The 255392-nt window shown below is 41.9% G+C and overlaps 19 protein-coding genes and 1 long non-coding RNA gene across 45 annotated transcripts in view; 6 read left to right on the top strand and 14 right to left on the bottom strand.

Moving 5' to 3' along the window:
* Nucleotides 1-8463, top strand: part of pik3r1 (phosphoinositide-3-kinase, regulatory subunit 1 (alpha)) — a 24128-nt gene extending 15665 nt beyond the window's left edge. For both annotated transcript variants that reach the window (XM_086096312.1, XM_086096313.1), the window contains exons 8-14: nucleotides 3384-3588; nucleotides 3693-3999; nucleotides 4086-4228; nucleotides 4396-4572; nucleotides 4818-4892; nucleotides 4975-5145; nucleotides 5972-8463. In XM_086096312.1, the coding sequence (XP_085952438.1) occupies nucleotides 3384-3588; nucleotides 3693-3999; nucleotides 4086-4228; nucleotides 4396-4572; nucleotides 4818-4892; nucleotides 4975-5145; nucleotides 5972-6161 (1268 nt within the window). In that variant the 3' untranslated portion in view covers nucleotides 6162-8463. The remainder of the gene's footprint in view (nucleotides 1-3383; nucleotides 3589-3692; nucleotides 4000-4085; nucleotides 4229-4395; nucleotides 4573-4817; nucleotides 4893-4974; nucleotides 5146-5971) is intronic.
* Nucleotides 8464-12049: 3586 nt separating this feature from the next.
* Nucleotides 12050-48515, bottom strand: LOC147161561 (tenascin-like). Of its 9 annotated transcripts, XM_086096302.1 has the most exons (31): nucleotides 48262-48515; nucleotides 47864-48003; nucleotides 47676-47742; nucleotides 47208-47382; nucleotides 44491-44692; nucleotides 36408-36549; nucleotides 30981-32646; nucleotides 30041-30304; nucleotides 29560-29675; nucleotides 28728-28881; nucleotides 27092-27361; nucleotides 26328-26513; nucleotides 26081-26170; nucleotides 25747-26010; nucleotides 24047-24325; nucleotides 22598-22870; nucleotides 21359-21631; nucleotides 20997-21269; nucleotides 19557-19865; nucleotides 17992-18264; nucleotides 16600-16722; nucleotides 15995-16138; nucleotides 15794-15913; nucleotides 15577-15714; nucleotides 15376-15506; nucleotides 15151-15283; nucleotides 14854-15005; nucleotides 14540-14636; nucleotides 14299-14460; nucleotides 12910-13073; nucleotides 12050-12191 (listed from the first exon to the last, which is right to left on the bottom strand). In XM_086096302.1, exons 7-31 carry the CDS (start codon nucleotides 32608-32610, stop codon nucleotides 12081-12083), a joined length of 6129 nt encoding a protein of 2042 aa, XP_085952428.1. In that variant the 5' UTR covers nucleotides 32611-32646; nucleotides 36408-36549; nucleotides 44491-44692; nucleotides 47208-47382; nucleotides 47676-47742; nucleotides 47864-48003; nucleotides 48262-48515; the 3' UTR covers nucleotides 12050-12080. The 9 variants fall into 9 exon arrangements, with proteins under 9 accessions (XP_085952428.1, XP_085952432.1, XP_085952431.1 ...); XM_086096306.1 differs by lacking the exon at nucleotides 19557-19865; XM_086096305.1 differs by lacking the exon at nucleotides 44491-44692.
* A 155-nt stretch (nucleotides 48516-48670) lies between these two features.
* LOC147161560 (TNF receptor-associated factor 2-like) lies at nucleotides 48671-57998 on the bottom strand. Its single transcript, XM_086096314.1, has 11 exons — nucleotides 57794-57998; nucleotides 56416-56628; nucleotides 56126-56204; nucleotides 55625-55723; nucleotides 55340-55501; nucleotides 55192-55266; nucleotides 55047-55121; nucleotides 54115-54693; nucleotides 52855-53032; nucleotides 52307-52455; nucleotides 48671-51759 (listed from the first exon to the last, which is right to left on the bottom strand). The coding sequence occupies exons 2-11, from the start codon at nucleotides 56601-56603 to the stop codon at nucleotides 51541-51543; spliced, it is 1803 nt and encodes a 600-aa protein (XP_085952440.1). The 5' UTR covers nucleotides 56604-56628; nucleotides 57794-57998; the 3' UTR covers nucleotides 48671-51540.
* Nucleotides 57999-58453: 455 nt separating this feature from the next.
* Nucleotides 58454-63850, bottom strand: LOC147161559 (GRAM domain-containing protein 2B-like). Of its 5 annotated transcripts, none has more exons than XM_086096316.1 (13): nucleotides 63423-63850; nucleotides 63177-63270; nucleotides 62830-62917; nucleotides 62633-62736; nucleotides 62477-62572; nucleotides 62298-62369; nucleotides 61794-61871; nucleotides 61565-61682; nucleotides 61194-61280; nucleotides 60080-60170; nucleotides 59900-60004; nucleotides 58985-59054; nucleotides 58454-58911 (listed from the first exon to the last, which is right to left on the bottom strand). In XM_086096316.1, the coding sequence occupies exons 1-13, from the start codon at nucleotides 63488-63490 to the stop codon at nucleotides 58873-58875; spliced, it is 1110 nt and encodes a 369-aa protein (XP_085952442.1). In that variant the 5' UTR covers nucleotides 63491-63850; the 3' UTR covers nucleotides 58454-58872. The 5 variants fall into 5 exon arrangements, 4 of the variants coding, with proteins under 4 accessions (XP_085952442.1, XP_085952441.1, XP_085952444.1 ...); XM_086096315.1 differs by having other exon boundaries at nucleotides 61194-61292; nucleotides 63423-63847; XM_086096318.1 differs by having other exon boundaries at nucleotides 61194-61292; nucleotides 62830-62899; nucleotides 63423-63826.
* A 2706-nt stretch (nucleotides 63851-66556) lies between these two features.
* LOC147161558 (zinc finger protein 703-A-like) lies at nucleotides 66557-74571 on the bottom strand. 2 transcript variants are annotated; one of them, XM_086097722.1, is made up of 3 exons: nucleotides 71407-74571; nucleotides 68845-69280; nucleotides 66557-67965 (listed from the first exon to the last, which is right to left on the bottom strand). In XM_086097722.1, the coding sequence occupies exons 2-3, from the start codon at nucleotides 68908-68910 to the stop codon at nucleotides 66763-66765; spliced, it is 1269 nt and encodes a 422-aa protein (XP_085953848.1). In that variant the 5' UTR covers nucleotides 68911-69280; nucleotides 71407-74571; the 3' UTR covers nucleotides 66557-66762. The 2 variants fall into 2 exon arrangements, with proteins under 2 accessions (XP_085953848.1, XP_085953847.1); XM_086097721.1 differs by lacking the exon at nucleotides 71407-74571 and having other exon boundaries at nucleotides 68845-71057.
* A 5284-nt stretch (nucleotides 74572-79855) lies between these two features.
* c15h2orf42 (chromosome 15 C2orf42 homolog) lies at nucleotides 79856-89194 on the bottom strand. Of its 3 annotated transcripts, none has more exons than XM_086097620.1 (9): nucleotides 88640-89194; nucleotides 85887-86258; nucleotides 85093-85759; nucleotides 84238-84360; nucleotides 84055-84159; nucleotides 83255-83359; nucleotides 83065-83165; nucleotides 82834-82987; nucleotides 79856-82406 (listed from the first exon to the last, which is right to left on the bottom strand). In XM_086097620.1, the coding sequence occupies exons 1-9, from the start codon at nucleotides 88721-88723 to the stop codon at nucleotides 82204-82206; spliced, it is 1914 nt and encodes a 637-aa protein (XP_085953746.1). In that variant the 5' UTR covers nucleotides 88724-89194; the 3' UTR covers nucleotides 79856-82203. The 3 variants fall into 3 exon arrangements, with proteins under 3 accessions (XP_085953746.1, XP_085953744.1, XP_085953743.1); XM_086097618.1 differs by lacking the exon at nucleotides 88640-89194 and adding an exon at nucleotides 87676-88610 and having other exon boundaries at nucleotides 82834-83010; XM_086097617.1 differs by lacking the exon at nucleotides 88640-89194 and adding an exon at nucleotides 87676-88610.
* Nucleotides 89195-89423: 229 nt separating this feature from the next.
* On the bottom strand, nucleotides 89424-98287 carry LOC147161556 (cytotoxic granule associated RNA binding protein TIA1-like). Its single transcript, XM_086097340.1, has 11 exons — nucleotides 98053-98287; nucleotides 96988-97084; nucleotides 96420-96518; nucleotides 95693-95747; nucleotides 95182-95269; nucleotides 94901-94976; nucleotides 94721-94826; nucleotides 94483-94581; nucleotides 93835-93919; nucleotides 93272-93556; nucleotides 89424-90458 (listed from the first exon to the last, which is right to left on the bottom strand). Exons 1-11 carry the CDS (start codon nucleotides 98076-98078, stop codon nucleotides 90326-90328), a joined length of 1149 nt encoding a protein of 382 aa, XP_085953466.1. The 5' UTR covers nucleotides 98079-98287; the 3' UTR covers nucleotides 89424-90325.
* A 739-nt stretch (nucleotides 98288-99026) lies between these two features.
* Nucleotides 99027-103877, bottom strand: dtwd2 (DTW motif tRNA-uridine aminocarboxypropyltransferase 2). Its single transcript, XM_086095810.1, has 6 exons — nucleotides 103643-103877; nucleotides 103320-103410; nucleotides 102252-102346; nucleotides 101735-101933; nucleotides 100895-101023; nucleotides 99027-100440 (listed from the first exon to the last, which is right to left on the bottom strand). The coding sequence occupies exons 1-6, from the start codon at nucleotides 103798-103800 to the stop codon at nucleotides 100261-100263; spliced, it is 852 nt and encodes a 283-aa protein (XP_085951936.1). The 5' UTR covers nucleotides 103801-103877; the 3' UTR covers nucleotides 99027-100260.
* A 1431-nt stretch (nucleotides 103878-105308) lies between these two features.
* LOC147161554 (uncharacterized) lies at nucleotides 105309-108147 on the bottom strand. Its single transcript, XM_086096623.1, has 2 exons — nucleotides 108023-108147; nucleotides 105309-107799 (listed from the first exon to the last, which is right to left on the bottom strand). The coding sequence occupies exons 1-2, from the start codon at nucleotides 108136-108138 to the stop codon at nucleotides 105750-105752; spliced, it is 2166 nt and encodes a 721-aa protein (XP_085952749.1). The 5' UTR covers nucleotides 108139-108147; the 3' UTR covers nucleotides 105309-105749.
* Nucleotides 108148-109445: 1298 nt separating this feature from the next.
* Nucleotides 109446-122059, top strand: homer1 (homer scaffold protein 1). Of its 5 annotated transcripts, XR_015097245.1 has the most exons (12): nucleotides 109446-109883; nucleotides 111974-112130; nucleotides 112386-112517; nucleotides 112616-112708; nucleotides 114091-114144; nucleotides 114409-114551; nucleotides 114970-115129; nucleotides 115399-115509; nucleotides 115590-115670; nucleotides 116817-117721; nucleotides 120105-120459; nucleotides 121897-122059. XR_015097245.1 is itself a non-coding variant. In XM_086096628.1 (11 exons), exons 1-10 carry the CDS (start codon nucleotides 109879-109881, stop codon nucleotides 117003-117005), a joined length of 1125 nt encoding a protein of 374 aa, XP_085952754.1. In that variant the 5' UTR covers nucleotides 109446-109878; the 3' UTR covers nucleotides 117006-117032; nucleotides 117634-118015. The 5 variants fall into 5 exon arrangements, 3 of the variants coding, with proteins under 3 accessions (XP_085952754.1, XP_085952753.1, XP_085952755.1); XR_015097246.1 differs by lacking the exon at nucleotides 120105-120459 and having other exon boundaries at nucleotides 121897-122054; XM_086096628.1 differs by lacking the exons at nucleotides 120105-120459; nucleotides 121897-122059 and having other exon boundaries at nucleotides 116817-117032; nucleotides 117634-118015.
* jmy (junction mediating and regulatory protein, p53 cofactor) lies at nucleotides 118726-133449 on the bottom strand. 2 transcript variants are annotated; one of them, XM_086096621.1, is made up of 10 exons: nucleotides 132286-133449; nucleotides 127314-127487; nucleotides 124767-124917; nucleotides 124523-124692; nucleotides 123716-123881; nucleotides 123353-123552; nucleotides 123154-123228; nucleotides 122983-123075; nucleotides 121870-122332; nucleotides 118726-120411 (listed from the first exon to the last, which is right to left on the bottom strand). In XM_086096621.1, the coding sequence occupies exons 1-10, from the start codon at nucleotides 133030-133032 to the stop codon at nucleotides 120101-120103; spliced, it is 2550 nt and encodes an 849-aa protein (XP_085952747.1). In that variant the 5' UTR covers nucleotides 133033-133449; the 3' UTR covers nucleotides 118726-120100. The 2 variants fall into 2 exon arrangements, with proteins under 2 accessions (XP_085952747.1, XP_085952748.1); XM_086096622.1 differs by having other exon boundaries at nucleotides 122983-123107; nucleotides 123183-123228.
* Nucleotides 128992-139975, top strand: LOC147161550 (uncharacterized). Its single transcript, XR_015097247.1, has 4 exons — nucleotides 128992-134177; nucleotides 134838-135007; nucleotides 138321-138499; nucleotides 139568-139975. It is a non-coding gene; the product is annotated as an uncharacterized LOC147161550 (long non-coding RNA).
* bhmt (betaine-homocysteine methyltransferase) lies at nucleotides 134744-139974 on the bottom strand. The gene is made up of 8 exons (XM_086096626.1): nucleotides 139895-139974; nucleotides 138332-138464; nucleotides 138043-138155; nucleotides 137621-137812; nucleotides 137359-137506; nucleotides 137106-137288; nucleotides 135154-135382; nucleotides 134744-134988 (listed from the first exon to the last, which is right to left on the bottom strand). The coding sequence occupies exons 1-8, from the start codon at nucleotides 139916-139918 to the stop codon at nucleotides 134808-134810; spliced, it is 1203 nt and encodes a 400-aa protein (XP_085952752.1). The 5' UTR covers nucleotides 139919-139974; the 3' UTR covers nucleotides 134744-134807.
* Nucleotides 139976-142831: 2856 nt separating the features above from the next.
* On the top strand, nucleotides 142832-154164 carry dmgdh (dimethylglycine dehydrogenase). Its single transcript, XM_086096620.1, has 16 exons — nucleotides 142832-143069; nucleotides 143831-143999; nucleotides 144161-144259; nucleotides 144391-144555; nucleotides 144791-144995; nucleotides 146912-147160; nucleotides 147392-147590; nucleotides 147661-147830; nucleotides 149190-149343; nucleotides 149412-149577; nucleotides 149665-149795; nucleotides 151279-151496; nucleotides 152487-152644; nucleotides 153251-153310; nucleotides 153429-153563; nucleotides 153645-154164. The coding sequence occupies exons 1-16, from the start codon at nucleotides 142945-142947 to the stop codon at nucleotides 153855-153857; spliced, it is 2616 nt and encodes an 871-aa protein (XP_085952746.1). The 5' UTR covers nucleotides 142832-142944; the 3' UTR covers nucleotides 153858-154164.
* A 620-nt stretch (nucleotides 154165-154784) lies between these two features.
* arsb (arylsulfatase B) lies at nucleotides 154785-164847 on the top strand. 2 transcript variants are annotated; one of them, XM_086096625.1, is made up of 8 exons: nucleotides 154785-155247; nucleotides 156018-156204; nucleotides 156286-156476; nucleotides 157147-157327; nucleotides 160520-160763; nucleotides 161396-161466; nucleotides 162714-162836; nucleotides 163900-164847. In XM_086096625.1, exons 1-8 carry the CDS (start codon nucleotides 154996-154998, stop codon nucleotides 164157-164159), a joined length of 1509 nt encoding a protein of 502 aa, XP_085952751.1. In that variant the 5' UTR covers nucleotides 154785-154995; the 3' UTR covers nucleotides 164160-164847. The 2 variants fall into 2 exon arrangements, with proteins under 2 accessions (XP_085952751.1, XP_085952750.1); XM_086096624.1 differs by having other exon boundaries at nucleotides 157120-157327.
* A 736-nt stretch (nucleotides 164848-165583) lies between these two features.
* lhfpl2a (LHFPL tetraspan subfamily member 2a) lies at nucleotides 165584-189059 on the top strand. Of its 2 annotated transcripts, XM_086096822.1 has the most exons (4): nucleotides 181989-182101; nucleotides 182285-182427; nucleotides 185859-187525; nucleotides 188673-189059. In XM_086096822.1, the coding sequence occupies exons 3-4, from the start codon at nucleotides 187075-187077 to the stop codon at nucleotides 188927-188929; spliced, it is 708 nt and encodes a 235-aa protein (XP_085952948.1). In that variant the 5' UTR covers nucleotides 181989-182101; nucleotides 182285-182427; nucleotides 185859-187074; the 3' UTR covers nucleotides 188930-189059. The 2 variants fall into 2 exon arrangements, with proteins under 2 accessions (XP_085952947.1, XP_085952948.1); XM_086096821.1 differs by lacking the exons at nucleotides 181989-182101; nucleotides 182285-182427 and adding an exon at nucleotides 165584-165814.
* Nucleotides 189060-190097: 1038 nt separating this feature from the next.
* Nucleotides 190098-199557, bottom strand: LOC147161546 (secretory carrier-associated membrane protein 1-like). Of its 2 annotated transcripts, XM_086096820.1 has the most exons (11): nucleotides 199365-199548; nucleotides 197766-197845; nucleotides 197500-197684; nucleotides 195973-196059; nucleotides 195640-195741; nucleotides 195458-195569; nucleotides 194230-194358; nucleotides 192992-193151; nucleotides 192815-192916; nucleotides 191942-192059; nucleotides 190098-191878 (listed from the first exon to the last, which is right to left on the bottom strand). In XM_086096820.1, exons 3-11 carry the CDS (start codon nucleotides 197509-197511, stop codon nucleotides 191729-191731), a joined length of 972 nt encoding a protein of 323 aa, XP_085952946.1. In that variant the 5' UTR covers nucleotides 197512-197684; nucleotides 197766-197845; nucleotides 199365-199548; the 3' UTR covers nucleotides 190098-191728. The 2 variants fall into 2 exon arrangements, with proteins under 2 accessions (XP_085952946.1, XP_085952945.1); XM_086096819.1 differs by lacking the exons at nucleotides 197500-197684; nucleotides 197766-197845 and having other exon boundaries at nucleotides 199365-199557.
* A 638-nt stretch (nucleotides 199558-200195) lies between these two features.
* Nucleotides 200196-211227, bottom strand: prkaa1 (protein kinase, AMP-activated, alpha 1 catalytic subunit). Its single transcript, XM_086096933.1, has 9 exons — nucleotides 211003-211227; nucleotides 209612-209753; nucleotides 208758-208851; nucleotides 207124-207268; nucleotides 206055-206142; nucleotides 205748-205972; nucleotides 204446-204974; nucleotides 203469-203595; nucleotides 200196-203327 (listed from the first exon to the last, which is right to left on the bottom strand). Exons 1-9 carry the CDS (start codon nucleotides 211097-211099, stop codon nucleotides 203041-203043), a joined length of 1734 nt encoding a protein of 577 aa, XP_085953059.1. The 5' UTR covers nucleotides 211100-211227; the 3' UTR covers nucleotides 200196-203040.
* Nucleotides 211228-212440: 1213 nt separating this feature from the next.
* aif1l (allograft inflammatory factor 1-like) lies at nucleotides 212441-223140 on the bottom strand. Its single transcript, XM_086097249.1, has 6 exons — nucleotides 222963-223140; nucleotides 222765-222826; nucleotides 220307-220373; nucleotides 217081-217122; nucleotides 216804-216969; nucleotides 212441-213648 (listed from the first exon to the last, which is right to left on the bottom strand). The coding sequence occupies exons 1-6, from the start codon at nucleotides 222985-222987 to the stop codon at nucleotides 213558-213560; spliced, it is 453 nt and encodes a 150-aa protein (XP_085953375.1). The 5' UTR covers nucleotides 222988-223140; the 3' UTR covers nucleotides 212441-213557.
* Nucleotides 223141-229630: 6490 nt separating this feature from the next.
* Nucleotides 229631-255392, bottom strand: part of lamc3 (laminin, gamma 3) — an 86616-nt gene continuing 60854 nt past the window's right edge. For both annotated transcript variants that reach the window (XM_086096258.1, XM_086096257.1), the window contains exons 13-28: nucleotides 244226-244414; nucleotides 243912-244157; nucleotides 243664-243817; nucleotides 243451-243593; nucleotides 242335-242513; nucleotides 240565-240742; nucleotides 238817-239055; nucleotides 235927-236003; nucleotides 235627-235761; nucleotides 234041-234203; nucleotides 233765-233911; nucleotides 233595-233697; nucleotides 231858-232060; nucleotides 231475-231615; nucleotides 231293-231392; nucleotides 229631-230454 (exon numbers count right to left, since the gene is read on the bottom strand). In XM_086096258.1, the coding sequence (XP_085952384.1) occupies nucleotides 230192-230454; nucleotides 231293-231392; nucleotides 231475-231615; nucleotides 231858-232060; nucleotides 233595-233697; nucleotides 233765-233911; nucleotides 234041-234203; nucleotides 235627-235761; nucleotides 235927-236003; nucleotides 238817-239055; nucleotides 240565-240742; nucleotides 242335-242513; nucleotides 243451-243593; nucleotides 243664-243817; nucleotides 243912-244157; nucleotides 244226-244414 (2660 nt within the window). In that variant the 3' untranslated portion in view covers nucleotides 229631-230191. The remainder of the gene's footprint in view (nucleotides 230455-231292; nucleotides 231393-231474; nucleotides 231616-231857; nucleotides 232061-233594; nucleotides 233698-233764; nucleotides 233912-234040; nucleotides 234204-235626; nucleotides 235762-235926; nucleotides 236004-238816; nucleotides 239056-240564; nucleotides 240743-242334; nucleotides 242514-243450; nucleotides 243594-243663; nucleotides 243818-243911; nucleotides 244158-244225; nucleotides 244415-255392) is intronic.

Here is a 255392-nt window from a genome sequence, read left to right as displayed (position 1 = left end):
CCATCTCGGTGAATCGTCATCTGCATGTTTTAAGTGTCCCAAAGACGTATTGAATTTTTTTTTGTTTGTGTTTTTAATGCTAGAGCACACAGAAGGCTTTGATACAGCCTCGGAACGGCAGAGAATGGGTAAATAAATGGTAGTAATTACAAAAACGGCCAGCAGGTGGCAGCAGAGTAAAATAGATCAACCAGGGCCATGTTGAAAAAAATAAGCTATTTTCCCCACAGTTCTAAACTGATTTGTGAATAATGATGAAACTTAGCTATTCTAATGCTAATTGCTGCAAAACAGATACAAATATACTTTTTTTCTGATGAGAGAAGCAACTCTAATCTTTCTTTTGGTAGGTTTCATGTTTTTATAACAATAGAACACAATATTCTGTGGGCCTTGCAAAATCAGTCCAAATCTAGTTCAGTCGGGAGTGAAGGGGGCTGCTTCAGTGAAAATGGCTGGGTGTGAATGGGTTAAATAAAATTTTATAAATCAAAATGACTTGAGGTATCGAACATCCCTACTTTTTAGGGGCCGAAGTAGCCGTAGATCTTCCAAAAAGTCTTTGTCTTTACGATTGACCAAATCGCCATTTTGTCAAAAAAGGCATCAAGTCGGAATGGAATTTCTAATTACAAACGTTTAGCGTTTGAACATCACTTAAGTTTGCTCATGTTGGTCTCACACGGGGCACATTTTCAGACGCTTATTCCAGCGCGCCGCGCTCCCCTTTCACGACCCGGCTGCATTCCGCTTGAGCCTTTCCACCTTTCCAAGAAGCGGCGTCTATTTTAGCAGCGCTCAGGAAATGGAGGCGGTTATCCGTGTCACGCCGCGGGATTAACAGCGTATTTTTGAGTCCTGCGCGGGGGGAGTATTGAGAGGGGGGGGGGGGGGGGGTTGGATTTGAGCTCGCCGGGTGGACATGCGTCGGCTTTGTGTCGAAGGCGGGGAGGGGAGGGGCCGAGTGAGAGAGGATGACGAAGGGAGCAAGAGCGGCAGGAAGCCAGAGAGGACGAGGATGTCGGACGCACGCGAGCTCCCGTCACCGCACGACGCCCGGAACATTTTAGCAGTCGTTTAATGATCCTCTTCAGTGCTTTTTTGGTGGGGAATCAAAGCGAGGGGGGAAGACGGGGAGCGGCTTTTGGGATGACTTCATGCCGCCGGGAAATGAAAGATGCCGGAGCGCCCGGTGACACAGCTCCCGCCTGATTGGCTGCGGTGAGTGATGCAATGCGTTACCGAGCAGGATCCCTTTAATGGATTCCGTCTTTCTCCCGCTGTGATGATTTTACATGCTAGCGCGTGCGGCTAACCTCACAGTGGGAAAGGTTCGGCGTTGGAAACTGCATTTGATGACTAAATGTGAACGCTTGCGCGTAATCTCCCCCCAGGAGAGGTGATTATTATTATTTTTTTAAATTGTAAGGACTGTATTTTAATGGCGTATAAACATAAAAGTGGCGTGCAGGCGGTGGCTCTGTGCAGCAGCAGGAAGCCGCCCCGCCCCCTCCCGCCGCAAAGGCTGGCTAAAAATAGCGCGGCACCTTTAGCAGCACCCGTGAAACTGTCAACGCGCGGGGGGCACCGGCGCAGATTTAAGATTATTTCCGCCGTTCGCAATGTTCCGACAGCTCGCACGCCATCTCTGCCGCGCGCTCGCCAGCTGTTGCCCGAAAGCCGCACGCACGCATGCACGCACGCACGGCTCCAAAAATGAGACTCGGCTCAGGAATGTTCCGCCAATGAAAAAGCGCGAGCGGCTTTGTGGCTTCATTGGCGGCTTTTCTCAATGGATTTCATTCTCATGAATCGCCTTGTCAATAATGGGGGGGGGGGGGGGGGGGGGGCGAGGTCTTCGGATCAATGGAAGTTGTCCCGCCGCAGATAAACGACTCGTTTGCATGCATGAGAAGCCTCCGAAAGTACACGGCGTCCCGGTAACGAAAAAAGGGGCAGGTTTCCCGTACCCGAACCGTAAACACATAAGCTCACTTTCCAGTTGGCTTCATTTGGATTTCGGATTGAAATGAAACACGGTCGGGCTGGCGTACGTGTGACAAAAGTCTTTATTGACATGTTCGGTCGGGTTCCAGGTTGCCAACAGTAACGCGATGATCTCGTTTGCTCGGCGGTGTAAGATGACACGCGCCGTACATCATGCTTTTCCTTTGATTGCTTATATTTACGACCTCGGCGAGCTTTTCTTAGAAATATTTCCTGGATGAGCGACGACGGCATCCCGCGTCACACGGATGCACGGCAGGTTGCTTCGTCATATTGGAAAACAACATCATCATCATATTGTGTTTTTGTACATAATAACAAAGAAATAGTTTTTGTCATGTCATGTCACATGACCTGCTCCTATTGGCTCAGGAGCGTAAATAACTGGTCAAACATCAAAGCGTATGTCGTGGGTGCGAAAAAATGTTGGTTTGTTGTGATTGTATTGTTTTGTGTTGTGTTGCTGTTCAGCGCTTTATGACAGCTAAGGCAGTTTGAAAGCGCAATATACATAAAGTTGATTTGACTTGACTCTGCTGCGTTCGGTTGAAGCGAGCGGAAAGTCAAGTTTTATTAAATATTTGCTGGCAAGGCTGATTTGTGGGGCGCGATAACCGCCGCAGTGGCCAAACCATTCCTAATTAAAATTAAACTGCACTAATACACTAACCACCAGAGGGTGCTAGAACTGCACAAAATGGAATACAACCTCTACTTTTGGACAGATGTGCTGCTTTTAACTCATTTGCTCCCAAAAACGTATAAATATGTTCTATTTTAAATGTATGTGTCCCAAAGACATATTTATACAAGTTTTTTTTTATGCTAGAGCATACAGAAGGATTTGATGCAGCCTCTCAACTGTTGAGGAAATGGTTATTACCTAAACGGCCAGCAGGTGGCAGCAGAGGAAAAGAGATCAACCAGGGCCAGGTTGAAGAAAATCTCTTTTACTCAAATTTCTAAATAGATTTGTGAACAACGATGAAACTTCACTATCTTCTAATGTGAATTGCTGCAAAACGGAAATAGATACAAATACACTTTTTTTTCCCGATGAAAGAGGAGACTCTAATTTTTCTTTTGGTAGGTTCCATGCTTTTATAGCAATAGAACACAATATTCTGTGAGCCTTGCAAAATTAGTCATAATCCAGTAAAGCAGCCGGGAGTGAAGGGGGTTGCTTCAGTGAAAATGGCTGCGAGTGAATACGCTAATATCGTGACATGCCGACGACGAAATCAAGGCAGTTTTAATATCACAATTTTGCCGTTATGGTTAAATCCCTTCATAAAGGGGAGGACTCGCTCAACCTGTCCGTACGCTCGGGAAACCGTCTTGACGCTGACCGCCTGCGCCGTCCCCCCCTTTTTCAGCTCTACCTCCGAAGCCGCCCAAGCCCGCCCCCGTCACTAACAACGTTCACAACAACAGCAGCATGGCGCTGCAGGACGCCGAATGGTACTGGGGGGACATCTCCCGCGAGGAGGTCAACGAGAAGCTGCGGGACACGGCGGACGGTACGTTTCTGGTGCGCGACGCCTCCACCAAGATGCACGGCGACTACACGCTGACGCTCAGGTAAGCGCCTGCTCCGTTATCGGACGTTTCCACCCACCGTTTTGGCGGCTTGTCTTGATGCTCCGTTTTTTTTATTTTTTATTTTTTTTTTTTGCGCTTTACAGGAAAGGCGGCAACAACAAGCTCATCAAGATATTCCACCGCGACGGCAAGTACGGCTTCTCGGACCCGCTCACCTTCAGCTCGGTGGTGGAGCTCATCAACCACTACCGCAACGAGTCGCTGGCGCAGTACAACCCCAAACTGGACGTCAAGCTGCTCTACCCGGTCTCCAAACACCAGCAGGACCAGGTGGTGAAAGAGGACAACATCGACGCGGTGGGCAGGAAGCTGTGCGAGTACCACCAGCAGTACCAGGAGAAGAACAAAGAGTACGACCGCCTGTACGAGGAATACACCAGAACCTCGCAGGTAAGCGGGCGGGCGCGGCCGGCCGGCGGCCGTTTGTAGGAACGCGCCGGCGTTCCCGTCTAAACGCTCCCCGGTTGTCGGTTCAGGAAATCCAAATGAAGAGGACCGCCATTGAGGCGTTCAACGAGACCATCAAGATCTTCGAGGAGCAGTGCCAAACGCAGGAGCGCTACAGCAAAGAGTACATCGAGAAGTTTCGGAGGGAGGGCAACGACAAGGAGATCCAGAGGTAACTCGTTAGCATTAGCATTAGCATCCACTGCTTTGCGCCGACACGGACCGGAGGGAGTCGGATTCCGCCCGTCGGAAGTCGCTGGCTCTCGCATTCCTAGTCGGAGGCTAAATACCGGGTCGGGCCCTGCGCAACTAAACGGGGGGGGCGCCCTGTCGTTACAGGATCATGGGCAACTACGAGAAGCTCAAGTCCAGGATTAGCGAGATCGTGGACAGCAAGAGCCGCCTGGAGGAGGACCTGAAGAAGCAGGCGGCCGACTACCGGGAGATCGACAAGCGGATGAACAGCATCAAGCCCGACCTCATCCAGCTGCGCAAGACCCGAGACCAGTACCTCATGTGAGTGGAGCGGCCTCAACGGGGAAAGATTCGGAAGTGAGCGCTATCAGATATCAGACGGTTTATTATAGTGCAGATTATTTTATCGCTTTTGTTTGTCAACAAATTTGCACAGGAAGAAAATCTTGAAAAAATAGTCCGTTATTAAATCGCAATCACAATATCGAGGGGAGAAAAAAAAAATCCAATTGGTTCCGCCCAACTTTGTCGCATTCGCTGTGTGTGACGTGGCCAACATCTTGCAGGTGGTTGACCCAAAAGGGCGTCCGGCAGAAGAAGCTCAACGAGTGGCTGGGAATCAAGAACGACAACACCGAAGAGTAAGCGTCAACATTTCGCGGCGAAATTTGCCGCCCACAACAAGCGCCCTAACCCGGTTTTTTTTTTTTTTGGTTCCGGCAGTCAATACTCGATGGTGGACGACGACGAAGACCTGCCACATCACGACGAGCGCTCGTGGAAGTTGGGCAACATCAACCGGCTGCAGGCCGAGGCGCTCCTCCAGGGCAAGCGAGACGGAACATTCCTGGTGCGCGAGAGCAGCAAGGCGGGATGCTACGCCTGCAGCGTCGTGTACGTACTCTGCACACGTAAAGGGGACGTCGACGCCCCCAAAACATCTCGGCAATATGTTCGATGCAGCCCCACTCGTTTAAATCGCGGTATTCTGGTTAAAATTGCGTTCGTGTTAGCAAAATTCCGCCATTTTTGTTCATATCACTAGGCGGCCATTTTGCCACTTGCACAGTTGCGCAGGTCTCAAGTGACAACCGATCACAGCTCGGCTTCAGAAAACGAGTGAGCTGTGATTGGTCGTTTCCTGAGCCCCGAGCAACTGTGATGTCATCTTCAGTCGACCGCAAATGGCAAAATGGCCGCCCCCTGAGCAAGGTAATTTTAGTTAACGAAAACTAACCAAAAAAAAGAAAAATTAAAAAAAAAAAAATTGTTGGCAAAATAAAAAACGAAAATGCATTTTAACTAACTAAAGCTACTTTGTTTTAGTCTTTGGTAATTAATTTAATGCATGAGCCTTTGGGGATGATTTTAAATATATTTATTTAACCGGAATAAGGACGTTGGAAAGTGTGTCGCACAGAAGTGACGTCATCGAGCAGCAGCCAATAGAAAAGCACCTTCAGATGACGTCGCTCCTTAAAACTAACCACATTTTAAAAAACTAAACTCAAATGAAAAATTCCAAAACTATAATAACCCTATTAATAATAATAATAATAATAATAAAACAGCTAGATTTTGCTGTAATAATAATCAGAATGTCATGTTTAGACTCGTGAGGTCACATATAACATATTGTCAAGAAATGTTTAACATTAACCCCCTCCCCATCGCGCTAGCATGAAATTAATCTGAAAATACTCTCTCTTTCCCCGCGCAGCGTGGACGGCGAGGTGAAGCACTGCGTCATCAACAAGACGCCGTCGGGCTTCGGTTTCGCCGAGCCGTACAACCTGTACGGCTCGCTGAAGGAACTGGTGCTCCACTACCAGCACACGTCTCTGGTGCAGCACAACGACTCGCTGAATGTGACGCTCGCCTACCCCGTCTACACGCAGCAGAGGCGGTGAGAGGGGGGGCGGGGGCTGCGGTGAGACGAGGTGCTAAAAGGAGGCCTCGCCGGCGAAAGGGGGCGGCGACAAACCACAAAAAGGACACCTGAAGCATTTTCAGTGACTTCCTGACGAGTCTGAATGTACATTTGATCTACTTTTAAGCGTTCGCGCGCGGGACGGAGAGGCCCCGCCCCTCCCGGACCCAAACCCTGCCCCCGGGACACTTTGAGGCCTTTTCCTAAACGGTGCTTGCGGACTCTATAACGCTTTACCGGCCACGATGGAACTCGACTACCCCCCTTTTTCGTGTGAGTGAGGCAGAGTGTCTGTGTGTGTGTGAGAGGAAATGTGTGAGTTTTTTGTGTTGTTTGTTGACTGTGAAAGAGTTTGTGGCAGAGAGAATGCGAGAGAGCCCGTCCGTGTGTGGCAGCATGTGAGAATATTTGAGTGCGAGTGAGTGTGTGAGAGTTAAGTGATATGAGAGGGAGTTTTTCCCCTGAGAGTTTGTGAAAGCTGGTGCATGTGAGACTGCGTATGTGTGAGAGCAATTGTCTACGTGACCAAAACTGATGAAACGATGATGAAAGAAGCGTGTTGTGTGTGTGTTGAGGTACTCGCTGGTACTCGCTGGTACTCGCTGGTACTCGCTGGTACTCGCTGGTACTCGCTGGTACTCGCTGGTACTGGCTGTGGACGAGCAGACGTGGATCCGCTGATCAATGTAGCATAATGGCACTTTTTCAACAGGTTGTTTTGTTTTGTTCTTTTTGGACGAGTCCTATGGACTTTTTGCAGGAGGAGGAGGAGGCGGTCAAACTATGAACCAAGCGCACCAAAGCAAAAAGAAAAAAAAAACAAATGGGGGGGGGGAAAGAAGAAAAGAAAAAAAGAGTTCTCGTTGAGTTGATTTTGTTGTTGTTTCCGATCTGCTCTATGCAATTGTTTGTCCACACTCTGTTGCAAACCGCGATATAAGCTTGTGTAAATATCCACAAACGGTATTTTTAATGTACAAATGCCAACCTACCGTCAACGTATGATTTTGTTTGTTTTTAGAAATGGTGATGATGATGATGATGATGATGATAATAATAATAATAAGTCCGACTTGATTAGAAATGACTTTAACGACGGGGGGTGAGACAGAAGATATTTTATTAATCCTGCGTTGCTTCAAAACTGCTCCCGTTCTCGGGCAGAACTTGCGACTGCTTTGCTCAGAAATGCAGTTGACACGGAACACCACAGTATAGATTTATTTTCATAGAACAAATATATATGGATAAAAATATATTCTCCCCCCCCCCCCCACGCGAGAGGAAAGTGGCAAATCAAGATTTAACATCCATGATTCACTTTAGTATTTTTCTGTATCAGAAAATGAAATGCGTACACCGGCCGGATGAGCTCGTTTCACCTTCCGTTTCCATGCTAACGTTATTAGCATTTAGCTTTTGGAACGACTTCGCTTCTGCCAGCACGTCCGCCATCGACATTCGGTTCCCAACCAAGACATTGCCGCTACACACAAAGATTCAGGGATATACAGCATATTTTTCCCCAAAAGTAAAAAAAAAAACCTTCCTTGGAAATCAATTTTAATGTTCAGCTCCTTGATGTAGAGAATTTTATACCAGCAGTCCGAACTGTTTGGGGAAAAACGATCCCGTGTCGCCACAACAACAAAAAGTCAGATACACTGAAATAATGATTTACAAATCAGTGTGAAATTCTGTTGTATGACTTGCAACAGCGTGATCGTACCTTCTGCCATCTAGTGGAAGAACATGGAATTGTTCTTCGGATCGCTGTAGGTCGCTGGCATAGATGGATGAACAAAAATCAACATCAATTGTAGGAAATAAATAATTTTCGGACCGATTAAGTAAAATTGGATCATTTTCCACAACATGCTGCGTTAGCTAACAAAAACTGTGCAAGCTGCGCGGATGGCAATTATGTCATCGCTAACTGTAGCGGGTCGACATTTGTTTTGTTTAAAAATGTTTTTCATCGAGAGAAAAAAAAAACCTCAAGGCTACTAAATGTGTCACGTGACCTTTTTGTTTCACATTTTAAAACAAGCTGCCGATGTCGATTCATGTTATGACGTATGATGATTTTTTTTTTTTTATAGTTTCCTCAGCATCATGCACCGTTCATTTTGTTGTTTCTCTGGCTTTGTACGACTTATTGGAAATTCTTTGGCAGGAAGTCCCGAACATGTTTGGTTGATTGATTTGACAGTTTACCAGTGTTGCTTCAAACCTGTATTGGGTTCCGTTAAAAAATAAAAAATGTTTCTTTTTAAAGAAAACCTTGACAATTGTGTTTTTTTTTCTTCAATGGAAAGAATTTAACAGTTTCTGCATGGTGATAATTCAATGGACATTGTGCTCGCCACCAGAGGGCAGTATGATACAGATGTACATAATACACAAAGAAGAATTTCACAACTAAGTGGCAGTTTTCACAAAGGATCAAGAATATGTCGTGTTCAAATATATGTTCTAAGGTTTATACAACTTTGATGCTAGTCTCGTTAGCACATCTATGAGGCTTCGCATTGTGTGTTAGCATTAAGCTAGTGAATTTTCAGTCGGATTTTGGTGCTATGGGAACTTAATAAAGAAAAAAGAAAAAAAAAGATAAGGGAGAGAGTTCAGACGGCTTATCAGCGAGAGGCCAGATAGCAGGAGAGAGCAGCCGGTTCAGGTCTTGCTTAATCATTCACAGAAATGGCTCGCAGGAAAAACCCACCAAACCGCGGCCACAATTAGCCGGAAAAGTTCACTTCGCTTCTCACCCAGTGATCAGCGCACATTTCCAGGGATGGATGGATTTTTTTCTTCATTTTTTTCCAGAAGAAAATAATTCAAAAAAAATTCTCCGTTTACAATTAAGATTGAAATTAAAATAATAATTGACTAGCCATCTTAAAAAAAAAAAAAAAAAAAAAAATATGTTGCAGGTGACGGGAATAACTGACCAAGTGTGTCTAAATTTAGCCGTCGCGATGCAGCATGTGAAAGCACCTCTGGCTTCCAACGGCCCCGAGGATTCATTGTCACCATAATCCCGTTTGATCCCGTCAAACCCAAAATAAACCCAACGCTCCTGAGAATGAGGCCCTAATCCGCCATCAGCGCACCAACCGAGTCGGGGTCATGTCGGGTCGAACTGCTCATGATGTCCACGCAGGATTCTTGTTCATGTTCGACGTTGTAGCGTACGGTATGGGTTCAAAAGTGTCTTTTTCATCTATAGGTGCCCTACAATCGACCAGTCCTGGGTGTCACTTGGGTTTCTGCCAAAACTCCTGCTCGGTGCTGCTGTTTTGGTTAGCGAGTGGAGCTCATTTTTTGGTGAATGTGATTGGACGAGTGTAACGTTTGCGGCCATAAGAAGCTTTGCGCACAGATGGCGGCGCGATGATGAAAGAAATTGGGCTCGTCATCTCGTGACCCGGCTCATGCGTGTGCTCATACGTGCGCTAAAAAAACACACGCAATCCTCTTAGTCGGAAGTCCACATACAAGCTGCTGAAATGTACGCTCGTCCAAATGTTCTCCGCGAAAGAAAGAAAAAACTTCAAATAAAATCTTGATGAATCCATCTTTCCTTCTTTGCTGATTAGAATATGCAAATGACATATATTCACACAGGTTAGGGTTTCAAAGTAGGGTTTTAACCTGGAGTTAGGGTTTCAACGTAAGGTCGCAATTTATGACTGTCAGAATGTGTAACCTCAGGTTTTAAAGTTATACTCGGGTTAGGGTTTCAAATTTGGGTTTTGAATCGGATTAGGGTTTCACATTAGTTTGAAGCTAAGGGTATGATTTTAACTCATTCACTGCCATTGACGGCTATAGACGTCAAGAATTCATTTGAACTATTTCTATTAGTTTAAAAATGTTCCCACTTTTGTTAACAAGAATATGAAAACGTATAATTTTTTTATTGTATTAGAACATTTGTGAAAAATTTGAATCGCCTGGCGCCCCTAATTTTTAATAATCTTTTCTTAAAAAAAAAAAACATTAATACATTTTTTGTCTATTTTTTTTTTTTATAAAAAAAAAAATTCAAAAAAAACCCCATTATTAATAATTAAACAAAACATTTTTGTTTGTTTAAAAAAATATATATATTTTTTTAATTTGGTTAATCAGTTAGTTAAATTTTTTAATCATAATTAATCGCATGACTTCACTAGTTAACTCACGATTAATCACAAATTTTATATCTGTTCTAAATGTACAAAAAAAATTCTAGGTTTTCATACTCTTAACAAAAATGGGGGAACATTTTTTTAACTAATAGAAATTGTTAAAATGATTTTTTTTTTCAAGTCTATAGCTGTCAATGGCAGTGAATGAGTTAAATTAGGGTTTTAAGATAACGTCAGGCTTTTTAGACCAAGGTTGGGTTTCGGGTCGCAAAATAGGCCTTAGAGTTTCAGAGTAGGGTTTCAAACCAGGGGTGTGCAAGAGGGTGCACCATCCAGCCAACGGATATAAAAAGATGGTCCGCTACATGTTGTAATCGTGTACGATATGCAGCGAAGGAATGTGTGAGGACTTGTGCTGATTTATGTGCGTGAGATCGAGTGGCTGTCAATTCCCATCTTGCACTCGAGCTCTCGGCACAACGATTCCTAGAAAGACAAGAACACAAAAAAAAACATGTTGAATGCTGCTCGGCGTGTTTGAGCGAGGCAAGCAGCTTTTGCAAGCAGCTTTTCCTCAGGCGAGCTTCTACGTTGCAAACTACATGTACTTCATGTACTTCTCAATAACGTGCGTGTGTACCAACCGAGGGTCCTCTAAAGTGTACACAAAGAATCCATAAAGTGTCCTCCTCGTATTCATAAACTGTCCACAAAGTTTACGTAAATGTTGAACCGAATTGTAACAGAAGGTGCACACAAATGGTGAAAAAAGGCTTCGCAAAGGTTCCGTCAAAAGTGTTGACAAAATGTAGCCAACACAAGGTTCACAAATTTACACAAATGGTCCAAAAATGGTCAATAAAGTGTCGACCTTAGTGACAACAAAAGTAAACAAAGTGTCAACAATGTGTAAAAGGGTCCAAAAAAGCGCACACAAATGAGCAAAAGGTCACAAAGGTGTCAACAAAGTGGTCCAAAGGGTCTGCAAGGTTTCCACTAAATTCTCAAAAATAAAGTTGAGCACACACTCACACGCACATACAAAAGAAAAAAAGAATTTAAAAAAAGAAAAAGAAAAAAAGAGACACATGTCGAATCGGTAAAATTACCGAATGAACAATACTGAGCTCTCTCATAAAAAATAAATAAAAAATACATAAAATAAAGTTGAGCACACACTCACACGCACATACAAAAGAAAAAAAGAATTAAAAAAAAAGAAAAAAAGAGAGACATGTCGAATCGGTAAAATTACCGAATGAACAATACTGAGCTCTCTCAGGAAAAAATAAATAAATTAATTAATAAAATAAAGTTGAGCAAAGCATCAGTCATTTATTTCCTACTTTGTGTGTGTTATGGGGTAAACTAACCTGTACACGTTGTTGACAATGTTTTTTTTTAATAATCTTAATAACATTTCAAATCTGTAGGAAAAAAAATGCTGAAGGTAAACCCTATTAGGAACTGGTGAACACTGCCACCTGCTGGCGGTAAATGGAAATGAAGTTCATATTATGTACTTATTTTTTGAAACCAACACTTTATTTTGCCCTGAAACGTTACAGTTCCTACTACATAGAAAGAAAGCTTAATTTAACGATGACTCAATTGAATGACTTCATATTCATAATTGAACATATGATGATGATGATGTGCCAAATGGATGATGTACTAGCTGTACTAAAACATTTGTCAGATGTCTCGTGTTATTTATTTTTCTTTTTCTGGAGAGGATCTGGTGGAGCTGAGGTTCTCTCTCTCTACGATCTTTTCCTCCTGCTCTCGGGAATCCCGAAGTCGGTTGGTCGGAGTTTCATCTCGGCGAACTCGATGGAGGTCTCGTGTCCCTTCCAGTGGAACCAGTTGACGCCCTGTGGACGGCAGCAGTTTTGAGAAGTAACTTTAAGTAAGTACAAATATTTGGATACTGTAAGTGTGTCCCCCCCCCCCCCCCCCCCACGTTGTGACCGTAACGTCGAAGCTAACTTCATGTTAGCATTAAGCTAGAAGCCTTTCTTTGACTTGAATCAGAACCTCCGCTTTTACCAAAGTCTTTTTTTTTTAACACAAGTATTTGTAAAGTAATCCCCCACAAATAGTGACCAATGTGGCCTGCCGAAAATGGCAAAAAAGAAAAGAAAAGAAGAAGCAAAAAAAAAAAATACTGTAAAATTTTATGAATGAACGCCGGTTGCCACAAGATGGCGGCACTACTTTCTATAAAACACGGCTAAGGCCTGTCTATAAAAGTAGAAATATTTAAGTACTGATTCAACGTCTTTACTCCTTTACTTAAGCAAAGGTTAAAAAGAAAAAGTAAAAAGGGTTTGTAATGTACTGGATGCAGACTGAGCCCTGCCATAAAAATGTCCAACTTGACGACCCCCATAAAAGGTTTGCCTATCGATACCAAAGCACTACTTTTGCCTACATGAAACTCCTTCTTCCTGTGCAAGCAAAATGCAAGATGACTCTAAAGCACTACTTATATAGTAGACAGGCGGCCTTTTTTGGCATCATTGCTATAAAAATAAAAAAAATAAAAATGAAGACTATTCTTGGCGTCTCCGCGAGTCGACATTCGCGTACCTTACTGTGACTCTTGTCTCCGTATTTTCCCATCAGGTTGACGCGATGGCAGTTTTTGTACCAGAAGGCTCCCTTGTAGGACAAAGCGCAGTTGGTGACGGCGATGTCATTGTCGTTGTCGTAAGTGGAGAAGGGACGCCCCTGGTGGTATGTCATGGAGTCGCCTGGTACGCGGGGAGGAAAAGATATTCAAATACATTTCTAAACTCCTTCAACCAATACCATATTTTTACAGTGCATTTGCAAACTAGTCACAGCATATATTAAAAAAAATGTTCCACAAGTTACAATCTTATTACAAGATTGATTAAATAAAAATTTCCCTTTAAAAGTGTAAACATAGTTAAGTGTCAAGAAAGGTATCACCAACATGACAACAAAGGGTACGCTTTAGATCGATATATGTGGTACACAAAAAGTGTCCGGCAAATGGCAACTGTCAAAAACAAGGAAAAAAACAACTTGCAATCAGCCGCTCTTAATCTGTTGGTTTCATTTGGTAGCTCTCGTTTGGTTTGGTAAATTTGTTTTGCTGGATTTCTTTAGCTTTAGTTCATTAGTTTTGGTTTGATAGCTTCCGCTCCTTTTCCTTCACTCACTAACTTTCTTTTGGTTATTTTTCCATTCAGTCGCTTTTGGTAACCAACGACACCATTCGCTAGTTGTTTTTTGAGTGTGCTCACTTTAGCCTGTTAGCTTCCGTTCAGTAGCTTTTGCTAGGTCTTTGTCACTAGGTTTCATTCGGTAGCTTTTGCTAGCTAGCTTTGGTTCGCTCAATTTGGTCCAGGTTGTTTCAAGACGAAGATAAGGAAGATGGCGAACCATCTTTCTTTAGTTTGTTTTCATCCAGTAGCTTTCATTTGGTAGCTTTGTCTCACTTTTCTTCACCATTTTCATTTGTTCTGCTTTCTTTAGCTGTCTTTCCTCCAGTAGATTCCATGTGGTAGATTCTTCTTGCTTACGTTTAGTGTGTTTTGGTCCTGACTTTTGCTAGCTGTCAATAGTTTGCTTCCATTAGCTAGCTTCCACTCTGTAGCTCCAGTAGCTTCCGTTCAAAAAGCCTCTACTCGCTTTTATTCACTTGATCATGTTCATTTGATTAGCTTCCGTTGAGTAGCTTCATTAACCCACTTTTGTCCAGAATTTTCTGCTAACTTTTGTTTGCTAGCTTTTCTTAGCTTGCTTGCATCTGATTGCTTGTGTTGGTTCGCTTCCATTCGGTAGCTTCTCTTCGGTTATTTCTGCTCGTTAACATTCACTAGCGTTCATTCGCTTAACCTTCGTTTACTAGCTTCACCAACTTTTGTTGTTTGCTATGTCGTAGCTTCTGTTCTGTATAGCTTGTTTACAGTAGTTCCTTTAATAATAATAAAAAAAAAAGAAGCCTACCTGCTGTTCCACTGTAGGCGCCAATGTAAAGCTTATAGCGCGTTCGGGGCTCTGCAATGGAGAACTTGTCATATTGGGCGTAGGCCGACTCGCCGGCATCCCTCAGGTCCACACGCAGCACGTACTGGCCAGCAGTCGTGATCTTGTGAAGATTGCTGAGACCTGCAACAGTCAATCTGGTCGCGCGTCAGTGCGGGAAGGTGCAAAAATACTCAGTAAGTCAAAGGTAGAAGAAACGTACCCAGCCAGAACTCATCGTTCATGTTACCAAAACCAGCAGTGTAGTTCTTCCAGTTCCTGAAGAACTCTAGCTTTCCGTTTTGACGTCTCAAGAAGACCTGCAGAGGACATCGCACCTGAAATCTCACTTCAAAGCCAAATATCCCCAACTTTTTGGGAGTAATTCATCTCTTTTCAAATGTAGGGAGTAAAGGTAAAAGTCTTCAGAAAAAGTAAAAACAGATAACTGAAATCTCCGTAAGCACAGTAATCTAATGAATGATTTGTACTTAGTTACTTTCCACAACTTTTGATCAAATTCGAGTACAAGCTCACCATCCATCCTCCGCCATCCGTCTCCATGTCGCAGTAGACCTGGATGACCTGGCTTTCAATGCCGGCCACGTAGACGGTGTACACGCCAGACGTGTTCTCCCCATTCAGGAAGATCTGAGCGCAGTCTTTGGGGTACTTGTGCAATTGGCCCACTTAAAAGAAGCAACAAAAAAAAAACGGATTTAATGAGGTCCAAGAAGGAGAACAATTTGGGAGTGGTTTGAAACCGTTTTCCAACAGAATGCAAGTCTGACAGGACTTAAGGACCATGACGGCGAAGACCTGACTGGTCCTTGCCTGTGCTGAAGACTGTGTTTATGTGGTGACTCTTTTCAGCTTCGGCGATTGCTTGCAGTTGGACTGTGTACTCTGTGGACCTGGCCAGCTGGGCCATGTTGTACGAGGAGGCAGTCGGACTCAGCATGACCTCCTTCGAAATTTGCAACAAATGATTAAAACGCACCATTTTATCATTGGATCCCTCTGGATGGAAAACGCTGGAGAACCCCGGGTGTATCATACCCGAGATGAGCCATCTGCCGTGGAGAAGGTCAGGGAGTAACCGCTAATGGCGGCTTGCGGAGGTCTCCAAGTCAGAGTGGCGCTATCCGTTTGGATGTTGACAGCCATCAGGTCTCGAGGGGGGTCAACCTCTGGGAATACGGTTTCAATTGTAACAATATTCAAACATTAATCTGAGTTATACTCGGGAGTCGGGCCTACTTGTGGTAAATTCTGTGAGGACAGAGGCACTCATCTGCGCCTCCCTGGTGGCGAAGAGTTCCACGGAGTAGTGAGTTCCAGGAAGCAACAAGGCTATCTCCACTTCGGTTCCGGTAACACGCTCCACGATCGGGGACACTGTGAGACACATCAGGCGGTCCCATCATAGAAAATCAACATGGAGACAATTTCAAGTCAAGTAACAGAACAGACCAACCTGACTCAGAACTGTACGTTATTACGTATCCGTCCACCGGGGCTACAGACGGTTCCCACTGCAAGCGAGCGGAGCTGTCTGTGATGTTAACCGCGATCAGACCCTGAGGTTGATCCAAAGCTGTGGACATGAACGGTCTCATTAAAAAGTCATCGGAGTTGGCTGAGGAAAGAGACGGTTCTTTGGGTGTTGTAGACTCACCAGTGGTTACAACGTCGCCACTTGGGTCACTCTCCTCCAGACCCTTCACCGAACTGACCATCACCTGGTACATTTTGCCCGGACTCATGTTAGGCAGCAAAGCCTGTAGCACGTCGCCATCCACAGTTACGCTCATCTGGCTTCCTGTGGACATGAAAACACTTCCTTAAGGCAAAGATCAGATTGCAAGTTTCAATTTTTAGGTCTCAAGCAAGTCCCAAGTCCTTTTGTCATGTTTGAAGTCAAATCAAGTCACATGTTATCTCAAGTAAATCCCCGTCTTAAGTCAAGTCCCAAGTCAATTTGCATTATCAATACAGTCTCGTGAAATGAGGCTAAATTCAAAACTTTCTAGCAGTCTTAAAACAGTTAACTGCCCCAAAGTGTTATATAAATAAAGATGACGTGACTTGACTTGAGCGTTAACACCCAGGCGTTAACGCTCAAGTCCAAGCCAAGTCTCAAGCCTTTCGGTTTTTGTCAGGTCAAATCATAAATCATCAAATCAATTCTCAAGCCTTAGTCACAATGACACGAGTCCTCATGTCTGCCCTGGGGACTCAGGACAAATTTTCGGATCACCAAGATTGCTATATAAGCCTTACCTCCCTCAAATGGCATGTAGGTGATGTGATAGTTGTCTACGGCAGACTGAGGTGTGGACCAGTGGACCACGGCTGATGAGTCGGTCACATCAGAGAAACGAAGGCCCTTTGGAGTTGTCAGGCCTGGTGGAGGGAAAAGGGATTCGAAGGTAAGAGGTGGCTCAAAAAATATCCAAGGACTGAGATGGTCTGGTATTGGCGGGCTTCCACCAGATAAAAAAGATGACTAATTGGCGACTTGATCCAGAGGTTAGTATAAAACAGTGGATTAAATTCTGAAAAGTTTAGTACAGAAGCAGTGGATCCAGTTCTGAGAGATTACAGAAATAACATAAGGCCACTGGACTGAGTCCTGAGAAGTTAGTATAGAACCAAAGGAACCCGTTCTGAGGAGTTCCAGATGTCGGTGCCAAACCAGTGGATCCAGTCGTCCTGTGTTTTTTATTTTTTAAGACAAAAAAAAGGTTGTGCTTTACCTTGACTAGTTTCGATTTCCATGATGTGGTCATCATGGACTGGGACAAAGCAAGCATCATTGGAACAGAAGAACAAAAATACAAGATGGATAAAAAAAAGCAATAGAGATCAGGAAACGGAGACCGGACACACTAAACAGGGACGAAGGAACTTTTCAACTTTCCCACACATAGGATCCACTTCTCTGGAGGTCATCGAGCGACAAAGGGCGTAGTCGGCGTGGAGCGTCACATGACAGCTCCGCCAGGCCGGCTACGCCCAGGAACATCAGGTGATATGACACGTCACAACTGTCAGTTTGGCAGCTTCTGAGGAAGGCGGCAGTCGTCGCAGAAACTAGTCAAGGTAAAGCACAACCTTTTTTTGTCTTAAAAAAGACAAAACACAGGACAATAAAGATTTGTAGACAAGATGATTTTTTTTTAGCCAGTGGATCCAGTTCTGAGACATTAGTATAGACCCAGGTGTTCCAGTTTTCAGGGTTCTCAAAGGTTAGTATACAAGCAATGGATCCTTTTCTGAAGGGTTCTAGAGTACAACCAGTGTATTCCGTTCTGAGAGCTCCCAGAAGTTAGTACAAGGCCACTAGAACGAGTTCTGAGAAGTTAGTATAAGAATGAGGGGCTTTAGTTCTGAAAGGTTCCAGAGGTTGATGTACAGCTATTGGATTGAGTTGTAGTGGTTCCCAGAGGTTAGTAGAGAACAACCAGATCCACTTGTGAGGAGTTCAAGGGGTTAGTTTGGAAAAACTGGCTCCAATTCTGAGAGGTTCCAGAAATAACTGATCCAGTTCAGAGGGGCTTCAGAGGTTAGTGTAGAACCAGTGGATTCAGTTCCAAAAGGTTCAAGGGGTTAGTGTGGATCCAGTTTTGAGAGGTTCAAGAGTTTAATATGGAACTAGTGTAGTTCGAGTACCTGTCTGAGCAACCCCAATTATTGGTTGGGAGCGGTGGTCCAAAGAAAGGCCATAAAGTTCAATTTCGTACTCCGTGCCCGCCATGAGTCCAGTGATAAGCCTGGTTCGCTCCTCGCCATGGACAATGTGCTCCTGAGGACGGTATAATCTCTTGCTGTCCCGTAGTTTGATCACAAATCTGTCAAAGAGGTCTTCGTCCGCCGCCCACGACACACGGAAACTGTCGGCTGTGATGTCGGAGACAAAGAGGTGCTCCACCTCGGGTTCTGCCTCTGGGCCAGAAAGCAAAGTTTGTTGGTCCATTCATCCACTTGCCATCAAGATTTCAGACAGAGAGAGAGAGAGAGAGAGAGAGAGATTAGAAGGCTCCTTCCTTTTTAGGATGGAGGCCTCCGATCAGGATGCAAGTGCAAGTCAGTCTGAGCAAAATGTAAAGAATGAAAGAGACATCAAGGCCATTTCAGAGTCTTTCAATCAAGTCAGTTTCAGACAGGAGCCGATCTGCTGGGAGGAACCGAGTTCATTGCCATGCGTCCTCCCGCCAGCCACGCTACCAGTGCATTCAAAGATAACGAAAAAAGATTAGAGGTTAGATCGACGGACACGTCATGCTCAGTGTTTTCCTTCCTCTGATAGTTTCGCTCCTCTTGATCTTCTGTGCTTTTTGTGTCCACCTCACACCACTAATTTCCCCACTATTTTATCTTTGTTAATACAATTGTAATGAAACTTTCAGAGGTTGCAGATGTTTGTCTTATTTTGCCATTTCATACTACAGCTCTTTGTATATATCGATTGTCGACATCAAAGTGTAACTTTAGGCTCTATTGTGGCCACTTAATCACAAATGAAACAAAAAGCTATTTAAATTCTTTGTTAGGAACGGGATTACATCATATAAGTATGGTCAAATATATTTAATTCCAGACTTAACACTTAAGATTTTCAGCTTCTGGACAAGGCAGCAATTTCATCTAATAATCTTCCAAGGCATTTAATGGCTTACATTGGAGCAAATGAATGACGCAATTTTGATTTAAAAAAAAATCAACAAGTAGAAAGGGTTAGTAGAATCGAACAGGGCCCTGAGGGCTCGTAACTGTGTGCGTACCCATCTACCATCAGACGTAGATGTTTAGAATCCAAGCACAATTGTCCCTTTCAAACCATCGGAAGGAAAACACGCTGACAAATATGAACGCAAACCAACGAGCCGGCTCACATTTTATTTGGGGAGGTAGGAAAAAAAGGGACGGGAGCGCCACAATGCCTGCTCCCGCAGCTGCACGCCAAGACCACATCAAAGACGCTTGAAAGGAAGTATTAAGAGGGAGAGGATTCTGGAAACCATTCATTGTCGTAAATCAGGTCAGGCGGCAATACTATGCTGAAGCCTCAGAAGCAAAACATGGCAGAGCTGAGTTGCCTAGCAAGGATTCGTAACTGAAAAAAAAAATAAAAATCATAGTCTGGGCATTCGTAAGTCAAGGTACCACTGTGGTTGCATTAGTTGCAGTACGAAGTGGGACCCCTTCCCAGGGTGCAGGGTCCCTGGGGTTAGTACCTGTGACGGCCACTGCGGTGAGGGGCCGAGAGAGGAGCCCCGCCTTTGACAAGCCCGTCAGCCTGACCTCATAGCCTATACCGGTGATGAGACCCCAGACATCCAGGTGACTCTGGTTTCCTGGAACCGTGAACTCCTGGGGCTCCAGAAGCCATCCCGAGTCGGTCACCACTACGTTAAAGTGGCTGAAAGCCCCACCGGAGGGTGCCGATTCTTCCCGCGGCTGCCGCTGCTTCACTCCCCACGACACACGGAAGCCGAAGGGGGTGACGTTGGAAATGGTCAGGTTTTCCACTTTGGGCAAAGGTGCTGGAGGAAGTGGGGGGGGGGGGGGGGGGGGTTCGGGGGAGTTTGTGATGTTTTTTCAGTTAGGATGCATGCAAGGGTTGCAAAAGCAAATCAGCAAAGTGTCTCCTAGCTTTTTTCTCTCGAGGGAATATATCCTCCGAGTGATGTACACAGTAATCCTCCGCCGTCAACAGTAAACTGCAAATATGCGGGGGATTACTGTACATACTAAAAGTGACGTATATATCAGCTTTGTATCGAAGGCTTTGTTCACACTGCCACACAAAGAGGTTTTTAGATGAATATTCAGTCTGGATGTTTAGATTTCAATGGTACGGAAAAAAACAAACCACCAGAAGCAGTTCTACTTGTAGTCGTAACTTTGTGGGTGCTACCAATTCACTCACTGCACGGTAGACCCAATTGCATAGAACTTGACAAAAAAACTGGATTTTTGTCCGACTGCTCATACTTCTGTGTTTTTATTTCTGTCTCAAGCGTAGCCTACCCATTAAAACCTATGTCATTAACACAACAATCCATGCTAATACCTGGTGTGTGGACTTGACAAACCCTACCTGATCTTTTACAAATGACATTCTGAACAGTCCAAGATCCGATATGCAAACCAAATCCGATTTGGAGGCAGTGTGAACAAGGCCAACGTATTACTTGGCTATGATATCTACCCACAAAAAGCAAAATGTTAAGAGCTATTAGGCTTTGGGGTGAAATTTCAAGGATGAACCTAAAAGGCACGATTACCATTACTGGTGATGTAACTTTTCCAGCCTCTCTGGTCGAGGGCAACCTGATGACAACACTCTGTAACAATCTGAATTTAGTGGGCAAAGGCATTGCGCCACAATCTTTCTCTCCCTGGGCTAAAGGGGTGCTTGACCTGACCTATACATAAGGGGGCTGTTGTGAATTCTACCGTTGAAACAATGAAACTTGCAAAGGTTCAAGTACATTTTAGGTTCATGCTGAAATCTCACAAGAAAAACCCAATGCCGCCAACTTTTTGCTTTCTGGGAAAGCTTGTTCTGGATCACTTAATCTGGTCTAATTCAGGAAAGGTCTGCCTAATTTCAGATTTTGGCTTCATGCAGTGAACAAGGTCTTGAGTACATGAGTGAAGCTGGTGGGTACCTGTGACGGCATGGACTAGCGTGGAGGAAGTGCGGCGGCCGTGAGATAAGCCGTAAATTTCCACATTATAGTTCGTGGCATCCATCAGGTTGGAGATGGTAATGTTTGTGGCGTGGTCGGGCAGACTGAACTCCTGCGGCTCAGACAGTTGCTCGGTGTCACCGACTCGGACAACAAAGCCATCAAAGTGGCCGGACGCGGCACTCCATCTTACGCTGAGATTATGCGGACCGGTCGACTGAGCGGTCACGGGCCCCAACACGGGGTTGTCCTCTGAACACAAAGAAGAACATGCCCGTTGACTGGCATCCTGTCTCGAGTCGCCTGGGGGGGGGGGGGGGGGGCGACTCAGAGGGGCCTACCTGTTGTCGCGGCAGCGAAAAGCGGCGGCGTGTTGTGGCCGCCGGCGTTGGCGTACAGCTTTATGTCGTAGCGTGTACGGGCTTTAAGGCCAGCCATGACCGCGGAGCGTGCGTGGCCTGGCAAGGCCTGACCCATCGCCTGCGAGGGCAAAGCAGACTCTCTGACTTCTACTACAAAGTTATCAAACGCCTTGGCGCCCGCCCGCCACGTCAGAGACACTCTGTCTGAGGTAACGTTAGCAACAACTAGCCGGGACAAATCTGGCTCTTCAGCTACAAGGGGGGGGGGGGGGGAGAAAGAGATACAGCATATGTTTGTGAAACTAAAAACAACGTCCAAATCACTTTGGAGGCACAAACTAGATCACTGTGGTGTCGTCCCTGCAAAGCCGTCAAAAACTGCAGCGATACAAATACTTTCTCACTGTGCTTAGTTAATTCTCTAGTGGGCCTGCCCAAAAATTAAACGTCCATCCATTTTCTGTACTGGTTTTCCTCACGAGGATCGCCTGTCACCTCGATGGGAAACGGGGGACACCTTCCAGTGGTTGCAAGCTAATTGCAGGATACACATAGACAACCAACCACTCACATACACAACTCGGGACAATTTAGAGTCTTGGAATGTGGGAGGAAGCCATTAGAGAGTACCAGGACAACACTCCCGCACACACAGGGAGAACATGCAAACTATGACAATGGAACTCTAAACCAAAGAACTGCGAGGCAGACCTGCTAAACACTCACCCAAACATGCTGCCTGAAATCAAACAACCTAGTAAATATTTGTTGACTATTACACCATATCCATGATTGAGCGGCTATGCTGGATACAAATCAGATTTTGTGACGCAACCTGGACTACTTTAAAGCACGATTATGTGGAAGTCAAACGGTAAGAAGAACGGTTAGCATTTTGATGACTGGCACACACTCAACTGTTGGGGCTGGAGGCCATTTGTTCGTAGTGCTGCACACGCCACATTCATTGATCTGTACGCTAAGTGACAAATGTAATTTGGTGGTTTGGTGATGAAGTGCTGCCTTCATGAGTAAAATACAAAAGTCAGCAATACGAGCAGGCAAAAAGGAAGTTGCCTAAGATCGGCCTTGGACTATAAATAGAAGTCAGGAAGACAATTGACTTGATGCGTATGAAATCCTTCGCAGGGACGACAGCAGCAATTAAAAAAAAAATTCACTTGACGATTATTTATTTTTAAAGTACGCTTGCAATACCTGTGGTCGCAACAGCACTGACAGGGCTTGTTCGGACTCCCTTGTACGTCCCGTAGAGGTAGGCTACATAGTCTGAGCCGGGCCGCAGCCCCGACACCTGCTGTGCCGTCACGAAGCGGGACAGGTTATACTCCCTTAGCTCCATTAGCCAATCGGAATCAATAATCTCCAGGACAAAACCGTCCAAGTGGCCCTCGGTGTGGTTCCAGACCACCGAGAAGCTCTCGGACGTCACGTTGGACACGAAAAGTTGGCCTAGCGATGGCTGATGCGCTGAAGGGAAAAACCATTGTTAGACATTTAGGGCTTGATTTAGTAAGATCCCAAATAGCGAGTGCTAAATTGCCTGATTGTGTGGCAACATGACTAAAATACTTATTTAGAAGAGGATTTGACGATTTAGGTCGCTTGGATGGTTTTCACCAAAGAAAATTTGGGAGAGCACCGTAATCGCAAAATGAAGTTTGAAGTGATGGTATTGGAAGTGTTAGTGGAAGAGCCAAACATTATATTGAGTTACACAAAGTAAATCTGTCGCTGTAAATATTTTGGGGAAGGCAGCAACACAAGCAAGTCACAATTGTTTGATTTCTGCCCATCCTGTGTAACACTGTTTAAAATTTGGGACTCTTAGGTTAGTTTTGGGTCTATTCTTTGCCGCGTTGCGATTGGCCCGTCTGCATTTCGCATTGTGTGGCTTCACAAAAGTAGGAACGAATCAATCATGCTCTTGATTTGTTGAAATGGTCATGAAAAAATTCTTGAAGGAAACGTGACCAATTTTGCTTTTGCAGTCATCGCAGCCTCTCAATGCAGGGGCGGGGCCGAGATTCATGCACTTTGATGGAAGGATGTGTTGTGTTCTAGGTTTCAGCGAGTGTCGGGGTTATCTCTGTGGTGGTGGTTACGGAAAAGTTATTGCGAAGGATGTGCAGGCATGCGGCAAGGCGAGCGGCTCGACGGACGAAAGAAGGGGAAATACGAAAGAACAGTGCGAGTGAACTAACATCAGTCAACACTGTTGAAACAGCTCAGTGATCATTTATACGTCACAAAAAGTTAGGGATCTTCAGCTTTGGGGTGAAATTTCTGAAAGGCTGATATCTCTTATAGATCTTACTTTTTGTGAGACATGCACAGTGTGTAGAAGTTCACCCCTGTTCAAATGTTCTATGTGGGCACGTTGAAGCAATAACACAAGAAGCAAAGGAGAAAAAAAAAAATCTAAATTCAGCATATCCACATAAAAAAATGGTCAAAAATCAAACTCAACATCTTCCATGTCAATAAGGGAGCATGCTCGGTATCATAGCCATGCGCTGATGTTCATTGGAAGCGTCATGAATGCTTATGACATCATTGACCAACGTTCATTCACGCTGTTTGCTGCAAAGCGGTTACGGGAACAAAAGGTCGCGAAGGCGAGGGAACCAGGTCCGACGCCGGTACCTGTGGTGGCTTCGGCGTACACGGGCTCCAGGAAGGTGCCCCGGTAGAGGGGGTACAGGCCCACCATGTAGCTGGTGTTGGCATTCAGGCCCCAGAGGCCCAGGCTGAGCGCGCCGCCCGACACGCTCAAGTTCTGGCTCTGCGCCATATTGTCCAAGTTTGTTACTTCCACTACAAAGCCGTCAAAGTCGCCGCCCAAGGGGCCCCAGGAGGCCGTGAAGCCGTCCCACGTTACGTCAGAGAAGGTGAGGTTGGCCACGGAGGACCTCGCTGCCTCTGCTGGGGTCAGACACAACCGGTGCTACTAAAGGTGGCTCAGAGCAGCAGCTAACAAAACCACAAAAACAAGTTCCTGGAATACATTAAACAAATGGGGAAAATCTAGAAGCTTTCACAGTGTGCTTGATGCTTGGTTTTGGAGCAAGTGAAAAGTCTAGAACTACAGGAGGATGTGTGGCCAAAGGTCAATTGAAGAAGAGTGGAAAAACATTTGGACGTCTTTCGTTCCTCAAACTCTTAAGCAGCAAAAAAAAGCACTGTAAGAAGAAAATGTTAGAGTTCTCGAGTAGCTCTTCTGTCTGAAACCGGTAACTGTGGTAGCAGGTACCCTGTAGTAGCAAAACCAAAGCAGTGGTGGTCCCTGCATTTGGTACCTGGGCCTTCAGTGGGGACTTAAGTTAACTGACTTGTTCCACCTCTAATATCATGTTGGAATTACAGAAACCGTTGCCACCAGAGACCCGTTGGCCCACCACTGGTGTTTTAAAAGATGTTTCCCTCAAGAGTTGACGGTGGTACTGAGCTCACACAACCTCTCGCAGATGGTACATTTTGACACGGAGACATCCCATCTTCCTGGATGGAGGGGATGTGGTGTTTAAACCTGCTGTATGGATTGTCTTTGTTGGGGTTAGCACATCTGGAGAACATTTTAAAACAACATCGAGAAAATCCGCAACAGTCGAATGCAGGCTACTGGACTCGGAAAAAGGGGGACTTAGTGCAGCTGGTGGCACTCCTGGAACCAATTACCAATCAGGCCACTCTCCCCTGCACCGAGTGGTTGGTTGAGTTGGGGACGAGGGCCACCAATCAGGGAGGACCAACACAAAAAAATACAATTAATGGCCTCGAAATATTTCAATTTTAGTTCAAAAGGCTTCTTTAGTTCTAAATTTCACATGCGGAGTCTCCCTATTTATGGCTCTGGTGAATGCGTCCCTCTAGTGATCACATGAGGGTTGTTGTCGGAAATGGAATGAGACAATACTTGGGAGGGATATCAGGACATTGTCGTAAGTGATGGAAGATGGTTTCTTTTACACCTCTTTCAACCCAGACATTTCTGTCCTCCAAGGAAATGTCTCTTCTTTTTGAGAAGCAGAAGAACTGCTGACTCTGGAACCAAAGAGGTTGCCCTTCTATGCTGTGCCATGTGTTTGTTTAGGGGGTTCTTGGTCTCTGCCATGTAAAGGTCAATGCACTCTTCACGGAACTACACTACATAAACACTGTCGAGTTTACTTTTAGTGATGAACCAAGAAGAACCCAGTGACCTTAATTCAACTTTTGCGAATTATCATGCCAGACAAGGATAGAAATGCTTTTATCGTCAATTAAACGACTCCCAAGAGTACCTGTGAGGAAGTCAGTGGGTTAAGGTGCTGAGCCCCCCCCCCCCCCCCGATAGCTCCACCCACCTGTGGATGCAGCCAGAGTGACCGGCGAACTCATCCTGTGGCCTCGTTCCGCTGTCAAGGTGACGGTGTAACTTGTCGCCGGAGTCAGGTCCGGCAAGACGAACGTCGTCTCGGAGGCTGGGATCTCCGCCTCCTCGACTTGTCCATCTCTGGAGACGTACACCAGCCGGTATCGTGACACCTTACCGTGTGGCTTCTCCCATCGGATGTTAATGGATGTCTCTGTGGACTCTGTTTGCTCCAGACCTCGGGGAGGATCCAGGTCTGACAGGAAACCACCAGTCATGAATCTGATTTTGAATTTTTCTTCAGGATTATGAGGCGTCTCACTCACCCGTTGCTGCATTTATGGTAGCTGGGAGGCTTTCCCGCTCGTTCTTCACACTGGTCACCCCGATCCCATACTCGGTCCCTGGCTTCAGCCCTGCACAACCACCACATTTGACTAGTCCAGAGGTGTCAAACTTCAGGACCACAGGCCAGATCGGGCCTTGCATAACGCAATCCCGCCAAGAGCAGCCATAACTACGATGTGGCCCAAATTGTTTTCATCCAAGACCAAGACTGCAACGACCACTTACCCGTGATTGTGGCCGTGGTGCTTTGCCCTGATCCTCGCGGGAACACTTCCTCGCCGTGGGCCGCACCAGATAACGGGCTGTATTTCACACGATAACTGTCCACGTCGGCCAGACTGTTGCGCCACATCAGGGTGATGCTCTCTTCAGTCTGCAGCACAGCCAGGAGCTCCCTGGGCGCGTCCAGTGCTTCACACAATATGAACACATTCACGTTTATTACTTTGAGTTGGGAGTAAGTCACGTGTGTGCGGTCATACTCAAGTCTAAACTTTCAAGTTTAAAGCAAGTCCCAAGTTCCTGTGGCGTCCAGTCCCAACTACATTGCAACCAAGTCTCGTCAAACTTGGGTTAAGCAAGTGATAAGTCAAGTCATTCAACATGGCTTTTTTCACAACATATTTGCTTATTTTTTATTTTTTATTATTATTTTTTTTTATTTTTTTATTTTTTTAAGAGCTCAGTATTGTTCATTCGGAAATGTCATCATCATTGCTCTTTTTTTTATTATATATATATATATATATATATATATATATATATATATATATATATATATTTTTTTTTTTTATAAGTCACTTTGCATTCAGTATTTGTCAAAAGTGTAAGTCACGTGTGTTCAAGTCACGAATACCAAGTCAAAGTCAAGTCTTTCAAGTTTTAAGAGAACCAATCCCGTCGAAAAGTCTGACTTGCGTCAAGTCACATGACTTGAGTCCCCCACCTCCGTGACACAGAACCTTCCTTTCATTCTGTATTATGCCCACCTGTGGTAAAGGTGGCGGCGGCCGGCTCGCTGCTGGAGTCCTGGCTGCGAGCCACGAGTGACACCGTGTACTCCGTGTCGGGCTTCAGGCCCTCCAGGCTATGCTGCCGGTCCGGCGGGAAGATCTCCGCTTTGGCGCCCTCGGAGGAGGCTTGGCTGGGCTTGTAAAACAGGGTCACCCGGTCTGTCTCTGCCACCGGCTCGGACCAGCTGATCAGTGCCGAGGAATCGCTCACGTCCAACACTTGGAGCTGCTGGGGGGCGTCGATATCTGCGGAGGGGGGGATCACGCCATCAGTGACCGTTTGTTCACTTCGCAAACACTGCTCTAATCGATGCTGTTTCGTTAGTTTGCTGAAACTTGTGTGATTTTGTGGAGTATCAAAATAACAAGAAGGGTTGAAAGACCAAGGTCAAGACTTTTATGGGTTGAAACCAAGTCAAGACCAAGATTTTGAAGGCAAGAGACAGAGTCAAGATCAAGACTTTAAGAAATCAAGACAAAGACTCTGACGGGCTGAGACCAAGTCAAGAGCAAGACTTTAAGGAGCCAAGACCAACACTTGGTTGAAAGTTTACAAAAAAACTCAACTCAACTGAACTTTATTTATAGAGCACTTTAAAAACAAATGGAATCCGTGATTGAAATGACCCCGTTAAGGGTCCCAGCCGTAAAACAAAAGTCTGATGACAGACTTCAGCTCAAGCATTTCAGAACACTCCAGGGAGCACTCGGGGGAGCTCAAATTGCAGCGAACCTAAACGCTAATTCCAAGATCCATGTCTCCATGTTGTGCGCAGATGACATCAACAAAAGACCTCAGCAACGAAACGGTCCGTCACGCAGGGTGACATTTGCATCGTTTTCAAAAAAGAAACGGCGAAGCATGCCAAGTCAACAAAATGTCATATACGTATAGCGGAACCGGGCAGCCGGCAGACCAGAGGGTCGTCACAGCCCACTTCCATTTTGCTTTGGTCACGATCAATGGTGGGAAGTACAGCACCACTAGTGGGGAAGACTTTTTCAGGTGCTTGAGTATTTATTTTTCTGACACAACAGATTCAGAAAAGCAAGATATAATACATAAAAATGGTTCATAGCAAATGCATTGTGTCTTGTGCCAGCCGAAAAACCACCAGCTTCTGGCATTAAAAAAAAAAAAAAAATCGGTCTAATCTGAAAAAACACATACAATGATGTTGCGTTTTTGTTTTTGTTTTGCATTTATCATTAGCTAATTTAGTATTTTTTTGTTCAATAGCAACATTGGAAAAGCTATGGAAACACAATGTTTTATAGCAGAAATCCAGCCAACACTGGCGAGCTCATAGTTTAAAAAAACAAACAAAAAAACAAGCCTTTCTTCATCTCAGTAGGAGCACGATGCAAGTTAATAAGAGAGAGGGAAACAATTTTGCAGTTATCAAAACTGGGACTGTTAAATTGACAGTAAAAATAAATAATAATAATTTTTAAATGTAAGAATTTGTACTTTTTAAATTTAAATACAGGAGTTGAATTACTACTTCTATTTTTCAAGTCCTTTTTCAAAAACAAAAATACATGGTATGTACTTTTAACTGAAGCTTTTTGTATTTATTTTTAATAACAGCTCAATTTAGTCCAAACTCACTGGTTGTGACTCGTAGGATCGCTGGCGGTCCCCTGGTGTTGTTCTTTATAACACTGATAGACACCTCATACTCCTGACCCGGCCCCAGGCCTGACTGGAGGAAGCGGTTTTGCGACGAGGGAACTGTGCTCAGCACCTTTCCGTTTTCTTCTTTCTTTAAAATAAAAAAAGGACACAAAAATAAGTACATGTCAGATGCGAGAATGGAGAATTAGAGGGGGGGGGGGGGGGGGTAAAGTCTAATGTAACAAATAACTAGGTCAGGTGTGAGTCTTGGTCTTGAGCCCTCTAAGTAAGTTTAGGTTGTGACTTTGCTTCAACCCTTTAAATTGTTGGTCTGCTTTCAACATTTCGGTATTGTCTTGGTCTCAAACCCTCAAGGTCTTGATCTTGACTTGGTTTCAAGTCCTCATAATAATAATGGTCTTGCTTCCATCTCAACCCTTCAAAGTCTCGGTCTTGACTTGATATTGGTTCCTGAATGCTTTGGTTTTGATTTGGTCTTAACCCCCTCAAAATCTTTGTCTTCACTCCATGTCAAACCCTTCGTCATAGTCTTAAAAGTCTACGTCTCGACATTGTCTCGAACCTTCAAAGTCCTGGTCTTGATTTAATCTCGGCTCTTTAAAGTCTTGGTCCTGGCTCAGATTAAACACAGCATTTTTTTTTTTACAACATTCAAACTTTCTTCCATCATTTTCCATCCGTCAAAATAAAAACGCTGGGGAATAAATTAAATCCGCGTTGTGCTGAGCAAGGATTTCCAGGAAAATGGCCCGGCTTGACACCTCACGCTCATAAAATCCCGGGAAGACTTTCAAACGGGACCCACCATGTTACGGAAGTAGATCTCCCAGCCATCGAATGGAATGTTCAGCTGCTCCCACACAACCTCAACGGAGGTTTCCTTTACAGACTTGAATCTCAAACCTTCTGGCTGCGGAAGATCTGCGGGGGATTCAAACCAAAACCATCAAAAAAAAATAGAAAATGCAATTTCTGTTTTAAAAAAAAATGCTTGTGAATGCTGAAGAGCTGAAGTTGAAAAGAAATGCTGTGGAATTAATTGAATTGTTAAAATGTAGAGGTAAATGTATAAATGTAAAATATCTCTTTATTTGTGAACTTTATCGTGACAATGTGGGGAATTTGAGAATGTTATACATAGTTTCACTTATAGTATTTCATGAATGAGCAGAACATTTTAAAGTTGATTTAGAACAGAAGGTTTGAATCAATGGGAAAATGTGGAAACATAATAAAAATATGACAACACTTTATTCCATTAGCTTGAAGTGGGCGCCTTTTGGTACCTGTGGCCACCCTGGCGCTAACTGGCACGCTCCTCTTGTTGCTCAGAACGGCATATACATTGATGTGGTACTCTAAACCCGGCTCCAGTTCTTTGACCGTGGCGCTGGTTTGGTCTCCGGGCACGGTGAAGTCCAACAGCAGTGCGCCGGGCTGGGTGGGCGCATACGTGACGAGGTATTCGGTCACCAGCATGTCGTTGATCCAGGATAAGTCCACCGTCTCCGTGGTGATCTCGCCCACAGTGAGATCCTTTGGAGGAGACACTGGAAAAAAAAAAGAAGAAAAAAAAGTTGGACGTTTCTCATGGTCCAGTGCACACAAGCTAATGCGAGCTCCAGAGAAACATCTGGAAGTAGTGAAATAGACGCCAAAGATAGAAAAAAAAGTGCACACATGAATATATTTTTGGGGGGATCAGTGGGGAGTGACTTTAAAAAGGCTTCCGACCGTATATTAGGTAAAACCATTTGGAGCAGTGGTTCTGAAACTGGGCTCCAGGAGCCGTAAGTTGGGGGTCAGCAAAATAATTTGCAATAAATCATGCGGTGTCATTTAAAAACGTGCCGATCAACACGTGGGAACTGACGTGCCAATAAAAGTAACATACTTAACACATTATTCCTCCCTAACATAGCTTTGGGTCAATTAAAGCTATGGTTGTGGTGTGCGGCTTTTTCAAAAAAAACAACAACTTTATTCTATTAATCCAAAACATCTTTTGGCATCTATAGACAATCCTTAAAGTACTCATGGAATTTCACTACACATGGTGTTTAACTCATTCAGTGCCATCGACGGTTATAGACGTCAAAAATCCATGTTAACTGGTTTTAGGATTACAACGAGGTCTTTGGAAAAATGTATGTGACGAAAGAGATCTTTGAACCCTGAGAAACCTCGGTTCAGGGTATTCAATGGTGGCAAACATCTCAAGGTTACCTTCAGAGCAGTCATCTTTGATGTACCCCTCGTCGCAGACACACTGACCCTCGACACAGAGTCCTCGGTTGTGGCACCCATTGAGGCAGCTTCGCTCCTTGCAGCTCTCCCCCTCGTACCCGTTCTCACACTCGCACCTTCCCTTGACGCAGCGCCCCCTGCTGTTGCACTTATCGGGACAGGTGAGCCGAGAGCAGTCGTGGCCCGAGTATCCCTCTTGACAGACGCACGCGCCGTCATCACAGTGGCCCCGAGCCAGGCAGTCGTTGGGGCACGCCTTCCGACCGCAGTCTTCCCCGGCGAAGCCTTCGTCGCACACGCACTGTCCATCGAGGCAGCGGCCGCGATTTTGGCAGTTGTTGGCGCAGCTAAGCAGGGCGCAGTCGTCCCCGGCGAAGCCGGCGTGGCACTTGCAGCGGCCTTCGATGCAGCCCCCGCGACCGTAGCAGTTCGATGGGCAGGTCCTGATGCTGCAATCTTCGCCGGCAAAGCCTTCCTGGCAAACGCATTGCCCGTTGACGCAGCGCCCCCTCTGGAGGCAATCGTTTGGACAGGAAATCTCGCCGCAGTCGCTTCCCTGGAAGCCGACGTCGCACGCGCACCGCCCGTTGACGCACTGGCCTCGGCCGTTGCAGTTGTTCGGACACGCCAGCCGGCTGCAGTCGTCGCCTTGGTAGCCGTCGTCGCAGATGCACATCCCGTTGAAGCAGGCGCCTCTGCCGTTGCAGTCGTTAACGCAGGTGAGGCGGGAGCAGTCGCCGCCGCCGTAACCCGCCGCGCACGCACAGCGGCCGTCGACGCACATGCCGTTGCCGTGGCAGTCGGCGGGACAGGTGAGCTGCTCGCAGTCCTCCCCGGAAAATCCCGGCTCGCAGTGGCACGTTCCGTTCACGCACAGCCCACGGCCGAAGCAGTCTTTAAGGCAGACCAGTTCGGAGCAGTCTGAACCGGTCCAGGGCTCCTTGCAGATACAATTGCCGTCCTGACAATGCCCGCGATCTTTGCAGTTTTCGGGGCAGATTTTGTGAGAACAGTCGACCCCGAAGAAACCCTCAGGACACACGAGCTCAGTGCAGTTGCTTCCCTTCCAGCCGGGATCGCACGTGCACGCGCACGTCTCCGCGCTGTAGTTCCCGCGCCCGCCGCACAGCGGCCTGATCCTCACGTTCCTTGCCGCCTGCGCAGCGCAACAGACGCCCTCGCCGCCCCCGCAACGGCTCCTCAATGCCGACACTTCGCCCTCCAGCATCTCGATGCGGCTCATCAGGTCCCTGACGCGCGGCAGGTCTGCGGCGCAGCCGCACGCCCCGCGGGGGACGTTGATGCGGTGGGTGAAGATGATCTGGCTCACCCCGTCCGCAGAAAGCTGCCGGCCGGGGGTGACGGCCGTTCCCGCGGACGCCGTGCTCTCTGTGGCGTCCAGGTCGACGGAGCACAGGTGGCCGGCGGGGACGTTGATGTTGTAGACGTGGTTGAAGACCACCGGCTGGTGGTCTGCTCCGGGCGAGGTGACGTTGTGCCCCTGAGGCACCTGGCGACGATGGCGCAGCACTTTTTTCACAAGGCCCGCGGCCGAGAAACTGAGCAAGGCGCTCACGAGGAGGCAGATCACAAGAACCTTTGTGGCCATGACGCTTCACCTTGAAACTGGGTCACGGAGATCGATCTACAATGGCGGGGAAAAAAATGAATTCGAAGAAAGAAAAATGCTCTCACTGGATGGCAGAAAGAACTATTAACCATCTGTTGGCATTTTATATTCCATATCTCAACAAAAATTGCTCAAATTTGTCGCCTTGCCCCGAGCCGCCTCATTATACATGACTAATATCCTAGAAAGTCTGCGCTGAGGTGCAGGTATGCAGCCGGCGCCTCTCATCGGGCCTCTCTGGATTTTATCGTCTTGGCCTTTAACCCTTTCCCCGGCGAGACTTCTCTCTGACTGTAGCATCTGTGACTTTGAATGTGAGCGGCTTCAATAGGCTGGGCCTGGTCTGGTGAGTGACGTGTGTGTCAGTAAATAACAGCGTAGTTGTTTGTTAAAATTTAAAGAAGATGCATGTGGAAAGTGGTTATGGGGGGGGGGGGGGTCATTGGGGGTCAAAGTGCAGTCAGGTGGTGCTGGCTCGTGCTAAAAATTTCGACTGGAGTTTGGTGTAAGCTAAAATGACAAGTCGACAAGGCTAACAATGCATGGAAAGCAGACATGGGGACTGTTCAACTTCAGTAAGCTAGAATCCAGAGATTGCTGTCGCTTTCCCACACTCTGGCAGACGGACGAGAACTTTCCAGCCTGGAAACGAGAAGCCGGGAATGTTGGAGCCGAGCTGCGCGACTTGCCCGAGTCCGGTTGCGTCTCCCGCTTTTTAGAAAGTGACAAAAGTGCGACTGAACTTATGATTTCCAATCCACCAAATTGCATCTGAAAGTCATCTGGATGTCATTTTGGGAGGCAAAGAAACACCTCATTAACATATTTCTCCGTTTCCTGCTAAATGTTGTCAAACTAATAAATTGTGCACATACGCAGGTTCTGGACTATAACAATGCTGTTTAATTGGCTAAAAAGCATTCGGCGGAACATCGTATTCCAAAACATGACGCACGTATGAGAACGTGCCTTTGCGATTGGTTTGCCTTGGCAGAGGTCTGTTTTGCCCTCGACATGGTTGCATAGTTCGGAAAAATATGCCTCGTGCGTACCTTGTCGGAGCATCAAAGGATCAACATTTCAATTATTTGTCCTTGGACATAAAGTTTGGTGTTTGCCAATCAAATAATAACTTTTGACAAAATATGAAAGCCGGTGGCCACTGTGGTGTTTCGTATTGTTAGCATTGAGCTAAAGAGATTTTACGAAGGCAAAGCTATCCTGTGTGGTTAAAAATATACGCAACATGTAAATCTTGGTTTTTGTTTAGTTTGACAGTAAACTTCAATCGGAAGTGCCAATAAACAGCTTTAAGCCTCTTTTTTTTGCGTCATTGTTTAGAGCCCGATATGAGCTCTTTAGAAATCGTTTCTGATTTATTTATTTATTTTTACATATCAAAACATTCCAATATAAAACAACAATAATGGCATTCAACCCCCCTTAAACAAATGACCAAAAAATATATATATATATATACCGCGGATTTTTCTCTCTATTGTAAACGAAGTTGTGAGAGCTTGACTGTGATTGGTTACAGCAGTAAAGTAGCGTCCGCATTATGTGTGATGACGACCCCCCCCCCCCCGCGGCTCTTTGCATGGAGGTTGTGTGTGGAGAGGGAATCCATAAGAGGGCCAGCCTTGGGGGAGTTCACCAAAAGCAGCTTTCTCATGACGGACACTGACACAGAAACCAAGAAGAAACGAACACGAGGAGTCATTACGCTCTTTCTATGAACATTTCACCTTTTGTCCACGCCTCGAGCGTTATTGTCGGACAACAGCCAGTAAATGCCAGAAATTCAGAATCGCTCTTTTGGCAGACTCCCATGTTTTTTTGTTTTCACTCAATTTAGGATGCTTGACTTGATAACAAAAGGCTTCTTCTACCTGTTTTGAACAATACAGGAGATTGTTGTCACATGTAGGAACCAGCCACTTAAATTGCCAGAAAGTTAGAAAACACACTTAACAAAGCAATTTCTTACATGTTTTTGGCATCATTCATGTTTTGTTTTTGCATTTTTGCTAAACGCGAAAATGCAAAAGCTGCGAGGAGAAGATCAGCGTCAACTTAAAAAACACACTAAGCCAGATTGAGGTTCCATTTAAGCAGCGCTAATGGACTCAAAGGCTCATTAATTCTTCCCTGTATCATCCGCTTTTTTTGTTGTTGCCGCAGTCAACCTTCACCAGGGAAGAAAAAAAAAAAAGAATTCAAACGGTTGAAAATTTTAATTGTGTCTCCCGATCGCATTTTTTCAAAGTGGTTCCCTCTCACACGTTACACTGACAGAAAACGTTGCAATCTTACGAGAATAAAATCAGTTCAAGTAAACACAAGGCGATAGTTGAGAATTGAAAAAAAAAAAAAAGTCTTACATTTCCGAGGATACATGAATCTTACAAAATAAAATCGTATATTGTCACAAAAGTCCTTTTATTTATTATTATTATTTTTTTAAGAGTCAACAAAAGGTGATTAATACCACAAGTGGAAGTTAAAATAACCTTACCTTAATAAAGTCACATATTTTTCAGAATTGTTGCAAGAAAAATGTCACACATTAACCTTCCGAGAATAAATTTGTCATTTTATGTGAATAAAGTTGCATATTTTCATGGGGAAAAAAATCTTCATGATCAATAATAAAAAAAAAAATTTTTTTGTCGAGATTGTAAAAAAAACATTCAATATGAGAATAAAGTTGAAAATGTAAATAAATACATTAAAGTAGTATTTTTTTGGAGAAAAATGTCATATAAAAATCTTATTAGAATAAAGAAGTATGTTTTCAAAATTCTGATTTCCTACACAAAAGGCGTAATATTACCTATTATTGTATTTTTTCCATATTTTTGAGAATTGTTGCCTTTCTTTGAAAAACACATTATACCTTAATCTTAAGGAAAATAATGTTATGTGAATAAAGCCATAGTTTTAATGAAAATTAAATTTCATGAAAAAATAATTTCATGAAATTGATTTTCACTCAAATAAATTTTAATTTAAATGTTTAGTTTAGTTTTTTTATTCTTTCATTCATCTCATTAAAAAGTAGCTAAATAATTTATTCTAAATACTAGTTAAAATGATTATAAATGTATACATGTTTAAACACACATTTAAGGATTAAATGCAATTGTGCTGTCCTAACTCAACTTAAAAGTTAAATATAAATAACAAACTGTACTTTAAAAATGATACTTGAAAAGTTTTTCAAAATAACAAACATAACACTTTTGATGGTATTGCATGATTTAATTTAATGTATTCAGCAATTCTGCCGCATATCTCACGTTGAGAAACACTGGCTTAATTTATATTAACCTAAAATACCCGAAATAAACAAATGATCTAAAAAAAACAATAACATTTTGGTTAAATACAAAAAAAATGGAGATGTCTACTTTTACATTCGAACAATTGATTTCGTTGAGTTCAAAACAATATAGTTGAGAATGTATTTATTTTTTTCCTCAACATCATGCATTCGTGTTAACGGGAATAAAGTTGTAACGTCATGTGGCACGGATGCCGGTGCCCCTTGTAGACCGAGCCCCCTACTTTGAGAACCATTGCAATACGAGCGAGTGCTGCAGAGCATGTCAAACCTCCACATTCATTGTGTTGCTGCAAAAAAAATAAAAATAAAGATAATTAAAAAAAATAATAATAATAAATAAAAAACTGAACATAACGCAGGGAACATTCCACTCATCATAAATGATGTTTTTTTTTTTTTTTTTTGCATGAAGCGGTTGTCGTCTTACCATACAGCCTTCGTTGTCGCTCGCGGTTAAAGCGTCGCTCACACGTGCGCGCGAGGCGACGACGCCAGCATGATGCTCGGCAGCCTTTCCCGGCAAGGTGTTCGTCGGCTCCCTCGGTGCTGCCGCTTCGGCTGCTTTGCCGCTGAGAGCGTGATGCAGAAATAGAGAGAGAGAGAGAGAGAGAGAGAGAGAGAGAGAGAGTGGGAGTGAATGTCTTTCTAAAGTGAGGTCAAAGTGCCGCTGCCTCCACACGCCAAGCGTTTCCCCCTCCCCAACTACCACTCAGGGATTTGAGGCTGGGATGTGTTCAGAAGGCTTCACTCATTCTCTACTCCCTAATAATTACTCTTGGGATTTCCTATGCAGTCATTCAGATTTGTTTTAACTACCAAACGGTCATCTTCAGTATGTGACGTGGGTTGATGATCGCGTACATGCTTAGATGCACTGTTTTGATGCTTTTTGCCGACGATTCTTCGTCTCGTTTGCCGACCACGGCACATAAATCATCACTGCCTCCGCACTCCAACCTTTAATAGCGTCACTCCCTCGACTTCACCGCAGCGTTCCTGGGAATCATGAGCGAGCGAGCAGTGCTTGCGGTCGAGAGGGGGGGAAGCGCAAGAAACGGGAGGAAAGTGATGTCAGATTTCGCTTGTTTCCTTTCCCACGTGAACTCCGCTGCCTTTGTTTTTGTTAGCAACGTGTCCGATGCGAACGGTGACACCCGCAAGGTGCGCTTGGTTCGTTAATCCGGTTTACAGAGCATTTGTGCATTGGCAGGAGTTCTGTAATGTTCATTTTTAAATGTGTTAGGTGTTTTCGTATATGGCAAAGACAATTTTGTGTCTTCAATGAGCATACGTGGCGTTTTGTTAAACCTCAAAGACAATAGGACACCCTCAATAAAACGATAGTGATTTTGTAAACAAACAGATCAAAGACAATGTCAATGAACTTAACATGGTGCGTTTTTGTAAATGTCGAACACAATAGTTTGTAGTGTTTTCATAGATACCAAAAATACAATTTAGCATATTCAATTAACCTAACATTGTGTTTTCGTAAACATCAAAGAGACAATTTAGCGTCTTCAAGGAACCTTACCTTGTAATTTCCAAAACGTCAAAGAATGTTTTGTATCTTTGATAAACCTGGAGTTGTGTTTTCGTAAACATCAAAGACAATTTATCATCTTCAAAGAACTTATGTTGTAGTTTCCAAAATATCAAAGAACATTTAGCGTCTTTGATCAACCTGAAGTTGCGTTTTCGTAAACATCAAAGACAATTTATCATCTTCAAAGAACTCAATGTTGTAGTTTTCGAAACATCAAAGAACGTTTAGCGTCTCTGATGGACCTGAAGTTGTTTTTCGTAAACATCAAAGACAATTTAGAGTCTTCAAGGAACCTTTTCGTTGTAGTTTCCAAAACATCAAAGAACATTTAGCATCTTTGATGAACCTGGAGTTGTGTTTTCGTAAACATCAAAGACAATTTATCATCTTCAAAGAACTTATGTTGTAGTTTCCAAAATATCATAGAACATTTAGCGTCTTTGATCAACCTGAAGTTGTGTTTTTGTAAACATCAAAGACAATTTATCATCTTCAAAGAACTCAATGTTGTAGTTTTCGAAACATCAAAGAACGTTTAGCGTCTCTGATGAACCTGAAGTTGTTTTTCGTAAACATCAAAGACAATTTAGCGTCTTCAAGGAACCTTACGTTGTAGTTTCGAAAACATCAAAGACAATTTATCATCTTCAAAGAATTTAATGTTGTAGTTTCCAAAACATCAAAGAACGTTTCCTGCCTTGAACCTGAAGTTTTTAGAACGGCGACAAGGCCAAAAGAATCAATGACAGAGGTTAAAAAAGTGACGATGCCATTTCGTCGGGTCTGTCGCGACTCCAGACCACCAGCTGTCACGTTGTTCTTCATCTTAATGCGATTAGCGGCAACAATTAGCTTCAATGTTTCTAATGAGTCTGTTTTGCAGTCACATAGAAGACAACCCACTTAGTAAATCCTCATTTGATCATCAGACGTTTAAATCGGCCGGGAAAAAAAAGCAGATTACGTGGATTTGTCACTTTTCATTGCAGAAAGGCCAGCCGACGCAAAGCAAATAAGCAAGTCTGGATTTTATTAGCTTTCGCAGTAAAAAGCGTTTGAAAAGCGAGTTGCTGTCACCGTGTCACTGTTCATCAAGTCAAACGCTCTCCGCGGGCTCGGGTGACGCCAGTCGAACCAGGCAAACGGGTCACGCGCTTTAAAAGCAGCACATAGCCAGAAGCCAGGAACGAGGCCGGGCGACGTTAGCGACTCGTTAGAAGCTAAATGCTAACATGATAACAATAGAATAAGCAGAATAATTACAATTGAAATATTGAACACCAAATGCCCCAAAACTACTAAAAATAATTAAAATACTTAAAATAAAAATAATAAACACCAGAATAAATCCTACAAAATGAAAATAAATAAATGAAAGAATGGAGCTAAAATTATACAAATAATTAAAATTTAAATATAGACCACTAAACAACAAAATAATCAAATAAAAATGTAATCAATTAAAAACACCAAACAGAAAAATAGACGCATATAGCAAAATAATACAAATTCAAATAACTAAAATTCATAAAGTAATGAAAACAAAATAAAAACGCATCCAAACGCTTAAGTAATAAAAACAATAAACACCAAACAAGTCATTTGAAGTCGCAGCAAATGCACCAGCACAACTAAGAACGAGTAACAGCAATGGCGGGGGGGATTCTTCAATTGATCTCAGCCCTCTTTAGGCCATAAAACACTGGCGATGAACCCTGAGCCCCCCACCCGCACCCCGCCCCCCTGCGGTTCAAACGCCACAGGATTCCCTGACAGGTCGTAGGTCACCGCTGCAGAGCCATTAAAAGCGCCGAGGAACACACGAGGCGTTGACAAAAGATGAGGTCATGCCTTGGCAGGGCGCTGCCCCTCAGCAGAACAAGCTGCGCTCTTGAAACCACTGGACCGCTTCTATAAACAGTGGTGGGCAGTAACAGATACTTTTTTTCAGGTATCTGTACTTTACTCGAGTATATATTTTTTTCCTGATCACTTTTTGTCATTCTTTAGTGCCCATTCACATTGTGCTCTTTCTGGCGTGCGTGCCTTGCCCACCAGGGGGCACTGTAGTGCAAACGTTTTTGCAGATGATAAAGAATATATGCCTGTGAGTATCGTTATATTTTTGTATACATTTGTGTTCAAATAGAAATTTCGTAATTATATCCACGGCAAGTACATCTCAGAATCTGCCGCTTCTCACTTTTACCGAAGTCAAAACCGTTCGCACGAGTACTTTTACCAGCGCGGCGGAAAAAGATTTCCGCCCATGGACCAATCATTTAGTCATTCGCTTTTCCATCTGGACTTTGTTGAAATATTTACTCACACTCTCTTTAATTATGCAGCTGCTACAAAACGGGCCAGATTCTTGGAGAGGAGCCGCTACGCACACACTATGATCTCTTTTTTAATTCCAAGGCCACAAATCAATCGTTTACAATGCGACGGATTAAAATGACTTTTTCATCTTCTTGGATGGCTAAAATGTTCGAACTGGGAATTAGAGAGAAATATCTTATCTTATCATTTTTGATATTTTGCCATTGATTCTTATAGCATCATACTACAGCCAGTATGGGATAGTTAATACATGGGAAGAAAACCCATCTATGATACAAATAGTATCACGATACCAACAGTATCACAATGCACGCTAATCATTGCATTGTTAGAAAAAACATATTCACCAAAAATAGTATGGCAATATCAATGGTATCACGATAGCCATAACACGATACAACGGTAAAAATGTCACCGATGCCAATGATGTCACAATACAGAGACAGCACCGTAATCAACATGTTGGAGGAAAACCATCTACGATAGGTCGCTTGATACAGCAGAAGTAAATCAGCAGTATCATGATACCAAGAGTATGATACAGACATCACATGATAATGGATAGATTGGAACATTGGTATTGTGATACAAATAATATTGAATACGGAGATTGCACTATAATATACATTGGAACAAAGTCACGACACCAATATCATCATGAAATAGAGATTGCATCATAATTGATAAATTGGGAGAAAACCTTCTAGGATACAAATGGTATGACAATAAATGATACACTGGAAGAAAATCAAATATGATACCGTTGGTATCATAATACCAGTGGTATCATGATACAGAGATTGCTTGGTAATCAGTCAACTGGAAGAAAACCAATACCAACAATCTCATGGGGGGAGCATTTTTAATATCAGAATTATCACCATACCTATAGTATCATAATACTGAGAATGCTTGGGAGAAATTCCCTCGATGATACCGATAGTATCACAATGGAATAACCAATTAATTGAAAGAAAAGCAGCGGTATCGTGATACCAGTGATATAACGACACAGGAATTGCGCTGAATTTCCAAGAGACCCCTCTAGCAAAACGATACCGTGATGGGATGTGGCATACCCGAACAGAAAAAGAGACTGAAATTGTTCACATTTTTTCCCGGCATGCTTGTCACAACATGGCTGCCAGCGATGCGCAAACACTGAGCAGAAGCCAAGCCGCAAACATGAACTAATATGGATCGACTTTGGACCGACTTTGAACGATGGCTCCAGAATGTTCAGTGTTTGTTTAAGAGCTTGGCAAAAGCCACCGTTCCTCAACGAGATTGATCGTCGACTTCTGTTGCCGGTAACTCCGAAGGGGAAACGTCAAGTTGACAAGAGTGACGAGGATTTTTCCAACGGCAAATCAGGGAACGCGTCGGTGAGTTTTGAACGGGCCCTCGAAAACGCTCGTTGAACATAACGTACGTTTGGTATGTATTTTTGCTCATTGTGGGATAAAGTAACAGTTGTTTGAAGGTTTACAATTACCGCAACACCCTTGCTAACTCCTGTTAGCCAAACGATGGCGTTTGGCATTAAAAAGTTAGCATTAAGCTAGCAGAGGCTTGCTAGATTCATTTATATGGTTTGGTGGAGCAGTTAGCTCGTTGTTGAAATAATACCTTGTTGAATTCTCTTTTGTATCTGTTGTTGCTCCGTCGATGCTAAAGTACTTTGGCCGTAATGAAATTATGTTATTTGCTGGAACATTTTGGTGTTTAAATGTACAACGTTTGATTCTCGTTTGTTTTAATGGCCGTTTGTATGTGTTGCTGCTCAATGTGTGAAAAAGCAGCAGTTGTTTGTTGACGTATAACGTCTACGCTATTTGCTAATGTCTGTTAGCCCATTCACGTTATGCGTTAGCATTAAGCTAGTGTAGTTTCGGTTGAACATTTTGGTGTTTAAATGTACAAAAAGTTTGATTCTCGTTTGTTGTGTGTCAGTTTGTACGTCACCATTCCCTTTCAAAGTAATAAGATCCATCTGACAAGTGTCACCGATAAATTATAACATCGCCATGGGAGCCGTCCGTCCGTCCGGCCGGCTGGCCAGCATGGAGGCTACTGCGGCTGGCCGGGGTTAGCGGCGACTCAGCACTTTTCAGCCACACAGCTGCAAAAGCCTGCGGTCCGACTTGGACGCGGACGTGGAAAAAGCGAGCGGGAGCGTCAAGTGATTGTCGTGTGAGGTCCGCAGTTTGTCAAATAAAAATATTTGTGGGGGGGAAAGTATCCCAAGGATGAGTGAGGACAAACGCTAATGCTAACAGGGTGCGGGGGAAGAATTACGGAAGGCATGTTTTTCGCAGTCAAACACGATCCGCTGGAGTTGCAGCGCAAATGTAAGCCAATGAAATGGATTTTCTAGTTTTCAGCATTTTTTTTAAGGGACACAAGGGAAAGTACGGTGGGTGGCCCAATATTCCCAATGTGATGAGGAATCCTGTTACGCCGCACAAAATGATCAAATTTCACTTACTTGGTTCCAATAATTATTTATTCACCAACAATTGTCTTTTTGCTATCTATGCCATCTATCTTTGCCAGCCATACAATTGAACACATTATTGCTTACATACATACAGTGGTACCTTGAGATATGAGTTGAATTTGTTTCATGACCTCACTTGTATCACAAATCATCTTTAGCTATTCAGATAATTAAATAGAATGTAATAACCATTTTTAAATGAAAATATGTCAAAGTAAACATTTTAATTGTGTCTTGATGAGAAGTTTCATCGCCCCAAAAAAACCCACAACTAATATTTGTATTTTTTTTACAGACAAAAAAATGTATTATTAACTTGAAAAAAACGTAAGTTTTTCACTCAGAAAATATTAGTAACTTTTACAAAGAAAGTAAAAAAAAAAAATTCTCATAAGAATCGGGATTCTCATTTAGTACGATTCAGAATCGATTTTAAATGTCCCAAAATCAATTTTATTAAAAACATTCTTATAGCTCATTATTGTTGACTGTTTTCATTGCTAATATGTTGAAATGAACCATTTCATAGCAAAAAGATCATAATTGTTACTAAGTGGGTCATTTTGACCCATACCATATAAGGAGGGTTTAAAAAATTAATTGTTTCGTCAAACTGCTGCTTATTGTCAAGTTTGCCAGTTAACACATTATGTTTTCATTTTGGACTGTCATGGAGTCAAATTAAGCTTCTAAGGGCAAAACTGCAGCTCAATTGTGCGTGTGTGCGTGTGTGTTTCTTAACAATGCCACTATAAATTAATTTGAACATAACACATTAACACAAATGTTTACCGCATGAGGTCATGGAACTTTGGAGAGCGGCGCAGAAGGCAAAGAAAAACAAATCCGAGAAAAAGACAAATGGGATTCAGCTTAATAGCCGTCAAATGGATTTAGCCGACGACATACAGGAAGAACTGAAATGATGGTTTTCAATAAAGGGTGGGGGTGTTCCCCCCCGCCCCCCCCCCCAAAAAAAACTTTATTGGGGAGTTTAAAGTTAGCAGCTGCACGGACCGGACGCTTCTGCCAAGCAGCTGGAGGGATTTCGGGTGATGTCACGCGAGTGGAGCTACTGGAGGGCTCGCCGCGTAAACACGTCCGTGTTAGCTTAAACAACGCCTCGCCATTAGCAAGAATTATTGGCGGGAGGCGCGCAGTATGTAATCAAATCTTCGGCTAAAACAATAAATAAATCTGCTGCTGCGCGCCTCCGCTGAAGCATCCACTTTGTATTTGTTGCTCGGCTCGCCAACAATAGCAAGACACTTCAAGGAAGGTCATGTGACGTGAAACGGGGCCGTTGGTCGTATTCTTTTAGTAAGACCTGCTAACGTTGAAGCGTAGCATATAAGTGCAGTCACCATCGAATATTTGTCGAATCGATTGACTCGTTCACTGCCATTGACGGCAATAGACGTCAAAAATGCATTTGAACTATTTCTATTAGTTAAAAAAAAAAAAATCACTTTTGTCATCAAGAGCATGAAAACCTAACAATTTTTTAATTGTACATTTAGAACAGATATAAAATTTGTGATTAATCGTGAGTTAGCTAGTGAAGTCATGCGATGAATTACGATTAAAAATTGTCATCGCCTGGCGCCCCTAATTATTAATAATCTTTTTTTTTAATCTTTTCTTTTATTTAAAAAAAAAACTAGTGAAGTCATGCGATGAATTACGATTAAAAATTGTAATCGCCTGGCGCCCCTAATTATTAATAATCTTTTCTTTTATAAAAAAAAATAACTAGTGAAGTCATGCGATTAATTTTGATTTTAAAAAATTAATCGCATGACACCCCTAATTTTTAAAAATCTTTTCTTCTAAAAAAAAAAAAGATTTAAAAATAATTGTAATCGTAATTAATCGCATGACTTTAGCAGTTAACTTCACGATTAATCAAAAATGTTATATCTGTTCTAAATGTACACAAAAAAAATCTAGGTTTTCATACTCTTGTTAACAAAAGTGGAAAAAATGAATTTTTGCCGTCAATAGCCGTCAATGGCAGTGAATGAGTTAATAGACTCATTGGATTCATTTGAATTTTGTATCCGAGTGAATTACAAAAGCCTTTTTTTCCCCGGATTATTAATTAATCAAATTCATACTTACAGCGAGTGAAATCCTGTTTAGAAAGTCAATTTTAATCCCTGGAGATTAGAAGCAACCCGGCAAAAGGTCCAGAATGAGAAAGTAGAAGCGCTAATCTGCCCGTGGAGGATTTGCTGACGTTAGTCGGCGTTTCCACAAAGCTGATATGCGAACATCCACCGCCTCCAGCAGGAAGTTGAATTAAACTGGGGTGCGAGGGGGACTGTAAAAAAAAAAAGAAAAAGAAAAAAAAATCAATCGTGCTAATAAAGCAACAAACGAGGTCAGGACTTCCAGACAGATTAACTTTTATTAGCCCATGGATTATTGTTACGAGCTACATGTTTATAAAGCGTGTTTATACGAGCTATACTGCCGGACGGCTTTATTGGGACCCGTTTAATTACAATTTCATCCCGTGCCACAACCCTCATTTAGGTTCGTGTTTCTGGTTTGCATCGCATTTAACGAAACGTCCTCAATCAGTTTTGCTTTTCTTAACGGGGCTTTTGCAGGCACGTCTGAGGTCCGGGGACGACAAATGACATGCCCGCATCATATGTCATGTTTTAAAAAAAAAAAAAAGTGGGGGGGGGGGGGGCTGGTGGGCGGGGGCAAGGAAAGCCTGAATATCATTAAAAGGAAAAAAGGAACCCCGACTGTCATGACAAGTTTGCGCTATATTATTTATTTGGTTGTTACTAACATAACTATGAGATTCATTTTTCAAAAATAATTTCCAGTTTAATTAATTTTGTAGAAACTTGATTTGGACGCACGCCGCCATTGTTATTTACGTCACAACGCATTCAGCGCGTAGTGACGTAGCAAGGTAAGCCTCCGTCGCGTTCCTAAAGGGACGATCAAAAACTCTTGAATGCGTCCGGTGAATGACTCTCCCGATCGCATGCTGTTTCTTTAGGAACGCTACGAGGCTTAACTTGCTTTTTCTTGATCGACGTTTCACATTGCTCGGCCGCCATTCTACGTCACTACGCACTGAACACGTTGCGTCCGTAAATAACAATGGCGGCGTACGTCCAGATAAAATTTATACAAAATGTAGTGAAGTGGAAATTATTTTTGAAAACGGAATCTCATACTTATGTTCGTAACAATCAAATAAACAATATAGAGCAAACTCGTCATGACAGTCGGGGTTCCTTTTAACATTGTGAGAAAATGTGCTTCGAAAGAGTCTATTTGAGATGTTACACCGTTCCCAAAACTCCCACTGCAGTATTCCCAGATTATTAACGTCTGTCGTAATATGCAGTAAGAGTCATTATTGCTTTAAAACAAAAAAAACCCGGTTTCCAGTCATTAACTGTCTTTCTCACTTCTAAAAGCCACGCTGTTGCTTTAAATATTTTGTTACCAAGGAAACATCCTCTGGGCTCGACTTTCTGCGAAACAATAACAGTAATACAACAGATCGCAAAACATGCCAGTCGACGCGGGAACGGTAGCGGAGTTTATCCCCGCTGCTCGTTTTGGCTCTTGACCGCGAGTGTTGTAAATTCAGATGTTTTCTTTCCAGCGTCATGTGATCAGTGTCGTGTATTTGAGCAGTGGTTCCGAAGCACCGTCTGTGCCAACTAGACTTCATGTGGAGTGCCACGGGAAATATACATACTGCAAAAGTGTCTTTCTTCATCTATCTATACTGGCGACGTATAGTGACAGACGCTGCAGTTAAATACGACTTACTTGGGTGGCCCGCCCAAGTATTAACATGTTGTGGGGAACACTGCACTGTAGATGTCGAGCCATGTTTTTTAATAGACCGGACGCTCCCATTATATAAACGAGGGAACGAATAAGAACGTTTCAAGTCAATCGCGAAGGCGGATCCAAGGACAAAACCACAACCGATCCGGTTCCGAATCGTGATCTTGAGGTACGATAAGTGAGTTAGCTTCTAGAATTAGCATTGGTGCGGCAAATTTTTTTGGGGGGAGGGGTCATTTAAAATGTGAAACCCGGTTCTCCCCGCATCACACGTTTCAAATCGGCAGACGCAGTTAGCCGCTAGGTCGCTGCGTGGCTTATGCGCTAATGCTCACGGTCCAGGTGGAGGATGAATCAGTCGAATCGACAGGCCGGTCACGCAAAATCCATCTGAGCCGCTGACATCAGACGGGCTGTGAAACACAATCAGGCGCAACTATTCCGCCTTTAGGCTTTAAATGGAATGAGGAGCGGCTATTAGGACGTGCGCTAATGCTACGTGCGATCCAGCGTTTGAACAAAAGGCCCACTTAATGGTTTGGACATATGTTCTGTGGAGCACGGCGCGAGGAGGCCGCCCGTATCCTGTTTTTAATTATGTATCGACACCACCTCGGGGACTGACCTGCTTTTAATGCAAACGGGTCAGAACGGGACGCCATTCGACATGCGAAGGGAGAAATCACAGAGTAACGTGTGATACCATATCAGGCCAACGCAAACGTAACGATATTTTGGCAAAATGAAATCCGATTAGTTGTTCGACTGTTTAAATACAAAAATATTGAATGAATTCGATAACTTCTATTTTGGCCTCTTAAGGCTTAAAACAAGAACGATTATTAATTACGGGTAGAACATTTGACTGTTTTATAATACTTTGCGTGAATGTGTATAAAAAAAAATGGGACGATTTTTGCTACTTTTTGGGGAGTAACATTTGAAAGTGTGAATTTGTTTTTTTTAATCGACAAAATCTTCCAAAACATTTGATAATTCACACTCACAGGTATAAATTCTCTCTGTTCTGTTGGAGCGTTTATTACTGGAGATTAGATGGGAACCTTCTCGGCCTCTTCTTCTTGTTTCTTGATTATGTTGCATCTCCTCCGGTACTGCATTGCTGTCTGGCGTGTTGAGGCACAATGTGGTACTGCAATGAAATTCCAAGTTGCCTGTATGCTGTAAAAAAAAAATATATATATATATATATATATATATATAATTTATGTTGGTGTTTGAAGTTGCCCTAAAATGCTTTTGACAACCTGTGAATGTGTTTTAGAGGGACTTTTTTCTTTTGGACTCAAAAATAATGTATTCCTTTAAAGCTCCGGCTGTCGTCTTTGATGCTTCTTGGGTGTGTAAACTATCACCAGAGTTCTACAGTTCTGTCACATGACGCAACCTCCGAGAAATATCTTGCTTGCCAACTTGCATCACCTTCAACCTTTTAAAAGCGGATATATGCTCACCGGCACATATGTGACTTCAAACCCAAAGAAGACATTTTCCACCTCCGCCCAGTCCTGGATTGACTACCTTTGAAAGGAAACGTGGGTCAATAGCAATCGCCAACTTTATAATTTGGAAACTTTTCTATTTTGGGGGGAGTGTGTGCAAATGTCCCTGCCAGCCAGAGAACAATACAGCCGCTGTTTACCTGGATGTTTTTGTGAGGAGAGTTGGACAGAGCACAACTGGTGACGACTGTTGAGCATTGAGGCGTTCATAGCGTCCTCTGGTGGCCAATGGTGGAAAGTAACAAACACCGCCCATAACAAATCGTCTGGTTACCTCGGCCTAGGGATGGGAATTGTTTGCACAAAATGACATTATTTCCATTTTCTAGCCGTTCAGATTTGACATAAAAAATAATTAAAGTGAAGTCAAATAGGTTTAACTGTGTTTTGCCTAAAATGGGCACGTAGTACCACTTAGTACGGAAGGGGGCAACAGCAAACCACGTTGCAACCCATTCCGCCATAACGCATACGAAGCGATTGCCGATTGGGACACTTAATCGAATACATTTTAGACAAGTTGCTTATTTTTACTCACCTCCCACGGATGAAAGTCACTTTTTATTATTTAACCCCTCACGGGTCAACATTGTGCTGTTAATGTCACCCAAGAGAGCCGTTTTAGGCGAAACTAGACTTCGAATTGGTTATCTGAGCAACTATAATCAACGTGCCGCATATCCGTTATAGTTTATTCAATTTTAACGATATAAATATGCTAATATCACTCAAAGGGCGACATGCTAATTTGCCTGTCATTTCAGTGTAGCAATCAGTCAATTCAGCTGTCCTCGGTTGGATTAATGAGTGTCATTAGCCGCCATTGGCTGTGTAGAAATGTATTGTTCGCTGTCATTGGTTGGGCTAGTCAGCATCCTTTGCTCTCATTGGTTGGTTTGTTGCGACTGAAAAGTGCCCTACAAAAAGTGCTGAGCAATCAAACGTGGTCAATCAAATCACCAAACTTTATTACAGACTGCGAGTTTCTTTTGAGCGTTAACACATCAAATATCAACAGCAAAATACTTGTATGGCTCTCGACGTTAAGGTACACAGATAAAAATACCCTGTTTGAACATGGAACTAATGCAAAGTGCACAAATAGTCAAAGTTGCTTCCAGTCAACTGTATCACATTTTTACACACAAGTGTTTTCTTTCAATAGTGTAAAGGGTTTACATTCAGATGACATGGGAGGAAATATGAGGATATTTTGTCGGTGGGCACTTTGTTGTTGTTGTTTTTCTAATGATATCCTCTGGTGCTCGTAGTGACCCATGCATTCACACACTTTACACACACAAACAGCAGCTCGTGTTGAAATAACCATTTGGCAACATAATGTAGAGGCTTAGAACACGCAAATAAAACATCTTGCAATACAACATGGAGGTAATATTTGAGTTTGGCACAACACAAAAGCTTATATATATTTTTTTCCCCCCACACATGTAATGGTACTTGGTTACATGCTTTTTTTTTCTTCTTCTTCTTCTTTTCTTCAGCTAGTAATATAAATCCACACAGAGCACAACATGAAAAGTCACTCGCGTCATTTCCGCTGGCTTCACAAGCACATTTATATGGGAAAAGTTCAAAGTTGCTCGCCGCAGTGTAAACAAAATAGCGCTAAATAAGTCACGCGTGACCCCTGTAAACCCTTCCAAATGTCACGTTGCACCCGAGAAGGACTCGCAGTGCGCCGACGGAATCAGCTCTGGCCTGTTCAAACCATCTTCAGCAAAACCAAAAATAAAAACTGATATATAGATATAGAATTAATAGCATATTTGGTAATACTATTCTTATTATAACAGCTTGTGCGCGTCCGCACGGATATATTAGCTTTTATATATAGATTTATGATATGAAAAATACATATTTATACATCGCTTTAAGAACTATAGGCCTGTGCCTTGTGACGAGCACAGCCGGATATAACATAATAGCTATTCTACCGTACCCTCCTCCGAACAAATAGAAATAAACGCGGCCACATACGGCGTGAGTTACCAATTAAAGTCTCCCATGCACAGAGAGGCTTCAATACCGGTCGAGACTGGTTTGAAAACAGGCCAGCGGGGACCCCTACCAAAGAATTAAAAAGCAGGCAAGCTCTTGCTGTACATTTGCACCCACCAAACGAGTGTGCAGTGAAACCCCTGCCGAGATGCTTCATTTAGACAAAAGTAGTGCTTCGCCGTCATCTTGGTGCCAAGGGACTATTATGTTGAAGTGAGCCCAGGAGCTTCGTTACCTCGTGGAATCTTGGTGCGGTGAACTACGTTGGAGCGATTTGAGATTTAGACCCAAGTCGTGCGGGAGGGAGGCGGGGCCATTATTCGCAAATTTGAGCTCTTTCTGGCGGATCTTACCCGCGAGGGTTCACTGTACAACAATCTTGAATGTCTCCTTCTGTACATTTTGCGCCCACAAAACAGTAACACACTATTTGAATGACTTGGGCCGGCGGCGCACACATCACGTTTGGGACGCACGAGAAAACAACGTTCCTTCTCTCGGTGAGCGGGGGGGGGGCAGGACGGAGGGGGGGAGGGAACAGCGCCACCTGTCGAGATGCCAGCCAGCGAGCGGAATGGCGGGGAGGGGGGGGGTCGGGGACTCAAGAAAAAACACAATGTCAGTCAGGCCTGCGCCTCGGACACCTCGCTAACTCCACTGTATCTTCCACAGATGTACCAAAGCACCGGTCACGACCCGCACCCCCAACCCTCGCCCCCCACCCCGAGTTGGAACGAGCACAAACTTTACACGAAAAGGGACGCCTGCTTCTACATCAGGGGTTCTCAAACCTTTGGGGTCTACGGGCCCCTTACAGAGAAGAAGTTTTTCCAAGCATCTCCTCATAATCGTGACACAAACGCACCCCAATGTGCGCCCACTCGTTCCCTGCCATTGACGATTATGGACGTCAGTTAAATTATTGAACATTTCAAGCCAAATAATCAACAGCAAATTACTTAACCATGTAATTAAACGCAATATTTATCGACCGTCGCGTAGCTGATGTGTAGTGCACGAATTTGGTGAATTTTCCAACCAACCTCAAAAATGTGACTACTGATGTGACTTTATTTCCGTCTTCAATATGGACGTGAGCGGAATCCTTTTCGCAGTGTTTTGCATACGACTTGGAAGGCAATCACTGAGAATTCGAGCTAGCCCTCGATGACATCAGAATTTTTCTGTACTCTGATTGGTTGCCGTCATGCTACATGATTCTGAGCATGTCACTATTTTGCGATGTCATGTATAATATGCATAAATGCATTGCCCACAACTGCCTAAAAATTGATTGCAAATCATTTTGCAGATGATCAAATTCCTGCCTGTGGACCCCCAGGGGCCCCCGGACCCTAGTTTGAGAACCACTGTAACCTAAACAACAAATGCTCGTCGAGCAAGCATGCACGTGGCGCCCATGGGACAAAAGAAGAAAGGGGGGGGGGGCCTTGTTGATCACATAACTCCACGTTTGTCTATGCAAAATGTACTCAACACGAGACCAGAGAGGCTCACGACACCGACAATCTCAAAACGAAGAAGCAGAAGACCTCACACCCCCCTCCCCAAACCCTAAATTAGCTACCGCCACGATGATAAACCCGCGCCCGACGCACAGCTTTCCCGCTCAGTCCTTGGCGTCCCGTCGGTGCCACGCCCAAGACAAACAGCGGGTAGAGCCCGGGCAGACGTTCGTAACTCCCCAAAGCGGCGGAAGGACGCTATCTAGCGGCGCCGCGGAGGGATTACCTCAGAGCTAAAATGAAGGCCACCTGGCGTGGCTCCGCCCCCTCTAGAGCCCGGTGAGGTCCACGATGGCCTTGATGAAGATGGTGTCGTCGCGGATGTAGGAGTTTTTGGCGTCCAGCTTGGAGAGCGGGCAGAAGAGCGGGCAGCCGCTGGCGATGTTCATCTCGCTCACCGGCCGCTGGAAAGACGAGGAGGTGACGTCGGGACGGAAGGCGTCGATGATGTGCTCCCGGTTGCTCTGGTCCAGTAGCATCAGTGTCACCTGTGGGGAGAATAAGAATGATTGAGATGCCACAAGATGGCGCCAAAGACCTTGCTAATTGGGAAAGTAGGAATGTGAGAATACTCGCCAGGAGCAGATGCTCAGAAAAAACGAACAAAGTTTTTATTTTGTTTTGACTTTTGTTTTTGAAATTCAATTGCTTTTAATTCGTTTTTTAGAGCGTGTCAGGTCACAGGTCACAGTTATTGTGTCATTAAAAAAATCTCATCTATCAACTATCATATTAAAATGCATTTTCAACATCTTTAATTAAACGGATGAAAATATAACAAATTCATAAATGAATTTTCAAAAATAATCAACAGATTACTCAATTATTAAAATAATTGTTAGTTGCATCACCCAAAAAAATTACAGCTGTTGTTTACAGCTGCTAAAATGTCACTCATGGATGATCAATATCAGAATCGGCATTATAAAACCCTAATTAGAGCATCCCTAGTTAACTACTAATCCAGTGTAAATATATATATATATTTTTTTACTATTTGCAGTAGGGCTCGGTCCCAATTCCCCTTTACTGTACCTTCTGGTTGAAGGGCCACTTGAGCAACGCGTCGCTCAGGCCCCGCATCACCACAAAAAACAAGGACAAGTGGCTGCCGCGCCCCGTCCCGTCGCCGTTCAGATAGATCCGCAGACACATCTTGTAGCCGTACTTGCTGGTGTAGAAGGCTGCGGGGGGGACAAAGCAGGCGGGAAGTCACTTTTTCATTGTCTTCCAAACTATGAAGCAGACGCTGTTTTTGTTCCTTATCCTAAATAGTCAACATCGTCTGTTGATGTTTGGAAGTATACGACTCAAAGATGAACGCAAAAAAGTGCAAATGTTTATTTCACTTAAATCATACGCTGTCGCTGTTGGTTAGAAATCTGTATGTCCAAATATGGACAAATTAATATTTACATGTATTTAACTATTGGTCTGTTATTTTTACCCAATATTAACACATTTAAAGTGGGTTGGAAAAGCTTGACAACAATTATATTGGAGTTCTTTTAACATTCTTGGATTCCCTGAAAAATAGTCATTTTGGCAGATTCTATGCATAATAATTTGCAACGTTTCCTTACCGGGTGAGAACATGGCGGGGGCTCGACCGGCGACGGCGTCCTGTCTCTTTTTAGCAAAATCGGAGATCCGCCACACAAAGACGCCGTCGAAGGTTGTGGCGGACATTTCCCGAAGCCGACCCTCCATCTCTGCTACCGTCAGGTCCTTCAGGCCCACCGTCCTCTCCAGCTGCCGCACCTGCAAGACCAGTTCTTAACTTAGTCTAAGACAGGGGTGTCCAAACTTTTTCTTCCAAGGGCCGGAGAAAGACAAATCAAAAAGGTGCACTTGGACTGTAATTATTCTAAAATATCACCTGCTACTCAGTTTTAGGTGCTCATCACGTAACCAATAGTTAGGCAGTCATGCACTAAACATGCCCAGAGGAAAACAAGAACTGGTAGTTATTGACCTCATGTAGCTAACAGCTAGCTCTGCTATTTTTAGTTATGGAATAATGTTGAAGCATGTCTGTAAGTGACTTTTAAGAGACGACTACATGTGTAATGTAGATATAATGACGTATGTGTGAATTAAACTGTAGGTCGTGTTTGTTAACTTGAAGTGGTAATCGCTCGCGCGCGAATGCTAATCGTGATTGCTAACCTTGTTTATTCATGGGATATAATGTTGAAGCCTCGTCTGTCAGTGACTTTTAAGACACTATTACACGTGTAACGTACAGTGATGTATGTGTGAACTAAATGGCAGTTAGTGTTTGTTTACCTTAAGTGGCAATTGGTAATAAAAACGCTAATGCTAATCGCGGATGCTAACCGTTCAGCATAGGCTAATTTTGTTGGTGTCTAATAATGCATAGAAGATCATAAATTATGAGTACTTATATCCATTCAATTCAACTTATGTACAACCTTGGTGGATTATCAAAAAAATTATATATATATATATATATATATATATATATAAATATATATATATATATATATATATATATAAATATATATATATATATATATATATATATATATAAAAATAAATATATATATATATATATATATATATATATATATATATATATATATATATATATATATATAAATAAATAAATATATATATATATATATATATATATATAAATAAATATATATATATATATATAGGTAATATTCATTTCAGTTCTATGTATTTTGTCTTTTCATTTTCACTTTAAAGAGTCATTCTAGTTTTATCAGTCTTTTCCCCCCCACGTATCTCTATTTGAGCACTTTTGCCCTTCAACCTTCCTCACTTCAAAAGCCACGGACCACCGCCAAGCTGACCTTGTTACTCAGAGCCTCGATCTTGTCCTGGTCCAGCTTGTGCTGGCGGTTACTGGCCTCCATAGTGGTGGCGAAGCGTTCCACCTCTCTGTTGAGGACGCACACCACGTTCTCAAAAGTTCCCGCCTTCACCTCCAGCTCGGTGCAGCGGCGGCCCAGCTCGGCCACCTTGGTCTTTTCGCTGTGGAGCTGCAGCTCCAGGGCCGCGCCCACCGAGCTGGGCAGCGGCGTGAAGGAGGTAGACACGGACAGGGCGGGGGCCAGGGCGGGAGGCGGGGGCAGGGCAGCCGGGGCCGGCGGGCCCGAGCCGGAGGACGAGGAGGCGGCGGCGGCGGCTCCCTGCACGGGAGGCCCGGAGGAGGAGGAGGAGGAGGAGGAGGTGATGCTGAGCTGGGAGACCCGGGCCTCCAGTTCTCTGAGGGACTGCTGCAGTTCCACCAGTTTGTGTCCCGCCACCTCCAGACCCTGCGGCTGCAGCCCCTCCATGCTCACTTTCATGCCCATGATGTAATGCAGCAGCAGGTTGAGGTGCTCGTAGGCAAACGCGCGTTCGTGGTCGTGGGTCTTCTCCTTCTCCACCTGCCGACAAGAAGGCTCTCAATGACTGCCATGAAACGCAAAAACTGAAACGTCAAGAGCGGTCGCATTTTTTTTTTTTCTAATAGGTTTTCTGGTGAGCTAACAAATACACGCACGCACGCACGCACATACACATACTCACCCACACACACACACACAAAAAAATTATTTTTTTTTTTAAAAAATTTAAAAAAATTAAAAAAATAAAAATAAAAGAGCAATGATGATGACATTTCCGAATGAACAATACTGAGCTCTTAGAAAAAAAAAAAATGAAAAAAAAAAAAAAAGAGCGGTCGCATGTGATGTCGTGGTTGTGTCAATTCGGTGAAGAGGAGATTGAGGCCACTCACCGACATGTCACACCCCACCACGTGAAATCGACACGGCATCCTGAATTTGCTGCAGAACTTGATGTGGTCCACGTACTGGAAAACGGGTGAAAAGTGTCAGTTGCGGGGTCAGGAAGGGAAAAACCACACTGCTCCTCAAGCTCACCTTCTCCCTGGGTATCTTCTTTTTGGCGCAGCCCTCGCAGATCATCGGGTATTTGGGGCAGATCTCATCATGGGCCTGGCGGCCCGGATACACGTCTCATGAAATGGCATTGCTACTTTTTTTTTCCCCTTCAATTTGTTTTTCTCACCTTGATGTTCTTGAAATGAAAGGGTTCCTTGCAGTACTTGCAGTTGAGCGTCCTCTCCGGGCACTCGCGCTCGCTGTGCCGCTCCTGCTCGTTAAAACGAATGCGCTCCTTGCAGGAAGGACACGGGACGATCATGAACTCGCACTTGCCCTCGTGGTTCAGCTGAGACATAACGCATAAATATAAATGCTACGGATTCTGCCCCCGTCCGTACCGAGACCACGGCAACAGACCAACGGAGAACTGAACCAAAAGCGTAGCGCTTGCCCGACGTCCGCGACTCACCTCATACTCTTTGATAGATCCTCTCCAAGAGCAGCTTTCATTAACGCAGACGGCCGTGAGGTTTTCCACTTCCCGCCGAACCGCGTTGTCGGGAAAAGCCTTTAAAGACATCCAGGAAAAGGTTGTATACAACTGTGCGATTGTTTTTTTTTTTTTACAGTGTACAGGGAATTACAATTACACGTTAGCATTAAGCTAGCGGCTTTTCATTAGACTAATTGTAAGGTTTGGTTGAACATTTTGGTGTTTAAATATACACAATGTTTAATGGTGTTGGTTTTATGTGTCAGTTTTCCTATAAACTTGAACTGGGAATGACAAACAAAAAGCCACTTTGGCTAGAATTTGAAGAACGATGTGAGTGAGAACAGGTGCTAATGACGACTTTAAAAAGTGTATTTTGATGCATTTAAGTGTGTTTTAATAAGTTTAAATTTGTTCAGAGTGAGAGAATGTAGTAAAACTATTTTTTTTTTGGGGGGGGGCTTGTAATGTACTCACACATCCTTGTTTCAGGATCGACGTAGTCTCTTCAAAAATGTCCTCCTTGATGCACGCGTTGCATTTCTGTGGTCCGTTACTGCAACGACAACAAGGTGACTTGTCTAGCATGAGTAGACACACAAAAAAAAAAAGTCTCACGGAGCCATGCTGGAATAAACACGAGACGTCTCGTCCCCATTTCCAATTTGAACCACTATACTAGACAGATGGATGACACAAAATTGTGAATCATTTGTTTTTTTTTATCAACTACAATAACCAAATGAGCCATTTGTTTACTTGCTCACCTGATGGCCAGGTTGAAGCAGTACGAGCAGAAGCGATGGCCGCACTGCGCCTGGAAGGGTCGTCTCAGGATGTTGTGGCAGCACTTGCACAGGTGCTTGTCCTCCAGCTTGTTGCCCAGGATCTTCTTGGGGAAGCCCGGCTTGTTGTTCTCCATGGACGAGGGAGGCGACGGTTCCTGGGCGGCCATGCTGTCCAATCACAAGCGTTCACACCTGGGTGGGGCAAACGGCGCGGTCATTCAGATTTGTATAATCGCAAAAAAAATAAAAATAAAATTACGCCAAGAGCCGGCCTGTTCTAAAACAGCTCACCTGTGATTGTAATGATGATGATGAAGTAATCTAAAGTGTTGCACATATGTGGCATACTAATTTGTTTCCTAATTATTATGAGAAATTATTATCATCAATAACAAATAACAAATGGCTATAATTAATAACTACGTATATATAGTTTGTTTGAGAAAATAAGTTAAAAATTCCAGTAATGTTTCTCAAATTGGTAGACTGTCCCATTAATCAAAAGTAGCTCTCGGTTTCAAAAAGGTTGATGAACCCTTCGATAGATTCATGGGAAAACATAAAAAAAAATATAAAACTAGAATAAATAATAAAACATAGCTTTTGACAATAAAGTTATAAAACTATGACAAAAAAGTAATTATGGTAAGACGGACAATATACTAAAATTGTAATAAAAAATTAATAGTGTGAAGAATACATGCACAATATTTTGACGAAAAATTCTTGAGAGAATGAATTTGACAAAAATGTAAAATGGATGGAAATTAAAACATGTTTTTCATCCAATTAACCGACAAAATAGCCTTAGAATAAACAAAAAAAAAAATACTATGTAAAGAGAAGAAAGTAGTCAATTTCTAAGAACATCTAAGAACTAAAGTCATAATTATAAGAGAATAAAAGCAGAAAAAACGGTGTAAAGGAAACTAATTCGTAAAATTACGATGTAAAACAGTAATACAATTAAAAGAACTACCGCGACGGTCTGAATTTCCCCTTTTACTCATACAACTTTATTGTTCAATATTAAACGACAAGATTTGGCGGTATCAATAAAGTTGTCCGGTTGAATGAACCCCCTGGCGTTTGAACGTGAAGATAAAGGAAATGGAGTCCAATGTTTTGTCGCTAGCATCGTTCTAGCATCTACCAGAGAGGCCCCCGCGGCCTTTTTGTTGACATGTTGGTCTACTGACTGGCTGGCTTGTGCCTCCCACCCGCGCCTCTATTGTCTCCTTGTTGCTAAGCCGTCACAGCATCCTCGAGTCAGAAGAAGAAGAGAAGTGGTACCCGGAGGAGAGAGAAAGGAGGAGGAGGGGGAGGGGGGGCAGGCACCCCCCCACCCGCCGCTTACCAGCAGCCTGCTCCGGTCTTCTTGTCTTAATGAGCCGCCATGGCCCGCCTGTCCTTGTCCCGAGGCTCGACTCGACGTTGTTTACAGGCGCGACGACGGCGGGCTTCTTCCTTCCGCCACATAACAACAACACGGACGGGCTCTCCGGCAGCGGCGGCTGTTTTCGTCCAGCGACGCCATTGCTTCCCTCGCAACACGACCGATGGTGACGTCACGTGTGGGGGGGCGGGGCTGACGGTGGGCTTGACGACACGCGCACGTAGACACGCGAGCACGCTAAATGACAAAACAGTACATTGAACCCCGTTATTCGCGGTCGCAATCTTCCGCGAATAAAAAAAAGCAATTTATTAGATTAATGCTGATTTTTTCATAATATTGTAAGACAACTTTTTAGATTAAAAGTGTTTTTGTTTGTTTTACAAAAATGTTATTACGAGAATAAATTGGTATATTTTTCCAAGCCAAAAGCCATCATATGAGAAAGTGTCGTATTTCACAAGAACATGTTAAGTTTGGCCTCTGATTATGTCTTAATACAATTACCACTTTACTCACATAAAATTCCCAATTAATTCTTGAAGGCCAAGGCTCCTTCAATGTATACAACATTTTGAGTTATGATCACATTCTGTATATAAACAAAAACACAACAACCGCCCCTTCTCAAACTCTTTTCATTGACCAAGTTGAGCACAGAACAAAACAATGTATGTACACACTACATGTGAAAAGTTGCAAAATTCGTTTTTTTAAAGTATAATTTACAATGGGAAATATTCAGAAATGACACACTGGACCTTTGAACAAAAAAATGCTAATGTGAAAATACATATGAAATAGCGTGGACAAGTCTGAGCTATTTGAGTGTTTAAAAAAAAACACATATATATTACACAAATATCATTTAAAGGCACTTTTTTTTTTTTTTAAAGGAACATAGAAACAGTAGAAGCTGTGGAGTGCTTAACAATAGGAGCATTTCTTTAAAGTGCATGAATACTACTGGTGATCAATACTACATGCTGGAGTCACATGGTCCCGAGCGGAGAAGATCATTGGTCACGTCATCTTCGTTTTTAGGTGTCCTCCAGAAGCTTCTGGAGGTTTCTTTGAATCTAAGCACACAAACTGTAGCAGTGCGACACCAAAAACAACATTTGAGCTCATTCAACACAAATCGGCACAAACCTTTTCGAGCTTCAACAGGCTGGCGGAGAGTTCGCCGAAGATCTCGGCATCCTGGGCAGTGACTGTGTTTCTGCAAAACAGATTGGTGTTTTGTTTTGTGGCAAATCTTCCACCGCCGGGGAAAATCTTATTCTTGGTAATTTAGCCACATCTATGTGTAAAAAAATAATAATCTGGACGGTGCTATGGGACAAAACTGTTCAAATGAAAATGGTAGACTCCCAGTGTGTTTTTTTAATATGGGTTTCTGAGACTTTTTATTTTTGTAGATCTACTGATGATGGACTGGCCTACCAAATTTCATGCTGCGAAGTGAAACTAATTTGGAAGGCTGAATTCTTTTTTTTCTTTTTTTATCTGGTGGGTGCTGCCAGGACAGGACAAAATGGCCGCTTCAAACCAAAATGGCAAACTTCCTGTGTCTTTTCAGACATGGCTCCGTGAGACTTTTTTGTGGCTATAATCATGATAGACTTGCCTACCAAATTTCATGCTGTTAATCGAAACTAGCTTTGGGGGCAGAATTCTTTTTACAAATTTTGAAAGAAACAACAGACACAATATTTCAGTTTCAGACCAAAATGGCTGACTTCCTGTGTGTTTTTAGGCATGGCTTCCTGATACTTTTTTGTGACTCTTCTCATGGTGCACTTACCTACCAAATTTCATGCTGCTAAGTGAAATTGATTTTGGGGGTAAATTATTATTATTTTTAAATCCGGAGGGTGCTGCCAGGACAAAATGGCCGCTTAAAACCAAAATGGCCGACTTCTTGTATCTTTTCAGACATGGCTTTCTGAGACTTTTTCGTGGCTTTAATCATGATAGACTTGCCCACCAAATTTCATGCTGTTAATCGAAACTAGCTTTGGGGGATGAATTATTTTCAAATCGTCTTTTTTGGGATCATCATACCCCCCATGCAGACGATCCCTGGCAGACAGTACGGCGTTCAAGCGATGCTCCAGGGCCGCCATTTTGAAAGCCATGTAACACGAGGACAATACCAGGACGCCGACTCTGTTTTGGGGAGGAAACGCAAACATCTCAAAAGATCCTGGGCAACAATGGCGTCTCGTGTTGCACAGCGCTCACAAGAACAAATAGATTAGCAGGATGGAGGGCAAGGTTGCGTGAGGCCAGCCTTTGTCCGCTTGTGTGGCCCCCACAACGGACTTCGATGGCCCTTTGTGGCAGAAAACAAAAACAAGATGTTTTTCACATTCATTTCAGTGGCTATAAAAAGTCTACACACCCGTGTGCCCAAATGCCAGTTTTTTTTGTCATTTAAAAAAGGAATTAGCCAAATAAATAATTTCAATAAGAACTATAATCTATCAACCTAAAGTAAAGGGGAAATTGAAGAACTGAAACAATGTGGTTGCAAAAGTGTGCACACCCCCTTTTAAGTGGACATGATCAGAATTCACCACATTCAAACTCCTTAAATGGAGTCAGCACACACTGCACACCATTTAAAGTGCCTCTGATTAACCTCAAATAAAGCTCAGAAGTTCTAGTAGGCTTAAGGTGACTTTGTTTTTTGCTTTCTAGTAAAAGCCTAAAAGCTTTGTGCTGATATCTTGAACTCTTCATATTTTCCTACACCTTGATCAAAGCATGATTTTCTACCTGATTTATCTTTTTTTTTTTTTTTTAAGGAGAAGTCAATCCCCCCCAAAATTCTTGACAATATGTTCAATACAGCCCTACTAGTCTAAATCCAGTATTCCGGTTAATATTGCGTTGCAAAATCCAGCCGTTTTTATCAATATCAAAAGGCGGCCATTTTGCCACTTGCTGTCGAGTAAAAATGACATCACACTTGCTCAGGTCTCAGGTAACAACCAATCACAGCTCAGCTTCAGAAAACAGCTGAGCTGAGATTTAAAAAAAAAAAACAGCTGGATTTTACTTCATAACTCCTAAATGTAATATTAATCAGAATGTCATGTCACATATAACATTATTGTCAAGAAATGTTTATGGTTGACTTCCTCTTTAATATCACAAAAACCTAATGTTTCAACCGGGGTGGGGTGGGGGGGGGGGGGTGTAGACTTTGAAAATCCACTGTAGGTCATGCATGCGTACCACAGACTTCTAGTCGGAAATCGTTCAAGGTGGCATTTTGTCATGAATAATTGACGAGACGACCCGCGGCATTAATAATATGACAAGACGGCAAGACGAATGAGTGCGACGGTACCGTTCTTGGCTCGGCTTTTTTGGCCCGGCTGAAGGTGGACATCTGCGCGCACAGACACCTCTCTGCTCAGAAATGTGTCGGGGAGGCCTGCAAATTCGGCTTGATGAAACACAGAGCGAGGGAGAGGCGGAAAGAGAGCTATTAAACAAAAAAACGGAACAAGAACAGCTCTTGCATAGGAAAATTCAAAATACGGTATTTGTTCGAGTATGACTTGACTCAATAAAGGATGGTAAACACGGAAGAGGCATTTCCAGTATGTCAGGAAAAAGGTGTGGAAAAATCTGCATGCGCGTCAAATGAGGAAGGACGATCCTTCTACAAAACTCCTAAAAAAAAAATACCTAGCAGACACACCCTCGTTTACCCACCGGCCATTTTGTCACAATCCGGAGTCTGCGATCCGGAGCTGCTGCTACTCTCCACCTCCATTTCCTTTCGCCTCTGTTGCACCACGCCGTCCAGATCAGAGAAGGTCCGGCCGAAGTCCTGCCGAGCGCGCACGGGAGCATATACAATGGGCCGACCGCTGAGAACAAGGGCCTTGCTTTCTATAGATGTTACAGGTCACAACAAACAAACAAAAACAAGATTCCAGACCAGAGGGAGGGATGGCGGACGCTCGACTCCAAAGGCGACTTCACAGGAGGCCACATGGCTGCTGCACGTCTTCTCCATCTGCAAAGTTCTCACACGTTATAGTTAGCATGTACAGGATTTTTATTTGATGGATTTTTTTTTAAGGATTTAAAAGTCCAAATTTTGTTTTGTGCCTTTATTGTGCCCTGATCCGTGTGTGTTTAAAAAGAAGTGCTTTTAATTTTTTTTTTACAATTACAGCTATACTCATTTCTGTTAGCCCGTCTATGGCATTTCACATTATATGTTAGCATTAAGCTAGCGGACTTTCGTCGGGACAAATTTGCACATGTTGGTTTTAAATATACAATGCTTAATTTAATTTGATGTGTCAGCCTTTATTTGACCATATTATACAACAGTGTCCCATTTCTTGACAGCGAGAGGGTGCACTATTAAATTATTAATGTTGGAATTCCTTCGACTCCGCACGATCTGTTCCAGAACTCGTTTGTTTGAACTGACCTCCAGATGGACGCACACGGAGCTCAGGAACTTGTAGGTGGTGTTCCGGGACAGGAAGGACACGAAGACGTGCTGGAAAAACAAAACATGAGGTCATTCAAACTGCGCTCGAAGCCCGCTTGACACCTGAAACCTGGTAGCCTACTTGTTCTTTTTGTTTTCTTTTTGAGGGCTCGTACCTGCTCTCGTGTGCTTTCGATCACCAGCGCGTTGGGCACCAGCAGAGCTGTTTTCGTCTTCTTGATGAACGTCACAGACGCGGCCTGGATGGCGATCTACGGAGGAGTTTTTGAGTTTTTCCAGAGCCAACCACCTGCCGAGAGGGTGCGTCGTACCTTTGTATCTCTGCCGAAGACTTTGGAGTGGAAGCAGATCCAGTTTGGCGAGACGAACATTTTGCCTTGATATAAGATGTCTCTCTGCAGGGCGCATGTGTAGCCTTGCAATGTAAAACAACCAACACAAAATAAAATAAAATAAAAAAGTCACGTTCAGAAAACAAGCAGTTTTATCATGAGAACGGGGGACATACTTTGTGTGAGCGCCTCGTCTCTGCTCACTTCCTTGAACAACTTGTGAAACTGTACGTTCGTCTTGGACAGCTGGAAGAAACCACAAAACTGGAATAATGGCATCAAGCATGCTATTTGTTTTCAACGACAAGCAGTGAAATACCACCAATAAAACTAAATTCAAGAAAAATGGGGATTACTTATCCCCCCAAATTATTATTATTTTTTTTAAATATAAATATTATACGAGGTGAATCCGCGAGTGCCGAACCGCGAGCATCAAGGGTTACTGAAGGTACAATCTGAGTAGACTGGGATCTCGGCTGTGTGATTGGTGGAAAAGCAGGAAGTACAGAAACGAACGCACCTGAGTGGACGGCGACTTTTTCACCTCCGACTTCGCCAGCCGGAGGTGAGTGGGCCTCCTCCGGCTACTCGGAACATCATTGTCCGCCTCATAACTGCCACAAAATCAAACACATTAACCTGTTAAGGACTTGTAACTTGCAATGAACTCTTCATCGAACGCCTCTGAGTAACCGAACTCAAGTGAACCCGAGGCTCCGTTTGCACAGCACGCCGGGACTTGAGCTCCCAGTTGGCCCGAACTCACCTCCCCCCGCGGTTGTACTCCGTCGTCCGGCCCGGCGGAGTCAACGGTCGCTTGGCGTGCTCGCCCATCACCACGGTGTCGTCCTCCTCCTCCTCCCCGGCCGCCGGCAACCGCCGCGAGGAGGCATACGAGATGCCCCGGGGGTCCGGAGCCTTTGGACGGAGGGGAGAAAATGTGGGAAAAGTGGCTGGATGATGGAGGAGGAGGAGGAGGAGGAGGAGGAGTAACCGGGGAGGAGTCGGAGGTGAGGCCGGGAGAGGGGAGCGAGAAGCCGGGCGTGCTGGAATGGATAGAATCGTCCCCTTTGGTGCCAAAAATAACTTTAATCCGCTAATTCATGCAATTTTTTTTACAAGTTCTACTCCCTATCGAAAACAACAAATAACAAAACAACGACAACAAATCCAGACTTCTTTTTTTTTTCCTCCTCGTTTTTTTGGGCCACGTCAATGCAATTGACCAATATGTCCACCAGGGGGCAGCACCGTCAATAATATATTCAACTCTCGCTTCGGTGAAAGTAAACATTCAAACGTATTGAGTTTCATGTGCGTGAGTTGTGTAACAAACTTGAAATGAGGGTTTCAAGGCAGAACACGAGTTTAAGTAAAAGTAGTGCTTAGATATGCTTAGGTTTCAAGACAGGTTTGGTGTTTTCAACTAGGATTATGGTTTCAAGTCTGGGTCAGGGTTTCAAGACATGCAAGTAGGGTTTAAATTTAGGACATCCATCCATGTTTCTAATTGGGGTTTGAAGCCTTTCTAAAGGTTGGTCATGGTTACTCGGTTGAGAGACATCGCTTTTCAAAGTAGGATTTAAAACCTTGGTCATGGTTTCAAAGTACAGTTTTAAGACATGCACAGGGTTTTTGGATTTCAAAGTAGGGGTTCAAGCCTGTGAAAGTAGGGTTTTAAGTCAGGGTTACCGTATGTGTGTGATGTATGATTTCCCTGTTAAATGAGTCATGGCGCATGTTTTTTGTGTTTATTTGTGGCGGTCTGATGACAGCTTCACGACGGTTGCAAAACATCACGGCCCACATCTGGCTGCTTCTTACTGCCCCCCATCCACGCACACTCAAAGGCCTCATTGTCAACTCAATGATGGATGAAGTGATAAAGCCTGGAGACACCACACAGCACACACCACTTTCTGGGATTGAAAAGAACAAGAAGATGAAGGAGATATTAAAAAATAAATACAAATAATGATACAAAAATAGAAAATAAATACAAAATTGATCATGTACATTAAAAAAAAAAGTCAACAATTCCCGCTATATGGAAGATTTTTAAGCATTTTAAAAAAAATAGTGTTACAGTTTACAAGGAAGTCCAAATGTAGTTGCGCCTTGTCCCTGCAGTACCGCGTCCCGCCACAATATGACAGGCAGCACTGAGCTCTACTGCAAAAGAAAAAAAGTGTAGTTAACAGCAAGAGGAAGAACTAAACTATTATTTTTCAGAAAAGAAGAATAAAACTTAACAAACACAAAAATAATCTAGTTCTATTAATGCGACGTTTGCTGCTTTACACAGACAGAAAAAAAAACGTTTTTAGCAAGCACATTGATAGGGGTTGGTTTGAATTGATATTTTGACATTAATTTTTTATTTTTTTAAATTGCATCGAGGCAAATATGCTGTCAGGCTAACGATATATGCTATTGTTGTGTGTTGTGTTTGCATGTTTTGCTGCTGCTGTGTTAAGTCGTATTTGTTTGAAGGTTCATAAGTACTGCAACAAGGTTGACTAATATAGATCAGAAAGATACCCATGAGGAAATACAGCTGTGATAGTCATGTGACTTAACAAAGAGATGCTTGATAAAAATCTTCCCACATGTCCTTTGGAGATTATTCATTCTCGACACACTCACAATGGAGTCAGTGTGTGGGCGCGCAAGTCGCCCCCCTGAGAGGAATCTGCGATGAAAAACAGACGACAACAATGTGGGAATCGTAGTTTTGATTTATTTAACTCATTAAAAAAAAAAGAAATCAAGAAAATGATTGTGCATGATTGGCATAAAGACAGTGAACAATCAGTGTGGGGCCACTACGCTGATCTGAATATATGACTGGAAGAAAAAAAAGATTTGTAAAAGTAAAATGAGATTATAGAGGCATTGATTCATCTGCTTTGAGGAAAAAAAAAGTATAGACTGAAATGTAATTGAGTAAAAAAGTAACTAGCTAACCTTTTTGTTTACATTCTTAAAACCAATAAGAGAAGAGCACAAAGTAGTTAGTAACCATCTGTCAATGTAGTTAACAAAAAAAAAAGTATCTGAACCCAAAATTTGCTGCTAATGCTACAGGCTAGCAGCACTGTTAGCAAGTGAAAAGTGATGACATTAGCATGAGCATCATCGCTGCATTTACTGTATGACTTAGTTACAATCTTTTAGATTCCTTTGAAGATTCTTATGTTTTAAGATAAGCTAGCTGTTAGCTGCAATGTAAACTATCACTGGCATTTGTTAGCAGAATTATGCAAATCAAGAGAGAGAAAAAAATAATTGTAACCAATTTCTGCCAGGCAAGAAAAAAAACATGAAATTCCGTAGACTTATTAAAAAAAAGCTGAAGTCATATTTGGAGGTCTTTAGAGATGCTAGTTGCTAGCTAAAAACTGGCAGCTAAACTAAAATTTGGTGAATAAAATTTGCCTATAACCAGGATTAGGACGCAAAGTAGTAGTAAGCAACTTGGGAAATTTTCTGGCTGTCAAACTTTGGTAGCTAAAGTTTGAAGACTTCTCATTTCATGAGAAGCTAGCTGCTAGCTAAGACCAGTTCGCTACATGGTGAATTACAGCTGAAGTTTGGTGTTTGTTAGAGGTGAATAAAAGTTGGCTGTAATTAGAGGACCCAGGACAACTCCATCGCATATTTGCAATTAACGCAACAACAAATCAATTTGGGAATTGTCTAAGGCCTAAACTTAGTTCGCTAAAGTTGGAGGTCTTCCTGTTTCATACGAAGTTAGCTACTACCTGGCCACTGCTGTCATTTGCTTTGGTAGGACGACTGTAAAAAAGAAAAAGAAAGACACATCCAATTTCCAGACGGGTTGGAACCTGCGCCAGACGACAAAAATTCAGCGAATACCAGACAGAGAGAATCCAAAGAAAAGGTGCAAAAGTACAAGGATTTATTTTCACGTTTTGCTGTTACATCCCGATTGCAACGGGTTGAAGTTGTATACATGGATTTTATTGGTGAAATCGGCAGAAATACTCAAAGATTCACTGGTTATAGAGATGCTGGAAAACAAATCTTGACAATTCCTCAGTGCAACTGAAAAGTGGTGTCAGTCAACAAGTCCCCTGGATGCATCATTGGTAGCCCAAAGTTGACGGGGGTCCCAGTCTTTGGTTGTAGAAGGCATAGTGCGGGTAGTACGGGCTTGTGGCAGGCAAAGAATGCACGGACATGGCGGAGGGTCCGGATGACAAATGGACCTTATTACTGTAAGGGTGATAGCGAGCTACTCCCGTACCGTGCGGCGCTCGGAGGAAGCCCCCTGAACCGCTCACGTGGGATACGTGACAAAGGGCAGGTGCCGAGGATGGCACCTTGGGGTCCACCTCTAAGGCCACGGCGTTGTGCGCGCGCAGGTGAGCCAGGAGCTCGTCAGACGCGGCAAAGCGCTTGTCACACGGACCCCTGGCTGCCTCCCAGCGGGCGAGGGAGTCACTGGGGACGACGTACGAGTAGAGGGGGTGCGGCTGATGAGCGGCGTACACGAACGGAAAGCCGGACTTGAGACTGCTGCTGCTAAGGTGGGGAACGTTGGGGTAACTGAGGCAGTAAGGATCCTGGCACAGGCCCTGCATGAAGAAGGGCGGCGAGGACCCCGACAGAGGGCTTGATCTGGGGAGCTTGGGACCCAACCGAGGCGGGTAGCCGGCGTAGGGGCCCACCACAGAGCTGTGGTAGACCACGTTGGACGGGGGCAAGGGGATGAGAGGATGCGCCGACTCGTAGGGAAAAATGGGCGTAAGGCACCCGTGGCCGGGCTCGGCTTTGCCGCCGTCTGAACTGCGTCCGGCGTTGGCAAGGTGCGGACCCTCCGAGGTGGGCCCGCTTGCGTCAGTGTCTTTTCTGGACTGTCCGCATTCGCTACTCGTGCTGCTCGGACTTCCGGTCTCACGCTCATCATTTGGCGAGTGGCCCGGCGGGTTGGGCGGCGCGCTACCTGACCGCTGCTTGGGTCCCTGCTCACCGCTCGGCGAGAAGGGGTGGGGCACGTACGACGGCGATTTGGCGGTATTCCAATGAGTGCCGCCGAGGACCCGGAATCCCATTTTATCCGACAAACTGCCGCTGCTTACTTGGTCTTCGCCGCCTCCGCCGCAGTCCCTGCCCACTTTGTGGTAGGACTTGAAGCTGCACTTGTCCGCCGAAGGGGGGCGCTGTTCTCCCAGCTTCAAGCTGGGAGGTGAGGCGCTTTCCTTGGAGGAGGCCGGAGGATCCACTTTCCCAATCTGCGAGCATGTCTGGGCCAGTAGGGCCAGCGGACTCTTCTTCGCGTCCAGCTAAAATAAATCAATAAGAATTGCTTTTTAAAATAATTCATGCACTGTAACAACTTTCATTCATAATGAATTTTTTTTTTTTTTTTTAAATATTCCCAAAAACTGTGAACTGGTGTTAGTAGTTTTAATTTGAAATATTTTTTTTGTATTATAGTTAATAAAGTTCCAGTTAACTTTTATTTATCTATTCAGTAATTATTATTATTATTATTACCAGAGAAGCTTTTTAGATTTAAAAGGTTTTTGTTTGTTTTTATAGATTATTTTAATTAGAAAATTTGGATTTTATGTAAAATATAAAAATAAATAATAATGACAGGTCAAAAATATTTATTTTCGTTTTGGTGCAAATAATTACAAGTACATTCTGAAAATATTCCCATCTATTATTTTTACTGCGGAGTAATAAGAAATTTCTTAACAAAAATTAGCACAACATTTTTGCACCAAATTCGGGATAGCCAAAATTCTAAATGCCTTTTAAGTGGTTGTCAGTTCGGCCTTCAGTGGACAAAATAAACAGCAACAGTTAGTTTTAATGAAAAACTGAAGATTGTGTTCTCTCCTCACGGGCCAGATTGGACCCCCACCCGTATTTTTGACACCACTGAACTACACTCAATCACTGTTTTTCTTGACCAACTTTTGAATACATTATCCAACTCATTGTAAATAATTTAAAAAAATAACATTTCATATTTGATTATTTAGCACATTTCTAACTGCAAGTTTACTTCTCCATAAACAGATTAATGATTGCATTAGCTACTTTTCGAACTTTTGAGCAGGAACCACACACACATAGTTTACAACTTATTGAGCAGCAATATTTGTCAATCATTTATTATTACTATAAAGAAATATCAATCAATCAAGTACCTCGATTGTGACAGAAGCCGGCGTGAGCGGTTGCAGGTATTCCGAGTGGATGTGCGCGCTCAACATGTCGCCTGCCGCTGGCCACGGGGCTCCTGAGGGCCGACGGCCGGGAAAAGACACGCGGCTCTTGGCTCGCTGCTCGGCTTCAACCGCTCAGTGGCTGCCCGCGGCGGGTGAGATTTCAATCGGGCGTAGTCCATCCACAGCCCCGGCAGTTCAGTGTGTCTTCCGGGAGGGTGGTCGCGGGCGGGGGTCTTACGTGCGCATGTTGAATGAATCCAGTGGGAAGTTCCGAGGAGGTCCAATCGGCAAGTCTGTGCTGCGTGGGCTCGCGCAGCTGACTGAGAGGCAGGAGTCGAGTAGGCAGGCGGGACTTCCGAGCAGCCGGTGGGCGGGGTCGATACGGAGCTCGATGACAGCGATACCAAAACTATCGCTACCAAAAAAAACGAGGTTTTCTTGGTTGAATTATGCATTTTGAAGTATTATAAATTTTGGTACGAATACGCAGGTATTTAGACTTTTGGGATGATAAGCAATAAAATACATCAAATTAAATTCAATCCACATCAAATCCAAATTGCACTTTTGAAGGCTATGTAAATGCTGGTGAGATGACATACATTGACTATAGCATGAAAATGATCACATTTGTAACACGATAACATTTTATTAGCAGACAAAATTGCCGACAGTCAAAATAAATGTCATCCAGATCAGATCTATATTACACATTTGGAAACTATGTAAATGCGAGGGGGATCCACTCATTGACGAGGTCATCTAAAATGTACTTAATATTTTTTAAATTGTGTCTGAACATTTAGTGATTTTTTTTTTAATTTGTTCTTGGTTGACAATTTTGCGCTTAAACAAGCAAATATAATATTTGGGAGGAAAAACATCACGCAATCAAAAGTTCACAAAAATGCGTTCAGTTTGCAGCTATCTTAATTATTCCAAAAATTATCAGCATCGGTATCATCGATACGGCCCTGAATTGATTTTCTTCTGAGCCGCTTTGTTGACATCATCATCATGAAAATAGGAATTATTATGATATAAAAGCTCCGGTGTTGCATTATGTTACAAAATGGTTGCATCCATCCAACCATTTTCTGGACCACTTATTACACACAGATAAATGGAATTCAGAAGTATGATGTATATTATGTATGAGGGAAAACCATTTTAACAAATATCTAATCCAGATTTCAGATTTGGAAGTAATGTAAACCAATGTGTGAAATCCAAATCATATCCCGTTGACAACTGAATCAAAATGGTGAAATTTAAGAAGAACATTTTTCAAACAAACTAAATTTGTCAAAACTATTTTAGTCCCAGTTGGATTCAGATTGCACTTTTGGAAGCAACGTAAACAGAGCACGTAAAATGCTGAAAATGTTTAAATGTAAATCTGATCATAAAGAAGACATTATCAAAATGGTCACAAATTGGGGAAGGGCTTCTTCATAACAAGCTCAATTTGTCAAAACAATTTTAATCCCGGTCGGATCCAGATTGCACTTTTCAAGCAATGTAAACGCAACATGATCCAATTTAAGTGGAAAATTGCATATAGTCCAAAAATGCCCCCCAAAACAAAGGTTTACATTTGTAGATGTAGAGTAGCCTTTCCCAAATTCCCCACAAAGTCTTGACGCACCCCAACAGCGCCCATAGCACGACCCCGCTAGGCTTTCCCCTTGTGGCGAAGGGCCTTTCATTAGCGTTTTTATCACAGCTCATCGTTTTTTTTTTTCCCTTCCTCCCCAAAAACAAATGGGAGCGCGGCGACCTGTATTCTCCCCGAAAGGACACATTTACGACACGTTTACGAGTCGTCTGTGTTGTCGGAGCAGCGGGACATGGCGGGACGCTTTCATGCGGGGAAAAGTCTGACGGAGATAATGATTGCCTGGGCATAAGTGGTGTGCCCTTTTTTAGAAAAGAAAAAAAAAACTGAATTTTTAGCACCGGTTGAAGTCAGGTCAAGGCCGCGAATCCTCGAGGGGCCACTGAGAGAAAAACAGCAGGATGAATTTCAATAGCAGAATAGTTGATATTGTAGGGTATCGTATGATATTGAACCATATTGTATCGTATAGTGTGATATTGTCATTTGGTGTTTTATCGAATCATTGTAGCAAATCGTATCGGATGGAATTAAATCATATCTTTTTGTATCATATCATATTGTTCGGTATCATAGCATAGTGTTCGGTATTATATCATCCCTCTCACCACAAGGCCGACAGCACCTCCCCCCCCCCCCAAAAAAAAGTTTTGTACAGCTGTCTTCTAAACTCTTTAAGCAACATTCCCCACTTCCACGCCGCAACAGAAATGGCGCACCCCGATGCACCACAACACACCCAAACCCACCTCGCTTCTGCCAATGAAAAGAAAATCCAAATAAAGCACGATTAGCATATTGCTATGTTGATTTTGTGTCAGAGAAGAAGAAGCACAGTTCACGGTTGACAGTAGCGCTGAGCCAAACGAACGTCAGCCAAGTGAGATCAAATTACAAGCGCATGTCAAAAGCCTTCACGTTACCTCTCAGCCGCCCGCTGCCGGCGCTTTGTGAACTTTTCACTCTTTCTTTCAGGAGGCTCGTTTTGAAAAGAGCACCGCTAGCGTATCGTTAGCATCATGTGCTCCACATCAAAGTCAGCTCCCATGACACGTCTCATCTGAATTTCTGTCATGTGCTGCTTTTTGCCGTTCTGTCACACTTCAGATCATTTCCCCCAAAACACAGCTGCCAAGAAAACGAAAAGAAGAAAATCACAAGGGGAGGAAAATATTGCAAGAGCGTGAACGGCGTTAGCCAAGGGGCTCAGCGAAGCCAGGAGGTGGGAGATAAGCGGACAATGTGGCTGGCTGGCATTCCTTAATCTGGATTCAATCAGACGTCATGCTGGTGCTTTGGCGGTGTACCGACTCTGATGTTTGGAAAAAGTTATTGTACAGCATAAAATTAATGTTGTGATAAATTAATATATTGGCATGTTAGCTAGCGCTGTTTTTAGCATGTTCACGGGTTGTATTATAAATTTACAGTTTATAATGTTTGGTGGGGGGTATACAGTATTAGCATAGCGCCATTATTAGCTTATTACGTTTGGTGGCGATCTACAATATTAACATGATAAGTAGTGCTGTTATTAGCATGTTCATTTGATGTATTATAATGTTTGGTGGCGCTATATTAGCATGCCAACTAGCGCTGTTGTTAGCATGTTCATTAAGGTGTATCATAATAAGTAGAGGTGTATTAATATGTTAACTAGCACTGTTATTAGCATGCTCATGGAGGTATATCAAAACGTTTGCTGGGTCATATTAGCATGTTAACTAGCGTTGCTACTAGCACGTTCATGGGGGTGTATTATGTTTGATGGTAGTATATAAGCATGCTAACTATCTCCATTACTGGCATGTAAATGAGGACATGTCAGAATGTTTGGTGGCGCTATATTAGCATGCGAACTAGCGGTGTTGTTAGCATGTTCGGGAAGGTGTATCATGATGGTAAGTAGTGATGTGTTAGCATTTTAACTAGCACTGTTACTAGCATGCTCATGGGGGAGTATCAAAATGTTTGGTGGTGGTATACTAGCATGCTAACTAGCGCTGTTATTAGCATGCTCGTGGAGGTATATTGGAACTTAACAGTTTGCGCTTTTGAGTTGAACATGAGAACAACGCCGCATGAAGCCCTCCCCCTCGCCACTTTTTAAGCCCTTGCAGAAAAACGTGAGCTCAGTCCTCTCAGGTGCTTCTTCGAACCTCCACGCATGAACTCCGCAGGCATGTACCTCTCTGGTATTACAGCGGTTAATACTGAAGCTTTGTCTTGGGGGTCTAGAAGGTGAACCAGCATGACATGAAGCATGTGACTTCGCCAGCGTCTCCAACCTGATTTTCCGCTTCCTGTGCCAAGATGGCGCCAACGCCCTTTATCCACCTTTTCCTTTAACATGGATATTATGGTAATGACGCAAAACTTTCACACAGAGACGTGAGAATTTATTCTGGTACAAAAGCAAGACGACTTGCAGTCCCTTTAACGCAGAACAGCGATTAGGTACAACATTTTTCATGGTGACATTTTGGGGTGCTGTGTGAAGAATTTTGGAATAAGGCTGTTACAAAACAAAATGGAGGACAAAGTGATATGCGGTGAATACGTTCTCAATGCAGTGTATAAAAACCTCATTAGGCTCTCTCTCTCACACACGCACACAGCATCTCTTTCTCCATCTGACCTCTTTAAAATCAAATTATACCCGCCGTGCATTTTGACTGACAGGCGAGGCGGTGAGATAAGAGGCGGGGCGTCGTTTGCCGCCGTCAACACGCCACAATTAGTTCACAGCTGTCTGCGAAAAAATCTCCGTCTTCCCGCCACCGCCACCCGTCAATTACACGCCCCAACGGCATTCCTGACTTGACCGTCTAGTGTTTGCGCGGAGAACAATGATCGGCCGATCATTATGACATTATCGCAATTATGTCTTAATAAAGCTCGCTTGCGTATGAAGCGCCGACTGTCGCTTTGACTTCTCAGAAGGAAGGCGAGCCAACGAAATGTCTTTTGTTCGTCAAACGTCGCCGTCGCGCTCTGCCCACAAGCAATGACAAACAATCGAATGTTTCTAAATTTAGTGTCAGATATTTGTCTGGTATAGACGGTTACAAGTTGGTAGCCGTCGGGCTAAAATTCCAGGATAAATTAGCTTTGGAAGGGAAATTGCTAGCATCAGGCTACAGGATTATAGATCGTCTATTTCGGCATGGCTTTTAGAAACTTTTTTGTGGGTCTGCTCATGATAGACACGTTTACCAAATTTCATGTTGCTACATAAAACTGCATTTGGGGAATTCTTTTTCAAATTCTGGGGAATGCTACTTAGCCATAATGGCCGCTTCAAACCAAAATGGCTCCCAGAGTGTTTTCAAGCAAAACGTCTTTTTGTGGTTGAGTCATGATTGACACTTTTGCCAAATTTTATTTTACTAAGTGAAGGTGGCTCAGCAAAAAAAAAAAAAACTCTCAAACTCAACAAAAAAAATCCCATCTCTTGCATTCACGCAAAAAAAAAAATCTCAATAATGCCCAAAAATCATGCTCACAAATCTCAAATATACAAAACTCTCACTCGTACCCATACTCACATTCTCTAAAAAAAACACAAAAAAAACTCCTAATTATCAAAAACCCCCACTCTAAACTTTCACAAAATCAAAAAACTCTCATATTCACCTAAAATCTCTCATTGTCACCAATAAACTCAAACTCACCAAAAAAACATCCCCACACACAACTCTCACATTCCAAAAAAACTTGTGCACACACTCAAAAAACTCGGTTGCACAAAAATCTCTCACACATCGAACCCCCACAATAACTCAAACATAAAGGGGGGAAAAAACTTTCAATAAAACAAAAAACTCTAAAATATACAAAACTCTCACTCACCCAAACTCACATTTGCTAAAAAAAAAAAAACACACCTCTCGCACACCCCCCAAAAAACACTCTAAACTTTAACTAAACCAAAAACCTCTCACATACAACTAAAATCTCTTAAAAAAACTAAACAAAAAACTCATTGTCATTAAAAAACTCAAAAACACCAAAATACTTCTAACACAAATTACTCGTAAAAAAAATCTCAAATTCCCCCAAAGACTACACAAAACCTGACACATACCAAAAAAAAAAAACAAGTTCTCACATACACCAAAAAAACCTCACAAACATATTTTTGGCCTACACAGCACCTCATAAGTGGACACAGAATTTTCTCTGCCACAAAGAATTACGGCACAAAACATCAAAGATAAAAAAGTGACAGGAAAAACCACGGCGGCGGCGGCCATCTTTCACTCGCCAAGCACATGTGGCTCTGACGCCTCGGAGCCAATCGGTCACGCAGCACTCAAGGGCCCATAAATCTATCGCGACAGGAAGCGAAGAGATCGGCGCCGTAAATCAACGCCGCAGATGAAAAACAGACGAGAGAGGAGGCCGGACGGGAGAGGGAGTTCGCGGCGGGACACAAAAACATTGCAGATTGTCCGTCAGCGCCGCCGGGCACCCATTTGACGTCACTTTAGAGCGTGACGTGAAAATGCGAGTACAGTCCAACCCCGCCCATTTGTCTACATGTTCCTAGTGGACTTGTGTCCTCGCATATCTTAGCATCTTTGCACTTGTGTATGTTTTTTCGACCTCTGTCATAGAATTCTTGTGTCCTAGTAGTCTTGAGTCCTTGTCTACATACGTCCTTAGGAAGGAAGCGCCACGAATCACACATGAAAGAGTCGGTTATGAAAGTTCCCATCCACGGACAGGAAGTGGTCATGACCTTACTTCCTGTAGGGCGTGCGTGGGAGGAAGTGGACCGAGAAAACAGCTATGGCGGCAACGAGATTCCAAGTTGTTGTCGTGGAAACGGCGATGACGGCTTTGTCGGTGTCATGGCCGCTTTGCTTGAACAAAGGAAGTGGAATTTATTTATTTTTTTACACGCACTCACTTTACTGTCTAGCGTACCGTACAGCTACGTGGATTTTACTTCAATTAAGAGACGATACCGATTCACTCCAGTTCCGATGCGATTTAATCCAGGTACAATTTAATTCACTCTGATTACAATATGATTTAGTCCAATTACAAAATGAGTCACAATATCAGTCCAACTACGATATATGATTCAGACCAGTCACGATATAACTTTGTCCAATTACGATACAATTTACTCCAATTACGATATCATTTAGTCCAAATATGATACGATTCTCTCAGTAACCATAATTCACTCCAATTACGTTACGATTCAATTCAATTACAATACAAAACTATTCAATCCAATTATGATACGATTTGCTCCAATTACGATACAATTGACTTCAATTAGAATATGATTCCGATTCACTCCAATTAGGATTTAGTCCAATTCTAATATGATTCACTTTAATTATAATTCCCTCCAACCATGATTCGATTCGGTTCAGTTAGGACAGAATTCACTCCAATTACGATTATGTCCATTTAGGATACAATTTGTGTTAATCCCCGCCAATTACGATACAATTCAGTCCATTTACGACTCGCTCCAACCACGAATGGCATAAATTACAATATAATTAAATCCAACCATGATACAATTTAATCCAATTACGATACGATCCACTCCAAATATGACACAATTCAGGGGATTTCGACGGGATTACAAATGATGACAAATGAAGTGACCCGAAGAGTCCTCTGAGGTGAAACACGCCACCTCCGCCACGTTGGAGGTCAGCGTGAAGCCAAGAGGAACTAACACTCGTCACTCAGCCACCGCTGGGAGGAAGGTGGAAGCTTTGAAAGCTTTGACAGAAGCCGTAGCGCCAGAGAGAAAAAGAACATCAGCGGTGGCGACCTTGGCTGCCTGGAAGCGCCACTTTTCCAGCGGAAAATCCAAACAGGAATATTTGATCCCTCCGCCCATCGCCGCAATCTTATTTTAGGAACTGTGCCTTACCACCACCACAGCTTGGAACGGGATGTTCTCAAAAGTCCGGACTGGTTACAGTCGGTTCTTTTTCCCGGCGCGTTATTCCATAAAGCAAACAAACTCAATGTCTTTGTCAGCATCTATTTGCACCCCTGACAACTCGAGCGGGCTAACTCCAACCATTATTACCTTTGGGGCTTTTCCTGATTGAGCACTGCAAGACTGGGCCAACTCCACTTTCCAAAATGGCCACATCCTTGAAACTTGGCTTCATCTCTCATCCCAAAAAGTGAGACTTTGAGATTTACAAAAGATTGATTAAATTGTCCTTTAGTCTGAGTGCATCTGCATGTTATTAGAAGCTACTGTTATTTATCATCTTTCACGAAATATCAATAGATTTGACCAATGTTTGGACTTACACCGCTATTACACATTTAAAAATAATTTTGTAACGTAACACATTGTTAAGGTTTTCTTCCAATTCTGCATTAAAATTCAAAACTATTTTTAAACAAATAAATGAAATGAAAAAAAAACGGTAAACATTTTTTTTTAACAATATAAAAACGTATCTTACACATTAAAACCACTTCATTTCTTGTTACTATTATTGTATAAGGAAGGTGTACAAAATGGTGGCCCTCCCCCATAATAGTTTTTTAAATATACATATAAAAGATATTCCAAAACTCTATACTGCCATGGTAACAAGATGGCGTCCCTAAAATTGCTGAAGAGAATATTTGAGACATCCGGATGTCCAGAAGTTGTTAAGGAGGCTTGTAAAAGACGGCCGAGTGTGTGTGTGTGTGTGTGTGTGTGTGTGTGTGTGTCTACATGTGTGTGAGTTTGTGATTGATTTATGGCCGCTGTCTTCCTGCGCCAGCAGTTTGTCTCCCGTAGCACGGACGATGAATGGCCCGCTGTCAGCTCTTCCTCCCCAAGTCTCAAATGACCTTTCAGTCTTTCTCTCCTTCTTCTCCCTCCTGTTCGCTATCTGCCGCCCCCCCTCCCCTCCCCTGTACGCCCACCTGCTTAAATCCTGACATCTCCAGCCCTCTTTTGGCCCACACCTGGATTTCCTTGACGCCTTTCCAAATTGTAGGTTTGAATTCTTCTTTTTTTCTTTTTTTTTTAAGAGGATCTGGTGAAAAGCTGCTGACAAGGGAAGCGATTTGCTACTCACTAATTCCCTTCCTTGCATTATTATTATTTTTTTTAAATTAGAACCTATCGCATCATTTGCTCTTCCTGAAACGCGCCACATGCCGCAAGATGTCGCCAAAGTCCTGTCCAATATAAAAGTAGTGCTTTGGTGCCATTTTGTGGCATCTTTTACCCAAGGAGCTACATTCAAGTGAGGGGAAGCGCTCCTATTTGATATAACAAAGCAATTGTCTAATATAAAAGTAGTGTTTAGGCGTCAAGGAACCATGTTGATATGAGAGGCGGAGCTTCCATTAGACAAACCAAAACGTTGTCTAATATACATGTACTGCTTTGGCGCCATCTTGGTGCCAAAAAATGTGTAATATAAAAGTAGTAGTAGTAGTAAATGTGTAATACAAAAGTAGTGTTTTGGCGCCAAGGAACATAGCGAGGGCAGGAGCTTCTATTGAATAAAAGTATTGCTTTGTTTCCATCTTGTACCATCTTGGTGCCAAGGAAATAAGTTGCACAAAGGGAATGTGCTTCTATTGAACACACAAAAGCCCTGTCTAATACAAAAGTAGTGATTTGGCGTCATCTTGTGGCATCTACAGCCAACTACAAACCTTTTTGAGGGGGACGGGGCATCAAGTAAGATTATTGTATTGTTACTAGGCAGAATTCAAGTATGCACCATTGCATTTTTTTTTTAACTAACATGGGAAGGGCGGGAAAAAAAACGGCAATAACGCAAACGTTACACACAAGCGTAATCTCCCTTCTTTAACAGAGCGCCCAAATAAAAAAAAGATACAGCCCGTGTCAGCACTTTTACAGCGTGCCATAAAGCAGGACGGCAGCGTTAGCGCAAACACACACAACCTGCAAAAACACTTTTTTACTGCCAACTATTGTGATTTTACTATTTAAAAAAAAAAAAAAAGGAGAAGAGGAGGGAGTTTAATGACAGACTTTGATGTCAAACAGACAGTAGGCGATTAAACATGGCCGCCAGCTGTCCTCGTAAACGCCACCCGGTCGGAGGGACGGCGGAGGGGGGTTTCTCGTAAAGCAGACGTTACGCAAACGCAAAATACGTCAAGACACCTGTCATAAACGTTGCCGGCTGTTTATGAACAATTGGGGGGTGGGGGGGGGTGTATGCGAGATCAAAGAATTATTAGCCAGAAAAAGCGGAATTTTCCAGTTACAGCCAACAGTCTGTTCGCGACAGAGTTACACAACGCACCGTGTACTTTATGTTTTATATAAAGCAATGAAAATACCTACTTGTAAACTTGTCTTGTGCTCCTAGTGTTAAAAAAAATATTGGTGTAATCAGAAAATATAATATATTTTAAAAATTTATAATAAATGAAATATATGTACAGATACATTTTTTAAAATACATTAAAAATACATATAATTGAATTGCAAAAATTAACATGAACTCATCCGCTGCCAGCCAAGTTCAAATGGATTTTGGACGTCAATGGCAGTGAATGAGTTAAATTACTATACAAAAAGTTTTAAATCAATACATAAAAGATGGAATGTAAAAAGAAGATACAAGGAAATAGATGACAAAAAAATGCATTTAAAAAATATATAGATTAAGACATAATACAAGTAAAATATAATACAATAGAAATACGTCAAAATAAAGTAAAAATTTACAATTATTAAATGAGGAAAATGCAAAATATTACAAAATATTCTAAAATACTTTTGAAAAATTAGGGGGGGGGGAATCTGCAAACATGCGGGGGTCGGCTGTTAAAAAAACACATCTAATATCAATGTTAGATCACCAAAATGATTCCCCCTGCTGCTGCTCACCGCTCCCTCAGGGGATGGGTCACATGCGGAGAACGAATTTTTTGTGACAATCAGTGGTACTTTAACTTTAAATATAAGTTTGAAAAATAATAATAAATGAAGAATATAGTAGTGATAGTTTGCAAAGTTAAACAACTAAAACTACCTCAAATAAAAAAATCTAATTACAGGTCTACAGCTTTTTGCAACTTTTATTTAATCTTTATGTACTACACATTTGACATGATTCATTATTTAGGTGCAGTTTTCTTTTCATGTATTATCATTTATTAATTTTGTGTGGAAGAGGAAGCGGGATGAGCGGATCTGGAGGCCGCCATCGATTGTCCGCCATTTGTGATGGATGAAGCAATACGTGGCGGCGGATGAAAATGATTGATGCTCATGCTAACCAATCAGCAGGCGAGGGGGCACAACATGATGGAGGAGCGAGAAAGGGGATAAGATGGACGCTGGGAGGGAAGAAGCGAGACCGTCTTCATAATGGACCAAATGGTGGCTATCGTATAAAACCTTTATTGACTGTTCAGACAACACGTTGTTAACATTTTTAATTATCTTACATGTGTACAACAATAAGTGGTTAGCCAAGTAGAGATAGATTTCACAACTTAGACCACTATTGCACTAAACTTTTTTTTTTTCTCATTCATCTAATTAAAATCATTACATTCGATAAAATGCCAAAATATGAAGAATCTCACAATTTCTGTACAAAACACTACCTACACTGGATATACATCCGCTAGATTTTATTTTCATCCACCAGCGTGAGCCACTAATATCGCTCAACACAGCGCTCCAGCTGTGTTGATTGAGCTCAACAGCAACGTATTTTAATTGCAGTTGCAGTGTTGCGCCATTAGGGAGGCGCTATATCAACAGTAGTGCACTGAAGCAACAACTGAAGAAGAAATTGGCACCGATAACTAGTATCGATAGTCACACATCATAGTCAGGATGATACCACCTCTGCCTCATTTTGAGCCAGGAAAAAAACCCTGGTGCCAATATACTTATTTCATCAAGACGGCTCAATTAAAACGTCAAAGGAGACAATGGTGTGATAATTACAATTGTTGTATGCCAACACATTCCAGGCAGAAGCCAAAAAGTTGCCATGCTTCCTATTGGCGACGTTACGAGAATTTTTTTTTTTTACGAGAAAGGACACAGTTGTCAAACTGCCGCCCAAATTTGCTAACAACATGCTAATGATGCTAATGCTAATAATAGTATGAGAATGATTGAGGGCACTGATAAATGTCATACAAGATGCTAATGCTAATGCTAATGCTAATGCGGCTTGCAAAACATTTGACTCCTCGTTGTAGATATGCTAAGCCCGGAATGTGTTATCGTGCATGCTAATGTGGGTAATGCTAATAATAAAATGATTTTCATTGCCGTATGAGACAAGCCATTGTTGACATTTTTTTCAACAAACATGAAAGAGATGGTAATGCTAACAAGACGGCCACAATGAAGGATTACCCGTAACTATGATGAGACCCACGAAGTCTAACGCCATTCATACGAGAAAAGACATTCTGTGGTTTTTCTTTTTTAAGACAAAAAAAAGGTTGTGCTTTACTTTGACTAGTTTCGGCGACGACTGCCGCCTTCCTCAGAAGCTGTCTGAAAGGCGGAAGGCGGAAAGCGGCGCAGAAACTCGTCAAGGTAACACAACCTTTTTTTGTCTTAAAAAAGAAAAACCACAGGACGATATAGATTTGTAGAAGATTTTTTAGCTGAGAAAAGACACAAATATCTAAAAACAAAACTCAAATGCATTCTAATGATGCTAATGCTAAAAATAAAATGACCATGATGGAAAAGTACCAGTAACACTATGTAGCTAGTAAATATGTCGATATAAAAGATACCCCTTTTTGACAAACAACAAAAATGAGAAACATGCTAATAACGTTAATGCTAATTAAAAAGACAATAAAAGACAACAGTGGAGAGCACACATAACTCCAAAGGAAAACTTGACACCCCTGTATGAGAAAAGTTATCGTTTAAGCTAAATGTGCTACAAGCTAACATGTCTAATTCATATCACTGAGCAGGCTAATTCACGTTTCATAACATCTCATTTATCTAGCATCAGTCAACACAAAGTGCATGCACCATGCAGCCAGTCAAGCTATTGAACGAGCACGGTAGTGGCGCCACCTGCTGGCAAGGTTTGAGACTATCATAAATTGCGCAAGTTGTGAGGATCTTGCTTGGGAAGACTGAATTTATTCTCTTCTGTATAGTTAGTTGCCTTCCAGACACACTCGCAATGTCGAGAGACAATTTTAAACACTTTTTAAAATCATTTAGCCCTCCCATGCACTTCAAACACATTTAAATGTATAATAACACACACATTTTTAAATATACTTCCAAGTTACAGACCAAAAAAGTAACTGAATCATAATTGATGTTCAATTTATGTCCTCCTTTTGAGAAATGGATAGAAATTGAAACATGTTTTTAATCCAATACCTCAATTAACCAACAAAATAATTGACATATTATTTTATTAAAGGGATACTTGACTGATTGAGCCATTTCAAGCAGTAAAAATATTTCGTCTATAATTAATTTGATGACTTCATTATTTTTCATGTACAATTAATATCTTTAAAAAACAGTTTTTCCACTTGCTGTCGACGGAAGACGGCATCACCAATAATGTTACCAAATTAATTCTGGACAAAATATGAACCTTTTACTGCTGAAAATGGCTCAATGAGTCCCTTTAAACATTTGTTAGTTGCAGCCTTAAGTGTTTATATTATAATTATAGTATTTGATTATAACTAATTATAATTGTTGTTTTTTTTATTATTATTTAATTTGACGATTGAGGCTCACTTTTGACACGTCCTGTCATGCCGTAACCGTCTTTCTCCCGGCATTCCGGTTGCTGTCCGCTCTGCTGGTGTCCGAACTGGTAGAGGATCCTCAGCTCGCCCATGTGGCAGCGTGGGAGCACTTCGGGGGTCCACTCAATAACAAAGGGGCCGGGATCCTCTGGGTCATCCGAGCCGGGCCCTAGTCATTATATCAGATGAAAATATAAGGATGCTAATTAACTCATTCACTGCCATTGACGCCTATAAATGTCAAAAATTCATTTTAACTATTGTTATTAGTTTAACATATTTTTCCACTTTTGTTAACAAGAGTATGAAAACCTAGACATTTTTTAAATATTTTCTTGGGGGGGGGGTTGTTAAAAATTAGGGGCATCAGGCGATTACTTTTTTAAAATTGCAATTAATCGCATGACTTAAATAGTTAACTCACGATTAATCACAAATTTTATAGCTGTTCTAAATGTACAATAAAAAAAATTCTAGGTTTTCATTATCTTGTTAACAGAAGTGTTTTTTTTTAAACTAATAGAAATAGTTCAAATTAATTTTTGACGTCTATAGCCGCCAATGGCAGTGAATGAGTTAAAATATGAGCGACTCACCAACTTTGAGGAAGGTCCGGAGCTCCATGGGCCGAATGGGTAGTGCCCTGATCCCGTCTGGCGGCTCGGGTTCGAGCGGTGGTTGAGGACAGTGAAAGCGGGAGTATGAACCATCCATGTTCCGGACAAAACTCTGAGTAAGCTCCAACTGCAACTGGCGTACAGACGGCGGGAGTGCTGACATGAGATGTGAGGATGGTAGTCCACACGGGGGGGCATTTGGGGCTTTACCTCAGGGGTGTCAAAGATTCGTTTGACCTGCGCGAGGTTGGTGATGTGCCAGGTGTACTTGGAGAAGGAGCCCTGAGGGACGCCGTCATTCCTCACCAGCACTGAAGTGGACATCCAGACACATCGAGTTTGGGCTAACCTCGGTTCGCGATTAGCCACCTGCTTAAAAACGCAGAGCGTGTGGTCCCACCTGTGGTGAAATTGGGCAGCCGCTTCTTGGAGCCCAGCGACAGCCGTTGCTGCAGGGCGTTGAAGAAATGCTGCGGAATGTAGTACACCAGAGGTTCGGGTTTCCCTGTGAGGAAGGAACAAAATCCAATGAGACATTTTTGAAATCCCTGTGGCTCACGCCAGATGATTTAAAATTCCTGGAATGTGGAAAAATACATATTTTCTCTTTCACTGTGACATGCACGCACTCAGCGCCAACAACGAGGCACTCTCAAGTGGTCACACACCAGCGCAAAGCCCTGGTCCACATGTTGGCTGTTAAGTCATACTCCCCCCACCACCACCACCACCTTTTCCCCTCCTTGCTCTTCCGCCTTTCTCACTACAACATGCGCACACTCAGGGCCAACAATGAGGCACTCTCAAGTGTCCACACTAGCATGATGCCCCAGTCCATACACTTGGGGGGGGGGGGGGGTACCTCCTCCTTGCTCTTTGGCCTTTCTCTACGTGTCATGTCCACACTCAGGGCTGACAACAACAAGGCACTCTAGTGGTAAACTACCGAAGGAAATATGCATTTTCAGTGTGTAGGCATAGCTAGCTAGCTAACTACATGTCGCAATTGCGCTGGGTAACCGCTGATGTGAACAAAGGCACTCAAGTTTTTCCATAGCGGGGGATTCATACTAGAGGTGACATGCGTCACTGGGCACCATTTTGTCTGTGCCCCAAATATATATATATATAAAAAGAAAATCATGAAAACTGAAGTGGTGAAAACCTACATCTCCACAACAGTGCTTTCCCATTTCCTACCGTCAAACTGGTAGTGCATCGTCTGCTGGATCCTTTCTGTGACGCCGGCCAACCATTGGTAGAAACTCATGGACACGGAGGCCTCGTCTGCCACCTGACCGCCACCTGAGACACGGCAGTTAAAGTAGCAGAAACAAGCCACGGAAAAACAAGTTCGAAACCATAAATTGTTTTGACTCGTACTAGAAAGAGTTTCATCCAGGCGCGGTTTCTTGGCTTTGTGAAGATATTTGATCGCTTCCGTGGGATGGGGAGGAGGCCTCTCGCAGGGAACGAGGACTCTGCCGGTTGGGGTAGAAAGAACGCCTGAAAGACACAAACGTCCCATCGATTAATCGGAATAATCAGAAAATGATGATGGTGCATTATTTTTACATTATGTGAGAAGCAGGTATTTTTTGTCCACTTGGGGTTGCCATCATCCCATTCTAGTGTAATATCTGTGACTTTGAGTGTGCGCGGCTTTAAAAGGCGGGGCCTGCAATTACAACGGAAAATTTCAGATTTAGAATATTTCCAAAATTCCCTAGCTTAAAGGGGAAGTCAAACTTAAACATTTCTTGACAATAATATGTTGTATGTGACCTCATTAGTCTAAACATGACATTCTGATTAATATTACATTTGTTTAATATGAGTGATGAAGCAAAATCCAGTCGTTTTTATCCATCTCAGGGGGCGGCCATTTTGCAACTTGCTGTCAACTTAAGATGACATCACAGTTGCTCAGGGCACAAGCAACAACCAATCACAGCTCACATGTTTTCTGAAGTTGAGCTGTGATTGGTTGTTACCTGAGGCCTGCGCAACTGTGATGTCATTTTCACTCGACAACAAGTGGCAAAATGGCCGCCTACTGATATTGATAAAAACTGCTGGATTTTGCTGCTTAACTCAAAATCAACTAAGATAGAACATATTATTGTCAAGATTTTTTTGGAGGAGGGGGGGGGGGGGGGTTGAATTCCCTTTTAACTTCATGTGGAAATTTACCAGAAACTTTGCATCCTTTTGCAACCCAATGACCTGAACTCGTACCAGTTGTGGCGGAGTTGATAAAGGTGGCAAATTCTGACGACAGTTTTTCATCACTGGAGAAGGCACAGACGCAGGCATAGAAGTGCAGGCAGCGGTGTGAAGGGTCCGAGTCGTCGGTGGCACACGTCGCGTCGGTTCTCCGTGGGCGGCATGCGCAGCGAAACGCCGCCTGTTGCCGCGTCGCGCCTGCCTCCCGTGTCCTCCTGCCGCCTTTCGCCACCTCAGACGGTCCCCTGCCGCCAACGACGGTCAGATGCAGAAGTCCCAAGGGGTGCGCAGAATCCGGGCGGCACTTAACCACCAGCGTGTCCCCGGACACCCGCTGCACCAGCGGCCCCGGGGACTCGGTGGCCAGGCTCCACAGCTCCTCTTTGGCCCGAATGGAGGCCGTCAGTGCCTCGAGGGCGGAGCTCTTGACGCTGAGAGGGGCGGCACAGCGGCGGCACTCGACGGCGGTCTTGATGTGGACGCAGAGGGCGTCAGGTGAGCCGGACTCGGACCTGTCGGGCATCGAACCCTGCCCGCAGGCCGGCATGAAGCAGCGGCCCATGTTGATCTGAGACAGAAGGTGGTCCCGCTCGCCCGTGGAGATGGCGGCGTCGGTGGGGGACAGCTCCACGAAGCCCAGCTGGGCGGATCCTCGTCCTCGGTGGCACACGGAAAACACCTGTGTTACATGTAAAATGGCAAAAATAATATCTAAGACATCTGAGGGAGCATCAAGCAATTTATCTTATAAGCGCATAGGGAGCACCGTTATGTAAGAAAGCAGGTTATAAATATTTCCCACCAACCTGAACGCCACCCCCTCCATCGTTATCCCGCTCCTTGCCATCTCGTTCCTCGCTGTCAATGATCACTCGGACCACCTCCACGCCCCCTTTCCGGGCCCCCGAGGTGGCGTTCCGGAGCGATATCCCGCACAGCTTGTTCTTGCAGCTGAGTCCTCGGGTGCCGTTGTAGACGCCACAGCGGGGACACTTGCGGATGCCGCGCAGGGTGGCCCTGCCCAGGTTGGAGAGGAAGGCCGGGGTCACGGTGGACGGCGCCGCCTTGGTGCGGACGTCCCTCTGTTTGGTGGCAAGCGGGGTGGCGGATGGTGGTGGGGTGATGGAAGAGAACACGCCTTCCATTTTCTGATTGGTCAAGCGGGTGATGATTGGATGCTGAAGGATGTGGGGGTGCAGAAACAACACAATAAGGCTGTGTTTGAAATCATTCACTCATGCCCTACTCCCTAATCACTAATAGTGAAACATCCTATAATCGCAGTTTGGCAGTCGGAGATTCATTTTAACAGCAGTGCTTTGGCACCACCAGGTGGCATCTTGGAGGAGCTCCCTCTGAGTAAGCGCTGAACTGCGGGGCTTGACTTGACAAAATTAGTTCCTTGCTACCAACTTGTGGCATCTATAGACAGTAGTAACAACATAGTAGAACCCTTCTTTTCACAGATTTTTGTCAACTGTGGGCCTTAGAAGCTCTCTGAGACTCTTTTGTGATTAGGGGCTATATAAATAAATGTGACTGGTTCTGACTTGACTTCTAGTAAGCTAATTGCGTATTTTCACAAGCCTCTATCTTTAGCAGGGGGTTCCCTGTACACTGCTAAACTCTTCCTTGGATTCCGCTTCATTTGAAGTAGAATACATCTGTAGGTGAATAGCAAAAATCCACGAATAATGGAAAACCCTCCCACCTTAAAGTGTTGAATAATTGCGTATCAATGCCACAAGATGGCGTTAAGCACTTAAAACAGAGATGATCATAAACCACCAACACCAAAAACAGAATGCACTCAAACTAGTTACATGAAGGACTGTATTCAACAGTTTATTCAACAACAAAAAAATCGCCTCAATGTATGTGACATCACAAATCGGTAAATATATTTAAATTAGTACATTACCAAAAAAAAGTGTTGTCATTAAACTCACATTTGGGCATTTGGTATTTACATAAAATAGACGTTACGGAAATTCCTAATTGCAGGGATGTGATTTGACCAAAGTGAAATTATCTGAAAATTTAGCCGGGGGTCTGGGGGCCGCGGGCACTCAGCTCGGTCCAGAGCTCATGGGTTTTCCGTGTTTTTAAGTACTTTCAATGCACTCAGATGACAAAGAAATAGACAAAACAACAGCATAAATGTTCAATGTATATTGAACTATCCCATATAAAATTGCAGTTTTAGTCAACTCAAAATCAGTCACATTCAAAAACATTGGACTGCCTTTGCTTTTAAAAACTATCACTGAGAATATCATCATATATATTTACCATGCAATAAATCATTTAATCAATCATTCTTAATTTAATACATAATGCATAACAAAAACATAAAATACCTCATGCAGCAAGCTCTGGTAAAAACACAATCATGCATTCGGATTGACTAAGATCATCTCTGTAACTGCATACATCAAGATAGTCAACATATTGAAACCTGAAAAGTGCAAACATGCAGCATTCATTTGAGTTTGTGTCAATGATTAACCATGTTAAATATTTATGGCCATTTTTATTACGTTATAATATTTTCGAAAATTTGATTTCGATTAATTTGAAAAGTTTACCACCGACCTCAAAATTCACGACTCTGTCAGCAACTGGTGCAGGTTGTTGGGGTGGATCACGTCTCTCTATTACCGCTTCCAATTGTGATGTCAATAAGGGATGGAGGCCGTAAAGTTTTGGAGTTTTCGTTTGGGCACCGAAACTTCCAGCGATGGAATAATTTGTTGTTCTTGACTGGAGTTCTTTCACGTGTTTTTTGCTCTTTGCGTGACTTTCAAGAGCTTTGAAACCTCTCCCACCATAGTCAATGGTATCATGGCACCAAATGCAAAGCGCTTTCCCGGCACGATCGATCTTCCGAATAAAGTCACTGAACAAATTCGTCACAGTCTTCTTTCCAACATTTGTAGATATATCCTTCTGTAACCAGTCCCATCGAAACTTGTTTTTTACGATCTTGTCAATTTCCTTAACTCGCGGAGCATCATTGCGTTCGATCACGGACATCTTTCTTTAAACACCCGGCAAAAACGTCTGAGAAATGAACAATGGCATACTCCTATGCCTTTATAACAAGCGCGTTTATTGGTCAACAAACAATGGCATACGCCTATGCCTTTATAACAAGCGCGTTTATTGGTCAACACGGAGACTTCAGCCAATCGCAAGATCAGTTTCATTTCAGTTACGGAAACACTAAAATGGAATGCTGTCGAGAGACGAAATCGGATTTTTTTACCACTTAAAAAATTGTAACATTTTATTTTTGGAGATAAAAAAAAGCGGAATTCCGCGAATTAGCGGAAAAATCACATCCCTGCAAATGAGATTCGAACCCCGAACCAAAGAACTGTGTGGCAATTTTTGGCAAACGTTCAAAGCACTAGTCTCAAGCCACGTCCTAGTTACTAACTACGTTGAAGAAAACAAATACATCTTCACGCCTTCTTGGGCCGTTATATTTACACTAAGTAAATACAACGTGCCAGACATTTCACGTGACTAAATGACCAAACCTCGCGTAAAGTACCTGCGAAATTTCATTGACAGACTCCATTTCTGCCTCCTGAAATTCTCGACCGTCGCCATTGCTCCTTACATCCAACACCCGCATTGCGCCTGTAACGATACTCCGGATTGGTCGGTGAAGTCACGTGGGGGAAAATGGGCGGTGTATCATAGAAGGATGCATCATGGGATTTGTAGTAAATACCTTATGTTTGGTCTTACGGCTATGAAGTTTTACTTAAAACTTTGCAGCTTGCAAATTTTCCAACCTCCCCGCTGAGTCTTGTGCTTACAACAAATTTGGAGGGGCGGTGGGGCTTTTAGTAGAACATTTGTGTTAATTTAGGGGTGTCGTGTCAGGGCCCTAAAATACATGTGGTACATTTTCATCATGATAGTGACAAAAAAGGAAAATAAATCACACACAAAGTGTATCACCCGCTTTGACATAGGACTGCACTCTGATCATATTCACTCTCATAAACTGTCACTCATGTTTAGTAGTCACATAATCACTCCCATCCTCCGCTCACACATTGACACAGTATTCACACTCACTTGTGCATTTTACATTTGGTCAGCTCACCCAAACACCAAATGTACTCAAGACTCAAACACCAAATGTACTCTCTTGCACAAACTCACTCATGTTCCAGTCACCCTCATTTTAAGACATTCACAAAAACTCACTATTGCATTCACACTTATGTACTCACCACACTCTCATTCATGGCTCCCATATTAAGACTCACTCACATATGCTCTCTCACTTGCAAAACGTTCACATATTCACACATACAAGCGTCCTGAATGAACATCATGTCTTTATACAGATACAATTGAACAGAGCGCGCTCAGTTATTTACAGTAAGACTTCCAAAATGATATTACAAAAGAAGGTGGAATGCAAAACAAAACAAAATACACTTCAAATTGAGTGCTCTTTTTTTTTTCCTTTTAAAGTAGTTGTGCAATATTTGCCTGCCTGGTAAGTAAAGACGAGCGTGGCAGTTGTATTCCCTGCGAGACATTGTTGTAAATCCAATTTAAAAGATAAAAAAATGAAGTCGACAGCCGCTCGTTGCTTTCTGAACAAAACTGTGGTGTCACTGCAGTCAAGTCCCCCCAAAATCAAAGACAAAAGGCAAAAAGCTCTTTACAACAAGCCAAGAAAGAAGAAAAAAACGACAATTAAAAACGGTGTAGTCCTTCTTCCAGATCGAGAGGGGTGTAGGAGCGGATGGGAGGGGGCGATAAGAACTCGACTTGTGTGTCAGTGTCAGTTCATGCACACAAAATCGCTCAGGCTACTCAGTCACTCTTTGCTTCTTCCTCAGTGATTTCCTACATTTCACAGAATGACTTGCGCACCCTGAGAACTGGCCAGGACTAAGGGGAGGGGGGGAGCGACAACATGGATGGGGAGGGGGGTGGGTGAAGATCTCTTTGGCTCTGCAAACAAAACCTGGTAACGGGAAAAGAACTTAACCAGCGTCGCCTTTCACTAATCTAAATGGTAGCTGTGTACATGTTAGCCGATGATGGCGTAAAGGATGCAAGGTGCGCTTTTTTCTCTCTCGACCAAACCAGGTCAATTAAAGAAAAAAGAAAGAAAAAACAATGGGGGGGGTTGAGGGGAAAAAACAGAAAATAAAGCTGAGCCGGTGTCCCTAACCAGCGAGTAAGGAATGACATCCAGCAGGCGAGATCAGTGGGTGTGGAAGCCAGCCGTGCCGGCCTGGTTGGCGAGCATGGTGCCGTTGACGCCCTGGCCGGGTTCCACCATGCCGCCGTTGCTGACGGCGCTCACGCCGGTCCACCCGGCGCCGGAAGGAAGAGGACTGGACACAAGCAAAAAATAGAGGAATTCATGTTTCTTACACACCATAATGCATAAAAATAAGGAAGCACCTTTTAAGACCTTCTCAATGACAGATTTTAGACGAAATATACATTCATTGATCCAATTGTGAAATATGACATAGTTTCATTTACTTATGCCAAATTTATAAATGTTGTCTAAATTACTGAGGCGATTTGTAATATTTGATAACATTTTATAATTATATATTACAATTTATTTTATAGGCAATTTAATTCATTTTTAAAATCTTGTATTACTCGACATTTATATTTATGATAAATACATTTGTCTATTACATTTCATACACATTTTAGATTAGTTTATGTTGTAATATTTTTCCATATTAAATCTTGATTGTAAGTTGTTATATTTTTACTATTTATCAATATATAATACATATATATATATTTATATAAATCTTGTATTACTCGACATTTATATTTATGATAAATACATTTGTCTATTACATTTCATACACATTTTAGATTAGTTTATGTTGTAATATTTTTCCATATTAAATCTTGATTGTAAGTTGTTATATTTTTACTATTTATCAATATATAATACATATATATATATTTTTAAATATTTTATATATTAACTCTTTGACTGCCATAAACGTTATAAAACGTTTAGCATAAACCTAGGGAAGGGCGCCGAGGACGTTAAAAGACGTCCCCTATGTTTTTTTTTTTTTTTTTCAAAAACGGGTGCAGGAAAGCCTTGGGCAGCTGTGCTGAAAGAATCAGGCTGATCTGATTAGTCAAAGACTCGTTTTGGCCCCTAGAGGGCAGCGATGACTCTCTTTGCACAAGGTTGGATGGGCCGCCCACCGTGGGCGTCAGTAGAAGACGTGAGGCGGAGCTAGAGTGTTGAGGAGACAATGGCTGATCCAAGCCACAATGGCTAGACCAAGCAACCGGTTACAAGCAGCTCACGCTTGAGCATTTTTTTCAAAGACGGAAAGCATCAATCAATACTAAAAAGCGCATTGATGTCAACGATGATGATGACAACGAGCTCTACGCCAAAGTTGGAAGCTTTGGCCTGTTACTATCACGTAGTAAGCCTCACCGGCTACGCGCGGCTAGCGCGGCTAGCGCTGCTAAGGCCGGAAAACGCGCACAATAGCCGGCCGGGTACTTCTACACAATCGGACATTCGATCGGGCGATGGAGAGTTGGCATCGACCAATGCAGATTGATTATGATGATGAAGATGACAACGAGCTCTACGCCAAAGTTGGAAGCTTTGGCGTGACTGTTATGAACAAGTAGTAAGCCTCATCGGCAAAGCGCGGCTAGCGCTGCTAAGGCCGGAAAACGCGGAGCTGCACAAGCGGACATTCGATCGGACAATGAAGAGTACCCCGAGTCCAATGCATATTCATCGGAGGAGCGGGTACAGTCTGATCACGGAGAAGACACTGTTTCTGGACTACGATGCCACCATGAATGGAGTGGATAAAATGGATCAGAATATCTCCTACCAACCCGGTATAGCAACTGAAGGACACGGGGAAGCGAGACGTAACACCACCGTAACGTAACCGTAGCATGATCCTGATATTAGACGTGATGACACACTGCAGTATATACTTGCTATTCCCCGGAAAAAAACGGCCTGCAAGAAAGTGGCACACGCGAAGAGGCAATCTGTTGTGCAAATGCTGTTACGTCTCTTTGCACGCAGGAGAGTGTTACAAAAAGAAAAACTGTCGTTGAAACATCCACATATTTGTAAATAGCACCACAGTTGCACACATTTGTAAATAGTTTGCCAAATTGTTGTCAAATTGTTACACTGTTGAATGTAAATAAACGTATTTTGCTATCAAAAAACACTTTTTCATTCTTGGTGGTAGTGTTTTATAGAAGTAAAGCACTATTTAGGTGTTTGTGGCATCATTCATGGACAAAAAGAAGTGTCAAATTCACTAGAATGCATGAAATAATATCGTTTCACTAAAAGCTTGATTTCTCCGTATTTTGGTCCAACACGGGCGAAATTGGGTCAAACTAACCATTTTCTATTGTTGATTACTAAAGAACGGAATAAGGTAGAAACAAACTCTTTTTTTCTGATGAAAGATGAAAGTCCAATCTTTCATTTGGTAGTACGTGTGTTTCCATAGTCCAAACAGAACATTTTCTGTGGACCTTGAAAATCAGTCAAAATGCTTAAATCGGCTGGCACTGGCGGCATCCCTTTTCTGAAAACGTCTGGCAGTCAAAGAGTTAACTGTTTATTTTTCAACTAAATAAGAATTTTGCACTTGCGAAATACTCAAGTTAATAAAAATAATACAAGAAAATACTCTACTACTCTAAGTGGCTAAATCCAAATATCAAAGAAAAAACTGCCATAAAATATATACATTTCTCATGAAATGAATTGGCTTATTACATCAATTTCACCCATTTACATGTTATACTTGAAATTTTTCAATTTGATTACATTGACAAAAACTGGTGCCAGCATACAAAAAAAAGTGCATGTCATGAGCCTGACAGCATAACTACCCTAGTCATTTTTAACTTAATAATATCAATATAAAAAACACAAGAAAAAAAAAACATGTTTATTCTTTATGTCTTGTTTGGATTGTCAGACATCAAAAGTTGATGGTGATCTGCAAAAGTTGAACTGCAGCAACATGAATCTTCTTTTTTGTCGTATTTGCTCTTTCCCCCCCCAAGAAAACTTTCAAAAATAACTTGGGCAATTATACTGTCAGACTAACTGACATTGTTTGAACTGCGGGAGTGAAGGTGGCACCCAAGCACTCACTTGTAGCACTGCTGATCCCAGCTCTGCCCGTAGACGCTGTAGCCGGGCACCTGCCAGCCGTTGGGCACATACTGGCCGATCTGCTGCGTGTTGCCGTACCACTGCCCCCACTGGTTGTAGGGCTGAGCCGCGAAGCTCACCGTGCTCTGAGGCAACTGGACCTGCTGGATGGGGCTGACCATGTCGGTGGTCTCCTTGCCCCAGTAGCACTTGACCACGAAGCCCTCCACCGACGTGCCGTTGACGGAGACGATGGCGTGGGCGGCCGCCTCGTGCGAGTTGAACCTGTGTTCAGCGGCTAAAATTATTCAACACGACCAAGCCACTTGAACATGATGCTTTGCTCATCCTCTCAATTAGTTTGTACACTCGCCTGAATAAGAAGCTAGCACAAACTGACGTGACAACATACATGGGCAAAATCTGAAAAATAACATGGCGACCCTGACTGTACATTTGGAAAGTAGCTCGTCTGATCACAATCACAATGCTAGTAGAAGCAACACCATAAAATTGCTTATTCGCCCAAGCCTTAGGAAACACTTTACAGCTTCAAGACTGACCTCACAAACGAGTAGCCCTTATCCGGGAAAACGCGAATTTCCATGATTTGTCCAAAAGGCGAGAAGGTCTGTCTCATGATTTGCTCTGCAAAGAGAGAAGAGTGTGTGAGTAATGACATCGAAAGAAGAGATTATGCTCCCCCCCTCAAAATGCCCACAATTTCAACCTGTTCCCAGTTGTCTCATGTAATGTTTCTGTGACACATTTTTTGGCGAGCAAACTTTGTGTTTTCATATGGACAGATGGGCCAGCAGTTTTATATAAGGTATTAAAATGTGTCAGTAATATAGTTCTTAATAAATGATAGTTATCATTTTTATTTAAAATGTGCATGTTTTGCATTTAAATATATATTTATTCAACAGTATTATTTATAATTATGATTAGAGGATTTAATAAAATAAATGTCATTTTTTTCTTTTAGCAAATTTTTTAACATATTAATTACAAAATATAAATTAACCCATTATTTAATTAGATAAATTAATACATCTTCACCAGCTTTGTGGGGGGGAAATAGAAAACGTAATGCCATACTTTGCCCACCCCCGCTTAAGACTTTTTTTTTTTTTCAGCTCGACGACTTTGCAAAGATCACTGCTCACTCCACACACATAAAAAGTCCATTTCCCCTAATAGATCCTCACCAGTGAGACCTGCCGTGACCCCTCCGCAGTAAACGGTGCAGTTACTGGGACTGGACTGGTTGACCACCTCGTCGAAGGACAGCTGCTTCGTGGTGCTCGCTGCCAGACACAACATGGCACTGACTTTCTCTTTTTATACTTTTATGACAGTTCATTTGAACAATGTTAAAGTATCACTTGTAACATCACCTGCGCAATTTCTACAGAAATTGTACTCGATACTTCTTACGAAACTTACTTTCATTGGTGGTTTTGGGTGTGGGCTTCCGTGTGGCCCAGTTGGTCCTGATCTGCCGTCCCCCCAGCCACTGGCCGCCCATCTGCTGGATGGCGTTCTCCGCATCCTAAAATACAAAAACAACTATGTCAAGCTGGCAGCTCCACGGGTTGAAGCACTGGGACGAGACGGTGCGCTCACCCATTTGTTAAAGAAAGACACAAAACCGTAGCCTTTGGACTTTCCGGTGGCCATGTCCTTCACCACTCGACAATCTCTGCATACAAATCCACACATATGCGGAAGACGTCATCATTTACATACGTGATCACAAACATGCAAATGTTAACAGTTTAAGTAGAGTGAAAGCCTACTACCGTTTCTTAAACGTTTATTACTAGAAGCATTTAATTAGGTTAGCATTACGCTAGAGAGACAAACATGGCAAAGCACTAAAAGAGGTAAAAATACACAACACTTACGATATTTTCCCAAAGGGACCGAAAGCCGCCTTGATGTCATCAGTGGTGATCTCGGGACTTAGATCGCCGACAAAAACGTGGAAGTGACCTAAAGCACAATTTCAGCATTTGCATATTTACAAAGCACATACACATCAAACAAGTAGGAAAGTACATTGCAAAAAATATATATATATATATCTCGGGTAAATGAAATGTCTGTGAGCTAGCCATTCTGAACTTTGATGCAATAAGTGGGGCTAATTTAGATAACACACCCCCCAATCCTAAACTAGGTGAAGCTCTGCTGCTTTCAAACCCCAGCCTGACTACATTGTCGAAAACACTATCATAACAAAGCCGAAATGTAAGCAGAACTGTACTGAAAGGTAAGCTAGCATATGAAGTGCTGCCTCCCCGAGTGAAAATGATTGTCTTTAAAAAAAAGTTTTATTGATTCGTTATTTTATTTTTTTTACCCATGCCTATACACAGTGTTGCTATCATATGCATGGTGTTTATTGGCACATACTGCTCGTGTCCTTCTTTTGGCTGGTCGGCGTGGTGGCCCAGTTGACCTTGACTTCCTGTAGAGACACAACATGGCAAGGGAGCATGTGTGAGACGCTTCCAAGGAGGTGGAGGGTCCTCATGTTCTGATTAGAACACTTGTCACACACCACTTTTACTTCTATTTGCTGATTTTGAGGTTGTTGTTAATGCGGTGGCTTCTGTTCTGCAACATTACACACCACTACTGATTTAGATAATCGTACATACCTTTTCATAAAGTAAACACACAGTCAGATTTTAATAATGGGATTTCAAGATGTCACACCCTCATAAATCAGGAAAAATGTCAGTCCAAAAAATTTGGAGCAAAAACTGAAGGAAGTAAGGTCCAAATAACAAGGGACTTACAAACAAGTGAATTTTACGAACTTGTTATACTCCTCAAACGCTCCTTCAATACCTGTTGAGGAATAGAATATTTTCAACTGAATGTTTGTCTTGCTACAAGTGTGGCGTCTAGTGGAAAGAAGGTAGTACAGCAAATAAATAAAACAACACACACACACCAATAAAAGACGCAGAAGAGCATCATCATCCTTTAGCCTTTGCCCAACACAATAAAACACTTGAGGGTTTTATAAGGTTTCAAAAAAAAATAAAAAATCTTTACGGGGAAGTTATACATCCGAATTGGCCCACCCAGCCTGGTCAAAGAGGCCCCCGCCATAGGAGATAAGATCACTTACCTTACCCAGAATTTTCCGGCCGTTCATGGCTGCTATGGTGGCCATGGCATGTCTATGCTCATAGAATTCCACAAAGCAGTACGGATCATGACCTGCCGTCTGGAATGGACGAGAAAGACAACAACAAAAAAAAGTGTACATGTTGAGATGTGGTATGACGCAACATGTTCACATACAACAGGTGAATTTACAATTAGTATATAGCTAGATGAACAAAGAAACATTTGCAGTAATAAAAAAAAAAAAAGCCCAATAATATGAAATTGGACGATTTCCCATTGCACACCAAATGATCTCTCGCAGCATGGTTGGGAACTTGTAACGTATCGTATTTCCTAATATAGTGGTCGGGGGCTGTATTTACTCAACTGCAGCGTTTATTGAAGTAGACAACACACCTTTGCGATAAATTGAAGCATAGTGTGAATTTGTCATCATTTGAGGAAATACGCCCCCCCCTGCCCGGATGAACAAACAGTTTCACCGCCCTGAAAGTAGTCGACATTGATCTCCAGTACTGGATTTTGCAAACAAAATAGGCTACTTGAGAGAAAACAACACAACTCACATCTACGATCATTTTACAACTCTTGCATGGTCCGATCTGGCCAAATAACTCCAGGATAAGTGCTTCCGTCACATCCCGCGACAGGTTCCCCACGTACCTGTGCACAAGCAAACAAGAAACAGGAACGTTAGACGGAAACAATGACGACGATGATGGCAAGCCACACAAGTGGGCCGTGCAGAAAGATAGAAAAATATTCTGGAAACGCTGCATATGTGTTGTATAGATGTGTTAAGAGTTCTTAAAGTTCTGACGACCTGTGAGGCTAAATTGTCTAGTGTCTAAATTGGATAGTATAAAGTCCTAGGGGGAGTGCATAAACTGAGTGAGGAGGCTATTTGTTTTGCTTTGTCGTGACGCCTCACTTTCAGAACCATTATGCCACGAGCTTGTACACATTTACTAGGCACAGAATTTGTACTTGTATTCTTGCGCGATTCACGGCAAAAATAGCGCTAGGTGGCGAGTTGCCGGCCACGACAAAATATCCACTTTATTATTTTTAAGGGTGGCGTTATAAGACGGCTTTTTATTGATAATGAAGTATTTATAGTACTGTGGGTCCCCAAACAACGCGAATAGCGAAACTTTAATGTACTCTATTGTTTCAATTTGACTTGAACATAAATAACACAAGTTGCTAGCTTTTAAAACAGCACCGAGCTCAATTGAAACCAGGAAATACAGTTCAGACAACCGGCTTTTGTCGTGAATATCTCTTAGCCGTCTATTATGTAAATTAATCTAACCGCGCATACATGAAGGCGCAAGCAATAAAGAGATTTAGACATAAACGAAGTATCAAGGCCCCAAATGCTCAATTTTAATTGGTCGCGTATAAAATTAGCTTGTTAGCACACATTGCCCATACTCCTGCAGTAAAAACGCGCATTTTCTATCCATCTGATAAAAAAATAATTTAAACGACGTTTAATACATTTATCGGGTCATTTTAATATGCGTCAGTATGTGTTTTGAGTCCTCCGGTTGATTGGTTACATTAGCTACATGTTACGTGAGCGACACAAGTGAGCTAAGCTAACAAGACAGCCGAAGCACACTCACAGGGTTTTTGGCTGGTCATCGTCCATCCTGTTTCAAACTTTGCTGGCCAAGACCGAGTCGCAAACACGGGGCGGAGGGCAAGTCCACGACCGTCGCGGGCAGCTGCCGGTGACACCGTGTCCGCTTGTGTTTTCGTGGCGCAGTTCGAAGACGATTATGCCGCCGAGACTGGGGGCGGAGGGGGAACAAGCTCCAGAGCGAACAATGGGGCAGCCGACAAAGATGGCGGAACGCAGGGCCCTTGGCTGGCGAGCAAGGCGCATGCGCAGCACTTGGACAAAAATAAATAAATAAGTACATTTCACGAAATACTCGTAAATGTGTTGTTAAACCACATTTTCACTTTCTTATCAAATTCAGCGGAGCAAAAAATAAATAAAAATGTATCAATATGTTTATTTTTGTGGTTCCAGCCCACAGATATGAAGTGCTGTAGGCGCCCGACGTGACCGCCGTGCCTGCGTGGCGTTCATATTGGCAGGGGCAAATTTCCCGTCAAAGCTAATGCACGGACATTGTAATGAGTTGTAACTTGCTTATTTACTAACCAATTTTCATTCTGTTTACTTTTATGTCAATACCAAAACGTGCACTATGGATACATATAATTTAAAAAAATGAGACAATAATATTTTTACTCAAATAAGGTTATTCCCTGTTCCCTTGTAATTATAATGACCACTCTTGTAACTTAAAACACTCGTTTATCAAAATCAAATCACCTTTCAAATTAAAAAGAATGGAAACCCCATTAGTCCGTTCCAAGCCACTTTGTGCTCCTTCTGTTGCCTTGGCCACCGGGGGCATTAAAATACAAGACAGACACACAAGTTTTACAAATGCATAGGATAAATAAAATATACCTGTGAATATTATCTTTCCACTGGTTTTAAATAAACAATGTGTTTAATTAACATACAATGTATGCCAATGACACGGGCGGTGCAAAAATTTAAATTTTATTTTGTGCTGTGGGCCGCTAAAAAATGGATGGCTGTAGTTTGGACATGACAACTTTTCTGACCCTGCTCCCTCAGACAATCGTAATCAAGAAGAGTTTAAAAAAAATTCAAACCACATAACATGTACAAAATACAAGCAGCAACATTTGGAAGTGCTATAAAAACATGATTTATTCAAATTAAATAATTCAGCATCAAATTATACATATTAAAAAAAAAATATCCCAGAAGAAAGAAGAAAGTGTCCACGGATGGTGCTTCACCCGGCCTATGAGGGGCTAAAGCCCCGTCAGAAATCTGTGTGGCCCCAGTTCAGCCCTGCTGAATTCTCGCGGTATTTGGGAGTTCACAAACTCCGGAGAATACATCTTGTACCGCTCCCGCTTTGTTGTTTAGGGCGGGACTAAACCAAGAAGCGCCTATGGCGGGGTGGGTGGGGGTACAAAGAAACCCAACAGACGAATGGACGCTGCAATTAATTGTGTTCTCGCAGAATTACTCAGCGTTTCTTTGTGAATGTTACAGCGAGAGACGTTTCATGCACTCTAAAAACAGTTGGGTCAAAAGTAACCCAATTGTGGATCAAAAATGGACCAATCCTCTTTATGGGTCAATTTGACCCAACTTGGGGGTTGTTTTATACAAAATGACCCAATTTTTTGATCAAGTCAAGGATCTGACCAATAATAATGAGTTGTTTTACACTAAAAGACCCATTTCTTGACTCAAAGTTGGGTCAAATTGACCCAAGTAGAGGATTGGTCCATTTTTGACCCATAGTTGGGTTACTTTTGACCCAACTGTTTTTAGAGTGTGCATTTTTATCTGGTTCAAGATGTTCGTGCCCCTCCAAAGACGAGCCCGAAGATGACATTTTCATCCGTTGCCTTGATTGGTCAAAACAAATGTCGTCCAATCAGCTCCAAGTATTGTACAGCAGGTCCCTCCTTTCCCGAACTGCCGAGTGAAGTTCCAGATTGATAATGTGAAGAACTCCCTTGAGTGAATCACAATTATCAATCTGGCTTGGGAGGTTAAGCCCCTCCAGCATTTTATTTGATATTCTAAAATATATTTATCAATTATTTTCAGTGCCTCACTATGTATCCGTCAAGCCTCGCTTTATCCCCAGGAGAGATTTAAAAAAAAGTATTTTTTATTTTTAAATAAATAAAAATCCTGGAAGTGTCCCATCAAAAATGAACCAAAAAAGATTGTCAACCTGACAACGTTGATTCGTACGCAATCATCTCAGCAAGCAGTTGCGGTCGGTCGCGAGCTTCTCCAGCCTCTTGATCTTGCGCTTGTTCTTGGGCATGGTTTTGTCGTACATGCCGTTCTTCAGCAGGTGCTCCTTGCTGTGGTGCACCTGAGCGCCGTGCTCCAGCTGGAAGGAGCACAGGGCCTTCAGCGGCCTCAGCAGCACCTGTCGTACAACATTGTTGGATTGTTTGAATCCATCGTCAGGAGTCTGTTATTGCAGTGTGAGCGTCTGTATTTTGAATTTGTTCGTTTTACGCATTGTCCCGTTTACTCCTTGTGGGCATTAAAGTATCTTAACAATTAAAAGAGCAGAGAGCGGCACAGTTATTGATGTGTTCAAATAACATAAATAAATAAAAATGTGGACATAAAATGTCGGTTCATTTTGGTCAGACATGTTTGTTGTATAGCAGGAATTACAGTCGCTTTTGAAAATCAATTGCTCGAGGAGTCGGAAAAGTTGCTAAATTGGAAACACTGACTCTTGCAAATTTGCAGCCATATTGTTAGTAGTGTAAGCAGTGCACATTAGCGGGGCATATTGAACTGCGAAAGACACAAATACAAAACCATCCTATCGAATCTACTCAAATGGTCCATCCTCATTTCTGATGTACCTCTTGGAAAATGTCATTGCACTCCAGGATGGACAGAGCGACGGCAGCGCACTCCAGCGTGGACAAGCAGATGTTGGAGGGCTGCGTGCGGATCACATACTGGCTCGAAAGACTTCTGTTGAGCTGCACCTAATGGACACAAACCGGGATTGACGACAAGGACGACAAACAAAGGCTGTGTTTTGTGTTCACTATTTGAACACAAAAGGATCAACACATATAGTTAGACAATGTAAGAATACTCATAGGCAAATATTTTTTATCCTCTGCAAAAAAAAAGCTATTATTATATAGGGATGTAACAATAACGGCAATATCGTGATATTAAAACTGCTACAATATATCGTTGATTTCCATTTGTGCAGTTCTAGCACCCTCTGGTGGCTTCTTTTTTAGTGCAGTTTAATTTTCACAAGGCATGTTTTGGCCCTTCTGTGTTTAAAACCCACACTAATGGTCAGATGAAGGGGGCACGTAATATGCTTGTGAACCGGGTCAATATGTGGAGGAACTCAACATGTGCGTGCATTAGCAAGTATGTGCCTCAATATTAAGTGTCATTAGAGATTTTAAGTTGATATGCATTGCTGTAATGTACAAAAGCACAATATTGTTTTTTTTTTAGTACGAGTTAATTTATTTTACAATATTGTGACTTTTTTTTTTGTATCACCAACCTCCCATCAATTTCGTGATAATAATCATATTGTGACCTTCATATCGTGATAATATCGTATCGTGCTGTTTGGATATCGTTACATCCCTATTATTATATTAATGTACAACACAGTTGAGTGATTTCAAACACAGCCAAATTGTTATCATATTCACTCCACCCACCTGCTTGGGGAGATGCAACATGCTGTTTTTGAGAAAAATGTTCTTGGCCTGACTCCAGGTGCCATCGATAAGGATGATATTATGCGTCTTGGCGCCCTCCTCTGGTCGCTGTACCAACTCCTCCAGGTTCTGGGAGTTTGGGCCCGGGTACAGGATCAGAGTCCGGCTGTCCCGGCACACTTCAGCCAGCTCCGGGTTCCTGAGAGATAGAGGGAGAAAAAAGAAAAAAAAACAGAAACTCTGAAACTATGGTATCTACTCAAGGATAAATAATATATCAACCAGAAGTGAGTACACTGCTAAGTGAAAATTTACAAATTAGACCCAAATAGCTGTTTTACCTACCTGGTGTTAGAAGGTTTCAAGTGTGTTAAATTCAGTTATTGTTCTCATACTCTGGAGGTTTTATGTTAAAGGCACAGGTGGGGAAAAAAAATGCTGGATCTACTGTTCTATCTCGAATGCCTCGGTTTTGTGCGACCTTTGTGTGAAAGCGGTTCAAGTGGGTGCTGCTTACTTTGCCTCATTAAAGCGCCTCCCGATAATGACGTTGCACTTTCCCGATGGTAAACATGCAGCGAGAAGAGGTACTGTGCGAAGAACTCTGCTCTCCTGAAAGACACACGTAACATTAGCTATACAATAATAATTTTTTAAACAAGTTTCATGCCAAGAACCATTGGATGTTGCTAACCAAAACAGCAACACTTACTGAGATGCACGGGGGGGGGGGGGTCTTAGAGATTAATAATCAAATGACAGTTGAATTTTAAAAACGAAATAAAATACATTATACTCACCTGAGATTCTGATTATCAAAAGATCGCAACAGAGGCATTTTGCTTTTCAAATATTAGCCTGCTCCAACAATGACATTATTGTGTGCTAACTAATTGGCCCAGAGTGGACACATTTGAAATGGGATTGGTTAAAGGAACATTCCCATTGCAGATAGAATTTAAAGTTAAAAAAATAAATAAATACAAATAAATAAAATAATTTAAAGTCCGCCGCATACCGAGCAGTATGGCCAAACACGACTAAACTGGACAATTACAAATTACAGTCTGTGACTCAAACTTGCACCCCTGCCGATTGACCCTTACACACATACCAACTCACTGCGACGCAAATGCTGTGACCCCTGGAGGTCCAATGGGAAAACATTTTGGAGGAGCCACAAAAGTATGAGGATTCCACCCGATGCCAGTGATATACTTAATTAACTCTACTGCATTATTTTTAATTGAACCACAAACAGACATAGTGTAATTGTTAAGGAGGAGGCCGATTTCCATTTGCACTGCACTTGTATTAGAAAAAATACTACGAGAGGAAACGGATGATTCTGAAGGTCCTGGGCAGGCTGGGTAACACATCGAGGGTGAAATCTGATTGGGCAATTAAAAAAAAAAATGTCCCCACAAATAAGCAAAGAGAAACGATACGAACTGCATAAATGACATTTATACAATTGTATTTAAATATTAGAATTTAGGCTGTAAATATGGGTCTGTGCTTCGGGTGTTGAGACCAGCAGAGAACCGACCGCATAGCGCTGAAATAATGGAGGAAAAGAGTTTACCTCTGCGGGGTGCTGTACGATGTAGAGACATGTGGACACGTCCAGAGGTTGTGCGGGTAGAAAGGGACACAGACACACCTTCTGAGGGCGACTACATAATGGAAGCAGGGGGGAGGGGGGGAATAATTGAACCAGACGCTATTTCTTCTTCTCTTTAGTTTCACTGCTAAAGCAAGCACATGGTTGAAAAGTTTTCTCGCGAACAAGCATTTCAAAAAACAAAACAAACAGGCCAATGGCGTCTTTACTCTGCTGGGCTGAGTGACTGGACTCCATTCGCTTAGCATTAGCTTAGCTTCGGTCAGTGTCATAATTCTGCTCACCGGCACCGTAAACACGTCGGTCTTCGCTCGCTAACCTCGACCGGTAGCGCCGCCAGGTCGCCGAACGCGTCGTCCACGCAGTCGTCGTCACTCGAAGTGTCCGGGGAGTCGTCGTCTTTCGTGGGGGAGCGTGGCCGGCTGGATGAGATGCGCTCCATCTCGAGGAGCTAGCGTTTAGCTCATGAGGCAACAAACAAGCTAGGTGGTGAGGACACAGAGCCACAGCCACTGACTAGACAGCCAGGACCCCAGGGAGCCACCTCCACTTCCAGTGTTTGTTTACTTGCGGATAAAATCAGTGGATGTCCCTAGTCTTTGTCAAGTCTTTTGAGAGCCTTGTTATTAATGGCTGTACAAATAAACTTGATTTCATTAGATTAAATACACACTGACACTCACTTGTTCAGTATAAAATTATTCCATGGCACACCACACTATCTGCTTAATTTCCCTCATGGGATTAATCTGTTTGCAGCCCCAAATAAAACAAGTAATGATGGCCCTTTACTTTGTGCTACAAAGATTTTGGAACCTTTTGAACCATTTCGATTTTCCCGATTGTGTGTGTTTGGGAGTGGCTAAAATATCAACCAGTGAAATACTGCATCTGAGTCCCCACTACCCTACTACTTGACCATCTTTGCTCGCATCAATGGTTATTGTTAAGTTATTAACATTGTTTTTCAGTTTCAATTTATATTTTAGCCGTTTTGGATTTAGTTAACTCAGTATGGCTCAATGAATAGCATTCTTATCAGTTTTAGATTTATGAGAGGAGAAGGGCAACGGGGTCCTTCCATCCGCTATTTGGAAGGGAGTATATGGTGTCTGGTACCTGTCTCTTTCGAAAGAGACAGGCTGATGTATGATTGTTTTTCTCTAATCTGATTTATACCCATGGGAACAGATTCTCTTGTATTCGCTGAGTTGTGGCCGGGTGTGTTGTGGGCTGATGGGAGGAGACTTCTAGTCTCCCACTTTTCTGAATAAGTATTGATGCCCCACGTTGGACGAGACAGACAACCTGATAGAACACGGCTTCAGTGTCATCAGCTTTTTGTCCTCAGAAGCTTCTGATAATTATTTACCTTTGCAAAGGGACTTCTTCACCAGGATCTCACCATTCAGTTAATTGAACACGCAAAGAGTACAATACTTAATATTGTCTACTCTAACATTATCCAGCACAAGGTAGCCTGCACCCCCAAAATACTTCTTCACTTCGGATAGCCCAGTTGTGTGGTGACTTTGCAGTAGAAGTGCCTCAATTGTCACCCATGAGAGAGTGCATCTTATGCTGAATAAGGCAAAATCAAGGAGGGAAGAACTTTATTTTAAAGTCAGAATTGATTTTTCGAAACATTAGTAAAATTGGAACGTAGCCCTGGCATGGCGCTTCACTTCACTCGTCCCTCCGCCCTGTCAAATGGCTGACCAAAGCCATGCCTTTCATTAATGGACAATAGATGTGAATTTTATGAACACGCTGATCGCCATTGAGTGGAGAATATCGATGCTATTGGACTTTCAATGTTTGTTTGTGATGTTACAACCGCCACGTTCATCCCAGCATGGAGCCGGCCAGCCGACATCCACTTAATGACGAATACATCCCGGAGCAGAGAGGAGTGAGAATGAATTTAATTGAACCATTCCTTTCGGCGCCTACAGACGGCTGCTAGAAAACTGCACACTTCACACTCAACGATTCAAACCATTTAAATTTGAAGAGAATCACAAAATTCAAGACATCTTGGGAGCTGGTTTACATTTTCCATAAAATACCACTTTCCAAACAATTCCATATTCTAGAAAAAAAAAACATTCTTTTGAGACAAGGTTAACATCCTCATCATTACTATTTCAACGTCAAACTGCTGGGTTGATTCAGAACATCTACTACTTTACACATTTCTCAAAATCCCATATTTTTCTCTTGGGTTTAAACCATTCCAACTTCTAAGTCTACTGTCCCACATCTCAACAATTGAATTAATTTCACAACATTTCAGCTCAGCATCATCTCTTCAGCATACACATGCAACGTAAATCCCACGACAAACAGATGTTTACTGAGTACGGATTGTAATTTTAATTAAGAATGATGCTAAAGGATTCTACAAGTTGTTTTTGCTGGCTTGATTGGCAAAGTCGTCAAATAATCTTGTTTCTCGGGATGAACCTTTTCAGACTCTGTTGCTTCAGGTTGTGTTTGTGTTAAAACTTCAATGTCCTCTTCCTCAATTGGTTTCTCAACTTTGTTGGTGGATGTGTTGCCCATCTGAGGATCGTCGGAAGGGAACTGGACTTCCTGATGTCCGTCCTCCTCATTGCTAGTCTTGACAAGTACCTCCGCCTCTTTCTCTTCCTCTTGCTGTTCTTCCTCTTGCTGTTTTTCTTCTTGCTGTTCTTTCCCAGTATGGCCATCCTCTGCCGGGATCAGAGGTTTTAGGGCCAGACGCTCCTTCAGGGGGGATCTAGTTTTTCGTCTAGGCGGAGGGCATGGTTTTACCACTTCAGAGTCTTGCAGCCACGTCTGTCGATTGAAATTCACCAGAACATCGATGTCCTCTGAGATTATGTCATCAACATCCATTCCTTCCCAGTCAGGCTCAGAGGAAGCCTCAAATATGGGAATGGGACCTTCTGGGATTTCGGTGTCTACTGTTGCTGTGACACATTCCATAGTTGACGGGCTGTTGTTGTCTTCTTGTGAAACAACAAAAGCCTTGATGTCACATGGAGAAGAACTGGCACTTGATCTGAAGAAATCCGTAATTTCCTCCTCCGAGTTTGGCATTTCTACCTCGGGGCACGTGGAGGGAAAATCAGCAAATTCTTGGGATAAAAGTGGAGGCCCGTCCTCTGGAACTGGTTGCACCTCCACCACAGGTGTCTCATCTATGAGGACATACTTCTCCAGGTAGCCCCTGGCTTCCCGATCTGAATGCCTGCTGTGGAACGACTTTTCAGATGCCACACTCTCTGTGTCTTCTTCCCTTTTCCGACTTCCAGTTGCCTCCTCATACAGGTCGTCGTACAGGAAAGCCATAGCTTTGGGTTCCTCTAACAAAATCGGGTCGATAATCTTGGGTGGCCCTTCAGGTAGAAAGACCGGAGTCAAGACATCCTCGTCATTTCCAAACAAAGTCGATCCGTTGAGTTTAGAAAGAGGCGGAGAGAGCTTGGCTTCTCCAAGCTCTTTCTCCCTATCCAGGTGGCTTCTCATGAGGTTGTCATCAGTACCGCTGTAGAAAAATTCCTCTAGAACCTCGCTGATCAGTGCCCCTGGACAATTGGCATCTGGTTTTTCGTGTTCTTCACATGTTGAAATGTCTTCCGCCTGCAATGGTTTCTCTGTGACAGTCCCGTGGGCGGGAAGTCCAAGCTTAGGTGGGACCAGGGTGGGACTTCCTGGGGCATGGTCATCAATCAAAGAGAATGCTTCAAAGTAGTCCACATTACAAACAGCTTCCATTCCTGGAGGCGTCGCCACGGGAGCTCCTGGTGGATCTGTGACGCTTGAACTGACCGGTGATGTAGGATCGACTTGTGCGACTGGTCCCGCTGAAGCATCTGCCCTCGGCTCGTAGTCCCGCTCAAACAACTGATCACAGGTCTCTTCTTCTTTGCCGTCAGCTTTAGAAGCAGAGCACTCCTCCAGATAGGACAGGTTGTCCACCATCGCCTTGCTCTCCTCTTCATCCACGGTCGCCAGCTTCGGAGGAACAACAATGTTGAGGATTTCTGAGCCTTCTGACACCAAACTAAATAGTCTTTGCTCCTTATCTTGACGAGGAACCCCGTGAGTGTCTTCATCGCCCTTATCTTTCATATGTAGCGGGGTGAGGCCCACTAAGTCGGGCCTTTCTGAGATGTTGTCACTTCTCTCTTCCTTTTGTCCTGCTGCTTTAGTTTTCTTCCGCCTTGACATCAACTCCTCATCCATGACGAAGAAGATCCTTCCCGCTGGAGGGCCAGATTCTTTGGTGGCTTCCTCAGCTTCGGGTGCCCGGGACGTGGAGCAGAGACTCGGGGTGGTCTCCCAGGCGATCCCGCTGTCCTCACCTTGCATGGCCACCATGGAGAAGGAGGTGTCCATGACCAAACACTGCATCTTTGGACGAATGTTGTCATCACGGACAGCTTGGCGTAAACTGAAGGGCAGAATGTAATATCGCTGAGCTGTTTGAAAGTTTTGACTTTTTTTTTTTTTTAACCCTTAAATATTGTTTATTTTCCATGCACACGTTGTATATTCTGGGTTGATTATGACCTGGGCCATGAAAAAAACTAAAAAATAATTGTCTATATTAATATTACGGATCTTTTCAAAGTAGCTTCAGTGTACACAAACTTAGTAGCGCCTGTACAAACAACCTGTTTTGAAGGTTTTCCACTTCATCGCCAACATCCCGGTCCGGCTTGGCGACGTCATCGGGTGTCAGAACTTGCATCTCGGCGTCAACATCGTCGTCCTCTGTTAAAACCTCCATGGTTGAACCTTCCTGATGATGTTTTTACCTCACTGCTTCTCCTCTGCTCTGTTTGTCACGTTGCAAACACGTTCACTCGAGTTTTCCTGCTCAGCGTAATCTTGAAATAGAAAACCGGTCTTCCTGTGTTTCATGCGAGGCATTCGCTTCATGTCGGACGTGACTTGAGCCTGTCAATTGACCTTTTGCTAAAAACAACCACCTCACCACAACCATGGTATCTTAGTTGCGGCAGACAAATTTAGGGTGTTAAAATGTTACTTTAGTCTAGAGTTCCCCAACTTTACATACTGTAACTAAGGGACATGTTTTTGCTCCATTTTCTAAAAATCTTAAATTATGTCACACCGCAAAACAATGATGTCACACAAAGTATATATACTGAAATAATGATCTTGTCTTAAAGTACTCACAAGTTTACTAATACATGTGTGAAAGCTTGGCCCCAGTGGGTGGTGATGCCACCCGGTTGATAATGTATATTTGGAGCAAATAAGTTTTGCTTTAAAATAAAAAAAATAAATTATCGGATCGGTACCAAATGGCCCGTGGACCATTACTGGGCTGCAGACCGGTGGTTGGAGACCATTACCCGACAATATTTTATTTAAGACTGAAAATGTATATTATGTGAACAGTACGGAATGGAACAGATTAAACGCTGTACAAGACAATATGAGTAAGGAAGACTGGGAAAAGTCTTGTCTAAAAGTCCAAATGAGTCTTGTTTTTTGGTGAAAAATATAGTCTGTCCCATATTGCCAAATATGTATTCTTAAAATATTGCCTACCCCAGAGACTTTGTTAGTTCTAAACACATCAAATTGATTTACATTGGACTTCTTCATGCAAGCAGAATTTTCACCTTTTGTTGGAAAAATGTACAGCTAGTGACCACCATTACTCCAAATGTGGAATAAGGAAATGCTGACATGTCTTGGACTGGAGAGTCTGATATACAGTAGGCTCTATTGTAAGAGGAAAACAGGAATAGTTTGTGTATATTTTAGAACGCATGTCTTTATTTTGGAAGATGAAACAAAGCACACTGACTAGTGTGAGAAGTGGTAAATTATATCCTGCCTAGTTTGTTATTTATCTTTTATTTGAAGAAACAACATTCATGTGTGAATTGATATGTAAAATAAAAATAAAAACATTATTTAAAAAAACACTAATACTGTAATAAATCATAACCCTGAACCATGTAACTCAATTTTTTGATCGACAACATTCAGCCAATCACGTCCAAGGTAAAGTTTTACGTGATGACGTCACCACCGTACGTCTCTCCAGTCTCCAGTTTATGGAATCCACTAGCCAGCCACAAAGCTAGCAACGAATGGATGTACATTAGCGAGTGTACACGGAGAATATTTTACAAAAACAAAACATTAAAAAAGACAATATTAATAATAACCTCGTTTGAGTGTATTTTACATCAACTCGTAACAAAAGTGAGCTCTTCTATTTCAGCCGAGAAGAGCTTTAGTGAGTTGAACCGAGCCGAGGCGAGCGATGCTAGCAGGTGTTAGCAGGTGCTAGCCGGGCGGAGGAGGAGGAGGGTTCGCGGTCATCATCATCATGCGCGTCCGGGCACGCATGCACCTACGGCCGCCAACACGTCAGGCATGTCGGAGTGAACCGTGAGAGCGAGGAGACAGGCGAGAGGACCAGCGGGGACGGAGGCGGCGGCTGGAGGGGAGCGTCTTCGGGACCACTCGTACTACACCAGCAACCATGGGGTACGTTGAATTAGTCAGTATTTGCCGTGCGGTGTTCATGCCTGAGGCACGCGTGCGGTTTGTTTTCGCCCACCTCCGCACATTCCTGCGCGTCACTGTCAAGCTCGTAGACGCACACCACGGGGCAGCTCACAGAGCCTTTACTAGCCTAACCTAGCCTAGCCTAGCCTATCTGGATAGCCACCGCTTGCTCGCTAATAAACGCTCACAGGAGATTAAAGCCGCTCGTGAGGACAGCAGCTGTCAATAAATCCACTCACAGACTTGACACATTTTATTATGTGTCAAGTCTGCAACACAGGGTTAGAGTTCGGGTTGTGGATAGAAACGAGCTGGCTGTGTTCTTTGTGTGTTGTCATAAAAGTCAGCAATTTGTTTTGTTTTTTGTCCAATTCAGTTAACCCCCATTAATTGCGGGCGAGACCAACCAGCAATAAGATCAAATCTGCACTCGAGAGAACATATTAAAAGCATTTATTTTACATTGTTTCACCCCACCCGCTTGCTTTAAATACATGTATTCCTATTAAAACCCACTTGAAAGTTTTTCATACACACTTCATAAAGTATTCTTTAGCGCCTGTTCTCACTCTTTTGTGTAATTCTCCAAATAAGAAGTTGCTTGCTTCAAGCTGTGTATTTACTACTACCAGTTAAAGTTTATTAGTTTACCTTAAAGCTGGCACATAAAACGAACCAGTGCCAGTATTCACTCTTTATTGATACCTCTAGAACTTCTGATGTATAAAATTTAATTTAACAGAATGGCTAAAAAATGTGAAGAAAGACCTTTCCTTCTGAAGCAGATTATTCTCCAATGGGTCAAACTACCGTAGATAAACTCCAACTACTGCTAAAATGGACTTCTGTGATATTAGATGTTATTTGTTTTTTTTTGCCTTAAGTATCGGTGCTTGCCATTAGCAGCTTCACCTACCATATCTTAAAAAAATACCTATATTGGCCCGATACCAATACCTAGTGTCAGTACTCGCCCATCCCTATTTGTTAAGTTTGAAGGTGTGTGTACATGACCATTACAAAATATATGTTTTTTTTTTTTTTTTTAATCTGTACACAAAAATCAGTAGAACAACAAACACATGCAAACAAACCACATACTTATAGTGGATCAGATCAGACTGACCGAGCGAGTAATTGGAAGTGGAAGGGTAGGAGACGGAGAGGAAGAGAGATACGGTCACGTGGCCTGTTGCCTCATTGCCATGGCAACAAAGCATCTAAGAACGTAATGCCGGTTTACGGCTGCCAAAACGGCCGCGTGTTTTGCAGTCAGATTATTTAGAATTACGCTGGTGAAGAGCCCATCATGTGCACAGTTTTTATTTACGGAATCATTTACTCAGAATCGGAGGAAGGATTTTACGATAGTGACAGTGTGACCAGGAACGGCTTTTTTTTCTAATGTGTCTGTCGCCACAACACAACTTTTACTTGCATTGCCGGGAACCGCCTTTTTTTTTTTTTTTAAACAATATTTGGCTTGGCTCACTCATCCCCTGCACTCATCACATCCACCCAGTGGATTCCTGAATGTGTTGTTGCTTTTCATTTGGGGGGCAAAAAGGGATTATGCTTGAACAATGGCCACATGGAAAAACACAAGGTCACATTTGGATCCTGTCTGTGCTGAAAACATGACATCATCTGACCACTGTTTGTCACATAATGGTAATACTATAGGAACCCTGTTAGATATCTAATACAACAACAACAAAAATGTCTACAGTCTAACAGCAAAATGAGTTGACTTTATTGACACATTTCAAAGCCAGTGGCAAACCATATGTCAAATAGTAACAAAATAAGCATGCATTAAGCACATTCATACAAATTCTGCCACCACTAATGCCCACACATTTAACACGCATCCCACATCGCTCACAGGTCCTTTTAAATCCACACACACTCAAAGCCACAGACATTTTAGTGTGGAATGTAAGAATGGCGACCACAAATGGACAACAACAACACTTGAACCTCATCATGCACATCATTTGTTATTTTATTAGTAGTATTAGTAGTACTTTTACTATTTCAAAACTCACCTCTTTTCTGCCCCCGTGCAGTGAGCAGCCCATCTTCAGCACGCGGGCGCACATCTTCCAGATTGACCCTACAACCAAGAAGAACTGGCTTCCCACCAGCAAACATGCCGTCACCGTCTCTTACTTCTTTGACAGCACCAGGAACGTCTACCGCATCATCAGCCTGGACGGATCCAAGGTCTCTACTCGCTAAATATATACACATACAGCCTAATAATGCATCATAGGTCTAATAGCATAATTGCTTAAGATAAGGTTGAATATTTTCGAAAATAAAATGAAAAAAACCAAACATTTTTTTAAATCACAAAAATCTGACTTTAAACAAATGAACTCCAAATCATCTAAAATCACACATCTAATGATGGACTCAGAGTTGTAGTGCAGTCTCGTGGCGTTAGCATGAAGCTAAACGTGTCGACTTGTCTGCCAGGCCGTCATCAACAGCACCATCACGCCCAACATGACTTTCACCAAGACCTCCCAGAAGTTTGGTCAGTGGGCCGACAGCCGCGCCAACACCGTCTATGGGCTGGGTTTCTCGTGCGAGAGCCACCTGAGCAAGGTCTGTGCTTTTTCATTTGTTTTAACCGCTAGTTTGTTAGCATTCCGCTAACCAAGTTAATGGTTATTTTTTTATTTTTATATATATATTTTTTTTAGTTTTCGGAAAAGTTTGCAGAGTTCAAAGAGGCGGCGCGACTCGCCAAGGAGAAGTCGCAAGAGAAGATGGAGCTCACCAGCACGCCCTCACAGGTACACAAAAGCCAATAAGCTACACCCCTTATTTTTAACTCATTCACTCCTAGCCATTTTCACTGAAGCAACCTCCTTTGCTCCCAGCTGTTGTACTGGATTTTGACTGATTTTGCAAGGTCTACAGAATATTGTGTTCTATTGCTATAAAAACATGGAACCTACCAAAAGAAAGACAAGAGTTTCTTCTTTCATCAAGAAATCATGTATCAGCTGGTCTAAGCATATTTCTATCTGTTTCCGTTTTAAAGCAATTATCATTAGAATAGGGCTAAGTTTCATCATTATTCACAAATCTATTTTAAACAGAGGGAAGAGCTTTTTGCAACATGGTCCTGGTTGAGCTCTTATACGCTGCTGCCACCTGCTGGCCATTTTTGTAATAATTACCATTGCTTCAACCATTCTCTTCAGTTCAGAGGCTGCTTCAAAGCCTTCTGTATGCTCTAGCAAAAAAGAAAAAAAGAGAACATAAACATATAAATACGTCTTTGGGAGCAACTGGGTTAAAATATTTAACATAAAATGAGCTGTCAAACTGTATCGGCTGGTCTAATTGTCTGTTGTCGAAGAGGAAGCTTCGAGGCAGACTTTTATTAGATTAATTATTATAATTATTTCTATGTCAGTTTCCCCCCCCCTCCTTGTCATTATGGACAGCATTGCCTGTTTTATTAGCTAAAGTTGAAGATGCTGGATGTAATTTCCTTTTCTGCCAGAGGGGTTGAAAAAGTCGCACAATCAACTAAATCGTTAAGTTGGCTGCACTGACTCTACTTTTGTGAACTAACCTTCTGTTAGCAGCCATGTCACATTAGCGAAGATGCGCTTTGAACTACAGAAGCCGCTAAATAAAAAGCTTTATTCCCCCCCAAAAATCATTGTGGTTAAATAACTAGAATTAATTGATACAATCGGTTAATCGCCCAGTTCTACAGTGAAAGTATTTGGTCATTAACTCATCCACTGCCAAAATTCATTTGAACTATTTCTATTCGTTAAACATTTTTTCCCACTTTTGTTAACAAGAGTATGAAAACCTAGGAAAAAAATGGAAAATAGTTTTTATAATTTGTGATTAATCATGAGTTAACTATTGAAGTCATGCAATTAATTAAAATTAAATTGAAATTCTAATTTCTAATTTTTAATAATCTTTTCTTCTTTTTTTCCCCCCAAAAAAGATTATTAAAAATAATTCTAGCGTTTCATACTCTTGTTAACAAAAGTGGGATTTTTTTTTTAACTAATAGAAATCAAATTATTTTTTTACGTTTATAGACGTCAATGGCAGTGAATGAGTTAATGGCCAAGCCAACAACTAAGTTAGTCTTCGACTTCGACTAGTGTAACCCCCTCTGTTCTGCCCGGCAACCCCGCAGGGGAGCGCTGTCCGAAGAAACGTGTTGCCCGCCAACAAACCCGCGTCTCACAAGGTAAATGTGACGTGAACTCTCTGTGTTGGCCCTTTCACCTCAATCAAGTCCCTCAAACCCCCACAACGCCTTCCTATGTGGTAATCGGACATGGTCGCGCTCCGTTATTCCCCGTCACCATCCCATGGACAATCCCATGTGCTCTCTTTGAGGTTGTACGTACCCATGGTAACGGATACACAGGTGTCATCACTTAAAGCGGCATATATAAATAATATATTTACATATTTAAAAAAAAAAAATGCTTACATGTTTCTCATTCAGGAGTCCACCAGCTGCCCTCTGCAGTCACCGCTGACGCCGGAGAGTGTGAACGGCACCGAAGACGAGAGAGCGGCGGCGGGCACACCTCAGCCCGCAGAGGCCCGAGCCGAACCGTCCCACAATGCAATTCCCTTCTCGCATAGGTGAAGCCGCGTCAAATTCAACAAATGCGCTCACACTTGACCAATGCAAGCCCCAATTGCAGCAAATCGTTCAATACAAGTCAACAATGGCTATTCGCTGGGGATAGGGACCGAGCCCTTTGGCAAATACCGAAAATGTATGCACCCCAAAATGAGGTTCGTTATCGCATATAGATGCCACAAGATGGTGGCTAAGCAATGCAAATGGAGAGGATCGTAAATCATCAACCCCTGTTACACAAGCAACGGCTTTCAGTAGTAAACTATTCAACAAAAGCAAACCACCTAAATGTGAGGCTCATCAAAACTATTACCTTACATATGTTGATTAATTGCTCAAATAGATTAATCACTCAAATCGATTCGCTGTTAATGATTAACGGTGCAGTGTTTTTTTTTTTTTCCCCAACGGCTGTAGCTCCTCCAGCATCGGGAAGCACTTGGAGGCGGAGTTGGCGGCGCTGAAGGGCAACAACGCTAAGCTAACGGCGGCGCTGCTGGAGTCCACGGCCAACGTCAAGCAGTGGAAGCAGCAGCTGTCCGCCTACCAGGAGGAGGCGGAGCGGCTACACAAACGGGTAGGCTCATGCAGGGCTTCTCAAACAGGGTCCGCAGGTTGTATCTTTTAGGGTCCATTTATTATAATGTTGCATTTTTTTTTATAGTGCTAATGGCATTTAGGGATACACATACCAATTATGTTTAATTGCCGTTGGGATTATGAGGAGATCCCTGGACAAAATGTCTTCTCTGGACGCAAAAAGATTTGAAAACCTCCAGCTAACGAGTTAGCACAATCTTCACGTTGTTGTTTTTTTTTCCTCATAATTTTTGTATGGCGTCAAAGGTGACGGAGCTAGAGTGCGTGAGCGGCCAAACCACGGCGGTGAAATCGGAGAAAACGGAGCTGAACCGCACCATTGAGGAGCTGGAGGCAGCACTGAAGGCCAAGGAGCACGTACGTGCACCGCCGTCACGTTTCATACCTCAACTTCTGACCTTTAACCTGGGCTATACCCACCTTGTCTCTCTCATTAGGAGTTGGAGTGTCTCAAAGTGGAGGTGCAGAGTGCCAACCAGTTTCAGTCCCAAGGAGACTCGCTCACGCAGAAGCTACAGGTGAGCGCTGGAATATAATTGCAAAATGGCCACTTCAGCACAAAATGGCTCACTTCAATTAATGGCTAGGTACTTAGAATGAAAATGACGTCACTCAAAAGGCTTGATTATTGTCGTGTCAGAATACTAAACTTATAAAAAACTGTTTATTTCTTCACATGCACTTTATTCTATTTTTTTATGATAGTGTTTTTTTTATTTTTTATAATTTGATTAAAAACATTTTTCAAATGTTTTGGTGTTGATTTTTCAGGTTTTGAAGTAATTGACTTATTGATAGTAATTGATTTATAATTGCCACTACTACAGTATTTAAAAATTCATTTTTTTGAACAAAATGGTTGACTTCCTGTTCTATTACGGACCAAAATGACCACCTCCCTTTCAAGTTCTAACCAAAATTGCTGACTTCCTGTGCATTATGTAAACAAAATTGTTGATTTCCTGTTAATTTAAAAAAATGGCTCTGTCGAGGCGCTGTCTGTGACACTGATTTGAATATATGACTGGATAGTCGATAGGCCAAGACATTTGCAGACTTACTGGAAAGTATAACAATGCAGACTCACTGGAAATGTAATGGGGTCAAAAGTGAAATGTTCATCTTTAATAAAACGTAAAGGATTATAAGTTAGTTAGTTATTTTACAATGCATGAAGAATCTAAAAATGTTTTCATGTTGTATCGTGTTTTTACGAACGCGCACTATTGTATCACGCAGGCATATAAAGGTATTTTGTTCTAGTGTAGTTGCCGTAGTTAGCGATCCAAGATGGCCGATCTTCTGTGCATACGCGTCTCAGATCGTGCAGTGGTCACAGATAGCGCCTTGACAACCACCTCCCTTTAAAGTTCTAACCAAAATGGCTGACTTCCTGTGTATTATGTCAACAAAATTGTTGATTTCCTGTTAATAAAAAAAAAGGATGACTTCCTGTTCAGGTTCTAAACAAAATGGCTGATTTCCTGCTTAGGTTCTTACCAAAATGGTTCATTCCTGCTCATATCTAATCAAAATAATTTAGGCAAATTAAAGGTCTACTGCGATGCGGCAACATTTTATTGTGAAATAGTCCAGATTTGTATCATGCATTGTCTAAAAAAAATCTGCGTGATTTGATGTTTTTTATTCCCCCCCTTTGCCAGGATGTGGAGCGTCGTAACGAGGCGCTGGAGGTGCAGCTGGGTGAGCTGGAGCAGCACGTGGAGGCCAACCGGCGGGAGCGCGAGGTCTTCCGCCAGAGTCTGCGCTCGCTGCTGCACCTGCTCGACGGCAAAATCTTTGAGCTGACCGAGCTGCGGGACGCTCTCGCCAAGCTGCTCGAGTGCAGCTAGAGATGCCGCCCCGCCCCGCCCCCAACGGTACTCGGGTGCAGATTGAGTCGCAGCTGGATTGCAGCTTGAATGGTACTCGACTGGGAAGCAACTCAATTGCAGCTCGGGTGCACTTGGGAGGCAATTTGATTGCAGCTCGGGTGCACCCGGGGGGGGCAATTTGTTTGCAGTTCAGGTGCACCAGGGGGGCAACTCTTTTGCAGCTCGGGTGCACTTGGGAGACAACTCGGATCTAACTGGAACACATCTCGATTGCGGCTCGAGCGCCACTTTTCACTGCCGCCATCACGTCGCCACGACACGGGACAACAATGTCTCAAGATGTTTACACGCTTTTTACGCATTTATGGTACTCGCTCACTATTTGCCACGCCCACTCGGATCGTTTACAACAGCCAAGTGAACGGCCGGGGATCATGATGATGCCTTTACCGCCGTCACACTGGAGCTTTTTCTTCACTTTTGTTTTCTTGCTTATTCAATCATCAAACTTGGGGGGGAAGGGCAGGGGGGTTGGCTCGCTCCCGTCTTTTCTCTTCCGCCTTTTCTCTCCTTTTTTCAAACGACATCATCAGCCAAATGAACAAATGGTGCGAGGACTTGACGACGATGCGTTGTTCTTTCGTAGGACTTGGGAGGGCGACGGCGAGCCGTCAAGCAGCAATACAAAGAAGAAGACGTGGCCAAGGGTTTAGCCCAAGCTTCGTCACTTTCAGGTACTTTGCTTTTCACCTTTGTGGTGAACATTTTGAGTGAATTTGAAAAATAATTATTTAAAAACTGGCAATATTTTTTGAACTATTTATCAAGTAACTGAAGCTTGTTTGGATTTTTTTTTTTTTGCCAAATATTATTTTTTTTCCTTGTACAGATGTTTTTTTTTTTGTTTGTTTTGCTGACGTTGCCTTTTAGTCAGTGGTTGATTTGTTGCCAAAACAAAAGTCGGAGAAACTCGACGCGACTTAAAGGGCTTGTTGTCAAAAGTATTTGAATTAAAATATTGATGCTAACTAATTGTCATTTTTGAGTTTCTAGAAGAAGAAAAAAACTTTCAAATTGAAGAAGACATATGCATCTTTTTTTACATTTTAAAATAAAGTGAAAATGGTATATAAGACACAGTGTTGCCTTGAGATACGAGCCATAAATAGGCTTTTTTTTACTTGCAAGCAAAAAAATGTTTAAGGCTTCAAGCTGTTCATTGCCTTTCTGTTTACAGTCTAGCTAACCATAAAACAGAAATCTACATGTTGTGATTTCAAACAATCACATAGCTTTGGCTCTGCTTAGCTTAATGCTAACAAACCATGCAAAATGCCATAGACTAGGCTAATGAATAGCATCTATGTGGTGGTGTTCGTTTTTTAAGCAACAGATATGTGAACAGTGCATCAACAAGCACTTAGACAATATATAATATTACTAATAGGCACGTCTTTTATTTATGCTCTACTAAAAGCGACTCAAATTATTCCAGCACTTACAGTAGTTGTGAAAGACTTTTGTCTGCATGGCTGTATTGTACTCCGCCCTGGTGGCCAAGTCATGTTCACCACAGGGAGCTACAATAAATTATTACACCCAAATTGTTGTTGTTGACTTTCTTTTTAAGAATTACAATATCAAAGTGCTAGTTTCCTTACCTGGTCACGGATCTCAAGGCACCATACTTGTGTAAGTCATATTTGTCGATCTTTAGTCACAGACTTTTTTTTTTTTTTTTTGCTGTTTATTTTTAAAAGAAAAGCCAAAAAGGAAGAGGAATGTCAGGACGAAAGAGCATTTAAAAAAACAAACAAACATACAAATATTTTTTTTAGGATCTGAAGCATCAATAAATATTTGAATACACAGAGGCATGCAGTTATATATTTTTGGGGACGTGTACAATGACACGTGGCTTATTATCGTTATTATTGCACGTCTGCTGCGAGGTCCGAGTACAAACTCTGTCAAACTTCGAAATAAATCAGAAAAGCAGACTTAGAACTTAATAATAAAAATAAAAAAAAGAATTAAAACATGTAGCAACACGCTAGCAGCTTTTGGGGGAAAAATAGAGACTTAACATTTTGGTTAGCGCTGTAATGCTAAGCTAACACCCTCCAAAACTTGTTAGCACTGACCACTCCAAAATTTGTTAGCATTGTGGTGATAATGCTAAGCAAACTCCTCCCTGAAATTTCTGTTGTTAGTGCTGTGATGCTAACGCTAACTCCATTACATTTTTCCCGCGGGTGATAGCGTGTTGCTCTATGGTTGGAACAGTACGTTTGACACATACGCCAGGGGATGAACGTTTTAAAAATAATAATAATCAAATCACACACACACACACAGCAAACGTAATATATAAAAGAACACCTTGAAAAAAAAAAAAAACGAGGGTACAAAAATCAATTGAAAACATGGGAATCGGCACAGAGGGCCAAGGCAGTGTGTTAGGGAGCAATTGTGTTAAGTTGAGCTCCAGAACTCGCGTATCATTTGACCCCTTGACTTGTCTCCGAAACTGTTGATTGTTGTTTACAAAATAAGTGATCAAATTAGCCCCCACATTTGCATATTGTTGCTTTAAACGACTAACAAAACCGCTCCAAATAGCGCTTTTCAAATGGCTGATTAAAATCTTGCTTGGTCAGTAAAGCTCAATGTCCATTTCTCAATATGAAGAATGCAGAGTACAGTCCAAGTACTTCCTTGAAAACGTTCTTCCCAAGAATGCGAGTCTCTTTGTAAGTTGGAACTCGCTGTGTACTTCAAAATGGCTGACAGCTGAGCCTCAAAAGTCGCAAATCGTTCTTTTAAACTGCCAGTAGCCCACACAACACAAAAGCTAGTCATTAAAAAAAACATTATGAATTTCATTATATAAGAGAGTGGAAAAAAAATAAAAATTGGGAATACTTGGGAGTGATGTGCAATTCCATGTGGACCTCCTTCAAGGAAACAGTACGACGGTAAACATCACAATACACAGGTGACAAACGCATGTGCAATGGTCCACTTGGACAAAACCCACGTTGGATACAAAAAAAGTGTAATTTTTGTGTGCGTGTGTTCCAATTGCACTAAAAATCATGGCCCCGGGCATTCTAGTTCTCCCAGTCGGTGCAGGGCAAGCCCTCGTCCTCCGACTCGGAATCGGGCGACGCCTCCTTGATCCTGCGCAGAGCCTCGTGGATGCTTTGCGTCAGGGCGTCGGCCGAGTGCGCGAAGCGATCGGCGCGGCGCGGCCGTTCGGGCGGGGCGCGCACCTGCCGGAGACGCACGCCCTGCCGGATCTGCGCCAGGATGTTCTCGCCGTCGTCGTCCGGGTCGGGGCCGAGGACGCGCAGTTCGGCTTTGCGCAGGTGAAAGCTGCCGCGCTTCAGCGACGCCAGGACCTCGTCCATCGGGGAGCTCGCTGAACACACCAGATACAAAAACGGCGACCGCTTACAACCACATGCTGGTACTTCATTTAACACAATACTTCATCATCAGGCAGTCCTGGAATATTTGTGCCAGTCGACAGGTTTTTTGCCCCTAAAATTGGATCATTATAAGGTATTTATTTAGTGTTGGGTTACCTCATTAAATATAGTAAATAAAGTTAAAAAGCAATATTAAACTATGGCAACTTTTTACTTAAAATAATAAATGATTGGTTCATCTATTTAGTGTCAGTAAAATTTAAAGAAACCAATTTTGCATATTACAAATATTAAATAAAATGTTAACTCTATTAACTCATTCACTGCCATTGACGGTTATAGACGTCAAATCCATTTGAACTATTTCTATTAGTTTAACTTTTTTCCCCCATTTTTGTTAACGAGTATGAAAACCTAGAATTTTTTATTGTACATTTAGAACAGATATAAAAGGTGTGATTAATTGTGAGTTAACTCGTGAAGTCATGCAATTAATTACGATAAAAAAATAATCGCCTGACACTCCTAATTTTTAATAATCTTTTCTTTAATCGCATCAGGCGATTAATCAAATTGTATATCTGTTCTAAATGTACAATAAAAACATTCTAGGTTTTCATACTCTTAACAAAAGTGGGAAAAAATGTTAAACTAAAATAGTTCAAATTAATTTTTGACGTCAATGGCAGTGAATGAGTTAAACACTAACTTCTCATTTTATTTATAAAAAAGCAAATTTGTAAAAAAAAAAAAAAAGATTTTTTGGGGTTAATTATTTAGTGTAAATCGAAACTTAATTGTTTTGATTAATGTATTTAACAGTTTTATTTTAACAATTTAATAAATTTTGTTGCAGGTAAAAATGAAAGCCAATTTGACAGTTAAATTAGTTTACTTCTATTAAATAATTGGTGACTTTATTCTGTGTAAATGTTAACTTGAAAATACAATTAAAATAATTTCCCTTTCAACATTTTTAACTAAATAATTAATAGAAAAAATAAAATAAACACGAAACAACTGGTTATCATAATGTGAATACAGCACTGTAATAGAATCAAGAAATTGGTTAATCATTTTGTGTAAGTCAAAAATATTAAAATTTACCTTTAACATTTTATTGATTTAGATAAAATATGAAAAATGTATTCAAATAAACAATTTCACATGATTACCATTTTAGTTCATTTTTGTGTAAATAAACATGAGGAAAATGAACAAGTCTTATATTTACATTTAACTTTTTAATTATTGTATTACATAATTGGTTACTTTAGTTTAAACACTGTAATATTCATCTATGTTCATCAAAAACCAGCAACAAAGAAAATTGTGTTTTTGGGGGGGGGGGGCTGAAATGGATTACTGGCATTTCAATTGTCTTGCAATTAAAAACAACAAAAATCACAATGCTAACAATGGAAGGACGTGTTGATGGCATCTCTCACCTCTCCTCCACTGTGTGGCATCCTCAGCTGACGTCTTCCTCAGCTTCTTCCTGGCTGTCAACAGCTGGCTGCTGTCGAAGAAGCGCGGCGAGATCGGAGCCAGGGGTAGCGCGGCGGGCTTGGACTCGCGCGGCAACGCCGGACGCGGCTCGACGGATATGGACGGCTGAGGAGGAGGGAGCGGAGGTGGAGGAGGAGGGGGCGGGGGAGGGGCTCCATCCAGAGTGAGAACGGACGTCGGCAGGGAGAGGAACGGAGAAGATGAGTCCAGGTCGTCCAGGTGGATGGCGGGTAAGGACTCGCAGGCGTCTCCCGGCGGAGGCGCCGAAAGTTCCGGCAGGTCCGAAGCGAAGCTGTCCGTCTGGACGCCGGTCGCCTGTGTGCAGGGAGGCTGACCCGCTCGCCGCCGCGTCTGCAGCTGCCTCAGACGACTGGACTTCAGGGTCATGTGACCCGGATAACGCTGGTAGGGGAGGAGGAATGAGTCCAAATGCAATTGTTTCATATGGAGGACCAAAACGGCCAAAATTCAAAATAAATAAATGACGCCTATAAAAAAATATATAATTCGAAAATTAAATCCCCCAAAATTTATATAAACGGTAATAAAAACGGATATAAAAAAATATAATTGGAAAATGTAATTAAAAAAATTAGTATAAATGGAATATATATATATATATATATATATACACACACACACACACACAGATAAATCAATTTGTATTAAATAACTAAAAGTGAAAATAAAAACTGATAGAAAAAAATATAATTTGAAAATGTAATCCCCAAGATGTTTTATTAATGGAAATAAATACAGCTATATATATATATATATATATATATATATATATATACACACACACACACACACACACACACACACACACACACACACACACACACACACATAAATAAATACATTTGTATTAAAACATTTTATATAATTTTTTTCTCTCCACTTAAGTCATTTATTTATTTATTTAGTCATGTATTTATTTTGATTTTTGGCAGTTTTGGTCCTCCATAGTTTTAATGTTTGGTCAACGAGTAATATCGCATCATTCAAGACAGTTGTATGTACAAATGTGCAAAAACAGGACTGGACTCCACCTGATTGAGGCTGCGAAGTCGATCCAGAGTTCTTTGCCTCTCCAGACTCACTCGCGCGTTCCGCTCTGCTTCCTCTTCTTCCGTTTCTCGCACCTGCAGCGCAAAGCGGCAACCATCACGTTCAGCTACGAACCTCAAGTTGATCAGGATGCTCACGGCTGCCGGTCATACCTGCAGGGACGTGTTACGGGTGAGGATGCCCTGACGTGCTTCCATTTTCTGCTTGTGATTGGAGATGCAGATTTCCTGTTCCGAGAGGGAATGAAACCATTTAGAAAAGGGGACGACTTCTCAAAACGTTTTGGTTCCAGGGAGAAATTCTCCGCAGGACCTCCGACGAGACGACTGTTTTCCCGTTTGGCCAGGTCACCTTCTTGTTTTTGAGGTAGACTTTCTTGGTGGTGATGCGTCCCCTGCGGGCCTCCAGCTGCCGAGTCCTCTGCCGCAGGATGCCCAGTTCTTCATTGTCACGGAGGGGCGGCAGAGGCGGGGGTCCAGCTGGGTCCTCCGCCCCCTTCATGGCATCCGGGCTCTCAAAGGCATCGTAGTACACAACCTCGTCCTGCCTCTCTGGAAAGAAAACAAAAAAAGGTTAGACTCTAATTTTCACAAATGTTTTTTGCCACGGGGTGCAAGTCTTACCAGACCCCCCCCCCCGAAGACACACATTTGGCCAACACACACTGTATTTGGCAGACACAACAATAGTTTTTTAGAATTGTGGTTGTCTCACCCGTAATCTGTCTGCGCAGGCTCTGCAACTGCGCGGTTAGCAGCAGCTCTTCGCAGCGCAGCACCTCGGCCTGGATGTCGTACAGCTGCAGCTGGAGTTCGTAGTAGAGCGCCTCCAACTGGTCCAGGTGCAGAATGGCGTCCTCGCCGCCCTGCAGGCTCCGCATCTGAGGGGGGGCGGGGGACCACACAGGTGAGGCTCTTGTGATTAGATACATAATACAACATGGCACAACTCCAGCTCATGGTGGCACTCACTGGGCCACGCCCCTTAAAGGCCATCATCATGCACATTATACACATACACATTATAGAAGACTTTTTAGTAACATACTTCAATAACAATGCAGTGTAATGCTAGCTTGATACAAATATATATCGAGAAACGCCATAGACACTAGCTAACTGAAATTAGCATAGAAGTTACAGTACTTAAAAACCTTCACACAACAGCTACTTAAGTGAATGCAGAAGAAGGTTCCAATTGAATTATATTAAAAATAACTTGTTTGGGAAGAATTTGTGCCTTTGCGTAGTGTTGTCTTACCTGTGGGTAGGTGTTCCCACATATTCACTATTTGAAGGAAAAACACTCCCAAAGTCGATGCTAACTTCCTGTTAGCATTTGAATGGGATCCTCCCTTTAGCGCTAAGCTAGCGATATTTTTAAAACGAAGAATGTTTTGAATTTAAATATACATGGGATGTACACAATGCGTAGCAATTTCAGCCCTCTTCACTTTTCTTAACCATCAACGCACACAGGGTGTTATGGACGCCGCATACACACACACACACACTACGCTACCTCCTCCTTGAGGCCGTGCTTCCTCTGTTCGAGGCAGATTTCCTTGGCCCGCATCAGCTGCAGCGTTTCTTTGGAGACCGAGTATTGCAGCCACTCCATGCGCTCCACCGCAGCCACCCACGCCGACTTGCCCAGCCTCCTCTGGTCGGCGCGCATACGCTCGTGCAACGCTGAAATGACCACGGGAGACCTTTTTGCACACGCTACACCAAATTGGGGCTCACCGTGCTCGAACGCGGTTTACCTTTCTGCGCTCGATTGGTGGTTTCGAAGAACTTGACGGTCAGCTCCTGGATGGCGAGGACGGCGGCGTGTGCCTTCTTCTGCCACTCCTCGTCCTCCCTCCTCAGGCTGTCCACCCGGCGAGGACCCAGGCGCTCCGTCTCCAGTGAGATCTTACCAGGGGAAAATAAACAGGTACAAGTCAGGCAGGTGTAATGAAAGCAGCGAGCAGCAGATGGCGCCAAAAGGGAGGAAGAGCTTTTAGGTAGAGAAAAGCCCGTCTTTAATATGAGCGGGAAGCAGTCAACTAGTGCACAATTTTGCCTCACTAGTAACATGTAGTTGTCACAATAGTATGCCAAAATTGTCCAATTAATGAGGCATACTAGAAGCCTACATGAATGGCCAAACATCTTCGCATGGACCACCATCCCCCACCGTAACGCTTTAAAGGAAGAAAACATCCACAGAGGAACTCCCAGCCAGGGCCTAAATGTAAAGCAGATGTGTGAGTGTGTGTACAGTCTGTACCGCAACCAGCGAGTGGATGTGCACGTGTGGCACAAAAGTAGTGTTAAGTTAGGAACAAGCTGGGGGGGGGGGGGGGGGGGGGGCGATTACATCATTGAGCAGAAACGTGTACAACTTATAAAAACCACAAGAACACAAAGATATCTGTGGATTGTAGCCATGATAGAATAAAATTAAATTAAAAAAAGGCAAATCCGCTTTTACATTTTCTGCAAATTTTACCTCCTTTGCTACCACATTCAAAACAAGTTTTGCTTTACTATTTAAAATCTCTACGTAATAATGTTGTTGCTTTTTTAACTATAACATGGGTCAACACAAAATTTGTAAAAAACAAACAAACAAAAAACAACCTCAGGCACCACAGCAAGTCGTGTAGCTAGCGACAGCTAGCTAGCAGCCAAAAGTCACATCCCAGCCATCGAGCGTCTGCCCGGATTCCACTTTTCGGCCACGAGAGCTCGATGGCGATTGTGTTTGCGATGCGTCGTGGTCTTAATAACGCCCCTCGCCTTTCTTGCATGTTAACGTGTCATCCCCGCTGCATTGTTTACATGCGCCATAGATGCAGCTAGCCAAAAAATGGCCGCCACCTGACACAATGCGAAAGCTGCGTCACATTGCAGGATGTGGCGGCAATTGTTTTCAGCTAGCTGTAATCATGTCTATGTACAGTGATTTGCTAGCGGTACACACAGTTATTTATTCATATTAAAATGTGTTTCCACATCAGTAATCATTCTTGACGACACACCATTCTTGATGACACACCGCTATAAGAAAAACAGTAAAAAAGTGGAGGAGCTTTATTTAGTTTGGTCTAATAGTGGGGGTGGGAGTGCTTTGCCGCCATCTATACACAGTTCCAAACCTTTTCACTTAGCGGGGTGTCAAGATTTTCGCTATCCGCAAGCCTCATTTGCCAGACCCTTGCTGTCTTCACATCCTAGCGTTTAGCATTCTGCCGTTAGCACGCAGGACAAGGCAGCTAGTTCTGCTAATTTTAACAGCTCGCTTTTTACGTCACTTTGTTTCTCTCACACTTGTGCTTCATGGCGGCTAGCGACGAAACGCAGACGCATCGCTAGCTAGGAAACACGGCGTCTCTCTTATCTGGCGCTTGAAGACGACAAGACGCGCGAGTGTGTTTATTTTTGCGTCCACAGGGCCGAGATAAGCAGCTGCAGCAGACGTCCTATATGTGAAAAACTGAAGAAAATACTTTGTAGAAGTCATTCTGGGAGCGCTTCGCTTTTTCTTTGTTTGTTTTTCCACCACGCGTGCTGTCAAAAGGTGGAATGTTTTATTTATTTATTTTTCTATTAGTTTAACATTTTTTTATATTTTTGTTAACAAGAGAATGAAAGCCTAGAATTTTTTTTGTACATTTAGAACAGATGAAGTCATGCGATTAATTACGATTACAAATTTTAATCACCTGATGCCCCTAATTTTTAATAATCTTTTCTTTTAAAAAAAGGTTGTTTTTTTTAAGAAAAGATTATAAAAAATTAGGGCCGTCAAACGATTACATTTTTTTAATCGTAATTAATCGCATGACTGTACTAGTTAACTCACGATTAATCACAAATGTTATATTTGTTCTAATACAATAAAAAAAAAGAAATTCTAGGTATTCATACTCTTGTTAACAAAAGTGGGGAAAATGTTTAAACTAATAGAAATAGTTCAAATGAATTTTTGATGTCTATAGCCGTCGATGGCAGTGAATGAGTAAATGAATGTCACTCAGTTTTGCCGTCCCATCCTTTTTATATTGTTAATGCATTGCGCTAACATTTTATAGATTTTTTTTTTATCTTACAGTGAAAAATGTTTAACCATACAATTAATTTCTTTATTTTTTTAAAAATATTCCTGTTTTGATTTAAAAAAGAGATTAAAAAAAAAAAAACTTTATTTGGCTTTACGAGCTTTTGCTCCGGGACAAACTACAGTAGTTAGCCGTAGCCGCTACTAAGCCCTAAAACAGATGGCCTTTGGATCCGCGCGTGTGTGTTTGTAGCGTGTGTGTCACCTTAATCTGCTGCCGTCTGAGCATGGCGAGCTCCCTCATGTCCCTGAAAGGCTGCAGCAGGTAGTTGTAGAGCTGCGTGGCGGCCTCCAGCATCTGGCCGTACGCCTCGTCCTCCTCTCCGTAGACCTGCAGCAGCTCCACCATGCTGTCCAGGGCCCGGTGCTTGTCCAGCGCCTGCCGGCAGAACGCGACAGGTTAAAGACATTGAGAGATCGTCTGGGTTTTACATTGACACTATTTATAAAAAAATAAAATAATAATAATAATAATAATTAAAAATAAGTATTATTTTTTTAAGTAAATGTTACCATTTATAGTGGCTGCTCATAAGACGTGTAGGCTAAAATGCTTTTCTGATAGTGGAACAAGGCGGCGTGTCAAATGACAACCAGTGCTGTAAAGATTTGTGCCTCTCGTCGACTTCCAGTGAGGCGTCCATTGAACACTACTACTTGCGCTACATTCTGCTGTTGAGCTGCCCTAAGAGCTCCGGGCCGCAGATTCCCTTTAATCCCAGATTAGCGAGGCTTGGATTTATGATTGGGATTGGAGCGACGTTTCAAATTCAGACAGTTTGCGTACGTTATGGTCATAATAATAAAGTGTTATTTTAAAACGTGCATATATTATAATCTTGGAAGAGAGGCACTTTTATGAGCAGCGGGCCGGGCTGAGGGTCTCACACAGTGAACCATTCAGGCGAGGTAACACTGCTCCTACTGTTTACGGCCCTGCGCCATCCCCATGGCAACCACTTGCCCCGTGCGTGCGTCTGTGTGTGCGTAAAGGGCATACCGGACAGTCGGGACGAGTACTGTCACCCGGTGTTGAAACAACCGTCGCCGTCTGACAACTATGTCATACGTCACACTACAATAAACTCTTGAGTTTATCGTGGGGGCTACCTAGCCTGTCCTTTCTAACTTTGAGCGAGAGAGGCGGGGTACAGTGCACCCTGGACTGGTCGCCAACCAATCACAGGGCACATACAGACAAACAACCACTCTCATTCAAAATCACACCTAAGGACAATTTAGACTGAACCTGAGAAGCATGTTTTTGGAAAGTGGGAGAAGCCGGTGTAGCTAGAGAAAACCCACGCAAGCATCGTGAGGCCACACCCCGGATTTGAACCTGTAACCTCAAACCTGTAAGGCAGATGTGCCAACTCACCCACCTTGCCACTGCCAGGAATTGAAAATGATAAAATATTTAACCAAACTATCATTTTGTCTATCGAAAGTCTGCTAGCTTAATGCTAACGTATAACATGAAACCCCAATGACAGGCTAATGGAAATTAGCATAGATGTTATGGTAATTATTCACCTTTAAAGTGGAAGTCAAATTTAAACATTTATTGACTATAATGTGTTATATGTGACCACACTAGACTAAACATGACATTCTGATGAATATTGCATTTGTGGAATATGAGTTATGAAGCCAAACCCAGCTGTTTTGATCCATCTCAGGGGGCGGCCATTTTGCCACTTGCTGTCGTCTGAAGATGACGTCAATGTTGCTCAGGGCTCAGGTAGCGACCAATCACAACTCACCTGTTTTCTGAAGCTCAGCGCTATGATTGGTTGTTTCCTGAGACCTGAGCAAAATTTATGTAATTGGCAGTCGACAGAAAGTGGCAAAATGGCCGCCCCGAGATGGATTTTGCTGCTGAACTCAATATTCCACTAACACAATATTAACCAGAATACCATATTGAAACTAGTGGGGCTGCATAGAACATATTTAATACTCACAGGCATATTTTAGAGAATAACTAGTACAAACCAAGTTTTTTGTTGGAGACCTTCTCCGACTCCACAGTGGACATCCCTCAAACGGTACAACTTTTACGCTTGTAAAAGGTACATTTTCCCTTTTTATTAACTCGTCCAATGGTTTGAAGCCAAGAAAAACAAAATGGAGTCCGGGCCTTGCCTCATTTTGTGCATTCAGGCTTCCAAGAAGCTCTTACGTGCTGAATTTAGCGAGCAACGGCGCTGCGTGTAATTACAGACCACGTTCCGGCCGCCACAGCAGCGGCAAACCGATCATCAACGACCCACTCTACCAGTTTGCGCAGAACCGGAGTTGCTGCTCAGTCTCGCTAGAGCACTTTTTTTTTTTGGCCCTCTCTGTGTAAACAACACGCCCCGTTTGTTTCAGTTGGCAAAAACAGAAAATCTATCGTTATGCGTGCATCTTGGAACAAATAAAAAAAATATTTTAAGATTTGAAAAATCCCCAAGGAGGTAAAGTGGTTGATCCTTGAAAATATCCAAGGACGTCCACTTTCTATGCCTCTCTGTGACTCTTCCGGTCTCTCTATCCCCGTCGCAACCTAACCAATGTGAGTGTGTGACATTCTACGCTCCGTTGCCACTTCCCCTCTGAGAACATCCGGTTTGAAGATGCAAACAAAACATTCAAACCCGCCACGCAAACGAGACAGACTTGCTAACCACACACACACAACGCCGCCGTTGGGTTGGAGTTCACCAAGTTATCTTGTCTGCTCTGTGGTCAATATTTGACAGTCACGCCTGGCGTGCGTCAAGTGTTTGCCTCGCCGGGTGTCACACGGTGATCACCGCGAACAAACACGTCTGAGATTTCAAGCGGCGTCGCTGACATTCTGAGTCGAGGCAGTATTTTTTTTTTTGGGGCACATTTCTTCAAATATTTGCTAATGGAACGGGTGGAGTGCTTAATGGAAAATACCTCATTTAGTCTATGACATCATGAGGGAGGTCGAGTAACCACCCGTGTGCTTATTTTAGAAAATATTTTAGCATGTGATTGAGTCAATGGGCAGGTCTTAGCTACAACAACAACAGGAGGAAATGTATGACTTTTAAATCCTCAATATCCTTCAATTGAAATCGACAAGATGACTGGAAATAATCGACCAAGTTATACATTTTTACTTTGAGTGTATTGTGATATTTTTTTCACCAAGGAAAAAAAAAAGTCTCTAAATTAAATGTAAAATTTTGAGGAAAACAAAAACATTGTATATGTTTATTTACATCTGTATCAAATTATACTTTTAACTAAAAAAAATAAATTTTTAATCAAAAATTCCAAATAAATCTCCAATAACTGCCCCTCCCCCACCAAACAGTAATATTTTAAATTACTACAATTAATCAAAATTCAATTACACAAATTTCAATTATTCCACTCCACAATTACAAAATCAGCATAATCATCCCCAAAATTAGTTTCAATACAAATTTTGATTTGAGTTGTTAAAATTATACATTTGCATTTTTTTATGTTAAAACAACTAATTTTATAAATTTTGTTTCATCCAAGGAACTTGCATAATTATAGTGTTTCAAATGTTTTTGTTTACATTTAAACATTTTCTTGTTTCGTACCAAAAAATAAATGACCGTCCTAATCGTGATTTCAATTACTACCAAAATAATCGTGATTAATATTTTCGTCAGCAGCTCTAAGATGAATCCACGGCTGCAGAAATCTGAGAACGCTGGGAACCACTGTACAGTACATTTTTAATCATAATCTTCTACTTCTGATTACAACCCAAAAAAAGAGCTAGAAACCAAAAAAATTAAAATCCTGGTAGATTCAGTAACACGATACTCTGTAGGTCTTAAAAGATCAGGCAACTATCAGTGAATAATGGACTTTATTTTGATTTTTTTCTTAATTTTTTAGGATAGATGCGCAGAAAAGGCTGCACTAGCAACACAAACCAGTTGAATGTTTGACCCCATCTACTCCCTTGAGAAGACAAAAGGGGTGCACTTCTTTGGTAAGAACAGCGTTGACCCTTTCCAGGAAAGAGTCGATTCTCGAAAAGGGAGTCGTTCCGAGTCTGTCGCTCGCATGTGCCATGCGTCGCTTCCTGGGAGGACGCCGACAGCTGCTGTAACTCGAGCTCTAATTGTTGTCTTTTGTCTCCGGTAACACCCTTCCAACAGCGACCTGATGCGTGGCCCCGGGGCCGGATCGGGTTGCATGCGTGGGGAAGTGCGGCGACAGATGGGAGGTGACGGCGCTCGGGGGAGGTTGCGGCGGTGGGATAAAGGAAGAGGAGGAGATTTGGGAACAATTGGAAAAAGTGCACATCTCCGTGGGGATCGTTGGTGTAAAGTGCTCACGCTCTCCCAAAAACAACATGTTGAAATAAAACGTCATAGATGATGACCATGTGTCTGCCACTTTAAAAACAATGGCGAGGACACTGGTTTTATGCAAGGGAAGACTTATAAAGGCGGGGAGTTGTGCCGCAAAGTAGACACACTGGAGTATAAACAAAACTGCTCCAACAATGAGAACTAGTCAACCAATAGAAATTAGTACCTGGTCAACGAAGGAACTAGAACGAGCACCCGATTGGCCACGGTAGCCAAGGTAATAAAAATAGTACCTGGTCATGGTACTCGATATTGTCGCCCAAGGTACTTGATAACGACAAGGTCGGCCAAGGTGATGGAAATAGTAAGCACTCAACTATAGTACTAGAAATGTTCCGGGGAATTTTATCGAGGAATACTACCAGTAAACCAAGGTAGTAGAAAATAATATGCTATATCAGCCATGGCAATACTTCTCGTAGAAAGGTAAAGTAGTCTTTGACAAGCTGAACTTGGGTGGTAGTCGTACTAGTATCATGGCTGACTGGTCCTAGAAAGTAGTTGCCAGTCAACCAACCGAGTAACTAAAGTCATTGAAGACACTAGAAATTAGTACGTCAAGGTACTAGAAAACGATAAAAAAATAATAATAATTAGGGCAAGGTCAGTAATGGTACTAGAAATTAGTACCTAATTCATTGTCAGCCAAGTAGTATCTGATTGGGCAATGCATTACATATAGTGGCCAGTCAGCCAAGGTACGAGAAACTAGTACCAGGTGAGTAAAAGGTACTAGGAATGATAGCGATAATAGCATTAACTTAACTGTTGATTTGTACCACGACAAATGTGTGTCCTGACCTCCTGCAAGCGCCTCTTGCCTCTGTCCAGTCCGTCCTCGTAGCCTTTCCTCCGCAGCTCGCTCAGACTCTCGTAGTACTCCTCCGTGTCGTCGCTGTCGGTGAACAGCACCTGCGAGAAGATCTTCCAGCCGCAGGTATCCAGAGCATGACCCAGGTAGACCTGCAGCTGGTAGCACAGCGCCTCCGTCTCGCGCTCCGACGACGACGCGGCCGAGACGCCGAACAGGACCGACCACACGCCGGACGGCTCCTCCGGGAAGGCCGGCAGACATGGCTCCAGCTCGGCGTTGACGGCGCACAGCTGGTGGTGAGCCGCCCGCAGCTCCTGGAACGAGAAGAGGCCAGCCCAGCTGAAGTCTCGGCGGCCGCCAGCCTCGGGGTCATCCGCGGGGGGGAGCGGCGGCGCCCCCGCGGGGTCCACGAACTCCGTGTCGTTGACCTTGGGCGACACTAAATCCCAACTGTCAACTTTTCCCTTCGGCCGAACTTTCGCCGGGAGACCGCCGTCTTGCGTCGACGCCGTGCCGGGCTGCCTGTCGTCCGTGGCCGGGCTCCAGTCGAGGAGCGGGTCGAAGAAGGTGGTCCGCTTCTGTACCGTCCGGTCGTGGCAGGTTATGGCGAACTTTCCTTCGATGTCGTTCCAGGCCACGATAAAGGCGAATTTGTGTCGTTCTTTTTCATCGAACGCTTTGGGCCGGACGGACACCCAGCCGGACTCCAAGTTGTCCTCCATGGTGAAGGACATCGAAGCCGAAGCTGGACAACAGGCGGACGGTTACCGCGAGGGGAGGTTGAGGCTGTCGAATCTAAGTGCTAAATGCTAAATAGCTGGTAAAGTGCAATTAGAAACACGCTAGCAAGCCGATTAGCACGAAACGAGCGGCCGAAACAAAGGCTCTCGGCTCGATCCGCCGGGCACGCGAGCTAACGGCGGCCCGGAACGAAGGCAGGCCCGAGCGACGTACGTCCAGTCGGCTGTCATGACACCCCCGGCCCGCTCGTCTCGGCTTCTGCTCGGCTCAGTCCACTTGGCTTTTTTCGAACCTTTTCTCGTTAGTTTTCTTTTGTTGTGTCCGTGACGACGACGTCGACGAATCAGCTCAGCTCAGCTTCAACACCGTCACGTGTGAGCTTGTGTTTACAAGCCGAGCGCGTGCACGACAAATCCGGGGGAGGGCTGCTGCCGCTGCGTTCAGGAGCCAACAAGAAAATTGTACATGGATGGCACCTGGTTAGTCGACAGCCCCTAGACATTATTACATGGTCAGCCAAGGGACTAAAAATAGTGTCTACTCAGCCAAGGGTACGTGGATAGTCAAGTAAGTCAACATACTAAAAATTAGTACCTGGCTACTGGCTTAGTCAACGTACTTAAAAGTAATTGCGGTTAGCCAAATATGTTAACAATAGCTGGTAGTGGAGACACTATAAATTAGTAAACACTTGGGTATTAGAAATTAATTGGTACCTAAGTCTGTCAAGGTACTAAAAAATGATGTTGGTCAAGTCTAAGGCGAGCGCGTGCATGTTAAATCTGGAGGAGGGCTGCCGGGTTCAGGGACTACACAGAGAACAGTACATTTCAGTTTCACTTTCAACAAGTGGCTTCAGCAACAACAACAAAACAGGATTCAAATGACTCAGTTTTAAACATGTATTCTCGTTCGACGTTATTTTCTTTTGTATTATCGATACAATTAATATGTTTATTTAGTGAAAGAGTGGTGCGTCCATTTGTGTCTCATGTTGTCTCTTGCTTGATTTGTCAACGAGCACGAGGAGCGTAAACATCTGCACGTGGGAAAACCCATGACGGCATCACGCCGATGGGACTGCGGGACGGCGGGGGCGTGGCTTACGAGCTCAATACTTCCTACGGCAAGCAAAGAGGTTCGAAATACATGGTAAACAAAGCTTTTCTTTCATGCTGCCTGGCGAGGATGGAACGAGACAAAAAGGACGTTTTAACACGAAGTGGCTGTGAACCGTTTGTATGACCTTTAAATAAACCGATACTTGAAGATACACGTTGTGTAACTTTAGTTATGGGTCTCATAATCATTAGTGGAGCTAAGCAGTTCAGAAAATGGATGGATGGATGGATAGTATAACATACTGAAAAATAAATCTAATTAATATATGAATAATACAATTCTTAAAATAAATTGTGACCACTACGAGTTTGTTGTTTTTGGCTAGCCAATAGTGTCCTTGATTTCGAACCTGGCCCAGCAAGGAACTACAGTACCGAGTCAGCTAAGGTACTCAAATAATACATTATCAATTGTATCCAGACAGCAACATCAAAGAAATAGTACCTGGTCAGTCAAGGTACCAGATATGTACCTGGATGTACAGTCATGGTAATACACTGTCCACTAGAGGTCAGCATTGTTTTCCTTAGCGGGTCAATTTTAGGTTGGAGTCATGAGTTGTGACAAAGAGGAACATGAAAATGAAGGTTTTGTATATATTTAATATTGTTGTTGTAAAAATGACATTTCCGCACGTGATCGCTTCTCACTGGCCTTTGTTGGCCTTGTGGAACAGATCCTGGAGCTGCTCCTTGCTGGTGGCTTCCTTCTGCTGCATGAGGTCCGCGTGACCTTTGGTGACCCCCCAGCTGTCTGGCGTGGACATGGAAGGACACATGGGCCGACCCGACGCCGGCTTCAGTTTCTCCCAGTAGTCTCGGCGGGCCCTGAAGCGAAGACGTTAAGGTGGGGGACAATTGCTTTTAACGCAAATTGAACCTGACATCAGACAGCGACAATATCGATATTTGATCTGGTGTATCGACCAGTGATCAATATTTTACGCCAAGCGTAGTCGTGTAGTTTTGATACACAGTGCAGCATTATCGTACCTGGCTCTGCACCAGGGCTTGGTGTGCATCTCCAGGCCGCTGCCCCACAGGCCGTGCTTGTCGGAGCCCGCCGGCAGGAAGCCCCTCTCGGGCGCCAGCTCCTCGGCCAGGGCGCGCACGTGGTAGGGCTCGAAGCCGCAGCAGCCGCCGATGTAGCGGATGCCGACGGCGTACGCTTCCCGAGCATACTTCTGCATGTCCCAGCGGGTTAGGATTCTCGGCTCCAGACCTGGCAGGGGGGGGGACAGTTTGTCAAGGTGCTGCAAGTCGTACCCGGTCAGCCTTGGAACTAGAAACAGTGAGGTCCCGTTGTCACACAATGTCAATTTTTTAAAATAATATTTTCTAAAAACATATTACGTTTTAAGCTTCCTACTTTATTTGTGTAATATAATGCTTTGTTTTTTTCACAAATAAATCCAAATTTATTATCATATTAAGCATTTTTCTTCTTGAAATATTACACTTTTTAAAAATAAATAAATCCCGCTTTATTCTTGTAATATTACTCTTTTAATGCATTTTTTTTTAAATAATACAATTCAACTTCATCATCATACTTTTTTTTCCTAAAAATAAATATACACTAGGTTTTTCTTGTATTTTTTAAAAAAGATCCAGCTTTATTGTAAATTACACTTTTTTCCAAAAAAAAAATAAAATAAAAATGTATTCTCATATTACCCTTTTTTCTTCAAATAAATCCAACCTAATTCTGGTAATACGAATCATTCTTTTCTTATACCAAATACATTTATTCTTGTAAAATGTATCCTAAAAAAATCGAGCTCAATTCTTGTATTACACTTTTATTTTATCCCAAAAATTCCAACTTCGTCAAATTCTAATGATATTCACATTTGTGTTCTCTAAATAAATAAAACATTACTCTCTTATTTGTGCCTTTTTGTTTTAAAAATTTCAGCTGAAATCCTGTAACAGTGTGCCTTTCCCCCTCAAATCAATTTGGCTTTATCCTTGCATTATAATGTCTTTCTTCCCCACAAATCCAACTTTATCCTTGTAATATTTAGGATTTTTTTGTTTTGTTTTCTAAGTAAATTGTGTGAGTAGGTGAGGACTGATGAACTGCTACGTACTGAAGGGGAACTCTGGCAGTCGTACCCGGTCAGCCTTGGAACTAGAAACAGTGAGGTCCCGTTGTCACGCAATGTCAATTTTTTAAAATAATATTTTCTAAAAACATATTACGTTTTAAGCTTCCCACTTTATTTGTGTAATATAATGCTGTGTTTTTTCACAAATAAATCCAAATTTATTCTCATATTAAGCATTTTTCTTCTTGAAATATTACACTTTTTAAAAAATAAATAAATCCCGCTTTATTCTTGTAATATTACTCTTTTAATGCATTTTTTTTTTAAATAATACAATTCAACTTCATCATCATACTTTTTTTTCCTAAAAATAAATATTCACTAGGTTTTTCTTGTATTTTTAAAAAAGATCCAGCTTTATTGTAAATTACACTTTTTTCCTAAAAAAAAATAAAATAAAAATGTATTCTCATATTACCCTTTTTTCTTCAAATAAATCCAACCTAATTCTGGTAATACGAATCATTCTTTTCTTATACCAAATACATTTATTCTTGTAAAATTTATCCTAAAAAATCGAGCTCAATTCTTGTATTACACTTTTATTTCATCCCAAAAATTCCAACTTCTTCAAATTCTAATGATATTCACATTTGTGTTCTCTAAATAAATAAAACATTACTCTCTTATTTGTGTCTTTTTGTTTTAAAAATTTCAGCTGAAATCCTGTAACAGTGTGCCTTTTCCCCTCAAATCAATTTGGCTTTATCCTTGCATTATAATGTCTTTCTTCCCCACAAATCCAACTTTATCCTTGTAATATTTAGGATTTTTTTGTTTTTGTTTTCTAAGTAAATTGTGTGAGTAGGTGAGGACTGATGAACTGCTACGTACTGAAGGGGAACTCCGGCAGGTCGATGAACCCCTGTTTGCTGCAGTCGGGCGTGTGATAGGCGAGCGGCTGGCTCATATAGTGCGCTTTCAGGCCGGCCTTCTCCACGCCCGCCTTCATCATGGCCACCGTGCGCACGCAGGTGGCTGGGTCAAAGTGGCAGTTGACGCCCACGATATTCGCACCTGCGACCCAGGAGGGAAAAGTTCGGGTTGAAAACTGATGTCAGATTTTTCACAGGGAATGTTTTCGTACCGGCTTTGACCAGGCGGACGGCGCACTCTCCCGGGCTGACGCCGTTCAGATCCCCCTCGGGTCCGATGCACAGTGTGGCTGCCACTGGCTTGCCCGTGCTTTTCAGGACCTGCACCGCCCACTCCGCCTCCTCCACATGCTCAAAGTACTGCAAAAATGACATGAGTCCTACATGTGATTGGAATCAAATAACCTGTTAAAGGTTATGACAGCCTGGAGGCGTTTCGTTGAGGTGTGGCATTCAGTTTCCGTCATCAATAACCTCAGCGATCAAGAAGTCGACATTCTTGCGCACAAAGACGTCCAACTGCTTCTTGAAGATGGCCTTGACGTCATCCTGACTCTTGCAGCTGAGGTACGAGGGCGTCTGGGACACGCCGCCCGCCACCAGGGCGTCGCCCTCGTCCGCCACCTGTCTCGCCAGGTCGCACGCCGCTTCGTTGATTTGCTGCCCCTGCAGGCGGGAGAGAGAAGAGCAGGAGTGGGTTCATCTTACATGATTTGCCCGCACGCGAGGCCGGCCGGCAGCTGCGGATATAAACGGAGCAGCGGCCGGTAAGAGGAGCCAGCGGGTCAGTTGAGATGACGATCCTGTGGAGGCTCAACTATTTCATTTTGGTTTCTCGCGGAAGACCGAGCGCTCGTCGAATCAATATCAATCACGCTAAGAGAATCGGCACTCACGGTGAAGCTCTGGGTGTTGCCCCTGTTTTCCAGCTTGTCGTCGCTGGCGTAGAAGGTAAAAGTCTGCATGACGTTGGATCCAGCCCTGAGGAACTCCCTGTGCAGCTGCCGCACTGAAAGCACACGAGATAGCAATCAAGACAAAACACGATAATATTCAATATTTGTTTTCCATCTTCAGGTCCGTGTACGGGTGACGCTCTTAATCTTCACCAGTTTGACAAATTAGCTCATTAGTAGCACGACAGTTTCTTCTATGACTAAACGTCTTTCCATAGAAACAGCATACCCGCTTCAGGGTGCTCGGCGGCGGCTTCGGGCGTCCACGGCCCCGCCTTGACGTAGCCTCGCTTTTCCAGGGCGAAGACGAAACCGCCATCGCCGATGACCACCTCGCCGGCGTCCAGTCGCTCCAGGATGCCCTGGATAGCCGTTTGTCACAAAGGTGGCATCAGAGGTGATAAAAGTACTCGCAAACTAAGTAGAAGTATCGGTACTTGTTTAAAAACAAAAACCTGGTAAAAGTAGTACATATTCAAGACGTATATTTAGCGAAAAGTCCAAAAGTAGATGCTAAAAAAAAAGGTTTGCATTAAACGGACTTGGATATGGCACTTAGCGTATTTCCTCAAATAAATACGGTATATCCTGAATATCCTTAACTCACTTCCAGCCATTTTCACAGAAGCAATCCCCTACACTACCGGCTGTTTTTTTTGGATTTTGACTGATTTTGTAAGGCCCATAGAATATTGTGTTCTATTGCTATAACAACATGGAACCTACCAAAAGAAAGATTAAAGTCTCCTCTTTCATCAGGAAAAAAAAATATATATATATATTTCTATCTGTTTCTGTTTTGCAGCAATTAGCATTAACCAACCATTATTAGAATCTAGCTAAGTTTCATCATTATTCACAAATCTATTGAGAATTTAGTTTTTTTTCAACATGGCCCTGGTTGATCTCCTTTGCTCTGCTGCCACCTGCTGCCCGTTTGTGCAATAACTACCATTTCTTCAACCATACTTTGCAGTTGATAGGCTGCATCAAAGCCTTCTGTATGCTCTAGCATAAAATAAACATATAAATACGTCTTTGGGACACTTAAAACATTTAAAATGGGAGCAAATGAGTTCATCTAAAGTATTGTACCTTATTTATTTGAGGAAATACAGTGTATGAAATGTTCATTTTTGGGATATGCAGTATATCTGTATTAATTTGGGAAAATATTGTATTCATTTCCTCAAATAAATATATTTGAGGAAACAGAGGACATAGAGCATATACTGTAGTTCTTCAAATAAATAGAGGGCTTACAGTAAACACCACATTTCCCCAAATTAATACATATTGTATTTATTCATATGCTATCAAAGCAACGTGTACACGTAGCTTTGTTGTTGCTATCTTGTGTAAGCAAAAATGCTATATTAGCTAATGATGACTGAAAGAATGTAGTTTACTAGTAAACGTGTTTTGTTTCAGATTAGACCGATTATTTTTGGGGTTGTTTTTTTAGGATGGCAAAAGAAACAACGCGGTTGTCCATGTCGATGCCGTCCATAATTTTCTCTGCCAATCAATCAAGAGCTCAATCAAGGTTGGTGGACTCACTCTCTGTTTAGGTTTTTTTTTTTTTTCATTGTCTCGCTATATATCGCCAAGGATGGAAAAAAAAGTAACCAGCCTATTTTGACAAAGTAAGGAGAAGAAAGTGCAGAAACCGATTTTTTCACACGTAGGGAGTAAAAGTCAAATAATACTCAAGGAAAAAAAACAGACCTGAAAAATCTTAACATCACAAATCACGCATACTGCACAGTAAGAACTTGACGCTTGGTTGTACCTTCTTTGTCCCTGATGGTGCCATGGTTCTGCTTCGTCTTCTTCGAGATGGGGAAAGGCTCTCTTCAGGCGGCCGTGCATCTTTTATACCCATAGGGGGTGGGGGGGGGGGGTGGATGAGAGGGAAAGGGGTGCAGTTTCACTTTTAGAACAGCCAGCCTTCCACACTCATCACATGTCAACCTCTCCCTGTCACACTTTGCTCACAAAGTCTCAAAACACTTCAAGGGATTCTCATTTGGGGGGGGGGGGGGGTTCAAGGACCCCCCCCCACGGATCCCCTCATAATCCTAATGTACAATATACTCAACCAAAATAATCATAATCCTAGGTGTCTAAAGAATCAAACCTAAATATTCCTGATCTGTTGAAGAGAATAACAATTCAATTGAATTCACGACTTACTACCAACAAGGCTGCAAAGCATGTGTTGCCATTTGCTCGCTATATTTAACGATTTTTTCCGACCCCTCTGGTCAGGTTCTAGCATGTGCGGCATGCAGCCGGCCATACTTGGGGGTGGGCCGTGAGGGAGGATGGGGGGTGTCCAACATGCTACCACCCCAAAAAAATATTTGTTCCCTGAAATGGTTTACTATACCATAATCGCATGACCTGATAAATGTGACATTTATATGGGAAATAAGCCTCCATTAATCATATGGACCATCTCTATATACAAATTATTATTCCATACTGGTTTTAATCATCCAGAACAATCCCACCTACTGTCACTTCCATCCACAATTTAGCATGAATGCAAACATGGTGATTAGATTACTAAACAGAATACTAATTTACTAAATACAAAGTAGCAACATGACGCAAAAACATCTAATTGAATGATAAACACGTAATTCCTAATGCTATTTTACCAAATGCTGGGACGTGTAGCTTCATTTCCTCCTGTAGCATTTGGAGAAGCTGACGCTAGGCATCACAACATTTGTAAATAGTTGTAGCTAGCGACGTGGTTGGTCGTTAATGTTAGCTATTTTTATTTTCTTGTAGTGTAATCATAGCTGCGTGTCATACTCGTCGTTGCGCATCTTTAAATTGAAAGACAACGCCGTTCGTTTCTTTTTGTTATAGGCTAACTGTCGGTTTGCTAGCTTACGCAACACATTCCCCCCGAAAAGATAAGTAAAGAACAATTCATGTTTCAAGTAAACGGCGCAGTAGCCGTTCATGACATAAATTGCTAATCAACATTACTGACGGTTTAAAAACAAGTTGGAGAGGAGCGAGTCCTGTCTTGAAATTCTTGCTAACCACTTCGTAACACTGTTCATTCCGGGGCTGCCACACCCTGTAACGTCTATTTTTCAAAAGACAAATAGAGAAATAGACAACACAAGTGGAATTATTTGCACCAATGGACATTGTGCTAATCCTTTTGGTGTATGCACCTTGGCCACATGGGGGCAGTATAATACAGACATATGGCTATACAGGGAGACTCACAGCTAAGATCAGTAAGCCACAGTAATATTAGTTGTTCTTTGCAGAGGATAAAGAACATAATGCCTGTGCCTGTGTCGCAGATTTTTTTTCAATATTTAACTTTTTTTCTTGCCGGGCTTGTCACATACGGTAAAGCCCACGCTGTCTCACGACCATCCCGTTTTGTAGCAACATAGTCTAAAAAGAGTGTAAAATGGCCGCTGGTGTGCTGTTATCCAATACAGTAAATCTTGAAACTATGTCAGTGTCGTTCCAGGCAGGCTCGCCATTCAAAGCGATAAAAAAAGGCTCAAGGAGCACAAAGATAAAACCCGACTCTGTGGGAACTCAATGAGTTTGTCCTTGCCTGAGCATGAAATCAGCCCGTGTAGACCATTAACTAGTTTTGCTCCGCTTGAGTAGTTTTTTTTGATCGAATCATACTGTTTGATTAAGAAAGTAGATGCTTTGCTTTTTTTTAATTTGAGTAGATTGAATAGTTAATGTAATGTTATGTAATGTACCACTTAAGGACCAGTTTAATTTAATAGTGTTTGTATTGCTTATTCTGTATTTATTTAATTTGAATTAAATCATTATTTCTACTGTTTTCCCTGCAATTCAGTTTCATTCTAGTTAAGTGTTTCAAAATGTTTTTGTTTTTTATTGTTTCCCCCCCCAAGTTAATTGATATTTTAATGTAATACATTATTATTATTATTGTTGTTGTTTTTTACATTCTACAGCTTACTTGTGCTTCATTTTAATGTGATCAAATTAAAATGTTGGTTTTATTTGAAAAAATATATGTTTTTAATGAATTTAGCTGAAAAATAATGATTATTCCTTTCCTGCTTCGTTGTCATGCACAATTATTTTTGATTCCATTCTAAATTAAAAATTTTTTTTTTTTTACTGCTTATCATGTTATTTAATCTTTAATTCTGTACCATTTATCCTGCAATATAATTCAATCCAATTAGTATATTTATTTATATTTTTTATACTGAAAATTCTGTTATTTAATATGATGTAACCACATATTTTTTGTAGCATTTATCATGCAGTTACATTAAAATGGAATCAGTGTTTTATCAGGCAATTTAATTGAAATGTTGTTGTTTTACATTTTGAATTCATTTTTTCCCTGCATTTTAAGTTCATTTATTTAATTATATTTAATCATTCACTTTCTGCCTATTATCCTACAATATATTTGTATTTTATTTTAAATAAATGTATGCATATGGCCCCTCTTAAATTAATTAATTTTACATAAAATAATCAACATTAAATACATTAATTTGATTTTAAAAATGATCATAAAAATGAAAACTAAAAGGTTTTAAAATAATTGGAATGCATTTTTTCCCCCTTCAAAAAGTAATATTCTACAAAAGGAATAATAAAGAGAGTGTTCCAGTTGCTTGTGTGTGTGACCTACATATGAGAGCGGTGGTGGGGAGAGTTAAAGTTACATCCTCAGATGCCCGACGACCCCGTGGGGCGGGTCCAGAGTCCAGTTGGAGGGCCAGCGAGAAGCATTTATAACTTCACCGTCAACTTCTCCAGACGGTGGCTTTTTTTTTTTTTGTGCTTTGGGGAGTCATGTCTGTTCGCATGTTAAAGCTGGTCAAGGTGCACCTACGCTCCAGGAGGCATTTTGGCCCTCTTGCCTTTCTTCTGCCTTCGCGGACGTTCGGCTGCACGGCGAGAAGACGAGACGAGCAAAGGTGAGAACAACCACCTTGTTGACTTGTTTGACTTTTGTAAATACACATAAAAAGGCGTCGGTGCGTTTGAAAATGACAACAAATGGTGATGTTGATCAAGAAATGCATGCAAACGTATCTCGCTGCTCGGTTGCAACCAGCAGAGGCGCTGTTGTTGATTCGCTCTTCGTTTGTGTTTTGAAGAAGAAAAACACGAAAGCATCGCAATCGAAACATATCACTAATACAGAATAATATATTTGCGGAAATCTTTTTTTAGGGATTAATCAATCACTACTTTTCGGCATTAATAGACAAAAGTAATGTAATTTATTTTGTAAATACTAAATAAATATTTGGTCATGAAAAAAGGACACTACAATGTGAAATAGTCGATGAACAGCTTATTTAACGGTATAAAAAAAACAAAAAAAACACGCAGGTATTAATGTCTAAACTACTTGCAAAAGTGTGTACACCCCTACGTGAAAATGTCAAATTTGGACTTAATTGGCCATTTTTCCTCCCTGAGGCTATCTAGCCGAAGAAGATTTCTAACACCGTGAAACTGGACTGCAGCAGGTGGCTAAGACCATATAGCAGTTTAAGAGACAGTATATTTTGACTGTTACACAATCTTTACACTATAGAAAGCCATTAGAGCATTTATTCAGTATCCTTAAAATCCTCCTTAAGGTTGCACTAGGAGTCTAGTCTTGCGACTACTTTGATTTCATTGCATAAAAGGACTTGATGCAAATTTTTCCCCGACATCCCATTAGCGACTCGTCGTCCGTGTTGGGCAAGCGATGGAAGGACACAGCCGAGACGGTGGTCATCGGAGGGGGCTGCGTGGGCGCAAGTGTGGCCTACCACCTGGCTAAAAGCGGCATGAAGGACGTGGTGCTGCTGGAGAAGTCCGAACTCACCGCCGGATCCACTTGGCATGCGGTACATTGGTTAATATTTCACTTGAGGCTTATGTCTTGATCTTCTATTAATAAACAGTACAGACTGTGTTTTATTACCGTCCACACATGTGTCAGTTATCAGGCTCAGCAACGGTACCCAGGCACCGAGTTAACTCTGTTTTGTGGTTTTCGTCATCGTAGGCCGGGTTGACCACCTATTACCATCCGGGCATCAATGTCAAGAAAATCCACTATGACAGCATTAAACTGTACGAGAGGTTGGAAGCCGAAACTGGTCAGGTATGCTCCGCAAAGTCTTTTGTTGGTCTGTATGAAGATGCAAGGTGAAATGTCTTCGCCAATCGAGAAGCGTCCAGTTGTGCCCATTCAACGTTTGGAGATTCTGATGACCGCGGTTTCCGTGTGAGCAGGCGGTGGGCTTCCACCAGCCGGGCAGCGTCCGCATTGCGTCGACGCCCGCCCGTGTCGACGAGATGAGGTACCAGATGACCCGCACCCACTGGCACGTAACGGAGCAGTATATGATTGGACCCGAGAAGGCTCAAGAGCTGTTCCCCCTGCTCAACATGGACAAGGTAGAGTCCGAGTGAGTCAAAAGTCAGACTAGACCGTATGTGTGATGAATCCTGTCAAGTCTTGGACCTGATGGTCTCTGTACAAAGTCTGTGGGCATTGATGAGTTACGACCCTGGGACCTAGAACCCAAGCCTTGCAAACAGTGCCACATAGCCCAAATATAAACCTCTTCAATGAGACTTACCTTGACCCATTTTGGTTTAACTTTTTGCGGTCCGTTTTTTCTGGTTTTAGGTCTTGGCTGGTCTGTACACTCCGGGAGACGGCCACATCGACCCTTACTCCTTGACCATGGCGCTGGCGGCAGGCGCTCGCATGTACGGTGCTCAGATCTACAACCCGGCCCCGGTTACGGCACTTACGCCCACAGCCGACGGCAAATGGGATGTACAGACGCCTCACGGAACCATCCGGGCCAATCGTATTGTCAACGCCACAGGTTTGAATCCAATCATCCTTCCATCTGAAAATTTCGGTCTTGCCTACATGCGGGCAGAGCCGATCGATATACACCACGGTACAAGTGGACATCCTTGGAATTGTTGTGAATGTTGCCATTCAGCTTCTTGTTTGAGACCAGTATGTTCTGCAAGATGGAACAATTATGTTCAATGTAAAAGTTTAGACATGGTCAAATTAAGTTGACCTCTAAAGGTTATAATGCATTTTAGGTTCTTCCTGAAATTTCACCTGAATGCGCAATATCTTGAATTTTTAGCAGTGTACCTGTCAATGTTCTTTGTTAAAGCTGAGTAACTCATTAGGCTCGAGGGCACACTGCAGGGCGACACATTTTCAGCCGGTAAAGTGTTATCTAACTCCTAGACCTTTGCACACACGGACCATTACTGGTAGAGTTCAGAGAAAACTAGCTTGAACTGGGTCCGAGTGGTTTTCGGAAGGGATTCAGTTGACATGTTTGTTTTTCTACTTGTTTTTTTTTTTTTTTACTTGCTTGCATACCCAGACACATTGTCCAATAATTAACATCAGAGTAAACGAAATAGAACAGTACTGGCCCAGCTGTAGCACAAGTATGACTTAGCATTAGCACAAATCTCATATGATAGCATGAAGTATCAGACACAAGGCTATGCTAAACTAAATCATACTTTGCTAATGTACTTATAGGACACTTAGTAGGTCCCTTGATAAATGCTTTGGTAAAAAAAAAAAAAAAAACTCCAACAACACCCAAATAATAGCTAGCATTAGCTGGACTGTGCTATTAAAAAAAAAAAGAGGCTTGGGTAAACTATCTAGTAGCTAGAATTATCCTGGCAGCCATTAAACTAAGTAACAACTAAACACATCACTCCCATTAGCCTGATAGGGTTAAAAGCCAAAAACTTTTGTAAACTACCTACTAAACTGTAGCTAACAGTAGCCTGATTAGACCATTAGACAAAAGACTTGCGTAAAGGAGCTATTGAACTGTAGCTATCATTAGTCTGACTGGGTCAAGTAGCTACAGCAAAGTAGCTAGGATTAGCTTCACCGCTAAGTCACTAAACCCCTAAAACATAGCTTGCAGTAGCCTGAGCAGGCTTTTAGACAAAGCCTTGGATAAACTACCCACCAAAACGTAGCTAGCATTACCCTTAGCTGGCCACAAAACGGAACTAGCAAAACCTGAGCAGGCCATTACAGACAACGTCTTGGGCAAAGTATCAAACAAACCATTGGACACATGAGCCAAAGTTGCTATCGGAGGTCGGCTGACAACCGCTCTAATACAAAGTTAGCACTCATAAATGAGCGCCTCTGACCCTGTTATGCGACCCATTAAGATCCGTTTCAACATGTCTCCCTAGTAACCGCTGGCTACGATAAATATAACTTCATCAACTGTTCTGGAATTAACAGCTGGTTCGTGGAAATGTACAAGTTTAATTTGGGTGAGCTTTTATCAGGCTATTTTTTCGATTTTATTTACTCAGTAGTCCAGTGTGCAGGTGGCGGGTACACATGAACCTTGGACTTAAGCTATATTTTGGAATTACATAACACAACAGCGACTCGTTACCTCATGATACTTTTCACGCGTTGAGCAAGCGTGGGGATCGGTGGAAGTAACAAGCGTACATAGGTGAAATATGTACTTAAGAACAAATACACTGAAATAGAAGTACTGATGATAGTCTCTTTTATTATTTTACACCGAGCTGACAAAATGTCTCATGTTGTTTTTTTTTTTTTTTTTTAAGCAAGGCTCAGCCTGACTTAACCGCTATCAAAAACGAGTTCCCATAGCTTTGCTTACATTTTAAAGTGAGTAACAATAAATGCTAAATGAGCTAATCCCCATGCAATAATGATAGTTTCCTTCCATCCACGTTTGTCGTTTTTTTTTAGGTTTCTGGGCCCGTGAGGTGGGAAAGTTGATTGGTTTTGAGCATCCGACCATCCCAGTGCACCATCAGTACTTGGTGACAGCGACCGTGCCGGAGGTAAAGTCCCTGAAGAAGGAGCTGGCCGTCATCCGAGACCTGGAGGGCTCTTACTACCTGCGTCAAGAAAGGGACGGCCTTCTGTTTGGGCCCTATGAAAAGATGGAGAAGATGGTCTTGCAAGACTCTTGGGTTCGAGACGGTGTACCCCCAGGTGTGTGTATGGGCGATAAACCTTTGTTGATCCGCTTTCTCACTTATCCGGGTCCTGGTTAGTGACTGAGCAGGGAGGCCTGTACGGACTATGTCTGGATGTGAGTTGCAAAATTCTAGGAATGTTTCAAAGTTGGAAATACTGGAAGCTTTTCACTCTGTACTTCGGAATAGCCATTAAGAGGCAGGGGGGGGATTTTAAGTCATTAAACCTTCTATCCCACTGCTACAGGTTTCGGTAAGGAGCTGTTTGAGTCGGACCTAGACCGGATCATGGAGCACGTGGAAATGGCCATGGAGATGGTCCCCGTGCTCAAAAAAGCCGACATCATCAACATTGTGTCCGGCCCGATCACGTACACTCCGGACTTACTGCCCATGGTCGGACCACATCAAGGAGTTCGCAACTACTGGACGGCCATCGGATTCGGGTATGGGCATGAGAGATAGGATTTGAGGAACAGCAGCAACGGCCGTTCCCACACTGCCTCGTCTGCTCAGGTACGGAGTGATCCACGCTGGCGGAGTGGGGAAATTCCTGAGCGACTGGATTCGAAACGGCGAGCCTCCGTACGACCTGATTGAATGTGACCCCAACCGCTACGGAAGCTGGGTCGACGTGCCTTTCCTGTGCGCCAAAGCCCGAGAATCCTATGGCTTCAATAATGTGGGTAAGAATAATATGAGGGAAAATGGGGCACTGGTACTGGAGGGGAGTGGGTCTCGGGCCAGATGCGGAGGAACTCCAGTGGGTCATTCCGGGTATTTAAAAGTGAACGCAATGTATATTTTGTTGACATTTCGAAAATGTTTTGTGTTGGTGGGGTTTCAACTGATTCATCAAGTCTACAATGCATTTAGAGAGTTTCAAAATGACCATTTCGGACCCCTTACTTCAGGCCACTGGTTGACCATGACACACACACACACATGATAATGGGAATGAGCTTTGTACCCCATCAAAAATTTGAGGGTTTGCATATGGCACTATTTTGGGATATATATTTCTTATAAAGTAGGTCAACTGTTGTTTTAACTGCTTATTCATGTTTCTGGCAGTAAAAACACACCCACATAATTAAAAACATTTAATTATAGACATTTTTTTTACATTAAAATTTTTTGGTTGGCTTGTCTTTGAGTACTTTAGCAAAATATAATGGGATTTTATTTATTACTATCTCCCGAATTAATAAGCCACTACCTCAAGGATCGTGTTAACTATGTCAGAATTTCCGTCACGACGATTCCTGAATCAACTTAGCCTGTTGAAATGTAAACTACAGCCAGTGTTGGGTCTCTCTTCCAAGTATCTTATTTTATTTTTATTTTGTCACATGGATAAACATATATTTCATTCACTGTCAGCCCAGGTAACTCATTTGCTCACAAAAACGTATGAAGACGTTCTATTTTAAATATTACCAGTGTCCCAAAGACATATTTATATGTTTTTTTGGTTTTATGCTAGAGCATACAGAAGGCTTTGATGCAGCCTCTGAACTGAAGAGAACGGTTGAAGCAGTGGTAGTTATTACAAAAACGGCCAGCGGGTAGCAGCAGAGTATAAGAGATCAACCAGGGCCAAGTTGCAACAAGCTGTTTTCCCCACAGTTTTAAACAGATTTGTGAATAATGATGAAACCTAGCTACATTCCAATGCTACTTGTTGCAAAATGGAAACAAATAGAAATTTAAAAAAAAAATCCTGATGAAAGAAGAGACTCTTCTCTACCAATCTTTCTTTTGGTAGGTTCCATTTTTTTTTTATAGCAATAGAACACATTATTCTGTGGGCTTTGCAAAATCTGTCAAAATCCAGTAAAATAGACACGAGTGAAGGGGGTTGCTTCAGTGAAAATCGCTGGGAGTGAGTGCGTTAAAATGGATTTATGACGTCAATAGCCGTCAATGGCACTGAATTAGATATTATTGTTACGACTTATTGTTCAGTTGTTGCATCTGCTTCGGTCCAGACCCGAACCAGAACCAAATGACACGGGCCTAAACTAAACTCCATGTCTCCCTAGTCGGCTACCCCAAGGAGGAGCGCTTTGCCGGCCGACCAACCTACCGGAAGAGCGGCGTTTACGATCTCCTCAAGGACGAAGCGTCCATGGGCTTCCACGCCGGCTGGGAACAACCTCACTGGTTTTACAAACCGGGAGACGAAACTGAATACAGGCAAGGCGACAACGGACCCGGGATTGCAAAAGAAATTCAGCGCTGATTTTCTTTGCGTCTGTCGCCAGGCCCAGTTTCAGGCGCACAAACTGGTTCGAACCCGTCGGCAGAGAGTGCAAGCTCGTGATGGAGAAGGTGGGCGTGATCGACCTGACCCCTTTTGGCAAGTTCATCGTGAAAGGCAAGGACTCGCTCAAGTTGCTGGACCGCTTATTTGCCAACACCATGCCCAAGGTGAGAGAACCTCGTGCGCCAGTGTGAAACCCTGGACTCCTGAGGTCAGGCGGAACGTCCTGCAAGGTCACGCTCGTGCGCTTTCAGGTGGGCCAGACCAACATCAGCCACATGTTGACACCCACCGGTAGAGTCTACGCCGAGGTCACCATCACCCAGTTGGCCCCGGGAGAGTTTTTGCTCATCACCGGTTCGGGATCAGAGCTGCATGACCTCAGGTGAAAAAAACGCCCTCACGCAAAACGGCACCGGGTTGAAACCATATGTTTGACAGGTGTGTTTTCGTAACCGTCCCCGGTTTTGAAATGTGAAATCAGCGAGGCAATTTGAAATCGGCAATTTGAAATCGTCAGTGAAAGCCTCTTGAAATGATGGAACATGAAACTCTCCTGCAATGGTTGAAACCCAAAGCGTTCCAGCAGCTGCTGGTACAACTCCGCTTTTGGCTGCAAACGCCAGGCCATCAATCAAAGCCTTCATTTGGAATCCTTCCACCCAGATCGGTTTCATGGAGCAGCCTCTAGTGGCGAAATAGCCAAACGTCTTCACACCAAAGTTCATTGCAGCTTTATGATAATAACTTGATCGTATTTAGGCATTATAACGTCCTCTTGCAAATAATATTTGCTGATTTCGTCGCTAATACTCTTGAGCTCCCAAAAGTTCATAAGATTATGGATAGACCGATTATCGGCCAGGCTGATTATCGGTGCGGATTTTTGTATTTTCATGACTATCGGCGTCGGCCTTTCCTACAAGTCTGAAGGTCGATAACGCTGCCATCTTAACGAGCGGCCAAATGCTCGTGAGCTTAGCGAATTTGGGGTTTTTTCGTCAGGGTTTGTAAAATGTTGCAAAAGGTTGCAAAAGATGTTAACAGGGTTTTTACAGGTCGCAAACAGTTTTTCTTGTTGCAAAGAAATTTCGAACATGTTCAGGCAATTTTTCTTTGGAAATCTTCTACGAACCAGGACGAAAACACAAAGAATGCTAAATTTTACAAAAACAAGCGTTCGTCGCTCTATGAGATCGATTTAAAACTGGGTTAACTTTTTATTTATGTACTGTATTTGTATAAAAATTCACTTAACTTTATAAGAAATGCTGCTGAAAATGGGAACTCCTTGCACTTTTTTTGTTTCGGGTTGAAATTAAACCAAAATAAGTGAAAGTTTAACATTTCATGAATGTTTTTGTTGCAATTTTAAAACAGAGCTGTCTATTCGCTATATGTTTAAAATTAAAAGACAAACTTCTTACCTTTTAAACAAAGATACTTAATGGCATTTCAATAACGTTTTATTTTATTTTATTTTTAATGCTAATATTTTCTGTTTCACTGCAAATAAAGAATATCGGTTATCGGTCTCCTTGACATCTAATAATCGGTATTGCTATCGGCAAAAAACTTCTTTTTTTTCTTTTCTTGAGCATGAATGAGACTTTCCAAAGATGGTGGCTCGCCATATCATGTCAACCACTGGGCTGGACCATTTTTCTTCCGTGATGCGTCCGCTAACACAACCGCCCCACTGGACACACTTCTGATGACACTTATCAAACTTTGGTTGTTTCCCTTCAGTCCGTTTATTTGTATTTGTTTTTGGGGCACATCCAACATGGCGGACGCTGTGACGTATTGGGTTCTATGCGTGCGTGTCTCTGTGACGTCACTGTGAAATTGTTTCTTTTTTTGAACAGGTGGATCGAGACGGAAGCTGCCGCCCTCAGCTACGACGTTGACATCGCCAATGTGACGGAAGAAATCGGCGTGCTGGGCGTGGCTGGGCCCAACTCGCGCAAGGTCCTTCAAAAGCTCACCCAGGAGGACATGAGCCATTCGGGGTTTAAGTTTCTTCAGTGCAAGTCCATCCAGTTGGCCGGTGTTATGCTCCGAGCCATCAGGATTTCCTACACTGGTATGCAACTCGTTATTTTCTCTTGTGGTTTTTTTTGGGGATGTTTGTGTGTTGAGATTTTTATGTTTTGTGTGCCATGTTGTTTTCATGGTACTTTTCATTATTTGTGCTGGAGATTCATTAGTGTTGGCTCTTGTCTTGCTTTGTGTTGTTTATGCGATTATGTCTTTAAATTGTTTGCATTGTTGTGATTTTGTGTTATTTATTTATTTATTTATTCAGTCCCTCCCCTGTGGATCTCTATAAAAATTTGTAGAACTTGTTTTTTTTTTTTACATATTTATTTAGATTTTTAGATTAACTATTCTTTGAATTAATTACTCATTCACATAAAAAAATAAAGAATTCAATCTTTAAAAAAATATATGTGTCCAAATTTGCAAGATGTCAGAAAAAATTAGATGAAAGGGAAATGAAAACGTTAAAAAAAAATACCGAAACATGTCCAAAAGGTGACCATAAACTGTTCGAAAAGGAAAAAGAAAAGCAGAAAATCACCATATAATGTACACAAAAATGGCTAAAAGTCAGATTTTATTTTTTTAAACATTCAAAAAGTAACCAAAAACAAAAGGCAGAAAATTACCAAAATATGTCTTTGGAATTGGAAAAAAAAAGTGAGAAAATGTATTTTAAAAAAGGCAGAAAAAAATGTTTAACAGGTAACTATAAAATGTCCACAAAATTGCCAAAAATGTTAGAAAATTTAAATGAAAAACTAAGTCTGATAAATTACAATAATACTAATAATCATCATAATCTTCATCACAATGTTCAAAGTTTTTTTAAATTTTATTTGACCTAAAATGTCTCTTTTGACAGTAAAGGTTGCTGGCCCCGGGTTTATACCTTGAAATGTGTGTCTCGTATTTTTTTTTTTCTGATTGATGGTTTGTGTTTTTATGATAATTCTACATTGCTAATTTTTTTGGTGGTGTTCTCATGTTGTTTAGCATTGTTGTTGACCTTTCTGGTGCATGTACCGTTCAGGTGAACTGGGATGGGAGCTGTACATCAACCAGAAGGACATGGCTGCGGTGTACCGGGCCATAATGGAAGCGGGAAAAGAGGAAGGCATCGACAACTTCGGCACCTACGCCATGGCCTCCCTCAGACTGGAGAAGGGCTTCAGAGGATGGGGAGCTGAGGTACAAAGACTGATGCATGCGTGCAACTCATTCACTGCCATTGACGGCTATAGACGTCAAAAATTCAATCGAACTATTTCTATTAGTTTAAACATTTTTTCTATTTTTGTTAACAAGAGTATGAAAAAATATTTTTTTTATTGTAGACTTAGAACAGATATAAAATTTGTGATTAATCGTGAGTTAACTATTGAAGTCATGCGATTAATTATAATTAAAAATTGTAATCGTCTGACACCACTCATTTTTAATAATCTTTTCTTTTTTTAATTAGGGGCATCAGGCGAATTATTATTATATTACTATTATTATATAATATATTAATTATATATATATATTATTATATTAATTATATATATTAATATTTTTTTATTATTGTTAATCACATGACTTCAATAATTAACTCACGATTAATCACAAATTTTATATCTGTTCTAAATGCACAATAAACATGTTTTTGTAGGTTTTCATACTCTTGTTAACAAAAGTGAAACTAATATAAATAATTCAAAATAATTTTTGACGTCTATAGCCGTCAATGGCAGTGAATGAGTTCAAAAGCATTCAAGGTATTTTCCTGATTGTTTTGTTTGTTGATCTTTATAGATGAACTGTGACACCAACCCTCTGGAGGCGGGCTTAGATTACTTCATCAAACTCAACAAGGTAACAACAACAATGTTAAACCCTAGCTTGGTTAGCTAGCTGCTCTGCTAGCCTTTGTCGACGTGGTAGCTTCTGGTAGGACTTCACAACATCTTTTTTGGGGGGGGTGGGGGAGCAGCCCGCTGACTTCATCGGCAAGGCGGCACTTCAGGAGATAAAAGCCAAGGGCTTAAAGAGGAAGTTGTCCTACCTCGCGGTGGAGACGCACGACGTGGACCCCGAGGGCAACGAGACGGTGTGGCACGACGGAAAGGTGAGCCGCTTCCAGCTGCTCCTTATCGCTTCCCAAATTTTGTTTTCCCGCCGTCTCGCTCACCTGCGTCTCCTCAATCAGGTGGTGGGCAACACCACGTCGGGGGCCTACAGCTACAGCGCCCAGCACAGCCTGGCGTTCGCCTACCTGCCCGTGGAGCTGTCCTCGGTTGGCCACAAGGTGGATGTGGAGCTGCTGGGGAGGAAGTACCCGGCAGCGGTCATCCAGGAGCCCTTGGTGCTCACCGAGCCCACGCGGACCCGCCTGCAGAACAAAGCCAAGAGCAAAGCATAGAAACGTCGCCACAGTGGCCGCAAGGGACCACGTGACTTGGACACCAAGGAGAGTTTGCTGTCCAGTTTTATGACGTACTTGAATCGCAATGTCTTAAGTCATTTTTGTAATTCCATGGTTTACATTTTGTTTGGTACGATTAGAGAAATAATGCCATTATCATTTTAGGAAGTGACCGATTTAAACGTTTGTACAGTTTTTATAATCAAGTTTTTTTTTGGTACAAATGTGCAATGAATAATATACTGTACATTAATGCTAACCTTAAGAAATAAAGTATAAAGAATTTGCTATCTTCTGAAAATCAGTACTGATTACTGTTTTCTGTTATAATTATTTAGAAGACCTTGAGTCAGATTTTTAAAGAAATTAGTACTACAATGAAAATAGTCAATCAATCCAATATAGTGGTTGTACATAGTCCAAAAACACCATATTGAATGAAAGAGTGACATTCTTATTTCATTACATGATCTCAACTAAACATAAAATGTAATCACTGATAAGACCTTTGATAAATACTTTCACAAAATTAGTAATAAAAACAGCAAAAAGTTCCATATTAAATGAATGTCGAAGTCTCAAAATAAATAAATAAATAAAATAATCACTAATAATTATTATAGTGAAGACTGGTCAGTTCAATTTTCACTAAATTAGTCATAAAAACAGTAAAACATTCCAGTATAGAGGTTTTACACATCCTTTTTATTGAAAAATAAAAAAATAAAATTGACATCATCCGTATGACCAAACTAAAAATATGCCAAATAAATGCCAAAACAGCCCAAAAAATATTTTATTTTTTATTTAAGTAAAGTTGTATCGTTATAGATCATAATAACAAGAGAAACCCGACTTCCGTCTTGCTGGGTACCGCTTCCTGTTTTCTCACGTGACCTGGACGAGTTCCTTCAAGTCACCTGATTGGCTGCTGAGAATCGTGGCGAAATTTCTTCGATGGATTGTACTTGAATAGTTCCCCATTTTAACAGCAAAAATGTGAACAGTTATTTTGCGAAACATTAATTTCCGCCATTCCTATGCGGTCCTTAACTCTTCAAACCGCGAAGCTGCCTTCCTGCTTTACATGCTGACAGCCACTTCACTTCCACTTTGCTGAACTTTGGAGGTGGTCATGGCGGAAAAACTTACTTTCTTCGCGTTGCTGTTGACCGTCGGTTCCCCCGCGGCGTCGGGTTCCAAGCAGCCGCACATCGTGTTCATCCTGGCGGACGACTTGGGCTGGTACGACGTGGGCTACCACGGCTCGGAGATCAACACGCCCAACCTGGACAAGCTGTCGGCCGCGGGGGTCCGCCTGGAGAACTACTACGTCCAGCCGCTTTGCACCCCGTCCAGGAACCAGCTTATGACTGGACGGTATCAGGTGAGACACTTTCGTCTTCTGTTGTTTTTTTCCCGTCCTAATTGATCAGTTTTTCTTCATTTTTAGACTTTTCAGTCAAATTTTTGACGATTTTATGGCCATTTTATGGTAATTTTTGGATTTCTTCTTTTGTTTTGGGACATTTTATTGCTACTTTTGAACGTTTTCTTTTCTGTCTTTTTAAATAAATAAATAAGTAAGTAAGTAAGTATATATATATATATTTTTTTTTCTGCTTTCTTCTTTTTTTGTTTTGGAGTTTGGACATTTTATGTTCACTTTTTGTACTTTTGTATTTAAAAAACTTTTTCATCTACCTTTCATCTCTCTTTTAATTTTTTGGAATATTAAAAAAAAAAAATATTCAAATGATATTTTGTCTCAAAAATAAAAATGAATATGTGGGGGAAAAAAATTACATTAATTTCTATTACCGATATTATTATTTTTTAAACTTTTTTTTTTTTAGCTCCACAGGCAGGTTTATTTCATTTCATTTATTTATACTAGTGCTGTCTAGTGTCTAGTAATTTTACTTGTTTAGAAAACTGTTATTTAGTTTTATTACTAGTACAGTACTCATTGTAGTACTGCAGTCAACTGAGTTTTTTTTTTCAATTCAAATTTCTCTTTTTGATGACAACCGTATCTGTTAAAAAAATGAAATTGAGCCTCAAGCTAGCATCAAACAAGAGGATGTGGCAAATGCCTACATTTGTTCCCCTCTGGGTTGACCTTTCCCCAGCACGTTGCGTGTTTGACTTTGGCAGATCCACACGGGCATGCAGCACCAGATCATCTGGCCGTGCCAGCCGTACTGCGTGCCGCTGGACGAGAAGCTGCTGCCTGAGCTGTTGTCCCAGGCGGGCTACGCCACGCACATGGTGGGCAAGTGGCACCTGGGCATGTACAAGAAGGACTGCCTGCCCACGCGTCGCGGCTTCCAATCCTACTTTGGTTTGTATATGCGCCACATGCTCCTCCCACGTTGCCATGCTACTTGTTAGCTCAACAGATATAACGTCGTATGTCGTCCAGGCTATCTCACTGGCAGCGAGGACTACTATACGCACATGCGCTGTAGCCCCATCGCTGCCGTCAATCGCAGTCGATGTGCTTTGGACCTGCGGGAGGAGGAAGCGGCCGCCCCGGGATACAAAGGCGATTATTCCACCGAGCTGTTCAGCCAGAGGGCCGTCCGGATCGTCGCCAAACACGACCCCAAAAAGGTGACGCAAGCCTCAACACTAGTCCTTTTTTAGAGCACTTAAAAAACAAGCTCAGCCAAAACAAAGTATAACAATATTAATGCTTTTTTAGCATCCAAAAAAAAGATGGCTTCATTTTCATATGAAGTCATTTTTTGTTTCTCTAAAATATATTTTTAAAAAGTGTTCTGAGTATAAGAATCTTTTCTGTCCAATATATGACGAGTGGGTTAAAAAAAGGTCACTCGGCTTCGTCTGTCCTTCCTTCCTTTTCTCGGTCTCTCCTTCGGTCTCTTAAGGCCTCCCTGATTTTATGTTTTTTGGATTTGTCGGGGTCTGGATGTTTCTTGGGTTGGGGAGGAGTTCTGGTGGGTGGTGTCTGGTCGGTGCTGGATTTCGCCTTCCTTGGTTTTCTTTGGTCCCCTCGGGTCTCCTGACGGCGGTGTTCGGTTTAGGTGAACGGTATGAGATTTTTTCTAATAGGTTTTTTGGTGAGCTAACAAATGCACGCACGCACGCACATACACATACTCACCCACGCACACACAAAAAAATAAAAAAAAAATAAAATAAATAAAGAGCAATGATGATGACATTTCCGAATGAACAATACTGAGCTCTTTATAAAAAAAAAAAAAAAAAAGGTCATGTGCTTGTGTTTCAGCCTCTCTTCCTCTACGTGGCACTGCAGGCAGTGCATGCGCCCCTGCAGGTGCCCGAGCGCTACGTTGCGCCCTACGCTTTCATCCAGGACCAGCATCGCCGGGCTTACGCCGGCATGGTGGCGGCCGTGGACGAGGCGGTGGGCAACGTCAGCCTGGCGTTGAGGCAGGCCGGACTTTGGGACAACACTGTCCTTGTGTTTTCCACAGGTACACACACACACGTTTGTTTTACTATCTTTGTGGGGCCATCTCATTGACATCATGCATTTCCTAGCCCCTTCCCCTAACCCCAACCATCAAAAATGATTGCCTACCCCTAATTCCTTACCCTAACCTCAACCATAACCCAATTCAAACCTAAACTCTAAAACCAAGTCTTGACCCTCAAAAAGAGGTCTAAACTTTTGGGGCCCAGCAAAAAGGGCCCCACATGGACAGACACGGGTGAAATCCCGAAATGTTGGCCCCGCTATGTAACAAAAACAAGACCGCACACGCACGCATGCACACACACACACACACACACACACCTAATATTACGTCTCCAAAACAATATATTAATGACAAAATTTTAAATTGACTTTATTGTCATAATATTATGCCTTTTTCATAAAATCAATAAATATATTATTTTATGCCTTTTTTTTTCAAATACGAATTTATTCTCATGATATTGACTTTTTTTTTTAAATACAAATTTAGTCTCATATTATTCTTTCATTTTAAAAATTACAATTTTATTCTCATAATATTTAGTTTTTATTGAAAAATACATATTCTCATACTAAATGACTTTTTTTATTTGAAAAATATAACTATCCTCATAATATTGATTGTTTTATGGAAAAGATACAAACATATTCTTGTTATGTAACTGTTGTGATATCAGAATTTAAAATGTAACTGCATCCTTGTAATATTTTTACTTTTTGTTAAAAAAAAGTATTTTCAAAATATGAGAACACATTATTATACAACTTTTTGGAGTAGAGAAAAAAAATAGAACGTCATACTTTTTATATGTTTTGAGGGATGTTGTTAACGGAATTTTGCCTCTTATTGTGAGATTTTTTTCAAATTTATTTTTTAGCAACATTTTCACTAGGGATTGGCAAGTACCGATACTTCCGTATTGGGTCGATACCCGGTCTTATTGATTTAATATTTTCTCCAAATTTTTAAAATACTTTTTTTCTTGAAGAGCAATTCTATGTATTTTTTTTTAATTATATATACCGATAAATACAACTTTACTTTTTGTGATATCAAGACTTTTTTTTCCTACTAAAAATTAAAAGACAACATTCTTCAAAAAAATAAAACAAAACAGTCCTAGTACTATAACATATTTTTCTTAAATGATAATTTGTTTAAAAAAAAAAGCACTTTATTCTTTTGTTATTCTTAATTTATAGAAAACAAATGCAACTCCAGTCACAAAGTATTGTGCCTTAGTAATCAAATCCAGGACGAATGAAAAAAGTAGTTGCAGTACTGTGCACGCCCAGCAGAGTGCAGCTCATATTGCTAAATGGGTTTAAAGATGGCGACCCATTCATAAAGTGGACTCAGGTGGAAGTGTTTCGAACCCCCGCCCCCCAAAAACAAAACTCTTTCCATCTGGTTGCCTTTCAATCAGGAGACAATGTCATAAAATATCCACCGTGAGCTTTTCAGTGTTTATCAGCAGTAAACACCTGGAACCACACTGACGACTGTTAAAGCTTATTTTCAGCACATCTTGGACTTTTAAAGTGTGGTTACAAAACAATGCCGTGAAGGGGAAACAGTTTGCCTGCGGTGGGCTCAGGTTGCTGAATGGCTTCCTTATTCACATCAAAGGATGAACTCGTTGGCTTTTTCTTACGCTTTTGGGACGACATCCTGCTTCAACGCAGACTGTAGAGAGAAGATGGAGTTAGTCGCCATATGCTGACTATTTTATTCTTTTTGTTTTTACACTTACAACTAAGAATGGTCATTGAAAACAATCTCACTTTATTCTCATGATAAAAATATTTTTTTCAACAAAAAAATGGACATAATTCTCATCTTTTCTATTGTCAAAATATTCTTGACAAAATTGTGACAATTCTCATACACCTCTGATGGAAAAAAAGAAGAAGAGTGGTTTGAATTATTGTGCAAGGACTTCGATTAATACATTTTTACTGCCAAATTTAATATTATGCCTTTTTCTTTATTTTTGTAAAACTTTTTTTCTTGATTTTTTTTAAATTATGTATTACATTATTAAGAATATGTAAAAAAAAATCATAGCAGTCATCTAATAATGAAAGATTTTTGTCCGTAAAAAATATTGATTTATTTTTGTAACATTAAGACTTTTTCATTTAAGAAAAAAAAACTTTATTCTCATAAAAAAAACTTTATTCTTTATCTTTATTTATCCATTTTACTTAAAAAATGACTGTCATAATAAAAAATATTCTTTATTCTTTTAATGTAAAGATTTTTTTCAAAGAATTCTCTATTTTTGTATATATATATATAATTAATACAGCACCTTTTTTTCTTAACGGATTATATTCTCATAATATTGCACACTTTTTTTGTAGAAAAAATATGCCTTGACTTAATTCTCATAATATAGACATATTTTCTGAAAAAATACTTTATTCTCATAGTATACCTTTTTCTTTAATACTTTTATTTATTATTATTTTTATTGTCATTTGGTTAAAACGTAATTCATCCACACACAAAAATACAACTTGATTAGAATTTTGAATAATGATATTTAAAATAACAACAACAACTCAATATTAATATTATTTCCTAAAAATATTCCCATAATATAAAAAAATATATATATTTTTGTAATATTAACTCATTCCCTCGCAGCCATTTTCACTGAAGCAATCCCCTTCACTCCTGGCAGTTTTACTGGATTTTGACTGATTTTGCAAGGCCCACAGAAGATTGTGTTCTATTGCTATAAAAACATGGAACCTACCAAAAAAAACCCGATTAAAGTCTCTTCTTTCATCAGGAAAGAAAAGTATATTTTTGCAGCAATTAGCATTAGAATATAGCTAAATTCATCATCATTCACAAATCTATTTAGAATTGTGAGTAAATAAGCTTTTTTTTTCAAACATAGCCCTGGTAGATCTCGTTTGCTCTGCTGCCACCTGCTGATCGTTTGTGTAATAATTACCATTATTTTGCAGTTAAGAGGCTGCATCTAACTCTTTTGTATGCTATAGCAGTAAAAAAAAAAAACTTAATTTTTTTTTTATAAATACGTCTTTGGGACACTTAATTAAAAAAAAAATATATAACGTATTTATACGTTTTGGGAGAAAATGCGTTCAGATTTGGACCAGACACATTCTGCCTCCTTTGAACCGTATCACGGTTTGGCCCCTTGGACAGATAACGGCGGCCAGACGTTGTCCGGCGGCAGCAACTGGCCGCTGCGAGGCAGGAAGTGGTCGCTGTGGGAGGGAGGAGTCCGCGGCGTGGGATTCGTGTCCGGCCCGCTCCTCAAGCAGCCGGGCAGCGCCAGCCGGGAGCTCGTCCACGTCTCCGATTGGCTGCCCACGCTGGTGGGACTGGCGGGGGGCAGCCTCAACGCCACCAAGCCTCTGGATGGATTCGACGTGTGGAACACTATCAGGTGACGGATGCTTCATCAAATTCAAATCGACATTGCAATGCAATTGTATGCAATTTTGAAAAATAAAAACATGGGAAGAAGACCCTGACAAAAGAATTGCATATTTATAAAAAAAAGAAAAAAAGAAAAAAAAAGGATTCCTCCTTTGTTTGGATGGCGTTAAATGAAATATGGATGCGTTTGATCATTTTGGCTCGATACGCTTCCCGGAATTCCGAATCGTACAAGCCGGACATTCCGCACTTCTCCATGTTTGTTTTTCCTTCACGGCAGCTGAGTCCACTTTGACGGACACTTCTTTTTTTTGCTCGCTGCCTAAATGCGGACGCGGCGAAGCAGGAGGTGAAACTGAGGGTCACCACACCGCAAGTGCTACCTTGCATCTCCCGCTGCTTCGCTCCTATTGGCCCGCCGCGCGTCAGCTGACCGCCGCCTGCGCGCCGCTTTCTAATTGGTCGCAGAGAGCCAAAAGCGGGCGGGGCAGCTGGCGGAGAGTTATTTGTGTTATCAGACACTGCGGTCGGTGCGTTTTCTCTGCGGTGGGAGCAAATGACGGGCGGGTGCGCTGTTTTCCATTGACACGTCCCACTTGTGTGTTGTGTGTGTTTAACACACCTCCGTTTATATTCCAGCAAAGGCTTCGCCTCGCCCAGACTGGAGCTGCTGCACAATATTGACCCGATTTACAACGACATGGCCCCATGTGAGTCATGACCACAACACCGACCTCCATTTTGCCACAAAATGTTGCTAACACTTCAGTCTTGGCTCCATTTTTTTGGGGGGTAAAAATAGTCATAATTGCTTTTCATTATTCATGCCCCCGATTGATGAAATTTAAAACACTTGATCATGTTTGTGATTTTCTCCAGAATGTCTTTAATGTTGAGCCCTGAGGAACGCCGTTAAAGTGCAAACTGCAGCAGACGTTGAACGTGTTTACGTTTAAGCTTCTTTGACATTCGATCCCGTGTGTGTGCGCGCGTGTGTGTTCATGGTTGAGGGTCTGTGATGATAGTACCTCTACCAAGAAACAAGGTCACGTGACTGCTTTGTTCTCTCATTTTTGGCTGAATAGCAATTCTTGTCTTGAGTTTAATTTGATTTTACTTATTGGAAATGATGGGAACTGAAATAATTTATTCCAGGGTCATCACACCATCATAAATTTAAAAAAATCAAGCAATGTTTGAAGTCACATTTGAACATTTTTAACTGTCAAAAAAGTGTAAAATAAATAGGTTCGTTATAGGTTCCAGACCGGATAATTGGTAAAAAGCAGGAATACAGAGAGACCATATTAAAAAAAAAAAAAAGTTTTTTTTTAAACTCTTATAACTACCACACACTTTTACACTTCTAAAGACACATTTAAAGTTCTGAAAACACACTTCAAACCTTTTAAAAAGCATTCCATAGTGTCACTCTTGCTCTCAGCTCTCCAAATAAGAGCCCGAGTGTGCTTGCTTCAAGCTGCTTCATTGAAATTGGCTGTAAAATAAACGCATACAACAAAGGGAGCTTAAACCTTGTCTATGTAAACACCAAAATGTTCAACCAAACCACAAACATTAAGTCTCATGAAAGTCTGTTGTCTTAATGCTAACATATAATGAGAAATGCTTTAGAGTAGTTTGCCAAAACTGCCAAAATTAAATAAATACATAAATGACTAAAAGTTAAAATAAAAACGTATATAAAAATTTTTTTTTGAAAATGAAATCCCCAAAAAAATATATAATTGTAAATAAAAAAAATAAAAAATATATATATACATAAATAAATACATTTGTATTTAAATTTAGAATAATATTTTTATATTTCAGTTTTTATATGATAATATAAGCGGCGCTGTTTCATATAATTAGATGAAACTCTACTCATCTCTTTGAAGACAAGAGGCAATGACGGCAAAGAGTTGCTAAGACGTATATCGTCGTCTCCGTGCAGGTCCCGGCTCGGAGCGTCTGCGAGCGTTCCATGACGTCAAAGGAGCCTTTCGGTCCGGCTTCAACGTGTCCATCCACGCCGCCATCAGATCCTCAAACTGGAAACTGCTCACGGGATACCCAGGTGAGCGCCTCGCCTCGTGTGTCACCCCAGACAACTTTTTGTCTGGAACGAAACAAAACAAAATATATTCAGATACTGACTTGCTGTTTAGGTTCTTTCCATAAAACAATCACGTTTGTCCTTTCGTGCAAAAAAAGACACCAAGGAAAATATTTTCGTATGGTATCTAAAAAACTAAAGATAAAGAAAAAGCAAAAGAAAGTTAATCCTTTCATGCAAAAAAAGATGAAAAATTATTTATCCTCGGGGTTTGAAATAGCTAAATAAAAACACTTTGTGAAAAACAAAACAAAGAAAATGCAAACAGTGGAAATCATTTCATGTGACAAAACAGTTTGTGTCCTTTTAATGCGCAAAAGGGAAATATAAAAAAACATCGTTAACTCATTCACTCCCAGCCATTTTGACTGAAGCAACCCCCTTCGCTCCCGGCTTTTACTGGATTTTGACTGATTTTGCAAGGCCCACAGAATGTTGTGTTCTCTTGCTATAAAAACACGGAACCTACCAAAAGAAAGATGAGAGTCTCTTCTTTCATCAGGAAAAAAAAGTATATTTGTATCTGTTTCCGTTTGGCAGCAATTATCATTAGATTAAAGCCAAGTTTCATTGTTATTCACAAATCTATTTAAAACAGTGGGGGTAAAAAGCGTTTTTTGCAACATGGCCCTGGTTGATCTCTTATCCTCTGCTGCCACCTACTGGCCGTTTTTGTGATAACTACCATTGTTTTAAGCGACATCTTCAGGTCAGAGGCTGCATCAAAGCCATCTGTATGCTTTAGCATAAACCCCCCTATAAAAAAAAAACGTTTAAATATGTTTTTGGGGCACTGGTAATATTTGAAATAGAACGTTTTTATGCGGTTTTGGGAGCAAATGAGTTAATAATTATTAAATAAAAATAAGTGTATGTCCATTTAATGTGAAAAAGGCAAATAAAAAAATCTAAATGTTGTTAATCTTATGATGCTAAAAAAAAAAAAAAAGAATGAATGAAAACACATTGTCAATCCTTTAAAACAAAACAATCCAAAGAAAATGAATCCTTTGATACGGTCCAGGTTGTGACGTTTGGTTCCCGCGGCCGGGCCACAACGTTTCCTCTCCGCGGACCGCCGAAGCCCTGAAGCCCGTGATGCTGTTCGATGTGGAGAAGGACCCCGAGGAGAGGAACGAAGTGTCGGCCATTTACCCCGCCGTGGTCGAGCGCCTCCTGGGCCGGCTCAACCACCACCAGCAGAGCGCCCTGCCCGTCCACTTCCCTGACGACGACCCGCGCTGTGACCCGGGCCCCACTGGAGCCTGGGGACCCTGGGCCTAGATGATTTATATGCTCTTCCTGGACATTTTAATGGGACATATATGCAATCGTTGTGTTGACTGAACTGATGTTGGGCCTTGCTGCGTCAAACAAAGAAAAGAAATGTTAGCAACACTGCTAACATTCAAATGACTTGGTGCTAAAGCACTAGCGTGCTATTTGTGATCGGCTGGTGAGGAATTTGGCATGTTGTTCCACTTGGGGGAATCATTTGCAACCCTGGAATTGGAGTAGGAGAAGCTAATTTTCCTTGGACGTATACGCTCCTTGAACCTTGACCCCCTGGTGTTTGACCTCACCAAGGAAAGCCCCTTCCCCCTGACCCCTAATGCAGGGCCAAGCGACCTTTGAACCGTTGTGTCAACAGGAGGAGACCAACAAAAATCTTTTAAGAAACTATTCCAGAAAAGAGAAATTCTGTCATTTTGTCTCATCCCTCAAGATTTTTTTTTTTTTTTAAGAATTCAGCACAAGACCCCCAATAAGACACCGGACGGCCACCATCTTTGTTTGTAGCTTCCATTTTGTCTTGGTAATGCCGTCCAGATTATTTTTTTTATTCAGCCCAATGCTATTTCATCTTGCAACATGAAATTTGGTAGACATGACTGAAGAGAAACAGGACGTCTGCCGCAACCTGCAAGAACCAGCAATTCCATTTTGCAAAATAAAATAAAACATGAAGTAACATACTTTATTTGCTTTAGTGGGCCACAAAATGATGTTGGCCCACCTCAGAATGTTAGCTATCCGCTCAGCTGTTAGCCTCCTGGCTAAAAAGGTTAAGACTCAGATTGAAACAGAGATGGCTTCCTCACAGAGCCAGACAACAACAGGGAGTGCTCAGCTGCTTTCAGATATTTAAGTCATCCTTTTGAATAGCTAAAAAAAAAAAAAAAAAAAAAAATGCTTGTATACATGCCGTAATAAATGGGATATAGCAAGGAAAGGTTATTGATTCACTTATTTTAACATTTTTTTTAGATAATCATCAAATTGTTGTGATTTCTTCTTCTTTTGTTTAAAGAAATGAATTGAATTATAATTGGTATTTTTATTAATATTGTTAATGTTACTAATCTATTTTCCTGATTGGCTACTTACACGGCAGCTCACTTTCCGATTGGTTAACAGGGAGCGATCGCTCATTAGTGACTTTCAAGGGAATTATTATTATTATTATTTTTTAAATCAATAAAAGTATATTACAGGTAATTTGCCTTATATTACACCAAAAAAATAAACTAAACAAAAAGAAATACAATGTATTTGCTAAACTTCTTCAAGAACGATCACGGTGCGGTGTCCTGATTGGCTACGTCCACAGCAGCTCGCTTTTGATTTGCTGTCGCCGGTAGCTGGTCGCTGATTGGTTACTCTCCGCCTAGTTGATCACGCCCACCCAAGCAGCGGTTCGCCACTGCCTGGGCTGGCCAGCTTGGTGGAGTTTGGCGGCGGCCATTCATTCTTCTGCGGTCCGCCGGAGGACGTGGAACAGAAAAGAGCAGAAGGCTGCTGACTCGAAGGAAAGGGAAAGGTTGCCCGATTCTCATCTCACCCCTAAAAAGAGGGGGAAACGTCCAGCCGCTTTGACAAAGGGAGTCATCTGTCGTGTGGGAGTTTTAAAAGCGTCCTTCAGCATCTCTCAGTCCCACGTAAGTTCAGAGATAATATTTCATATACTTTCGTGTACTTTCCTGAATGTCCACTCATTTTCCTGCTTTCCCACTTCCGAGTCGAAGCCAAAGTGACAGACACTTTTTTTTATTTCGTTTTGAAGCTTTTGTGATTAGGCGTCCATCCATCTCTTTTAAGTTTTGTCGTCTATTTGAAATATATATATTCTATATATTTTAAAGACACTTGTTAAGATCATCTGAAAGTGACGAACGGGCTTCTTTTGGTGAACAAAAAAAGAAGTTGGACGTTAATTTGTGCTGAATCTACCACAGAGTGAAAAAAAAGGAATCCTGTGACGTCAACAAATTGTGAAAGATTTGTTTTAATTTGAACACATGTAAAATAAGAGTTTTATCATCAAAACTGGCATCTATTTTATATATCTGTCTATATTTACATCTGTTCGAAAACGTCGCAGTTAATAGCATGCATTTTATAGCTGAAACACAACTTTAGTAAGTGATCAGACGAAAACTGCTATACCCGGTCGATAGTGGATCGATACCAATCAGTGCTAGCTAGAAGCTAGCGTTTGGTTTCATGAATGCTAAAATGTTTACATGGCGTTAGTTTGCTGGGTCTTACTGTACAAACAGATGAGTTTGAGGTTAATGAAATATAAACAAAGGAGGGAAGTTGCTTAAATAATTGATGGGCTCTGAAGAAAAGATTTAAACAAATAGATTTAACATGGCTGCTTTCAATCTGTCAACACACAAAATCAATACTCTGCCCCTTAAAATGACATCTATTTAAACTCCCAAAGGGTTAGGACGTCTCACCTGGTGAGGTTCAAATTTGTTTTCGGGCTTCCTCCCACTATCTAAAACCATGCATGCACGTTGGCTTCATTGAAGACTAGAAATTGTCCATAACTGAAAGTGTGAATGATTGTTTGTCAATATGTGCCTTTTGATTGTCTGTCACCAGTCCAGGACGTATAAAGTCAGCTCGGATACATTTCACTTGAGTCCCTAACGAGGATAAGTGCGACAGAGACAGATGGATAGTTTCTCGCCATATGTACACAATGAAGAATCAGTCTTACTGTGAATCAATAGATATTAATTGTTGATACAAGGGATGTGCAAAATGTATTGTTCCGAACCCCCGTTTTGAGCCCAATGTCGCATTGATAAAGGATCAGTTAGGCCTCGACTGTCAAATTCTCGAGACAGCAAGCTCAGTGGAATGATTGCTTGGCACACAAATTTTAGTTGAATTATTGAAGTAACTGAGTAACGGATGAGTTAGTTCATTGAGTAGGTTGATTAGGTGAATGAGTTAGTTGAGCAAGTGAGTAAATTAGTTTTAATTTGTTGTTATTGTTGTGAATGACTTGAGTAAGTTAGTTTCGGTTAGTTTGTTGAGTGAGTTAATTGTGCTGGTGACTAAATTAGGTGTGGGAATTGACTGAGTTAGGTGAGGACGTTTAGGTTATCGGCTGAGCAATTGGCGTGGTTGACTGAATCAGCTGAGTTAAGTTGAGTGGGTTAGTGTGAGTTAGTTGAGCAAGTCGAGTACGTTAGATGAGCGAGTTTATTGTGTGAATGAGTAAATTGGTTGGGTTTGACTGAGTTAAGTTAGTTGGTTAGGTTAGTGTCAGTGAGTGTGCCGAATGAGTTCATTTTGTAATTAGTTGTGAGGTGAATGATAGCTGATTGAATCAGTGAGTTAGCTAGTTGAGTCAATTGGCGAGTAGGTTAGTTTGCTGAGTTAGTTGAGTCAGTGAGTTGCTTCAAGCTGCGACTTAAGAATTTCACACAGTCACCAAAGTTGATCAAAAAATCCATGAATCGATAACTGTGCCCCCGTGCATGCGTCGAGCGCAGCGTCGCTGTGACTGGACGTCGTTTGCACGTAATCTGATTTCGCACAAAGTGACGTTAACTGTGGCTAACGCCTCTACGCCGGTCATTTGTTATCTGTGGGTGTGTACCAGTGGACAAAGTCTAAGGTTGCTCTTCTTTTGTGACTGCGAGCGAAAGTGTTGTCAGCTGTGACAAAACACTTTGGGGGTCGCTCAGTAAAGCAAAAAAAACAAGTCCATGCCTGGAAACTGTTGGTGTGAAACAAGGGGGACGTCTTTACCGTTCTGATAGGAAAACGTTGACGAGCACTCACGGATGAGTGGCTACCTGTGAATTCGGCAATGTTTGTCTGTTTCGTTTTGCAGGTGCATGGCGTCCCTCCTGGTTCCGTGTTAGAGCCCTGTTCAAAAGCACACACGAAAAAAAAAAAAAAAAAGAGTTCATTTTTCCCGTCCATGCGGATTGCGGAACGCCGCTCTCCTCCTTTGAGGCCACAAAAAAGTGCCGCGTTGCCTTTCTTGGCAGACGTGTTGCACAGATGCTCCAGGAAGGCTGCGTTACTTACTGTACTTTGAAAGCACGGAAAAAGCTGACCGTCCTCTCGTCACGCGTGCAGTTGGACAGAAATTAGAGTGCACATTGTGGCGCAAAACGACAAACTCCCGCACGTGGGCCGCATGGCGAGCCTTTCATGCTCTTCAGAAGTTGTCCACACTTTTGGTCTTCACTCATAAATTCTGAAATCCCACTTGGAAGGTTTGGGAGCATTTCTGAGGATATAGAAATGATAAAAATAAACATGCATGCAACTTTAATTAAGAGGCTTCCCTTTCAAACCAAAAGATGACTTTTTCTTTCCTAACATCGCTTGTGTTGATTTTTTTCATGTATGACTTTTTTCTCTAACTCAGACTTTCAAAAAAATAAGTAGCAGATGTTTTTTTTTTAATATACTTAAACATATTTCTAATGGTAAAACTATGTCTTATTTCTTGATTAAATATGATTCAAGGCTTGGCAGATTTCAATAATTTTTTTAAGGTTATACAATTTTTTTCTAGAAGTCCAGCCTTTTGCTTGTTTTATTAGAACAATTTTCTGGAAATATTGAACCATTTTTGTTCTCATAAAATGACATCTCAATTGTCGTCATTTTTTGTTTTTATTTGTTTTAATGTGGCCTTAATACTCCTTTATATAAAACAGCTGTTTTTTTTGGTTCCAGTCTCATGTTACCTAGAACTCGTTTGCGTCGTCCATCCGCATTTTTCCGACTTTCGGAGATGTTTAGAAAAAAAAGACGAAAAAAGTTCACGGCCATGTGAAATGTGACAAAGTGCAGCAGGCAGCCTTCAACGTTCCCACGCGGCTTCCTGTCCGACGTGTTCGGCCAAACAGCTGATTTTGGAGTCGACAAAGTGGCACAAAACTTTATTGCTACTGCTGGGGGAAGACATTTATCGTAACAATCCATCTTTTCATCATTACAGACTATTACTGTAAATTCATTTATGTATTGTCTGAATTTTATATAATATTCTCATCGCATTAAGAACTTTTCATTTAAAAAAAAAACTGTCAATTTTTTTATTGTAAAATTGTGATTTTTAATTGAAAAGAAAATGTATTCATCTCGTAAAATTATTATTATTATTTTTTTCTCTGAAAAAAAAAGACAGTTATGGTAAGAATCCATCTTCTTTCCTCATCACACTGCAAGCAGGCATCGGGCAGCCCTCGTCATTCCCACGTGGCTTCCTGTCCTACGAGTGCTGCCAAACAGCTGATTTTGGAGCCGACAAACCGGCGTGAAACTTTATTGCCGGGGCAGTCATGCACTCTTGATTAGATTAGGCAGCTCTTTGTTGGGGGGGGGGGGGGGGGTGGAGCTTACAGGGTTGGGTCCGGTGCCAAAACAAAGCACTCCTTCTGAAGGAAAGAGAGAAAGAAAGAAAGAAAGAAAAGGAGAGAATGACTTGTTGGGGGAGGGTGAAGTGCCTTTTTGTGGAGAGCTTCTTGGGGGGGGGGGGGGGGGGGTTATTCTCGGGAGGGTAAAGACGGCTGCAGTCGGTCGGGCTGACGACGACGACGTCATCATCATCATCATCATCGGCGCTGCCAAAATGTCGAAATATTCCTGATCAAAGCGGCAACATGCTCCCGGCGGGTCGAACCGCCGTACGCAGCTGTATGCTAATGTTTGATGGTTATGTGGCTCCGAGTCACGGAAAAGCCTCGCAGCTGTGCGCGCTACAAATAACACTGAACACCCAATTGCTTTTGCTTTTAAGTGTCATGCAGCGGTGCCTTTTAATTACCAATTAATTTTTTTCCCGTATCCACGTTTGGACCTGAAAACGCATGTATCTGAAATCATCATTTAAGCGAATAGCAAAACCGCAAGTAGGTATTTTCAAGTCATCCATATTTGACACAAGAGTAAGCAATAGTAAATATTACAAACAATAAACATACAGCAAAGGGCACTGGCTAATTTTTGCTAGAGCAACCAAAGGTCAATGACGACAGCTTGGCTCGTTCTCAATGATGTTATTGTTGTCAGTTCAAGCTAACGCTAACAAAACCAGCTCTTTTCAAACAAAAGTGATCTTTATCATCTGTTTGGCCTGTTTTTTATTGCGGAAGAAGTCAACTCGAACGTGTAGACTGTGTGCGCGTGGTGTAAAAGTTAATTTGGTGTAGTGTTCACATAGCGCAGGACTGGCTAATGGTCCGAGCAGCTGTGGTTTGATTTGTAGTGTGACGACTCTCCAGGTGACTCGCAGACTGACTCGGGATAATGTTACGTGACCCCGGGGACCTCACACGCACACGCACGCGCGCGCACACACACACGGACGCAGTCACACAAAGCTAACGTAAAATACGAGTAAAGTGTTGGCTCAAGTGTTATTTTCTTAAATTGACGTTTTTAGACACCAGAATGGAATTAAAAACAAGCTACTTATTTCACGAGAAACTGAATGAGTTTGACAGAAATGGCGTCCATTGACAGTTCCGAACGTCAGCATTTCTACAACGATCCGAAATCCGATGCTTTTTAAAATGCGTCCTTTCACCGAGGATAAGTGCTGCATTCGAGGAAAGTGGGAAATCGGATTTAGCCCACCAGTTCTGACCTCAAAGCGTTCGAGGCAAATGTAAATACAAGACATATGTTCACGACACAATGCGATTTGGAACGACTGCGTTAGCCAGAACAACAAGCAATTTATTGGAATCGGCTATCTTTTGTTGTTTATGTTTGCCTCCAACATTTTTTTGGGGGGGGGACTGCGACACTCCTAGTAGGATAAAGCTGATTTCAAATGCAGCGTAAGACCGCCATTTTGACTTGTGACGTAAGCTCGGAATTGTCAATGGAGGATTCCAGTTTTATCGTTTGTAGCTAAAATGAGACGAAACCCAAAAAGAAGATGTTTTTAAACATCGCTAAATTCTAATTTCTCTTAACATTTGACATTTTGTCTTGAAATGATGTGGCTTTTTCGTTGAAAAAACAAAACAAAACAGCTTTAATGTTCAGACACGAAAACAAGATCCAAGGGACCAAACATTGGAGATAAAACCAGAAAGCTAAGGCGAGGCTTTTAGTTTCACAATTAACTGCAGCGTTCCAGGGTCAGACATCTGTGATCCATCTCCCGGGGGCAGGCGTCTGGAGCTGCCCCCCCCCCCCCCCCTCCGCCCCTTCAGAAAATACCCCCCACCAACCCTCACTCCGCCAGCAATGACTTCCCGCTAGTCGCCTCGTTCGAAATCGTTCACTCTGACGGCTGCTACTTTTTTTTTTTTTTTTTTCAACATCTGCCTCTGACCTCCATCCGTCCCTCAGTTCTTATCATTTTAACCACAATAATTACAACTAGACAAAGTGCAATTTCTGCAGAAATTGCGTTGAGAATGCTGAAAAAATTTGAATGGCGTGCGCTTAAACCATTTCAGTGGAGTTAGAATCCCTTTCCTAATATGATTGTCAGTTGGTATCGTACCCAGGTTCTCCGTGGTGGGAGGTAATTGCTCTTAAGTTTTTTTTCAAGGTTATTGTTCATAAATGGCGGATTGGTGGTAGCATTGCTCAGGCCAGCCATTTTAGTCGTGTATTTTGTATTGTTTATGTATTTCGCCAAAGCTAACAAACCATGACTTTTTTCCTGTAAGATTACGACGACCTTGTAAGATTCGCTCACCATCTGTGATCCGTTTCTTGGATTTTTGTTCCATCATAGGGGTTTGCGTTGTTTCCACAACGCACCAAAGCGACAACACGGGCATCGCTAATGTTGTTAGCACTGAAAATACTCTGCCCTTATCGGAAAACTGTGACTAACGAAGCCACAAGAAAGTCTATAAAATAGAAGCCTCGTGCCACTATTTTCGATTTAGCAGCGTTGACGCTTGACGATGTTTAAAACTTGTGATATTTTTGTAAGTGTAAATAATCTTGCCCAAGACTCAACAACTCAATATGACGCCAAATCCAATTACGATTGTTCAGTTTGTAATAGTGACATCAGCAACAGTTCAAAGTTTAACGGCTGCTGGTAAATCGACAGCTATTTAGCTCGTTACACACTTTTCATTTAAGGTCACACAACAACATTTTTGGCCAATGGAAGATACTTGACATCATAAAAACACATATTCATTGTTTGTTTAGCTAAACATTTTTAGCCGTGTGTGCTAGAGAAAAAGGTAAATGTCTTTAAAAAGTTAGTCCATCAAAATTACGATTGTTCGAACTTGCTGGAGGTCTACAAAGACCTCAACGTCCTCTTTGAATGAAGCCACACATTTTTTTTTTTGTGTATGAAAAGAAGCCCAAAGTTCAATTAGTGCATTGCATTAGTCATCATTCTTTTGCTATGATCTATTCCTTCTCTCATTCTTTATCCGGCATTTTTTTTTTTGTGTGTGTGTGTGTGTGAAGAATAACAATTATAAATCAGTTTTCCCAAATCGGCAGCCATCTGCTGCACGTCGGACTTCGTCATTGTGCCATGATGTCATGTTTGTGTGCGAGTGTGCGGTCTGCACACACACTACCGACACAAAACACACACATGGCGGAGGAAATTGGCGAGTACTGGGACAATCATTGCATTAGCGGCCCAGTGTGTAATCAGCGCGCGCCCCAGGGAGCAGGAGGCATCTTTTTTAGAGGAGCTTTTTTTGCCTCTGCAGCTGTGTTAAGTGTTTTTTTTTTTTTTTTTTGAAGGTCTAATGAAAGGGATTAGCATGGAGATTAGCGGCGTGATGTCACACCATTAAAAAAAAAATGTCATGGAGTTCAATTGCAGATCAAGTCTTAACCGTTTCTTTAAAACCCTCAAAACTAGAGGCATGCGTCTTTTAGATGTCCCCCCCCCCCTTCCGACACACCTGAGAGTGAATGAGCTCGCCTGTGTTTGGAGGGCCCGCACAGCAAGTTTAGAACGAAAAACAAATAGTGATGCCATTGATCAATCAAGGTCAATTAACTCATTCACTGCCATTGGCGGCTATAGATGTCAAAAAATCATTTGAACCATTTCTATTATTTTAACATTTTTTCCACTTTTTTTTAAACAAGAGTATGAATACCTATAAAAAAAAATCCGTACATTTAAAACAGATATAAAATTTGTGATTAATTGTGAGTTAACTATTGAAGTCATGCAATTAATTACAATGAAAAAATTTTATCGCGTGATGCGACTAGAAAAAAATTTAAGATTATGAACTCATTCACTGCCATTGACGGTAATAAACGTAAAAAAAATCATTTAAACTATTTTTATTAATTTACATTTTTTTCCCACTTTTGTTAACAAGAGTATGAAAACCTAGAATTTTTTTATTGTACATTTAGAACAGATATAACATTTGTGATTAATCATGAGTTAACTAGTGAAGTCATGCGATTAGTTACAATTAAAAAATTTAGTCGCCCCTAATTTTTAATAATCTTTTTTTTATTTTTATGAATTTATGGCAGTGAATGAGTTAAAAATTAGGGGTGTCAGTCGATTAAAATTTTAATTGTAATTAATCGCATGACTTCACTAGTTAACTCACGATTAATCACAAATCTCACAAAAAATTCTAGGTTTTCATTCTCTTGTTAGCAAAAGTGGGAAAAAATGTTAAACAAATAGAAATAGTTAAAAAATATATATATATTTTTTTACGTCTATAGCCGTCAATGGCAGTGAACGTGTTAAGTATGCCAGTAGACACTGGTCGTCTCCCATTTTGGTCCATTTGTTTGGACCCTTCGAAGACCAACTCGTCCCTTGAGATTTTGACTGGCGTTGAGCACGGCGGCGAAACTTGATGACTGCAGTAAAGCTGGAAACTCCGCAAGGTCAGATCTTGACCAAACGTCTTGTTGAAGGTCCCACCCTCAAGACGTAGTTCCCTCCTAATTTAAAACCCTCGGATATCCCAAAGAGCGTCTGAATGGAGTCTTTTGTGGCGGCGCTGGCTGCTGCGAGCATACCTGCAGACGTCCCCCAGGCCCGCATAATAATGGCCTCCCCCAGCTGTGGAAGCGCTCAGCATCCAACATCGGCCCCCCTTTGCCAAGAGCCGTTTGCGAGCTAAGCACGTCTGTGCGAACACGGGTGCCGGCGATAACCGGCAAATCTCATCTCGTGAGTTCAGGCCCCTTCGAGACGGCGTGTTCTCCGGACTTCCGATGAACTGTCTGAAAAAAAAAAAAAAAAAAAAAAAAAGCACGCGAGAGTCAGACGATGCTCAGCGCTTGATTGACGCCGCATTAGCGTCGTCACGTCTGCTGATCCCACCGAAGCCGGTGTGGGAATTGCATATTATTCCAAGGTTATTCCAGAGTTTTCTTTGCGAAAACTGCGGCTTTCGCCTCCCGAGCGTCCGCTCCTACTTTATTTGATTACATTTCTTCGTTATTGAATCCGCGATAACAGCCCTGAGTTTGTGTCTTCTCCCCCCCCCCCCCCCCCCCAACAAATACAAATCCTTTCTTAATCATTTGTAGGCACGCCTGTGATGCGCGGGATTGCAAAAGGGTCGACATTTCGGGAATGGCGTCCTGTAAATTTCCATGGGAATTACAGTATTTGTTGGTTTACTAGAATTTACCATCAGTTTGGTCAATTCTTGGTTTTGGTAGAAAATTCTCGCAACCCCATCTTTGTACTTTTTCTACTCGTGTAATCTGCTCCATTTGACCAGTGATGATGCTTTTACTTTCTGCTCTGGTGAACTGTGAGTGAACCGAGGTCTGGATCGTGTAAAACGGTGGGGGGGGGGGGGGGGGGGCATTAGTTAATTATCTGCAGTCTGATGTATGCGTGTCATTACTTTGAGAGGAGCAGAGTGGCCTCGAGGAGGAATACATTCCCAAGTTGATGACCTACTTTACCAGCGGCCATTTTACCTGATGGAAAAAAAAAACCTTGCATCTCCACTCTGTGACAAATTTCACTTTTCAACAAGATTCTTTGTGTTTTGAGAAGAACGTAGCAAAAAAAACAACACACATTTGGTTTTAAATAAGAACCTCTATAACCATCCTTCAAATTTGTACTTCTTCTCAAAAGTCAACCCCCCCCTTTTTTTTTTTTTTTTTTTTTATATCAGGCACGTCATGACAGCGTCCAGATGGAAAAAAGATTCAGCAATGTAACAATGAAAACATGCTTTGAACAAGTGCATCCTTTGACCGCCAGACCGAAGGCGTCCTTAGAGAGGAAGACGTCCGAAATCAACGACCTCATCCCCGATTGATAAATGTTCGTATATCGTCCAAGCCCAAGGTATCGAAGATTTCGCCACGTCGTCACACTTGGAAATGTAAACCCCCTTCCAAGCCGTTGACCTCATGTCGTATCATCTTTTGGACGGACGCGTCACGCAATCAATCTTAAGATGGTCGAGGAGGAAGCGAGCCAATCAGAAACGCGCTCTTTTGTGAATATGCGAGAAAATCATTTGTTCAAGCCATTCGTCCCCGTTTCGTAACCGCTGGCCGTTTCATCCCTTCGTCATCATCGTCATCGTCATCGCTCGGGCTCGGCGCGGGGGGGAGTCCGAGCGTCCTGAGTTTCCACGCGAGCGCTCTTGACGCGATGCGTCTTTAACTTTTGTCCAAACATTTGGGGTCAAGGTTTCCATAGGAGGCGTTGAGACTAAAAACAAACCAGACCTTCCTGCTTTTCTCGCTTTGATGCGTTTGGGCCTCTTATGAGCAAGACTACAAAGCGATTCCCATTCCTGCCTTTGTGTCCTCCCAGTGTAAGGAAGCGTCAATCAAAGTCCACCAGATGCCGACTCGTCCCTCTTTGTACTCGACACGATGCAGTTGCGCTCTATTTTTGGCGAGTCGACGTCTGCCGGCGACTCTGGAAATCGGTCTGCTGGCATTTTTCAGGTTGAAGAAGGAAGTCAGGGGTGTCTGAGGCAGGCCTGTTGGGGGGGGGGGGGGGTATGTTTTTCCAATATGGGGAAAAACAATGGCATGGGCGAAAGGGAGCGGGGACCACCTGTGAAGGTCATTTTAAAAGTGGAAAACCCCCCCAACGATAATAAACAAGGTTATCATTTGTCATGTCCAAAATAGTCGGGGTTGATGTCAGCCGCCTGCTTCCTGTTATCTCAATCTTGTTTTTCGGCTTCTGTCCTGGTCAAGTTCAGCATTTTTCTCGAAACGTGGCGTTTTTTTTTTACGAGTCTGGGATAATTGATTTCTTCGCTGTTGATGATCACGAGCAATTTGTTTTGCTTACCTGGAAAATTCTGAAGAAACAAAAATGAAGATGAAAATTATTTTCAATTGTCTGTTGGAACGATTACCATGTGACGTTTTTGACGTGAATTTTTTTTATTATTCCGATGTTTTTCTCGCGCTAACCTCGTCAAAAGTTGTGACGTGCGTATATCGACCCGAATGAGTCCATCATGACCTCAAATGATTTGCGTCGAATGTTTTTTTTTTCTGAAAGGTCAGAATTTTAAAACGTTTGAACACGGTTTAAATGCAACTTTTGACGCTTTTTTTGTTCGTACGTACATTTTTCAGATTGTTTACCCGATGGTCCAAAATTTCAAGCAGCTCATTTGTTTTAAGGACTTTTTGTAACTGGACTGGACCCTTTAATTGTCACTGTCGGAAAAACTTTACAGGTCACATCAGAAACTAACGCTTGGATGTGTAGTATCAGAACCGTAGCAGGGCCGGGAAGACTGGGACCCGTGCACCTGTTGCGTGAAAAACTGTTTGAAAAAATTGGTGAAGAAATTGGTGAAAACACTTTAGCATCTGTCTGAAAATACCAACCTCCTTTTCGCCCTTCTTGTTCCGGCATTTCGTTTCTCGCAGGTTTGATTACGGGGTCAAGTTGGAAGTACCTCCGTCATCCTTTGCACCCCCCCCCCCCCCCCCAAGGCCGTTGGGATAAATCCGCTTGAGAATTCTCCGTCAGTGTCGTTTGTGGGAATTTCAGCAGGTCGGCGCCTCGGGGGAAGTCGAGATTAAGGCGCGCTCATCCTCGACACAAAAGATGGTGGGAACAATGCTTGCCGATATCCGAGAAAATACCTTGCACCCGAGCTCTGCCGACTTACCGATTTCCTGCGTCTGGCCTGGAAAACAGAAGCACAGGGATTTGCGGCGGCGGGGTTTTACTCTACAACCCCCCCCCCCCCCCCCCCCCCCCTCCTCGTTTATGGATCCCGGGGCTGTTTGGGGGCCTAAGGTGGGGCTGGAAACGGTTAAACCATAATGGCAGCAGTGTCGAGCCCGAGGGCCCCTGAGCTCTGGAGTGCTAACAGCGGGGAAACCGAGAGTTACTTGGGGGCCCCTCAGAACTTCTCAACCTGCCCGTCAGCAAGGAAAGAGGGTGTGAAGAATGCGACCCGCAATTTAGCTCCGTTTCACTTAGCTTTCACTTTTAGCGCCATTGTGCTCGTCTGCTCTGCGCGAAATTCCTCTCGAAGCCGTGGCCGACCGTTGCGCACCTGTGTGAAACGGATGCCCTTTTTTGTTTTCACATCTGTCAAGTCAACTTCGAGTTAGCCTCATTTGGCTAACATTGATAGCATTTCCATCACGCTAGAAGGCACTTTTGTTGCTTTGCCCGCACATGTTCTATATTTGTCGTAAAAAAAGACCCCTGGGAGAGGTTTTCGTCTTTCAGCCGACACTATGCTCAATCCACCGGATCCCGTTTGGAGGTGTCGGTGCCCCCGCGGCCCCCCCGCAGGTGCACGGCCTGTTTACAGCAACTATTATTCTCTTGCCCTCTTTTCCCACGCCGGCTTCCCCCGCCCGGACGTCACTATTGGGATTTCCTTACCTTCAACACATCCGCGTGTTTATGCTGAAGCGCCGCTTCGTTATTCGACGTCTTTTGACCGCCATTTTTTTTGGGTCACTTCCTGTGAGTGGAATCCGTTCCAAAGCTTTCATCCATATAATGTGTGCATTATTATTATTATTATGCGCGATTACGTACAGATGGATATAAACATGCAGTGTGTTGGAGCGGTTGCCGCTCTTTCCTGCGATTGTTCGCACGCTCCACATCTGCCTCCACGCGCTCGTGGGCGGGTCTTCGTGGCATCCAGATGTTCGTGACGCTCGGCTTCTCCGGTTGCAGACAACATCCATCCGTCCTCCCTGTGGATCATCTCCATCATTTTTTTTTTTTTTTTTTTTTTTTTTTACGGGCCGCGCCGTGCAACCGTCAGCTATCGGATACTTTGCCCCGGCGCGTTTGTTTTGAGCCGTCGCCTGGTAACCGGCATCTCGCAGCAGGCTTTTATGTGGCCGTTATGCGATTTTATTCTTTTTTTTTTTTTTTTTTCCCTCTACTGGAAAACTCTCGACGGGTTCCAGTGCCAAATGTTCCGTCCTCCATCTGTATCTTCCATCTTTTTTTTTCTTTTCCACACGTTTGCTCCTCGGCGGGCCGCCTCTTTCCGCACAAGTGGACCTGCCGGTAGCGACGCGACCCGCGTGCAAATACGAACACTTAAAAGACGCGTATTCTTCTGCCGTGGCCAAACAAATCGAGTTGTCCCTCAGCAAGAAACGGACGCGCGTACGTGGTTATCCGAAGCGGGCGGAACTAAATCTGCCAACAATTCAGCTTCCATCTTGGAAAATGTTTACAGTAGTTCTCAGTTGTTTAATGTGTCAGTTCTACGGTAAACTGGGAGGGACAAATAAACCGCTTGAATCACACCAACGCCTTATTTGGACAACTCTTCAACTGAGACGGACTACTTTTCATTTCTTCAAAGTGTTCAAACCGCCGACTTTACGCAAATCTGAATTAGACCCGGTTGCTCTCGGACTAAGTTCGCAAGTTAGTTGGTCACCAGTGGGACAAAATTCATTGAGTGACTTTGATTGAGAACAAGGTCGTCATTTCTCTTCTTCTTTTTTTTAGCAAGCTAACCTTCAAGACTCTCATTGCTGACGGATACCGACGATGTATCGAGCGCGTTATTACTCAAGTCTCCCGCGCATCTGCCTCGTTACAAGTTTAGTCCGTCAGATCTCCACGAGACCTTTGGTCCCCTCGGGTCTCCTGACGGCGGTGTTCGGTTTAGGGGAACGGTATGAGATTTTTTCTAATAGGTTTTTGGTGAGCTAACAAATACACGCACGCATGCACGCACACACAAAAAATAAATAAATAATAAAAAAAAAAAAAAAAAAAATAAAAAATATATATATAAAAAAAATAATAATAAATAAATAAATAAATAAATAAAATAATAATAATAATAATAAATAAATAAATAAAAATAAATAAATAAATAAATAAATAAAAAAAAAATAAATAAAAAAAAAAATAATAATAAAAAATAATAATAATAATAATAATAAAAAAATAAAAATAATAATAATAAAATAAAATAAATAAAAAAAATAATAAATAAAAAAAATAAAAAAAATAATAAATAAAAAAATAATAATAATAAAAAATAAAAATAAAATAATAAAAATAAAAAATTACAAAAAAAAAAAAAAAGAGCAATGGTGATGACATTTCCGAATGAACAATACTGAGCTCTTTATAAAAAAAAAAAAAAGGAAGAAGAAGAAAAAAAAAAAAGATCTCCACGAGACCGTCGATCACGTCCTGACAAGCAACGATCAAACCGGCAGCAGCCGCTGACTTTTTTTACGCCCGGCGACGCTGCTGTCTCGGCTCGGCCCTTTCTCGCTTTGATGTGAGCGGCCTGGACGACGTCTGAACTGCTGGAGAGAAGAAAAAAAAAAACCCTCCCATGTGTGTCGGCCTGTCGGATGGCTCTGTGTGTCTTTGACAAACGTTCACCAACCGGCTTGTTTTGCCATTTGTCTTTTTACCAGGCGCCGGTTGTCCATTCATGGCGCTGCATCTGTAATTCGACTTACCAGCGACACTTTTACTGCGTTGTCTTTTTTTTTTTTTTTAATGGCCTTGCTAAAGTCCAAGGAATGTTTATCTGCTGCAAATACCTTTTTTTTCGATTTACTGGCGGTGCTTCCAAGGCCAAAACCTAGTGGGAAAAATTTGTCAGCATCCATCTTTTTTAATTTGGAACCCTTGCATCAAAGATGTATCGACTTGATGGTGACGCTAGCAACGTGCTTGTGGCAACTTTTGGTATCGGGACACTTTTTATGGATATCAAACCAAAAAAGTGCTTGCACATGTGAAATCCTCATAGAGACAGAAAGCAACGCTCTATGTAGCGTAGCATATGTAGCATGCATATTCATAGTTCCATGTGGGTGGATAATCCGTTTGTTTACAGACGCATAAGTTAGGGTACGATGCAAGTCCTCAATCTTTAAGTTTACAAGTCTCAATTACGAGCAAGTGAAGTCGCGTCCCCAACTAAATTTCAAGGGAGTCAAGTCATTACTTTGGTTAAGCAGGTCATAAATCAAGTCATTCAATCCTGTTCGGTCATATAACATTTTTGCACATTGGCTACTTTGCACTTAGTTTCCGTACGTGAGTGAGCTGGACACATGAATAAATGCAGTTTTTTTTTTTTTATGGCCCCCATGTCTGTATTGTCCTTGAATTCATTATCTTCTTAATTCAACGCACGTGAGAGACGTGAAGCTCTCGGTTCATGTTTAGCAAGCAATTGCTTAGCTAAGCTGTGAATGAAGCTTACTGGCCTTTGTGGGTTTTAGAAGTTAAGATGCTTGTTGTTTGTCAAATTCAATTATCTTGAAAATGCAGATTTTCAAATGTAAACAAGGAAGTCTTGTCAAGTAATGTACAATTTTGTTTTTTGACAATTTAGTTTGATGGTGGAGTACGCCTTGTCTGGGGAAAACTTTTTTACGCAATATGACAAAGTTCAGTGCCAGTCGAATTTATGAAAAATGGGAGAAATGCGATAGAATAAAGCAAGAACTCATAGCAAAGTCTTCCATCCACCCTCAAGGTTCTTCAATGAGGTGTGTGTTAAATGTTCATTGATCCATTTTAGCAGTCTTTTATATTTATTTCATGCAGTTTCCTGTAGTTATTCTTTCAACAATTAAAAAAATTTTTTTTTCTTAGGTCTTGATTCCAAACTCTGGAATAGATTAATTGGACATGCATGATTTCCTGTTGGAAACACTGCTTTGGTTTTGGTACAGTTTGGGTTTTCTGGAACAATACATCATGAAAAGGTTGAGCTGAGCAAGTGTCAAGCCCCAAAATTGGCAATTTGAGTCTGACTGGAGTTGAGTCACGCCACCTGAAACCCGAGCCCGCGTTTTGCCTCATTTTGGCCGCTCCGTACGTGAAGCTGAAACGTGGCACATCGTCCAGATCTGCTAGTGACAAACAGGTGCTTACGAGTCAGCCCTTGGTTCGCACCAGGTCCCCCTTTCCGAGGCCTCCTTCCTCACAAGCTTTCCATGCTGGGCCCCCGCCCCGCCCCTTTTTCTACATGTGGAACTCATTTGTCCTTTCCTGTGTCAGTTGAAGACAAAGGTCGGCCGCCAAGCCGACATGAAGCGCTGAATCTGCCGCACGTCCGTCCGTCCGTCCGTCCGTCTGTCCGGCCCCCTCCACATCCTGGCCTGGAGGAGGTTTGCGATGCGGATGAGCTCATCGGCTTTGATTGTGAACAGTCCCGGTCGGGGCCACATGACGGGATGTTGCTGTTGGCCCCGTTGGAGGCTGGTGACGAAAAGCCCAGTGAGACAAAAGAGGGGAGATCCAGCCCTGCTTGTTGTTTTAACCCAGATTCGCCGCACAAGTGTGGCCACCATGTGGACCCTCTCACCAAGTCACCCCCCCCCCCTCCCCCCTACCCCTTCCTCCCCTGGCGGAGTAGCCAATCAGAGGAGACGTGGGGAGGGCTAAGGGTGGAACGGTTCTGGGCGGCCGAGTCCCGGAGAGCCGCTGGAGTGTCTGCTCTCCTGAAGAACTGGACCACGAGCCTCCGCGGGAGAGACAGGTTGGACTCGTGTTTATTTTTTGGGGCTTCTGAATTTTGGTGACTTTCTGGACACGTGGTGCGGTGGAGCTGATGTAATCCGCCCGATCAAAACATGGCCGCAGATGTGCTGAAGCGTTAGGAAAGATTGGCCTGATGGCTTGTGGAAAAGCTGACTCTGCTGTCCCGCTCTTATTACACCAGAAATATTTCCCTCGCTGGTGACAAGGCCAGGAAGGATTCGGCGTCCAAAATCTGCACGCGACCTACTGAAGCCCATTGTTGGGATTGCTGGCGTCGCCCGGAGCTGCTTTTGGGAGCAAAAACCTCCATTCGTCGTCCCGGTGGTACGTTCACATAAATGAATGCAATCTTATAGGTTAAGGCAGAGAAGGTCCCCAACTAATATTGTAGTTCCCAAAAGCAAGAGTTGTTGTTCCCGTAAAGCAGAGATTATTTGTCTGTATTGTTATACGTGTTGTTGGTGTGTGTGTGTTTAAGGAAGAAATTGCTTGAAGGTTTACAATTACTTTAACATAAATTTTCCGTTAACTTGTTTGTGGTGTTTCGCATTATGTAAGCTAGCAGACTTTCACTAGATGAAATGAGGTAGGTTGAACATTCCGGTGTTTAAATTTGCAGTAATATGTTTCATTTTCTCTTTTATGTGTCAGTTTTAAAGTCCATTCCAAGTCGGGGCGACAAATACAAAGCGTGACGAAAGCACACCTTTGAATAACTATGAGAGTAAAAACAGATGCTAAGGAATACTTAAAAAAAAAAAATGTTTTTGTAAGATTTTGTGTATTTGATTTTGTTTGGGAGCTTTTTGTATGGTGCCGAGATTGCAGATTTTGTCCAACAGATGGCGCTATGTCCTTTCCTAGCATGTAATGAATTTTTCAGTTTTCTACAATGGGACCTTCCGTGCTACTAAAATGATACTGCATGTGTGTGTCGTTATTGAAAAATGGTCGTGCGAATGTCTTCGATCGTAGCAAGGCGGCCCCTAAAATAGGGCCAGAAAAAAAAGAGTCTTGGGCTACGTTATTTCCATAACAACAGAGTCAAAACCAAGAATTTTTTTTTTTTTTAAAGAAGTCAAAATTCAGGACCGAACTTTTCCTATCATTTGAGTTAAAAAGACAACTTCTCAATGTGTACGATTTATTCCTCATGTGGTGAAGTCTAAAAGGAAACATGCAAAGAAGAGATAAGAGAGAGAAAAACTCCGACCCTGAGGCACTCCATTAAGCAGCTGACCCGGGGGTCGGCCTGCGCCTGATAGCGTAACGGCTGCCCGGGTGTCACGTGACCGCTGATAAGCACAACAGCCTCATTGTTGAAATGCAAAAAAAAAAAAAAAAAAAAAAGAGAAAGAAAAAAGATCCAACGCGACAAATCTGCCTTCGCGAAGATAACGATGCTTCGTCTTTCTCAAATGGACGATTTGGCTCAAACAGATGCCGTGACGCAATTAGTCGCTTGGTGCGTCAGCCACTTCAAGGGCGTATTATCCCCCCCCCCCCCCCCACACACAATTTGAAACGGTTCCCATGGGTCTGAATAACATCTTGTGGTGTGCTTTCATGAAAATATCCCACGGGAAAAACAAAACAAATAAACAATAGCACACTTTATATTTCTATTGCATTTTTTGCTGACTGTCCACATTTTGGACATGTAATTGTCCTCAAAGGGGAACGTCTCTTCTTTTTGAGATGCAAATGAAGTACGAGACCTGAAGCCGCCGCCCTCTTTTGTCGTGCCGCTAAAAAGTCATGAAAGTCCGCAGGCAGCAACGTAAGCTGCTCGGCGCTTTCGACACGAGTCGACATGTGGCGGCCGCCAGGTTTCCGTCACGGCCTCGACGTGTCTTTGATCCTCGTCATCCCCCAGCAACGCGCATCAAAGCGACAACCTCGATATTCAAATTCCGCAGACAACCGACCAGACGCCTTTGAGACTTGCCGGCGTCCCGAGAGCGCCTTTTGATGAGGTTTTTTTTTCTTGACACGTGCGCCCGAAACAAACGCATTTCAAGGCGTCTTCTTTTTGTGAGGGTCAAACATTTGGAGGCTAATTCCTCTCTGACGGGAAAAGTGTCGCAAAACACAGCGCCGATAATTGGACGCAGCTGCACGGATGAGACGCTAGGTCGCGGCGGGGGCGCTTGACCTTTGAACCCTCGGCGGCGCTTGCTCATTGGCCGAGCATTGCCTGCATGCTGCTCTCTTGTTTGTCTGAAGCTCAGCACAGAATGACGACCCGGGACCGGGACCGGGACCGGTCCGGTCCTTGGAACGTGTAAGAACTTCAAGAACTTGAACTTAGGTGCGTTTTAAAAGCAGTAGTCGTAAAATGCTTGAAAATGTTGAGCCAAAATGAAGTCTGATCATTTGAAAGACGTCGGCGATGTTTACATCACAAAAACAAAGAAGAAGAAAATGTTGAAAAGTTGAGACGATGTTACCCAACAACAAGAAGTGTGATTCTAAGAAGAGTTTGTGTTCATTTATACGACAACTGAATAAAGAAAAGAAAAAAAGCTGACTTCTTTCCAAGAAACTCTTAAAGCACGTTTACAAGACAATTAGCTCGTAAAAATGCAGGAACAATTTTAATGTGGGCCAAAACAGAACAAGGCTGGTCCTTTGTAGACTTGAGGTGCGTTTACATCACAACAGTGGAATAAAAAGAAAGTTAAAAAAAAAAAGAAAAAGAAAAAGATGAGCCTGAATGGTGGCAGGTCGAACCTTTTGAACATTTAGGGAACATTTACATCACAACAAACGAGTAAAAACAAAGAGAAACAAATGGAAAAAAAAGATGAAAAAAGATAAACAGATGAAAAAAAGACAGACAAATTAAAAAAAGACAAATGAAAAAAGACAAACAAATGAAAAAAGACAAACTTATGAAAAAGACAGACAAATTGAAAAAAGACAAAGAAAAACACAGAAAACAAAAAAGACAAAAAAGACAAACGAAAAAAGACAAACATTTTAAAAAATTAATGAAAAAAAGACAGACAAATTGAGAAACTACAAATATAAAAAAAGACAAACAAATGAAAAAGGACAAACATGAAAAAGGACAAATTAAAAAAGCAAAACAAATGGAAAAATGACAAACCCTAACAGTGCACCAGGTGAAGTCTTTACATATGAAAACTTAAGGTTTAAGGTTAAGACAACCTTGTACAATTAAAGAAAAATCGACTCAAAGTGAAGACTTCTTAGGCTGACGTTTACATGACGGAAATTGGTGAAAAAAGACAAATGAATATAGTTAAGTTTAAGATAAGATGATGTCCATTTTGGGTCCGATCTCAGATCCTTTGCAAGCTTTGGATGCGTTTATGCGTCAACAATCTTGTACAAATGACAATTTGGAGCCAAAATGGCTTCACGTACGTTTTACGTGGCAACAACTAAGAAAGCCTGTTAGCGGTTCTCTTATCCCGAGGATTAAAAAAAATAAAAAAATAAATTGTAACCACGTTAGCACTGCCACAAACAGGAAATGCTTCCCGGATCCGCGGCCACTCCGTCACCATGGCGAGTTTTTGTTTATTTGCATCTCTGTGGCGGTTTTACGGCAGCAACGGGCCAGCTGGAAGGCGGAATGGAGTCGTAACCCAAAAGCCCCTTTCACGCTGATTCTGAAAGCCATCTTTTTTTTTTTTTCCTCCCAACTTTTTCACCAACGCGAAACGGAGGTCAGTTAACCGTGCAATAAAAATTGATTCACCTCCATTTGTTTTACTATCTGGCAGGTGTGTCCCACGCGGGCTGGCTACCGGGGCAACGCCGCCTTAAAACCATGTAGAGGCGGAGACCGGCGCTACACTGCCAGGAGGAGGCCCGCAAGTCAAACGGCGGTCAGAAGATAAGAAGAAACTCGGCGAAGCAAGTCGACGGCTGACCTGGAAGGACTAAAAAAGGAGCAGAAAGGACAAAAAGAAGTAAAAACAGGACTCAAAAGGGGACAGTGGCTAAAACATGGACCAGAAGGATTAAAAGGACTGAAAGAAGGAAGCAAAGAACTGAAAAAAGGGACTAAAACAAGGACTGAATGACGTGACTGCAAGGACTAAAAGGACTGAGAGAAGGACGACAACAAGGAATTACAGGGCTTCAAGGTGATGGGAAAAGAAGACTAACGCAAAGACTTCAAGAAGGACTAAAACAAGGAGTGAAAGAGCTTTAAGTCAGAGAAGGACAACAACAAGAACTTAGAGGACTGAAGGAAGGACTAAGGAAAGAACTGGAACAAGGACCACACTGGCTAAAATAACCTAAATCAAGAATAAAGCAACGACTAAAGCACCGACTGAAAGACTTGAATGACTTAAACAAGGTCTTAAAGAAGGACTAACACAGAATTGTAAAGAAGGACTTAAACAAGGACTCTAAGGGCTAAAAGAACTGGAAGAAGGATTCAAACAAGGACTAAACAAGGGCTTAAAGACAGGAACTGAAAAAATAACCTGAAGAAGACAAATTGAAGGACTTTAAAAAGGCCCGAAACAAGGACTTGAAGGACTTGAACAAGGACTTAAAGAAGGACTAACACAAGAATGCAGAGGACTTAAACAAGGGCTTGAAGACTAAAACAGGAACTTAAATATACCTTGAGGACAAACTGAAGGACTTTAAGAAGGCCCAAAACAAGGACTTGAAGGACTTAAAGACGGACTGACACATGAATGTAAAGAAGGACTTAAACAAGGGCTTGAAGACTAAAACAGGAACAGGAAAAATCACTTTTAAAAAAGACCTTAAGGAGGACAAACTGAAGGACTTGAAGAAGGTCTAATACAAGGACTTTAAGAGGGCCCGAAACAAGGACTTGAAGGACTTAAACATAGAAGGACCGAAAGAACAAGGTCTGAAGGAAGAACCGTAGAACATCTAAAAGAAGGACTTGTAGAAGCGAAAGAAGGCCTGAAGGACTTTGCGAAGCCGCTCCACTCCCGCGAGCAGTCGACCATGTGCCACGTGATCGTGACGTGCCGCTCCATGCTGTGGACGCTGCTGAGCATCGTGTGCGCCTTCGGCGAGCTCATCGCCTTCATGAGCAGCGACTGGCTGGTGGGCTTCCCGCGCACGCCCGACCACCACCGCCACGGCTCGTCTTCGCCGTCCTCGTCGTCCTCGTCCTCGGCCTCGGCCGGCGAGGCCTACCGCCCCACGCTGGGCATCTACGGCCGCTGCGTCAAGCTGCCGCACCTCCAGCGCGGCGGCGGCGTCCTGTGCGGCCCGTACGCCGTCCACTTCGGCGAGATCGCCAGCGGCTTCTGGCAGGCCGCGTCCATCTTCCTGGCCGCCGGCATCCTGCTGCTGTGCGCCGTGGCCTTCATCTCCGTCTTCACCATGTGCTTCCAGAGCATCATGAAGAAAAGCATCTTCAACGTCTGCGGCCTCCTGCAAGGCATCGCCGGTGAGACCCGTGTGTGTGTGCGTGTGTGTGCGTGCGCGTGTGTGCGCGCACGCCATTGAAGCCATCCCTTCAATCCATCAGCGTGGCCGGCCTGCACGTCAGATGTCGAGCAACAACATGTGGAAAGAATTTATGACCTACTTTTCATTTCCTTCTCCCACAACCACGCCTTCCACGCAAAGAGAAACAAAGCCATAGAAACACACACAATGACACACGCGTATTAGACGGGAGGTATAAAAAGTGTACACACCCCCTGGACAAAGGCCAACTTTGAAAAATGTGACCAAGATAAGTTGTTAAACTTTTTCTGACATTGTGACCTATAACCTGTGGAACTGAACTGAAAAGTAAACAAATGTGTTGCGTAAGTGCGCATACCCTCTTGTACACCCCCCCCCCACCTCAAACAAACAAACAACAAAAAAACAAAAAAACTGATCAACCAAAATACTGCTCTTGAAAAGAAAAAGTGTGAATATTGTTTCTAGAAAAAATATGACTAAATTTTTGAGGCGAAAAACGGAGCTATTCTTAAAAAAAACGTAAATTGTTTTTGTGAATTTTTTTTACTTAACTGTAAAAAAAAAAAAGAAGGCTTTTGAATAAAATGAGTCTTTAATTTTTGATTAGGAAAATAATTTTTTTTGGAAAATGGATCCAACATTATTATTAAAGTCTGATTTTATTTTCAGGAAAAATATAATAATGTAAACACACACACAAATACCCCCCCCCCCCAAAAAATAATAATAAAATAATAAAAAATTAAAATAAATGAGTAAATAACACATATAAACCAAAACATTGATTTTCAAAAAAAAAAAAAAAAAGAGTGAATATTGTCTTGGAAAAACTATGACTCAATTTCTGAGATTTTTTTTTTTTACTATTCTTGAGAAATGTATTATTCTTGGAAAAACAAGAATTGTTTTTGTTTAAAAAAAAAAATGTAAAAAAAGAAGAAAAAAAAGAAGACCTGATTCTTCATTAGGAAAATGACAAATTCTTGAAAATTAATCTAACATTATTAGTCTCACTTTATTTTCAGGAAAAATTTAACTTGAACTAAAAAAGAAAGATGACTTGATTGTAAACACATTAGGATACACTCCACAATTAACATGCCGTTTCCCCACCCACTCAGGCCTGTTCCTGATCCTGGGCCTGATGCTGTACCCAGCTGGCTGGGGTTCGGACAAGGCCCGCCTGTATTGCGGCGCGGACGCGGCGCCGTACCGGGCCGGCCTGTGCTCCATGGGCTGGGCCTTCTACACGGCCGCCGGCGGCACGGCGCTCACCTTCCTGTGCGCCGTCTTCTCGGCGCAGGCCGAGATCGCCACGTCCAGCGACAAGGTGCAGGAGGAGATCGAGGAGGGCAAGAGCCTCATTTGCCTCCTCTGAACGCCGCCCACGCCAAAGACTCCGCCGCGTTGTAAATACCTGTAAATATGCTCCAATCTGGTCACTCTTTCATTCAGGGGTTACGCCACTCCAACCAATAAAAAAAATCCATTCTGTGTGGAACAATCAAGCAGTGTCCACTGGCTCTTTGTTTTTCCAGGTGTATGTATATGGTTTCCATCCAATTGTTTCAAATTTTTTAAGCGAATTTACTGGAAATGCGCAAAACGGACATGCGACTTATTCCCGTTTTGATTTGTTCTTCTTTTGCGAATATTGAGAGGGGACTCCGCCGCTGTAGGTGGCGGTATACACCATAGAGATGTGATTCACCACCAGTAATTTTAAAGAAGAAGAAAAAGAGGAAGCGACTGCGCCGTGGGATGACGTCGTATGAGTTTGCTTTTGTAATTCTCGAGAAGCCGTAGCGTTTCTTTGCTGTTTTCCATCTAAAATAGCATTAATGTTCGCTTCTTTAATTATTCCCCAAAATAGTTCTGTTTCGTCGTCCCCCCAAACATACCTTACTTTATCACGCTATGGGACTACATACGTACGTGTGACGTAATATCCGGTAACAACGAGCGATGTTGTATCCGGTCTTGCCAACAGTTATTCGCAAAACCTGTTTCCATAGTCAAAATTCGCATTTTTCTCTTTTCGATACGCTTCCAAATCCACCCCCTCTAAGCGTAATAACGGTTTTTTTTTTGTGTGTGTGCATTTTGGGCCCTTTTCCAATTTCTAGCGTTTCCATTCAGTTGTATTTTTCGCATTTCTTGGAAATTCGAATAAAAATGGGCGGATGGAAACCCAACTATACGTTGTGTTTTTAGAAGTGTGTCAAAGTAAGTGTACGTGTGCATATCAGGTGTGTTAATGTCTCTCTCATTGTGTGTGTATTGCGTGTCCTGGTGTTATTTGCAAGAACTAAAATTGAAAAACAAACAGTTTTAGTTAAAAACAAAAACGGAAACTACTAATTAAACTTAAACGTTGTGTAGTACTGTTAATGTGCCCGCACAGCTGTGACAGAGGGTGAAATGGCACCCTCTAGTGTCACATGGCTGGTAGTGCAATCTGGCTTGCACCAAATATTTCATTGTACAAGTAAACAGTACACGTTAAGTACACTTTCAACAGTTTCACGGAGAAGAAAACCAAAAGATTCTTTAGAAGAATTTTATTTCATCTGGAAACAATAAATATACAAACATCACCATTTTGTCATCGTGCAAACGCAAAAGTCCGAACCGGCGCAATAATCTTCAGAAGCCGGTAAAACTTTGTCACACATTTTGATTGTCAGTGTTACGGCCATTTTTTAAGTGTTTGAGAAAGACACCTTGAAATTAACAAGATTTAAAAAACAAAAATTCTGGAGCACTGTCTGCAAATTCGTGGAACTGAAATTTCTACGGCTTTTTCGTAAGTGATATAAGGCAAGTGCGATCACATTTAAAAATAAATAAAAATAAAAATAAAATCCTTTACATTTATAGCACTTCGATTGCTTGAATTCCTTCTCAAGGTAACTTCCATCACTGTAGTAAAAGTCATGTCAATATTCATCATAATAATAATAATAATAATGAGTGTGGCTGCAGGTCATCCTGAGTGAAAGCGAGGTAAATGCGCACACGCGAGATATTCAAAGTGCAAGCTGGCGTGGACGCGCTAGTGAGGAAATACAAAAAACAAAAAACTTAAAACTACTCTGTAACTAAATGTAGTTCTTAAATTGTTGTTAGTCAAAGTGTGGCTTAGCTATTTTTAAATTTTAGGATTTTTTTGTATATTTATAAAATGGAAAACGAATAAAACGAACGCAGGCGTGTTTGAGTCAGATGCAAATTTTACATCTTTTCCCCCCTAAAAAATCCAACTTTATTCTCATAATAATTTTTTTTTCTCATTAACTCATTCACTGTTATTGACGGTTGTAGACGTCAAATATAAATTTGACCTATTTCTATTAGTTTAACTTTTTTTTTTTTTTTTACACTTTTGTTAACAAGAGTATCAAAACCTAAAATTGTTTTATTGTACATTTAGAACAGATATCAAATTTGTAATTAATCGCAAGTTAACTCGTTAAGTCATACAATTAATTACAATTTTAAAATTTAATCGCCTGACGCTGCTAATTTTTTAATAATCTTTTCTCTTTTTTTTAATAATCGCATCAGGTGATTTTTTTTAATTTTAATTGTAATCGCATAACTTCAAAAGTTAGCTCACGATTAATCATACATTTTATATCTGTTCTAAATGTACAATATTTTTTTTTCTTCTAGGTTTTCATACTCTTGTTAACAAAAGTGGAAAAATTGTTAAACCAACAGACATAGTTCAAATGAATTTTTGACGTCAATAGCCGTCAATGGCAGTGAATGAGTTAAAATGCTTTTTTTCTTACTTTATTCTTGTAAAAACGACAAAAATATGAGTTATTACAACAGCATTCTTGTAGCATGTCACTAAAATTCTGACTTTGTTCACATCCATTTTTATTTTTATTTTTTAAATATGAACCTTTCTTTTCCCGGAAAAAATAAAATAAAAATGTATTCTTGTAATATTATTCCTTTTTTAAGATCATGAAATGTATTTCTCTGTCAAATCGGACTTAATTATTTGCATTATGATGTCATTTATTTTCAGTGCGGCCCTCGTAAACGTATAAATCCAAATCGTGCGTGTTTTTAAAAGCATCCGAGGAACACGGAAGGAAGAGGCGTGCCTAACCCATGCTTACGTCCGGCGACGGGGAGCGCGTCCCTTTTTCGAACCCGCCGTTCAGATGCGCTCCTTGAATGCTCCTTGGGCCGCCCTGGAGGTGGCGCTGGCGGTGGCGGCCTGCACCGTCCTGTTGGACATGACGCCCGTGGCCAACTCCTGTTGGGCCTTCCGGAAGCTGGCGCCGGTGGTGCGGTACATGGCGTGCACCTGACAGAGCAAAAGGCGTTAACGCGAAGGTCGGGTCCCTCAATAAGGGCGAGCGTCTCGAACCTTCTTGAACATGACGAGCGACATGACGGCCAGCGCGGTGAACAGCGCCGCCACCAGGATCATCAAGACGCCGGCGGCCACATTGGCGTTCAGGCACATCAGGGCTGAGATCCAGCCGCTGACGATGGAACAAACGGGTTCGTATTCATAATCGGGCACTTATGAAGGGTAAGGTGTTTTTTTTCTTTTCTTAGATTTTTGGGAAGCTGCATTTGTATATACAGTATAAAAAGTCATATAAAGCTCATTACTGTAAATCATCCATCAAAATTGCTGGCTGGCATTTTTTTTGCAGTTGAGTAAATAAACACCCTCCTATGCCACTGAAATTCACAAATATGAAGAACAACCCCCCCCCACTTTACTAGGGGTGTGTCCAAAAATCGATTCTCATAAAAATCGCGATTCTCATTGAGTACGATTCAGAATCTATTTGAAATGTCACAAAATCTATTTTATTTAAATTATTTTATATCGTCTTCCCTTTGTTTGTGTGTGCCTTTATTGGGAGCGCTGTTCATGTTGTACCCGATTTGGCCACTGAGGGGGGCAGTGTGGTTCCACGCGGTCTAATACACGGTTAAGTTGTAGCCACATTAGAGAGTAGAAGGAAAAAGTCACCATCAAGTTATTACAATATCAGAAGCACACTGCCCCTCAGTGGCCAAATCAAGTACAACATGAACAGCGCTCCAAATAAAGGCACACACAGACAAAGGCAAGACAGTATAAAATGATGTAAATAAAATTGATTTTGGGACATTTAAAATCGATTTTGAACCGTACTCAATGAGAATCCATTTTTTGGCACCCCTAGCATTTACTAAACTGCAGACTTTAGATATTGGGGGTAAGGTGTTGAGCGTTTCCTACCAAGCGCCCCATCCCGGGATGCCCACGCTCTGCAGCACGTACACGCTCAGCTGGCACACGTACACGAAGAAGAACAGGAAGAAGCGGAACGAGCTGTCGCTCCTGCCACACGAGAAGAAGAAGACGATGACGACGACGCGGAGGTCGTGCGGAGGTCGCGCTCGGCCGCCGACTCACTTGAAGGCGCCGTAGACGGGCCGGTACCAGCACACGAAGGAGCACGGCGTGAAGAGCAGGAACCACAAAATGGCCAGGCCGAAGTCCACGCCGCGGGACGCGTCCACGCCGAACCACGCCAACGAGCCCGCCAGGTTGGCCAGCAGCGTCCCCGTGTGGACTGGAGGTGGAGTACACACATTGCAATTGCATTTTTTGCGCTATTCCACAACACGCTGCAAGAAATGGGCTTGAAAATAAAAAAATTAAAAAGTCATGTCAAGAGAAATAGATTTGTTAATTTTAGCAAAATTATCTGCCAGCTGGACGGGAAAATTTGACTTTGCAAACTCTTTGCCAACATAGCGAGCCTAAAAAAAACGACAGGTGTCGTAAAACTTGTGGATTTATTATAATGTGTGGTATTTTAAGCTACATTTACTTGCCAGTAATAAAATCACAAAAACAAGTTTGAATACTTAATTAAAAAAAAAATCAAGTGAAATGCTGGAACATTTCTTGACAAAGAACTAGCGTAGCGTTAGCCTAATAGCACAAATGGCCGATTCATTTTCAACCAATTGTTAAATAAAAACATGCTGTCTATCATTTAAAAAATCTTTCAAAAACATCCAGATGTGACTTAAGCAACTAATTATTAGCAATATTTCACTTTGTTTTGCGATGCCAAATTTTTGCTCAATTTTAGTTGTTGGGACAAACAGCTAATTTAGCTCATTTACATTATTCTTAGTAACAATTATGTAATATTACAAACCATTAAAATGCTTCTTTTTTTTTTTTTTTAATCATCGTGATGACGAGATCACGTTATCAGTCGGCATGTACTCTGCTTTCCCCATCAAGTCCCGCCTCCCTGCACTCTCATTGGCTGGCTGCTCAGCAACCATTTGCTTTGATGTTTCAAATTCATTTGAGGCAATCTTGACATTTTATTCAAATCTTTTGATTTTGCGTAAAGATGATGAAAGTTAAAAAGGGACGTAGGTCTTTAATTTGGTTGGTACGCAATTACTTTGTCAAACGTCATCAAATATGTCATTATTATGTCACGTCTACTATTTTAGGAGCTGGAAAATCAACGAGGTCAATTTTGTCACCGCGCTGCCGCTTCGCTCTTTGAAATCCGCGCGCGCGGTTCGAAGAGCGTCCGGTGACGGCGCCGAGCAAACCGCACGACGTGGCGTCCGACCGCATCATGTGACCGAGCGAGCGAGGCAAGAGGGTTCGAAACGCACACATCCACAGGTAGTACATGATCTTGACCGTCTTCTGGTACTCCACGGGGATGTCCACGGCGATGTCGTGGTAGAAGCACGGGCCCACCGGGAACTTCTCCGGCAGCGGGGGCCAGTTGTTTCTCCTGCCTGCTCGCATGGATAATAACATCAAGAGGAGAGATGGAAAAAAAAAATAATACAAATAATCAAATTCTACGTTCATTATTTGATTTGATGTATTATATATTTTAGTGCATTTAAAAAAAGATATAAGTTTAATTTTTTTCCCCACTTTTGTTAACAAGAGTATGAAAACCTAGGAAAAAATTATTGTACATTTAGAACAGATATACATTTTTGGATTAATCGTGAGTTAACTAGTGAAGTCATGCGATTAATTACGGAAAAATTTTAATCCCCTGACGCTCCAAATTCTTAATAATCTTTTTTTCTTTATTTTTGTAACATTTAAATGTTTGTATCTTTTTTTTTAAAGAAACAAATATTCCAATTCCAAGTAAAGCAAAAGATTGAAAGGGGACAGAAAGAAGTAAAACTTGTTTTGTCTGCCCCGATCAACAAAAAAAAAATAAACACCTCATGATTAATCACAAATTTTTATATCTGTTCTAAATGTACAAGAAAAGTATTTTTTTCTAGGTTTTCATACTCTTAACAAAAGTGAGAAAAAATGTTAGACTAATAGAAATAGTTACAAATATTTTTTGACGTCTATAGCCGTCAATGGCAGTGAATGAGTGAATTATTTTTTTAAATATTTTTTTTGTTCAATTTTTTTTAAAGTAAAAAAATAAAAACTTCAATAAATGCAAAATAAATCAAAATATTGAGAAAAAAATGACAAATAAATAAATAAATCGGCAAACATGCTTAGTTGTAATAACACAAATCACCACTAGGTGGCAGACATTTTTGTGAATTTGGAATGAGATGCAGGACAAAAAATCAGTTCTTGTATTTAACATTGAGATCTTCCTTGAATTGTCATTTTCATGAACTTTGCACTGGAATTTTTTTTTTTTTAACAAACAAATGTTATTGTTTGTTTTAAAACCTTTGCTGTTGGGCTATAATAGCGAATCTTTTATACATGCATGTATGATAAAAAATGAAATCTATTTCAAGCATGTATTTTGTAGGTATACGAGCATTTTTGTCACACGTGGTTAAGGAAGCGCACTTTCGAAAAATTGCGCCCCCCCCCCCTCCAATATTGACGTTGCACCTCCAGAAGCGCTGAGCGAGCGCATCTCCCTCTCTCGCCGGTCCAGCTCTGCCGCCTTCCTCTCCAGCTCTTCCTGCCTCCTCAGCAGCTCGCCGGCGCCCCCTGTCGACTCCTGAATGTCAAAACGTGCGTTAGCGTCTTTCAACAAGTCGGCGGGGGGTGTTAAGGCGGGAAGAGGCGACCTGCGCCCGAGGCTGCGAGTAGACGGGAGGTTCCTCCGTGGGTTTCATGATGGCGGGCTGCGTGGGGACGCCCGGCGCCGCCGTGGGGGGCTTGCTCGCCATCTAGACAGGAAGGAAGCACACGTTTAATCGAATCGATTAATTGTTCATCATCGCATTTTTTCCCCCAAGGGATTGTTTTTAACGTTTTTATCGTACAGTGAGCGAACGCTACTCAGCGCCAGGCTAAGCTAACGTTAGCGCGTTTTGTTTTGTTTTTGTCGCCGCTGGCCGCGCCTCCCCAATTGCTACCATGACGACAAGTCCGAGTGAGTCGAATGGTGAAATGCTCACAAGTTTGGAGTCTGTGAAGGGATTGAACTCTTCTAATCCCGCTGCCATTGCCGCCGTGGTTTGTCTCGCGTGTGTCACGGAAGGGTCCTGAAACACAACCGCAAGAATTCAATAGTCACAGTTGGAATAATTCATGCATTTTCTCGAGTGTCGCCTTCATTTTGGACCATGGCTGAGCCGGAGCATTCTCGACTTAATAGCGTTTTTTTTTTTTAAATGCTAAATTCTGTACAAAAAGGCAACTTCAGCAATGCAAAAGCATTAAAAGACTAACTATAATTTTTCTTGTGAAAATAGTCTGCTCGAAGAATGTTATGGTTACATATTAACTCATTCACTGCCATTGACGTCAAAAATTAATTTAACATTTTTTCCACTTCTGTTAACAAGAGTATGAAAACCGAGGAAAATTTTTTATTGTACGTTTAGAACAGATATAAAATGTATGATTAATCGTGAGTTAACTATTGAAGTCATGCGATTAATTACAATTAAAAAAATTTAAACGCCTGGCGCGATTTTTTAAGAAAAAAGAAGAAAAGATTATTTAAAAATTAGGAGCGTGAGGCGATTGAAAATTTTAATCGTAATTAATTGCACGACTTCACGAGTTAACTCACGATTAATCACAAATTTTATATCTGTTCTAAATGTACAATAAAAACAATTCTAGGTTTTCATACTCATGTTAACAAAAGTGGAAAAAAAATTCAAACTAATAGAAATAGTTCAAATATTATAAATATTTGACGTCTATAACCGTCAATGGCAGTGAATGAGTTTTAAAATAGACTAAGTGCGATTTCTGCAGAAATTACGTGGGAATGCTGGAAACTGAATGCTAATAGCGCAATGCTAAGCTGAATGTTTACGAAGGAAATTGAAAGATAAATGATGTGAAAATTATATATTTTTTGAATTGTAGTTAAATGACAAATGTAGTGTTTCCCACGCCATGTTAATACTTGGGCGGGCCACCCAAGTAGATTTCAAGAAAATTAAAAAAAAACAGATATACCACATGTAACTTTAGTTCGCTTGTGGATCATGAGGTTAGAGGAGACGCAAGTAGCAGGACTGGGAAGCAAGCAAAAAAAAAGTGAGGAGAATAAATAAATAAGTACAATTAAAGAATCCCAATAACATATGCGGAAAAAGCATTCCCGCAATGAAACAAAATTGTAGTTGCATCAAATGGTACAAATTACTCCGTGTAAAAGTAGCAAAGTAAATGAGCCAAAGATGACGGTGTTTTTAGTAATAAATGCTACAAAATTCTTGTGAGAAAATATGACTTTAAATTGAAAAAAAAAAAATCTCATTTCTACTAAATTGCTTTTTGTATCAAATCTTAGTATTTTTCAGACAACTTCTCAAATGAGAACATGCCCAAATTATGTTTCTTACTAATTATTTTTTTGCTTCAAATCCTACAATTTCTTATGACTTAAAAAAAAAAAAATCAAGTCAATGAAAAGTGTCATGCAACAACAAATGGATTATGAACCCAACCTGGCCAAAAAGTACCTTGCTTGCCATCCTTAAGCTCAACGCGCACGCCAACGTCCTCCCCGCCTGCTAGCTTAGCATCAGCCTCGCGCGCTCCTTCGATCCAAAGTGAGCCGAGCGTCCCCGTTTTCCTGACCGCATCCCGAGTTTTGCCCCTCACACGCGCACAAATGCAGGCTACAGCTCGTCACCAGACCGGCGTCCTAAATAATTCACACGGAGGTCTGTTGTGAAACATTAATACGGCACAACATAAGGAACGGTTTGGAAAGGGATTTATTTACTTATATTAGGGTTTACGTTTCGTAAAGGCGGCAGCTCGTGGACCGACCATGGGTTAACACCTTCCAGCTCACCTGCGACACTAACGAGGAAAAGTGTTCAAGACAATGCATCGGAAATATTGGAGAAAATATCAAACTTTTATTGGAAGAAAAATACAACATTTTCTAGAAAATAGACAATTATTTTGTCGGGAAAAAATAATAATAAAATAAATATATAAAATTAGAAAATAAATACATTTTTCTATAAATACATAAGTTGTTTCCCTACTATACACAACTGTTCTTAATATATATATTTTTACACTTTTTTTCCTCTAAAATACTTTCAAAAATCTATTATTTCTAAAAATAAATGAATAAATAAAAATACTTGAAAATATAGACACATATTTTTCCCTCTCTAAAATTCACAAATTTTCTTAAAATGCAAAACTTTTTGGGGGTAAAAAAAAATACAAATGTTCTTTAAAAAAAAATCGAACTTTGTTTTCCTATAAAGCACAGTATACATTTTTTCCAAAAGAAATATACAACTTTATTCTCGAAAACATACAACTTAAAAAAAAAAAAATATATATATATATATTATTTTAAAAAATATTGTATGCGACTTTTCTGGTGAAATATACAACTTTTTAAATTGTATTTAAATTAGTTTTTTGTTTGTTTTTTACTTCCTTTCTAAACGCCTTCCCCCCTCCTAAAATTTGCCTTTTTCAGATTTTTTTAGGGACAATATATGACCTTTTTTCTTTTCTTTTATGTGTACAAGACTATATAGACGATGGGTCCAAAAAGTCACACCAGAGTCAAAAATTTAGAGAAGAATTGCCCCGATTATCAGAGAAAGTGGGCCGAGTGAGGGTCCGTCTTGCGTAGCCTGCAGGTGGATGCCGCCCCGTTAACATATGTTTTCTTCCACTTGCCCTCGAGCTCAAGAGCAAACTCCAAAAACATGGGTGACCCTGCAGGGTTCTATGTAAATAATTCACAGTGGGCAGAAAATACACATTTGCAATGCAATTGTTGTCTTAGAGCAGTTGATTTACTCGCTACTAGTTTTCTGCAGGGCTGATCGATTAATCAGTTGTAATCGATTACATTTTATATCGTAGACAGAAATTTGTTTGCGCTTCTCCAGTTCAGCCAATGTGCTGCGCCTGCTAGAATAATAATGTTTGGGATGCAAAATTGCCTTTGTGTAACATTTTCTTCCTTAATACAAACAGATGTTGACCTATTGTGACACTTGAATGTTTAAATTGGATAGTTGTGAAGGTGACTGAATGTTTGGGTGAGGCAGATGGTTGAAAACTACAGTATAAAATGCACCATAAGAAAGCATTGAAATTAAACAGACAGCCAAGTAAATTCAATGTTTTCAGGCTTCAATCTATTTAGTTGATTTTGTGGAGTAATTCATTCATCTGACTCAAAAAATGTCATTGATGTTGTCAGCATAGTGAAGATGTAAATTCACATTTTATTGTCGTTATATTACGGTTTAAACCGGCTGCGCGTGTCAAAGTGTAAACAGTGATGTGCTAATGAGAGCGATGAAAATGTGGCTAAGCTACAGTAGCTAGCCAGCCTTACCTGAAAAGGGTTGCTCGGCTCCGGCTCCGTTAACAGGTTACTGTCGTGTTCGGACATGGTCGTACCGCCTTCCCGGACGCGACTCCTGTCGAAATGTCAGTTTTTATGTTTTAAAAAAAATGAAAAATATTCGTGAAAAGGTGACAAAAAGCTAGCAGTCACGTCTAATGTTGACCGTACTGTGTAGGTGTCTTCAGAGATGTTCCGTTGAGAAGAGATGGACCTTCGCGAATGCGGAAGCAGTGGACGTTACAGCAAAGTTAAAGTACACTTTTAAGATGTTACATAATTTTACAAAATAGCCCGTCAAACAGTTGTGGTAAAAACACAATTAAATAGACGACAAATAGTGTTATACATCAAATTAATTTAATATATAAAGCTCAGTTTGTGTCACGTGTGCTACAGCGCCCCTCAGAGATGCTCTTTCTGGGAAGAGATAAATCCTCAGTTTAACCAATGCGGAAGTGCAAAAAGTGTATTTTAAGATGTTAATTGCCATTAAAGTGTTCCTTTGTTGAATCTATTAACTGACGGTGTTCTCTTTGATAGTTTAAAAAACGCATACATTTCTAATATAACGTTTGTGAATGACTGAATGAGTTATTGACACATTCAATATGGCGGATACGCTTACGTAGTGCAGCAGCCAACAAACCTGCATAAGTTGCTCTAAGTTAAAATGTACCGTTTTAAAAATGTGTTAATACTTTCATGAAACCGACGAAATTAAAAGAAACATACATCAAGTGGAAATGTCAGGCATATTTTGCTCACGCTTTTTCAGACTTGAGGTAAAAGACGTTCGTTACATTTTACAGGCCTTGAAGGTTTATGTGCAATTTAGCAGTTTATTTAGGCAGTTGTGTATACAAACGATTCCGACACTGTTCATTCAGATATACACGATCAAATCACTCAAGTAGGGTCCCTTTACACAAAACGGTTCAAACAAATTCCACTCCAGCCACATTCGTCAGTTGTACATACAAATAACCGCAACACACCTTAAAATTGTAAGCCCAAAGTATACCCACCCGTCCTTAAACTCCACGATTCTCACTATATTCCATAAACTCTTATTTGAAAAAAATAATAATAAAAAAAGTCAACTTATGGTGTTCAGTCGGAATGAAATGTAACAATCAACATATTTTCAAACATTTTTTTTTGTTTTAAAGCCGTCATCATCAGCAACCACCGATACTGTTCATGATAACACAATGTATTGTCATAACCGTGAACCCAAAAAAAAAAAAAATGTCTTCAACCACCGACGTGGATCAGAGGTCTGCTATAGTTTGGCAAAATGATTTAAAACAATTCAAGTTGCATTTTTTTCTTCTTCTTATGTGTGACAACAGTGGGAATTCAACTGGGCCAATAATTCACAACAGTACTGATAAGGCAGCAGCAGGGAACCTTTGGTCCTATTTCAGTCCTCCTAAATTCCTGGGAGGGGAAAAAAAAAACCCCACCCAAAATGTTTATGTAATTAAACACATTTGTGCATTTAATGTTTTGGGGCCATATCAAGTGCTCGTAGGTTCCCCGCTCCTGCCAAATAAGGCAACCTGACAGCAGAAGATCAAAGATTTCCGTAACGGCTGACACATTCATAAGCTCGTCTGCTAGAGAAATACCGGCATGTTATGCTTTTTTTTAGCAATTGTTAATTGTTAAGTACACACATGGGGGGGGGGTGAGAAATGCTTACTCGTGGCATTTTTTAGCAAACTGCACAGACAAAACAGAAAAGAAAAAGAAGGCAAATCTTCCATCATTACAACACAATTCCAAATGATTTATACAAGAAGTAAACGAGCAAAGAATAACAAATGTCATTTTAATAAGTGACACTGACACAAAACATGAATCTGAGAATGTTGCCGAGCAAACAGCATTCAATAGCTCCAGGGTTTCCAAACAGAAAGGGGGGGGGGGTGTTGTGTAATTTTAAGATTGTCAAGTCAAAATTCTGGAAGATATATATATATTTTTTAAATTGATCATCAAGTAGGCACACGATTTCATGGCAAAACTGTAGTCAATTCCGACACCATGTGTTTGTTAACGCGAGTTGACAGGAATTGAAGGACTTGTGAAATCATGCTCGATTATGATTGACAAGTGATGCAGATTATAAAAAGTAAAGCAGGAAAAAAATAAAATAAAATAATATATATATATATATATATCCAGCAATAGATCTCGGGAACCAAAAGTGTATTTTTCACTTGGGTTGGATTTACACTGCGCGGGTTCAAGTGACGCAATTCTCACGTTTTCTGTCCAGTGGAGGTTTTTGTGCTATCAGACATTTGCAACAGACTTAACGAGAGACTGGAGGAGTCACAGAAAGGCGTAGAATGTGCGTGTGTACATTTTGATGCTCATTTACCAGCTATGTTGGAGGTGTGTCCAATAAATAATTAAATTAATTGGGTGTCTCATCCTGTTTTTGTTTTTTAATGTTTGTATTCATGTATTAATGTTTAATTCCAGTTGTTTGTGTAATTTGGTCACATCTGGATGTGATTGCAGGATATGTGTCATTTGAAATTTACTTGGAAATCACAACTAGCCACTTGGACTTGTAGTGTAAATCCACCCTTAAAAAAGTTGATATAGCCATGCCCCCCCCCCCCAAAAAAATACAGTGTTCCCCTGTTATTTGCAGGGAGAGGGGCAGAGCCCTGCCACGAATGTTTACAATGCTCTATAGATGCCACAAAGATGGCGTCAAAGCACTACTTGGCCATGTCTGTGGCCTGCCTGATTGAACCTCCTCCCCTCACTTCGACCGCAGCCTCAAGATTGCGTCAAAGCGCACTATAACTAAGGCCCGCTTAGATGAAGCACTCCAAAATTCCTCATCACCAACATGGGACCAAAGCACTACTTTTACAAAACGAAACTCCGAACCTCAGGTCAACATAGCTCCCCACCAAGATGGCGTCAAAGCAACACTTTTATATCACGTGACGAGGTGAGTATTTCACCGAATATTGGCAGAGCGGGGCTTACGCGGCAATAACAAGTGGCACCAAAGCACTACTTTTACAGGGCTAACGGCCCTGTCGAAACGAAACTCCGAACCTCGGGTCAACATAGCTCCCCACCAAGATGGCGTCAAAGCAACACTTTTATATTACGTGACGAGGTGAGTATTTCACCAAACAATGGCAGAACAAAAACAAAAGTGGTGATGAGGAGGAGGAGGAGGGGCTTTCGGGGTTAGGGGTCATTGCACTTCCTGACAGCCCGATGAGTGCGCCGCCATTTGAGGAAACCAAAATGAGCGCAGCAGGAATAAAAAGAAAGGTGTGCAAAAGTGCTTCTTCTTCCTTTTCCCGCACAGGAAAAAAACAAAAACAAAAACAAAAAGTTGATCTTATTCATTCAAATTTTTTTTGCACTGGAAGCTGGCTGGCTCGCCAGTACAGCAAATTCAGTGTAATCACTCCACAAGGTATTAACGCGTTGATCCAAAATATGCTCTCCCCTCCCTCTCGGCTCATCCCCGGCGCCCCCCCCCCGCTATCCCGGGCCGAGACGCCCATCGACTGCATGCTTATTGCTAAAAAAGACACTCGGAGAGCAAACAAGGCTATAGCGATCGACGTGTGTTTGTTTGCGCGCGCGCGTGTGTGTGTGTGCGTGCGTGCGTAGCGAGCTATCGTGCGAGCAGTTTGATGAGGTTAGCGCACATCTCGAAGAACTCGATGGTGTGGCTGCCCGGGCGCGGCACGGGCGGCACGTCGGCGCCTCCCGTCGAGTCGATGGACGAGGTGAGCGAAGACGCCAGCGAGCCCTCGGCGGCCATCTTGGGCTGCGGGCCGGCGCTGGTGGAGGCGGGCGAGTCGGCGCCGTCCGCCTCGCTCTTGATGGTGGTGCGGTAGTTGCCGACCGAACCCGAGCGGAGCGGGGTGGCCGTGCCGGATTTGGTTTCCAACATGTCGTCTGGGGAAAAACACGCCGGAGGTCGAAATGTTTTTATTTCCCGTTTTCACAGATTTTCACGGGGTTCGCTGATGTACGGAATTAATTAACAGCTTTTTTGCTAATGAATGACCGGCACGGACGGTTGAGCTTTGGACGTACCGTCGATGCTTCGGAAATCGAGGAGGTAGGTTCGGCTGTCCACTTGGTAGAGTTGAAGGCTCATCTTGGTCTGCATGCCCGTCACTGGGTTTTTCCTTTTCACGCGCAAATAATAAGGATTCACAACCTGAAAGCACAGAAGAAAACGTGGTCACTTTTCAAAATAACATGTTTTTAAGCTGAGCTAATCAGTTCACCGGACGGAAAATTCTGTTTTTGTTTTTTATTCTTTCAAAGTGGCCCACGTTTCCCTCTTCCAACACAAGCGCATTCCGATCAACAGGATGGTTATCAGACTTATGCGGAGCTTGCCGATGAGCTGATCACGCATCAGCTGTGTTGGAGAAGGGAAACATCCAAAACCTGCAGGACTCCGGCCCGCGAGGACCGAGTGTGCCCACCCCTGTTGTAGACTGTACCCAAATGGTGGCAGAAAAGTGTTCATCTACTCGCTCCTGTGCAAACAGTAATTTTGCTGATTTTTTTTATTATTATAACTATTCTTGAATCATTTTGTTGCTATTCAACTTGTGTTCCACACTTCCGCCAATTTATCAGTAATATTGTACATTTATAATGTGCGCCCCTAAATCATCTTCTTGCACCTGTAAAATTTCAGGTTTGGGGCCACTGTGCACCTACTGTAAAAAAAAAATTTTTTTATCTGGAGCCTTAATAATAATAAAAAAAAAATTAATCTGGAGCCTTAATAAAAATAAAAATATAATTAATCTGGAGCCTTAATAAAAAATAAAAAAAATTAATCTGGAGCCTTAATAAAAATAAAAATATAATTAATCTGGAGCCTTAATAAAAAATAAAAAAAATTAATCTGGAGCCTTAATAATAAAAAAAAAAGGTTCACTTAGGGCTGTAATTTTAATACCATGATTTTGCGATATTTGTCCTCAAACCGCCAGAATCTAATATCAGCCCATGCGCCGAGTGAAAAATGACTCATTGGGTTTCCGCCTCACCTTCCACTCATAGTCCAGCTGCTTCATGGCGCGGCACACTTCGGTCATGATGTCGTTGGGTCTGCTCTGGCTGCGGATGCCCAGGTGCCACTTGGCCCGCCGCACTCCCTGGTGCTTGGACTTTTGCGGATTCAGCTCGTCCAGCGTGTGGCGCGGCCGCGGCGGCGTCTCCGCCACCAGGAAGGGCACGCGCTCCGGGTGGGGCTTGACCACGGCCGCCGCCGCCGCCGCCGAGGCGCCGGACGAGCCGAGGTGCTGGTCGTCCAGGAAGGAGTCGGGCGGGCTGGACGCCAGGTAGAAGTCCTTGGCCTCGTTCATGATGCGGCGGTTGTCGATGATGAGGTGGTAGGCCACGGCCAGCGGGTCCTGGTGGTTGCGGCTGTAGATGCAGGTCAGCACCTCCTCCTCGGTGCACTCAAACTTGTCGCAGACTTCCTTGAGGGCCTCGTCGTCGATCATGCTGTTGCTGTACGACGGGTCCTCGGGGAACAAATACTTGGGCAGGTCCTGCTTGAACCAGTCGTCTTCTCTGCGCGAGGGGAAACGAAGGCCGGAAGGAGAGTCAAGATGCTAACGTCGCGGACGGACGCCTTAAAGCTTCGGTTAACCAGTTAACCAGTTTCAGACAGCATTAAAAGGGACTCATTGAGCCATTTTCAGCCATGAAAAGTTAGTATTTTGTCCAGAATGAATTTGATAACTTCATTATTTTTTGTATACAATTAATACCTTCAAAAACACATTTTTTCCACTTGCTGTCGACTGAAGATGTCATCACCCGTGCTGAGGAAACGGGTAACGCATGATTGTTCATGACTTATTTTCTCAGCACATTTTAAAGGTATTAATTGTATATGAAAAATAATGAAGTGATCACATTCATTCTGGACAAATTATTAACTTTTTACTGCTGAAAATGGCTCAATGAGTCAAGTATCCCTTTAATTAAAAGATTAATTGTACAGATTTTAGTAGGGCTGGCTATTTTAATTGCTATTCCCGCTTCACCTACCAAACAGGTATTTTATTCTAGATATTTTTATTTATTAATTTTTTCCCCATAATGAACTTGCAGATTTTCTTTTGAATGAAAAGTAGTAGTGTGGGGGCCACTTTCTCGAGAGAATGCTCATGAAGATGATGATAATGCACCAAAAGTATATGCTGCGGAGCTTAGCACGTGGTCTCGATACGACAGCATCAAAAGGCGCGCAGTCGTCCCTCTCGCAGATTCTCACCAACCTCGACCTGGACCCGTCTCACCCGTGATGCGCACTGCAACTTCCCCATGGTCCTCCTCACCTGATTTCTTTGATGGTGGCTCTCTTCATGGGGTCCACCTGCAGCATGTGCTTCAGGAGGCTGGTGACGGCGGGGTTCAGGTACGGCGGCGTGAAGAAGATGCCGTCGCAGATCTTCTTGAAGAGCGTGGGCACGTGGTCGTCGTCGAACGGCAGCGTGCCGCACAGCAGGGCGTAGAGGATCACCCCGCTGCTCCAGATGTCCACCTCGGGACCGGCGTATAACCTGGCGGCAAAAAGCGAGGGGGGGGAAGAATAAAATCATCCGCCGGAGGGTTTCTAAGGTGCTGCTAGCGAACGTTCCTAACCTTCCTGAGATGACTTCAGGGGCAGCATAGTTGGGAGAGCCACAACTCGTCCGCAGGAATTCTCCATCGGACATCATGTTTGATAAACCTGTACAAAAAAAATCAACAGCTTATTGGGGGAACAACTTGGGACCGATATGCTGATATTAGCATACAGGAAGTTTAAATATGTCAATAAATAGATAGTGATTCAAATGTGAAATTGGAGCTGACATTTTTTTATACGGCGTATTTATTTTAGGACTTTAAGGTAATCATTTCATGACAATTTATCTATGTATTTATGACTTATGGGATTTTTTTTTGTGAAATCAAATGTGAGCTGCATGAATAGCATGCAATACATTTATGCAACATACTTATTTTTAAAAGTATTTAAAAATGTATTTACGTAATTAAGAAGCTAAAAAATGTGAAATGTAAAATGGGTTAATAGTTGCATATATTTATTTAAGTGTTTTTTGATGGATGATTTATGTATGCATTTTCTAGTTTTTTCTCTCCATTTTGATTAAAAATAAAATAATTTTTAATCAAAGTGTGAAACAATTTATTAAATTGCCTGTTAACTGAAATAAGATGAAATTATTGTTGAATGTATCTAATGTACTTATTTCCTGCAATACTTGTATTTGTTTTCATAATTTACGTATATAAACATAACGCAAATAGAATAATTAATCAAAAAGTGAATTGATGAATTAAATTGTTAACCAAGTTATTGTATTACTATTAATTGAAGTGTGAACTATAAGATTCAAATCACAATTGAATAAAAATAATTATAATAGGCATCATGTTATTGCAGTACTAATTAAGATGTCAAATAAATTGAAATAAATGTTTTGAAAATATTTAACTATTTTATTAACATCACTTATTAAAAGAAATGTGGCTGTAAATTTATGTTATGAGTTTCTTCATAATCATAATAATTATATTATGTATATTAATTGTATTTGTCAAAACGGGACGAGCTGGGCAAGATTTGACGACTTCTCAATGTTAACCAATCACATCTCGCCTTAATGGCCGACCGCGACGCGCTAAAATGGTCGTCCCCGCTCACCAAAATCGGCGATCTTGGCATTCATGTGCGCATCGAGCAGGACATTTTCCGGCTTGAGGTCCCGGTGCACCACCATGTGCCGGTGGCAATAATCCACCGCCGAGATGATCTGCTGGAACAGTCGACGGCTCTCCTTCTCGTCCAACTGCCGGAAGAAAAAGGTGCAAATTGAGTGCAAGGTGAGAAGCACAAAGCGACGCCGCGCGTCGTGTTCTGACATCTCGGGGGGGAAAAGTGCAAGGCTGACAGCATCGGCAAGTTCTTCTCGTCTGGCCGCTCACACAATTGCTCTTTATAAAAAAAAAACTTCATTAATAACTAGAGCTGCCAAATGATAATAAAAACAAAAAAACAGATTAATCACATCTTAGAATTTTGATTAATCACGATTAATCACATCTTAGAATTTTGATTAATCACGATTAATCACATCTTAGAATTTTGATTAATCACGATTAATCACATCTTAGAATTTTGATCACGATTAATCACATCTTAGAATTTTGATTAATCACGATTAATCACATCTTAGAATTTTGATTAATCACGATTAATCACATCTTAGAATTTTGATTAATCACGATTAATCACATCTTAGAATTTTGATTAATCACGATTAATCACATCTTAGAATTTTGATTAATCACGATTAATCACATCTTAGAATTTTGATTAATCACGATTAATCACATCTTAGAATTTTGATTAATCACGATTAATCACATCTTAGAATTTTGATTAATCACGATTAATCGCTTAATTAAAAAGGCTTTTTTATCAACATTTTTTGCCCGCCAAATTTAAAGAGCACCTGTTATGTGTAATTTTTTTTAGACAGAGTTATGAGGACATCTTCAACATTTTTTGATCGACTAAACACGCTCACCCTTTCTCTTTTTCTAATCAACTAATTACTTACATAATTTAAAATGAAAAAAAAAGACCCCAATATTTTGACAAGAACACATTCTGAATGTCATACTCAAAACATTTATTAAATGCATGTGGTTATGTTTATTGCTCATACACAACCTGTGCTACCTTTAACGTAACCATCCGCTGTCAGCTGCGGTCAAAGTCAATAATGTGATTATCTGCATTAATACATGATAAATGCGATCATTTTTTGTGATTAATTAATTAGTTAAGGCTTTAACTTTGACAGCCCTCGTACTAATGCAAATAACTAGAATGTAAATTGAACAGTTTGCGCATTATGAGTTCAAAGTTTTAATGCTCATTGACATTGTGCGCCTTCTGGTGTGTGCAACTTTGCCACCAGGGGGCAGTATGAAGCAAAGACATATAATAGATGAAGAATTTCACAACTAAGTGACAGCAGCTTTTAATTTGATTTATTGCCCAGCCCTATGTTGAGTATTGTTATATAGTCTGTTTACATGTGTTGCTTTATCAGATGCTTAAAGTGTTACAACTACCGCAACATTGATGCTAATTACGCTAGCTTGGCAATGGAAATTTGCAGTGCATGTTAGCATGAAGCTACTGCGGCTCATAAAGGTATTTGGTTTGATCAATACACTTGGTGTAATTCTCAGATTTTTATTTTATTTTTTATGTTGGCCCACACACGGCGACTTCAAATAAGGAAAATCCAGGAAAAAGAAGATCACCTTTCCATTCTTGAGGATGTAATCAAAGAGCTCCCCTCCCGAGACGTACTCCATCACCATGAAGATATCCGTCGGGGTGCTGATAACCTGATACCTAGTGGGGATCGTCGTGTGATTGGTTGGTTAGAAACAAATTATTTATTTTATGTCAATTTAAATCATATAACTTATTTTTGCGTTTACTTGACAATCAACTATGCAAAAACTACAAAATATAAATCAAATCATCCAGTAGCATGGCAACATTTAAAACAGTGGAATTGGCTGTTGACAAAGCCCGTCTGGGAGCCAAGCAGGCCAAATGTGAGTACGCTGCAGAGCTGCAACCAGCCGCCACATAGCTCACATAGCACCTCCATGTCATCCCCGCACAGGAATGTAAACTCCCTTTGTGTGTGTCTGAGATGCCATCTTTGCCAACAGTGGGCCAGAGTGCGCAGCACGGCCGGCGTAAAGAAAGCAGGCTCCATTTCACATCAGCCGCTTGTCTGACAATTAGTGACAACGCTCACAATCTGTGCAGCCAACTAATCTCCATGCAGCTCTGCTTACCTTTTGGATTTGCTGCAGAGTTTCAGTATCTTTCTGTGCACTTTGGCCCTTATTTTCCTTCCAATTTTCAAACTGTTCCACCCCTTTTGTGTGTTAATTCGGGTTAAATTTAGCAACATTGCATCACACCCAATTGTGAGGGGATAAACCAGTCTCAGACAGGTATCATCCCAAATGGACGGCCTGTGGAAGCCATTAGAGGCTGGAAATGGCTCAGTGGGTGGCAATAATGTGGTGGCAGCGTGGGGGGGGGGGGGGGGGGGATTAGGGGAGGTGCATGCGGGTCATAATCTAGGACTTACAGTTTAATTATGTGAGGATGCCTGAAAAGCTTGAGGTTCTGGATCTCCCGGCGGATCTTGCCCACCACATCTAAACTGCGGATCTTCTGCCGATTGAGAATCTTCACGGCCACTTGGTGCTTGGTCAGCTCGTGTTGGCCCACTGCGAGAAGACACAAAGAAAACAATTCAATGAGCACACCTGGCGGCCATCTTGTTTTTGTAAAACAAAACATTTTGTTCATTGTCCAAGATTGTGCTGGTAAAGAGCATTTTGAACCAGACTGGTAGGTGATAATGGTTAAGTATTAGCAAACAAAGCTTTTACACTGTTTAAACACAGTTTCAACCAAAAATATAAATGCTGGATAGAGGTGGTCAGTATAAACGGAATAAGCGGTATAAATTTGGACAATGTTAATTGCATGGCAAACTTTTGTTTTATGGATTACAAAGTAGACTTCGGATACGTTTTTTTTTTCCAAATGTGTGTATTTGTGTGGATATTGATTTTTGTGTGTGCCTCCCCTTTCCCTAGCACATGGACCACAAACAGTAGCGCTTAAGCGTCATACAAATGTGACACAACAGTCCGCAACAAATGTACCGATCGATTGGTATTTGCATTCACAAATACTTGTTTCCGAGCGAAGCCATCTCTATATCGTCCAGCTGATAATGGTAAAACTCCTTGGTCACCTGACCACATTACAGGGTCCCTAGTTTTTGTTTATTTTGCATTTCATTGTAATCAATTTAAAATGTGGTTATTTTTGGGGTGTTTTTGCATTACTGTATCGTTTTATTTTCAAGGCACTACTGTGTCATCTATATAAAGACAATTTTCAGTACGTTATTTGTGCTATTTAGAAACAAAGACATCAAAAATAATCATGGCAGAGCTTAATTAAACTCAGGTCACGTCACTTGTTCCCCCCATTACAACCCCCCCCCCCCCTTAAAAAAGAATTGGCTTCTAAATTTACATACTCAGCCTGACAGTCAATTAAGTTGCATCTAAACATCATGCCTGGCGGCGTTAAGTACACAGTGGCATTTTTTCGCCTTTTATCATTAGCTCGCTCGCGGTAGCGTTAATTAGATGAGCTTCACTTCCCGGTGGCTACCTTGACAAGCGACTTGTGGCTCTCTCCGGCTAACCACCAACGACACTGCCCCGACCAGAACCAACCGGTGCTAACCAACGGTATCCGACGTGGTTAAGTCGCCGCAAACAAGTTGAGCAAACAGGCAGGAGGAAGAGACAACAAGTGCGACGCCTTTCCCCGGTTGACAAGTTAGCTTGGCGAATTAGCCGCGATGCTAAAAAGCTTCGCCGGCCACCATCTTTCACTTGAAGTAAGTGAGGGGAGGGAAGAGGGGGGGTTGATTACCGTCTCGCCGCTTCTTACCTTTCACCTTCCCGAACGTGCCCACTCCGAGCGTGTCGCCGAGGATGTAGTGCCCGATTTTGACTCTGCCCTCGTGTTTGGTTTTCTCCGTCGCCATCTTCCCGCAGTGGCCTCGCTAGCCAAGCAGCAAGCGGCGGGCACAGATGGACTGAGAGCTCCCGACTCCGAGCTCCAAGAGAGCCTCCTCGCCGCACGTAGTGGGAGGGGCCGACGCAAACGACGCTACAGCCGCCTTGCCTGACGTAGACGAACGTAAATGACGTAGCGTGGTGCTTTCAAGTCACCCTCGGAAATCTAAAAGACCATTTAACACCCGCTGATTATTTTCTAATTTCAATTTACGTTGTACTTTTCAAGCATTTAGGACTCATTCGACATGTCACCACAAAATAAAATCATTCGGGCTGCTTGTAAACACAATTGCGCCGTCCTATCTAAAGTTGTGAGGGTTACAGGACACCCTCGCGTCCTTATCTTCTGTTTACACTCAATGTGCACTTCCCGCTAACTTAAACAAAACAAGCTCCTATCTGTTTGACGAAATCTGTCATTAGAGTAAACAAGAAAAGGCGTTGACCTAAAAATTATGCTCAAATTTGGCAAGTATTTATGAATAGTGATGGATTCAAAACGCACCTTCGCCAAATCAACTCAATTTCGGTTTTATTTTGTAGTTACCTTCAATTTTAGCGCACGTCTTGGCTCAGTGCATGCTTATGGTTGCCAGTAGGGGGCAGCAGACTGCCGCACAACGATGCAAAAAATCAACACTCAATAGACATGAATCAAAGTAATTGAATCGAGTGTTATATAGAGACTGGTATGTTTTGACAGGTTAAGTGAGCTGGAAAATGGAAACCAAATCAAACGGTTTTGCTTAAGTGCTATCTGGGCCTGATTTACTTTCTTATATTTAAATGTACCACTTTAAACACATCCCACGGTAAACACAGTGTCAGAAGAATGTTTTAATTCCTTTGGTGTCTGCAAAAAAAAAAAAAAAAAGTGCATCTTTTTATTAAACAACGCAAAAAAAAAAAAAAGAAGCTTGCGCGCTGTAAATCAAACAGCAGCTCAAAGTAGAACAGAAACACATTGAATGGGCCTTCGAATAAATGACACGTTCACAGTCAGACATAGTGTGAGTGGAGAGTCAGAGGCACAAATCACAGCAGTGCACACACACAGGACAACTAAAATGAAATTGAGTGGTACATCCAAGATCCTTACATTTGTACAATTTTTAAAATAAGCCTTTAAATCACTCATAAAATATCAGCGTACCCTGGACCTCATTTCGAGAAGATGCTGCGGAAGTGACCATGAAATAGACCCATGCAAATAAATTATATTTGACTCGAGTTAAGATGAAGAGTTAGCTTCTTGTGCTAGCCGCCGACTGGTTAGCTGCCATATGCCTGTCCCTCCTGACTGTTAGAATGGTAAACTGTTAATATAAACAGTCAGTGTGCTTCTTTTTGGCTAACAGAAATTTGTGCTGGAATATTCAATGGAGGATGTGCAGTCGAAAGTTTAGAGGCCAAATCAAGATAACTGTAAAAAAAAAAAATTTGACTACATTTTATCCTGAAATCCCACCCCAGAGTTAAACATCCCTCACATTTTGTGAGTACTGTTTAATTGATCTCAATGGGAAATTATTTTCAAGTTGGACCAAACCTTGGAGGTACCACTGTAAAAAGATGACAATGTGAGATGCCAAAATGAACCTCATTGTTGCGCAGACAACTTTTACAATGACAATTAAAGTGTTAAACAAAGGTAAGTGGGTAGAGGAGGATCAAATCACTTGTGAACACTCAAAAGAATGTTGTACAACATAAAAATTCAATATCAAAGAACAGAGATTTCACGCATTTGTGGAGTTCTCATTTACTGCTTGGACCGCGCATTTGCACGCACTCCCTGTTGTTTTCCGCACTGAGGCACTTGGAAAGAATATGATTGTACTGTTGTTATTGTTGCGCGTTAACATTTGTGCCCGTAAATCACAGTCCTCCTACACGTGCGCTTGACCTCAAACCGCGACGCAAGCGCGAGTGAAAGTCCCAAAACGCGGACTTGACAAACTAGTTACTGATTCCAGATCAGTGTTTCCAGCTCCGCAGGAAATGGGGCCCCGGGGCCCCGTAATCTCTCAAACGCGGGCCGAGGTCGGCACGGCGGGAATCCCTGCGAGGCTGCCGCGGAAATAAATGGGATGAAGAAAAGCTGCTTGTGCTCGTCTAAAAATAAAAGCATCTTCCCTTAATACACAACACTCAACTATTTATAAAAAAAACAAAACAAAAACTTTAGGAGATTACACAAACATGACGGATGCTACAATTTACCTAAAGAATAATATTCACAGTCAAACAATGTTTAGCGAGGAGTTCCATCTAATGCAAAACAGACACCGTACGTCACAAAAAAAAATACCCTCCTTCAGGGGTCCACCAGGGTAAGAAAGTTGGAAATCAGCCTGTAAAGGCAGTGGGTGGGGGGGTGGGGGGTGGTGGGGGGGGGGGGGGTGTTGTAAGGGGGAGGCAGGCTTAAGGCAGGCTGGCGATGTCCCGCTTCGGAGGCGGGCCGTCCGGCTTGCAGGGTGCCGCCCCGTTGGCTTTGTCTTCAAAGATCAAGACTCTGTGGGAGGAGGAAGAAGGAAAAGAGTCAAAAACAAAATGGTTGCAGTGTAAGAACGCTTTCATTCTCCAAAGTTAACAGAAGGCATGAAAAGCCCTGACCAAATGTGTGGCGTCTACATTAAGCCTCATTAGCCTGTCAATAGTGTTTCATAATTGAAGTTTGAATTAAGATATCAGATTTTCATTGGATGAAATAACACCTTTTGGTCGAATTTACCCAATTTTTTGGGTTGTTTTATACAAAATGACCCAAAGTTGGGTCAAATTAACCCAAGTAGAGATTTGATCCAAATTTCTGTGTTTTATACAAAATGACAAAAGTTTTGGCTACAAGTTGGGTCAAATTGACCCAAGTAGAGGATCTGTCCTATTTTGATCCATAATTGGGTTATTTTTGACCCAACTGTTTTTAGAATGTATAATTATTATGAATTATTACAAACTTAGTTTTTTTGTACAAATCAACCCCAAAAGGGTAGAGGATCTGAATCTGAATTGTTTTTGTCAAACTCACCAGGTGGACGATCTGAACCAATTTTCTAGGTTGTTTTATGCAAAATGACCCACGTTTTGACTAAAAGTTGGGTCAAATTGACCTAAGTAGAGGACCTTCCCCCCCCCCTTTTTTTTACCCATTGGGTTATTTTTGACCCAACTGTTTTTAGAGTGTATAATTATTACAAACGTTTTTTTTGTACAAATCAACCCAAAAATTTGTGTCAAATTGACCCAGGTAGAGGATAGTACCCAACTTTCTGAGTTGTTTTAAGATAAAATTACCCAAGTTTTCAAATTGACCCAAGTATAGGAGGATCTGTCCCTTTTTGACCCATAATTGGGTTATTTTTGACCCAACAGTTTTTAGAGTGTGTAATTATTGCAAAAATTGTACTTTGTTTTCATCTCTCTCGTACATTCGCTTTTGGAGTTCATTTAAAATGTACTAATTTGGCCATTATCTGATTTGGGTGAGGACACACAATATCTTTGGTGTGCAACACGTACATCGCCTAAGTCGATGCTAGGTCAAATAACCATGACCTTTTGACCTTGGCCCAAATGAGCACATCTTGTGAGGCTTCTGACACACAAACATGGCTGGAAAAAAAAAGAGCCTCCTCCATCACAAATGATGCGGAGGAGTCGTGAGGAGAAGCGACATGGACTGACTGCTGCCAGTGGGGGGAGACAGACAAGCAGTTATGACAGGTGTGTCTCGAGAACCAGGGGGGACGCGTCAAAGGAATGATTGCACGCACTGAAAAGATTTGGCGGCAGCTATTTAGAGCAATCTCATTTCCTTTTTTGGGAGAACTCGCTCCTCCAGTAAGCCCCAGAGAAAAGTCATCCAGATGGTGAACGAGACGCCGCCGCCGCCGCCGCCGCCACTGCCAGCGTTTCCTGACCAAAGACACTTTGAATCGATTTTCGATGTTCTCCATTTATCACACCGAGTCTACCCGAGTACAAATAAAGAGCCGAATGGACGTGAACTCTCTGTTAAGTGTTTTTCGTCCTCTGCCAAATGCCTGGAAAAACATTCAAGCTCCTATCACACTATACATACATTTTTCACCTTCAGAGCCGCTGGCACTTGATTAAGAATTCTGTCAATTGTGTGGAATGTTATCAATTCAGCATACAAAGCTATTTATTGCTCGAGGCCTCCTGGAATTTTTTTTTTTTTCAGTTGCTGGACTGACTGAGTCATGGTTACATTCCTTGATAAGAACCACGAAAGCTCTATTTTTACAGTAGGCGCTACTTTTTGAAGCGGTGGAACATGTTTATATGATATCACTCGATATGGATGAATGGATGCTGATATCTCCATGTTTTGTCAACAATGCATATCTGAATAAAAATGTGCCTAATCACTTTATGACCAAATTGTAAACATGTAGCTGGGTAGTTCATGTTTAATTTTGGTGGGAAAGCTTTGTGGGAAAATTGTAAAAGAGGAATTAATAAAATCAGGTCAGGTTGGGACTGACTGTAAATGCCTGAGGCGAGACCCGCAATTCCTCCTCAGCACCAATACTCATCCATGCGTCCCAAAAGTGACAACTCACACACAAGTTCTAGTCATTTAAAGGGGAAGTCAACAACCCCCCAAAAATATTGTCAGTAATATATTATATGTGACCTCGCTAGTCTAAATCTGACATTCTGATTAATATTACTTTTGTGGAATATGATTTAAGCAGCAAAATCCAGCCGTTTTTGTCCATCTCAGGGTGGCCATTTTGCCACTTGTCGACTGAAGATGATATCAATGTTGCTCAGGGCTCAGGCAGCGACCAATCGCAGTCCACCTGTTTTCTGTAGCTGAGCTGTGATTGGTTGTTACCTGAGACCCGAGCAACGTTTGACGTCATCAGCAAATGTCAAAATGGCCGCTCCAAGACGGACAAAAACGGCTGGATTTTGTTTCAAAACTCATATTCCGCAAATGTAACATTAACCAGAACGTTATGTTTAGACTAGCGAGGTCACATGTAACATATTTTTGTCAAGAAATGTTTAATGCTGACTTCCACTCCAAACAAGTTTTTGCCCTGGGAAATGTTGTCAAAGTCGCACCCTTTGTGACAAGGCACAAAAAAGGACTGCACTGTTTTTACGGTTGTGTGGGATTGGTTGATGTATTTTTGTCAGAGGTTCGAATGCAAAGGAGGAAAAGTTGTGCATTTTTCCGCGCTTGCTGCATTTAAGGATCAGGAGATTTGCCAACTAAACAGTGCAGCCGGCTTAGTCCCGCAGAGCTGACATGCATCTCGCCCCCCGAGGCCGGCTGCTTTAAAAGGGATCATCCACGATAACCCGACTCAAAATGGCGGCAAATGTCACCGTGCCTTTCAAAAAAGAAAAATAATTTCCCGCTTGTCATGGAACGCCGATGACTAAGGCGCCAAACTTTTGTGCGGTTGTCGATGACTCACAAATAATCGCTTACCTAATCACATGATCCCACAGCTAAGAATAACAACGGCCTGCTTTTTTTTGTTGCCATGGAGATTAACGGCCAAGGCGGCCTCGCGGGCCGGTGACGTCAGCGCTCATCCCCCGCGGACGGATGACACAATTGGCTGACGCGGCGCGGCGAGCAGATGGTTACAAGACGCTACGCACGCATGCAAGCTTCGCACTCACAGCTTGAGCACGGCCGAGCGTTTGCCCAGCATCATCTTGACGAAGTCCCTGTAGTCGATGGTGTTGCTGCTGGTGCCGCCCGTCACCTCCATGATCATCTTCTTCAGCTCCAAGTGGGTCTTGGGAACGCCCAACTTCTCCATCATCCGCTTGAGGCCCATCAGATCTGAGACCAGACCCAAAAAAATAAATCAAATCAGACGCATGCTTGATTTTGTGGCGTTCATGAGTCAGCATTTGGTTGTTGTCTTTTTTGTTTCACATTCTGGTGACTCACCGATCTCGCCTTGGTCATTCAGATCAAATTCAGCATATTTATCTGTGAAACGGGAGGAGAGGTGATAAGAAAAAAAAAAAAAAAACAAGCATGTCAGCATGAAGGAAGAACAAGCAGCTGATCATGACAGGCGGCTTCTTTCACAGCTGACCTGAGAGGCCGTCAAAAAAAAAAAGAAAAAAGGAGGGGTGTCAAAATGAGTGTGTTAATTTTGAGTTTATTTAAAGTTCCTTTAAAGCCACAAAAATAAATTGAACCCGCAATTAATGACCGCCCCTTACTTGGAAAGTCTGTACTGGAGGAATTCCAGTCGCAAAAGACACGTCCACATCAAAATTTAGCAGTAATACATTTTATAATAATAATAATGCACATATTTGTGGAGACTGGGGTCAAGTTGTATTTTACAATTTTAAAAATGTGCAGAAGTTCACAAGTTACTTGTAGCAAGTATGCCATCTAGTGGCCAAAAAATTACCTCGACACAAATCAATCACACATCTTTTTATAGTACATACATTTTTTTATTTTAACTCAATTTTATGAATTATTATGAAAGTACTGTATCAATGACTAAAAGATGCAGCCATATTTCCATTAGTTAAATTTTCCCCCCCACTTTTATGTTAAGAGTATGAAACATTGGACATTTAGGACAGACATAAAATTTCAATCGTCTGACACACCTAGAAAAATCACATTTTGTTTTCCTTCTGATGAATTATAGTTCAATGATATCCCCCTTTTCACATACGCACCTTTTATAGCAAAAACACACATAACGTCTCGTCAGATTTATGCAACACATTAAACTGACATGAACAAAGAGTGTTTCAACGTCTGCCCCTCAAATTATCGCCATTTTCCCTCTCTCTGGTCAGATGACACTTTCTGTCGCACAATGGCAGCTGTGTGTGCGTGCGTGCGTGCGTGTTGGGAAGCTGAGCAAGAGAGACGGAACTGCGTTAAAACTGTGTGAACCCGTGGGGAGCAGGACGGGACAATGATCCGCCTGTTCCCAAACTTGGGGGAGGAGGCCTCCTCGCGCACACGCACGCACGCACGTTACAGAGCTGAGTGGGACACAGCCTGTTGATCATCTGCAGCCACGGGAAAACAAGCCGACCCAAGTCTGCCTCTTTAAGAGTCCGGCACTGGGGTCCGTTTCTCTCTCTGGAGCCAGACATTCATGCGGTGGTGCCTTCAGTGGCATCCGGAATTCAGAAACACACTACATTGAAAATGGACCAGTGACATAAAATGGCAACTGCGAACCGATCCGAGTGATTGCATTCAAACGTTGCACTTCGTACACGATACTGTGCGGATGTGGCGCATGGCCATGATCAAATGCAGACACCCCTCACCGATGCAGCTCTGCTTACCTTGTGGAATTTTAACCACATTTCTTAATAGCCGGGTGAAGAAAAAGATACAATAATCATTTATTTACCCTTTGTTTATCCATTACTTTAGCGCCATCTTGGTGTTAAGGAACTATGTGAAAGTGAGTTGAGGAGCATCATTCAGACAAAAGTAGAGTTCTTGTCCTCTTTTGGCATCTATTGGCCTTTTTTTTTGTGAGTGGGTGATAGATTTGACCCGGTTCACCATTCTTTTGGAGACATGTTTTGCTTGAATGTGTTTTCCAATGTGAAATATGTGCCTTGGCTCAACATAAGGTGGAAAGACTGGCTTAGGCCATTTGGTATTGACAATTCTCAGCAAGACTCATTTTGCATGCCACACAACGAGAAAGAACAGACGATGTTTTTGGTCTTCCCATCGAGTCTTTTGTTGTGGTTTCTCCAAGCAGCTTGACGTCATTGCTAAAATGTGCAGCCACAGTTCATTACAACAACACGAGTCGTACCCTGACAAACTACAAGAAATATTCACCTCCTGAAGTTTATACAGTCCCCTCCAAAAGTATTGGAATGGCAAAGTCAATTCCTTTGTTTTTGTTGTATGCCGAAGACATGAGCCTTGACTTGTCGAACGCATCTCCGTGTAAAGGCCTAGAAATAAAAGCTGGAATTCAGAATTTTTGTTTCCAGTATAGAACAAAAACAAAAGAACTGACCTTGCTGTTCCAATACTTCTGAAGGGGACTGCATGTCACAATGTGGTCGTAACAGTGTTTTTTTTTTTTGTTTCTGCCCACGAGCGAGAGCAAAGTTCTGCAGTGCACGATAACAGCGGGCGGCAATAAATAATAATAAAAAAAAGTTTTACTGCATTCCATTGCGGGCCGGACTTGGCCTCGCAAACCTCAACGCAGCCTTTTCCCACACGGGGAAGTGTGTGCGTGCGTGCGAAGACATTTATGAATCTATTGAGGCTGATACACTTGCTAGTAAAGCAATAGTACAACTGCTTTCCGACCGCTGCCGCCCGAGCTCAGTCGCCTTTCAAGCTTGTCAAAATTGCCCTTCGATGTCGTAAAACGGTTTTGACACACGACCTTGTTTTGTACTAAGAACACAGCAGGCAAGTTAGTAGACTCATTTTAACCAGCGTTAAGCCGGTAAAACATTAACTAAGCGTTAACAAGCTTATTTTAACTCAACGGAAGTGTTACTTTCCTATTGAGCCCTAGCGATGTAACCATATCCAAACATCACGAAAAAATTTATCATCACAATATTGTGGTGAGGATCGCGATATAAAAAAAAAAAAGGTCATATTAAAAATATTGTAAGAGAATTAGCTCATACTGAAAACGATATTGTTAGTTTTAACATTGCGATATCACGATATTGTCAGTTTTAACATTGCGATATCACGATATTGTCAGTTTTAACATTGCGATATCACGATATTGTCAGTTTTAACATTGCGATATCACGATATTGTCAGTTTTAACATTGCGATATCACGATATTGTCAGTTTTAACGTTGCGATATCACGATATTGCCGTTATCGCTACATCCCTATTTAGTCCTTTCATTTCAGTAGGTTTCTACTTATTGTTCTTGTTAGAACCTTGTATGTACAAACGTACTGATTTTGATTTGACAAGCCGGCACACCGACTGAAGATATGGGCCGCTACGTTAGCATCTCCCTGGTTTAGCTGCTAAAACATTTTACCCCAAAAAAACTGTTGATTTGTGATGTTTATTACCGCTCATTAATTGCCATTAACAATAAGAGTGTGTTTAACGAGTGCTGTGCCGGATCTCGGGGATTACGCTGTACAAACGACAACATTCCCTCTGCTTACTTTTGAAACCCTCCAGATTCTCTGCGAGGTCATCTTCATCCCTGTACTTCTGATCCTCCAGGAATTCCTGATCAGGGGTAGAAAAAAAAAAAACACAAGAGATTAAGTCAATTCTTGCTGTCAAAAAGGGTTAAAACAAAAAGATGACTCACACAACAGGGGCGCTTGTCCTAGTTGATTCGTCGCGACTGAGCGAGTTTATAAAAAGTAGGACACGTCGTCAGGGCGTGAAGGAAAAAAAAAAAAAAAAACGCCAGGAGGGCTCCACGCTAATGAAATGATAATGAAGCAATCCGCCATGTGGAGTCACATTCTCGTCTGACCTCCAAAAGTCTGCCGCGTTTCTAATGAAGCGCGGCAGAGCATCAAGGCCAGACCACTTCCAGCGTTAACATTTTTCGTACGGTTAGACACGTTTGATCGTTGTTAAATGACAATGAGCATTTCGGGGAAAAACAACCTCGCTAATGCGAATATCTGCTACGAGTCCCCAAACGTAACAGCGTCGTATCGGCCGACGACAAATGACAATATTTATAATCTCGTATCACTGCTGATACTGTACGGTCCATAGTCGGAGCTGGGATTCAAACCGACGACCCTTTGGTCACTGGTCGACTCGGTCCATCAACCGAGCCCCGCGGTTGCCCAACAACACCGAGCACGCCTAATACACCTGACATGAGCCATGTCTGTCATGCGGAGATACTTTAAGATAAACAAACGTGAATGACAATACTGCAAATTATACTCAAGCGCTGTGAATTCTGCCTAGCGACAAGAGTGGCAGCACAATCATGAAGGAAAAGCCATAGGCAAAATTACAACATTGTTTCAGTTGTAAATGTTTTTTCATGAATATTGTTAATTGTCATCTTTGGAGTTTAGTTGAAATTATTATTATTTTTTTTATACAATGCCGTCCTTTAATATTCGGTGGAGGGATTAAGGTGACTATTATTAGAGCGTGTCGCATAGAGCTTATGGTTTGATTGTCCATCCTTGACATAGACAGTATGAAATTAAACAGGAAATTGCAAGCTTATAGAAAGACATTTTAGCATTTGTTCTAACTTAAAAGTCAATTTATTAGTACACTTTGTCCTCACCAGAAAGACATTTCAGTACAATAGTCAAATGACTGTTGATAACCAGTAGGAGGCCGAAAGTAGCACTTGTTGTAGAGCATATTAATACTAATACATGGACCTGATATCAAGTAAGGCAGCGCAAATTTTGAAAAATGATTGCGATTTTCTCTCCTCGATTTTGTAATTGCAATTTAATAGTCCATTTTTTTTAAAGCCTTCTTCCCATGTATTTTTTTTTTCAAACATAAGAATAAAGTTATCTCACTTATCTGTAATATTATAATAAACATTCGTATAGGTTAGGCATACAATGACTTGTTAAGAACTGAATTTATCTTGGATTAATAAAAATAATCGCTGGCGTTGGGCCGAAACCTCATAAATCACAATTTGGTCAATTTCATATTTTTTTCAAAAATCGCCAACATGTGTGGGTGTGACTTTTACAAATTATTGACCAATCTTAAGTGTTGAAAATGGCTTCTTGCTCTCTTTGACGATACAATGTGAAGTAGTTGGAAAAAACATGCCGTTTTTTTTGCATCTCTTGACGCGATTATTTTGGAGGTTTCAGCCCGATATGCAAAAGCCCACCAACCGACCAGCCTTTGCAATTTGAATACTGCATTCTTCTACATTGCAATGTCGATTTGAATTTGCTCACTTCAATATAAAAAATTTTTTTTTTCTTATTTATTCAATATCATAAATATCCAGTTTATGACGGTACTAGTAGGGTGGAATTTTATTTTTTTTATATTATGATGGTTTTCCATTTGTGCCTGCTGGACGAACAATACAACCCAAAAACAGACACTTGGCTCACAACCCTCATCTTGTGGGGGAACCCCCACTTCACTCCACCGCCCCCCCCCCCCACTCTCCCCCAGCTCCAACGAGCACATGACATAAAAAAGGATACAGTGATGCACAGGAATGTCCCGCAGGCCTCATCAACTGCGTGTTCATGTTCTCACAAAGGGGGAGCTGATAACGGGGAAACTTAATAGGGGGGGGGGAAAAAATAGGGAAATAATACATGCAAAAGATGATTTGAATCCGCGTGTGAAATAGTACTGGTAGACAAAGGAACCCATTCAACACGCCATCCGAACGCGCACGCACGCGCACACCTGTTCCCCGGGTCGAAGCAGAGAGGAGACAGGTGTAACGTTGGGAATCGAAAGCGTGCATTCAAAACACACTTAACAATAATAAATAAATTTAAAAAAGCGCAATGAGGTCAGACATTTTGAGGTGACGTCCCCAAGATTCGTCACACTCTCAAGTGCACGCGCGTACTTCCATAGTCCGACACGTTTACCATACAAATACATAAAAAAAATACACCATTTAACACAATTTACCTGGTTTACCTCCTCCAGTTTTTGCCTTTGTTGCTCCTTTAACAGCCCGAAGGCTTTCCCCCCTAAATGGAAAGAAAAAAACCCGTCAAAATGGACGTGACCTAGCTTAAAACAATCCATTGTAATTACTTGAATTGAAGCTTGCCACCGATGGGGGGGGAAAAAAAAGGCGAATGGACATTTTTTTTTTTACCCTACCTTGTATGTTTTTACTCGCGGGCATTCCAGCGGTTTGTGTGCGTGTTTTAATCCAGTTTACGGGTTAAAGTTCGAGAGCCGAGAAGGCCACCGCAAGCGTGCGGGTGATGCTCCAACCTCGCTCGGTCAAAGGCTGCGTGTGCTTTCCACCCACTTCGGTCTGTGGCCACCGGTAACCACTGCCTCGAAAAACAAACGAGGTAATGCATATCCGGTGACGTTTATCCACAATAAAACTCAATGTTACTGAAGGCTTCACTTTCACGAGGTAAGGAGCCATAAAAGAGACCTATTTTTTCTTTATGACGTAAAAGACATATAAAAAAAACCTTCTCTGAAACTTGCCTGAAAGCAACAAGTGCGTACAAGAGCAATTCGTAACTTTTATTTTGAAACATGCACCTTGTATTCCGCTTTAAATGTTACTCACGTTCGCCATCGTGTGGTGAAACTACCGCTTGATTCTGATTCAAAATATTCTGCTCCAAACTAATGAAATATAACCGAAAACATTCACAAATAAAACATTATTTATCAATTCGCCCTCTTGCTTTTATTTTGATTTTAACTTAAAAGTTATGTTTTTATTGATTATTTTTTTTTAATCGTCCATAGATTTTTGCCTCTGCAAAGCACTGTGAATTTACTTTGTTCGTGAATAGTGCTATGCTTTTTAAATATCAATATACTAAAACAAATATAGTGTGTAGAAGATATAATAGAGGTAGAGCAATACATTTGTGAATGAACCTGAAAAATGTAAATTATTTTTCCCCACAAGGTGGCGCCTATAGACAAGGTAAAATCCATTGGGCTGAGAGTTCAGTAAATGCACTAGTACACATCAGTGTATGCATACTGACAAATTGTTTTAAGTAAAAAAAAATGGGGTGAATGCACCATATAATAAATTCTGCCTAGCAACAAGTGATAAAGCAAACCGGATGGGGCAGGGAAAAGAAATTGGTGGAAGGATCATGCACCGCTACTAGCTAACCACATTTTCATTTTATTTATATTCCATTGAATGTAGCCACTGAAATCAAAATCCTGAAAAAAAGGTTACGTTTGATTGTTTTCCTGGTATTTTATCAATAAATAGCGTAAAAAGTTTTAAAGAAAGTACCAACCTACACACGCATGAATGATTGGGAGCATAGGTAAATTAATTCTGCCTAACAACAAGTGACCTCACCAATGTAACCAGGAAATGCAATCAGAGAAATCCATCAGTAGGCCTCTTAGCTGGTTACAATTTGATTTCAGTTGCGATGTTTTCCAATGAATTGTGAAAGAAAGTATGAATTTAAACAAAAATGTTTTTGCATCAAGCAACCACAGAAGTGTAACGATACGTAATCAAGAAAAGTAAAGTTATTGTGCCTCGTAGCTGGCAGTTTTCACAAATTCGCTTAGGCCTAAATGCATTTTTTTTTTTTTACTCTACCATCTGTCATTCACAGAAAAAGTCACTTTTGTGCAAAGCCATGTCAAATATAAAAGCATCGTTTTTGCCACAATCTTGTGGAATCTGTAGGAGTAAATTACTCGCAAATTCGCTATTAGCGGCTTGGCTCACGACGCTGCAAAGTTCTCCAATGAAAGTTGTCTTTTTATTATTATTATTATATATATTTTTTAAAAGTCACCCAGTTTGAAAAAAGTTTGAAGCAAAGTTTTTAATGTCATACAGACGGAGAACGAGCTGACTGTTTGCACCGTTTAATGCAGCCGGTGCAAATGAGTTCCTGGCTCGCACCGCGCTGTGAGTGATAATTCAAAACCGCGCTCGAAAAAAAAAAAAAAAAGAGACTGCAGGTGAACAAGGTCAGGGGTTAAAGGGTAATTGCATCCTCGGAGGCTTTTGAAAGAAAAAGGAAGAAAAAAAAACTCAAATCCGTGCAACGAGAGGAGGGATGAATAGCTGCAGGGAACAGAGGCGGGAAGAGTAAGACTGCAGAATGAGGCTGATGAAACCGAGCCGTGAGCAGAAAGTACGATTTAGATGAGAACACGCTCACCACAGCGACAATGCGAGTCCATGAGATTTGGGCCAGCGAAGTGGAACAGCCATTTTCAATCATTTTGTTGGTCAAATAACAACCTGGACAATGAACGAACTTGAAACTATCGAGACATGTAGGCTGCGGAAGCTTTACTAAAATCAATACTACTATTTTAAATAAGTAAATAAATGAATATGACTTCAGGCTCTGTTGACTGTTAATTCCTAACTGTGACGAACGGAAAATTGTTCGAATGCGCAGGCTGTACCTAATAAAGTGTCTCCTTCCGGTGGTGTCTCTTTCAGCGGCCGCATGAGGGCACCATCGAGTCATGCTGGAGTTGCTTTTCCCAGACCGGAAGGTCATGCTTGTTACATGAAATCACCTCGAAGATATTAAAAAATATAAATAAAAAAAGAGAGAGAGAGACACGTAAAATGTCCACTTTGAATTACCGACTCTCGGTGCACTTTCACATAATTGGTTCTTGAGCATTTTGGTGGGTCTACTCATAATAAGAGCCGATTACGGAATTTCATGTTGCTAAGTGAAAATGGCTTCGGGGGCTTAATTATTCTCTAAAAACTGGGTGACCCTAAAATGTCCACTTTGAACCAAGATGGCCGACTTGGTGTGCTTTCACTCATTGCTTCTTGAGACATTTTTGTGGGTTTACTCATGTTAGATACAAATTCCATATTGCTGAGTGAAAATGTCTTTGGGGGCTTCATTTCCCCCCCAAATCTGGGTGCCAAAAAAATCGATTCTCATAAGAATCCCGATTCTCATTTAGTACGATTCAGAATCGATTTGAAATGTCCCAAAATTGATTTTATTAAATTAATTTTATACTGTCTTGCCTTTGTTTGTGTGTGCCTTTATTGGGAGCGCTGTTCATGTTGTACCCGGTTTGGCCACTTAGGGGCAGTGTGGTTCCACGCGGTGTGATACACTGTTAAGTTGTAGCCACATTAGAGAGTAGAAGGAAAATGTCACCATCAAGTTATTCCAATCAAAGTTGTTTTTTTGCAAGTCAGACTGGAGTAGATCATTACGAATCTTTGCACATCTATAAATTGAAGCAAAAATCGTTGTCAATCAAATCATTTTGAATCAAAAATCGCTCTCATCCGAAAATCGATTCTGAATCGAATCGCAGGTCCAAAAATCGGAATCGAATCGTGAGACATCCAAAGATTCCCACCCCTACTAAAAATGTCTGCTTTGAACCAAAATGGCCGACTCAGGCATTGCTTCTCGAGATATCTTTGTGTGTCCACTTATAGACACGATTATCAAATTTCATGTTGCCAAGTCAAACTGACTTTGGGGGCTGAATTTTTAACACAACTTGGGAGGAGGGCTAACAGCTGAGTTATTAGAGATTCCTGTTTTATGGCGAGTCATTACATTTCACTGCCATGCTGTGCCCACACGCAGCGATGAGAACTTGTGTTTCAAATTTAGAAGCAATTGGACAAAATCTCTTGGATGACTTTGCGTTTGAAGGACGCCTGGAAATGGGCCCAAAATAGCGCTTTAAAGTAAAATGGCAGACTTTCTGTTTATTTTTATTTTTTCACGTTGCTCACGCAGGACAAATTTGGCAGGAACAGTATTTGTTTCAAGTCAGGCAAAACTGTGCACTAGTTGACATTGGTGTGCTAGTAGCAGGCTAACTAGCGCTAGATGTTAACAAACACTTTAAACCAAAATGGCTGACTTGCCGTGTCTTTTCAGGTGTGGCTTCTTGAGACTTTTTTTTTTTTGTGGGTCCACTAAATATCGTGTTAGGAAGTGAAACTGGCTTTGGGGACTGAATTTTTTTTAAAAACACTGTCAAGGCTGGTGACGCTAAATCGCTAATTGGCTAATTTATGGCACGGCTAGGGGCCCCGGCAAAAGTTTGCTGCGCCCGCTCACGGCGCAATTTGAAAGTAGACAAAACAAATTGGCACACAACAGTGTGAAAGCGAACCTGCTGATTGATGAAAGGCCCACGCTTCCCTTCCGTTTAATCGAATCAAATTAAACGCTGAAAAAGAAAAAAGAAAAAAAAGATGCTGCCTGGTGTCACACTTTGCGCTTACGTAGGCCGTTTTGTCTCGAAGAATTTGTGGCTGACTCGAGCGGCGTTCTCGCCTCGTGCAAAACAGAGGAGCGGTCTAATTGACTTGACTAATTGGCTCGATAGGTTTTAATTAGATGATGTGACGAGCCGCAAAACAACAGCGGATGCACTCTGACCGCGATAATAATGAAGCGGCGTTATCAATATTGATCTGCTTAATTTAATCACTTATTTTGCAAAGGGATGAAAAAATGTCATAATAAGGGAAATTTGGTGCGACACTAGAGGAGGCCCGGAAGGAAATCCAATTACCGCGGGTGGCAAATGTAACGTGTGACCTGACTTTGGTGCTTTTCAAGACAAAAGCTGTTGCTCAGCCCACTTTTTTTTTGTCTTGAGTTGCGAGTTCTTTTTTATTTTGACAGCACTTTAACAACCACAAGAGCTTTAAATAAGCCCGAACAAACACAATCACAATGAATAAAATAAAAAAAGATAGATAGATAGATAGATAAGACAGACTGACATATCTAAATAGCTAGCAAGACAGCTAGCTAGCTACATAGCTAGCTTGTCAGCTAGCTAGCCGCATAGATAGCCTGGCAGCTAGCTAGCCGCATAGATAGCTAGGCAGCTAGCTAGCTGCTATATATATTGTTTATGTTAATCAAAGACCACAATAGTCAGAAAGATAATAATGGGCCTGAAAAAAAAAATGAAAAAAAAGCGGTAACGAATCATATCACTCATCATAGAAATGAATGGAAATGCTATTACCATATTCTGTTTGAGGCCCCGCCCCAAAACAAAACAAATATTTTTTTAAAGGAAAAAATAGCACTCAATAATACTGTACTTAAAAACATACTGTAATAACTTAATTAAAAATAATGCACAGAGTTAAACAGTTCGCGTGTCAATATTTAATGCTGTAATCCAATTCATTGTGCTCCCTCCCAACCCTGGCCACCGGGTGGCAGTATAATACCGTACATTCATGCAGACACAAATGAATAAGAATAGACTTCTGCTGTACGCGACTCAGCGAGCTGCTGTAAGTTATTTTTATGTAATGTTCCGCGATCTGTCTTAATGTCACCTAATCCCAAATAACGCACATTTCTGTTTCTGTTTGATATTTTCTCTCTTTTTATTTGTTGACGCCACCACGCGCCCGTTTGCCGAATGATGTTAGCTCTCATTAGCATTTTTTGGTCCATTTTCATCATGGCCGCCGCGCATCTCGTTAGCTGCTGTGGTGATTGAGGGGTCCGCCGCGGACCAAACGCCCGCCATGACTCAAGTCGCATTCGTTAATGCTCTGACTCAGCAGACACTTGTGTTTAATGGCCTGCTGATGCCGGCGCTTTTTTTTTTTATATATATATTTTTTGCAAGGTGTCGCCATTAATTGCGTTTCAGCCGTTTAGGGAAATCGCTCACAAGGCAAAGGCGATGACGAAGCCGCTTAGTCACCGTACAGCTGGTGTTATTGCGTTTATAGCTCATGTTTTTAACATATTTATGAGCCATTCCTGCAAGTTAAATACTTTAATGAGAGAAAAAAATATATTTATATATTTCTGAGATACAATTTGGTTGTTTGGAGAAAGTATAATAAACAGATGTGGTTTTCATCCAAATGTAGCTACCTGGTCATTTTAACGTAGCATGTTTTGATTACTACAAAGTATAAAGACGGCGCGACGGCGCCTCATCTCTCATATTTTTGTGTTCTGAGTCAAAAGCAAACCAAAGGACGTGAACGATTTGCTTTTTCTGGTTCCAAAAAAAAAAAAAAGTGTTGTGGTGAAAACGTCTCCTATTTGAAAAGATTGCTGCTATTTAGCCAGACGAGTGGCGCAGCGGGGAAGGTGGCGCTAAATGGTTTTACCCGGCGCATTCACAGAGAGAACATTTTTATAAAATACAGTCAACAGCAGCAAGAAAGAAATCTCAACTGTGCCGTCAGCTGTTGATTTTGAATGACTCGTGTCATGATCCTGTTTTCTTTCCGTGGCTGTTTTTGTGAATATTCTTTCCCAGTCCTAAATCCATATTTTAATAATAAAACACAACGCAGATGACTTTTTAATTGAACATGTATGACTACTCAAAATAAAAGGGAAAAAAATAATTTTTTTGTGAGAATAGTCATACATTTTCAAGAAAAATTGATGTTAACAGTAATTTCAGAGTAAGAAGTCATGAAGTGATACTTAAATTTTTTTAAAAAAAATTATAGGGAAAAGGGTTGGGGCCAGTGGAGAGAATTTTTTTTTAGCAGGATTCTCACTTTATTCTCATTTATTCCGACTTTAAAGTCATAATTCAGACTTTAAAGTTCTGCGGCAGAAAAAAAAGAAAAAACAAAAATAATTCTGACTTTAAAGTTCTGAGAATAAAGTAAGAATTCTCACTTTAAAGTCAGAATTCTGACAATAAAGTGAAAATGCTGTCATGTTTTTTTCCTCTCTTTTCACTGGCCCTCATCCTCTTCCATAATTTTCCCCAATGAAATGAGTTAAAATACATACCGTAATCTATCCCAGCCCCCCCAAAAAACACAACTTTCTTTTTTTAAATGTGTTTTTAATAAAGAAAAATAGCACTGTATTGTATAAAAAAAAAAACATAATACAAGAGAATGGAAAGAAATAGACTGTGGCTATTAAGTGTAAATACTATACATACTGTAGTATTCGTGTGTTGGATGTGTGCCTTCAAAAGGGGCGTGGCCAAGTGCATGGCATCAGTAGCTGTAGTCAAGTTAGCCGGGGTTTTTTTTTTTTTTCCAGTGAGCTTTCTCATTTTGCATGAAGTTTTTTTTCTCGTTCAATAAACGACTGAAAGTGCATCGGGAACTGTGGCTCGCCTTGCCTACATCCGAGGACATCAAAGGTCAGCGGTAGCTCGACTCGCTAGTGATCCGACATGGGGTGTTTCCAAGATATGATAAGATATGATTGACTAAAACTACTAAGATTTTTCGTCCAAAAGTCTAAGACTAAAAATGGCTGCCAAAAGCAACATTGCGCAACACAAAAAGACAAAACGGACCGAGTTGAAATCTGAAAAAACTCCAGAGTCGGGCCACTCTTAAGTCAAGGTACCAGCGTGTCCTTTTGTCCTGGCTGAAGACGTTCCAGTGGTTAGCCACGCCCCTTACCGCCGGCCTCGGCACAGGACGGCGGCAAATGTAGGGCGATGTCCCTGAGACTGTCTCTCTCCTCCAGCATCTCCCGCACGTCCTGTTCCAAGAGCTCCAGGCGGCTCCGCTGGCCCTTGGCCGCCGAGCGCAGGGTTTCGATCTTGACGCCCAGCTGGGGACCCTCCACGTTACCGCGCAGCGTGCTCAGGCGGCGCGCCGTCTCGTTCAGCACGCGGTGGAAACGCTCCAGAGGCACGTTCGCGTCTGGTGCGGAGACGACAGTTTGGTCGGGAAATGGCAAAACCGCAAAAAGTCCATTTTGTATATTAGTATATTTTTCAGAAATAAAGATGTATATATATTTTTTAAATAAATTGGTATTTTTTCAACCCAAAAATTAAATACCACATGAACAAAAAAGTTTTATTAAAATTTTATAGGGGTGTCAGGGGATTACAATTTCTAATCGTAATTAATTCGCATGAGTTAAATCACAATTAATCGCAAATTTTACATCTGTTCTAAATGTATTGCACCAGTATTTTCATACGCGTGTTCACGCAAAAGTGGAAATAAATGTTAAACTAATAGAAATATGGCTGCATCTTTTAGTCATTGATACAGTAATTTCATAATAATTCATAAAATTGTGTTAAAATTAAAATGATGTAATGTACTGTAAAAAACGAGCGTGATATTGATTTGTGTTGGTCCTTTTTCTGCCACTAGATGGCATATATGCATATGTAAGACATTGGTGACAGCTCAGTGCATTTGTCTTTTCATAATAAGAGCCGTCTAATCTTTAACATGAAGTCACTTGTGAAATTCTGCCCATTTTTAAAATTGTAACTCCCCCAGTAAAGGCTTTCCAAGTAATCACGTGTTCGAAAACTTAGTGCTGTTAAAGGATTTTTAAATTAACTCAAAATTCCGCACACATTTTGACACCCCTAATATTTACAAATGGAAAAGTCGGACTCTCGATAAAATCGAAATGCCATAATTCTGAGAAACCCGTTTTAAGTTTGACTATATGAACCAACATCGTCCTCCTAATTTAGCCTTGGCGGAGGTATTAAAGCGGGAACGCAGTCGTTACCAATTTTGCCGATGAGTTCCGTTAGAGCGAGCGAGTAAGCCTCCAACTGCAACTTGGCCGCCTCCACGTCCTTCTTCACGTCGGCCAGAGGGGGCGCCAGCTAGGACGGTGAGACTTACGATCAAAATGCGTCTCTCGAAGCGCGCGGGCGGGCGGCCCACGCGAAGTGTGCGACGCCATACCTCGGAGGGCATGTGGAACTTTGCGCTGTCGGCTCGCGACGCGTGCTCGTCCAGACTTTGCCGTGCGGATTCCACGTGGGCGCTGAGGTGAGCGAAGGCGGTCCTCGCGTGCTTGGCCTGCGTCAGGACGCCTTTCGATTTCTAGCGGAGAAGTTCACATAGTTGAATTGCATGCGACTGGCGTGAGATCAATTCCCGCTCGGTGTGTGCTTAACAATTGACATCAACATCAATAGAAAAAAAAAAAAATAATAATAATAATGAACATGATTATTTTGATTGATAATCAAATCACGATGAATACATAATAAAATAAAATAATAGAAATAAAAAAAACACAATATAAAAATAAATCTCTCGAGCTGTGGTTGGGATTTTTGCACCTCAGCTACGGCGTCGGCGGTACGTTCTGCTTCCCGCGAGGCATTTTGGGCAAGGCGGGAGTTTTCCCGCGCAGGCTGAAGTATCTCTTGGATCTCCGAGGCCAGCTTGGTGACGCCGGTCAGAACTTTTTCCTCCAGGGGCTTCTTCTTCTTCATCGCAGTCCTGGTGTGGGCCTGCAGACGGGGCCATTCGCGCACCATGTCTGGGTGGAACATTTGGACCATAATTATTCGGGGCGTCAAAATGAGTGCGTTCATTTGGAGTAAATTTAAGTTCCTTTAACGCCACAATTTTTTTTTAATGCGCAATAAATGACCGCCCATTTCTTGTAAAGCCTGTACTGGGGGAATTCCAGTCACGTCATCATTTAAGCAGTAACAAATGTCATAATAATGCATATATTTGTGGAGACTGGGGTCAAGTTGTATTTTACAATTTTAAAAAGGTTCACAACTTACTTCATGTTAAAGATTAGACAGCTCCTAATATGAAAAGAGAAAATTCACTGAGCTGTCACCAATGTCTTACAAACGCAATTATGCCATCTAGTGGCAGAAAAAAATGACCTCTACACAAATCAATACTGTATAACACACTCGCTTTTTACAGTACATTACATCTTTTTAATTTTGATGAATTATGAAATTGCTGTATCAATGACTCAAAGATGCAGCCATATTTCTATTAGTTTAACATTTTTTTTCTACTTTTTTGCTAACAAGAGTATGAAAACGTATTTTATTCCACATTTAGAACAGATATCAAATTTGTGATTACAGGGAGTCCTCGAGTTTTGTCGCACGCGACCTACGTCTTTTCGACTTTACGGTGCCTTGTCTGTAGTCTTTTACGTTAATTTCCCACAGTAATCACGCCATTTTAAAGTGATTTAAAGTTACGTTGTTGTTACCTCCAGCAACGGACGTCCATCAGCCGCGTCACATTTCCGTGTTTAAGTTTGAATTAGCTCGACGAATGTCCGTGTGGAAACATGAAATATTGGTTCCGGCATCCTCCGCATCGCACAAATATGTTTTTAAAAAAATGACTGTACAAAGTATTTTGATGTAAACGTCGACTTTACTGGTGAAAACCGACTTAAGTCAAATTTCAGGTTACGTCGCCAGCGTAAGAACGCAACTCGGACGCAACTCGGGGACTCCCTTTAATCGGGAGTTAATTATTGAAGTCATACGATTCAAAAATGTAATTGCCTGGAACCCCCAATATTTATATGGATATGATATAAATCCAAATTTGTGGGTAACGATATAACGTGTGCATAAAATACTAATTTGTGGCCACGAAATATGCATAACGTGCACGTGAAATATGAATTTTTGGTCACAAAAAAGGTTTAATGTTATGCACTGTATAATAATTTGTGGCCATCAATTACATTTGTGTGCATAAAATAAAAATTTGTGACCATAAATTACTATTTTGTGCACACGTTATACCAAATTTTTGGTACGAAATAGTTATAAAGTGGGCACGAAATCCGTATTTGTGGGTAACGTGCATAAAATAATAATTTGTGGCCACAAAATAGATACTTTGTGCATGAAATGCTCATTTGTCGCCGTAAAATACATTTTAATAATCCACCAAAGAATTTGTCAAGTGCTTCAGGAATCGTCATTTTTGGTCAATTAATTATTTTCGTCTGGTGCTCGACCGTAGATAGACTTTTCTCTCGGATTGTTTTTTTTTCCATCGCCTCAAGCGATCCTCACTTTTAAGATCCCGTTGCAGGCCGATTCCTTCCGACTCCGCCCCTTTTCCCGCCACCACTGAAGCCAAGGCGACCAGTTTGGCCCAATGAGCGCGAGCTTGCAGCTGCAGAAATCAAAACAACAATCAGCACGCTAACGTTAGCCGCTAACATTGCCGCGCGTTGAATCACCTCTGCTGCGCCGTTCGCAATTTCCCGCTTGTGGCCGACGGCCTCCGACAGGGCGCGAGTGTCGTTTGTGATCTTGCCGATGAGGTCGTCTTTGGACCGGATGCTTCGATCCAGTTCTTGAGTCTTTTCCGGCAGTGAGCCGCCCCGCTAAACGGGAAGCACAACCTCGGTTATGGCGCGCAAGCAGCAGAAAAAACGATACTAATCGATCACGCAGCTTTTCATGCTATAAAACTACCGGCGACGATTCAAATTCTCGCCGCTCGACGGACTTACCTCAGCAAGTGCATGGCCGGCGTTTGTGCGACTGAGCTGCGACGTGATGTTAGTGAGGGCGAGCTGCAGCCTGACGGCGTCCTGCTGGAGGGTTTTGTCATGGGCAGCACTTTGGTTGGCCCAAGCGGTCAGATTTTGCCTCTGCTGCTGCATCTGTGTCATTCTGAAACACGCCATATTTCATAATTATGCCAGTTTTTTTTTGTTTTAAGCTGGATTGTCTGAGATTTAGGATATATTATTTTTTTTACAGCGGGAAATTCTATTTGGAGGTTCAAGAAATCATCAGGTTAGGATTAGAATTCAAACTACCCTTTAAATGACAAATGGCTTCTATCTGGTATAATTCATTTGTAATTTGTAATTTGTTTTCAAAACCAAAATGGCGTACTCATTCGGTTGTGGTCGTGTGTCTACTCAAAGATGAATGAAACTTGCTTTGGGGACTGAATTTTCCAAGTTCAATTGGTTCCAAAGCCATGCTCAACACTTGAATCTCAAATCATGTTTCCCCAATGAAATGAATGGAAATGCCATTAATACGTTTTAGTCTCTTCAAAAAAAAAAAAATTTTTTTTTTGATCTGTTTTTTAATTAAAAAAGTAGCACTTTATAATATTTGACTTTATAAAAACAGACTATTAACTAGGGGTGCCAGGCGAATAAAAAAAAAAATGTAATTAATCGCATGACTTTAATAGCTAACTCACAATTAATCACACATTTTATATCTGTTCTAAATGTACAATAAAATATACAATAAAACATTTTTTTCCTAAGTTTTCATACTCTTGTTAACACCAATGTTAAACTAATAGAAATATGGCTGCATATTTCAGTCATTTCATAATAATTCATCAAACTGAGTTAAAATTAAAAAGATGTACAGTGCTGTAAAAAACGAGTGTGATATATTGATTTGTGTTGAAATCATTTTTGTGCCACTAGATGGCATTTGTAAGACGGTGACAGCTGCATTTTTCTTTTCATATTAAGAGCTATCTAATCTTCAACATGAAATTATTGACCCTAGTCTCCACAAATATATGCATTATTGTTCAATTTATTACTGCTAAATTTTGACGCGGACGTGTCTGCTGCCTTGCAACTGGAATTACCCAAGTAAAGGCTTTCATTAATCGGGCGTTAAAAAAAAAAGCGAACTTTAAATTAACTCAAAATGAACACACCTACTATTAACATAATATAGAATTTTAAGAATAAAATTGTTGGTTCATCATAATTGACTGCTTCATTAGTGTGCTGCTCCTTATGGTGTGCCCGCTTTGGACCTCCAGGGGGCAGTATAACACCGTCTACTAAGACACCAAAGAGTACGAGTCGCCACCTCTCTGGGTTCCAGTAAAACTGCAAATATTATATTATATTATATTATATTATATTATATTATATTATATTATATTATATTCGTTAGCCTATTAACGGCCTTGCCTGTTGTTAGCATGAAGCTAGTTGCGGCATTCCTACGGCAACGTTTTAAAATACACAATGCATAATTGCCTTTATTTGATTTTTGGGCTTTGACAGCAAACAACAACGGAGTGAGCGCACACTCCTCTGCTTACCGTCGCGTCAGAGCCGCGATGTACTCGTCGGTGGAGTTGTCCTGCAGGAGCTCCATCAGCAAGCTGAAGGCGCGCTTTGAAGCGGCGAGCGCCCTGCCGGCCACGACCTCCATGCGCTCCGCGGCATCTCCGTGGCTACAAAGGCAGACGGAGGCGCGTAGAACGACAGCAACCCCGGCAAGCGGATAAACATTTCAAGCCGAGGCGGCTTTCCGGGAAAGCTCTTACGCGTATTGTGAAGTATTGAGCGAGCGGCGCATCGCAAAAGCGTGGCGCCGTGATGGTTGTATTGCAACGCACCTTTTCGTGAGCGCTTGAGACTCGTTGACCGTCATCTTCCATTGATTTGGTCCTGAATCAACCTCAAAAGGGATGATCTAAAAATAGGGAAAAAAAATCAATACATGGGCTTCAAACCAAAATGGAGCATTTACTGAGATTTTTTTTGTGGGTCTCCTTGTAACAGATAAGTCTGCCCAATTTCTTTTTATGCTAAACTAGTGGGATTTTCAAACTTTTTAGGGAATACTACTTAACACTGCTGAGAGATTAGAGACTTGTCTTTTATTTTGTAGTCAAGATCTACCAACACAAAATCACCTACAAAAAAAAAAAAAGGTCTACAGTATTTAAACACACATGGATGAAATTTGGTAGCAATTGGACAAAAATCTCCAGGACAACTTTGTCCTTGAAGTAACACGGAAATGGCTTAAATAACCCTAAAATGGCCAATTCAAAACAAAATGGCCGACATCATGTCTTTTTGAGCATCTACTACCTACCAAATATGTTGCAAAGTGAAACTGGCTTTGAGCTGAATTAGAAATAACAATAATAAAAAAAAAATCAGGGGATCCTACTGAGAGTATCAATAATTACAATTTCCAGAGGGAACTTGGAAATGACCAAAATAACCCCTAAAACGGCCACTCCAAAACAAAATGGCAGACTTACTGTTTCTTTTCAGGCATGGCTTCTTTAAAGGAACCCCGACTGTCATGACAAGTTTGCTCTATATTATTTATACAACATAATTATGAGATACATTTTTCAAAAATAATTTTCCAGTTAAATACATTTTGTAGAAACTTTATCTGGATGATTGTTACATACGTCGCAACGCATTCAGTGCGCAGTGACGTCGAATGGCGGCTGGCTCTCTGCCGAGCAATGGCGAACGGCTATTAAGAAAGCAAGGTAAGTTTCCGTAGCGTTCCTAAAGGGACGATCAAAACTCTCTGGTGAATGACGAGAGCATGTCGTTTCTTTAGGAACGCTACGAGACTTAACTTGCGCCGTAAATAACAATGGCGGCGTACGTCCAAATAAAGTTTCTACAAAATGTATCAAACTGGAAATGATTTTTGAAAAATTTATCTCATAATTATGTTACATGAATAATATAGAGCGGGGTTCCTTTTAAGCCATTTTTGTTGGTCAATTTTTTTTTTTAAATAAATTTTTGATAGATATGCCTACCAAAAAGTACAAATGGAGATAAAATAAAAAACTTTGAAAGTCTTGCACCATTCACAGAAGCAGTCACAGCTCAGCGGGAAAATGGTGGCCTGCCAAGTAGCAAGGCTCACCTTGTGAACTTTTTAATATCCCGCACGGTTCAAAGCGGGGGCAAAAAAAAAAAAAAAAAAAATCCCTGGAGTTATGTCTCTATTTTATTTGGGATCATGCAAATTAAACAAATACGTAAATAATAAATCAACAATGGATCCCTTCCTTCCCCGCCTGCACATACTGCGCATTTTTTGGTGTCACATTCCCCCCCCCCCTCCCTGCTGACTTTGCCTCTCAAAAGGTGGAGAAGGATGAAGAGGAGGAGGTTGGATGAGGAATGAAAAGATTTGCTTTGAAGGTTTGCTTTGGTGGGGATTTTGTGGCTTTATAAAAAAAGGTGGCTGCGCTCCACAAGGTTGGAAGCAATCTTGTTACACAGCCGCCTTAAAAGCACACCATCGAACACGTATGACCGAAAACTCAACGGCGACACCGCCGAATATCGTTTGAAACATGTCACTGACAAATAATTGGCACAGAGACGATATTTGGGTGAGGATTGTTGTACAGTACGCGTTGGCGCCCCCCCGTGTGTTTAAACTGCCATTGACGGCTAAGGACGTCAAAAATTCATTTGAACTATTTCTATTAGTTTAACATTTTTTTTCCACTTTTGTTAACAAGAGTATGAAAACCTAGATTTTTTTTTTTTAGAAATACAGATATAAAATGTGTGATTAATCGTGAGTTAACTATTGAAGTCATGCAATTAATTACAATTAAAAATTTTAATCGCCTGACGCGACTTAAAGAGGATTAAAAATTCGATAATTTTTTTTATCATAATTAATCGGATGACTTCAATAGTTAACTCACAATTAATCACAAATTTTATATCTGTTCTAAATGTACAGTAAAAAAAAAAAAGAAAAAGATTTTCATACTCTTGTTAACAAAAGTAGAAAAAATGTTAAACTAATAGAAATAGTTCAAATTAATTTTTGACGTCTATAGCCGTCAATGGCAGTGAATGAGTTAAGTATCACTTGATTGGAGGTTGCTAATTCCCATTAGCCTGTCAATGGCGTTTCACTTTATGTGTTAGCATTAAGCTTGCAGCTGCTATACAATAGTTACATTTGTTGACAGTGATAGTTTTCATAAAGTCTCTCTATATTGTAGATTGTCCTGGGTAGGGTTGAAAACGTATCCCCGCTGATAAACGAGCTATCTGCTGTTTTTTTTTTAATGTGTCCGAGCCATTAACATTTTTTGTTTTTTGCATTTTTTTTGCCAAATTCTGTTGTCACAATTTAATCTAATTTAGATAAAACCCGCGCCCATGACTGGATGAGCTTGGCTGGGCAAGATCCAGAGCCACTTTCAAGCATGTGACACCCCAATCAATCAATCCATCAAACAAAAGGTAAGCAGAGCTGCATTGAATTTTGTTGGATGCATAAATTAGCGTTTGCTACTAGCATTAGCTTCGGTTGAGCTGCACATCCTCGAGTGTGCAGGCAAAGTGGCGATTTCTGCAATTTGTGTAAGTTGATGTAGCCACATAACGCAATGTACTTTTTATGAAGTGCCGCGTCCACAAGTGAAAATTCTTTGATTTGATGTTTCTTGGTTCAATAAAAGTCAGCCAATGACTATTGTCGAAGTCACCCACCATGTTATCCAGGTCCTTTGTGGCCTGCTGCAGCTGCGTCCGGGACTCGCCGACAACCTGCGCAATGGCGGCTACAGCCCGACACGCGCCTGCTCGCTTTTCTTCCCCCTTTTCTTCCTCTTCTCCTTTGGTGCCCACGCTGCAGTTCACAGCGGCCGCCAGGTCGCGCAGCCGGGCCGCCAGGGCGCCCGTGGACGCCTCCAGTGAGGAGAATTGTTGCACGAAGGCCTCCTGAGCCTCTGGAAGCACGGTTGCAAGTATGAGAGAGAGTCAGGGCTGCGTTTTGCAGGGAAATATTCAAATAAGGTGTATGGGGGGTTGGGGGGGGGGCAATGGCGGCGTGCCATATATTCCTTCCCACACATGAAATATTAACAGCGTACATTTGCAATCGTGTTTGTAATGACGGTGAAGCACGGATGTGATGCGTGTGCTCCAGACAAGCAGGAAGTACCGCATTTCCCACTTTGCAGGATCTTACGTCAGGTTTATGAACACAAATTTATTCGGGATTACATTTGGTCACAACAACAAAAAACGAGACACATTACATAATAATAATAATAATAATAATATATTTGCCACAGGTCATTGATGCCCCCATAAAAATGGCGTAAAAGCACTGCTTTTGTCGATAGGTAACTCTTAAAATCATTTGGACTTAATTCCTTGGCACCAACATGGCGCCAAATGACTACTTTTGTCGAGACGAAGCTCCTCAACTCACTTCAACAGACTTCCTGTCCAAGATATCACAAGATGGCATCAAAGCACTACTTTTGAATAAATGGAGCGCCTAAATTTACTCCAACATAGTTCCATGGCACGAAGATGCTACAAGATCATCAAAAGGCATCAAAGCACTACTTTTGTCTAGATTATGCTCCTCAACTCAACTCTAGCCTAGTTCCTCAGCACCAGGATGGCATCAAAGCACTACTTTTGTCTTGATGAGGCTCCTCTCAACTCACTTCAACAGACCGACTTTGTACCAAGATGCCATCAGATGGCGGCAAAGCACTACTTCTGTCTAAATGAGGTTCTTCAACTCAACTCCAACATAGTTCCTTGGCACCTAGATGCCAGCAGAGCACTAGTTTTGTCTAATTTTAGCTCCTCAACTCACTTCAGCATAGTCCTTTAGCACCTAAATGCTACAAGATGGCAGCAAAGCACTACTTTTGATCAAATGAAGCTCCTCTACTTACTTCAACAAGCGCCAAGATGCAAGAAGAAGGTGTCAATGCACTATTTTTGATTAAACGAAGCTCTTCAACTCACTTCAGCATAATTCCTCGGCCAAAATAATGACTATCCATCCATCCATCCATTTTCTGTACCACTTGTCCTCACAAGGGTCGCGGGGGTTGCTGGAGCCTATCCCAGCTGGCTTCGGGCAGTAGGCGGGGTACACCCTGTACTGGTTGCCAGCCAATCGCAGGGCACAAAATAATGACTATTTTCATTTATTGGCAAATACGTTTGGTTATTGTTTTTAAGAAAAGCATCTGTAAGCGGGCAGAAAAGCACTACTTTTGTCTAAATCAAGCAACTCAACTCACTTCAACATAGTTGAAGATGACACAAGATGGCACACAAGCAATACTTTTATTCTTTTGGCCTGAACAGTACTGTAAGCAGTGGAAAGTTTCATTAGATTTACATCAACACAGCTGAAACTGTCCAAACCCCCCCCCCCCATAAAAAATAAATAAAAATGAGTGGGACACCCACAGGGTCTACTTTACCTTGGAAGGCCAAAAATTCCTCCAGCGCGTTGGGCAGTGCTTCTAAGTCGCGCTGGTTGTCGTGAATCCCGTACGTGGGATATCCCGGCGGGGGCCGCCGCTTGGCCAATCGGCCTCGGCAATCGAAGCGAGCCAGGAGCTTCTCGGCGTCCCGCAGTCGCGTCCTCAGCTTCTCCGCCTGGAAGAAGGCTACCGTTGAGCACTCAGGGTGTCAAAAAAGCATCAAACAGAACAACACAAAAAGTAAGATGGGAATCTGTACTTATTTATTCCAAGGTGGGGGGAGTGTAGTTTTCCGGCAAAAGCAATGAATAAATGAATTACAACGGCGGAATGAACACATGCTTTGATTTCATCTATCTTTAGCCCCCTTTCACAATGTCGGCAAAAGTTTCATTTTCCATTTTTTTTTGTCAAGTCATAACTGGGACTGATGCTGAATAAGCCGACAAAGTCGCTTCTGGAAATGTTCCACTGTAGTATCAGAAACGTAGCAGACATTTATCCACCCTTGCTTTTTAGCCCATTTTGCACTGGCTGAAAAAAAAAAAAAAAAAAAGAGGAAAAAAAAAGCTTGAGCTTCTCCGCCTGTAACGACACCGCGATTTATCACTCACAGTGTCAAAAAACCCCAAACCCAAAAACGGAACAACAAAAAAAAAAGCACGACTGGAATCTGTTCTTATTCATCCCGAGGCGGGAAATGAAGCATTCCGACAGAAGCAATGAATAAATGAATAGCAACGGCGAGATAAGTGCGGAATGAAAGGCCGCTTTATATCTAACAAAGCGGGACGGGAATTTCTGCAGATATGAGAGACTTCACGGAAAAGTGAGTGAAAGTGCGGGACATTTGTCCACGGCTGACTTTGCATTGTTTTTCTTCTCCGCAAGCGCTGGAACACTCGTCACCGCTGACGTTGTTTTAACTGGGTTAATGTGTTATTCGTCGTACCTGTTCCCGCCCGTTTGCTTTCAAGATCCTCCTCCGTCTCCGTTTTTGTCAGCCGACATGCTCGTTAGTCTTTTTTGCCGGCAGCGGCATGGAAGGTGTGGGACGGGAGTGTCAGATAGCAACCAGGGGCCGAGGTTTTGGGGCCTTTACTTCTTATTGATTATTCCAGCAACTTTTTTTTTTTTTTTGTAGCTTTAATTCTTATTAACAATATTCAGACACCTTACACTAAATAGACAAGGCTTTAAATTTCTTCTTCTACTATTTCTCGTTTTTAATCATTTATTATTTCATCATCTTAATTCTTCCTCAGCAAATAATTGGCCTTTTTGTGGACTTGACTTCTTACTATTTATTACAGCATTAAATTATCTTTTTGGTGGCTTGAATTCTTCCTCTTAATAAACCAGAAACTAATCTGTCTTTTTTTAATTTATTTTTTTACTTTATCCTGTTTATTCTGGCAACTCAATAGAGGGGGCTTTACATAATAATTCTCATTATTATTACTAAATCAGCTAAATTACCTTTCTGGAGGCTTTAATTCTTACTTATATTATTAATACAACAACTAATTGGGTTTTTGGGGGACTTCAATATTTGATAATGAAATCGACTTTTGGGGGTTCATTTTGACAACAACAAAAAATGTAGAGCTATATTTATTATTATCATTTGGATGGCTGCATGGCTGAATGGATATTCATTTTGTAGCTTTAATTCTTACAGTTCAGTCTGGCAACTAAATTGTCTCTTGGGGGCAAGGCTTTAATTATTAGTCGTCTCATAACAAGTGAGCACTGTTATGAACCCACCTGTTGCTGCACCAATCCGTAGCAGACGGGACACTCCTCGCACTGGTGCGTTCCTCTGTGGTGGAAGTAGTTGGGCTGGCATTTGTCACACTTGGAGCCAGTGAAGCCAGGCTGACACGCACATGAGCCGTTACCGTGACACTGCATGGAGGTGGCGCCCATTGGGTCGCAGTCACAGGCTGCCGGGCAAAGAGGAAGACGAAAGCTTTAATTGTTATCATTATATCACCTTTTGGGGGGCATTTATTGTCATTATTATTCTTATTTGTATTGTGGTAAGTGAATCAACTTATTGTGGACTTTAATTCTTATTAATCTGGCAATTGAATAGCCTTTGAAAGGGCTATTATTCAGGTAAGTAAATACTGTTATTTTGGGGTGCTTGACCTGCAATGAATATTGTGAAAACTAAATGATCTTGGGCTTTTAATTGTTATTAATGTGGCAAGTAATTGGCCTTTGATTCTTATTATTGTTCCAGCAAATTTACCCATTTTGTTTTGGGCTTTACTTCTAATTATTATTCAGGCAACTGGATGGCCCTCTTTTTGGGTGGATTTGAATTCCGATCATTATTTTTTGTGGCTTTCACTCTTCTTCATATTCCAGAAATTAAATGGCCTTTTTGAGGACATAATTTGATGTTTTCGATTTTGGCCACTGCATTCGTTTAACTGGAGCTTTAGTTCTTGTTACGAATCCAACAACTTTATGACCTTTTGGGGGGCTTTAATTCTTGTAGTTTTGTCAGAAAATAAATAGCCTTTTGTTGGACTTTCCTTCTTCTTCTTCTTATTCCTGCAACTTAATCACTTTGTTTTGGAGGCTTTACTTCTACGTCTCATTGTGGTAAATAAATCTTCTTCTTCAAAGGTCTTTAATTCCTATTATTACGCCACGGAATAGCCTTTGGGGGAAATCTTCTCCTTTTTATTATATTTTTTCAAATATATAAAAATAAATCTAAATTCTTATTATAATAAATCTGGCAACTAAATGGGCTATTGGTGGTCTTAAATTCTTCATAGTTAGCCAAAAGGTATGGCTTTTTTGGGGGTGGGTGGGGGAGCTTTAATTCTTATTATGATGCCTGAAACTAAAACAGAAAAAGTGTACCTTTGCATCCACGTGACGAGAATCCAAAGAAGCCCATTCGACATGCGTCACACAGCCGCCCCTCTACGCCGCCCCTGCACGAGCACTGTCCCGTGATTGGGTGGCAGGCGGGGGCTGACGAACCAATGGGATGACACGTGCACCTGGAGTGAACAGGACAACACTGAAGCTCTTCAGCTGTGCTCCAAAGTACTCTTTGGCATCTCTTTTTACCTCTCGCAACCCACACCGCGCTGGAGGTTAAAAAAGCCTTCGTCGCATTGGCTGCAGTTCCGCCCGGTCACGTGATCCAGGCACTTGCAACTTCCTGTCTTAGGGTGACACTCCATAGCGTGGCCGGAGGTTCCTGCCGGGTTGCAGCTGCACGCTGGAGATGATATCCAACATTTTAAGCCCTAAGTATTAATTCAATTGGACGAAACATTCATCATTATCATTTTCTATTCTATTTTACTACTCACGCTTGCACTTCAGTCCAGGTGCGTCGCTGCGAGCGTCGCCATAGTAACCTCGCCGGCAACTCTGGCAGCGGTCGCCCTCGGTGTTCCCCGTGCATTTGAGGCAGCGACCGGTCAGGTGGTAGCACACGCCCACCGCGTTTGGGTCCACGTTCCCGCTGCAGTCGCATCTGGTGCAGGCTCGCGCCGTCCCCGAACGGCCCAGCGGGTCGCCGTAGTAACCGTCGTCGCACATCTGGCAGCGGGTACCTGCCAATGGGAGGGCGGAGTCAGAACACAACATTAGGTACAGCGGTGCGCCGGAGCGGTCCGCTCACCCGTTTGTCCGGCGGGGCAGTCGGTGCAGACCACCTGATCGGTCTCCACCACGTGAACGCAGCCGCTTCCGCCGGGGCAAGGGCAGGGTTGGCAGTCGCCTGGCATGCCAATCAAAGGGTTGCCGTAGTAACCGTCCAAGCAGCGCTCGCAGGTCACCCCGCCGGTGAAGTCTGAGCACTCGCACTCACCTGAAATAGAAATTAACTAGGGGTGTCAAAATTTGTGCGTTCATTTTGAGTTAATTTAAAGTTCCTTTAACGCCAATAAAAAAAATTTAACATGCAACTGCCCCTTACTTGCAAAGCCTCAATTTTAACTAAATTTTCTGAATTATTATGGAATTACTGTATTAATGACTAAAAGATGCAGCCATATTTCTATTAGTTAAATTTTTTTCAACATCTATGTTAACAAGTGTGAAAACCTCGAAAAAAATATTTTATTGTACATTTACAACAGATCGGAACATTTGCGATTAATCGTGAGTTAACTGTTGAAGTCATGCGATTAATTAAGATTAAAAGTTTTAATCACCTGACACCCCTAAAATTTACTTAAATTAACTTTCTGAATCTTCAAAATGATCATCAAACTTCAACACCATGCATTGCCCAAATTAGACAGCATAGGCATTAAAGCTGAGCAATTTAGCCATTGGCTAGTATAGCTGCTTCCAAATAGGGTTCATTTTGGCCAGATTCCCAAAATGCCGTTTGTCCAAGTACAAAATGGCCAACTTCCTGCTCATTTCTGAGCACGGATCCTTGAGATTTATTTAAGCCTCCAAGTATAATAGACAAGTTGTTTATCAGTTTTGAGACGTGTTGAGGCCCCCCCAAGAACGACTCCAGGACACCAAAGACGCAGTTCCGGCCATTCACCAGCCGGGGACGCTGCTTTCCTTGACCCACATCTCAACATGGCTGGAAAGCAGGCTCCGAGAAAGACAAGCGAAATCAGCCAGGCCATAATTGCTTGTGGGAAAATACAGAAAGGGCGGGAAAAAAAACCCTTCAAGGGAGGGAGGCAATTCCCTCAAGGAAGCGGCAGGGAGATTAGTATTCCTATGAAGTAGCCCGGGGAAAAAGCTAACAAAAACATATTTAAATCCTGGACTTGTTTGTGTCCATAAACATTTTTTAAAAAATCCCAACATTAATTATGCTTTTTTTTTTTTCTCTCTCCATGAGCTATTATGCAGCAAGAGTGGGTGAACATGATAAATCATGGAGGCTGTGGAGGCGAGCGGGTTATCTAATTGCATGCGCGGTGAACGTGACACGGTGTACGGTATGAAGTGGAATCCTTATTCACTAGCAGCTTCATTTAATCGTACATCTCAACATGGGATTGTCGCATTATTTATTCAAGGCTCGCAACAATGCAATATTAAACACACTGCGAGATCACAAGGCATTCGTCTGCTTAATACCAAGAAAGCTCAGACTTTCAGGGGGGGGTGCGTCCAATTAAGTGTCTGGTATAGTAATTACAAGTTTATGGGTTTTTTTCCTGAAATAATTAAATGTGAGAATTTCCTGTAGGAGATCAATTTGTTATGTCAGTTTAGGAGGGGGTGCGTCGACTGTCGGAGAGGATGTGGATGAAAAGTTAGCGTGATGCAACACAAGCAGGGAAACAGGAGAACTTTCTCAGGGATTATTCTTTGGGGAGGTTCATGCCCCTCAAAAGGCCAATCCGTTTCCAGTATAATAATAATAATAATAATAATAATAATAATAGGGGTGTCAGGCGATTTTTTTTTCATTATTAATTAATCGCATGACTCATCGCAAATTTTATATCTGTTCTAAATATACAATAATATTTTTCTCTAAGTTTTCATAGTCTTGTTAACATAAAAGTGGAAAAAAATGTTAAACTAATAGAAATATGGCTGCATCTTTTAGTCATTGACAGTAATTTCATAATAATTCATAAAATTGAGTTAAAATTAAAAAGATTTACTGTACTGTAAAAAAACGGGTGTGCGATTGATTTGTGTTGGTCATTTTTCTGCCACTAGATGGCATCATTGCATTTGTAAGACATTGGTGACAGCTCAGTGCATTTTTCTTTTCACAATAAGAGCTCTCTAATCTTTAACATGAAGTAACTTGTGAAACTCTGCACATTTTTTCAATTGTAAAATACAACTTGACCCCAGTCTCCACAGATATATATATATATTATTATTACATTTATTACTGCTAAATTTTGACGTGGACGTGACTGCTGCGTTGCGACTGGAATTCCCCCAGTGCAGTTTTTCTAAATAAAGTGTGTGTAAAAAAAAAAGAAAAAGAAAAAAAGAGTGGCATTAAAGGAACTTTAAATTAACTCAAAATTAACACACTAATTTGACATCCCTGAATAATAATAATAATAATAATAATAAGTAAATGGTGATTTATTTGCTGTAGTAATCATTAGAATTAAAGCCACTCAATAATTCCATGAGTTGGCAGAATAATAAGTACAACTGGAGCAACAATACCTTTATATCTTAATAAGACAGCAGTTAAATTATCATTTTTGTCATTATTCAAGTAACTAAATTGCCTTTTTGGGTGGCTTTAATTCTTATTATTATGCCGATCGGGTAATCAGGTTGACATGGCGACGGTGGAGATGCTTCCTCTATTTTTACGACAAGGCACTTTATCACCTGGATGACTTTGAAGCTGTTATTTTAACCTAAACCGACATGGCGGCGCCGCCTTAACTGACTGCTTCACAGATTTACGTTTTTTTGCCATGAGGACTAAGAATTGTCTTAAAAATGGTGGCAAAAGCTACGCCGCCGCCGCCGCCACTCGTTGCGCGTGCAGCGTGGATCCCCAATGAGCCGTGATGAATTTAATGGTGGCGGAAAAGTGCTGACTTTACTGAGTGTGAAGATGACTGAGCGGGATATGAGGCGGAGGAGGGGCCTTCACGACACCGCCATTGTCATTCTGAGACCGTTATGTCAGTTTTTCCTGTGTCATCCGGTGGTTGCCGGTGCATTTGCTACCCGGATCTTCAGCGGGGACTTAATTAACACAACATGAACGCAAAACAGATACACAAACTATCAGTAATATTATGCGGCCATTATTGCAGCAAAACTATTTACAAATGCGTATTTCGGTCCACAAATATACAACATGCAAAAACGTTACGAGGTTGCTAAATTGCTAGCCGTGTTATTTAGCACGCTTAGCCTAAGAAGCGAACAAAGCAAGCTGTATTTTCATGGTTGCGGAGGTGACATTTGAATGTTATGGTGCCAAGTTAGGCTAGCTAAGCAAACAAGGTGAATTAATGCTAATCCGCGGTCAATCTAACAAAGATAATATTCAAATATTCGCTACTCGCTATCTATGGGGGCTACAACGCTAAGCCAAGCTAACCTAACGAGGATAGTTATGCACTCCTGGTTTGGTTGTGATCTGACGCTAAAGTCCTATTTCAGCACACCTTGGAACACAACACACTCTAAAAAGAGAATTCCCTGCTCCACCTGCGCCCTTCGTCTTCCCCGTCGGGAGCGTCTCTCTCTTCTGCAGACTCATTAAAGAAGATCTCGGCGGAGCGACCACATCGACCTACAGGACCGCGCGACCCGTCCTAACCCCAAAGCTGCTTGCCAGGAAGCTTTCGACTGGGCTCAGACTGGCTGAGATTTCCAGCCTCCAAACCATAATGAGGTCGCCTCGGGTTTTGTGCTAGCTCACTTAAGATGTAGAATGATGGCTGACGCCTGACAAAAAAGCCACCATTTTACATCGTTCCGCCACTAGATTTTATACTATAATATCAGCACTCTCGCTCAGAGGTTTTATTTTCAAATTCACCCCGCCAAAGCCAGTCTAACTGAGCAAAATAAAACTCTAGGCATGTCTATCATGAGCAGATCCTCCCAAAGACACACGAGGTCCGCCATTTTGGTTGCAGCCGCCATTTTAGCAGGGGCGTGCATTTTAAATGTCCCAAAATCGATTTGATTTAAATTATTTTATTTTGCCATGCCCTTGTTTGTGTGTGCCTTTATTGAGAGCGCTGTTCATGTTGTACCCGATTTGGCCACTTAGGGGCAGTGTGTTTCCCCGCGTTCTGATACACTGTTAAGTTGTAGCCACGTTAGAGAGTAGAAAGAAAAAGTCACGTTAAAGTAAAACTGCATCTTTAAACCAAGAGTGCCATCTAGAGAAGCCAAAAAAATATCACAAGTGCTTCATGAAGCTTTATTGTCCGTCTGTCTGGTTAGCTGTTTAGCTAGCTAGCTAGCACCTTTAAGCCAAGAGTGCCATCTAGAGGAGTCAAATAATATCACAAGTGCTTCCTGAAGCTTCATTGTCTGTCTGTCTGACTGTCTGGTTAGCTGTTTGGCTAGCTAGCTGGCACATTTAAACCAAGAGTGCCCTCTAGAGGAGTAAAAAAATCTCACAAGTGCTTCATGAAGCTTTATTGTCAGTCTGTCTGGTTAGCTGTTTAGCTAGCTAGCTAAGTACCTTTAAACCAAGAGTGCCATATAGAGGAGTTAAAAAATATCACAAGTGCTTCATGAAGCTTCATTTTCCCATCACTACTGATAAGTATTTTCAAAATTTTGAGTAAAAAAATTAAAAAATCGCAACAATCGACTATAGATTGGTCGAGTAGCGCGCTAATTAGCGTTAGCGAGACAGACTGGAGTAGATCATGACGATTCTTTGCACATCTATAAATTGAAATCATTGTCAATCAAATCATTTTGGAACAAAAAACGTTCTGAATCTAATCACAGACCCAAAAATCGGAATCGAATCGTGAGACAGTGAAAGATTTCCACTCCTACATTTTAGGGTAATTTGGACCATTTTCAAGGGTCCTTAAAAGATGAATTTGTCCTAGAGATTAAGTCCAGTTGCTAACTATTTGAACTTTAATACAAATAACAACATTTGAGTTTTCAATAAATGTGGCTGGAGCATGCCGGTGAACTTTGATAACGCATCATAAAACTAATTCTTTCATAAGGTCGCGGAAGGACCCCCCCCTCTTCTACTGGCAAAAAAATGTATAGACACAATAACTCTGCCCCCCCCGATGCTCTGATTTGTTTGCAGCTTTGCACTCATCCATCAATTGCTGCCTTCTGCTAACCACACGGGCCCGGAAGCAGACAAAAGCCCAAACAAACAAATAAATAACATTCTTACAGTCCGGAGTTCAGCACATACTTGTTTGTCACGTTGACATTTGTGCGAGGCCAACTTTTCGAGGGGAACGGGGGGGAATAATGCGCGGCTGTTTTGCATGGCTTAAATGTCACAAGTGCTGCAGTCTGGCGGAAGAAGCCAAGAAACCCAAAGTTGCCTTTTTTTTTTTCTTTTCTTTCCGAGATGCTTTTCGTGAAGCAAAAGTAGTGAGAAAAAGAAGAGAAATGTCTTCAAAAAAGGGAATACCTGTCCCATTGCATCAATTAATGTACAAGCAAACACTCGGCTCATTAGCATGCTCGCCGGTGAGTCAATGTTTAGAGTCCCCCACTTTTCAAATAACTGTTTAAATGCCATCTCTCCGAGGTTATCAGAGCGGGAAGTCGACAAAGATAGGAACGCTGGCGTTGTCTGCTGGGCTGCTTTGGATGGAGGAGAAAAAGCCACGTTGGTCAGTATTAGTTTTAGTTCAAAAAAAAAAAAGAAAGTGGATTAAATGTCCGCAATATTTAAAAAAACACCATGGGAGCAACGTCATCCGAAGGTGCTTTTCTATTGGCTGCTGCTCGATGACGTCCCTTTTGTGTGACACACTATCAAATGTCCTTATTCCGGTTAATATCAAAATAAAACATTCCCCAAAGGCTCAGGCTTAAGCTGATTAGCAAAGACTAAAACGAAGGACATTTTTGCTATGATTACAGTTGGGTTTAGTTAGTTTTGTAAACATAAAATGTAGTTTCAGTTAGTTTTCGTTTTTTTAATAAGCATTTTCGTTGTTATTTAATTTCGTTAACAAAATTGTTTTTGGAATTTTAGTTTTTTCGTTAGTTTTAGTTCACTAAAATAACCTTGGTAGTCGGGGTGTGAATTGCCTCGTACCTGGCGATTCGATTGGTATCACGATTCGATTCCGATACGTATCACGATTCGATTCCTTTTCTATTGGCTGCTGCTCGATGACGTCCCTTTTGTGTGACACACTATCAAATGTCCTTATTCCGGTTAATATCAAAATAAAACATTCCCAAAGGCTCAGGCTTAAGCTGATTAGCAAAGACTAAAACGAAGGACATTTTTGCTATGATTACAGTTGGTTTTAGTTAGTTTTGTAAACATAAAATGTAGTTTCAGATAGTTTTCGTTTTTTTAATAAGCATTTTCGTTTTTATTTAATTTCGTTAACAAAATTGTTTTTGGAATTTTAGTTTTTTCGTTAGTTTTAGTTCACTAAAATAACCTTGGTAGTCGGGGTGTGAATTGCCTCGTACCTGGCGATTCGATTGGTATCACGGTTCGATTCCGATACGTATCACGATTCGATTCCGATACGAATCTATAAATTGATTATTGCGAAAAAAATTTAAACTCAAATTTAGAAAATACTAATCAGTAAACTTGTACATGTACACTGTAGGATTTGTATGAAAATGTATTTATTTATCTGAAAATTCAGGCTTATAACTGAGCCACTGCATTTAACAAACAGGTTGCAGTCGGTTTCATGTTTGGACAGCACTGAAATTAAATATTAAAACAATAATTAATTGGTTCTTAAATTGTGTGTGTGTGGTCAGAATGTCATTCGTCTCCGTGCAGAGGCAAAAGTTCAATCATTAGGCTGTGCTGGGTTGAGGCAACATTGCTCATTTTCAGCACAAATATTAACCTTTTTCAATGTGCTGCTGTTGCACAACTGCAAAACAGAAGCAGCGCGACACGGCAAGTGTTAATAAATCACGATTAGGAAGCGCCGACTTGCCGCCGCACGGGCTGAATAAATTCCACTCCCCAGATCGCGTTCCGGCTCCTCCCGTGATTACGCGCCGATTAGGATTCTGGGCGGAGAAACGGCAGGTCGGGGGACGTCTTACCGACTTCTCTCGACAAAATGTTGCTGTTGTTTATGCAGCAAAACTGAAGCCCAACGACGAGCCGACGTCGAGGCTTAATTTTAGCTAGCGGCTCTCCGTAGCCTGGCGCCAAAGGACACCCCGCGGGATTTGGCGTAAAGAGCGACTCAAGAGGACACGAGGCGCTCCATATTTAACACTCGTTTCATCATTTGCATGCGTGCTACAAGCCGCTTGTAAATATCTTCAAAGTGTGAGCGTGTGGCTATAGTTAGCTCATTAGCTTTGTGCGCAAATGAAGTCGACAAAAGTTTGGATTGAACTTTTGTCACAGCAGCTGCGGCAACAAACAAAGCGATGACTTCTTTGTTTGTCCTCAGCTAATTTCAACGGCCGAAGTCAAATAAATGACAAATTCAAGAAGATTCCCGACTTGTTACTAAGCCAGAATTTGAGACATCGAGTTATCGTTGGTCTAGAATGTAAACATTTGAATGTCTCGTGACCACATTTTTAAGTCTACTGTAAACACGGTTGCTTTTTTTTACAATTCATATCAAGTCGAGTTTAAAACAAAATAAAAAGGTTCAGCTGAAACGTAAACATGGAACTCCGGCCATTTTGCATTTTTTTCCCCCCGTACAGTTTATATAACACCATGCTACGACTTCGTATTAAGGCCACGTATAAATATATTTGATTTTTTTAGAGGGCGGGGGCAATATCTTGAGGGGAAAAAAAAACTCTCGAAGTAAAATTCAGAAACTTACGAAAAATACATGTAGCAAACTACTCAGATGTTTGTGCCAATACTTTCCGGTCGGGTTTTTAAATAAGGAGATAGTAATGACTTTAAGCATATCATGTTAAGCATTCACACTTTGAAGCGTCGTGTACGGCCACTGGCCAGCGACAAAGACGCCTCGCTTTGCGAAGGTCCACACCCCTGAGGATCAAGTATTTAAGTTCATTTGTTCAAATAAAATAACGTTTCCAGAATTATTATTTACACATTCATACATTTTGGTATTTTTTGTACAAGTAGCTAAGTTGATGTGTCGAATCTGCTGCTCTCCGTCATTCACTTGCATTTACCTAAAGTATGCTAGCTTCTGATTGGTTAGTGTTTAGTCAGCTGATAGGGAATCAGGAAGTGTTGTCGCTCTCGCTGCCGTGTATGACAAGTAAAGTTGAAATTAAGAATGAATCCGTCTCCATCCTGCCTTTTCATTTTATAAACAGTGTCCCATTAACCACAGACGAATCCTCACATTAGACTATAACTACGCTAGGTGTATTCGTCGTAAGTTTCCAACTTTTTTCTCTCGAAAAATTTGCCATTTTATAAAGTCGCAAATTTGCCACTTCATAAACTTGCACATTAGTGAGTTTTTCGCTCTCGCAAATTTGCCACTGTGTAGTCGCACGTTTGTGATTTTTCTCTCGCAAATTTGCCACTTTATAAAGTCGCATATTTGCAAGTTTTTCTCTCTCGCAAATTTGCCACTTTTTAAAGTCGGAAATTTGCCACCTTACAAAGTCGTACATTTGTGAGGTTTTTTTTCACTTTATAAAGTGGCAAATTAATTTCCTATTTTTTTCTCGGAATATAACCCCCCCCCCCCCCCCCCCCGAAAAAAACCCAACTACATTTATACTATGCCCTCCATTTATTTGGGGTGTAATTCCGCCATCAGCCGCTAAATGACTGCACACTATTATGTTTGACACAAAAAATTGAAAGTGGAAGAATGAAAACAGGAAGTATTCCAAGCATCGCTTAGTTTTTGCTGAAAATGATTGAATCTGAAATCTCCTCTTTGTTTGGAAAAATGCATTTATAATGTACATCAGATATACCTTACTTGGATTTTCGCCATTTCGGTTCCTATCCCCATTGAATAGCGAAGGTCCACTGTAGCTAACTAGAACACAAACAATAACTCACACGACATTGTGCAGTGAGCAAATATCGGTCTAAACACCGAGAGTCTGATTGAACTGCGTATGTACGTATAATCATCTTATCTTTAATAATGCGTAGAATTTCACACTGTACACTTGATGTGCCTTGCTCAGTGCTGCTGTTTTGGTTTTCAAATGGGCTCTGCACATGGCTCCACCACGCATCAATGACCTGTGATAATTACAAATTCTAATTACTTCCTGGAAAGCCTTTTCCAATTCCTGCCTTTTTTTTTTTTTTTTTTTTTTGCAGCAGCAGCAGCAGCGACCAAACACATTAAAGGCAGGCCGTAGAGAAAAAGACAGCAGTGCTCAGGAAGTGCGGCGTGATGAAGACGACGCAAAGAGCAGGTGCAACGAGGACTAAGGAAGATGAAAAAGAGCAAGAACAAGCCTGCGAGTGTTTCGGCGAGAAAAAAAGAGCCTCCCACAACATAAAGAGCCGCACAGAATCTGCAAGCAAATGAGACGTTGTTGGCGGAGACGCGGTTAACCAGTCTAATCATGCCGCGCACGCCGTCAGAAATAATAGTGGAGAAACACCAGTTAAAAATGAATCTAATTAAAAATGGGGCTTTTGTAATTATTCAAAATGAATTAAACACATTTTTCTTCCTACATTTAGCAATCACTCTCTATTTAAATATACTCAAGAGGTTGCTGTTCCAGTTACGTCCTGTAGGTGTCGGGAACGCGCTTTCAAACTGACGCCTCGATTGTCAAAACAAATTAAGAAGAAAAAGTCATGTCTTGCCTTTTTGTGGACAAGGAATGCTAATGCTAATAGCAACAGTAACATAGAACATCCCGTTTGCTCAGAGCACAAACAGAAAATTACTATCAAATTAGTGGTGGATCGGATCACGGATTTGAGTCACGGATCGGATCATTTTTCGGATAAAAATGAATAAATAAATAATACTTTGTCTTAACTCTTTGACTGCCATAAACGTTATAAAACGTTTAGCATAAACCTAGGGAAGGGCGCCGAGGACGTTAAAAGACGTCCCCTATGTTTTTTTTATTTTATTATGAAAACGGGTGCAGGAAAGCCTTGGGCAGCTGTGCTGAAAATATCAGGCAGATCAGGTAAGTTTAATGACTCGTTTTGGCCTCTAGATGGCAGCGATGACTCTCTTTGCACAAGGTTGGATGGGCCGCCCACCGTGGGCGTCAGTAGAAGACGTGAGGCGGAGCTAGAGTGTTGAGGAGACAATGGCTGGTTCAAGCCATTGTGGCTTGACCAAGCAACCGGTTGCAAGCAACTCACGCTTGAGCATTTTTCTCAGACGTAAAGCATCAATCAATACTAAAAAGCGCATTGATGTCGACGATGATGATGACTCCGAGCTTGACGCCAAAGTTGGAAGCCTTGACGTGTTTATGAACACGTAGTAAGCCTCACCGGCTAAGCGCGGCTAGCGCGGCTAGCGCTGCTAAGGCCGGAAAACGCGCACAATAGCCGGCCGGGTACTTCTACACAATCGGACATTCGATCGGGCGATGGAGAGTTGGCATCGACCAATGCAGATTGATGATGATGATGATGATGACTCCGAGCTTGACGCCAAAGTTGGAAGCCTTGACGTGTTTATGAACACGTAGTAAGCCTCACCGGCTAAGCGCGGCTAGCGCGGCTAGCGCTGCTAAGGCCGGAAAACGCGCACAATAGCCGGCCGGGTACTTCTACACAATCGGACATTCGATCGGGCGATGGAGAGTTGGCATCGACCAATGCAGATTGATGATGATGATGATGATGACTCCGAGCTTGACGCCAAAGTTGGAAGCCTTGACGTGTTTATGAACACGTAGTAAGCCTCACCGGCTAAGCGCGGCTAGCGCGGCTAGCGCTGCTAAGGCCGGAAAACGCGCACAATAGCCGGCCGGGTACTTCTACACAATCGGACATTCGATCGGGCGATGGAGAGTTGGCATCGACCAATGCAGATTGATGATGATGATGATGATGACTCCGAGCTTGACGCCAAAGTTGGAAGCTTTGACGCAACTGCTATGATTACGTAGTAAGCCTCACCGGCTAAGCGCGGCTACCGCTGCTAACGCCGGAGCTGCACAAGCGGACAATGAAGAGTACCCCGAGTCCAATGCATATTCATCGGAGGAGCGGGTACAGTCTGATCACGGAGAAGACACTGTTT

The sequence above is a fragment of the Leptonotus elevatus genome, chromosome 15, assembly GCF_054856555.1.
Source record: "Leptonotus elevatus isolate MCC_2025b chromosome 15, RoL_Lele_1.0, whole genome shotgun sequence".
NCBI lineage: Eukaryota > Metazoa > Chordata > Actinopteri > Syngnathiformes > Syngnathidae > Leptonotus > Leptonotus elevatus.
The sequence above is the reverse complement of the archived record's forward strand: the minus strand, read 5'-3'. Positions and strand labels throughout refer to the sequence as shown.

Excerpts from the sequence above, each read along its gene's own strand:
- prkaa1 (XM_086096933.1), bottom strand. The coding sequence starts at position 211,099 with ATGGCGACGGAGAAAACCAAACACGAGGGCAGAGTCAAAATCGGGCAC. Across the intron at positions 203,596-204,445 it reads AGCTGGACTATGAGTGGAAG|GTTGTGAATCCTTATTATTT; the intron begins GTGAGGCGGAAA and ends CTGTGCTTTCAG. Across the intron at positions 203,328-203,468 it reads CGATTTCCGAAGCATCGACG|ACGACATGTTGGAAACCAAA; the intron begins GTACGTCCAAAG and ends GTTTTTCCCCAG.
- LOC147161554 (XM_086096623.1), bottom strand. The coding sequence starts at position 108,138 with ATGGAGGTTTTAACAGAGGACGACGATGTTGACGCCGAGATGCAAGTT. Across the intron at positions 107,800-108,022 it reads GTGGAAAACCTTCAAAACAG|TTTACGCCAAGCTGTCCGTG; the intron begins GTTGTTTGTACA and ends TCTGCCCTTCAG.
- homer1 (XM_086096628.1), top strand. Across the intron at positions 112,518-112,615 it reads GCGAGAGCCACCTGAGCAAG|TTTTCGGAAAAGTTTGCAGA; the intron begins GTCTGTGCTTTT and ends TATTTTTTTTAG. Across the intron at positions 115,510-115,589 it reads CACTGAAGGCCAAGGAGCAC|GAGTTGGAGTGTCTCAAAGT; the intron begins GTACGTGCACCG and ends CTCTCTCATTAG.
- dtwd2 (XM_086095810.1), bottom strand. The coding sequence starts at position 103,800 with ATGGAGCGCATCTCATCCAGCCGGCCACGCTCCCCCACGAAAGACGAC. Across the intron at positions 101,934-102,251 it reads AGGCGCTTTAATGAGGCAAA|GAACCCGGAGCTGGCTGAAG; the intron begins GTAAGCAGCACC and ends TCTATCTCTCAG. Across the intron at positions 101,024-101,734 it reads TGTTGCATCTCCCCAAGCAG|GTGCAGCTCAACAGAAGTCT; the intron begins GTGGGTGGAGTG and ends TGTGTCCATTAG.
- LOC147161556 (XM_086097340.1), bottom strand. The coding sequence starts at position 98,078 with ATGGACGATGACCAGCCAAAAACCCT. Across the intron at positions 96,519-96,987 it reads GTTGTAAAATGATCGTAGAT|ACGGCAGGTCATGATCCGTA; the intron begins GTGAGTTGTGTT and ends CGTCCATTCCAG. Across the intron at positions 90,459-93,271 it reads TGGGATCAGCAGTGCTACAA|TCCTCTTCCTTCCGGCGCCG; the intron begins GTGAGTGCTTGG and ends GCTTGTGTCCAG.
- aif1l (XM_086097249.1), bottom strand. The coding sequence starts at position 222,987 with ATGCCCGCGAGTAAAAACATACAAG. Across the intron at positions 222,827-222,962 it reads CGCGAGTAAAAACATACAAG|GGGGGAAAGCCTTCGGGCTG; the intron begins GTAGGGTAAAAA and ends CTTTCCATTTAG. Across the intron at positions 217,123-220,306 it reads GAATCTGGAGGGTTTCAAAA|ATAAATATGCTGAATTTGAT; the intron begins GTAAGCAGAGGG and ends CCCGTTTCACAG.
- jmy (XM_086096622.1), bottom strand. The coding sequence starts at position 133,032 with ATGTCCTTCACCATGGAGGACAACTTGGAGTCCGGCTGGGTGTCCGTC. Across the intron at positions 127,488-132,285 it reads GCAAGAGGCGCTTGCAGGAG|GCGCTGGACAAGCACCGGGC; the intron begins GTCAGGACACAC and ends TTCTGCCGGCAG. Across the intron at positions 124,693-124,766 it reads CACCAATCGAGCGCAGAAAG|CGTTGCACGAGCGTATGCGC; the intron begins GTAAACCGCGTT and ends TGGTCATTTCAG.
- LOC147161546 (XM_086096819.1), bottom strand. The coding sequence starts at position 199,421 with ATGTCCGAACACGACAGTAACCTGTTAACGGAGCCGGAGCCGAGCAAC. Across the intron at positions 194,359-195,457 it reads CTCGCTCAGCGCTTCTGGAG|GCAGGAGAAACAACTGGCCC; the intron begins GTGCAACGTCAA and ends CCATGCGAGCAG. Across the intron at positions 192,917-192,991 it reads CCCGTCTACGGCGCCTTCAA|GAGCGACAGCTCGTTCCGCT; the intron begins GTGAGTCGGCGG and ends CTCGTGTGGCAG.
- dmgdh (XM_086096620.1), top strand. The coding sequence starts at position 142,945 with ATGTCTGTTCGCATGTTAAAGCTGGTCAAGGTGCACCTACGCTCCAGG. Across the intron at positions 147,591-147,660 it reads TGGACGGCCATCGGATTCGG|GTACGGAGTGATCCACGCTG; the intron begins GTATGGGCATGA and ends TCGTCTGCTCAG. Across the intron at positions 149,344-149,411 it reads GGAGACGAAACTGAATACAG|GCCCAGTTTCAGGCGCACAA; the intron begins GCAAGGCGACAA and ends GTCTGTCGCCAG.
- arsb (XM_086096624.1), top strand. The coding sequence starts at position 154,996 with ATGGCGGAAAAACTTACTTTCTTCGCGTTGCTGTTGACCGTCGGTTCC. Across the intron at positions 161,467-162,713 it reads TTACAACGACATGGCCCCAT|GTCCCGGCTCGGAGCGTCTG; the intron begins GTGAGTCATGAC and ends GTCTCCGTGCAG. Across the intron at positions 162,837-163,899 it reads ACTGCTCACGGGATACCCAG|GTTGTGACGTTTGGTTCCCG; the intron begins GTGAGCGCCTCG and ends GATACGGTCCAG.
- bhmt (XM_086096626.1), bottom strand. The coding sequence starts at position 139,918 with ATGGCACCATCAGGGACAAAGAAG. Across the intron at positions 138,465-139,894 it reads CACCATCAGGGACAAAGAAG|GGCATCCTGGAGCGACTGGA; the intron begins GTACAACCAAGC and ends ACGGCTATCCAG. Across the intron at positions 138,156-138,331 it reads CGCCGAGCACCCTGAAGCGG|TGCGGCAGCTGCACAGGGAG; the intron begins GTATGCTGTTTC and ends GTGTGCTTTCAG.
- LOC147161561 (XM_086096302.1), bottom strand. The coding sequence starts at position 32,610 with ATGGCCACAAAGGTTCTTGTGATCTGCCTCCTCGTGAGCGCCTTGCTC. Across the intron at positions 22,871-24,046 it reads GTACGCCGAAGCCACCACAG|CGCATCAGCCATCGCTAGGC; the intron begins GTACCGGCGTCG and ends TTTTCCCTTCAG. Across the intron at positions 18,265-19,556 it reads CACCGCAGTGGCCGTCACAG|AGGCAGAACCCGAGGTGGAG; the intron begins GTACTAACCCCA and ends TTTCTGGCCCAG.
- LOC147161559 (XM_086096315.1), bottom strand. The coding sequence starts at position 63,490 with ATGGGCGAGCACGCCAAGCGACCGTTGACTCCGCCGGGCCGGACGACG. Across the intron at positions 62,573-62,632 it reads TCTTCGGCAGAGATACAAAG|ATCGCCATCCAGGCCGCGTC; the intron begins GTACGACGCACC and ends ACTCCTCCGTAG. Across the intron at positions 60,171-61,193 it reads AAAAAGCCGAGCCAAGAACG|GGCCATCGAAGTCCGTTGTG; the intron begins GTACCGTCGCAC and ends TCTGCCACAAAG.
- LOC147161558 (XM_086097722.1), bottom strand. The coding sequence starts at position 68,910 with ATGTTGAGCGCGCACATCCACTCGGAATACCTGCAACCGCTCACGCCG. Across the intron at positions 67,966-68,844 it reads CGGCTTCTGTCACAATCGAG|CTGGACGCGAAGAAGAGTCC; the intron begins GTACTTGATTGA and ends GATTTATTTTAG.
- c15h2orf42 (XM_086097617.1), bottom strand. The coding sequence starts at position 88,116 with ATGTCCGTGATCGAACGCAATGATGCTCCGCGAGTTAAGGAAATTGAC. Across the intron at positions 84,361-85,092 it reads TATCAACTCCGCCACAACTG|GCGTTCTTTCTACCCCAACC; the intron begins GTACGAGTTCAG and ends TGTGTCTTTCAG. Across the intron at positions 83,360-84,054 it reads GATGCACTACCAGTTTGACG|GGAAACCCGAACCTCTGGTG; the intron begins GTAGGAAATGGG and ends CCTTCCTCACAG.
- lhfpl2a (XM_086096821.1), top strand. The coding sequence starts at position 187,075 with ATGTGCCACGTGATCGTGACGTGCCGCTCCATGCTGTGGACGCTGCTG. Across the intron at positions 187,526-188,672 it reads CCTCCTGCAAGGCATCGCCG|GCCTGTTCCTGATCCTGGGC; the intron begins GTGAGACCCGTG and ends CCACCCACTCAG.
- LOC147161560 (XM_086096314.1), bottom strand. The coding sequence starts at position 56,603 with ATGGCCGCCCAGGAACCGTCGCCTCCCTCGTCCATGGAGAACAACAAG. Across the intron at positions 55,502-55,624 it reads GATCTATCAAAGAGTATGAG|CTGAACCACGAGGGCAAGTG; the intron begins GTGAGTCGCGGA and ends GTTATGTCTCAG. Across the intron at positions 52,456-52,854 it reads CCCCGCCATGTTCTCACCCG|CCTTCTACACCAGCAAGTAC; the intron begins GTAAGGAAACGT and ends TCCCCCCCGCAG.